Raw genomic sequence first — 280,607 nt, 5'->3', positions numbered from 1 at the left:
CCTCCTGCACTCCAGAACTTCCTGCTGGGCCCAGTGCAGGTGTCCTGGGCCAAATTTAACTTAACATCTGTGATGGGAGGAGTCAATGTGAGAAACCCTTTTCACACCATCCTCTCTTAGCAGGAAAGAGACACGGCGCTCTACGGCTTACCCCGTGGAGGGGGAAAAAAAACCCCACACAAATTCAGTTGAGTGCTTCATGGACTGACGCCTTATTCTGTATTAACTGACAAAAAAAATTAAATAAATCAACAAAAGTGGGGCAAATGTTTCAACTGGAACGTTTAAAATGTCTTCACCAGCCGAGACCCTGAAAATAAGCTTTGAGTTTTTTTTTTCTTTTTTTAATTTGGCTGCAGGATTCAAGGCAAGGACATCTGCTCCCTCATCAGAGACGTGCTCCAGTTTAGAACAAATCGACTGCCAGTAGTAATTTCTCCGCTGGTCACTCAACCCGAAATAGTCGGGGCCCTTTATCAATGTGACGCATAATCAAGCTGCATCTTGTCATCTGTACCCCTTTGAAACATAGTTTGAAAAGACATACTGGGAAAGTTTGATTAAGCTCAATCAATTAATATTTAACCATACAATACCATCATTTCATGTGATACATTAATTGCTTTTTTTTTTTTTTATGCGGCTATTCCTGCATTTCAGTTCTTACAGCTCCAAGCAAATTCAGCTAGGTTTATAATTAATGAAATTTAATCCGGCACCATCAGAAGCCACCTAATTAATGAATAGAGTTGATGTCATTTTATGTCAGTCAAAATCCAGCTGTACTCTGACGACTTTAAAGATTCGTTAAGAGAACTTCAGTGAACAAACAGCGTCATAAAAACTAAAAAACAAAACACATTGTATAAAAAGTTGTGGAGAAGGTTAATTAAAGTTGATGCTTATATCTTTGGTCATGAAGGATTTCCTGTAGCAGTCTGTATTCCAGCAAGTCTGACAAAGCCTCTGACTGAAGACATTATAATTGTGTAAAAGTCTCATAAGGAGGATGCTCAGAGTTGTCCATCATGTTCTTTATAATATGAAGAATGAACGACTTCAGTCTCTAAACTGATAAATCACATACAGCTGTACTGACTTAAATGCCTACCACACAGATTTACTTTTTTTTAAACAAATCATGAAAACAATTTTCCACTTACCAATTATGCACTACTTTGTGTTGGTCTATTTCATTAAATCTCAATAAAACACACAAAAGGTTGTAGTTGTAATCTGAGGGGAAAAAAAGTGTGGAAAAGTTCAAGGGTTATGACTAAAAGGCTCTGGGCAGTTTTTCAAACCTCAGTGGTTTAAAGGGATCACAGCAAAACGTGATCCCTTTTTGCTCTCTACGGCTTTCCCTCCACGGGGGTAAGCCGTAGAGAGGACCGTGTGAAAAGGGTTTCTCACATTGACTCCTCCCATAATGGTATGAGAATATTATATATATTATATTTCATTCTCGTGTTAGGTTTTGGGCAGGGGGGTTACACAGGGAGTTTTGCAGGGAAGTTCACCTCATGTGATTAAGTGCCGGTTGCTAGGTGACAGTGCTGGAGAGGAGCCGCTCTCGTTCGCAGCCGTTCTGCCGAGCAGATCTGAGATCAGCCATCGCGAGCCTCCCGAATCAGCCAGTCTCTGTCCAAATCACCTCCTGTACACACCGCCAGTTGTCATGGGGATTCCAGGGACATCTGACTCAAGAATGACATGAGTCATGGATTTAAAAAAGAAAAAAAAGCTTTTCTTCTTACACTGACGTTTTAAATATTGAATTGAATTCATCCAAAGGCAAAAAGGAAATATCCCGCAGTTCTAGGTGTTCTGCTAAATAAAGTTTACCACCATTGACATTTCTTCATTATAAGCAAAAACAAACGAACAGAAGAGCTAAAAATGATTTGAATTATCCAACGATTGAATTAGAAGATGGAACTTATGTTTCGGTGTTAATTTTCTCCCATTTCCCTGCCCTACTTCCCTACAAAGACCAGAGCATCAAGCTACACTTCTCCACGAATGTTGAACATTTCTGATTATTCTGATTGCACCCTATCAAATACCTTTGATTTGGCTGCATATTGTATGCAACTCCTCTCATATATTCCTTCCATATTCATCTTTTTTGTCACACAATTGTTTCTATGAAGGCCTTATGTGGAATCACCCTTTAGACCTAATGACATGTTGAGCAGCAGTTGGCAGCAATGGGCCTTTCATAACGATATGGAGAAATTGTGGTTCTGCCTCTTTTACAGAACTCCTTTAACTCGGCTGCATTGGAGGATTTTTGATAATCAAGGTCATGCAGAAAATTTTCTTTTAGAGCCGTTAAGAGTTGGACTTGTCGGTGTGCTTTGGATCATTGTCTTGTGGCATAACCCAAGTGTGAATGCACCCTTAAAATATTCTCACGGTACTTTTTGTTACTTTCAATTAAACTAGAAAGTGTTAAACCAGTCCCAGATGAAACTCATATGAGAGGGAATTTACTGTAGGTCGACACCACAATTGCAGAATCCAGTCAACTCGCCACAGTGCACCGATTGACAGAAGGCTTTCGGTGCCGTCTCTCCACCACCACCCTCCTCTCCACCCCGATGTGGCTGCAGCACTGGTCCCATTTCAGGATGAAACATGGTCTCCATCCTAATTAACCCAAATGTGGATATTAATAAGATGAAAGCAGGTCTAGACTAGAAATGGGGCAGATCGAGAGGAGATGGTCCCGATTTCGGAATGGTCACGTTAACGCTAAAGTAGGACACCTTCGCCCCTCCTTTGCCGGGGGAATAAAGTCGGTCTCTATATAAACTTGTACCCCCCCTCCCACCTCTCGTGATCTGGCACCACGAGAAGCAGAGAAAATATGGAAGAGAATGGGAAATTACACATCACAATGATAAATGTTGAACCAATAGACACATAAATATCTATAGCTAACAGGAATTTGGCCCTTCTAATTTGCAGAAGCCTTTGTGTCTGTCTAAAGAAACTTGTTAAACACCAGTGCTTGTGGTGTGAAAAATGGAAGGAGACAGACGGAAAGTCTGTTGGGACACAACCAGGACAGGAAATAAATATCCCATATCAGGTGAAATGAGTTGGAATAACAACAGGTTTACTCCCTTAGATAAATAAAGCATTTTTTTTTATTATTCTTATTTATCTTATTCATATCTGTTTTTACAGCGAGTGGGAGGCAGCATTAAGACAGGGGGAGAATCAGAAGGGAACCAAACAGGAAACAGTGACGAGTGAAGCCATGACTCATCCAAACGATTGTGCTGGAAACTGCCGATGCGCTCCACAGTCTTGTCTTAATGAGCTGCTGATCTGACCGAGGGTCCAAGGAAACTCATCATGGACCAACTGATTTTTTTGTTTGTTTGTTTCTTTTGTTTTGTATTTTTTACAGTTGAGTTAAAAACAACTTTATTTCAGCCGAGGATCGATAAATCGAGCGGAAGGAAGCGCGCGCAGTTCACAGAACTGCAGTGGCACTTCTTCCTCTTCAGTCCGTCCCTGGATAGCACCTCTACGGGCTTCTGGGCGCCATATCTTCCCGAGTAGTCAAACGTCAGTTCCTCCTGTGCGTGTATGTCCCTTACGGCGAACAGCGCCAGCCTCGGTATGGCAGAGTGAACGCGAACAGGCAGCATGTACAGATTCGGTGCGCAGGAGTGGTTGAGGAAGCGGCCCACGTTTCCCGTCCGAGCGGGGTCCACGAACGTCTCTGTGACGGAGTCCATCCCCGCGTGCTCCCTGACGGAGATGATGTAATTGTTTTCCTCGACTCTCTGGCTGAGCTGTCTGCATTTGGCCTCCGCGAAAGTGATCACCTCCCCCGCATATTCGCACACAAACGTCCCGCGAGGGATTTCTTCCGTTGTTCGTACTCCCCAGCCCTTGCTCCTCGTGCGGCAGACCTCCAGCTTGAGGCGGAGCCCCCTCCCTACCACGCGGTTAGAGCAGGTGTCGCTGCAGGTACAAAGGGCATTGCACTCAAACACGGGAGAAGAGTAGCCGGATTCGGGACCGTCGAGGTTCAGCAGCCTGCCCGTCTCATCATAGGCCTTGTCGGACGTTTGAAGGCAAGTGCAGGTCTCGGGGTGGCAGGAATGGGAAATACAAGAGCAACCAGGAAGGGTGACTTCACTTGGATCTACGGAGTATCCTGGGCCCTGAACGTTATCTGTGGAATACTGGAGAAAAACAGAAAACTACAGAAGCTGCACCAGATTAATAATGAAAAAAAAAAAACTTGGAAAAATATTCATATGGCCTGAATAATTACTGAAGTTTTACATCCATAAACTTATACTTTGTAGGGATTTCTGTGAGCACAATGTGGTGTATAAAAGTAAAAGGGATGGAAAAAGATACATCCATCTGTGCTTAACACCAGCGACCGTTGAGTGAGAGGCAAGGTACACCCCGGACAGGTCACCAGCCTATCACAGGGCAAACAACCATGCCTACACACACACAGACATACACACATAAGGGAAATTTAGAGAGACCAATTAATCTAGCTGTCATGTTTTACCCTGGAGTACCAGGACAGAACCCCTGCATGCACAGGGAGAACATATAAGCTCTACGCAGGTCGGATTTTGAACCCAGGACCTTCTTGCTTCTAGGCTACAATGCTACCAACTGTACCACAATAACATGCTTCTGTATAATAGTCTGCTACATAAAATATGTGGATGTTTGTGATTGTATACTTTTGCAAGGCACTATACATGTAAAAAGAGTGCAACTAGAAATAAAAATTCATGAAATTAATGAATTTTCATGTCAGTAAACAAGTCAAACAGGTTCACAGCTCAAAGATGTTACTGCTTATCTCTTAACAAAAGGTGTGGCAATGTTTTACATTCTTTTTCAGACTATAACTGTCATTCATTTGTAATCATCTTACAGAATACGTAACCCTATCTGTGGGCATAATAAATCAGTCTACATCCTCCAACTAAGGTTGTAGAAGGGCAGACATTGTTTGACTTTATACAAGTTGTAGACAGGTTATGTTTGCAGTGATGATTTACTGACACCTGCTGGTGAAACAAGATATTTCAGCTGATGGAGGTGAGGCTTCTCAGAGCAGATGGCTACAGTTTAAAAGGCATTTAATCTAATACCCACAAGGTATTATGTTTTATTATTCATATAAAATAATAACAAAAACAAAACAAAAAATAGAAACACCCCGGACTCATTAAATGTCTACTGCATTCACAGACCAAGCAAGTATTAAAACTATTTTAGTGTTCACAACAGCAGCTATGGATGTTAAGTTGTAAGCAATTTTGTTCCGGTTCTGACAATTCCGAGAGCGCAAAACGGCGATTCTGCGCTTCCCTTTTTTTCTACCTCAAAGTAATAATTCAGTTACTGTTAGCTACCGGGGGTATTTATCTGCGGAAAGGATTTGGGTGTCGTTACCTTGAATGTCGGGGGTATCAGAGCTTCGCATAAAACAGGAACATCCTCCAAGCCGCCGCTCAAATCCACACTGTCCTCAGCCATGCTGTGGACCAGCTGTCTTACCTGCAGCATGTCAACAAACTGAATCAAAACCAGAAAAAACAGCTTCCGCTGATGAAGTTAACGACTATCTCCCCCTAGCGGTGAGTTGGAATCATGACATCCTCATAAGAGGTGGCGAATGACGCTACCTTAAAATAAATAAATAAATAAATAAATAAATAAATAAATAAATAAATAAATAAATAAATAAATAAATAAATAAATTAATTAATTAAATAAATAAATAAATAAATAAATAAATAAATACATGCTTTGTCTCAATAAAGAATTTGATGGCACATATTTAAGGTCAAACTAATTTTTAAAAAAGTGTTTTGAGATACCAGAATCTTATTCTACATCACATATTTAAAATGGAAGCGGTTTTAAATGTTTTGCTAAGTTGCAACTTGTCTTTAAGTTGCCTGTGAAACGTTCAAAGTTTCATCAGCAGATTTTAATCTTTTGGAAACGGTGTCATACGCACAATTTTTCTCCACATATAGAAATAGTATGGAAACAAAAAAGCTTAAATAAAAATAAATACATTGATAGAGACATAGTCATCATTGCATAGTTATTTGAGGATAAAAGTAACCATTATGGGAACATCATGAAAGCGATAAGTGCTTTCCACTGAAATATAAAGTTTGCCTCAGATGTGAAAGTTGTGGTATAGCAGAGCTGAAAGCTTAATTTATCAAAAATCAAGTCTGATCCCTAAAAACTGGGGGAATGGATAATAAATGCACAAATAAGTCTATAAGGAAAGGTCTACAGTTATAACATGGTCCAAAGGAAAGTTTTTCAGGAAAACATAATTTAGTAATATAAATTGGAACTGGTAATTTAGTTTTAGTACTGTAAATAAAAAATAAGGAAACTTACATAATTGCTATAATGCAATGTGAGAATAAAATCACTACTATTATTTAAAGAGTGTAATTGGTTTTGCACAAAAAACAATAGATGAAATAAATACGATTGGCTTTAAGTAAAGGTGAGAAAAAGAGCTTGACATAAAAACAGCTGTTTTTTTTTTTTACTTATTTTTGTAATTATACAAAATTATTAAAAAGTATATATATATTTTTTCACTCATATCAGAAAATGAACTTCAGATTCATTCAGTGAAATATCCATCCATTCATCCATCCATTTTCTTTACACCCCTGTCCCTCAGTGGGGTCAGGAGGGTTGCTGGTGCCTTGCTCCAGCTAACGTTCCGGGCGAGAGGCGGGGTCACCCTGGACAGGGCAACACAGAGGCAGACAGGACTAACAATCATGCACACACACACACACACACACACACACACACACACACACACACACACACACACACACACGCACGCACACACACACACACACACGCACACACACACACACACACACACCTAGAGACAATTTAGAGAATCAGTGAAATATTTGACTGTTAAATGTAACTGTAGAAAGTTACTATTGTTACAAAAAGAAAGTTTTCTTTTTCAAAGTTTCAGGGAAAAAAATCTTCATACAGTCCAGAACTGCAGAAAGGTCTGGTAAAGTGATTGCATCTCTGTATTTTGAACACTAGGGGGCGTGCTCTCCACATAAGAAGGAATAACAGGACGATTTTTAAAAAAGATCAGGAATATTTGTAGTTAGGTAAAAGTAATGTATAAGTATCAGAAACTTTTGAGGCTAATTAAAATTTCAACACTTAGTCCTTGAGACCATAAAGACATCAGTAAACCAAACATACAGGGAGGTTTCAGTCTTTAATATGCAAACCAGTCAGCATAACTAAAAACATTCTCCATTAATAAAATTGTCTGCTAGGGCTAGTAAACTGTTCTGTATGCAAATACCTTTTTATCTTGTAGGCTGCAACAGTGACTGAACCAGGAGAAGACAATGCAGTACATATTTAACTCCTGAAGCTAGAAGGTCAGACAAAACTAAACTTCTCTGAATTTTTTCCATAGGATGGAAAAATAAACAGGGAGATGGTAACATATGTTGTATAATTATGTCATTGTCAGTAGGTGGTGTTAAGAACTTCACACAAAATCAGAGTTTGTTCCCTTAAGATAACATTAGCCCTTTTTTTCTAAGCAACTACCTCAACCACCCAGCTTCAAAATTGGACATTAATCAATTTAACCTTTGAATTTGGGTTGAAAACTTGACCCTTTTGTGTTGAATTAACCTTGGGCTGAATCAGTCCATTTTTGTCATGTAACTGGGTTTCCAAAATAACCCAAACTGATTTGATTTTAGGGGCTGCACAGTTGCGTAGTAGGTAGCACTGTTGCCTTGCAGCAACACTTTCTGCATGGAGTTTGCATGCTCTTCCTGTGCATGTGTGGGTTTCTTTCTGGGTACTCCGGCTTCCTCCCACAGTCCTGGTCTCTCTAAATTCCAGGGTGTACCCCACCTCTTGCCCGAAACGTTTGCTGGAGATAGGCACCACAATCACAAAAAGGATAAAGATCATAAAACAGTTTAACCCATATGAATGTTTTAGAATTAGAATATTTCACAGTTTATAATGTTCTTTTAATGGGCTCCCCCACTTAGGTTATGGTACATTGTGAGATTATACTTGCATCTGACCAGATTATTATTATTCTCTTGTTTGGAATGTCTTTGAGGGACTTCAATAGGCTTTACTTGTTAGGAAAACGTGGGAGTTTGATGACAACAGACACTCTGGGATGCTGAACTCTGAAGCTGCGCTACAACTGGTTGGAGAGATAATGAACCCAAAGCCCATCAGAGCCTGTTCTCTGGAGATATTATCAACCACTGCTGCGTCTGATACCGCGCTGATGGACTTGGCCTTAAATTGTCGGTGATGCTTCTCCCAGGCTGCAGGGAGGAGAGCTGTGTTGAGGAGGCCAGAGGAGAACAAAAGAAATTTCAAAGCTTTCCCTCATCTGCCTTGCCAACTTCGAGAAATATAATGACGGCGGTGACCCGGGAAACACCGGAGGGGTTGCTACAAGGATTAGCTGTGTAATGGAGCTGGGAGGCAGACGTGGAAATTACTAGAAACTCTAGCTAGGTGAACACAGCAGGGTTTGGTTCAGGACGGCCTACGCTGCATGAGTCGCCTCATGACACTTTCGGAAGTTTAGTTTGGCTGTCAGCGAACTGCGGGGATAACGTTTTTAACCACACCACAAGCTAATCAAACATGGAGTCAGAGGTGTTCACCAGCACCCAAAGGCAACCGCTGTAGCTTCCTGACGAGCTTTGGAAAAATAGAAATGGGTAACAGAGCGAGATACAGCTAAAAGAGAAAAATCCTACTTTTCAAACTTTTGCTCATTTTTCATTTACCAAATTATCACAATGAATTGAAACGGTGTTTGCGTGTCTGTGTGGGAACTCAGACTGTTTGCTAAATCTTTGAATGGTTCGAGAACAATTAGAGACCTTTGCTGTTGTTCAAGACTTTAAGTTGATTTATTAAGGATGTTCGATATAACGACACCGACATCGGTATCGGACGATATTAGTCCTTTTTTTTTTTTAACAGATTGATGTTGGTCCAATAAATAAAACTGTGCCGATATTTATCTCCACCTTATTGCCGTTTGTTTCTGGAGTTGGTTGGTCATGTGACAGTGATGGTGATGCAGCGCAGGACTGTGGGAAGTTTAACCAAACCAGCAGTGCTGAAGTCAGCAGTATGGTCATTTTAGTCAAGGTACCAATATTGGATGTAGGCCCACATTTTCACATCATCAGCACATCCCTATTATTTACTGAATTCACTGTACTTTGTATTCTGCGGCATAAAAAAAAAAACCCACACAACTTTCTAATAAGATACTAGGGCAACCTAAACATTTCCCCATTTGTTATCTTTCATGCTGTGAAGTAAATGAGCAACTCTATAAAGGTGAGGCCCATTTGGGTTTTGTTGGCTGACCTTTCCCAGCCTGCTTCTAATGCCATTCTTGTTGCAGGAGGAGAAGACAGAGGCACTTTGAATCAAACCAAATTATGTGGAAATGTTGTTGTGCTCGCCCGGGGTGTACGCTGCAGAAGTAGTCGTGGTAACAATGAGTTGTTGTTTAATAATCGCTCTAGAAACAGTTTGATGCCGAGAAATCTCCTCCGCTTTTGTCCCGTTAACTTTTTACTTTCGCTACCATGGCAGCTACTTCCCACCATAGCAAATGAAGCCGAGTGGTTATCGTTTTCAACAGTCTTATCACTACTGTTTTTAGCGTTTAGATTGTCAGTCTTACTGACGCGCACACAAAATGCTTTCTGCTGGAGAAAAGCCGCCACCGGTTACAGAACGAGCTCCATCAAAAAATACAGTTAAAAAAGAGCTTCAAGCGTCCGAGACCGAACACACACTCAGCCTGGCAGAATGCTCCAGGCAATACACAGCACTTCTTTAATTGGGCCCTGAGAGAAAACACCAGAACAATCCGCCGAACAATTTATTATGCATTATACAGATGATTAACATCACAGACATGTGCTACGTTTCCATGCTTCTCCGTGTTTCGCCACTTTCTTAAACGGCCCAAAAACCTGGGTACAGCTTATTCTTTTTATTATTATTATTTATTTATTTTTATTATTATTTATTTTGAAACATATTATCACCAACTATCCAGATTAATTTCCAATGGCTGTAAGCTTTGTAAAGGTGCATTACACACACATTCACAGCTTTTTGCTTCCCTTGGAGTAAAAGTATATGCATACTTTTATGATGGGGATTGGACATTTTCTTTGGATAATGTGCAACACTGAACTCTGCGTCAATGTTAACAAAATTACGGGGCTTTTTTTGTTTCCTTGCGTGCAGAAAAGCCCCACTTTTTTGACAGGTATAGGCATCTTTTTGTTTATATTCATAAAGCAGGGACATCGATTGTACATTATGTAGACAAAATAGGACAAAAGTAAATTGGCTCAGTTCTGAGTTATTTTCTGCAAACAAAATGAATGATAATGGTGGGAACTTCTGTGTGAAAGTGACGTTAGTATTTTTTTTTAACCCAAATACACAGCAGCCAGTGCAATCTGAAAAGTAAAATTGTCCCATTTCAAAGATGATTTGCTTTGAACGGCGTTTAAGTCTGTTAATCTAAAATAACGTGAAACTTCATGTAGCGACGTTCTGAAGACTTACAGTTTCTCCCCAGTCACTTTTATGCATTTCTCACATCACCATTAACATCCAGAGCAATTCTCAAAACTGTTAGTACACACTGCAAAAATTCATCTGAGTTTTGCTCAGAATGAATAACTCGTTCCTCAAAAGCAAATATTAACATCAGTGAAAGTGTCAGTGTCACCAAAATGAAAAATCCTGGCAGCATTGTTCCATGTAAACAAGAACAGGAATCGTGTGAAATGGACAGATTTTGAGAAATAGTTCAGCATGTTTCTCTGTAATGACTCAAGCAATAAAGAAAAGATGATTAGTTTTAGATGGAGTGGCTATTCAGGCTTTATAGTAGGGCTGTAGTGATACAATAATCTCAGGATATGATACATGATATTCTGCTCACAATACGATATATATTGTGATACACAGCAAACGATACAATTCAATACACTTTTGCGATTTTCTGAAAGATTTTAGAGGGACAGAGTGATTTTGGTGACATTTTGTGACTGTTGGATTGAATTAATTTAACTGAAAACTGATTAAAAGCACCAACGACACAATACCTGGCTCTGGTTGGACATGCACACAGACTTAAAGTCGACAGCTGGACAAAATGAATCAAAGAAGTGGTGAGAAAACATGTTTCTTTTAATTGAAACAGTACAAACTGTAGCTTACATGCATTTGTAAAGTAAATAAAGTGCACCAAGTACCCTGCTCTGAATAGTTTGATACCTTTTTAACCTTCACACTTAACATCTGAAGGAATCACTCTAAGCCTGATGACCTAATCACTCCTTCAGCGATGCAAGCAGGGAGTGAGCAAGGTGACAGTTGGATGTTACGATACTTGCGGATGAATATCGATTTTTTTTTCTAGGAAAGAAAATATCAATATATATTGCAAAATCAATATTACACAGCCCTACTTTATAGGTGTAATTAATTGTGACTGAGACAACATAAGGAAATGAAAATGTTAGAAAACAGCAGAAAATTGAAATGTTACAGCAGTTCAGAGAATTTTCATTCAGATCAGAGAAATGTTTATTGGGACATTTTTTGACACGCTACTCTTAAAATAAAGCTGCTTACCACTTTTCTATGCTGTAGTAAATAAGCGTTGCTGAATATAATACAGACATGCAAAGCATGAATGCATGATGCTTAAATAATGATGTAATACTTGTTATCCAGACAGTTCTTTGTAATAATGCATATTGTTTAAAGAACAAGTTAAATTGTTCAACTATTACCTGTTTAAGGTGTTGTCTGTTCTCCCTTAATTTGATTAAATGTGTATTTTCTAACGGTAAAAAAAAAGTATAATTAAGAATTTTTTGTTGCATATTTGAATATGATTTTCAATCTAGATATAAAGGACATAAGACTGGGCCTCTGTCTGTTCCAGATGTCTTAGCTGATCTATTTCTCAGGTTTCTATCCCGGCTGCTGCGTCTCTGAAGACGTCGGCTTTACCTCCGTATCGGCACAATCAGGGCTGGCAGGTTTTAGTCCGGATCAATGAGGCGAGGCCGACGTGAATCTCATTTAAAATAGGAACTATGGGAACAATAAGACTCCAATTTCTCACGATTACATTTGAAAAAGTTGCATCTGTATGTTTTTTTGTTTTTTTTTTACCAACGCAGGAATAAGATGGATTTTCTGTCAGTGTAAAAACTTAAACTTGACTTCCTGTGCACAGCTAAAGAGAGGGGAAAAAAATAAGAGACTCAGTGGAGAACACAGTTTAAAATGATTTAAAATGATTGTTGAAAACTCCACAGACTGTGGTGAGAACGTTTGGTTTGTAGGAGAGGAATTATAGGAGTTCAGGTGGGACTTAGCAGGTAATACTCGGTATTTAGTTTATCTGGTTTATTATGGATTGCAGCTGTTGGGAAGTGGCCAAAAATCCAGGAGCGATGAAGGTCAAGAGCAGCTTTGTAAGCGTCGAATATGGAAGTAATCCTTGTTTTCTTTTATTGCATGTTGACGTTCTGATTGGGGACAAGAAAGTGAAACTGAAAAAAAATCTTCAAACTACTTTTCATATTCAAGTAAAAAAAACAAACTTGAATCTAAAAAGTAGTTTTGAACATTGAACAAAATCTGATCTGATTCTTTTTTTTCTTTTGATCAAACTTTATGGCCCAAATTTAGCTCCATACAGGAGCATAATGAATTTACAACAGAAAGAAAAGAGGGAGGAAAATGTTGGTACTTTGCAAATAATTAACATTTTCATTACAATACCACAATGCTGATATTAACGACAGAATATTACTTTGTTTATCTAATCTATTTTTTTTTGTATTTGAGGATCTGGAACAACAACACAGACTCACCCTGCATGACAACCGCCTGCTTCCATCAAGAGGTGTAAACTCACACCTCTGAAACAAAGAAAAGAGCCGACGCTGATCCCTCTGAAAAGTGACAGTGGTTACTTTCCTCGTATGTCACATTTCGTTACAGTAGAGGGAAGTGAACCGTCAAAGCTGGCTCTTGTGAGGATTACGAATGACAGTGGATGGTGGCACTTTGCTTAAGAGAGAAAGAAAAACGGCTGTGTATTTTCTCAAGTGGAAGCACATTTCTGTTTTCAGTGTTAAAAAGTGTTTCTGTAGAGGCCTATGTTTTACCGTTCTTTAAAATTGATTATTAGCAGCAAAAATTGGAAGATGTTCAACCCATTTGAGTTCCAAAAGCTAAAGAAACCCCAAAATGACTTTGATTTCTTAGATTCCTCTTCTCAGGAGTAGGCCTGTCACAATAACAAATTTTGCTGAGCGAATAATTGTCTAAAAAACTATTGCGATAAACGATAATATTGTTTCAAGACCTTTTGACACCGATTTAATGGAAATGACGTAATAATGCTTGCCATTTCCTGTCATAGATATACACTATATAACCCTATATACACTAACCCTAACCCTAACCCAAAAGAACACATAACACTGGAACTGATAAACTAAATAAACAAAACAACCAAAAACAAAAATGAAATGGATTCTCAGTCTCCATTAACAAAAAACGTACTTGAATAAAAAGTAAACAACATACTACACGACTTTTTGCCCCCATTTTCCCTTTACCACAATCTTAGAACTTTGGCCGTTCTAAGATTGTCGTGGTGATTTGATTTCGTAACCGATCATCCTGTAGTGTGATTTAGATCGTCGCAGCTCCGATCTACATCAGGGGTTTTCCCCGACTGGGAGCTTAACGTTGAATGTGACAGGTAGCCAATCAGAAAGCACGAATTCTCCTCTGTGCTTTCTGAGGGGAAATTACGGAGGGGAATCCCAAACAGCTGATACGGCGCAACTCAAAGTCCAGCTGACATCGGAGATGATATGTGGAACCAACATTAATATTTATTTAACATTTTGTGCAGAGAATATAGAAATGACAGGGGGAGGAGTTGGAGCCAAACTGCTACCTCAGTTGATGAACCCGGTAGGTTTTCAGCTGTTCTTCGTTAACGTAACATAAATAGGTTATAATGCTTTTCATTCAGTCAGGACTTTACGCTGACTCTAGCCACATGCATTGCAGGTAGATTCTAGTAAAGCATTGATTAATGACTGATTTTAAAATTGGTTAACTGGACTTGTAGCCATTATTTTGTGCCCATGTGGCTGGACACCACATGGCACGATGAACTCGATCGAACCGTTATACCTAGGATTTCTGTCAGCTAATGTGTCTCAGGTTTTGAAATTATGGGCTGACAATCAGCCGACAACTCGTGTCTTGTGCGCTGGACATTACACTAAGGAAACGAGGAAGGGAGGGTCAGTGGAGAGCACCGGAGTTTAGCCTTTTTTTCATTCAGTGTCATCAAGAGAAAGAAAAAAAGGCAGGAAGAGACGATAAAGACGATACTTAAAATGAGGTCGATAGATCTAATTTATCATGCGATTAATCGATTAATCGATTTATCGTTTATCGTGACAGGCCTACTCAGGAGTTCAGCTCACTGTGATGAAAGTTTCGATAAGCTAGAGGAAAATAAGGTGAATAATTAAAAACTTTCTTCAAAGATGCATGTTAGCAAAGAGGGACCCCAAATGTGACATTATACAACTTTTACATTAGCACAGTGTCACCTGCATGTTGTGTTTTTTTGTTGTTGTTGTTTTTTTTTTTTACATCAGAAAACCTTGGATTTCTCTACTAATTTAGAATAAGACCAGGAAAAAACCCTGACAGATACAGTAAACACATGCATAAATACGTGGGTAGCTTGGTTTTGTTTACCACTCTATCAGCATTTGAGAGGAAGCTGTGGATGTTCTGCCTGCTGTGCTCCTATAGCGGCTGCCGGAGGGCAGCCGTCTAAAGAAGCTACTCAGTGGGTGGGGAAAGTCCCTGGTGATGCTGCCAGCTGTCCTGGGAATTCTGGTAAATGAAGGAAGTGTTGCAGCACCGATCCTCTGTGCAGCCTTATGAATAATTTCTAGCTCAACTCTGTTTAACCACTGACTCTCTTTTGGATCTTACGTATTTTGACAACTAAAAATAACATGTCAAGCTAACATTAGCCTTGTAGCTAATATTAGTTGGCTGATGCTAGCATTTTGGTTAATATTAACTTAATCCATTCAATAAGGTGACTGTATTTTGACTATGGTCACCTTTACTAAATTATAGTTTATCTATACAGCTCTGGAAAAAAATGAAGAGACCACTGCGAAACGATCAGTTTCTCTGGTTTCAGTTTTTATAAGTAAAATGAACATTGTTCCTTTAGTCTATGAACTACTGACAAAATGTCTCTGTAATTCCAAGCAACAATTTTGTATTTATTTGCAGAAAATGAGAAATGGTCAAAATAATGAAAAATATACAGTGCTTTCCTCAAATAATGCAAAGAAAACAAGTTCATGTTCATTTAGAAACAACAAAACTGATGTTTTAACTCAGGATGAATTCAGAAATCAATATTCGGGGGGGTTGAGCCAGAAAGATGGATCTGTTCATGTTCTGAAAATGGAATTTTATGTTTTTATTCTGTCTTGGTTTTTTATTATTATTATTATCATTTGCTCGTTATTAGCATAATCGGATTAGCATATCCAATCCCCCCCAAAAATTCGACTTTATTTACATTTTGAGGAACTTCCTCCTGCATACGGCAGACAGTAGCCGAGGTTCGCCTTTGCTGCAACCCGCTTATTCTTCACGCCTTTGAAAATGGATAAGATGTTTTTGTGATTTCCCACCTGCAGGGCGTTAACCTTGTCAGTTAGAGCCCAGGCACTGGGGACGTCTTTCACTCAGCAGCCAAAGCTCACAGGTGGATCGGGGGGGGGAGGAGTTGTCATGGAAACAAGCCACTTGGATGGGACACAGCGCAAGCAGCAGCAGCAGCACACGCTTTGAAAAGCTTTCATTGATAGCTGTCCCGCCGAGCTGATTTCCGGCCTGTTACTAGGTTACCTGCTGAGTCTGAGGGAAAAAAAGGCTTATTCGTTTCCTGCAGATAAAAGCATGGCAGTGGATGCATTACAGCTGAGGTTTGAGTGTGAAGGTCATCCTTCCTCTGCCTATGAAAGCCACGTTTCTACAGCCTTTTCTGATATTACACGACTAAAAATGAGCGGAAAAGAGGAATAAATTGGCATTTTGTAGTTCAAAAATGTGACTTCCTATTGAATGTAGCGAACCATGAGAATTAGCATATAGTGAATAACATCACTGTCATGTAAAAGTCTCCTTCATATCCTAATTTGTTTGTTTCCTTTAGACTTAATTTACCAGAACCGACCTAAATTATGTTACAAACTGATTTATCAACAAGTCCAATCAGAACAAAGGGTGAACAAGCTAAAGTTAGCGTAGCATTTCAGCAAACTGCTCCATATGAAAACGTCTTTCTGCAGGAGAAAGAATAGAGTTTAACAATAAAGCCATGTCTGCTTCAGGAAACTATAGTCGCTTCATTTAGCGATTTTAATCAATGTTGAAGCAGCATATTGATGATAATCTACAGAAACTCTGGAACAAAATAAAGTATGTATGCAGTATTATTGTACTGAGTTTACATGGCAGGGTTTTCAATGAAATATCGAACTGCTGTCGGGAAATATCAATTCCAAATGACATAAATGGGAAGTCAAGACTGAAACTCCAGGCAATTAAATTTTTTGTCATGGGGCCCAAGATTCCTGGCGGCGTCGCTGGGTTGGATACAAACACATTTTTCCAAAAACTACAAGAACTCGCATAATGCTGTCATTCCACATCACAGTCGTGCACTAAATTATGTGGATCTTTCTCATAAACCCCCCCAGAAAACACATTAAAGCTTTAAAGTTCTGGAAAAGTTTAAATGCCGTCGCAAACACAAATGGTTTATATCAACCAGAAGTGAGGCGGAAGCACATTGTGCACAGATACAAATTGTCAATAAGTGGCACATTGTTTTCCTCAACGCCGTTTGTCTCCGTCTCGGCGCGTTGAGAAAGCTTGCCAGGTTGTCGGGGGAGTCTAAACGAAGACGGTTTGATTGCACCTGGAGGCGCAGAGCTGTCAGTCAACGCCAGAAACTGCCAGAGCTTCCAGGCCCTCGTTTGAGATCTGCTGCTTCTACACAACGTGCAGATGAACTTCAGATTTGAATTCGGGGATTTTTTTTTCTAAGAAACCGGAAAAATAAACATTGAACAGTGATAGTGAAGATTAAGAGAACACTTTAAAGGGGCGACTGTGGCTCTGTGGGTAGAGTAGTCATCTTGCAATCAGAAGGTTGTAGGTTCAATTCCAGCTTCCTCCTGCCAATGTGCCCCTGGGCAAGGCACTCAACCCCAAATCTGCATATTGGTGTGTGAATGTGACTAGTGTAAAGCACTTTGAGTGGTCAAAAATGATTGGATAAAGCACTATATAAGTTCAGACCATTTACCATTTATAGCACATGGAACATAAATTGCTGAAATCACAACAGTGATTATGTTAGTCATTCATGACCCCCAGCTTGTAAAATTTCATGTCTACACTATTATACATTCTTTATTTCAGCTGTTTTTACAAATATAACTGTTTGGAGTACCAACACACTAGAAGGAAAGCTGCAGCTCTGGGTTCTAGTTGACAGATTTCTCCATTTTCTCCGCAGGATGTTTTGCATTTACTGTAAGCCTTCTGCTCAGAATGTGATTTAAAATGAATCTCTGATAATTGCATTGTAGAGAAAAAATGTTGTCGAAGTTTGTATTTTCCATCTTATCTTCATCATGCGTAGGTTATTAGCCTGTTCGTAGCAAACAATGACAACAACATCCCAAGATAACATGACGAGCTACTGCTTCAATAACTATATAGTTTTAAAATCATACATATGTGCTGAAAGATTACAAAGAGTTATAAGTATGAATATCATATCAATTTGGGGGTTTTTATGGTGGGATGATGACATACCACACATGTCAGTGAGTCATAAAAAGAAAGCAATATTTATATCTAGATGTTTTGTGATAATAATGGATTTCCTCTAATCACAGAATCTAATTATTGAAATGGACACAGAGGCACCAAAACATTTTTACTGGTGATGTTGATAATGAGGCCACGTTGTATTCATGTCCCATTAGGGACTGCCGCTGCTAGCTTTTATTCTCCTTCAACAAACCAACTTGTTTGGGACCCGTGTCCCATGAGTGTCCCATATTACCTGGAGGAATCGAGGGGAGTTTTTCAAACTGGAAGCACGTCACCGTAACAAAATAATGTGAGGGTGTGCAGCTGCCAGTGATGTTGGGTAACAGTACAAAGAGCAGTGAACAACAGCGCAGGACTACCTCCGAACTTTACCTCATACAAATAGTAGCTGCATTTCCAAGGACCATGCAATTGCGCAAATTGGAATTACGAAAATAAATTAGCTTTATGGACACACACTCATTTAGAAAAAACTTGTCACTATAAAGTTTTTATGCAATTCTTGGGTGTGTTTTTTTTACTTTTTTGGAAACTACAATGGAAACATATTTTTCACATCACATGATCAACAAAAAGTTGCTACTAGTGGCAGAAAAAAAACTAAGATGACAGGAAACAGTAAGAAAATGATGGGTTTAATTTTTAACTTATTGTGTGAACAAACTTCTTCACATATCATTTTTATTGCATTTGTTATTAGAAACAATTGCAAGTTTTTGTTTTTCTATATTAGTGGAATGTCAACAAAGTTTTGCCCATCTTTGTAACGGAAAAGCAGCCGGTGATGCTTTTGGGTGTGTGAACAAATCAATGATCCAAAACACATTGAAACTGGTGTAGGGAGATGGATTATACCAGCTAACAATATACATCTGGAATGACCTTCACCAAATTTGTATTAAAAATTTTAGATGAACTCTAAAATTTCTCATCTCTGTCAAGATGAGAAACTAAATATTGAGAGAGAAATGTTCCAGAAACTCGTCGATGGCAACAAAATAAGTGTTTTATTACCATGAACGAGTTCAATGACACATGCAATTGGAGTGTATGGATGAATAATGTGAAATGATTCTTGAGACAGCATTTGTTGTGAATTGGCACTATATAATAAGCAAATTTACCTTTTTCCCCCCCTCCAAATGTAACAATAAGGCATAACGTCAAACACTTATTTTAATTTCTTTCCACAGGAAACGTCTCCAAAAAAAATAAGGCATTTATCCCTGAATGGACTTATACACTGATCTGAATTGTATGTTGTTTTTGGAGTAATGGCTTCTTCCTCTCTGAATGGCCTTTCAGCGCATGTGTGATTGGGCTAAGAAGCCAAAACAAAAGAAAAAAAAACATTTTATGATGTCGCACAACGAAGCAGTGTGTTGGAGCTGCTGCCTCCTATCAGAAGCTGAACGAAAATATTTCTAAAAGCTAAAAATGCATTTAAACTTCTGATCACAACTGTCCATTTGAATGGGTTTCAATAATGACATCTTCCCTTGAAGTCATAGGTTAAAAACATGATTAAAAGAAGATTTTATTTGAGTTGCTCCTCATTACACGCTTATGTGTGTAAACCTGAAAGAAAACAGTGATTGTAGACACTCTAGCAATGTAAGAAACAAAATTGGTAAGAATTATAAAAAGCCTTACATCTACTTAGCTAGGTTATAACATTCATATTTCTATTGCTGGTTTACAGTACCCTGCAAACTTAAAAGTCTAAATCAAACATACTTTTTATTTGAATGTACAAAAAGTGAAATCAAGTCATAGCTGATACAACATTACAGTAGAATTTCTAACATTATTCAGTAGACAGTACATCGAGTCTAAATGTACTTTGTCAGTTTACATTTGAGTTGATAGACAAATTAGTATATATATATATTTATATATTTGAGTGCACAACAGTCAAAAGTGAAACTGTCTTACAACAGAAAGAAAAAACTGCAGTCTGGTAACAGTTCGGCCAAAGAAACTGCTCAAAAAAAAAAACTGTTTGGGATTCAGCCTGGCCTTTTCTGTTGCACTGTATCCATGATGATGCTTCATGCCCGGTTCATAAAAATGAGTGCTAAAAGTAAATCGCCGTGACTACGAAGTTCAGAAGTCTAAGTGAAGCTGCCACGTTGTGTGTCAAAAACACGTGAGGTCAAAACACAGCGTGCAATAGTAGATGTGAAAATCTTGGCTTATTGTTCAATCCAGTCCAAGAAAACTGAAGAGAGAAATAATCAAGTAATGGAAAAAAATATATTTATATATTAAGACAAAGAAGCGAGTGTGAATATTTGTGCTACTTAAACAATGACGTTTGTGTATCTCCTGATGGAATCCTCCGTTCACCACATGTAGTAACTGCGCGTCGTGTCGACCTGGCTGGGTTTGGACTCTGAGGTGCCCTCCTTCTCCTTTTCACTGTCTGCCTCCCACAGGTTAATGAGAGGGGGGTACAGCTCATTCAACGGTATTGATGAGGTCTTCTGCATGTACTTCTTCAGGGAATGGTGATAATTCTTTCTCTTCCACCTCTTGGCAGTGTAAACACCCAGTAAAACCAGGCTGATGAGCGCAAACATCGTTCCCATGACTGCGGCCAGAGCCGTGTTGGTCCCTTGATCGGATATTTCCACCGCGAAGGTCGCCTGCTTCGTCGTGACGTTCACACACGACTTCTGCGGCTGTTGCTGGACACTGGATACGGTGAGGCACACTTCGTACTCGGTCGCCGGCTGAAGATGCGTCAGGTTGTACTCGTGGACATCCACGGGCACCCTGGCCGTGTAAGTGATGTGAGGGTTGTCGATTTTCATAGTCGCGGACGACCACTTGAGGTTGGAGGCCATGACGTTGGAGCTTATTTTCCAGGAGACGAGGATGGAGTGAGATTCCGTCTGTTTGACGTAGATCTTTAAGAGCTGCGTGTTGTCCAGCAGAGTGCCGTTGACCTTTATCGCTGTCACTTTTGTGTCGACTCCCTCAGAGTTTTGAGCCACGCAGGTGTACCGGCCGGAGTCTTCAACTTGGATGTGGGAAATTCTCAGCGTCCCCTCTTTGCTGAGGCGGTACTTGTCAGACAAAGTGTCAGTCATAACCTTGTGCCCCATTGGTGTCACCCAGTAGATCTCAGGCTCAGGTTGTGAAATAGCTCTGCAGTCTAAATCCAAGGTCATGCCAATTTCTAAACTGAGGTGGGTGGGGAAGGTATCGTGAGAGATTAGGGGCAAGCACTGATTCAGCAACCTTTTCTGCAGCACCTCACGTACATGCATACCCCTGACCTCTGGCGGCATGGAGCAGAACATGGACAGCGGCTCCATAAATCGCACTGTGGTTTTGTTGGAACCCATCCACTGGATGACGCAGTCACAGCGCAGAGGGTTGCTATGGATGCTGATCTCTCGCAAGTTAGGCAGAGCATCCACAGTGGACTGATAAAGGGCATTCAGGGCGTTGTTGTTTAGCATCAGGCTCTCCAAAGCTGGGACATCCCGAAAGGCCTGCCGGTTGATATAAGAGAACTTAGGGTTGTTTGTTGCCTCTAGCTTAGTGAGCTCAGGAAGGTTGTCCAAAGCGTAACGGTCGATGGAAACCAACTCTCCCATGTTATTTATCCCCAATTCCTTCAATCTGAGCATGTTCTTGAAATCCCCCTCCTGTATCTTGTGTACTGGGTTTTTGTTTAAATCCAGGAATTTCAGGTTCGGTAGTTTCTGAAGGGCTCTCTGAGGCACTCCAACCAACTTGTTGTCGTAGAAAGAGAGGCTCTCGAGATTGTCAAGTCCCACAAAGGCGTTCCCGGGAATATCTTTCAAATCCATCCCAGCTAAAACCAGACTCCTCAGGTTGCCCAGCGGCTTGAAGTTAAAGTCCATAATCCCAACAACGGGGTTCTCTCCGATCATGAGAATCTCCAGATTTGGCGTATAATCAAACCACTGACTGCTGATGGTTTTGAGCTTGTTGGAGTTGAGGTGAAGCCTGAGTAGGTTATGAAGCCCAGAGAAGGCATTGGCAGAAATGGTGCTGATGTGATTGTGGTTGATGTAGAGTTCCTGCAGGTTGCTAAGGTCCTGCAGACAGTAGTCGGGCATTTCCATGATCTGGTTCTCCTCCAGATGGAGCGTGGTTAGCTGGGACATGTTGGTGAGACCAACATCTCGAATTGTACTGAAGTTATTTTGAGACAGGTCCAGTTCTGTCAGGTTGAAGAGTTGCTCCAGTTCCTCGCTGGTCCTAGCGATGTAGTTGCTCTGTAAGAGGAGAACCTGAGTTTCACTGGACAGGTTTCCCGGGATCCGTGTTAGGCGAAGGTCATTGCAGTCCACTGTTATAGCTTCTCTGTAGGTGGACTGAGGGGTGAACCAGGGTCTGATTTCACACACGCACAGCTGAGGGCAGTCATTGCTTTGGACAAGAGAGAGTGCTACAGAAACCAGAACCAAGCCACCAAGAACCTGAGCACAGCAGTCTATCTTCCATCTAGCCATGCTGGGAAGGGATAGGAGGCTGGTCAGTGGACTTTGGAGGAAGGTTTGTAACAGTCATGAACCAGACTTGCTACCGATTAAGCCTTTAAGCCCAGGAAATGGGAGGTTCTCGAGACAAAGTTGGGGGTGGAAACTACAAGCAGGGATTCTGACGATGGAAGATTATCTGGAAAAGAAGAACAAAGAAGTTAGAATTAGAGGGGTGACGGAAAAGAGGAGAATATTGAACCAAAAAAAAAAACATTTTTAGGAAACGTTCCAATCTATTCCCTAAGATAATGTTAAAGGTTATGAGCTTTGTGTAAGAACATAATCGAAAAGCAAAGAGCGCCCCAATTTATGTGACTGTTGCTTGGAACATCACTTTTGTACCTACAGAGATTTATCACATTTATAAATATTTTTATGAAAGGTCATTTTTGTGATCTGCTGTGTATGACGGAGAATTAGAGCCAGGTCAAGAAAACAAAAAAGATAAAATTACCAGAATAAAGTAATAAAATTACAAGAATAAAGTCATAGTATCACAACTTTATTCTTGTAATTTTTTTTTCTCGTAATATTATTTTATTCTTAAAGTACTACTTTATTCTGGTATTATTTTGACTTTATACTTGTACGAGTTGTTCTGGTAATACAGTGACTTTATTCTTGAAATGTTCTGACTTTTTTTCATATCATTTTGACCTTATTCTCGTAATATCGTGAGTTCATTCTTGTAATTTTATTACTTTATTCTCTGAATTTTTTTCCTAATTCTCTGTTTTATGTGAGTCACTAAATACTAGAATCTCACACTTGTTGTAAACACATAAGCCAACGCCTACCCGCATTTTTGCCCAATCTCCTGAATTCATTTTTTTATGACATTTCGTCCTCATTCTGAGCCTGTGGGTTAAATAAGACAAAAAAATTGACAGGGAACAGTATCTTTAGCTGTGGAGCTATTCTCGTGAGACTGAGTAATGTGCATCATCAACAGTTTCACAAAAATGCAAGTTCAGCTCATTACAGAGGATGTACAACACACTGGCCTGGGCTGGAAAGAAATCAAGTTGCATTGAGGGCTTTCATCTACCCACCAGGCCCACAAGGACGCCATCATTATCTTATTTGGAGCATCATTAAACATTATGAGAAGTTAGTCAGCCCCAAAGCTTAAAGAAAGCAACAATAATTTGCACAACTAAAGTTTTAATGTCACATTGTAAGCACGCAGAATTTAGGCTAAAGACGGTGGAAAGATTTAAGAAAGCCTAGTTTTTTATGGTTCTAATAAGTATCTAAAAATAGATGAATGAGAAAACTCGTGCAGTATTTTACGTAATGTAATTTTAAAACTATAACTTAAATAATAAATGGCCTTAAAATTATGTCTTAACTTGATGAAAAACTTTCAAAAGAGGTTTGAAACTATAGGCGGAAAAAAATCAGAACTCAAAACAGAAAAGAAATCAAGGAGTAAGCACAAAAAATAGATGAGGTATGAAAAATCTCAGACAGCAGAGCAAAATCTGACTTTTCTGTTACTAAAAGTCACAGGCAAAAGCCTGAGCTGTGGTTTCAGACCAAACATAAGCTTTTTTATCAGTGACGTGCAGTCAGGGGAGGCAGAGCCTCACCTGCCATCATGGAAAAATAATATATAATAATACAATTATTTAGAAAGATATTTTCACCCTGTGGTTTGTACTATAAAGTACCTATTTTTCATTTAATTTAACCAAATCTACTGATTTTTTTTCTTCAAAATCGCAGAATTTTCGCATTTACCCATTCAAATGGTTGGAAGCGAAGCCGGTGAGGCAGCAGCGAGCTGAGCCTCACCTGGGATTGCGCAACCTCTCGCTAACTGCACCGGTTGCCATTCTATGAGAGCATGCTCCTCCTGTCTGTACGTCGCCAATAAAATGGTTAAAAACATTTAATGTATCAACTGATTTTCCATAATTTAGCTTATGTATTTAATGTACTGTGTTTTTATTGTCACCAACTGTGTGTGTATCGTGTTTCGTGTGCTGAGGAGCGATCAGAAACGGCAGAGAACAGAATCGAGGTGAGGCAGGCAGTTCTCTTGCCTCATGGCTGGGGGCGCTCATGATCCCAGACATTGTGACTCCACAACTGCAGAGTAAGAGACAGTAACAGCAAGTTAGCCATACAATAGCTGCGCTGATTCAGAGAGCGAGAAAGACGTGGTTTTGAGTTGTACTTTAACGGAATTATTCTGCGATGGCGGTGCGGATAAGCATAACATGTCTTTTTGCCCTCCAGCAAAAAGACATGGAGGGCAATGTGCGAAATTTCCTTATGTAAACAATAACATTCAGGGGGTCTAGATTTGTAAATCCGATTATAATTAAGTCGGTGCCTCACCAGCTATGAACCTCACAGCACGTCACTGCTTTGTATCTACTATGGATTCCTACCCGGTATCACAGAATAAAAAAAAAAATCCATCCTCTTTCATTTCGTTGTGGATCAGTATGAATGAATGTTACATTTCTCGTCTTCTAGCAGAACTAGAGTGAACTAAGAACGCCCTCACATGTGCTTCTCAGCATGTTGTGACAGTGTCCACATTAAGTTCAAACTGCAATCTGTCTCAGACTGGTGGACGTAAAACAAATGTGGCATAATGATAACAGTATATCTGTCCAGTCTGTTCCCAGTTGTTTCCTCCCATTTAGATCCTAAATAACACAAATCTGCGTTGATATTCTGGTGAAACAGCACTTCCTCCATTCTTTCTTTTCAGTTCTTTTCTTCTTCTCTTATGAATAGATGGTATGTACTCTCAACTGAGCTAAAAACAGTATGAATAAGGGCATGTGCCAGTCCACAAGGTCCAATGCATGTTGAACTGAGCATGATTTCTGTACAGAAAGAAGCATAAAAAAATCTAACAGCAAAACTGGGTTTAAGTGGATATGAGGGTTGGGATGAATTGCTCCAAAATAAATAAATAAAAAACTACAAAGAAAAAAAAAACAGCTGATGGATAAATGGAATTACATTATATACACCTGTTTTATTCAGCAGTGTCCTTAAAGGGCAGTATTGTGCGTTTTCCAGTCACATAGTGCCATTTTGTAGCACAATAAAGTAATTATGTCACCTTCAGTTGTTATCAAAATGCTGTAGCTATGAAATATGACTTAAAAGAAAATTGACTTTGCAATTTAACTCCTTTAAGAAGTTCATGCTCTTTCCGAAACTCCAAGTTGGGTAGCCGTGGGGGAGGGCTGCTCTGTGACACATTTTACAAATCCGAATGGTTGCCATGGGAGCTTTGAGGATTTCTCAAACATGAATGAAAGAATCAAGGCAACACTATAGGTAAGTTTTTAATGAGGGAATAACATTATAACATGATTTATATAATACTGTCCCTTTAAGTCATAGTGATATAAATAAAACCTAAATGATCACGTCGTACTGTGTCACCAGTCAATGCAAAAGTTTTTATCTACAAAAGAAAAAATCTCCGTCCTGGTAGTTTAAGAAGCTGAATGCAGGCTAGCTAGTTGAGCAGCTATATCAACTAGCTAACATGTATAACAGGCTGATATCAGCAAGCATTGCAGCTTATGTGTACATGAGCTAACATTAACTAAAAGCTAGCTGATATTAGCTTGTAATTGAAGTTAGCTAGTCTATTAGCTAATATATAATATTATCTAAAAACTAGCAGATATTAGCTATTTACACATTAGGTAGTTGTTAGGTAGCTAATAACCAGCTAATGTATAAGCTAATATATAATAGTGATATATTAGTTAACATAAAAGATAATTTAATAGCTAGTTATATCAGTTATAACAAGCTAATATCAGCTAGCTTGTTTATTTTGTAAGGAACAGAGCCTCATCAAGCCCAAAAACAATTTTTCTCATTTTATTCCCGCATATTGTGACCTTTGTGCGACAACCTCTCTCATTAGCAAGATTAGGTAGCCAGCAGGTGTTTAACAAGCCTGAGTACTTGCAGCACAAAGCCAACACTTAAGACAATCCCTAACTCAATTAGGTCTATTTAGGAGGCACCTCTCCTAGTGCGGAGCCATGCGGCATCCACCTTCTTAGGGGTAAACACCAGCTCAAGAAGACAGCGCTTAAGAGGCTTTGGACCCAGAAAGCTGGGCAATACATGGGAATGTACATAAACTGCCTGGCAACAGTGCCGGGGGAGAGAGGAGCGGCGCGCCTCTCCTCCTATACCGGGGATTCCCTACGAGACGGGGCGGAGCGTCTGAGAGGCAGGCAGGATGTTGTTTTTAAGCTAAAGCACTTTATATTGTGACTATTGCTGTGCCAGTTCGGATTAGCAGATGGAGATGCTGAGGAGGCGATTAGCTGCGGGGCAAGTACGCTGAATTCAGACCAAGGGAGGAGAGAAACAGGTTCTTTAGCACTTTAATTAAAAAAGCAACATATGTGTGGATCCGAAAACGGCAAGTTCGGGGTAATGGCACGAGGTCATTTTTTCATATTGACCGCTGCATTTAAAGCAAAAATAAGTCATGGTAGTAAAAAAGAAAAAAAAAAAAAGATTCTAGAGACTTCATAAACCAAAACATGATTTCAGCCTGTTTGTTCTTAAGCCAGAACACGAACGTTACAGGACAGGATTCTCACAGATGGTAAACACTGTGAACTGTAAACAAAAGGTTTCTAAAAATGTTGTACATTGTATCAAAGAGAAATTAGCTGAATAAGTGTCCCATAACTGCAGCTTAAATTAAAAATTAAAAATTTAATGGGCCTCTTTAAGGACAACATTCAAATTTTTTTCTGTCTGAAGGCTAAGTTCTCTTTTTTTGGAGGAGCACAAATTGCATAGAAGGAATGAAAGGAAAATATTTTTTAAATCATCTTTATTCTTAATTAGTTACAGTGGACTCTGTCTATTCGCTGATTCAGCAATCCATAGACCTTTCTGTGGAACGTGATCACATTTTTAAAAAATGTTTTAGTAGAAAATCCGCCCAGTCAGGGATTTTTCCGTAGAGAATATCTATAATATTTGAAAGAAAATAGAGCTTAAGAAGCTGAAATAACTTGACACACTGTTGGCTAGTGTTTGCAATCCAGAAGTGACTTTTTTTTTATTATCTTGCTGCCGACTGGCTGTAAGAGCAGACATAAAGACTGTAGATGTTAGCTTCTGTGGTAATGCTAAGACGGTTTCCATTGTGCTTAATAAAACATATTAAGGTATATTACTGTATCGGAGCAATAAAGCTCAATTGCCCACCCTTGGGCCAGAAAAGGATACTCTGGAAGACTCATGTAATTTTTTTTCTTTTTAAACAATCAATATTCTACATTTTCTTTTTCAAAATGTACTTTTTGAGATGATAGAGAATTCCTAACACGCGAGATAAGAACATTCCCGTCTGGAACCGTGTATTTTTTTTAAGGACTCTGGAGAGACGTACTGTATAAATCAGAAGAACTGACGAGAACTAATTCAACATGTATTCTTGTTTATATAACAACTTTTACGAAAAAAACCTTCCAAATAACTTCAGAGTCATTTAGTTTTAGTTGAATCGATTTTTCAGGAGTCTGGGTGAGAACAGTGACATGTTTACATCTGTGCACGTCAGGTTTTGTGCATTTCCTAAAGCTACTACAATATTGGAAATTAAATCATAATCAAACAATGTATCAGTAATAAAAAAAAAACATTAACTGTCTTCAGAAAATACTATAATTCAACATAAGCCAAATTTAGCAGTAAACAATCATCTGTTGTTTTGTTTTCTGCTCTTCTGTTCACTAAAAACAGGGTTAATCCTGTTGCTAATCTTACATTTTCCCCATTTTGGTAAACACTGATGGCTTTGCCTACATTCCCTTTCATGGAATTTAGTCGCATTGTCACTGATCCCTTTTAATGCTAAACATGACAGTTATTTAGGTGAAAAAAGAGGTTAGTTCATTTCTAAAGAGATGCGTTAAAACGACGTTCTGACGGAAGAGCGGAGACGAGATTAAAGCTAGAAGTCACAGTCGGCGCCCTGCTGTTTAATGTGAGCAACACATTTTCTTCAAGACAACACCTAATGATGCGGCACGAAGCAAACTTAAAAAAAAAAATCATGCTGGGAGAAACGCAGAACGTCAAAAGAGAGGAAAGCAGGAGCCTGACGCAGTTTTAATCGAAGGAACTTTTAAACCTGTAGGAGATATTCGTGAATTAAATCCACAGTTTATTTTCTGTTATCAAACACACTATTTAATAGTTTGTAGATGTGCTACTGCCTCAGCACAGGATGTGTTCACAAAAACAAACTATTTCAAAAGGGCAGCTTTTTGATAATGCTCAACCCTGTTTTTGAGAAGTTGTGTTTTTAGGTTGTTTTTTTTTTTATTTCTTTTTTATGCCGACACAAAATCACATTTTTGAGCCACTGTTGTAGAAAAAAAGGAGGAGTCATTTTTTTTCTAACTAAGACATTTTTAGATGAAGGTCAATCATTTCCTAGAAAACAAGGAATTTTTTTAGCTTTGTAACATGGAACTTGGAAAATTTCCATGTCAAAAATGTCCGACTGTTGAAACTCAGAAATTTCAGTGTTTTTCTAGGAAATTTCTCAGACTTATGTCAAAACGTTTCATTTATCTTGCAAATTTCTGAGCTTTCAAACTCGGAAAGGTCTGGGGGGTGGGGGGGGAGGCAGGGGGGCTCAGGAAAATTTCTAAGATCAATCTAAAAACTTTTTTTTTTTTTTTAGCAAATGTTTTACTTTTAGAGCTCAGAAATTTCCTTGTTTTTTTCTAGAACATTTCTGGGATTAACCAAAATATTTCTATGTGTTTTGGCAGAATATACTGCTCCCTTTTCTATCTACCATGGCACATCAGACATATTTGTGGTTCATTCAGAGAGATAGATAACAAGTTAAAGTAGATAATGTTGGAGCTGAAATACCATCTAAGGAGTTGTTTTTGCGAAAGGATTCTCGGCAGTTCTCTAGTTCAAACTGACCTAAATTCCTTCCCTCCATTTGCGTACAAAGTGCACAGACGGACTCGGAAGGAATGCGGTCTCGACGGATAGCATCAACAAATTGGTCTGTTTGGTAGTTTTGAGAAGGAGCAGATGATTAGGTCTGTTGAAATCATGAGTTCTTATGTCCTTATTTGGACTCATATTAAAGGTCGCCCAACAAACACTGGAGAAAAGCAAGCTGAGAGTCTGTTGGCAGAAACAACACCCTTTCTCCATTGGTTGAAACCTTCCAATGAACACTCGTGGAGACTTGAGAGTATAAAGACTGTTGAATTTGAGACTTAGGAGAGATTTTTGGTATGGAAGATTTTATGTGTTGAACTGACGAAACTGATTCCGTGGGTGTAATAAATCTCCGGCTCGTCTATGGCCTAGCAGCAAGAACTACGTCTCTGTGTATTATTTTCCTTACTTATATATTTGAGAGTAGCCACCCTTCAATTCCTCAATAATAACAGGAAGGCTAACCAGGTCACAGCAACGTTGTTTTTAACCCTTGGAGGTTTTGAAATTGGAGGCAAATGTATCTTTTTTTTTTTTGTCCATTGGCTCTTTTAGTTAAACCTTGGAAATCTATCAAACCTGTATGTTATGTGGGCTTAATGCCAATGTCTTAGTAAACGCTCTGGTGATCCCACTTAATTGGGTTTGTCCATTTACACCCGCTACATTTACCCAATGTACACACTAATGGAAGCTTGGCACTTACTTTCCACACAACTCGCATGTTGGCATTGTCCTATCATGATTAATTTCCTGCTACCTGACAAAACGCATCTGTGTCCTCCCATGGAGGAAGGAACCTTTCCATGATGCCATGACATATTATCTGGCTGAGCATTTTAATCACCGCCAAAACGACACCCGTAAAAATCACTGCACATTCGGAAATGTGCCCACATCTGGGAGCCTGGATCATCCTGATAGGAGACCAAAATGGAAAAATTGAGCATTTCGTTAAATATGTTTGGAATAAAGATGAGGAGAGAGATGGAGGAAATTAGCTTTCTGTGTTCAAAAATAGCACAGAAAGTGTTATTTTTGAACACCATAACCGTAGTTAAATATAATGACGTGTCAAGCTAATGCAGGGGAAAGGGTTAATATCTTAAACCATTCGTTTTAAAGGAGCGGTGGACGTTCCCTAACTCAGTCTGCTGTACACCGCTGGGACCTAACAGTGATGTCATGATGGGAGGGGGAGGGGCTTGAAGCTCAGTGCTCCTAACTACCAGCTCTGTTGTTTCCCCAACAATCCCTCCCCGCACACCTGCAATGTACCTCAGGGGAAAGTGGCTGCTCAGTTGTCTGTGTCAAGATAAAAACATTTCACTTGTTGTCTGTGTGAGAGAGAGTGGATTAGTGTGCAGCGTTGTATGTGTTGTTATATTTTAAAGAGCGAATTAGACATTAAAATTAGTGGCACTTTGGGTCTATTTAACCCAGATGTTTTTCAACTTGATATTCCGTAGTTCTCCTTTTGTGAAGATAAATACTGAGAAACTGAGTTTAATTTGGCTTTTTATTTTCAACATCCACCTATTACAATTTACCTGCAAAGTAAACATTGTTGATCTCAGTTGAACTGTTCAAAAATACCAAATCAATCTCTGTCTGGGTTTCAGATCCAGATGCTGCGACTTCACTCCATTGTTACTGGCCAAACTGTTCAAGCTCTGTCAGGTTGAGTCAGCTGTTAGCAGACCTTTTCAAGTCCAGCAACACATTCTCTATTGGTCTGGGCTTTGGCTAGGCCACTCCAGCACATCCACCTTGTTGTCTTTAAACAGTTTCTGTGGATTCTTTATTCCACCGTCTTGGTGGAAAACAAATGCTGTCTGAAGTTGTATTTCTCTTGTAAGCTGTGTCTCCATAACAAATGTCTGCAAAACGTTGTTGATATTCCTCTAATTGTGGAAACACCAACAATTTGCAATTGCAGTGTTTCCATTAAATAGGAAACGCAAATAAAGTCACAGGTGAATAAGTTTGTTTACATGATAAACCATACTCCTGCTGCCACTTCCTGTTGTCTTCTTCCTGTGTCTTCAACTCTACTAACAGCTGGCTGTCAATCATGTGACTCGTGTGACACGAAACAGTGTTTCCAATTTAGTTTTGCGAAATGCACTAATTTTGATACATACAGATTTACACTTGAGCCATATTCCTTCCATTTCTTGATGATTCATTTAATTGAACTCCAGGGGATGTTCAAGACTTTAGAGATTTTTTTTGTATCCATCCTCTGACTTATACTTTTCAATAAGCTTTTATTTGATTTGGTTGGAGTGATCTTTTGTCTCCATGCTGTAATGGTAGCCAGGAATCCTAATGAACTAGTGAATAGACCTTCAAGACACAGCTGTCTTTATGCCACCATCTCTTGAGATGGAGACACAGTCACTGCACTCAGCTGGTCTCCATCCCACTCATGGGGAGACCAGTAGCACCAATTAGCTTGAGCTTTGTTGATTTAGGTCACTTACTTTAAATGGGGCGAACATCAATGCAATCACTTATTTTATGTTAAATATTTGTTCATTTAATTGTCACTATTTTTGAAGAAACTAGTTTTCACTTTGTTGTATTTTTTTCCTCATAAAGCCTTTATTTTACTGATCATGATTGATTTGTATCAGTAACTTTGAAGACCAACCGTCCCCAATACGTCCATATTTCTAAAGAAGTGTTTTTTCAAAGAGGTTCCATGAATGGTGAGGGGTTCCTGAAACACTTGAAAGAAGAATGGGCATAATAGCAGTAAATTGCACCAATCTGACGATTGAATAATTTAAACAGATGAAAAACAATAAACACCTTTGTTGCTGTGCTCACATATGTACTTAGTCAATAATTTGGCAGCAAAAAGGGGTTCTGAATTGAAAATGGTTTTTTTTGTCAATATTTGGTTTTGATTAAATTGCAATTATTTGCTAATATTAATTGCAAACAATGCAACTCATTAAAAGTTTAATCGCGTTCCACCACCAGTCTAAATACACAAAATCCTGGATGTGTTTTGATCTTGAACTAATGAGCAGTTTTACACTTAACAATGTTTGCCATTCTAAAATATAGTTATTTAAATGCCTAATATTCCAAAAATTATTTTAGTACTGATTTGACATAAACACATCAAGAGACGAGCAGTTTGAACAGTTTCATTAGCTGTGTTTCCATCAACCATGAAATTTTGCAAATCGGAATGAAGAAAATAAATTCACTTAATGGAAATTTCAAGAAAACTCATGTTTTTCCATAAAAGGTTTATGCGCTTTGATGTGGTTTTTCGGCTGTGTCATGTGATCAACAGCCGGATGTTACCACTGAAAAAGATGAAGAGAACAGGAAGTGGTAGGAAGATGACGGCGCAGCATGTTTTATAATGACCAAACCCATTCAGGTGTGATTTTAATTGCGTTTCTTGTTTAATGGAAACACCGGCAATTGCGATATTGTGTTTTTTCGACATTAGCGGAATACTGACAAAGTTTTGCGCACATTTGTAATTTTCCCCCGGGAATAATACACAAATTAAACCAGAAAACAACGACGACAACAACACAAATCTATTTGTTTCCCGTCTTTGGACCAAGCCACAAACCAAGCAGTGAAGTGCAGATTCGATCCACCTTCCTGAACCGATCCGGTATCAAATCAGGAGCCGGGACCGCCCCCCCCCCCCCCCACCCTTCGACCCCCGGCCGTCACAAAAGCGCAACAGCTGCAGCGACAGAAGCAGCGTTCGCGGACCACAATAGACCCCCCGCTAACGCAACCCCATTCTCAGCGGCGCATCTCCTGCGAAAGGGCCCCGGCTTTATCCCCTTCCATTGCCGCCATCACCGCTTCCCCCTCCGACTCCCCCAAGAGGGAAGACCGGGCGACTTGTCGCTCAAAACGGAGGAGGCATCAAGACATCTGCCGGCTTCTGCTTTAATATTAATATGCAAATCACATCACCACACGCGCACGCGGGCACGGCGAGCCGCCTGCCGCAACGGAGATCAAAGTTTGCTTTCCGTGGAATTGCATTTGACGCACTGCAAGAGGCTGACTCGGGTTTGTTAAACGTAAACAAAAATCACGGAGCCGACCTCGACCAAGTCTGTTCATCTAAATAAATGATAGTGCCCTTGAGTGCGTCTGCGCCTTCAATCATCGCCCTTGTGTTTAGTAGCGTACCGCTTATCTTTGAAGTCTTTTAAAAACAAATCAAAATTCAGTTTTATTTTCTTTCCTCCTTTTTTTTTTTTCTTTTTCTTTTTCCTCAAGGGTATTGTAAAGAATGTGCATTCTTTGCCGCTCTCACCTTGTTTGGCATTCCAGGTCTTCACGTTCACCAAGCGCGCGGCTCCTTTATCCAGGTGAACGCCTCAGTAGAGAAAAAAAGGGGGAACGCTACAGAGCTGCAGGTGAACGGGTTCATCAGACATCCCTGTCTCCTCCGGAGCTCTGGCTGTTTACGGCGCGTCCCATCAGTCGGTCAGATCCCCAGAGCGCCTCGGACAGAGACGCATGATGCGGTCTGCAGAGACGGAGATCCCCAACCTGCCTCGCGACCAGACCGCTTTGTCACTCAGATGATATTCTTCCGCACTGCTGCTGCTGGTGATGCTGCTGCTGCTGCTCGTTTCTCCGCGAATGCTGAGGAATAATGATTGCAAGATGGGGAGGCAAGAAAAAAAAAAAAAAGAGAAAGAGGCAGAAAACACCTGGCGCTGTCCAGACTATAGTCAGCTGATTCCCCAGCAGGCTATTGGCTGAGAGCGACTGTCTGTCACCGCCGGCCAAAAGCAAAGCAGAGCACCATCTGCTCCGGGCTTGTTGTGATGAGAACAAAGGCAGGAGGAGGGCGGCGGGGTGGCGGTGCATGGGGGCGGAGGGTCGGGGGAAGAGCAAGGCATTACTGCCTGAAAAGGAGAGAAAGAAAAAAAAAGAAAGAAGATATGGACCTGGAGTTATCGGTGTTTACAGCTAGATGAACCCATTTTTAATGTCATTTCTGTTGTGAAGTCAAAGGAAATGCTTCAAAAATGTTTTACTGAAAAAGATCTGAAATTTGGGATTCTATTTGTAGTTAGCACCCTTTACTCTAAAACTCCTAAATAAAATTGAGCGGCAACCAATGATAGCCTACAGTTACTAATTAGCGGTGGGCATTTATGTATCGTTTAGCATTTATCGTGAAAAATGTCTTTTTGATTTATTGTTGTCTTGATAAACTTAAATTAATAATGTAAAAAAGAAAAATCTGGCAGTTTTATCGAAAATTTTATTTTTATTATTTTTTCCAGAAATATTGACAAATATCAGTCATTTCAGAAAATATTAAATGCAGTTACTGTGTGCAGTACAAATAACACTTCTTTAAGATCTTTAAAGCTGCAGTGTGTAACTTAATTTTTTTTCATATTTGTTGAAACTTTCAGTCTCGTGACAGTATAGTAAGAGACAGATCGTCGTACAAAAATAAATAAATAAATTTGAGCTCCTGTGCTCACAGTGCTAACTAAAAATGAATCAGAGCCAGGAGGTGGGTCTTACCACTGTCAATCACTATCTCATGTGGTGCTGCTCAGCCTCCCCTTTACTGTCTGCTACGCTGCAGCTAGCAAAGCCTGCTATGACCGCAAAGGTTATTTAGCATAAGTCACTAATGATGGCAGATAAGTGGTTTCTCTGCACATTTAGCAGCAAGTATATGAGTTTGATTGACAGCGATAAGACCCTCCTCCTGGCTCTGACTGGTTGTTTTTGGTCGGGAGCGGTGCATTTCTTCAGACTGCAATAGTAGCTCAGGGACAGGTGAAGATCAACCTTTTCACAGATTATCTGTCTCATATAATACTGTCACAATACAGTGACTGTTTTAGAAAATATGTAAATAAAATATTCTTCATAAAATTTACATGCAGCAGCTTGATGAAACCATTTCAAATAGGAATGATTTTCATGTTTGTGTCGCCGTGAACGATGAAATGGAATCACAGCCAGTTAGCTAAAAAAAAAAGTAATAAATTGTTTATCGTCATATTTATCATTATCATAATAGTACCAAAACATATCACGATAAAATTCTAAGTCCATATCGCCCACCCCTAGCAGATAGTGTGAACTCTAGTCTCAGTATATATACACCAAGCTTACATTTAAATATGGGCCTCATAAGGATAAAAAAATAGGCCACAGATGGGATTGTGAAGAGATTATATACTGTAATAGTTCCATATTATTTTCCCATCAATTTAACTGACTTTACGGACACCAACTGCATTTAGTCAGCTTTCCTTGGCTTGTTCTGTTTTCAAGTAAAACAAACAAACAAAAAAAAAGCTAAATTCAAACTTGAAACTTTTCATGTTGCTCAGCCAGCAACACGGCCGCGCTCTCACCACGATCCCACTATCTGCTTCCAAGAATAAAGCCAATCCCAGAAACTTATTCGCTTTGTGTCTGAGGCATGAAACTGCTACCAGGAGCTATTAAAAGCACATAAAAGAGACACATTGTTTCAAAGCATGGCAGATACTTCTCAGTGGCACACGCAGCCGAGAACGAGTTTATTTTAAGTAAACTCCCAGCGCGCCGTCCTGTTTAACAGCACAATTAAAACAACAGAGTACAGCTATTTCCCAAAATAAATGCCCCCTTTAAAAGAACTAATTATATTTTGTAAGCAGTTTGTCAGTGGCTCACTTCTCTGCTTATGGACTGTGAGCGACAGCACTAGTTTTTATGATAACGTATAAGCTTTTCTTCTTCTTGACACTTTTAAAAAAAAATCTTTTGTTGAGAATTTGTGTTCAGCCTCTCAAGTGTCACCCTAAGTTAAAGTTGTGCTCACAAGTTTACATACCTTGCCAGTAGTTTTTGTATTTTGATCATTTTAGGAGAATATGAATGATAATATGAAAAAAGAGAGAGAGAGAACTGAGTGTAATACAGACAGCTACGGGAGATCCTTCCTGCCCACAGCATCTACAACAACTCTAAGGAAAATGATGTAATACGAGTTTAAACTAAAATTCAATTAAGAAATAACAGATTTTGTATAGTTTCAGTTATTACTGAGACTTTAACATTTCAGTTAATTAATTACATAGATTTTAACTTTTAGCATTTTTTGCACAATTCATAGATTTTTTTATTCCCTAGCGGAACTTTTGTATTTGTGTGTTTCTGGTACACCTGCAATATCCGACGCACAAACGACAAAACTGTTCTCTTGGACAGAGGTGGGGGTTAATTTTTGTTTAAAAAAACGAAACGATTTGATGGGAAGCTGGAAAAGACTGCCCGACGTCAGTGTCCACATTTCTAAAACATTTGTTCAAAGAAGTTCCTGAAACACATGAGAGCTGATATAAAGCACACTGCTCCGATCTAATTGATGAATAACCTAAATAAAATATTAAAAATAATATTTATTAAAACAATTTAGCAGCAAAAAAGGTTTTTGAACTGAGAATGTTGCTAATTTTTGTCAATATTTGGTCTCTGATAAAAATGTGATTGATTCTGATTAATTAATTACAGACCTGCAATTATCTCGATTAAAAATTTTAGCCGAGTTCCACCGCTAGTTACACTTTCTGCTCAAAGACACGACAGTGAATTTGATGACGCAATGTTGTTGCTTGGCTACTGCAGTACACAGAAAAGAAAAAAAAAACTAAGTGTGTCTATAAGTACATATAAATATGCAAGTGTCACTGGTGCAGGTAAGAAAATAGTAATAAAAAAAACTATGGAATGAATATTGCTAAACACATAGTATGTAACTTAGGATTTTCAGGTTTTAGTGGAGGATTATTGGTGTTGAACCACCTAATATACATTACATCCCCATGAGGGGAATATGAAATAAAAATAGATGTAGTTTCTTCTCAGTCATATGTCAGTTTCTCTGTGGGAACCTGAACATGCAGCCTTCCTAATAAATATCTGTGCAGGTTTTATTTCTGCTCTCACACCCCGTTTGGCTTCACTCATGCAAAAATACTTATGGAAATCCAAATATATAATGTCCTCCTTTCATAGGACAAACACAACTTAGATAAAGAGACACATAGGAAGTTGTATTGCATCCTATATAAACAATACAACATTTGATGATAATAATAATAATAATATTGAAAGAAATTCTTGTGCTTGTTAAACAGCTTGATGTCACACTCGTCCTCACCTTCCGTTCACCAGCCCAGGTGATAAAACCGCGCTTCGTTTTCCTTTCGGCGTATTGAGTGCAGCCATCGATCGCCTCTGTTAACTCCTGCAGTAAACGCTGCGCTTCATCAGCGCCTGTCATCTCCCATCAGGCTGAAGCATTGCGCCCACTAAGCTTCGGACGACGTCGCCTTTTTTAAAGAGGAGGAGAACATTTTTGGTTTTTCTTTCTTTTTACAAACTTCTTCAAAGAATTTGTCGTTTTTATCTGTCCTTACGTTATTTATTAATAGCATGTTTACTCTCTGCACCCAATCTGCAGAGATGAGAGCTAAAAAAAAAAAAAAAAGAAAGATGAGGAAATTGGTGTAAGTCTTAGCATCACTTCTCCCTCCCCCCTGTCAGAGTTTGGCTCAGGTGTGAAAATGACTGCAGGTCGAATCATCCAACCAAATTTGCACAAGGTGTAAAACTGAATCCAGCTGTTTTCATCAAGCTGTGGGTGTTAACGCTCTTTGCCTACCGTGTCGCAGAGGTTAGTGTAATTTAGGACACATTTTTATCAGCTGCTTCAACACTTTCCGTCTTGTGCGTCTCCTTCCAGTTTTTGTGTCCACCAGTTATCCGTCTTGCAGCCTGCATGATGTTCTGAAACGCTGGAAATGCACATCTCTCGCTTCAGTTTCTGTCTGCTTTGATTAAATTTGCATGGGCCCAATATTTCCTACAGCCTCCTACCTGAAGCAGAGAGCAAGCAAATCAGAGCATTCCTTTCCTTTTAATCATCGGGAGTGAGGGACTCGCCTCGCTGACAGCCAGATTTCAAAGTGGAGTTTTGCTACATGTTTGGAAGAGAGTCTTCAGACGGCGTTTAAATAAAACAAAAACTCGCCCAGAACAAAAGCGCTGACCCAGTTTGTTGGTGAGAGGAGAGGCGAGAAGGATCCTCATCGAACTACACAACAACCTGAGCAGACCTAGCTGAACTCCTTTCACCTATGGAGGACTGATCCTGCCAAAAATTGGCAATAAATACAGAAATAAATAAATGCTTAGATAAAGTAATTATAATTGATGTGCAAAAATAAAAACATTCCCAGCTTATCACATTGTGATAGCTGTGGATTAATATTTGTTCATCATCTCTAACAGTACTCATTTAAAATTATCACTATTATTTAATATTACAAGTTATTTTCAGTCTTTTTGTTTTATTAATTGGTTCCCCTTTCATTTGTTTCTAATTTTTTTCATATTCTGTATTTATTTAATATTTTGTATTTACCGTTACGTTTTATTTCACTATTTTAATCTGTTTCTTATTTTGTATTAGTTTGCTTTCCCTAAAATTTCCTTCTGTATTAAATCACTTTTACTTTTTAATCATACACTAATTTATTTTCTCTAATATTTCCTTCCGTATCCACTGAGTAATGTCCTAAGTACTGTAAAAGTGAAAATGGTTTTTCAAAAGAATGAGGGTCATATTTTTTAGTTTGTTGAATTTTTAATTTTTTTGTAATTACATTTATTGTGTTCATAACTAAAACTAAAAATCATTCTCTTTTTAACAGAAATATTCCTTGCTATGGTTTATTCTTTTCAACCCGCTCTCTGGTAGCTCAGTATGCTGAGTCACACCCATAACCCAAACCTCTGGATCTCATACAACAAGAAGCAACCAGCTCCCATGACTAACAAACCTTTAAACTAAATCTGTTGAGATTTTTTTTTTTTCTGTGTGTGTTTTGTTAAAAATATCCTCCAGATTTAGTTTTTAGAGGCTCCAAAACGTCCAGCATACTGATCGTTGAAGCCCCCAGCTTTCCCCCCACGGACCCCTGCAGTCTGAGCAGCCGGAGGGAAGGCGGTCGCTGAAGAGGCTCAGAAATTTCAATCGCTCATCAGAAGTTTGGCGCTTCGGTTAAAATCGGCAGAGTTCCCAGTGTGGTGGAGGTAGAAGCATGTGGGCGGGGCTGGAAACGTTTCCCTATTTAAAAACAGAGCCAGAACGAAACCAGTGTCTTCTATTTTTAGCACATCACACCTTTTGTTGATGACACCTTGTTAACTCGGAACGTTTCGTCTTACTGAGCCGTTTATCCACTTATTTTTGGTCTTCTGTGTTTGTAATAAGAATCCAGGCATGTTTGAAATGGATTTTTAAAAGAAAAAAAAAACCCTCTCTCCATTTTTCTAAAAAAAAAAAAAAAAATATATATATATATATATATATATATATATATATATATATATATATATATATATATATACTCCAGTATTATATATGACTTGCAGTCTGTTTACGACTCTCTGCCTGCAGAGACGGCAGCATCTTCCGTTCACTTTGACAGTGCGGATTGAAAAGGTCAGCAGGAGCGGCTGAGCTTCTCCTCGGCTGATTGTTGCTAAACTGAAGATTGTTACCAGGCAGATCTGGCAGTTTCACACAGATTTAGTTTCTCACTTGCTCTTTTTTTGTCCCGTTTTTTACCCCCCCTCCTCCTTTTCTCCCCATGTAGCTGAGCTTTTCAGCATGTAACAGATTTGAGAGGTGTTTCATTACTCAGACACTTCTTCTCTCACTGTCTTCACTCACAGCACAGCGTTAAAGCTAAAGTAAAGATAAAAATTGTATTTTTTTTTACATATTTGTTAAAACTGCCACCATGTCGTGACAGGACAGTATGAGACGGATGATCTGTGAAAAGATTGAACTCCTCCACATCCTCCCTGTGCTGCTACTGACCTAAAAACAATCAATCAGAGTCAGGAGGCGGGTCTTAGCGCTGTCAATCATCCTCCTGGATGCTGTTCAACATTCCAATGGAGGAGAATCAACTTACCGTTCCAGGAAAACCGTTGATCCACCGTCATCTGTGGCTGAGCTAACTAGTATTAGAATTCATGGCAGGCTATGTTGTGGTGAATTGGCTGTAGTGAAGCAGACAGAAAGGGGTAGGGGGTGAGAACGAGAGTGATTGGAAGCGTTAAGACCCTCCCCTGGCTCTGATTGGTGGTTTCTGACTGCGTGGTGTATTTCTGCACTGCGAGAAGGAAGAGGCCTTTCATTTTTTTCATGATAATTTGTCTTATACTGTCACGACATAATGATCATTTTAGTAAATATGTGAAAAGTATTTCTTTTTAAATAAATTCTACTGCAGCTTTAAGGCATACCGCCCACTTAAAAACCCCACAGAAAATATTAATTTGAGAGAAAAGTACAACATAACCAGGAGGTTCATTTCTGAGTCCGTTTCAAGTCGAGTGAAGGTTCAGAGAACGAATGAGCAAATGCACAGTAAAGTGAGTTTCTCTGTACTCTTGTCAGCTCGGCGTGACAACGGCTGAGAAAAGTCTCCAGCGGTTTCGTCCCGAGAGAGAGAGAGAAAGAGAGAGAGAGCGCCCACCAACAGGAGTGAATTTGCACCACAACATGCACAAAACACCGTTTAAATATTAATCAAATCTGCCTGGCAACCAATCCCGAGGTCTCGGTGGAGACACACGTCAAGCTTCGAGAGAGAGAAAGAGAGAGAGAGGTCAACCGTTCAACTCAGATGTGAGGATTTTAGGAGAAGTAAAAAAAAAAAAATCAAGACGAAGGAAAGTTGGGAGACGACTTCAAAGGCGGACGGAGAGCTAGCGGATAATCTGCCCGTGCCCTCACCGCCGCTTCACCCACTTTGTACTCGGTCCTGCAGGGGGAAGTCCTCCTGTGATCGACGAGCACCTGCCGGGAGGAAGCAGGAGGAGAAGCTGATGTGTGAATGGACTGATATGTTTCCTGACCCACACTGCGGGGGAATCGCCTTTTAGATTCATAATGAGGCTCCAGCAGTCTGAGAGCGCCAAGGTAATTTTAGCACCGGAGGGGAAGAAGCTGGAAGGACGGGTACATAACATCCGGCCTGCTGGAAATGAGTTCCTCCTCAAAAGGAGACGTGGTCCAACTATCTTATGCGTTTATCAGAACGTATGTTACAAATTGTTTTTAATATGTTATATCATTTTTGTTTTGGAAATATCAAATTGAGTAATTATATGGTCAATAATAAAGCAGCTACTTTTCGCAATTGCAGCGTTTTGATTAAACAAGAAACAATTAAAATCACATAGGAATAAGTTTGTTTGCGTGATTAAAATCATTCCGTATCGTCATCCTCCTACCACTTCCTGTCTTCATCTGTTCAGCCACTAGCAACTTCCGGTTGTTGATCACATGGCTCGTTTGATGCAATAAATGTAACTTGTAAAAATTGCAAAATACTCTTAATTTCAATACAGCCGAAAACCCACTTCATCCTAGCGCAAAAACGTTTAAAAAAACAAAACAAAACAAAACATGTTTTGCCGATTTGTGCAAATTTAAGGTCGGTGGAAACAGCTACTGTGAAGTGAAAAGAAAACCATCAGCATCTTAAACATTTTTGGAACCCCAACACATTCTAGCTGCAAATCTTCTAGGTTACACCTGCATCTGCTGTTCTTTGTTAAAACTGACCTTTCATTTATTAGGTCCCTCACTGTTGAGACTTCCTAAAGATCTAAAAGCAGCTGAGAACGTAGTTTTGAAAAGACGAGTTTCAGTAGGTTTCTGTTTCATGTCTGATAGGTTTTGGATATCAGACTCAACAACTGGACCCACTGAGGGATCACAGACTACATCAGACCAACTAAAGCCAAGTGAACGTATCAAACTCTTGTGGAAAATCTGATGAGGACGACAGCTTGAAGGAGCAAATGTGACGATCTCAGGATGTGAAAATTCTGCTTATAACTCATCACCATTTATCTTCTGCATTCAGTTTTGTTGCCTTCATTCTTTATTTTTTTCCTCCTGCACACACTTTTGTCATAACATAAATTCAAATTACGTTGATTCCCAATTATCCCACTACTTTACTATCAACAGGTCCACACTGCAAAACCTGGCAGCACAAGAAGAACAAAAAGATTTGCTCTGGTGCTGCATCTGAGGGGAAAACCAACAAGATTGCTCAGTTCTGTGTTGTTCTGTTGTCTGCAAGAGAAAAGTAGAGGATTGTACATTCCTACTGCTTCTCCTACTTCCTACTGCTGTGGAGTCACTGAAATCTCAAACACAGATGCAGCGATCGCTCCTACAGGGTGAAATGGGGCTTTTTTTTTTTTTAAAGAGACATTTGCAAAAGAGGATTGAGTCTCTGCTAAGCTTCCACATCCTGGTGACTGACTTTTCAGTCTCTGGGCTTTTAAGCTCCAACCAAGCAGCAGCCTCACATTTCACCTGCCGTCTTCACTTAGAAAGTTATGCAGCTTTCAAACTATTCCAGATACATTTGAATCCTTATATAGTTGTAGCATTGATAATTAGCAGCAAAGCACTGGATCCCTTTCTCTTGTATACATCACCCATACATTTAAGATTTAGCACGTTATTTCAGTCATCATCGAAAAGCAGTTGCCTCTGGAGGGCAGGAACTTTGCTTATGTGACGTTACGTTGCAACATATGAAGACAATAATTTAATCTCTAACTAGTTTAAATAGAAGTTTTAACACCATTTCAAAAACCTTATGGATTTTATGCGATAGACGAAAACAAAGTAATGCTTAATGGTGAAGTGGAAGGAAAAGGAAACCTAATTTTCATTTCAACGTTTCCTTGGGGTAAAAAAGAAATAAAAAGAATCTGAAAGTTAGAAAGGAGTTCATATTGACCTGTGAGTCGATGCTTTGTTAGTGAGTCTCTGTCCGTCCAGAAACTCTGTCTGGCCCGCACATATCAACAACAAGGCAATTCAAAGTGCTTTACATCATAAAAACACAAACTCAACTCAACAATTGAAACGTTCCACATAACAGTTATGTACCACTTTGTGTTTGTCTGTTACACACAACCCTGATACATTAAAGCTTGTACTTATGAAGATTGTGAAGTCGTTCAGGGAATTTCATTTCTTCGTATTTATGCTTTTTGGAGATTAAAGAGCTAAACTATGCCAGTGAGATGAAAGCATTGAGATTCAAGGGGATGATTTTCTTCCTTGAGCTGTTAGTAAATGTACTCATCAACGCTGCGCCAACCGAACACAGGAACATGTACGTTATGTAACGGAGTAGAACCGATCCAGAAGTGACGGTAAAGCCGTCTGAATATCACCAGAGTTCGCTCGGGTGGAGAGCTCACGGGCTTTGGCGTTTTGTGAAGCGGCCTCCTACGTTTCTGTCGGGACTTAACATAAATCTTCCTTCTGCGACCGACAAGTGGAACTGATACCATCTAAGGTCTGCGAGGTCTGCCCCTCTGAAGGCAACAAGAAACAAAAAGCAGCGGAATCAGCTTGTCCATTTGCATTCTGGAGCCAAGCAGATGGAGCATCTGTCATCCATATTCATGAGGCCGCCGGCTGGCAGCCTTTCACCTTGACCCCTTGCTATGAGACTGTGACCTTAAGACTCAATGGAAGATAATATGCGACCTGTTTGAGTCGCTATGTTTGACCTTTTTTTCCTCCCATGGCTGGGAAAACCGTTCTAATCCTCATAACTCCAGCCTCCAGAGGGATGCCTCGAAACTCTTCAACACGTGTCAAGGAACCCTGAAATTCCCGTAGGCAAAACATGATGAATGGAGGAGGAGGAGATGTTGGGGGGAAATGTCACAAAGACACCTCTGTTTCTGACACAGATGGAAAGTCGTTGAGATATGGGACGTTAAAAAGGTGGGGGTGACTGATTATTTATGTAAATTTGCTCTAGAAAATCAAAGACAACCCCAGAAAAATGGAAATTATGCATTTGCCTTCATCAAGTAACCATGTTACCTTCAGTTGTTATAATTTAACGCCTTGACATTGGGCCTCTGTTTGCTAATTGCTGCTGGCTAGTTTGAAGGAGTGGTGGCGACTCTGTGATGTGGAAGCTGGGAAGCTTTCAAACTGCAAGTCAAGAGGAGCAGTGCCTCATTTTGCACAGCTGAATGGTTGCCATGGGAGAGTAAACAACGTCCTAAGCATGCATGAAAGAATCAAAGTATCACTCCAGGAATGTTTCTGATGAGGGAATAATATAATAACATGTTGTATAGTTCAAACAAATCAATACACAATACTCATAGGTGCCAACATTTTCTTGCGCAGCATTTCAGAATTTGTTATCGCCACCAACAGGCAAAGGCAGCAACAGCTAATTACACAATTAACCTTTACGTCGTTCCAGGAAAAGCCAAAAACAATCACGGTGAAAAATGATGTTGGAAACAGTTGCAGTTCATAATTCGAATGAACGTTTCTCTGAGGTCTCTCTGCCTTGTTTGCTCTGACGTGTGCAAAACGATTTCGCTCCCAGTGATGGGGTATTAATTCTGCCTCACAACACCAATGGAGGTAACCTTTACCTGAAACAGATGGGGGCACACTGCCACCCCATTTGATAGCAACACAGCAGCAATAAGATCTTTGACAGCATGGCTTCTTGGACCGAATCAGAGGTAATGCAGTGATGAAACGTCAACATTCGAGCAAAACAAAAAAGCCCTCCTCAGGTAGCTGACACTTTTTGCTACTTCCTCTGTCTCACAGGAAGTTGCACCAACAGTCAATTAATCGGCAACACTGCAAACATCATGGCGGCTTCAGTCCAGGAGGTAGCCTTAGAAACATTGCTGGGTTCTGTCAACTACAGGTAAAGTACTGACTACTTATAACTACTTTACAAAACCTACTTCAAAAAGTAGGTTAATGTTTTTATGATAAAGCATAACTTCTAACACGTATTATTATCCAAATGAATCATTTTAAGAAACACACCAGGAAGGTAAAGGATAAAGTTTGTTGGGAGAATCTGTCGACAGGATATCTGTCATTGCTAACATTTGTGCGCTATGCAGGTCTGGCAAAGTACAGATTTGCTTAAATCTCTTTAAGAAGAGGAAGAGAAAATCCATTGTTGGAAGAAAACTATGAGCAAGTGCCACTTTTAGTTTTCTAAAGCCACAGAGAGCAGACAGGACCCCAGCAAGAAAGGGTTTCTTGACCATCATAGAAGATGCTATAAGAAGCAAAAATCTTTACAAGATGAGCTACTTTGTGTTAGTCTATCATATGAAATCCAGCAGCTTTATCCTACTTTTTTTTTTTTTTAGCTGGAAAATTGATGATAAACGATAATAACAGAAGTCTGATTGGACTAAAATACAGCTCTTTGGAGATAAAAACAAGGACACTGATTGGCGCAATCACCAAAATGACCAAGATAATGTGCGTTTTATATAAGCTTCGACGGTAACTGAATACAGAGGAAGGACGTTGTTAAACCATGTTTGAATACTTTTGATTATTCAGGAAAAGGCATCAACAAGCTCAGTTATTATTCAAAGCGGTAAATCTGAGTCCATTAACAAAACTTCCTGTATATTCTGATTACAACCCCCCACCAATCTGCCATGATTAACGACGACCCTCAGCTTTTCTCCAAGACACTTATTTGGGATTCAAGCTCATCCTTCCGATTCATATATTTCTTTAACTGCTGCTGTACATAACTTTTTTTGACAGCACCATAATTTTCGGTATTCCCTGCACAGACGCTGACAACGCATTTGTCATTTTATGTTAAGAGATTCCCATGCGGGAAAAAAAAAAGACATTTTCTTTTGCACTGACTGTACATGTAGGCGTAGCCCCTCAGCTGGGGGGGCGGCTGGATAAACGAGGGCGTCCTGCCACTGTGACGTTCAGAGCTACAAGTTTGCCCGGCGTTCTGTGTGCCACAAAAAGTGTGTGTGGGAAAGAAGAGCAGAGCGACAAGTTACCGTGCTGAGGCAAACCGAACGAAGAGAAGGAAACTCAAGGATGTGAGCTGTTGTTCAAGCTAGTTATATCACTGGATGATGTGGTGAATACTGAAACGCTGCAATATTTGTCATCAAATAACGTTGGCTTTAAAAACGGCCATAAAATTGATGTCGTAGTTTGAGTTATTATTAAGTATGAGCCATTGTTAAAAACCAAAATGCTGAGGTGAATACATAGAGCTTGGCACACTATATCCAGGTTGAAGACTCTTTATTTTGAAGTAGTTTCCTGTTGCAATGAAGAAGTCTTTGTCAACATTTTGGGTACTCAGGAGAAATGTTATATATATATAAAAAAACAAAAAGAAACGCTTACAGAGCTACGGAGAAGATATGAATGATTTACAGGAATACTGCGACTAGCTAACCGTCGCTAAGCAATTTTAAGGTTGGCAGTTTATTTATAGCTAACGGACATTTCACCTTTTATAGCTAAAGCTGCAGTATGTAACAACCAATCAGAGCTAGGAGGCTGGTCTTAGTGCTACTGTAACAATAAGCATAAGGGAAAAAAAGGTTCTCCTGATTACACAAGTTTTAAAACAAACATTTTATTCAAATTGCTAACAAGCTGCTCAGCCATTTTCTTTTAGGACAGACCTCCAAATGTTGCTATCACTGACCCGTTCAGCATAATTATCCAAGTCTAATTTTCCAGCGGCTCAAGTCCCACTCATGAAAGCGCCCCCCCCCACACACACACACCCACCCACACACACACACCCACCCACACACACACAAAGAGGCTCTTCTGTATCCGCCTGTAGCTGGAGGGCTTAAAGTCTGCATGGCATCCGAAACGCCTCAATCTAATCAGGCTCCACTTGTCACCACCGTCCCCTGCATGAGTCTGGCTCCTCCAGTCCCAACACCTGACTGATCAATAAAAACAAGATGGAAATGTTTCACCATCATATTTATTTTTGCTGCCATAACTGTATTGGTTGAAGAAACTACTCTGTCAGAGAAAAAAAAACAAAAAAATGGTTTGTCATCACAACCTTGAGATGGATTTATTTTCTTCTGCACAGCATTTAAGTGTGGAATATAATGTACAAAAAACATCAAATGCATTAGTTTAATACTTGGGTGTATTGGATTAACGGGGGCAAATATGAAAAAATACCATCTAATTTTAAATTTATATCGTCCGGAACAACCAGGTCATCTGAAACCAGATACAGGATTTACATGCTTTATACTAAAAGATACAAGCTTTTCTCATCTTGTTGTCCATTAAATCAATACTGAATCAGATTAAGCTTTAAGAAAACGAGAATTTTCAAAATTATTTGTATATGCTCAGCATTTAGAATATCATTTTAAATCAAATGATATTTTGGTTTAAAATGATATTGGTTACTAATTTGGCGGTTTGTTTCATTCGAATGTCTGGAGATGATGATTCAACGTTTTCAGCCGTTTTCTTTTCCCCTCATGATTAACGTATTTAAGGCCGACAATTCTTTTTAAGACATTTTAAACCCTAATTTTAGATATGTGAATTTCAGACTTTTTAAGGTGCACGGACACTCTGTATGGATCTCGTTCTCACTCTATCCAGGTCAAAGAGACGTTTCGTACTGGATGGCGATGCGTGATCTCAGTGGACAAAATGAAGGCTGGGAGCTGATAGCTGTTACATCAGCACAGAGCTCCGCTACTCCAACTCAGAGATAATCAATAGTATCAGTGTCACTGACCTGGGGGAAGGACAGAAAGTAGCTGCTGACCATGCGTCCAACTCCAGAGTCAAAGTCAGATTTCACCCCAGGAGAGGAACTATTGTTTGATTTTTCTTTTTTTCTTTCATTAAAAGTAGGTTAGAAACTATACGGAACAGCTGATGAGCTTTAACACAGCTGTTGACAACAGAGTCGCCCCCTGCACCGCTCATCCTCTGAGTAACGTTTAAAGACGTCTCATTTTCAGCGCCTGCAGGTTTGACACCTTTTGTCACACTATCTGAGCTGCCACAGGTGCCGAGTGTGTCCAGGAAGAACCTCGCCGCGGTCACACGAGTAATGGGTGTGAGAAACGCAAATGGCATCATGACTACAGGTGGCTGTGGAGAGATACAGCGTGTCCAAGGAAAACTAATTATGGGAGGTTAAGTACTGGGTAATCAGTCTGGATGTGGGGGGGGGGAATCTAATTTTTCTGGTTTTATAAAATGAAGTGGTTTTATAAAAGTTCACACCATTCTGACTAATATATCTGCCACCTTATTGTTTTCACCATTTTTGCCAACTACTAGCGTTGATGTGTGGATTGAATCATAGCGGTGCAAAGTTATGAAGCGGAAGACGATGGATGCTGGATTTTCTAAATTATTTCGCATCATTCAGCCACCTTTAACGCAACACCTGCAAAGAAAACCCAGTTTTCCCTCAATAAATCCTAATGAGTGGAAATAATCCTAGTGAGTAGAAATCAACCCCAAATCAATGTCAAAATATTGCAGTTGATCACCAGTCATAATCATGTTAAAATAAGGATGTTATACATGTCAGCTTGTGTGCATTAATTGTGAAGTTGTACAATTTAAGTTACAAACTATTTTTTATCTAGTGTAACAGAAAGTAGTATGTGTAAATGGTTCGACTTTTATTCCTGATTATTTTGTCTGAATATCCCAAAAGCTTCTTGGAGTCTCATTCATTTCCTTATGATTTTTGTTTCAGATTCAGTCATTTTTTTCTTCCAGAAAGGTCATCAGGAAGGAATTCAGTAAAGACTTTCGGCTTTTCTCCTTTCGAGGTTCCCAAACTTTTCTATTTCATGGCTCCCCCATTAGCATCAGGGTGGAAACCCCTACTTGTAAACCCACAAATAATGTTACAAAATAAATAAGGAAGCATCAACTGTTATTCTCTATTCTATAATTGTTACATTTGTTAAGCATAAATGCTGCCTCATGCCTTCTGACTTTAGCAGGCTATGCTACGCTAGCTTGAAGAGCAAAGCAGCTTGATGGATTTGACTGGCAGCCAATCAGAAAGAGGAGCATGACACATAGCATTTCAACACATTATTTTACCCTGTATTTTATTTTATTTATTTCCAATTGATTATGCAAAGCCCTGAATTCAGGCTAGCCTTTAGCTTAGCAGTAACATCCAAAGTAAGGCTAGTATGGATCAATGCTTGCACTAGATTAATTGCCCTCTAAAGTAATTTTTGTTGCCTCAAATTGGCAACGTCAGAAATCTTCAGGTTGAAAAAATGAAGCTAACAAACTGTTAGCTTCTAAACTGTTAGCAACTAAAGAAGATAAACATTTTGGAATAATCTCGTTTCCCAGCATGCTAATGGGATGATACCAGTTCTGACTGACTGACAGACAGACAGACAGACAGACAGACAGACAGACAGACAGACAGACAGACAGACAGACAGACAGACATTTCTGTTTAATGTTTAATTTTAGCTTATACTCTATATTGTTTATCTATGTAAATGTATAATAATCACTCCAAAAACTATTTTATGTCTGTAAGGCAGGTCTTTTATCTGGAGGAAATGGTTCCTCTACACAAAAATGTTGTCCAGATCCATTTTGTCTTTTAGCTCCCCACAATAAAAGTATTCATAATTAGATTAGCAGAGTCGCGAGCAAACTCTGATATGTGTCTACAAAGTCTTTGGGATATGGAATTAAATGTTTCTTACTTTCAAAGCAGCAGAATTTTACAATCTTTGGGATGTTTTAAGATGTATTTTTTTGTGAATGATAAGCTCAACATTCCCCAACAAAAATGGTGCCAACAAGCTAAGTCCATTTCTTCATTTCATTATCTTACGACCTGAGGCGTTTTGCTTCCCTGGAGACACGAGCCCTGCTTCCAAACTCCAGTCTTTTTCTACTCACAAACGTATCTCGAGGCAACCAATGCGGCTGCATTATCTACTTTTAAGGATACAATTATCCACAAACCAAATGGCATAAATGAATAAATCTGCATGCCAGATTTAAGTCTGCTTCAGCTCCTTTTTTTTCTTTTTGCACTTCAGTATCAAAGACATTTGCATTTGAACTGATTGTGTTTCTTCCATTGAGTTGCACTAAAAAAAATTTATGAAAGCCACTTATCTACTTCTTGTGCATTTTTACTAGACAAGAACAGAGCATATCTGGTTAATCAATTTACAGTTTCATTTTCTTTCCAATGTTGAGTCATTGTTTTCCTTTTTCATGCACATCTTTTTTTTTTTTGGAAAGCATACGAAGCTCAGAGTGAAATTTTAGATCCAGGAACATATTTTCTCATATTTAGAACTAGATAGGTGATAGCTAGATAGCTTGGATTTCTTTCTTCCAAGAGATTCAAGCTAGCTGGCTAGCAACTGACCTAGCTAGATAGGTTTCTAGGTAGGTAGCTAAGCTACTAAGCTACACAGGTAGCTAGGTAGGTTTCTATCTAGCTCAACATCTACTTAGCCAACTAGACAAATACCTGAATAGTTAGGTAGATAAAAATAAATAAGTTAAACATTATAAAAACATATTTTGAGCAGTAATAATCTTAAACACACAAACACATCACTCAATAGGTAGCTACAAAATCATTTATCACTTAAAACGTACAGCTCTAGAGGCGTTCGAATAAGTCTGTAGTTAGGCAACAAAAACGTCAAGACATTAGGTAAATGAATGTCCTTATTAAAACTTATTCCACAAAATACAGTTCATGTCTCTCTCAGCTGAAGAGACGTTCACGTTAGCTGAAAATTCAGCGTTAAAGGAATAAACACTAAAACGAAAAAACAAGGGAGTTGGATTTCTTTCTTCCATGAGACTCAAGAAAGGTCAGTAAATGACAAAAAGACACGGAAATTACAAATTTGCAAGAAAAAAAAATCAAAATAGAACAGTGGAAGCAGGTAAGTAAAAGTAATATCTACAGAACTTTTCAAATAAAAATGGCAAAGTACTTTATATAATAGCAGGAGGCATCTACAGTACATGAGAAAATTATGTAAATTCCAGCTTGCAGAGATGAGTTTTGAACTGCTTTAAAATAAATAAAAAAGATCAGAGTTCACAGATTTGAAGCTCGGAGAGTCTCAGAGCAACGGTTGCTCTGTTTCCTTTAGTCTTCAGCCTACCGTGAAGCTGGGCCAGCGGGCTCTGATCACAGGACCTCTGGGATCTAATAAGGACATGAGGATGTCAAAGTTGCTCATGTGCTCTGAAAGTCAAAACTAGGAGGGTTTCGGAAAGTTAGAGCAAGTCAGTACAGCTGGAAAGGCAACAGAATGAAATATGTGTTTAACAGGATTTAGTCTTCTCACAAGCATCTTGAACAATCTGTAGCTGATCCAGAGAGGTTTTGACATTTTTCTTACACCTTTCTGCATATGTTTTGCACTAGCTATTTGCAAATAACTCCAATCTGTTCTCAGGTTTTGTATGATCCAAAAAAATAAAAAAAAAATCTGTTTATCTGCCTTTGCAGCTTCCAACTGCTTTTTCTTTCTTAGTGATGAATTATGGACCGATATCAAACAGTTTTTTTTCTTTCTCTTTTTTATGCGGCTGCATCCAAACTACAGATATTTTAGCGGATGCTCACGACTTTGCCATAACAGTTTCTGGATTAGGTTGGAGCTTCTGCAGTTCTTTGTACTGTGACTGAGCACAAGACAAACTACTACTTGTGTTGCTTTTTGGCCTCTGGCCTGTCAGCATCTCTGAAAATCACTTGATATTCAGCTGGGGCTCCTGGACTGCTGCTGGTGGAAAACAGGAGCTGCAGACAGCAAACGCTGCTCTCTTATAACAAGTGCCACATTAAGCTGGTTGTTGCCTTGCATGAGATAGAATATTAAAAACGAGCTTTTCCTCCCAAAACAGGAGGGGTTGCAAATTCGTCTCCAATAAGGCAAAAACATTTTTTAGTTTTATAAAACGCAGCAGAGGAAGCAGCTCAAGTGGTTATTATGGGGGAATAAATGATGATGTCGCACATGAAGCATTAGCAATGAAATGACAGAAATGAAATTAGAGATCACATGTGTTGCCAGAATTTCAACACACTAATCTCTGCAGGATCGGGTTTTATTTTTGCAGAATAATGATTACACTGCAGACATTTCACAAAATGACACTGAGACAGTCAGAGAAGTAAAAGAGGAGACATTCTGTCAGCGTCCTGGCCGCTACTGACCCAACCAAATCACTTTTTTCTGTCCTGTCGTACACTCCTTCCTTTTTATAAGGAGTACAGGGAGTGTTTGTGTGTGCGTGTGTGTGTGAGTAACGGCTGCTGTGTTTTTCTCTCCTTTTACTTGTTCTGCTGGTAAAAGGAGCTCACAGTGGCAGGAAGCAAAGATAAATAAAGAAGCACTGAAGGAAACAGGCTTCTCAGATAGTTTAGCTTCTAAATGTCCAACAAGACGTCAGAAAGCAGGATTATGTGGATGTTAAGCAGATTTTGAGACTTCAACCTTCAAATTCTCTAAAGTTTTGAATATAACCTTCATATTTCACATTGGCAAACAGAGCTGAACTACTTGCAGCTGAAGATGGTTGTGAAATTCACAGCAGGGTGCCATAAGTACAGTTTTAAGATGGTTCAAAAGAATTAAATACTAAAATCATTCTCTGGACACTTTCTCATTTCTTTTTGATTAGTATTTTATTTTATACTTATTTACAGATTTATAATATTAGTAATTATTTTACTACAAAGATGTGAATAAAATTAATTTCTTTAATTCAAGCAGCACAATTTCACATTAATATATTTTTTAAAAAACCCTCTTTAATGCGAGTGTATTTTTACTTATAGGGGGGAAATTTACAATTGGTTTCAACAAAATAAACTATCAGAAATATGAACGCTGAAAAAAAATCCTGCTATATTATGCGTTTTCAAGCACATAGTGCCATTTTACAGCACATCAAGACACTGTGTTAACTTCAGTTGCTAAAAAAATTGCTACATATATATAAAATATGACTTAAGAAATTTGACTTTGTAATTTAGCACCTTGAAATTGAACGTTATGCAAAAGCAAAAATACTCCCAAAAAAGTGAAATAGCCCTTTACCCTAGGACGCCATTGGAGCATTCATCATTCTTTGCATTGACACAACGGGCAACAATCAAGACCAAATCCCTCCTTAGACATTTTTTACTTTATAAAAGGGAAATCAGAACCACTGACTGCCTCTGTAGTGTTAAAACCAAAACACCTCTGTCTCTTTAAGAGCCTCTCTGAGGCGGCGATCGGTCCACCCAGGCGGTTCACACAGCTAAACAGTTACCATGGAGATTAAAGGATTTCTCAAAAATGCATGAAAGAATAAAGGCAACACTCCAAGTTTGGTTTTGATGAGAGAATAACATTATAAAATGGTGTAAAACTCAAAATGCTGATTTTATATAATACTGCCCCTTTAATAGTTTAATATGCCTTAATATGAATTAATATGCATTAATATTCATAATGGAAACCATGTTGGTTCTACCACAGAAGCTAACATCCACAGTCTTATTCATCTTCAGGGTACAGCCAATCAATGCCAAGAAAAATGATATGTGATAGTAAACCAAACATCTACCCCAACCAATAGCATGTCAAGTAGCAGTATACTGCAGTATTTCAGCTCCCTATGCTGCATTTAAAAAAAAAAATAATAATAAAATATATATATATATATACAAATATGCAGTTTTCACAAATACATCATAGCGCGCTACCTTTTGAAAGGACTTTCAATGTTCTAGTCTATTAAACTGCTCCATGGATTTGGGACTTTATTGTTGAAAAATGGCTCTTTAACCAAAAGATTGTTGCGGTAGTAGATGATCGTAGTGCACTGGTAGTTTTATGATCCCTTTTGCTCCAAAGATATTCCTGTGCTTCAGCACACTTAAACCTGAAAGCATGTGTAATGTTGAAATACCTGATCCCATGGTTCTACACACACTCTCCTGTACGGTCTCCTCCAAGTGGTGACAGTATACTAAGTGGCCATAAGTGCTTTTTTATGGCATCATCTAGTGGGCCTACACCGGTCCTTAGAGATTACATTGTCTCCATGGAGACATGAAAGGGACAGGCCCCGTAAATCAAGCTGCTACACATTAGTGATGGCTAATTAGCCCGTAGCGCTGATGACTGGAGGCTGTCTGCTGCTCATCGTATGCCGTATGTCTCATCAACGGGGCCTAAGGAGAAGCTCCAGCTTTGTGTTTTCATGGATCATTTTACACCTCCCCAGGGTGCATCGGCAATGACACAATTTAAGAACCTTTTTTTTTTCTGTGCTAAACAGAAGAAATGGACAGATGTGAATAAGAAGCACAAATGGGACCGGTTAACCTCATGCTGCTTGCCTCGTAAAAACAAGTTTGGGGCCTGGAATCGGCGTGCTGTGGGAGGGTTCTGGCCGTATATTTCTTTTAATGAAGTCTGGCTATATCTCCCTGCTCTCTGTAACAACCTCTTTGGCTGCTCGCCCTGTTGGCAGCCGGCAAAGAACTCTCAATGTAGATGATTAATTTCGAGGGCACTTTCTTGTCAAAAGGACCTTTACACTTGATAGAAGCAATGTGTTCTGTCAGCCCCTTGAAATTCAAATGATGTCTTCCACTCTGCGTCCCACCGACGGCTTTGAACATCCCCATGAAAGGAGAGCAACCGAGATGGGACCGACGGGGAGCCGACGGAGAACAGAGAGGTAAAAATCAAGTCCCTTCCTAATAGATGACAGGACCGAACCCAGAAGACAAAAATAAACTATTAAAAACATGTCAAAGGAGTTGAAATGTATAGAAATGTGGCTATTTTTATGACGGCACTGCTGCTGCCTCTCACATGTTGGCAGGCGCCTGCCAACTCTACCAGGTGTAAAGATAAAAGTCTGTGGATGTAGAGTCAAAGCGAGCCGAAACGTCTTTTTTTATTTACTCCCGTAGCTTTTAGAGTATTAGTTTGTGTCCAAAATGTGAACAAAATGCACATTTTGTTCACATGCATTGAACAAAATGCATGTGAACAAAATGCAAATGTCATGTAAACCCACATACAATGAGAAAATGAACTCAGTGGCATTAAGTAAAGTTTAAATTTATTCACCACCTCAATTTGTATGTCTAATAATTTTTTATTGCCGCACAATCAAAAATAAAGACAAATCATTTAGGCATTCTGTCCGAAGTTGTTGAAATATTACATAAAAATTACCTCTTTTGCTGGTTTAATAAATAAAAATTTGACTACATAAATTTGCATTAGCTCAGGTGCACAGCACTGTAAAATACTAATATTTTGCGCAGTTTAGACAAGACTGCCCTGGTCTCTCTAGAGATCAAGTCTCTTTGAGACCTAACTAGTCTAACTTGCTTGATTACTACCAAAGAGACCAAGTTAGTAATCCTGAGCTTGTACTATATTTTGTAAAATTGTTAGCCATGCACTCATTTAACCCCTTGTTTCATTTTAGTTGTTTATTTTTCTCAATAAAACTGGCACGGATTGTTCACAGGCCGTTCTCTGAAAGCACAATTCAGTCCCCTGCTTTTCCACCGGCTAGCTCTCAATTCTCCAAGTCCCACTTTTATCCTAGCTTTTACTTTCAGGGCTTTACATGGACAAGCACGAGTCTAAATTACAAGACTTTTCATCCTGATGCAGTCGGTCCCTGAAGGCCTGTGATCAGAGCATCTTACCAGACTTTTGCTTTAACTGCTCTGAGACTCTGCAACTCTCTTAGCTTTAAATCTGTGGACTCAGTGATTTCTTTCAAAAGGAGCTCAAAACTCACTTCAGTTTTGGTTTCACAAAATATTGTTGTGTCTTAGGTTTGCTTTTTACACTCTTTACTTTAATTTCTTACTGTAAATCATTTGTTGATCTATATCTTGAGAACACTTTACAAATGGTAAAGGAACTGAACTTATCACTTTTCTAAAGACACAGCAACCTTTAAATGCAGGCATGATCGTACACCAGAACACAGATCAGTGGGGAGTTTGGGGTTAAGTTCCTTGCCAAGGGGAAGATTTACATGATGCAAGCAAGAAAACTGGACTCAAACTCACAACTTTTTATAAATGATTAGCTGTTGGGTCCTCTGTAAGTGGTTATGGTAATTTTCATAACTTAGTCGATTGGTATGTCCATACTAATGGCTAAATCAGAGACTATGTCTCTTCTGACAAATGGTCAACAAAAAGGTTTCCTTGTATAAATATCATCATAATGTAATCAGTGAGTCTAACTGAACACGTGTTGACTTGAGCCTGGTGAGTCCACTGACAGATGAAACACTGACGGTAGAAGCAATCACGCTCTGAAGTGTCTCAAACATTCATTAATTAGGCGTCTATTTAATGATCCACAAAAACCATCAAGTTACAGCAAACTAAATCAAAAGCGTTACACCAAACACATCCTGTATTTTCCATGGATCAAACCATTTTCAAAGCAAATATTTTCCAAATGCCACATGGTAATGAAAACAAAGATGTATTGGGACCAAAAAAGGCCTTTTTGACAAAAGTGAAGTTCACTCTGCACTACGGAGGTGAGTGTGTTAAACGCCTCCTGTCCACCAATTAACCTGCCTAATTTGATTGGAGTCTTACACTTTGCCAGTAGAGCTCAGTGTTCCTGAGGCGTTGAGTGATGTTGAGCCGTTTCTAGAACATAGTGGCTCAAAATGTTCGCTGCTTCAGTTGCCCATCAAGTGGCGTCAGGTTTGCTGGAAAGGTTGTGCTTTTATTTAGAGCTGAGAAAATCTTCATTCCCACCAATTTCATGCTCCCAGATCATAATGAATGCAGCAGGGCTGTTTTGTTTGAAGCACTGTTGATTACTGATTGGCTGCAGCTGGTGGGACAATCCTCCAACTCCAAAACACCTGACTCCACTTATGTAATTAGACATGCACACACACACACACACACACACAGACAGACAGAGAGAAAGAAGGCAGCAGATTGCAAAAGGCATGCGATCAATACTGCTTTTCAAATGCTCAATCTATGTTGCGCTTCTTTCCTGAACAGTAATGACCTCTAACTCACAGCAAGGAGAATAAAACACAGAACTATTGTTTATCAGATCACAACATAAACTGCATTGTATTCTGTTGGGATTTGATAGACTAACACAAAGGAGTACATAGTTCTAAATGTGGGGGGGGAGGATGACGACGACACATGGTCTTCAAAACGTTTTACAAAACAACTGCAAGGTCATCATTTTTATTCAGTTTTCTAGTCTCTGCTCTTTCTTGGCCTACCAGGTCTTCTTCAAGGGCTCCCCTGTCACCCAGCTCCAGATAAGGTAAGCTAAAATACTACTTTAGGTTTGACCTAAACGGAGTACCCTCTGTTTAATACAATGATTGTGACAAACCACATGCTGGAACTCTTCTAGATGTTTTTCTTGCCTCTCTATTAGGACTCCAAAGGACAAAGACATCAACTTTACAGCATTTATGGGTTCAATGAAATAAGCTCACCATCAAAGAGGAGGAGTTGCTGCTAATGTCACAATCCCCAAGACAATGTTCATGATCTGACAAGCAGGGGGCATCTACAACATTTAGCAGGGGCTTTTAATGTTGCGTCTGCTCCTCATATTCTGCCTCACAGCAGCCCACATGTTGAGTTACCAGCTCACCGAAGAGTATGTGAAGCCGCCTAATAAAGTTCTTTCTAATCCTTATTGTTAATAATGAAGAAATGTCACTTTTTGCCGAGCCCCAACACTTCCAGTGAAGTTTTGGTGCTCGGAGTATCCGTGCCAAAAGCTAACAAAAATCCGTTAGCGAATTGGGTCACAAAGATGAATATGCACAGTAAGTAGAGTTGCTGCACAGATAATAGCCGCGCTCACAAGGATGAGTCAGAACCAGTCCCACCCTCATCTGCTTATAGTCATCTAATTTAGACAGGTAGATGGATGGGGAGGCAGGAGGAAGTTGTCATGTTCTCTCTGCTTGGCCCGCTTTGTTTTGACTTTTATTCATAAATGAGGAAATATTGTCGGCCTGTGCTTCGGCGTTGCGGTGTACTGAGAGGCAAGAGGAGCTTCTCTTTGTAAGCAGAAAAGCAGTGAATGTAGCAGAATACCATCTACTAGGGTCTGCCAGTTCTAAGAACCTGAACGCAGTGAGGCTGCAGGAGCGAGCACAAAGATGCAGAGGGAGAGAGAGAGTCCTATCGGAGCCTCACAATGATGCAGCAGTTCAAAGTATTATAAGCAGAAATCTCAAACAGCAGCGTTTAATGAGGGCTTTGGAGGGAGCAAGACTAGCCATGGAAATGTGCACGAAGATGTGCTTTGTTCATTTTCAAAGAATAACTATGCAGCACACAACCAGGTTGACATATGGGGTTGTGCTCATGTTTTTATTCCCCAACCTTATAAATTTGACCTTGTTGGCTCTTGGTATTTTACAACATGGCTGGCACACTCCTTTATCTTCATATTACACAAAGAGAATAAGTAGGTTCTGTGTTTTTGTAAAAAAAAAAAAGCTAAAGATACAGTTTTTAAATTAGTAAATGTCCTGTGACAACATTTGGAAAATAATAATTGCAGATGTGATTGTCTGAAAGGATTAAAGGAAATGTTTAAACAAAATAACATGAAGGCGTCTAAAGAAGTTGAACAATGGCCAAAAGGTAAAACCAAAGAAACTGACCCGTCTCCAGTTGCTGTCTTTTTTTGTGCCAAGTTTCTTTCTGGTTATTGAATCATGAAAACAAATCCTAACTGAGACCTGCAATCTTAACATTTTCTGGGTTCCTTCTTTTGTATTTACTCAGGTTTTCTTTAGATGATGCTGAAATCCGATGATCAGAAACATTTATTTGTAAGTAAAGAACTTAAATAAATCTGTATTATATTTATATTTGCTTAAGGTACTAATCCTCTTTGTGAGGCATGGAAATGGGGAAAGTGGTCACCCAGAATGCAACAGTGTCTCAATCAAACACTGCAGGTTTTTACATAATGTGATAATTATTAACAAAGAACTGCTTTTTTTTCCCCCTCTTGGAATCACTGTATATTTTTCCATATTTCCATGATAAAACATTTTTAAAAAGCCTTTGGACATTTCACTTCCTCATCTATGAATGTTGTTCAGGTTTCTAAAAATAAACTCAAGGCACTCAAATGTGCATTGCTGAGCGTGCGTTTTCAAGCTTTGATTGCCAATTGCTCCATGTTTTGCTAACCTAATTTCCCCCCTCCCAGCAGCGATTACCTCTGGCTCTGTGGGTAGACGTAGCACACATGGATGGACCATCATCTCTATCCCCAGCGTGCCTGCTCCAGTCTCATGACCTGGGGGGGATAAATATAGGAGAAGAGTGCTAAACAACAGCCTAGATCCATTTCCTTGTTTGTTTCCTGAGGGCAAGTATGATGAATAGCTCTCCCCCGTGGTGCTGTGCTCCTATCGCTCTTGTGTGAGGTTGCATATCCAGGGGTTAGGATGTTCTCGGCTAATGAAATTCGAACTGTGATTTTAAATAATGTTTAATGAGAAGAACATCTCGACTCCAAAAAGGCTTCAGGCTTATGAGAGGGGTGTCAAATCTAAAAAAAAAAAGAGAGAGTTTTGTCTTTCCTCGCTGCATATCAGATTTAAAGCAAAGAATAAATTTATACCCAAGTAGATAGGATGTTAAGACTGGTGAGCTATTACTCATACATTTTAGAGAGAATTGTAGATGTGTAGTTGAGTTTTAAATGCTAATTTTCCAACAATCTAACTACTTTTTATATGTCTCCTTTCATATTTTTCTGACTCATGATCAGCTTTATTTTCAAGGTTTTCACATAATTTGACTTCAGATTTGTTTTGCTCTCAAGTAAGAAATTTGAAATATTAAGATATATAAAAAGTGAAAAAGGGATTTTGGAAATTTTGCCTTGTATGTTGTTCCGTACATTTCATCATTTCCTTTGTTGTTGCTTTTCAACAGATTATTTTATTTTTTTTAAATCAGCCCTATGTGTATATTTTAGGCTACTTATATTAGCCTTTTAGTTGCATAATTTTATGTCTTGTTGTCTTGGGAAAATAAAACATAAAAGTTTTCTGTTTTGTTCAGCAGCGTGGGACATTTTTATGATTTTTATGATTCAACTCCTGATTTAAGAAACCCCAAAAGCCTTTTTATCCCGTTATCACAAATACAAGAAGGAAACAGAAATCAGCCATGACCTTGATGAAGCAGCTGTTGCAGTTCATAAGTCTAGGGAGGATTATGATTTCACGATTCTGGGGTTATTGATTTCTGCTGCTCCTTATCTGTCGTCCTCCCTTGGTGTGTGTTGCCGTCTCTGTGAGGAACGGGCTGCTCAGCTGCTGACTCACTGGTGTTCAGTCATTCGATCAAGGGCTCAGCATTTTATTTGGATTTTCTTTTTTAATTTGACCTTTCCAAGTACACTGAGACATGGAGTCTCATTTCCTGATTTATGAGGAAATATGAGGCTCCCTAATTTTGCAAAAATTTGTTTTGTATGTTAATTGTTTTTGTATTCAGCGTTTTTATGAGAAGCCTTATAGTTGGCTAATTGTATGTCTTATTCTGTTACTAAAGCAGACATTCTCACTTTTGTGTAATATTTTAATCAAAACGTTTAGAATTTTATTGATCAGAAAAACAAGTGGATAAAATGCTGCTGCGCTAACCAGGTAACAGCAATTTGTGACTAGTTTGCAGATAAATTTTTGGAGGCAAATATTTTGCAGGTGATATTTTAAATGTGGCATTTGATACATAACTGCACAGGATAAAAAGTCAGTATAAATTCAATCTCTAAAAAAAAAAAAAAGTCTGATTCTAATTAGACAAATTTTTTTCATAAGGAAATCACTGACAGTCTCTAATGATTTGGAATTGTTTTGCCCAAACTGGCTAGGAGCTCCACCGTAAAAAAAAAACAAAAAAAAACTGTCAAATGGGTTATGATTAACTGGGTTTTCATCGGGACAATGATCCCAAACACAGCAGCAAATTTATAACAGAGTAGCTGAAAAAAAAAGAATCAAGTTGTTTCAATGGTCCTGTCAAAGTACAGGTTTCTACTTGATGGATTACTGCTGGGAAAAAAAAAAAAAACTCAATAAACTGAAGCGCATTTGAAAGCAGCAGTGGATGAAGTGATATTTGAAGCTGAAAAACTGCTGTGAGGTTTTCAGTTTTTACAAGCTGCTGTATGGATACAGTTTTCACCACAGTCAATTTATGGAGGGTTACACGATGAAAGAGATTTGGATCTTAAATCATTACAAGATGTCGAAAACAATTTAATTAAATGAATCTCAGTGACATGTGGACGCCAGTATTTAAAATATGAGGTCTAGCTGGTTTAAGCCCCGCCCCTTTTCTGACACACCTGGAAAAATCCCAAGGCTGTGAACTCTACATAGATAGACTTCATCTGGAATATTTTGGATGCAAGAACTGACGATGTTTATTCTCTGGTGGTCATCTATGTAGGTAAAAACGGAAAGCTTGTTAAATTGTTGATGATAAACAAGATGTTAAATGTCAGGTTTCAACAGACGAATCAGCAGGACAAACAGGTTTAAGACCCACCCTTAAAACAGCCCAGCAGAAATCAAACAGGAAGCACTTTGTGACCAGAGTGACACACCGTCAGATTCCTCTGAGTGACTCCAAACGCAAGAGAGAGAGAAAACAATGGAAAAGTTCGACTTTTCTGCTCCGAGCTGCTCAAACTCCAAACACTGATGGTGAGTCTGACCAGAAACACAACTCAAGTCTCTAGGATGAACAGAGAGGAGGAGACCATGACTAACTGGACTCTCTGTCTGTCTGCTGTGTTTTCAGCTTCGGTCAAAGAGTAAATGGCTTACAGATCAAAGGAGGCTCTGTGCAGTCTGCACTCTGAGAAACTCAAACTCTTCTGTCTGGACCACGAGCAGCCAGTGTGTCACATCTGCAGAGACTCAGCGAGGCACATCAACCACAGGATCAGGCCCATCGAGGAAGCGGCGCAGAGGAAACGGAGGGAACTGCAGGAAAATCTGGAACCCATAAAGAAGAGGCTGAGGCTCGGGAAGAGAGCTAAAGACGAGTTTGATCGGACGGCAGAACATATTAAGTTCCAGGCCAGGCACACGGCGCGGCGGATTAAGGAGCAGTTCAAGAAGCTCCGACGGTTTCTAGAAGAGGAAGAAGAGGACAGGCTGGCAGCACTGAGGGAGGAAGAGGAGCAGAAGAGTGGAATGATGAAGAGGAAAATAGAGAGACTGAGCAGGGAGATGGCAGCACTTTCGGACATAATCAGAGACACAGAAGAGGAGCTGGGAGAAGAAGACATCCCTTTTCTTTACAGCTACAGGGCAGCAGCGGACAGAGTGGAGCGCTGCCCCCTGCTGGAGGTTCCACGGCTGCCCTCAGGAGCTCTGATAGACCAGGCCAAACACCGGGGCAACCTGGCCTTCAGCATCTGGAGCAGCATGAGGGACGTCGTCTCCTACACGCCTCTCGTCCTGGACCCAAACACTGCTGACGGAGATGTCAAACTGTCTAAGGACCTGACCGGCCTGAGGCTGGAAGAGAAGCAGGACCTCCCTGAGAACCCGGAGAGGTTTGACGGTTGGTCGTCCGTCCTCAGTTCCAAGGCCTTCGACTCAGGGAGTCACAGCTGGGACGTCGACATTGGAGACAGCTCGTTCTGGACCCTCGGTGTGTTAGCGGGGTCGGTTCAGAGGAAAGAAGAGACCCGGTCCGGACTTTTTGTGATAGGGTTCTTTGAAGGCGAATACAAAGCACGGTCGCCGCCAGCTCCTCCCACTGCACTCCCAGTACAGAAGATGCTCCGCAGGATCAGAGTGAATCTGGACTGGGACAAAGGCAGGCTGTCGTTCTCTGATCTGGACACTTACACACACGTGCACACTTTTACACACACTTTCACCGAGAGGATGTTTCCGTTCTTTATCTCGACTGAAATGAGAATCCTACCGAAGAAGATTTCTGTCATAAAGCAGCAACTCTACTGAAGGTCACAAAATCTAGATAAAGCCTTGGTAACAAAACTGAGAAACAGGCGAAACGTGTATCAGTAGAGATTCGTTTTACACACAGACGAAATTAACGATACGTCTCTGTTGAAGACCATGAAGCTCAGAATGGTCACTGAAATAACTCGACACTGACAAAAGTAGTAATTTACTGAAAATCAATTAATTAAAATTAGACACTGTGTTACAAAAAATCACTAATGAAACAGGCTTGAAGAAAAATTATGCTGGCTGTTACTTAATATATTGTTGCACAACTTTTTGAGGCACCTGTCCACAGGCATGTTGGCCCACTCCCTCTGCTCCAGTTGTCTCAGATGTCCAGTAGGATTTAGATCAGGTCTCATATAAGGTCAATTCAGAATAATTCAATGTTTTGATGTTCTTGTGTTTTTAGTTTTGTATTTTGGGTCATTATCCTGTTGGAAGACCCCCTGACCTGAGACTGAGACCAAGCTCTCTACTCGGCAGCACATTTCTCTCCAGAGTGCCTCCACAGTCTTGAGATTTCATTGGACCCTGGACAGATTCAAGACACTCTGTGCCAGACGCAGCTAAGCAGCTTCAGATCATCATCACAGAAACTTTCTGGCTTGTCGATACGAATCAGGGCAAATTCCAGTATCGCTTTTTTATAATTATCTTTCAACAGTGGCATTCTCCTTGGTCGTCATCCATTATGTCCACTTTGGATGAAAAAACGACAAACTGCTTGACCTGACACTGATGTACCTTGATCTTCAGGTTTAGCATTAAATTATTTGTTCTGTGCTCTTTGGTTACCGTTTGTATTAGCCTTCTCTTCTTTATCATCAATCTTCCTGCTATGACCAGGCAGGTTGGTGACAGCCCTTAAACGTCTGAATAATATGTGAAACTGCAGCATTAAGCTGCTTGGAGACGGTTTTATAGACTTTTACCTTTAATATGCCTGTCTATAATTTTCTTTCTAGCCTCCTGGATCTCCTCCTTGGTTTTCTGAGCTCCATGTTCAGTGTGGTAGCAGAATGACTGACTACAAGCTTGAAGATGCTTTTAGTGTGAATTAGATGACTCACATTAGTTTAACACGTCCCTATTGTCAAATTATTTAAAATCTTTTCTCAAGGTACTTGTGCCTGTTTCATTAGTTTTTTTAAATTATTAATCAGTTTTTTTTATTATTCTTAATCTGCTAATTATTATTAATCTGAATTAATAATTTGTTATTAATTTCAAAAGTAATGTATGATTTTCAGCAGCTAATTTTCTTTAAATCTTCTATAAATCGTTACTGTTGTCATTTGCAAATTATTTCAGTGACAATTGAAGATTTGTTTGGTTATCAACAGGCGTAGCAACAATTTTGTCCAGGTGTGTCTATGCCACGTGTATCCAAAATTTACTCAAAGGCCAAAAAAGTATTAAAAACTAAAGTTGCAAAAAAATTTTATTGTCCTTTTTGCTGGTGATCAAAAAGATGATATACTAAATATGCTACTTTATTCCGAAAGGATGTTGTCACAACTCATATTATCCTAATTTTAAAAGGAAATTTAAAAACGGATTCCTAAAAACTAGTTTTTCCTCTTGGAATCTGTGAAGAAAATAAAAGAAACACTGCGACCTCCTGAGTATCTATGTGCCTGTGGGAGTAAGCAGCTGTTAAACATCCTACCTTTGTGATAAATTTAGAAAAACATGAAAACGATTCAGGACAGAATTATTATCTCTGTGTATCAATCAGAGGGCGACTTGATTTCTTCTTGTTTGTTCAGTCAAATATTATTTGAACATCTAAGATTTTTCTGCACAGTCTGGAGATCAGAGCGATCAGTTCAATGCTGCCACATCAGAACAATAAAAACCAGGTAATGCTTCCTGACAGGCTGCAGTCATTTGTCACATTTCTCCAGTTTCACCTGTGAGTGAAGAGGGGAAGCATCACAGCAGCCACGTCTCCTCTGAAAATGCTAAAATTAACTTTTCTGCAATATGACATGTTCACGTCTGAACTGCAAGGTGTAAAAGATGGAAATGTACAAACATGCATTTTAATCAGTCAACAAGAAGCTTTCTGGACATCACAGGAGATGAAATTTAACTTGTTTTCACAAGACAGAACCAAACTACATACGTTTTGGGTTCAACTCATTTGGATTTCAACAGCATAGAATGAAATCACTTCTGTCCCATCCATCCATCCATTTCACACACTCCTGGTCAATGTCACAGAACTGCAGGCCGGTTAATCATTACATCACCTGGCCAATGCAAAGACATGCAGGACAGACAACCATACATTCACAAACCCTTATGTCTATGAACAAATTTAGATTCATTTTGTCGTAAAACTGCTAAGAAAATGTCAGCCAATCCCCCAGTATGACATCATTTTACCGGTGTTTATTGTGTGCCGTCAGGCCTTCTAGCACACAGGAACGGCTGACTTTTGGCATCCCACGTGTCCATCACTCTAGTTTCGGATGGTCCAGGGTCAGTTTGCTATTAGTACCTCAAGGGCTTTTAGAGCTAAACATCAATCCTGATAACCAGTTTTTACCCTTGTAGATACAGATTAAACACATGGGTATTCATGGGCCCAGAAAACTACCGTGGTTTTGAAAAACATGCAGTAAGTGTCCTCTTCCTGGTAAATATTTACTGGAGTCAAACAACCACATTTCCTTTTGGGGAAATGGTGTACAAATGACTTTAAATTGTCTCCTGTCAAAGCAGGAATGACATGTCCTTTTGTTGGATTTGATTTGATGGTACAAAATATCCTCTGGCAGAAGGTACAAATTCTCACCCAGAAAAACCTAGCATGAAATTATCAAAATTGCGAACGGCAAAGGAGCAAAACGGATTTTTGTAGAATGTGAAACAAGCCAGAGGGTCATCAAGAGCTCTGGTACCATCAGGACTGGAGGTTCTTGCATTGCTTTGGGGTGGAGTGCTTCAGATTCCTTAGCTACCCATTTTCTTATGAGGCAATTCACAAAAAAATAAATAAATACACTAATGTGTCCTTTTCTGGATAGGAGGGAGTAACCTTTTACTCCTTTACTAATCAGTATCCACACATTTTATACTTTGTCATTAATTTTTTTGTCAATGTTGAAATGTGGCTGTTTATTTAGATGACATGAAACATATGAATAAATCATTTGTTGGGAGTTAAAAGCTGTTAGTTTGTACAACACCAACTTAAAATGACCCCAAACAAATCATGAAAAGTCCAGAATATGGTCATATTTGATCATATCTCAAATTAGGACCACATTTTAAGACCAGCACTGCTTTGCAAATTATGGTCTTAAGCATAAAAACATGCTAAAAAAAAAAAAAAAAAAGTCTAGAAAAGTTTTTTTTTTTCTTCAAACATTTCATTAGTGACAAACAGTATCTCGCTGTCTTCTGAGCGTCTCTCTACCTGAACCATAAATGTGTGATTGTGTGTCCTCTAGGTTTGCTTGAGGCCTCTTAATCTTTGTGCATCAGTTTGGAGATATAAATATCTCTGCTGTATTTTCATACCTTTCAACAAAATAAACAACTTCCCCCTCAGAGCAAATTCCCAGCTGAGTAGCAGAACACCATGTGACCCCGAGTCACAAAGGGGTCATCTAGCTCATTACTTTCCAAACCGCTTGTGGCAACAGTAACTGTATTAGCGGGATTCATGAGAACAGGCGTAACATGTGCTGTCCCAGCTTCCCCTCCGGCTGCGGTCTTTATCAGATGCTGTTGCCTCGTTGCTGGGCTGCTGGCCTCCGGCTCTGCACCGAAGATAACAACAACAAACCAATTTGATCACTTCCTGCAATCCAATCACTTCAACAATGTGTCTGTGTCACTGCCAGAGTCAGAGGAGTGCGTTCGCCAATGTTCCTTGAAATGCAACGGATTGTCAAGGGGGGAAATAAACCATAAATGTTAAAGCTGCTTCTTCACGACATGTTCAGATCCGATATTCAGCTCCCTTTCTTTTTAAAACCACATCTGTAATCATTCCAAACACATCTTTAGCATAATATATATTCATATATATATATTGCTGTAGAGGTTTGCACAAACCTCTACAGTGGAAACAGAGCAAATCGATTGCTATGAAAGCTGAGTGTATTGTACTCTGTCGTAATGACAGCCTGAAGGCATGTCCCGGCCTGCCCCGGCTCAAAAGTTCAATGCTGTTCTGAAATGAGCGGGGCGCTGGGCAGGAAACGCATAAATAATTCACTGTGATCTCCGTGTGGCCTGCCTGCGATACGGCTTGGATTCCCGAAGGTTTCACAGACATAAAGCGCTCTGTTAGACTCGTATGACGAGGGCTTCAGACAATCACAGCAGCTGTGGACCAAATCCCCGGTGTGAGCTGAAAACCGGATGAAAATCCTCGCTTTCCATGCAACGCAGAACAGAGACAGAGCACAGACAAAAAAACAAAAAAAAAGATCAAACAACAGATGAATTTTCCTCAAACTGATGCAGGACTGAGTACAAACTTTTACAGGTGAAACCGCAGAGACTTAACTCTCGTGCTGATTCTCAGAAGTCAAACTCGGCTCTTCAAATGACATCACATTATGATGCCTGTAGATCGGGTTCTTGGTCACATCCCTGATCACTCAGCCGGCTCTGGGAAGAGTCCTGCTGGTTCCCAACTTTTTCCTGTACCAGTCAAGTCTCCCGATTTGGCAGAGAAACTAACGGATTTTACCCGTTTTCCGCCGTGCTCTTGTATTAGCATTTTCCCGTTTCCTGCTTATAAATGTTTCAATGACATACAAGTTGGTGAGGCTCGTAAGATTAGTTATACTAATCTTATGACATTTTTCATTGATGTTTCATTCTTCTATTAAAAAAAAGTTTTGTTTTTCTTCCATATCACAGATGTCTTATAGCTGGTGAAGATTCACGAGAGAGTTCAGAAATTCTCAAAGTGCTAATTAAACTTGTCACCTGAGGGGAAAAAAAGATTTGACGAGTGCAGAGTAAAACATGATATGCAGTAGAGGTGGAATCGTGTTAAATAATAGAAGTGAAAATTTTAATCTATCAAAAAGAAAAACGGGCCGTGAGTAATTGCATACATTTGTTGTACTTAGATTCTCTGTCTCTCCCTCTCTCTCTCTCTTCTTTCTTGCTTTTCACAAGTTCATGCAAAGAATCAGTGGTTCACGATTTTTTCATAATTTCCTCCAGTTCATGTAGGATGATGGATATTTTCAGCACTGATAAGCTCAGCTAGCACCAAACTGCCAAAACAAACTCCCTGTAAAGGAATGCCAGACCCTCCCACTGTAACCTGTTTTCTGTTTTCTCCTTACATATAATTGTCTTTATGTTTTCTTTTAAATACTCGTATGTTCTCCACAGATATTTTCAGAAGCCATGTCAAATCATTTAAAAGGGTAATAGTCAACAAAACGTTACAAATCCCCCCCCAAAAAAAGCCGCCCCGTTTACTGGGAATAGATCTGATCAGCAGATTCAACAGAAAACGTCAAAAGCTTCTAAAGTGGAAAGATCTCAGCACAATTTGCTTCACAGAAAATCCTCATTAGTCTCTTTCTTTGTAGGCCAGGAGGGCATGCCAAGACCACGACCATCGCCAGCTGAAGTCCTGTTGACTCACAACATGCATAATGGAACAAAACACCAGCTCTCCATTTTCTAAACTGATGAACTGGAGGAAATGATGAAAATTGTGACGGCTGGCTCTGCTGCAATCAGAGGTTTGGAAATCTTAACGCTTGACGGATCAAAAAAAAAAGAAAAGAAAAATCTTACTGATTTCAGTCCGGATCAGATCAGGAAACATCTAATTAACTGGGTTTCAGTTTCCAAAAAGAAAATGATGGTGCATCCCTAGTTATTTTTTAGGTACAAAACACTGGAAAATATTGGGGGAAAATTCAGGAGTAGACAAGGTGAGGATCTCAAATTTTAGAACACTGAATTACTGCGCATGGTTCTGGTCGCGTTAACCAACCACGACACTCACAAGTATCCCACAATCCAAAGACGCTGGAAAATGGTCTGCAGATTACAACAGGAACCCACAAACTAAAACTGAACATAGTTGGAGCATCAGGGATTCAGCTGTGAAAATGGTCATTTCATAATTTAGAGTAATGATGCGGCTAGAGCTGGCCTAATAAATATTTGAGCACATACTGTAGTTTAGAGAAAAAAAAATAACCCCACTTCTGTTATGAATAAATAAGTCTAATCTGAGCTGCTGAACACATTGTTACGCAACAGCTCTGAGAGTCCTCCTTCACAGCACAGAGAGCAGCTTGACATGTTCACTGGAGGAGAGCGAGCTCAGGCAGCGTTTTCATCTGATCGGCTTTGTTGTGGCAAAAATCTGCTGTAATTGACGGCGGAGGCATGTTCTCTCTAGCGGATTGGGTTAAAATGAGATGACTGATAGAGACGGGGGTTGCTGGGGAAAAAAAAAAAAAAAGCATGCTCATCGGTCTCTCCTCCCCGCCGCTGCGACTGGGGGATGAAGCTGTCATTTTCGTTCATTTTGCCACTTGCTCTTGTTTTTTTTTTTACCCCTTTCGCAAATCAATCCACACCGGCCTCCAAGCTCAGTACCGACGCTGGAGCTCAGCTCTGAAGTCTCGCTCACGTCAGCTGATACGTTTCGAAGCAACGTTTTGATTAACTAAAATTACCATCTGCACGAGGACAGGAACTTTGACAGTTCTAGACGCAGGGCATCTGTAGGTTACATCAAGTCAAATGTAAGACTTTTAAAGACCTTTTTAATGCCAACTTAAATAAAATTTAAGACAAAAAAAATAACGGGTGTTTGTGGGATCCTGCTAGCTCTGTAGTTACAGACTAAATTTAAGACCTGTGAATAGCATATTTAAGGCTAATTTTCTTTTTCTTATGAATTTAAGACATGTTCAGGCCTTAACTTTAGATACAAGAATTTAAGACTTCCTAAGAACAGAAGTTTAAATGCTCTCATGTTCTTGAAACCTATAAAAACAATTTCAGCACGTACTGAGAATAGATGCTTTAACTTGAGTGATTTCTTGCAGATTTTATCTGCTGGCTCAGGCTAATTAAGATAAACTCAAATTCACATAAAACCCAACTAATATCCCACAGCAAACTGCACCTCCACCACATGTTTGTTGCAGCCATCCATGAGCGCACGGTATAATTTTTACAGAATGTTTGATCACTGTTATCAGAAAATAATAACGTTCATACAAACTGACTGGTTTGCTGCGATGGACCTCAATTTAAAGATACAAGTCTGGAGAAATCGCTTCAGATTAACGGTAATCTGCTTTGTTCATTTTACGATCAGGGATGCTTCGTTTAGCAAAACCGTTTCGCATTAGTCATATTAAAATACGTCACTATATCACATTACACCTGCCAGTCAACAGGACCATTATAACTCAACATGACTCAGATGAATTTTGTTTAAATTCACTCTAGTGTGGCTCATTGTATGTGGCTGGATTTAGAAAACTCTCTAATGGGTTCAGCAGCGACAGACTCATCTCTCAGTTCCCGCTGCTGACGTTACATTTTTATCCCCGATGGCAGCTGTCTGACTTTTGAGGCTACGCTTTCTTCAAAAAACCGGGATAAAAAGTGCTGTGCATATATAAACTCAGCAGGAGGAGCGCATGGCGGCTGCGGGTTTTCCTGCCTAAGACCTCCAAAGCCAACAGTCACACAGTGTTAGCACAAATCCTTTTTTGCATGTTTTGCCTTCTGGTTGTCACATTTAGATAAGATTTGTTATATAAGCGAAGAGGTTCTGTCTTATTTACCACATGACTACTTCCTGTCTTTTTGTGGTTATGATTTTAAATACTCAAAAGATCAAATGTGAGTTTCCTTAAGGCATCAATCTCAACACCACTTTTATTCTTAAGCTACGCGATCCTATTACTTCAGATTATAGAGTATGGCAACATTTTACTGAACACATGCAGAGAACACAGAACTTTACATTGCTTGTCACTACAAGACCACAATTCCTTACCGTCACCAAGTGTCTGCAATGCTGATGAGTGGATGAGCCAAGTTTCCTTTCATGTTGACCTTAAAAAAAATAAAAATAAATAAAATATATAATAATAATAATAATAATAATAATAATAATAATAATAATAATAATAATAATAATAATAAAAACAGGAAATAATTATTTTTGGTTTCCCAAAATATGTTATAATAGTTCTAAACTTAAAAAGCATGACAGAAACCTATTTTGTATTGTCTTTATGAAATAAGACCAAAACATAAAAGCACATAATGTCTATTCTAATGACAAGATTCTGACAGAATCTTGTCAGTATCTTAAAATTACAAAGGTGAAATGCTTTATGTTCAAATAAAACAGAAAAACTGTTGCATACTTTTAGTTTTTGCAGGTTAGATTATTGCACACAATACAGAATTGAAATGCTGCTGAGAATCTGACAATATTTAATAGTTTATCTGTAAGGTAATTTTACTTATATAGCTCATTTTCAGCAACAAGGTAATTCAAAATGCTTTACATGAATTAAAACCTTAACCATGGACATTTCTCTGGCACAAGACTCTGGCACCACAACTATATTTGTCCTTGAAATATCATGAATATATTCTTGTATTTAAAAAGTACAAAATACTGTTAGTGTGGCCCTAATATTCTTCATATTTGCTTTACTAACCTCTGCCGCCGTTTTTATTTTTTCTGTCACAAACGTCTCCATCTCTTCCATTTGGAGGTAGTCAGGTTTCAAACCATCCGCCCAGGTATCTTCCTCCTCTCCATCAGCTCTGTGGGGTGATATACTTCTTCTTCTACCGGCTTGCGCCACCATGTTGATTAATTTAAACACTGCTGCCACCTAGTGACCGGAGGTTTCTGTAAGGCAACATAGCTCTCCTGACTCTCGATTAAAACAAACTGAATTAGATAGATTTCTGAAAACATGTATCAGAGGAAATAAAAGAAATAACATCCATCCATCCATTTTCTTTACACCCAGATAAACTGTATTGTACAAACAACTAAACTTGGTCTTTCCAGAGTTAACAGGGTGGCTACTGCAGGTGAGGTGGTTCCACTGTGAAAGCTTGTTGCACAATACAAGATCACCATGTTATCAGTATATTCAGAATAGTAAATAAGCATTTTAATCAACATTTTTAAACTTGTTGTTTTATATGTTTTGTTTTATTTTAAGTGTCACATTTCAGACCACAATAAATTCTTCTCTATAAAAGCTTTTTATTTTTGGTGGCTTTTGTTATCTTCTACCAGACTAGAGACACTCTATAAACATCATTGACTTTCTCTGGAGTTCTCAGAGCAACTTGTTTTCATCATTCTTGTTGTTATGGAGCCAACTCTGCTGTTCTCTCCTCATTTATTTCCTTTACATTCTGCATTTTTCAGGAGTTTCTGTGCTGAGGAAGGCTCCTGAAAACATAATGTGCTGATATTGGGAGATTTAACTTGATAAAAATGTAATACTTTTGGTTCTGATTTGGTTCTGATTATGTTTTTTATTTTATTTTCAAATTAGAAAGGAATCTAGATGCAGAATGATGTGTAAACTCACCATTGTTTTCTTGTGCCTTTATTTTCATGTGAGTGATTAAGAATCTTATGACCTTTAACAAAAACATAGCTCAGCAATAAAAGCCAATTGTTGCATGACGTGTCACTTAAGAGGAAGAGAAACATCTTAGAGGGATGTAATCTTGTAAAATCCAAGTTTCTCTTAAGGATAACCCATCATCCGGGTAGTGTGTAGTTACAGAAGGTTTCAGAGGATGAAAACAAAAGCAGCTCCATCGTACTCTGATCTTTAATATGACACAGATGAATGATTACAGGGACGCAAATGTTATGTTTCACTACTTTTGTTTCCTCATTGTTCGTTGGGAACTTTTTGTGTGAATTGATTTCATTATGACATTTTTGGCCTAAAACTGTCCCGGTGCTGCCCTCTTTGGTTTGAAGGGTGGCTACTGCAGTTGAATCTGCCTTATTGGTAACAACGGTACAACTTGGTTGATTTTTTCATCACAGTCCCATTTTCGAGTGTGAAACCATTTGATTCAGTTGCTGGAGAGCTGTTGGTGCGTTCACATGTTGAGATAAAAAGTCTGTGACAAAATAAAAAAAATAAAATAAAAAATAAAATCACTAGATTTGCCACTTGTCATTTTCCTGGAAAAGAAAAGTTGCTAGATGAGTCTGAAAAGTCACTAAATGTAACATAAAGTCATTAAGTTGGCAGCAGTGTTTTCGTTGTCCTGACCACAGTGTCGTCAGTGTCTCTTGGTTCCGCCCACTTTGGTGGAAATTTTAACAGTTCGTCAGGGTGTTTGGTTACACTTAGTTTATTATATTAGGATTTTATGTGAAGTACCGACAGATTCTGAGATGAATTCAGATCTAGGTTTTGACTTTGGCTTAATCTAAGCTATCCCATTGTCCGCTTTCTATGCAGAATAGTTGGGAGGTAAATCTCCGCCTCAGTCATCCACAGCCTTTAAAAAGTTCTCATTCCAGCATTGCTCTCCATCTGTATTCTTATGCTAACCAGATTCCCTGACCCTGCCACAGAATGATGCTGCCACAGCCATGTTCATCGTCTCCCCAACATGACTTGTTGTATATTAAGGGTTTTGTGTCAACACCTGCTTTCTCTTGATCATACATGGGGAGTTAATCTTTAGTGTACATGGCTAACTTTATACCTGACCTTTCTGGTTTGCTCCCCCATGTTAATGATGCCACTAATTACCAAATGTTCTCTAAAACCTCTGAGGCCTTCACCAGTTTCCTCCATAACTTCTAGTTGCCTAAAAGCAGCACCGAATAACCCAGAAGAAAAAAAGAAAATAGCTACAGCAAAGCGCGCCACCTGCTGGTCGGTGATTCATCTACAGTTCGTTACTTATGAACTTCCTTTTTTCTGTCTGTCTCCCTAAGTGGACAGCTGCAGTTAGATAAATCTGCTGTACGCCTGAAAGAGACGTCTGGACGTTAGCGCCTGCTGACCGATGTTAGCGCCTGCTGACAAAGTGCTAAATCATGTCTTGTTCTGGGAGGCTGGACTCTGACCTTGGGAGGTGTCTCGCATCGGCTGATTGATGGCAGATAGACAACGAGGCACGTTGAAGACAGAGTGACCGATTGGGTTTGGACTCACTCAGCTCTTTCTGATCCCCGGCCTGGACCCGGTTCAACTAATCTGACACAGTATACATTTTATTACTGTTTTGCTATGCTGAGTCATGCTGTTCGGTTGTATCCTCAGTGCTTTATTTGGTATTTAAGCTTTTATTCTTGTTTACGTGTCAGTTACTGCAGTTAGGCCTATAAGCATATCAAAAGTATTTCTATTTTACAATGGGATTTAAACTGTGTAAAAAAAATAAAAAAAGGTTTTGACCCACATTCTGCCATGGATGAAATATTGACATCAAATTGAAGAGACATTGTTCCAACTCTTGTTGAAGTTTCAAACTTGACAGTTCAAGAAATGAACATTTTGATTAATATAAAATATATATATTTCCACATAGTGACTACAACTGTCATTATTTAAAACAAACAAACAAACAACCAAACAAACAAACAAACAAACAAACAATAACAAAAAACTTTCCAATAGCATGCTGCATAAATTTGTGTTTTCTTAAGGATTGTGCTGACCTCTCCTGGACATAGAGAGAACTGCATGAATTTGATTTAGAAATGTAAAAATGAATGGGCAGTCACAAACCTTCCTAGAAGACACGCTATGTTAGTCCTTAATTGGTCCACATATTAATATGCATTTAAATAGTATTTTGAAGTTACAGCATTAAGGGAGACGTTGAAATTTATTATTATTATTATTATTATTATTATTATTATTATTATTAATGCACTATTCTTGCAATTGTGGTACATTTCCTCAAGAGGGCTCTCTTCTTCTTAAAACCCAGCACTACTCCACAGTTGTATTAAAGTGATACAGGAAAAGACGCTTTAGTTGATGACTCTGTGTAGGAAAAACTACATTTAGTTACATTTTTAAAAAGTTTTCATACATGTTTCACAGTAATGAACCTAAAATAGAATAGATTTTTAAACTATGCTTCAGTTAATTTTTTTTTACAGCTGTGAAGCCAGTTAGATGTTAAAATTTGACTCCACAATCCAGATTAAGCGGTGTTTCTAGAGCAGATTTGTTACTTCCCTGGTTATGCAGGATGTGATTTATGCAGTTTAACAGTTTTGTTCACAATTTAATGTAATTGAGAAAACAAATGTTGAAAGAACTGTGCTGCTGTGGATGCGTCAACACGAGATGCAGCTTTTTCTATGATGTTTTAATTTGCTCTTTGTTCTACTTAATGAAGTAATATTAACAGGTTAATGACACCACAGTTGCTGCAGGAGCTCGTTTTGAAACCATTAGCAACCGTAAGAGGTATCCGGTTTAAATATATGACGTATTTTACAGGCTATAGCATCTTCTTTTGTTTTAGTTGCCCAGCAACAGATGTAAGTATGATTGTCAAAACTTGACGTTTAACCATAGTTTAAACGTGGTTAAACTATGGGTAAAAGAACCCAAGAGTTTGTGTTCTTTTACCTGCTGCAGACAAATTTCATTCAGCTTTGTTTCTGCACTGAGTTTGATAATAAATCCAAGCAATCAGAATGTGAAACCAATACTAACGATGAACGCATATGGAATAACAAAAAATTTAAATATTTACATATTTCTTGAGAGGATGTTTTCTAGAAATTATCTTTGTTGCGGAATAATGTCTGTGCAGCATGGAGAGATGAATGTGAGTAGAAGTAATACAGACATAGAAAAGAACCCAGATCGCTCTCTGAATCCTTCTGTTTGGAAATGAAAAAAAAATATATATATATATATATTGATCTATATATATATATATATATATATATATATATATATATTAATCAATGACTCACTTTTTTAGTATAAAGTGTCCTCTTTTAGAGGCTTCAAATGATACAAAGACATTTACCAGACATGAATTTCTTACAGTCAGCATCAGACAAAAGACTGAAATGTGATTTTTTCCAGTCAGATGGAAGCAGCTTTATTCATTGTGGTCTAAAAGCTCCAGAACAAAAACTTTTGTCCTGAAGAATCAGCATGAAAAGAAAAGTCCCGTCAGTCTGGGTCATGCATTTACCTGCAGTATTTATTTACACGATGTCCTTCTTTTAGCCATTGAATTGCTATGCTACGCCTCTTGCCTCCTGTCTGTGCAGGGGTCCCAAAGGTTTCTGCAGCTACAAAAAGAGCAGAAAACTCAAACAGGAAGCCTCACAAAGGTTGCATTTAATCAAGCACATGGTTACAACAAAAGAGCTGCCAGTCATCTCTTGATGATTCTCAGCTTCCAGACTGTTTACTGTGAAGACAACAATTGATTAACACATTCGCCGGGAAAGAAATAGCAGCTTACTTCAGTAATCATTTACCTTCAGTCTTATTTTCTAAGCAGAACGACAAGAACGGGCAAAGCTAAAGTTCCTGCTAGCTGGTCTGGAAGCTCAGATGTGGTCACTGCATGGACTTGATCAATCTCTGACCTTTAGGTCGATTATGTTAAGATGTTTAAACAAATAAAGGTCAATGTAATTGTAAATTCCCAGAGTAGTAAAGATCTCTGAACAGTTCTGTTGCTAACAGAGACGCAAATCTTTAAGTGCTTAGCAATTTGATTCGATTTGTTGTTGTTTTTTTTTTTGTTTTTTCGGTTCACGATTCGATTCAGCAAATTTTAATACAGAAACCAATTTTTCTTTTCAAATGGTCCAGAAATTCTGTTTAAAATATGTGACTGACGAGAGAAAACGACATTGTGATGAAATAGAACATTTATTTACATTTATTTATACTGAAATGAAAATAGGTTTGTGCATAAATTAAACTTCAATTGTAACTTAGCAGTATTCATTTAGCTCAGCGGCATGACTCCTTCTTAAATGAACCAAAAACATTATTATTATTATTATTCAAAATATAACATTACAAGAGAAATTAAGCAGACTATAATAAATTTTTGAGCTTTTTCCCCAGAATTCCCAGGATTAAAAGTTGTGATTCTCTATAGAATCGTTTTTTTTTTCTGCACCTCTACTGTAACTAGAAGAAAACATGAAGCATATTCTGGGTCTTTTCTATTTTACCATCATTAGAGCTGATGCTTATCTGCTTATTTATGAAACATAGTCATCAAAAGAAGGTCATAATAAAAAATTCAACTTGAAGTAATAATTAGTAAACCCTTTGGTTATTACAGATTAGTAGTTTTTTATAGTCTCTCTTTTTTTTAAATCAAATTGTTTTATTCTTGCTTTACTGTGAGAATCAAACAGCAAAAAGGCGACAGCATTTTTTTCTGAATCTTCAAGATTTGTCTTTTTTTGTGACAAATCAGTTCCAGAAGTCCTGCAGTGACAGAATATAACTCAATTTGCACAGGTGACATTGATGCAAGTCTAGTTCAGAGAAACACTTCCAGACAGACAATTCTCCTTTTGTCTTTGAAGACTGACGGAAGAACGAGAGACCTGACCGATAAAGCAAAATGTAAATTATTCTCCACCACATTCCATCCTAAAGGACAGAACCGCGCTAATATGATTAGGTTTGATTCTGGGATGAAGCACCTAAACGCCTATAAGCATGACGGGGATCGCCGCGGCTTTAAAGCAGATAATTCCCCAGACGCTGACATCCAGCATGGCTCAGTTCTTTCCCAGCGCCATCATCGAAGGCTGTTAGAAACAATCTGTGGTAACTTTCTTCAGACCAATTTTTTTTGTGCCCGCCGTCATTATACTTTCTTTAGGTTTTTAGAGGTTTGACATAATCCGTGGTGCTTTACGACATCAGCAATACGTTGGGGATTTTTTTAAATTTTTTATTGCCGTCAATGAGACATGCTTTAACTGTGACTTTTATCGACTTCTACGCTTCCGAGACGACTCAGCGGCGAAGAATTATGGGCCTGAAAAGCAAAGTGCCGCCTTCAAATGCTTTTCATCGATCTACCGAGTTCATCTCGGCTTGTTTCTATGCTCCTCGTGTGTGACTGCAGACGGCAGACGCAGGACATAATGACGGCTTCATTAGTCAAGATGAGTCTTTTCTAAATTCTTCTGTTGCTATACATAACCCCCATTTAAATTATTCAAGTATGTCGTGAGTGACTGTACAAGCTCGGAGGTAAGAAATTAGCAAATGGCAATAATATGCTAATAAGGTGGGGGGTTGGGGGGGGGGGGGGATAAAGGCAACACAATAAATGCTAAGCGAGTCTGATGGACTGGTTTTCCTTTTTCCCCTTGAAAATGACAGAGTGTTATTGAAAGAAACAAACCCCAGGGGGATTTGTGGAGTCAATAAGGGAGGCAAAAAGGACCAAAAATAAATGCTATGTCATGCATCACTAGGCTTTGTTTGGCTTTGAATAACTATTTAATAAATGCTAGAAGATTTTCTCAACACGAATCGTAACTTAGAACAAAATAATTTTCAGTCCTATGAATACAGTATTAAATACCAACAAATAAGTTCAGCACTGATGTTCTTGAAGAGTGAAGCTCTACAGACATATGGAATAAACAACGTCTCTCCAAATTATAGTTTATTAACAAAAATGATTAAATCATCCAGCTAAAATACTTTAATCGACAAAGTATTATCTCTGTCTTATTTTATAGTTTATTTGAGTTAAGTGAAAAAGTCCAAAGAGAAAATATGTAAAACACTACACTATACTTTCACCCCAATAATATCTGGTTGTATGAATCTACCATGTAATATCTTCTATTAAGTTATCTATAGATAACTTGCTGGAATTAGATAGATGCTGGAATAACTTAAAAAGTAGTAGTTACACATCAGGTGCCCTGTGGAACTCCACTATTAACTAGGATTTGAGGAAAATGTATTTTTCACTGTTGTTTCACTTCTCATTAATGCAACATGACAATCATTATGCAGTTCCTTTAATCAAACAAATATGTCCAGGTTTCAGTCATATAAAATGGAGATCCATCATCTGAGAATATCCCTAATTATTTTCTGCTCTGATTGGTTCTACGTTCAGATTGTTATTTTGCAAATTGTCTCCCTCTGATAAGGTCCAACTTTCAGGCGTTGAGTTGGTATCGTTGGATAGGTTTTGAAAAATCATTCAGAGTTTAACTGTGTGTTGAAGAGTTGGATCAAACTGGGTTTACAATCAGTTGTTTGGACACCTGTCTTCCACCATCCGAGCAGCTTGACTCCACTTTGACATGGAATCCATTAAGCTCTGGGCGCTTTGCCTGGAGGGAACACACAGCTTTGGACAGAAAGTCCCTCGTGTAGTTAGTGTTTGCGTGGGAGGCAGGTGGAGACTCAGCCATGCCAAATGTCAAAGATATGTCATAGATGTTCAGTCAGGATAAGGAAATCTAACATAATAATACTTTGAGTTTCCCTGAAATGTGTTGCAACCTCCAAAAGACCCACTGCTATAAAAAAACAACAACATTTGCCCTTTCACAGATTTTCAGTCTGTTTCAGCTTAAATGTGTCAGGTTATTGAAGAAGAAAAAGCATGAAGAGATTCCAACATTAGAAACTTTGTAATAATTTGCATGAAACCACAATATATTTGCCAAGTCTCCCTCCTGGAGAAATGCTGTCTTTTTTTTTCTTTTTTCCCCTCCTATCCTATTACTTCTATATATTTAAGTATTCGGTGTCAGTCCAGAAATGAATCTCCCACATACTGACAACTCAAGTCTGCTGAAGTGAACTTTACCATCATGTTTGCATGAATATTTTACAAAATTGAAAAAGAGACATAATTTAGGATATTAAATCAGAAACTTGTCACTCAGACAACCATTAAATATATGAAATCTTGTCAGTTTGTCACTCAGCTGTCACTAAATTATTGATATGCTGCCCTCATGTCCTTGTTTATGCACTGCGCTGTACTCCACCCTTTCTTTCCCACCGTTCTCAGCATCTAGTGTTTCTCCTGGTGGCCTCTGTTAGATCACGCTCTGCAACTGTTATGTCAAGTGTTGAAACGTTGCTGGTCTGTCAGCGTCCACAGTGCAGTACGTGTTTTCTCCAGGGTTGCTGTTATATTTCAGGTCAGGTGGTGAACTTTCACTCCATCTGTCACATAGGTCAGTGTAAATATTGTGTGAGTGACACCCTGACATCATGCTCCGGCTGTCACTAGTCACATAAATGATGGTGTTTATTTGGTTTGTGAGAGGAAAACCCAGAACTTTAGCACTATGACTCTATAAACTACTGATCTACCTTGAACTTTTTAATGCAGCGTCAAATTACCTCTACAAATTTGAATGTATTTCATGAAGATTTTGATGTAACAAGCTAACACAAACTATCGTATCATTGTTTAAGGAAAATAACACAACAGATGGTTTTCACTAGGGGACATGTGTCAAACGTAAGGCCCGTGGGCCAAATCTGGCCCGCCATAGTTTTTTATGCGGCCAGGAACGCAGAATCGCAAATTCTACATTAAAAACGGTTATATATAAAGCAGGAACTGCTTCAATTAAATCATTTTCTTTCTACATAAGTCATTTTAAGTTACATAAATTAAGCTTTGGTTATCATTTAGGGAATTAAAACATTAAGTCAAATTTATCAACTTAAGCTACGCTCACTAAAATTGCACAAGTTAATATAACTCAACGAGGTAATTTAAGCGAAAGACTTTGAGGCAACGAGTAATTGTTTTTTTAGGTAAATTCCACTTGTTTCAGTTTTACAGTGTATGGCATAACTTGAAAACTGGTGCTTACAGACATTCTTCAGCTAGTTTGAAAGAAAAATGGGGAAACAAATGTGAGTTTCTAAACTTGTAAAGCTGATGGGGTCACATAAAATCTCAATAAAATGCACTGAATTTATGAGTATAACATAAAATATAAACACTTCTGCAAGCGGCTGCATGAGAACTGGCACACAAATGGACTTTTCCTGCCAGACGGTGGTGCATGTAGCAGCATGTAGTCGATAATGACTGTGTAATGTATGCATGTTGTGTGATGACTTCTCATCCATGCTTGTTTGCAACACAAAGTTTCACACTGATATGTTTTTGTGAACTGCAGGAAATAGAAAACCTATAACAACAGGTTGGACTAATGGTTGAGTCAGACGTACTGAAGAGGTTCTCCCACACACTGACAAATTAGCGAACCTCTGCAGCATTGTCAGGAGTCTAAAAGGTAGTCGGCTAATAATATTTTATAATATGAGGCATGATCTGCTCATATGGAAAGCAGACATCATATCTTGAATAGATTACTTTATTTTTTGGAGTGTCTCTGAAGCAGGTATTGTGAGTATCGGGGTCAGTTTGGTGTTTCGTAACCAATCAGAACAAAGGATGTGCGAAAAATTAAACTGCAATCATGACGGTCATGAATGTCATTAATTTGGAGCTTTTAAACCATTGATTACACAACAAATCGTTTCTGTGGATTTCAAAAGCATCAGTTGGGGGCAAAAAATGTTAAATGTTTCTGTTTTTTTTTTTTGTTGTATGGAGTGAAGCTAAAATTAGCTAGTTATTTAAGCTCGTTAGCTACATATGTAGCAGTAAACATACCCGGAGTGTTGTCTTGAATCTTTCATGTATTTTTGAGGCATCCTTTAATCTCCCATGGCAACCAAAATGTTGTTACCTCAACTTCCTCACAAAGCTCCATCAGACTAGCCAGCAGCAATTAGCAAACACCTAGTGGAACTGCACATCTGCTGAGCTCAATATACAAGCTACTTGTCAGAGACACAGTGGTAACAAGGGTTAATACTGGAGTCATGTTGTGATGACTTCCTGAAAGTGGAGATTCATAAAGAGGAGTTTTAAAAGAGACAGAGGCCCAATTTCAAGGCATTAAATTACAAAGACAAACTTCTCTTAAGTCATATTTGATATACGTAGCATTTTTATAACAACTGAAGATAACACAGTATAAAACATAATAAAAACCATAAAAATAATTCAGACAGACATATCCCTATACATATTGATATAGACACCATGAACAATGACCACAGCGCTGACGTTTCTTAAATACCCACAATCCTTTGCTTGACTTATTTTTCTTTCCATCACATGATGTCACTTTCCACTGTATGACTGGGGGCTCCTTCACGCTGTTTCATTGAGGCTCATTCTGTTGAATGTCTGACTATTGCTTGGCAATAGAATACATGTTTCACACTGAAATGGTCTGGATGTGCTGATGTAAAAAGTGTTGTATAAATGTCTTTGTAGGGAAAATTATACATGTGGTGTAAGTTGATGTGTGTATGAGTAAACATAACTTTTATTTTGCACATTTTTCTTTCTCTGTTTTCTTCCTTTGTGTAAACCTCTTTATCCTTGCAGAGTTACCGGATAAGCGGGTGCTTTTTTTCAAGTAAAGAAAAAAAACAGACTTGAAAAATGTTGGGTGGGGGTTTCTGTCTTATCATGATCGCCTTATTATCAGTAATCAATAGCCAAATACTTTGAATCTGCAGTTATTGTTTTAAGGAGTGAATGAAATTTGCATCAGTGCAAATTTATATTTGCACTGGTGCAAATATAAATTAAAAAACACAAGCAGCTGAATCGCAGCAGAATGTATCGACGTAACACTTTCTAACTTTACAGAATCGATAATGTCTGACATTCAGGAAACTAGAAACTTTCAACTAAAACTGCGAAAGTCGATCCAAAAAAACCTGATGAATTTTATTGCAGCAATATTGCAATTAAAAAGGAGTTTCAACTGCAGGAATAAAACCCCTTTTTTGTTGTTTTTTAATTCTAACTCTTCCTGCTTTTTCTTCAGTTTTGGTCAAAATCAGTTCAGAGGAGACATTCAAGGATTATCCACACAGTCTAGGAGGGAAAAAGTCAAATGCAGTTGATAGATGAACATCAGAGTGATTTAGAGATCATCACGATGCCTGTACTGATTGATATGCCGTGGCACAGCTCAGGTTCTTCCTAAATTTATCTCTAAGTGGGGTTTGTCGTCCCTCTGCTGCTCTTTGACTGATCAGGCATTTTGTTTTACATCCTGCCAAAATTATTGCGTCCATCTGCTCACCTCGAAACAGACCAGGACAAACTGGGCTCCTTAAAAGCTCGTTAGATGATTACTGAGCATCAAAGACATGAAACAGATGTGTTATGAAATCTATCCTTTGATTTTATGAAGAAATATTTTCTTAAATTCTCTTTTAACATAAAAGTGGTATGCTCTGTCTTGTTTATTTTATGCTTTTTAAATTAATTACAATTTAGTTATGGAATGAATTTCAATATGGGCAACAAGTCTGACGAGCATAAAACATCACCGACACTACACTTTTAGGTTTCGTCTAAATTCAATTTAGTTAGCTTTAGTGCTAATTCAAAGCTTCTCATCGCTACGGCAACAATCACAAACTCGATCAACTCTGTCTCTCTGCCTCAAATCTTGAGTCAAAGTCAAGCCAAGTCAAATTTATTCAAATAGTTCTTTGCAAACAGTAACAGTATGAAATTGGGCCTCTGCCTCTTTAAAAACTCATGCTCTTTCTGAAACTCCGCCTTCAGAAAGTCATCACAACAAGGCTCCTCTATTAACGCTTTAACAACGTTTTACCAGTGTTTCACAGAGAAGTAGATATATAATGAGCTCAGCAGAGGCACAGTTCGAACAGGTGTTTGCTAATTGCTGCTGGCTAGTTTGAAGGAGCTGAGTGAAACGAGAAACTGCAGCTCTGAGGAGGAGCTTAGTCCTCGAAGGAGGGGCTAGGTCCACCCAGGTGTTTTGCTCAGCTGAATGGTTGCCATGGAAGATTAAAGGATTTCTCAAACATGCATGAAAGCATCAAAACAAGTCTCCAGGTATGTTTTTGATGAGGTAATAACATTATAACGTGATGTAAAGCTAAAAAAAGTTGATTTCACAAAATACTGCCCTTTTAAGACATCACCCAGGAAGCTGGAGCTTGGGCACATATCTGTATGCAAATGAGCAATGATCCTTAGCATGATGCTAAATTAGCAACAAGCGGACTTCAGGACAAGTCAGATTTTCTGATTACGATCAGAACTTCGACCTACTTACGATTACTATCTGTGTAACACTGTCTTTTGTCAGTCCTGCCTGATATCCATTCCCTGTCTTGCTAAGGGAAACACTTCCTGCCACGCATTCCTATTTGCAGAGATTTTGCTCTACCTGCCTCCTGCTTTTGCTAACACCTGCATCAACCCCAGTGTGGTCGGCAGCCATGAACAACTACGTTCAAAGAGAGGTAAAGCTGTGTATTTGAAGTGATACCCAAATATTGTTCCAATATTTCCCTGGCTTTGAGAGACGGCGGGGTCTGTACAAGCTGCAAGCATGTGAGCCTGAAACAATCAGAGAAGACCAGAAGGTTTTTCCATAAAAGGTAAAGAAAAGCCTGAAAAGTCTTAAAGATTTTAGAGCTTAAATTGGCTGGTTGATAATATGGCTTTGTTTCTTTCATTATTGTAGTCAAAGGCCTTTATTTTCTCACCAGTAGAAAGAAGTACATTGTGTGATTTTTAAAAAAAACTTTGTCTTGACTTTGATTCAAGCAGCTGTATTTTTTCTCCTAAATTTTGGGAAGTCTCTACATTGGCAGGTCTTAATGATATCCCTTGATGTAAAAAAAGAGAAATATAAGCTATATCACAAGATAATTTTATTAAATAAATTACATATTTAGTTTAACAGATAACCATTTTACTGTACATGTCGTGGGGATGTATAGCAATCAATAAAAACATGTTTCTTGCTATTTAAATATACAGCATATGTTCTACAACACGGGTAAGAAATGAATCTGAATCAACTTTATTTGCCAGGTCTTTAAACTCCAGGTTGCTCAAAAACTGATTCTCTGCTGAACTTTTGAATTTTAATAGCTGTACTTTGTGTTACAAACTGATTATGCTAATTTTATGCTTCATAAAGGTCCCTAAAAGTTTGATAAAGAAGGCTTTTATTCAAATGGTAAAGTTTCTAAGTATTTTTTTTACATCTAATTTAAATTGGCTGCCTGAAAAGAATGTGTAATTTACTTCCAAATGTCAGCTGTTGCAATTGTCACAAGTCCATTAAGAGTTAAGAAAAACAATAATAATAGTGCCACCTTGAATAAAAAAACAACATTTGAATAACACGTACACCAGATAATGTATCAGTAGAAACACAACCACTCTCTCACATTGTAAACAGAGAGCATTATGTGGGACTTTTATATAGCAACAGAAGTTGTTGATTATTGTTGCCGAGATGCGAGTCAAACAAGGGGAGAGAGAAAACAAACCCAGAGACAAGACGACATCAACCCACAGCCAGAAAGAGTGACCAGAGAGAAACCCAGACAGTCAACAGACGAAGGAAGTGATGAAAGTGGGAGACTCTGAAATCAAAAGCAGCACCAACCGAGCGGAACAGGAACAAGATCATAACTGAGCTGCAAATGGGACCTACCGGCGCTTCCAAAATGATTCATACCTACTGAATATTTGGTCAGGGTAGAAACTTCAATGTAATGTAAACATTTGTGGGAGGTTTGGTGATAGAGCAGCAGAAAATGATACATACAAAATATATTTTTCAAACAGCTTGATAGCTAGCTAGACAGATGGAAAGATATCATTTGTATTTTTCTCACCTGCCTTTCCTGTCTGGACCTCAAAGCGTGAGAGCCGCTCCTCATCAAGGCCTAATGGCTCATCTGATGAATGGAAGCATTCCTTAATATCACGGCAGGCGGCTATTTTTAGGATCACCAGTTGTCACCAACTGAAAGCCCGGCTTCGTTTTAATGAGGCCAGGGAGCTACACAGGAATAAACCTGCTTTTGATTTTTCGTCTTTGCACTTTTCGTGTTAATCTTTTGGCTGCTTGTGTAAAGTTCTTATGTAAAATCGACTTTTTTGAGCTTTACATCATGTTGTAATATTATCCTCTCATCAGACCGGGAGTGTTGCCTTGGTTCCTTTATGCATTTTTGAGAAACACTGCTTTAATATCAAGTGGCACAACCTGGCACTATTTACATAGAGGACGGCCATTCAATGTAATGTAAACATTTGTGGGGGGGTTTGGTGATACCCACCACAAAACCCCGGCTAGTTTTTTTTATCTTTTGTAGAAGTCTTATTTAATCATCTAATACAGTGGTCCCCAAACTACGGCCCGCGGGCCGGATTCAGTCCGCCTCCACATTTGGTCCGGCCCCCTGAACAATTCCAGAGAAAGCCATTTAAATTTTTTTTCATATACCGTATTTTCCAGACTACAAGCTGCTATGTTTTTTCCTAAACTTTGAACCATGCGGTTTATAGCCCAGTGTGGCTTATATGTGGATTTTTCTTCAACCACCAGGGGGCTCTTTAGCAGGAAGTGAATCACTGGAAGTCAAAATTGGAAATCAAAGAAGAAAGCGCCCATTAAAACGGAATTAGGTTTTAATAGTGAATTGAAACTTGAGAATGTTGTTGATCAGTTAAATAGCAATGAGGAGAAAAAGAAGATTTTTCGTTTTCTTAAATAATACTAGGATCATTATGAGAATTTGAGGTATAGATATTAGGATCCAACAGGCTGCACAGTGGTGCAGTTGGTAGAGCTGTTGCCTTGCAGCAACAAGGTTCTCGGTTCGATTCCCGGCCCCAGTCTTTCTGCATGGAGTTTGCATGTTCTCCCTGTGCATGCGTGGGTTTTCTCCAGGTACTCTGGTTTCCTCCCACAGTCCAAAAACATGACTGTCAGGTTAATTGGCCTCTCCAAATTGCCCCTAGGTGTGAGTGTGTGGGTGCATGGCTGTTTGTCCTGTGTGTCTCTGTGTTGCCCTGCGACAGACTGGCGACCTGTCCAGGGTGTACCCTGCCTCTCGCCCGGAACGTTAGCTGGAGATGGGCACCAGCAACCCTCCCGACCCCACTGAGGGACAAGAGTGTAAAGAAAATGGATGGATGGATATTAGGATCCAATAGATGGCAGTAGTGCAACAATAATGTATGCAAGCTGCTGTTGAAATCTAAAGAAGAAGAAGAAGAAAGCGCCTATTTTCATTTAGCAAAATAGGCGCTAGTAGCAGACATGAAGGATCAGCACTTTTACAGTTACCGTTCGGAAACTACTGTAATCAGTTCAGTTAAATCTAAACTTGGCAACTTTTTCTTTTTAAACCGTAATAAATGTGAAATGCCTCCCTCTGCTGCTGCTGCTGCTGCATCGTTGTGGGAAACCAAGAGCGGCAGAGATATCTGCGGCTTAGAGCCCGGTGCGGCTTATAGTCCATAAAATACGTATTTTTTTCTTAAATAGTGTTATTTCCTGAATTTTTTCTGTGAAGAACCCAGAGAGGGTTATTTGATTGTGCTTTCTGTGCTTTTACATTTAGGCACTCCTGCAATTGTCACACTTTTTCTGTTACAAACTGACTCCGGCCCCCCACCAGAGAAGGGAAAAGTTATGTGGCCCTCAAAGGACAAAGTTTAGGGACCCCTGGTCTAATACATTTAGTTGTGACAAAAAGTAGAAACAGATTAAATCTGTAAGAAGGCAAACACTTTTTCATGCCTTCATCTGGAACAGCTTCATGCTGCTGAACATTCTGAACTAAAACTGAATTTAGTAAACTACTAATTTAACTAGAGGTTTATGGTCAGAGTTCATCCAGATGGATTCTTACAGCTAAAATATTCATTCACACTGAACCCCATCTTAAAATTATCCTAAAAGAAAACTACAGCAGAATTATAATGAAGTTGTGGAGTTTTAGCGTCGAGGAAGAGAACTGTGGAAGAAAACCTATTTAAAAGCTCCATGGGATTTAACTCCAGACATGCTGATAAGCGTTTAACTCATTTAGGATAAGGTTTGTGGTAAAAGGAATGTACCTCTCTTGGAGTTGCTTCATTCCTTCATTTATGTGATTAAAATAAAACCAACCTGAGATATCAGGACACCATTAGCACACGGTGAGGCAGGAACAGAACCGACATGAAGATTAAAACAACACGGGGCACAAGACGGAGAATCCGCCAACGAACAAAGAAACCCCCAGCAATATTAGAGTGGAGTTGGAAAATAGCAGAAGCAATCCGAGTGGGTAAATTGGCAATTTATTTATAAAAGCGGGTGGAGAGCAATCAGAAATGAGAAGGTTTGATAAAAACAAAACAAAGCAAAACAAGAAGGGAGGCTAAAGACGAAAACATGGTGAGGCCAAATTATGCACCTTTTGGTTTTCAGCCAGAGATCTAAAAACCTGTTGGCTGCAGCAAGAAGATCTGCTGAACATTCACTGAACATTGCTTATGGCCACGGAATAAAACACTAATTTAAATTTAAAACTATTGCAACACAATCAAAAAACCTGTTTATGACTGGGAATGTCCTGATCCTGGTGTGTGTGCGTGTGTAGGTGTGTGTGCGTGTTTGTTCATGTGAGTCTTCCTAGTTATTGACTCTTTGCCAGTCTAACTTTCCCATCAACGTCTGGACGCAGCAGAATCCTGGTCTCGGAAAATTCTTCCCTTATTGTACATAATCATGTAAATGTTGTAAGGAAAGCCACTTTACGTTTCTACTTTCTGTGTCCTTTGAATGAGTCTGCATATGAGTCAGGAACATTCTTTTAATCCTAATCTTCTATTCACTTCAGTTAAATTACATTACTTAAATCTGCAATGGGTATGAATAATAACAACTCTGCATAAGTTGTTCAACTAGGAGTCCGGTTATTCTATAGTACTTCACCCCCTTTACAGATTTCTTTTGGTTTGCGTTTTGGTCTTGATTTAGTATTTCAGACAATCAAACATAATCAGACAAAAATGACCTGAAAGAACACAAAATGCAGTTTTCAAATGATTCCGTTAAAGAAAAACACTTTCCAAGTCAAAATGACCTTCTGTGAAAGACATACTTTCCCCCCTAAACGTAATAACTGTGTGTGCCATCAAGTGTTTGGGACTAGATTCAACACTCTTGCTTCGGTCTTCTTTGTGAAATTGCTTTCAATTTTCCACAATGGATGGTCTTTGAGAATGAACGGTTTTTATTGTTAATCGTTGAGCCAGTGTGTACTGGTGCGTTTTTGGTCTTTAAGCGTAAAGTCACCAACTGATGGCTGAACATTCTGTTTTTGGATTATTTTAGGCAGGTAATATTCATGATTTTATCCAGACCTTTTAAAAAGTCTTTTGGATCATCAAACTGTATTACATTAATATGAGACGGGCCTTTGTGTTTGTGATAGTCAGCAGTGGTTCTGTCCTTTAAACTCTCCGGTATGCTATGTTTGCTTCTCCTGGGAAGGTTCACCACTGTTTTATGTTTTCTCAGTGTGTTTTTAATAGGTATTTTCACTTGTAGTCCAGTAGACTCGGTTTGATTAGGGGCCAAAATTGGAACATTTGTTGCACTTTCAGCTGCTGCGGTTCGCTTTCCCACTGCACTGTGTCAAACCAACCAAACTAATTGAAAAACTTGTTCTCCTCCTCGCCTGCGGTGGCGCTGCACCAATAACTACTGAAGAAAATGACAGTAAAACCTCTGAAGAAGACACTGAGCACAACTTCCTTCTTCATAAAATGTAAATAAAAACAAAGCAGCGTCATATTTTAGCGGTTGAAGGATTTCTTTTTTGTTTTTGGTGAAAGACTTCGAGCCATTTCTCCCACTAACATTCGATTAGCATGCTTGTTTTGGTTGTATTTGCCCAGAACGACCCTGAAGTCCTCTTCTGCTTGCATCCACATATGCAATCGAACCGCACCAGAGTTCACATCAATAGAACCAAGACCTAAGTTTTTAGGCGGACCAGAGTTTGCTCTTTTGGTCTGCATCAGAGATAGATTATGCATTAACATCTCCCCAATCGAACTGGACCATTAAAGCAAATGAACTAGAGTTTGATTAAAGCGGACTAAACAGGGCTGATGTGAATGACTGTAATTCACTGGAGGTCCAAAGACCTAGAAATGGCTTTGGAACTCCTCCCATAATAATCAACGCCAATGACTTGGTGTTTGATCGGTTATTAAGCTTCTTTGGATCAAGTCATGATATGTTGCGTTTGAAGACCTTTCATCCTACTAAATGTGACTCTGGCAGAAATTAATCAAAAAATTCATGTTTAACTCATTACGTAATAATTAGGGCACTTATAATTTCTCATAGGGCAAGGTTGATTGCTTGAAATGAAATCATAATTACCTTATTTTTGTTTGATTTTGCATTTTGTTTGAGAATTTGGAAAAAAGGCAAAAACAAGAGGAAATCTTTATGGATATGAATTAGTCTTGCTTGCCTTGTAAAGGGCTTTGACAAAAACAAAGGAGGTGATCGTCAACAGGTCCTGATCAGACTGGACACAACGATACACCCACAGCCGAGCAGCAGACAGATAACAAAGATCATTCATTCTCTGACTGCAGATCTCTCACCTTGCCTGCTCAAAAAACACCAAAGACTGAACTTTTTCTATCAAACTTCTCTTTCCACCGACAAAATTTAAGACAGCTGAGGTCAAGAGTGTGCTGGTAGTTCAGCCTGGTACTGCAGTTGTGACCAATCCAGTGGACCATCAGTATTCGTGGAGGTCTGAACGAAAATGTGAAAATACTTGAGATGCATTCTGAAAATGCTTATAGCTACCTATTTTTATAGTTCAAACACAAAATATACCTTAATATGCAGGATGAAAACTTCCTTAGCGCTACCGCAGAAGCTAGCAACTGCAGACTATCTGGGGAACAGCCAATCAGCACCAATGAAAATAAATGGCGGCCCTGGATTAGCAGCTTTGCAAACGTCAGCAAATAGGATGTGAGGTAGCTGTTTCAGCTTGAAGTTTCTACAAAATATTTCAGATATGCTCGCCGAAGAAATCTGTGAACAGGCGGATTTTCCATCCTCTCTAAGACAAACTCCAGAGAATCCACACATCACTTCATGAAACTTTAAGGAAAGCTGTGCCGCCGGGCTGCTGCGAAGATTATGGATTTTATACTTCTGCAATTATGTAAGATGTTTTTATCGGTTTTTTACCACTCGATAATTTTTTTTAGAACCGTTGTCTGATTTTGTCATAAGCCATCACTTACACAATGGCAAGAAAATCATTTCATCTGACTCACTTTCAGTCACAAAAGCTGTCTGTTGTTTGGGTTTGGGTTTCACAGCAGCAGCAGCAGCTTCGTTCTCTCCGAGCTGTGCGTGTTCTGCACACAAACCAGAAGGAGGAACAAGTGGCAGAGAGCTCAGCAGTTAGAAAATTGGTGTTATTGAGTTGAAGCTCTGTTGTGTCTCAGAAGAGTTTTTTTCTCTTTTTTTTTCTTGCCAAGGTAAGGAGGTGGAGACCAAGTTATCTCCCCCTGCAGCTGCTGGCTGCAGCCGCTTTATCGTTAAATTGAGGGTTGGTGCTTGTGAGTGCTAATGTTTTCTTTTTCTTTTTTTTTATGAAACATGGTACAACATTCTTGGAAAGCAAGTTATTCCAAGTAACATTGTATAAAATGAACTTGTTTGCACAGCTGAGATGCGGTTTGTTGTAAAAGTGAGGTAAAAATCAGGATTCAATACGTTTTCGGTGTGCTTTAATCAAGAAAAAATGAAGAAAAAAAACATCACATATTTTTGTTCATTTTTCCTTTGGTCAGCATTTCACTTTCTAAAATGAATAACATTTTATTATATTGTAAAATTAAAAAACTTAGAAAGTACAGAACTGACTAGTGACGTAGTTTGGGTATTTTCAATGAATATCCATCATAGCTAACGTCTGGCTCAATAGTAAAAACTACAATATAACCAATTCAAAACATTCAGTGATGATATATAGAAGTTTTTAGAAGACCTTTCCATATTTGAAAATAAAACATTTTGAGCTGTTTTCGATATTTCAATAACTTTGTGCTCCAGGTGCACCTGAACGCAGCAGCTGTCTCATCAACAGAGATTTCTCCAATTGCTTTTAATACGATGTATGAAGTTTGGGCTGACTAGACTTTTCTCCATTTCCTGTAAGGTTCACATGCCTCTAAACGTGAGGAATTCAGCTTCTATTGCACCACAAATCTGGAACAAACTTCAAGAAAACTTCAAAACAGCCAAATCATCGAGTTCCTACGAATCAAGGCTACAAACCCATATGTTTAGCATTGCCTTTGATTAGTAGCAACTGGAACACTTATTGGTGTGTACTGATTATTTTGATGGTTTGACAAAATATAACGCTTGTTGCTTGGTTCACAATTGGTGACTGCAGGATGTTTTTATGATGTAAAGCACTTTGAACTGCATTTCTGCTGAAATCTGCTACACAAATAAACTTGACTTAAAAGCAGAGTGAGTTACATATTTTATACGGTTGTCACGGTTATAACATTTCAAACTCGATACAGATACTAGGAAAAATACTTGATACCATTTTTGACACCGCAGCAAAATTTTATAGGCCGTCTCGTCGGGCAACTTACAAAATGTGGGGCACTGGGAGTATGGTCTTGAAAAATCCAGAAAATCCTACTTGTTAAAAAAAAGTGGGGGGCAGGTTCTTCAGCTTCACCTAGATTCTGTCATTCATTACAACATGACTTCCCTAATTAGGGCAAAACCAATAAGTAGAGGAAAATTTAGCCAACATTTCAAAAGACTTGTAATTTAAAAATGCTACTTCCCTGTTTGGCAGAGAAGTAGACGAGATAAAGTTCAATATGTGTGTTAATATCCTTTATGGCGGTGTGTAACTTTGAGTTGTTTTATTACAACTGTGTATCTTTAGTGTGTGCTTCCAGCTGTCTGTCAATTTGCTGTTGATAAAAATGCATTTTACCACTGAGGGACAAAGGATCACTCTTTGCTAAAATAAATAGTTTCCAAACAAACAAGGATCTGGCAGCACATGCACAACACATGTTTTACAGTGTGAACATAAAAATAATGTCAAATAATGCACCATAACTTAATTTATTACAGTGCAAAATAACAAAACCTTACCATGTATTTTTGGTGTAGTTTCTAGTGCAAACATCTTAGGACACGTTAAATAAGACAAAACTAACTTACATGTAACATTTCAGCAAGATGTAGGAGCTTGGATAAATAATTCCTTAACATTGATGAAAAAGTTCTAGTTCCACCGGCAGATTATAACAGGGGACTTATACTTTTTAAAAATCAATATTAAGGAATTATTGACTTAAAACAAGCGCCTAAATCATGCTGTGAAGTCACTTGTGAGTTAGTTTTTTTCTTATTTCAAGTGTGCTAAGATGTTTCACCACAAATACTTGGTAAGATTTTGTGAAGGGGGCTGCAGTGCATCACTTTCAACTAAACGGAGGAGCAATGGAAAACATAAAAGCTGGGTCTTATGTTGTGCTGAGAATTTCACAGTATTTCTGTTTCCAGACTATCAACACAGATCTTGTCCAAGAAAGACAAACACACTGCATGCATGTGTCGAGACTCGATATTTCACAAATTTCCTCACGTTTAGGTCCATCTAAAAGTCCATTTTCAAACATGTCAGCATGGGTTGCCAGATAAGAAAGGAACGGATGGCCAGGTTTAGTTTCTATGGACGTGTTTCTAAATGATTTTGTGACGGCTCCGCCCCCGGTGAATGTCAAGCACCTTGGGCAGTCTGCCGGTCAGCTGCTGATTGAGGTCGGAGCCACGAGTCGGCTGGCTGCCGAACGCACGGCTAAAAAGGCCAAGATTCTTTTCGGGGCAATTTCACTCAGTCGTGCAGAGCTCTGGAGGAACGGAGGCGGTTTCTCATGCTGATGTCCATAATGATGATGCTGCAGAGCAATTTCCCAGAAATATTGCGCTCTTCCTCCAGACAGAAAATGACCTGCAAGTTTGTTCTTTTTTTTGTCCAATCCAAAGCATGTAGCCTTTCATGTCTGGGCAATCCGCCGCGTACCGTGCTTTTTTCAAATATTTCCGAGCTGTGCCTACAGAATCTAGAAAATTATATGTTGCATTATTCCATCCAGGAAAAGGGGGGAGTGAAAAATAAATAAATATCGCAATTTTGCACCTATAGCAGTGATGTTTATTTCACAAGAAAATTTAAAAAGCCTCCAAAAACAAATTTTTTACAAGAAGTTCATAGGCAAGACGACGGCGGCGGCTCAGAACAGCAGTAGTTACAACACAAACCACAGTCATTAAATATAGAGAAAATAAGGAAATGATGGCATTTTTGCCATTTTCTACAGAGAGTAAAATATTTCAACTATGATTGTTTTTTTGTTATTACTATTCAAGACGCTGCTCTTTGTACACAAGACATTGCAGAGACTTGGAGCTGAATCATTTGGCGACGCGTTAAAGAGCATCATCACTTTGTGGATGCTGAGAGAGGAAATGTAAACAACTGGGATTGTCAATAATGAACCACCACCTCAGAGCTTATCAAATGTCTAAGATGAAAAATATTAACACTTCTGCTATATACATATGTACATGTAAAATACACTAAATGAAAGACAATGACTTGTCAACCTCGACTGTCTGTACAGCAAATATGAATAAAATACAAATCTGTAAAGATGTAGGAAACTAACCAAAACTGTGAGGGGCGAAATACTTATTACCACAACTGGACTGGAACTCTTTTTACACTCCCCAAAAAAGTTATCTTTTATATATATATATATTAGAGATGTGGCGATCGATCGGCCACCGATCATAATCGGCCGATTTCCGTGAAAAAGTGTATGATCGGTGATCGCCGATCACGGTCTCTTGTTGCCGATCACACAAACCGATTACCTGCATCTCATTTCGCAGCCTGCCTGTGCAGCTGGTCTCCTCTTTCCTTCACACTGCGCAAGTGTGCAGCAACAAATCTTAAGCGATGTGGAACTATAAGCACTGAGTTAATGGGGACGTTTGCATGTTGCGGCGGAAAATTGAAGCACGTGGGGTGAAGCACGTCAAAATGCATCAACACGACGAATCTAATATGGCATAAGAACAATGGCATACTTGACGGAGTTTGGCTACATCGAGGCTCACTGCAGTAAAAAAGATAGCAGGTAAAGCAGCGCACAGTTACAAACAATCACCCGGATTAGCATGACGGTCAGAAAGCTAAACAAATAACCCGCAAAATTATTTGAGTCTTCGAGCTGCGACGTAAGACGCTGGTTCTGTTCTCGCTGTTAAAATATTACTACTACAGGTAGTAATATTTGACAGACGGAGCGCCGCTTCTGCTCCACCAGGTAGTGACTCTCACATCGAACCTCTGTTTAAAGCTGCAGCATCTAACTTAAAAAAATAAATTTTGCATACATATTAAAACTTTCGCTGTCCTAACATGAGACAGATAATCTCTGAAAAAATAATCGATGATCTCTGCCTCCTCCCTGTTCTGCATAATGACTCCGCTCAGTCAGAAACAGCCACTCAGAACTAGCAGTAATCAGCTAGCCGCCATGCTAACAGGAAGTTTTCATTCAGTAACTCAGGATTGTTTATTGTAATGGATCCTGTATTTGCCTTTGAATGCTAAGTTTTATACTTGAATCTTTTGGCAATGTTGAGAGGTTTAATTTGGACTTTTTGCATTATTTAGCCTCTTCAGAGCCTTCATATGTTTTCAGTCTGTTAAAGATGGTATTATTGGTAGCAGTACAATCTGCACAATGCCTGTTTAGTTTTTTCTTGGAAAAAGCTATTTAAAAGCCTTTATCTAAATTAAGGTGAATTCATGGTTCCTTTTTCCACATAATGTAACCGTAGTGCTTATGATTAAAAAAATAATAATTATGTGATCGGTATCGGTGATCGGCCCTCCTGGTGATTGTATCGGTATCGGCAGGAAAAAACCTGATCGGCACATCTCTTATATATATAGACAACAATAATATAAAAGGCTTTAGGCTAGGTTTTATGGTTAGGTTTGGGCTTTATGATAAGTATGCAATAAAATATTCATAAAGCTTTGGAGAGAGGAGTATATATCCAGGCGTAAAAGTGATTTTCTTCTGCAGATCTTCATTTATTGCACATGTTAATCATTCCCACTTCTTTTTTTTTTAGTGTCTAAAAATTACTCCTGGCAAAATAAGAGACAAATATGAAGTAAAAGTTATATTTTGTAGTTATTCAAAAGACCCACTGCCTGTTTTGATTTTGCCCCCAGCAGAGTTTCAAATTAGCTTTTGTTTTTCTAATAAAAAAAACTACAAAGATTTGTAGTCATATATGGTTTTGTGTTAAAAAACACAAGCTCTGTGTGTTCATGCTACTGGGAAAACTTTGTTGTTCAGTGCAGATTCCCATCTTCACATAGCTCTGAAAGCAGCATGAAAGGGGATGGATCAAACTGTAACATTGTGTTAGCGTTTAACGTTATTATTTTTACTCTCTGCTCAGATCTCAGATCAGAACATAGGAAAACTACCACTGAGTGTTAGGGACAATGTAAATGAAGAAGGGTATTTCCACCAAAAACCTCTAAAATTTTTAAATTAATCTAAGATGCTGTTTATATAGAAAAAAAAATCTGAGATTTAAAAGTAAAAAATGCTCCAACTTTTCAAACTCAGAAATTTCCCAGTTTTTTCTAGAAAATTTCCAAGATTAATCTCAAAATTTCTGAGAATTTTCTCACAATTTGTTTGACTTTTGGAGCACAGAAACTTCTAGAAATTTTCTGAGATTAATTTCAAAGTCTCTGAGTTTTTTGGCAGAAATGTACTCCCATTTTTTTTCCATCTACGACGGCCCAAATACATCGTCACAGAAAACAGGATTACCTTCTGGTAGCAAAGAAGAACAAACAAACTCTTAATCCTTCAGTGCACAGCCCCACTCACAGATTATTGTATCCACTTTCAAAATACATGTATTTTTTCTTCTTCCTGTATCAAAATAGTCCCATTCCAACAAAAACTAATTGGAAATGTTGAGATTTCTCAACAATTTTTGCTTTAAAAACATCTTTCCCACAGATTCACATGAATCAACTCCATGATGAGAACAAGAGTCAAACGTCTTCAACGTGTTTACATTTCCAACAAAGCACAACTGAAACACACAAAAAGTGAAAACTCAACGCAACATTTTCTACCAAGAAATGCATTACACCTGTCACACTTCATTACACTTTTATCTTTTAAAATAACCGTCAAGAACATCCATGTAGCCGTGCAAACATAGACTGGAGTAGCAAAGGAATTTAACCGTCAATTACACTTTTTTTTCTGTTTTCTTGTGGCAGACGATGCATAAATGCGTCAATTTCATTTTTATTTGTGCAACGCGCTTCAGTTGTCAAGTCTATGAAGTTGAGTTTGAACATTTTTCTGTTTCTCTGTCTGACACCGACTCACTCAGTTTGAGTATTTCAGTCTAAGTTTTGTGCTGCTCCAAACATGATCTGTTCTCTTCTTCGACTCAGGCTGAACATCAATCATTTGTAGAGGAAGAGAGACTTCTGCTGTAATATCCTCACGATCACCAGGAGATTTCCTCTGGTTCCCGCCAACCATGAAGTGAAAATAAAAAACAAAAACAGAGACTTCTCACTCTGCCTTCTACCTGCAGTCTGACAGGCCTTTGAGGCTGATGTACAGGGAGCTGACCATGGTGGCCTCCTCCTGCATGGACTCCTTCAGGTCGGGCTCGTCCACACACATGAGGGCGACCAGCCGCTCGGGCAGCTTCCCGCTGAACACCAGGTAGATGCAGGGGTTCGCGCAGCTGTTCAGGCTGGCCAGCAGCATCAGGATGGTGAAGGTGGCCGCTGGAGAGAGAGAGAGAGAGAGAGAGAGAGAGAGGAAATACTGAATAGACACTTTCTCTTCTTAATTATTCTTCTTCTTAATTGTTATTATTTTTTAAGTTGGAAGTCGTGTAAAAACAAGTGGTAAAATGTGAAGGCTTAAAAGATTCAAAGGGAATGAATTTTGCACTTTTTGTACCTCCATTTGGGTCTCTAAAACTTCTAAAAAACCAACCCACTTGGAAAAATACAGAAAAACACAGAGATGGATTTTGGCAAAAGTTTATGTTTTTTGGTGTTTGAAAAACCTCCTGAATGCAACGTCACATATCAGCAATCTCACCCAGCAATCCCAGCATAGTCCAGCCAGTTACCAAGCAACCTATGTGGTGTATGTATGCATTGTATAATGGCTGCTGGAAAAGACAAGTGTTTTGCTGTTGACTTACCATGCATACTAACAAGAACTTGCTGCGTTCTTGTTAGTTGTGCAGGAGGCCCCACTTCTGCTTTTCAAAGGTGTACGGTTGTATAATTGCACATCCGTTTGCAGTCATTTTCATGTGTGAGGGTAAATATTGAGTTGGGGGGGGGGGTGGAGGGCATGGCCAGAAGCCGATTATTTGGGTTTAAAGTGACAAGACACCCTAAAACAACTCATTCTGAAAGGAGCTCAAAACATGCAGAACGAGCAGACTAAAATCTCATTATCTAAGAATGATTTTGTACAAAAAATGTGTAGGATCTATATCCTAACATGTTCAAGGTAGAATAGTAGGTCACCTATAAATATTTCATCAAATCAAACTGAAAGTGTTTGGGTTGAAATTAAGTGTGTGTTACTTTTAAATACCTCAAACACCAAATAACTGCTTGTCGCATGTCCAATCAATCTGACAGAGTTAGGCTATCTTTCAAATAAGAATGGAAAAATCATAGAATCTGTTTATCAAAGCTGACAAACCTCATAAGTCTATCAGATGCACAAATACAAATATAGCTGCTTCTTACTGCTGTACTTGAAGCACAAGATGATTATACAAAGAAAGGTCTGGGACAGTTGAATACAAATGCATGCCACACTTTCAAGATTTTTTTTTTTTTTTACTTTAGAAAACTAGTTTCCTTCTCATTCTACTTGAGGGGTGTCTAAACCATTTACCATATGGGTCAATATCATTTAGTCAAAAAGACCTGGGGGCCAAAATGTTCTTATTTGTATCCCTTCTCAACAATAAACTCATGTGCAGTATTTTAATTAAACAGGTAAGGTGGTCTATGTGTAAATTATTGTAGATCCAAAATGTCAAAAGGGTTTTTGCCTCATTTAAAAAAAAGGCATCCAGTTTTCCACTTTATTTAGTTCTTGGCTGACAAAAACATTTAAAAAAAAATGATTGGGTCAATTCAGAGCAATAGGTCACCATCTTTGGAAATTGTTCGTGTATTTAAAAAAGTTTAGTAAATTTGTTAAAAGTAGATTTGGGTGCAGCAAAATTTGCTGTTGAGAAAATAGAGGTCCTTGCAGAAAAAAGTAAAAAAAAAAAAAAAGGTTTAAAAGATGAGTACTTTTTGTTGTAGCCAGTATTTTCTGTAATACAACATTTTTTATCTGTCTGTGAATTTGGTTTGCCCTAATAAATAAAGACTTCATTTAAATCCGCCTCTGTGCTGGTTGGACAAACTTACCTTGGTTTTGAATCGTACTCTGGGGCTGGAGGAGCCATTTCCAGCCCCAGATAGGAAATTATTGCCCGTTTTACTTTACGCAATACTTTCTGTTGGTTTATTCTATTACAAATACATTTAGGTTTGGGAATATGAAGTGAGAAATTGTGAGAGAGTTCATTAGACCTTATTGTGGGCTCAGAAAAGCTCTTACACTGGATGGGCGCCTCGGCGTCCCAGACGGACCAGAGCTGCACGGTGAAGAACGGCGTCCAGCAGACGACGTAGGCCAGCACGATCACCACGGTCATCTTCACCGTCTTCACCCGCGCCTTCGACAGCCCCACCACGCAGCTGGCCCTGGAGGACAGCGGCCTGCTCGCCGCCTCCCCCCCAGCAGACGCCCCGGCGTGGTGGTGCGTCTTCAGGTGGATGCTGGCGTGCACGGCGCGGCAGATGCGCACCTGGCACACGATCACGATGAGAATCGGCAGGACGAATATCACCAGAGTGGTCCAGGTCACGTAAGCCCTCAGCCCCCACGGCACGACGAACTGACCCCAGCAGTCGTAGACCCCCGGAGCGACCTCGACCCGGGAGAAGATGAAGACCTGCGGGAGGCTGCCGACGAAGGAGACGCACCACGCGGCGCACACGGGGCCGTTCCAGCGCGCCCTCCTCCGCTGGAAAGTCACCATGGGGTTGCAGATGGCTTGGTAGCGGTCGATGGTCATCACCACGATCATGTAGGTGGAGGCGAACATCCCGACCACCTGCAGGTACTTCACCAGGCGACACAGGATGTCCGGGCCGACGAATCTGTCCGTGATGTCCCACATGAGCTGCGGACACACTTGGAAGAACGTGACCACCAGGTCAGCGACGCACAGGTGCAAGACGAAGACGCGCATCCTGGAGAGCTGCTTCCGCCGCTTCCACAGCACCAGCAGGAGCCCGAAGTTCAGGAGCCCCGCGGCGACGAAGATGATGGACAGCAGAGCTATTTCCAGGCGAGCCAGCCGCTCGTCCCGGGGCTCGTCCCCGGCCGGGACGGCCTCCGAACTGGCGTTGCTGGTGTTCGCGCTGGACCAAGTCATGCCGGTCACTCCGACGAACGCTGGCCAGAGGGGCCCCGCACCATTACGCAGCCGACGCAGGTGGAGAGACGGTTGAATATTACAAACACAAAGCAGGCGGAATGAAAGCTTATTAAAAAGTCAAAAGATGGCGGTAGGAGATTGCAGGCCATTTTTCCAATAACTAGGAAGCTGGTTCAAGTAAACTGGGGAGCGGAGAGGGGAGAGCAGATGGTTTTATATCTCATCTGGGCAGGAGGGAGGAGCGACCTCTCAGAACGCAGGAGCTGTTTCCAACCAGAGGTATAGAGAAAATGGAAACGTATGACAGAAAACATTTAAAAGTATCACATCTTCATAGAACTTTGAAAAAGTGGAATTACTGTACAGAAAGGAGTTAAGTTATGTTATTCAAACTTCAGTTTTTTTATTTCATTCATTTTAAGCTATTAACTTGAGGCGTCTTGAAAAAAATGTTCGTACTCCTTTTTTTTTACACCACAAACGTGAATGTGTTTTTATCAAGACTTGGTGTAAAAGTATTAGACAATGTTGGAAATGGACAAACGAAAAAATAAAATGCTCAAGAAGCATCTTCAGTCCTCTTTACTCTGATGTATAGGTGTCTTTTGTTGTCATAGTCCAATTTTAGACATTTTAAAGGTTGCCTTGAATTAAATTTAAGACAAAAGCCCTCTAAATTTATAATTACATTTATTTGGTAGGGACAATGCGCATTAACATTTCTTACAGAATTAGCCAAAAACTTGTTTTCATCTGTTGTCCCTGGATAATGCTCAATTTGTCTTGCTAAAAGCAACGGATATAGTAAAATAAGTCGATAAGGGAAGTTACAGTATATGTAACTGTATTGTTATACATATACTGTAACAACACATTATATTGTTATACATATATAACAAGTATAACAAGCAACCAAAGCAAAAAAAACAACTTAAATTTCTGGGCTGTTTGTTCTCTTTGGCATCGGCTTTGTTTTTCTCACACTGGATATGGCTCTCTACAACGTTCCCCCATAATGCCTAACTTAATTTTTATTCTTTTTTTTTGCACAGCATGTAACTAGCCTCGTACGGATTGGCAAGAGAAGTGAAGTAATTGAGATAATGAATGTCGTCCAGCCAATGGGCGATACATTTGTACTTACCCATACAAAAGCTAGCTCGCTAGCGTTTATTAGCTTATAATTTTCGGTAGCCTCCACCGTCTGTAGTTACATAACAGTTTTTTGATTGAATACTACTTTTTTTGTCTGATTGAATAATTGTAAAACAAATTTAACGCCATACAACGGACATGCCTGCGCGCGACTCAAACCTTTGCCTGACAGAAAAGTCCCGCGAGACAAAAAAAACCCCCCACTACATCCAACAATATCAGAGATTAAATAGCCCATTAAAAGTGCAAGACCTGTGATTAATATTTAAGACCAACGTATATTTTTAAAATGAATCCATTAAATTTTCAGGTTTTATTTAAAATTTTTAAGAATGGACAGACACCGTGTAAATTCATCCCGTTGTGTACAAGTCTCAAATTATAATCACACCATCCATATTTCAGTATTAAGTATTTGAAAAAGATTTATTGGAAGCAATATTTGTTGGGTTGTTAGATTTTAAGCGGCAATACATTTTTTGGCCTTTTGGATTGACTTTTAACAGGCCTCGATTCACTATTTACAATATTGGCCAAAATGATAAATCACACAAGTGGTGGTGGAAACATACTGGCAAAATGAAAAATCTGAAACCTTGGGTTATTCTTATAACAATGTCCTTATTTTAATAATCAGCAAGAGTACAGCATTTACATGTTGATATCTAGTTAAATAATTTTGAAAACTAGAAGCAACGGAGTGGAGTTTCCTTCCACTCTAAAACAATCCACCATTATTATGTCAGCCTATACGGATCAACTAGAGTTTGTGGTTCCAACATGACAAAACATGAAAAACTTCAAGGGGTTGAACACTTGTACAAGGCACTGGACTTGGCAAAAACTCATGCTGCTACGTTTTGTCTTCGTACACATGTGGTAAAACAAGGGTTTAAGCATCAGCCTTTTTTTTTTTTTTTAAAGAGAAACTTCAAAGCTGCATGAGCAGATTTGAATCAAAATGAAAATGGGGGGAAAAAGTAGTCAAATGGTAATAAGTGCATAGGCATGTCTTCCTTTTGTAGTGTCCTTATTTACAACATGCTTCAGCTACTCTAACCATTTCTGGCAGCAGTGCAGTTATATAGTAACACAAAAACCCTTTGAATTTTTTTCCCCCCTTGGTCTAAAATAAAGATAACTACTTAACACTTGAGCAAAGCTATTTAAATCACGATAGTGACCAGTTCCTGTTTTATTCAAAGCTTCACATGGCTCAGCAGTTCGTCTTTATCCATCTGGTATCGACTTTTCTTCCAGATGTCACGGAGCTCCTGCAGGCTGGTGCCAATTTCCTTCCCCGATGTGATGCCCATCTTCCTCAGATCGTGGCCGCTGACGGGGAAGCGAGGCACCGACCACCTCTGGAGCTCCGACAGCAGCTTCTCCTCACCTTGATACTTCAGCAGCTCACACACTTTGCTCTGAGAGTCCGGCTCCCGGCTCTGGGTAGTGTGAGATATTATAGATATGACTTATTTATGATCAATATAGAAAGAAAAACTGATTCAATGGTTCAAACTTGTGAAAGCAGATCTGACCTTTCACCTGACAATTAACAATTTCATTATAATTGTTCTATTAGGGGAGTCCCAATACAACTTTTTCCACTTCTGATGCGATACCAGAATCGCAGCTTTGAGTAAAAAATAAATAAACTAACCAATAAATTTTTAACCAATGAGTATGTGTGTGGGATACAAGCGCTGCTGGATCAGACTAAATTCTGGAGCAGAATGGTTCTATTGGCGTGCTTTTAGCAGATATTTTAGATGTGGGCCGCTATAAACCGATACTCATCTTTTGGCTGATATCAGATCGATTTCCGATATTAATATCAGATTGTGACACCTCTAGTTTCCATGTTCTCAAATCCTGACTGATTGTCTTTAATCAGTCAGGATTATTTAAAATCACAGGTGTCACAAAGTTTCTACAAACTTTGATCAACTTAAAAATAAAAACAAGAGATTAAAAAAAAAGAAGTTGCTTCACTTCCCTTTATTTTAAAAGGTAATGTTAGGAGTGCCAATAATTGTGCCAGGGAGTTTTGAATCCTATAATGAGAAAGTTTCTCGTCTTGACGAGGAACTGCTTCTGAATTTATTTTCTAGCTCTGGCAGTTAAACCCTTTCACTCAGCAGAAGAAAAGAAAAGATTGGACTAAATGTACTTTAAATGTGTTTTACGAGATGGCATTTTTGAGGCAGAATCAACCTTTGAAGGCACTAAAAGGCTGCAATCATCCACACATAAAAATGGTCGAAAATTTACAAGAAAATGGGGATGTGACCTTAAAACTGGTTTGGTACACAGGCAGAAATCATCATCAGGTTGCTCTTGCAGACTTACATCGATAATAAAGTCAGTGAAAGGTCTCAGGTCGTCTGGCTCTTCGTCACTCTTGTGGAGCGTCCGCCTGTGCTTGACCAGGAAAAGAGCCAGCGTCTTCTCCTCCCTGGACACCTTCAGCCGCAGGTCCATCTTGTCCACGTCGTCCGGGACGTGGAACAGGGCCGCCAGGACCGTCATGGGTTTGGGAGAGTGGGCGCTAGCGTTCCGCCATACACGCTTCATCTCGTCAACGTCGCCATCTGGAGGCAAACCTGGGGCGTAGCGGGGGAGACGAACAGAACCGGAATGAACGGAAACTTGACGAGGCGAATTAGACGCATTTCTGTGAAGGCTTTAAAAAAGTTTAATTTAAAATGAAGCTCATTTACTCCCTGGCTCCATTTTTTAGGCATCTATCAGCTGAACAGCTTCAGCCTACATCTTTTCGATTAATGCAACACTTATTGAGTCATTTCTATTTCGCTTCATTTTGAATCTCATTGATTGCACTTGGACTGTTGATTGTAACAACTATTATCATTTGTGTTTGTGTAGTTTAGATTGAATAAACTATTTTAGCTCAGATTTCATATTTTTAAAAATGCCTGACTCAAAATCTGCTCTCATGTTAGTATTTTCTAAAGTCTAACGTCTCTCACCGATGTACTGAGCTAAGTCCAGGTTGTAGAGGAGCTCCAGCAGATGAGCAGCGTGGTTCCCCATCACCATCTTCTTTAACTCCACCCAGATTCTTTCTCCTGATATGGCTGCCAGCCCCCGGCCGTTTTCCCTGATGGCAGTCAGAGTCTCGGGCTCGTGCTCGTCGGCCCTTAAAGCCACCCTGCCGTAAAACCTGGGACAAAACAACGAGACCGTGACCAACTGAACCACTTGTTTAGAAAAAACCACACAGCACCTCCGGTTTCCACAAGCGAGGCAGCCTACCTGAAATACCTCAGTATTCTCAGGTAGTCTTCTTGTATCCTCTGCTCAGCGTTGCCAACGAACCGGACTTTGTGGTTCTGGAGGTCTTCGTAGCCTTTGAAATAGTCGTACAACGTTCCGTCGAGCCCTGCCAGACGCAGAGTGGACCGCTTGGGATTAAAACATGATCACCGTTCATCAATAAAGTTCCTTTTTGCTCGGGAGTGGAGTTACCCAGAAACATAGAGTTGATGGTGAGGTCTCTGCGCTCGGCGTCTTTCTGCCAGTCGGTGGTGAACTCCACCTCCGCGTGCCGGCCGTCCGTCTCAACGTCCACTCGCAGTGTGGTCACCTCAAAGTTCTCATCGTGCAGCTGAGGAGGACAAAGGTATGACTTAAAAACTTAATTTATTTCAATAATTAAATGAAAAAAAAACAACTGGGTTTCATATATATTATCATCTCTATACATTAAGTGGCATATTTCAAAAGTTTATGCTCTCATGGCATCGCAGAGGTCATTGGAGCATCTTGAATCCCATTCATAGAGTCCAATTTCCCCAAAACGCTGCATACGTAGCCGCTCCCAAGTATGAGGGGCTTGTCGCTCCAACAGCTGAATACGAAGCAGACGTCTCCTCTCATGGCTGACAGATGAGCATTAGTGGCTGAATTATAAATGCATCTCATGTAGATGTTTACATCTGTCGCTGCCATGATTTTTAATGACTCAAAGCATGAACAACCGTATTCACGTGTGCTTTTAATTTCTTACTCAATGGAAACACAGCAATTGCAAAGTTGTGCTTTTTCGACATAAGCAGAATATTAGCAGCGTAACATCCCTAACTAGCAGAAGATTTGCACACATTTTTAAAAAAATGCAGCTAGTGAAGCATATCACATCACAATCCCACCAACTTCTGTAGAGTCTTCTCTACAGAAGCTGCGGTCAGTGCAACACAAAAGGCCGTCACTGTTAGCTGTCCTTTCTTTTTTCACTATCCATCCCATCATCATGATGCAGCAAACTCATTTTCAAATCTCATCATATCCGGATCTTATTTTATGCTGCAACAAACTTTTAAGTGACCTCAAAGCTGGACTATAAAGTAAGCATTAGTTCACTTCGTTTGCTAGATCCTGATTGCATTCACTTCAGCTGTCCCATAACTTCAAACTGCTGCTCCATGTGATTCGTTAATCTGCCATTTGGATAGGATGAGGAGAATCAACTTTCTTAAGGAATGCGAGGCAGCACATACACACACACTCCGTTATAGGCTTCAATGCTGCTGCTCAATATCTCAACCAGGACGCTGCCTGCAGCTGAAAGGTGAGATGAAACCAACCGTCATAAGCGGCAGTGGAAGAAATGAAGCTGAATCAGCAATGATCCAACTGCTGATTGCTCCCAGGTTTTATTCCATCAGTACATCTTCTCATTTCTCCCAGTGATTTTATCTGGGGTCGGTTTAAAAGAGAGAGAGAGATAGAGAGAGAGAGTGGCTGCCCAGGATGTTTAACATCTTTTAAAGGATGTTCACTAAACATCAGGTAAAGCTGGACCTTTATTGTTATTGGCTGGTATAATTTGGGCTGAATAAACAATAAAATGACTCGGAGAAGAATTTAGTTTAAAAAAATAATTGGTTATTTATACTTGATTGACTTTTGTAACCTTCTAAAGCTGCAGCTTAAAGATGCTAACGGATTTATCAGTATGAATTCAGATCAGTTGATCCAGCAGGCTAGCGCTAACAGTTAGCCAAGGAGGGACCAAGGTCCAAAGTGGATGTTGATCTCATTTAAACAACTTCAATCTCAAATATGTTTAATTCAAACATCTTTTTAATGAACCTTTAAAGTTTATATTAGATGGTTATTCATACAGAACTAGATGACTATTTACACAGCAGATGGAGGCAGAAGATGGTGACCCATGATTTTCCTCCTGTGGGAAATGTGCAGAGCACAGAACATGAAGTGTTTCTATGAAGTTTTCTTCACCCTACTTTTGTCTTTCCTTAAAACTAAAGTTTGAGGCAAAGTGCACAAGCCAACAACTACAACTCTTATTTTAATAGCTATGTAATGAAGCTGCCAGAGTTTTATTCCTCAAAAACACTCATCTTAAACAACATATACAGAACCACAGAGTATGGACGGTTGGGGTTTTTTGTAGAGCTAAATGATAAAACAGATTGTGCATTCATTTTTAAAGAAACAGAAGACAAGAAATCAGTGTCCAATAAGTTGAAGAATACTGTTTCACAACCTGATATCTTTGGTCCAAAGATATCTGGCTGTGCAACATTCCTGCTGATCCTCTCACCTGCATACACTTCCAGATTTTTTGATCTCCTGCCCAAACAAACAGTAATTATTCACCCATCTACCTCTGGAGACAGAAACGAAACTGATGCACGTATTTCCAGTAGAGAGATTTAATTAGAATCCAACCTTGGAAACAAGTTCTCTTTTATGCCAGATGACGATTTAGTCATGGACATATTGCTTTAACAAACTGTCACCAATTTTAACAGTACTTACCTTTAAGTATCAAGACTATGACATTTAACCTAACACTTTAGGTTGAAGAAAAAGAGCTGGTATGAAGACAGCTTTTCAAATAATCACTAAAAACCAGATTTTTTTTGTATCTGTTGCCATTAAAACTATTCAGCGTCTTACCCGTGCGGTAATGGTGCCATGCTTCTCTCCTTTGTTGTTGATCAACCTGATCCCAGCATCTTGGAACATGCGCTTCATCTCCTCCGGAGTGGCTGTGGTGGCAAAGTCCACGTCTTCAGGCCGCTTCCCGGAGAGCAGATCCCGCACAGCGCCGCCGGCGATCCGCAGCTCATACTGGTGCTTCTCAAACAGCACTGGAGAAACGAGATTCTGACTTATTCAAAACAGGATAATGAACTATGAGCACCGATTTTTACAAGTCAGATTCTCAAATAGTAGCGATGCACCGATTCCGATTTTGGCAGATATCGTTTTGTTTTTTTTGTTTTTTTTTTTGTATAATCATCATTGTCAGATGTTATAAGGTCACAAAACAACTTCAATATTCCAATCTAATTTTACAGAAAAACTCTGAACAGAACACAGACATGCTTAGCTGCACAATAGGTGGCGCTCTTGAATATAAATGAAAGTTTAGAGCAGCGGTCCCCAAACTTTTTCCTGTGAGGGCCACATAACTATTCCCTTCTCTGGTGGGGGGCCGGAGTCAGTTTGTAACAGAAAAAGTGTGATGATTGCAGGAATGCCTTAATGTAAAAATGTATTGTTTTCCAGAAAGCACAATCAAATAACCCTCTCTGGGTTCTTCACAGAAAAAATCCAGGAAATAACACTATTTATGAAATAAATACCGTATTTTCTGGACTATAAGCCGCAACCCCAGAGTTAAAAAAAAAAAAAAAAAAAAGTAAACGAACATATATAAGCCGCACCGGGCTATAAACCGCAGATATCTCTGCCGCTCTAGATTTTCCACAACGATGTAGCAGCAGCAGCAGAAGGAGGTGGACACCCAAAATTTGAGTCATAACAGGTCAAGTGAATATCACATTTATACGGTTGAAAAAAAAAAAGTTGCCAAGTTTAGATTTAACTGAACTGATTACGGTAGTTTCCGAACGGTAACTGTAACAGTAAAAGGGCTGATCCTTCATGTCTGCTACTAGCATGTGCTAAATGAAAATGGGCGCTTTCCTCTTCTTTAGATTTCAACGGCAGCTTGCATCCATTATTGTTGCAATGCTGCCATCTGTCGGATCCTAATATCTATACCTCAAATTCTCATAATGATTCCAGTATTATTTCAAAAAACGAAAAATCTTCTTTTTCCCCTCAATGCTATTTAACTGATCAACAACATTCTCAAATTTCAATTCCCTATTAAAACCTAATTCTGTTTCAATGGGCGCTTTCTTCTTTTATTTCCAATTTTGACTTCCAATGATTCACTTCCTGCTAAAGAGCCCCCTGGTGGTTGAAGAAAAATCCACATATAAGCCGCACCAGGCTATAAGCAACAAGGTTCAAAGCTTAGGAAAAAAGTAGCAGCTTATAGTTCGGAAAATACGATATATTAAAAAAAAATCTAAATGCTCTCTAGTATTGTTCAGGGGGCTGGACCAAATGTGGAGGCGGACCGGATCTGGCCCGCGGCCCATAGTTTGGGGACCACTGGTTTAGAGCATTCCTTTCCCAACTACAATAAACTAAAAAAAAAATCTGTTCCAGGTCTTTCATTTTTTCACATTTTAAAAACAAACACAACTTGCACAACAGGATGGACAACAGACCTGTTTTGAACCCATTACCAGAAGTACAGCAGTATAGTTGCTTTTACCAAATCACAAAGCTTGAGGTCAGTGGAGGAGAAACTAACAAAATATCTTACAATCATTGATCCTGATTTTCCTGATTTTTAGGTTTCTTTAGGTAAAAAGAAAATGCACAAATGCAGCAAAGCTTTATTTACACTAAAATGACAAATACGTAGAATAAATAGCTGACTTCTCAAGGCTAGTGGTTACAAATTATTTTTTAGGTAGAAAAAGGGGTGAATGTTTAAATCAGAGGGTGAACTTGAATTATTAATATATTAGTTGAAAAAGTTTCAAAATGACAATATCATTTATCGCAATAATTTCTGGAGCAATTTATTGTCCAGCAGCATTTGTTATTGCGAAAATAGATATCAGGTGATCTATTTTTATTCTTTTAGAATTTTTTTTTTTTTAATCTAAATGCCTGATACCAGAATTAAAGTATTCAAATCATACTTGAACAAAAATATTTAACTTCTGTAAATTGATAAATATGTAAATGATTGTGTTAGATGAGCATATTATATCGCATCATATAACTGGCAGACTTGTGAATTGAACTGAATCCACTCTGTATCCAAGTTTTTTTTTTCCTATCAAATCGTGTGTGTTCACCTGCTATCCCATTCAGCCCATCAGAGAAGAGAGACTTGAACTCGCTAGTCTTCAGCCGCATGGTGAACAGACTCCTCCATAAACTATGACTGATCACAGCAGGTCTGAAAAATCTGCTCCACATCTACACACACACACACACACACACACACACACACAGAGAGAACAAGTCAGGTCCCTCAGTTTGGGTTCGCTTGCAGTAACTGAGGAGCTAGCTGGCTAACGTGTCATTGGAGGACAGTTCACTGCGGTACAAATAACGGTCTCAAAGCACCTGGTACACTGTCAGAACATGTCAGCATCAGCCATGGGAAACAGAAAAAAAAAAACCAGCACACTTTATAAGCCAACAACACAATTTTCACCGAAAATTATCTTTCTGTCATCTCTGGTCTCCTCATGAAGCGATGCCGGAAGAGTTTCGGAAAACGTGCGCTCACCGACCAATAGCGTGAGAGTTTTTCGGTCACGTAAGGCAGGTTTAAAACGTCTCTCGCGAGACTTGTCATGTTTTAAAGTTTCAGGCGCTGCTGCCTGTGCCAGTTGTCAGAGAAATAAGCTCCAGGATGCCGCCGTTCAGGCAATGGGGAGACTTCTTTCCCGGCTGGAAAACACCGACTGATGGCACCGATTTTCACGACAGACTAATCAGCAACCTACTTTATTACCAGACTAATTATCTGGTACTCAGTACTGCTGTTTACATCATTGCAGGGTAAGAGATGTCGGTGCATCCTTTTATTGTTTATATATATTGAATTAACCTGCTTTTCCTATTAAATAAATAATTAAATAAATAATACTGGGATGTTTTTTCACAGCTAGTTTTGATGGACAAAGTAAAACGAGGAAACAAACTGAACCAGAAAGGGAGGTCATTACTTAGTTCCAATGAAATCCCTAAGCTTGAAGAACTGGTCTGTGGTCTAGTAGCAACAAACAAAATTGTATTCACACCTCTGGAACGCTTTTGCATTTTGTCACTTGTCTTTATGGATTATTTCAACACAAAGAACCAGGTAACTGTGGTCTTTAAAAATGTTTACATAAAAAAATATATCAAAAGTGTGAAGTACATTCAGTGGGCCTATAAAGTATTGATGCTACTGTTAAAATTATTTTTTAAATTGTAAGACTTGATAAATAATTTCTTAACCTTCTAAAGGTTTTATGAACACATGGCCATAACCTTCTAAAAAGTAAAAAAGAAAAGACTCACAGTAGACTGTAACATTTTAAATAAAGTTTCCAAAGTCTTACGCTGTAATATGAAAGTGCATGCCTGTACAATCAGAAAGACTACTAAAATAAACGCAAAGTAAATTCTGATAGAGTTTTTTTTTTATTTTATATTTATATTAAGTGAAGCACAGCAAATACCATAATGCTCCTCTTGTGAAAGTAAAACTGTTCAGCTCCTTTTTGGCACTCAGGCACAGGTCTGCTTGTTGCTCTGCTTGGACAGAACATGGAGGAAGAAAAGAAAAACAAAACTGTTTACGATTCAACTCAGTTCATTTATATGCTGCCAGCTCACCACAAGTGTCTCAGTGCAGCCTAAAAAAATAATCCAAGTTGTAAAACAATGCAGTCAAGTTCGGTTTCTAATTAAAATGGTAAAAGAATTTCTATCGGAGGAGACCAGGCCGATTGCATTCAATCACTGACTTGGCAGGAATCAATAAGCACAGAGTATCTGTTGCAACTTTCATGGTGTGGTACTTTTACATTTTTGCTCTATGTAAAGGCGAGACTGAAAAGATTTCTTAGTTTTGTTTTTTAATAGACTGAATATCTGATGAGTTTCCGTAACTTTCTCATGACTTCGGGACAACAAACTCCGGTACATCACCTTGAACACACCATCCATCCCCATGGAGACACGTTGAGGTGGCAGCGTCTTGCTGTGAGGATGTCTTTCCTGAGCAGGGGATAGAAATACGGATGTGATTAGAAGATGGGTGGAGATTGTTGTGTGTGTGATTGTTATGTTACAAAATGTGGAAATGTTCGAGGGATACAATATCCCACCCGCACCGTAGGAGACGAGATGCTGTAGATAAAACATCTAACCACTAGGTGGAGCAAGTGCTTTAAACACTGATGTTTCAGGAACACCGAAGCATTTTAAACTGCGCTCACGTGCCTCCGTGTTGTCCCGCAGGTTCAAGGACCCGGTGGGAGTGGGCACCGGCACCGCCGTCATGTTGGCCATTTTTCTGCTCTCAGCTTGTGTCGGAGAACTGCCACTTATTGTCGGCTTGAAGAGAAGGAGTCCCTTAACGTTTCTAATCATCGACATTATAGTCGTTCACTTCGTGGCTAAAGCCTTTGTAGGTATCAGGACGTTTTTGTCAGCTACCGCTATAAGCCTGGCCGGTAAGTTCACCTCGTTGTCTCACTAAATAAATAAATTAATTAATTAATTAAAAAGCAAAATGTAATGATTTGTTATGTTTTAAATGTACACTTAAAGCTGAAGTATGTCACTTTTATTTTTAAAAAGTTGTTTTTGTTTTGTTTTTTTTACACATTTGTTAAAACTGTCACCATGTGGTGACAATATGTGATGAGACAGATCATCTGGAAAAAAAAAGAATCACCTCCAAAAACAACCAATCAGAACCAAGAGGCGTGTGCTGTCTGTCAAGCTCATGTACTTACTGCTAAATGTGCTAATGGCTAATGGATGAGCAGCATGACAAAAAATTGCAATATGCCTCCTGGCTCTGATTTCCTTGTTTTTTTGTTGGCACTGGGAGAAGGCAGAGGAACTCAATTTTTACTTAGATTATCTGTTTCAACAAATATGTAAAAAAAAAAAAAATAAATTAAATTACAAAAGTTACATAGCGTATCTTGAATTATACCAGGTTTAAATTGATTATAAATGACCAATATTTTTGCTAAATTGTAAACATTAGCATTTGCCTTTCCCTCTGCACTGCAGTGACTGTTTCACATGCTTCCCTTTGCAACCGCAACGTGAACGAGGTGGCGTGCATTAAAGAAGCCCAGAAGCTGAAGGGGTCACCGATGGGCTTTTTAATAAAGGCTCGCGGGAAAGAAAGGGAAATGAACAACTAAAGGAGACAGAATGATTGAAAAACGCACTTTTTTTTCCCCAGACGAAACAAAAATGCTTCCCCTGTGCTCATTAACCTTTTTAAAGTTCCTCTTTTGATATTAAGGGGCCGACTGTAACTGACAAACTGCATCTTTGCTGTTTTCCGCCGCTCTGAGGAGCGTCTCTCTGTCCTGCACTAAATCTGTTGTGTGCACCACAGCTACAGGCTTCATGGTTAAGAAATCTACATACTGTTGAGAGTAATTTAATGAATAAAAGAAATACAAGGAAAGCTAACCAGTCTTGACATTACAACAGGCTTTCTCAATTCTTTTGAGACACTTTAAGAAAATACTAACTTAATTATTCATGAAATAAAGGCTCGATATCCTGTCTTGCACATATTTTTTAAATTCTAACAATAGCAACAGAATCAACAGAGCAACACTAAAATGCCTCACTTTATGCGGATGATATTTTGGTTTACCTCTTTGATCCCTCTGCCTTTTTCAAAGACTTTCTTTTTTAAATTTTAAGATTTGTTGGCAAATTGGCGGAATTCAATTCACACGTTCTAAAAATATAAAGTTTTGATACTGACTTATTTTCTTCTTCACTAGCAGAAATAATGACACGTGATCTTGAAATGTTTAACGAAAGAATTTCGTTTAACATTTTCGTTAAACATTTTCTAAAATCTTTTCTAAAATCAACCTCAAATCTGTTAAGGTGCGTCTCTGTCAGCTTGAGATATTTAGAGATGAATCGTTTTGCACATTCTTCTTTTCCAAATAGCTTAAATTCAACCAGTTTGGATGGAGACTTCCAGATTATCAGTTGGGTTTAGGTTTGAACTTTGGGCCAGCATAATATTCCCATAACCATATTTCATCATGGCGCATTCAGAGTTACTGTTTTGATTGTAACACATACTATTTTGCATACTGGCCAAAATGTTTACTTTTGGTTCCATCTGTTCAACGCACCTTCTTGTTTGTATCAAGAGCTTTTGACCAGACCTCGACTTTTCCTGCTGTGTTCTTTGGTTTTGATGCCGTTTGTAGCTAATGTTACTAATAGAAAACTCAACAGTGTCTTTTAATATGCTGTAAAGTTGATGGGGATGGAGCTATTTTTAAGAAAATGAACAAGATCTTTTCTTTTTCTCTCCAAGATCTGCTTTAACATGTTCGTGTGGTCTTAAAAAAACTATGCTTCATAAATAAAGAACATAAAAACACAAATCTGCTTTCAGTTCGTCTCATTGGGTCGTTGGTTCCACCGGTTTACACTTGCAGTTCCTTTCAATAGAGATTGAAGTTTACACAACATACTTTACTGCTGGTGTCTACCATCTGGAAAAGTTGAAAAGGAAAGCCATGATGCCCATCAGGAGTTCTCCTGACTCTCCTGTGTTTTATCTGAGCCGTGTCTCCAGAGTGATGGATGGGGTAAATGTTCTTTTCCTTCCGCTCGTTCAAAATTGTAATCGGTAACCTTACAGTAGATTATAGAGCCGTGTGAAGGTTCTTTTGACAGAGGGGGTTCATCTGCAGTCAATAGAGCTCTAAACTTGGACTACATACTTGATCTGATGGGGGTTTTTTGTGGGTTTTTTCTATTCCATTTGAAACTACAGATAACAAGAATCCACTTGGAGAATAATGGTGGGAAAAGAGGTTTGGCCAAAGAATAAATGTTAATTCTTAACATTTATCATCTTTTGTAGAAGTCTAACTAGCTTGGTCCACATTTGCAAACACAGAACAGACCATTCTTTGTTTCTCTTACATTTTAGGTTTGTGCATTCATTCATTTATTAGAGCATTATTGGGAGCCATCTTGAATGTCTTTGACATTTCATAGTGGCGTATAATGAGAGCTATGATTTCCTTAAATATAGATTATTTTTTTTATCACCTTCAAAGACCTGAAAGGTCCAGATAATGATGTCACGAGTTTTAAGCTTCTGACTGCTTAATTGGCAACATCCGATCTCAAGCTTTTAAAACATTTTTGGGAATAATTTTAAAGGTTTTTTTGGGGGGCTAACTCACGTTCTGTAAGCAGGAATGGACCAGTAAGCCGCTATGAAAATATTGTGGAAGAATAACCAAAATGTGCTGCGGAGGAGCCCTGATTGAAGGAGTTCCACTCTCAGCATGGATTTCAACTTATGTATTTAATTACTTCAGCAAAACTCACCGTTTTTACAAAATTCTATAGTCTAAATCTGCTCCTTAGTCGCATCTTTTCGAGGTTGCTACTGCCTCTAGTGGCGTGGGGTGGTAACACAGCTAATATATTTACATTACCACATAAGAATACCGCAAAGTATTTTGTGTGTCGACCGGGTTGGGGGGGAGATAAGAAGGGTTCGGTGAATGCGCATATGAAACTGGGGGGTTCGGTAACTCAAAAAAGGTTAAGAACCACTGGTTTAAAGGCACCAAATCCTAAGGAAATGTATGTATACTTCTGGCTATGAAGGAACTAAAAAAACAAAACTTATTATTCTGGTATTTAGTAATTATTTGGATGTATTTATAGCATGTTTATTAATACATGCTAGAAAATTTGTAAATAAAGGGGTTATTTCTCCAATCATGGAATGATCCATGCAGTTTAATTTTCAGAAATATCATTTACCCTTTTTTTGTGTGTGTGCTTTATTTTCAAATGTGAATTATGGTTAGTTTATGTACATTTCAAGTACAGTCGTTCATATCAGATCTTATTTTAATTTCCAGTGATTCATATTCAAAAGGTTATTGAAACTTGCTTAAACGTAAACTTCAGTTTCTTTTCTACAGGAAACCGTGTTTCTAACACTTTCCAACGATAGCCTGACACTCACAATATGGCGGGTGCGCTGACGCGTCACCTCCATGGGAAGTGGAAACTAATACGGCGCTTGCGCCTATGTTTTTAACAAAAACATAATAATTCCGACAGAAATAACAACTTGGAACTGGCCGCTAAAAACACCTTAGAAACATAATCAGTTGGTTTACTTCGGAGCTCACGCGCCTCTTTAGTTTATGGCAAAAACATGTGCGTTTTTCGTCCAATAGCGTGAGGTTTTCAAAGCTACGTCATGCTCTGGCTAACTCGCTCTCGCGAGATTGAGCTTGAAGTTTCATCTGTGTGTTTTTCCTCTTGGTTCTGCTGGACTGAGCTGTCAGAGGAAAATAACCCACAGGACTCTAATGGCTAAAGTAGAGGTGGCACCGCTGAGGTCGTGGGATGACTTCTTCCCCGGCTCGGAACGGTTCGCTAAACCGGATTTTGGAGATATGGCAAGATGGAACAACCGAGTTGTCAGCAACCTGCTTTATTATCAATCTAATTACCTGGTGCTCGCCATTGCTGTTTTCTTCATTGTCGGGTAAGAATTGCCATACAGTAAAATGTATTTTTATTCTGTTATGTTATTTTTTAATTATTATTATTCACTCAGTCTGGTCGCCTCGCTGGAATAAAGAAGGGTTTAACCTACTTCTAGAAAGATCAGCGGAAGCAAAGGCAGGAAATCAACTCTGCTGCTGTTTGAGAACAAAATAAATAAAATAAACAAATAAAAAATACAAAGTTGATCATTTTGGAAACTGGCCATGTGCTTAACACTAACAGATAATTGACACAGAGACTTTGGTGTAGAGTGAAGTCAACAGACTGAACTAGTCTGGGCATGCCCAGATGTCTGTAGATTGTAAATTGATCTAACAATCTTAACTGAAGCGTCTAACATCCTGTATGTGTCTTTGGTTTGTTAATTTGTTCGAGTTAAAGCTTGGTGTACCATCTACAGATCACGACAACTTTGCAAACCTGGGTTTTTGTCACGAAACCTGGGTCACGTGTTTTGCTTCTTCAGACAATGAAAATGCCATGCTGATGACAAATCTACTGCATTTGCGTGTTTGATTAGAGTCCAAATCCAGCATTGGAAGGTTGCTTCAGTGACTTCATCTTGACTCAGAATTTCCATATCAGCAAATCTGAACTTTGACACATTTATTTTTGGTTTTTAATTTGAGTAAACCATCTGAGATGAGAAAGCATTTCACTCAGTTAACGTTCAACAAAAGTAACTGAGTTTGTAGAAAATAACGTGGTATTTAGCCAGATTTGTACAGCATGGTGGATATTTACCATTCTCCCTGCTGCATCAGACAGTACACTAAACAAGTAATTTTTCAAATAAAAATGTTCAAACATGCAAAGTGCACAGTCATTCTGACAGAAAACTAAATACCATTTCATTAATCGCCCACAGATCGAAACTCCTACATTTTCCCTACAGACGAAAACTGTCAGATACACAAAATCCAGATTGCTTTCCTTTGTTCATTGAATGCATCATAACTAAAAACTCTTTGTTTCAGTCTGTAAGCACACCAACAAGCTGCAGCTCCTCCAGAGTCATCACACAGATTTCCAGGTTAGGTAGAGGGCCATCTATTGGTCGCTTTCAGTTGTGCTAGACCTTCTAAATGCAGTAAAGAGGGTTGAATACATCAACCCACTACACTTTTCAGAGTGTCATTTGCTGGAAAAAGTTACAATCTGCCTTCCTTAAAACTTCTTCAGCTCTTTTCCACTATTATTGTGCCTTAAAAAATAATATAGTTTTATGCTATCTGAATGTTTAAACTTGTTGTCTTTAGTTTTGTTTGAGTTTTTTGTTGCTAGAATGCAACATAAAGACGAAGGGCACTGTTTCCACAGAGGTCATAAACTTGGCCAGAAGCCATGGGTGGTGGTGTGTCAATGCTGCCGCTGTCACAAAGCACAAAGCTGGCTTTATCTGGACATGTAAAGCAAATGTCAGTTAAATAAAAAACACACACAATACACACAAGATGCACAGAATTTTTTTTTTCAACAGACTTATCCATTAATCGGTTATTCAATTGCTTTTTACAGCTTCCAGCTTTCTTTTAAAATGGACATTTCTCTATCAAAACATTCATAACGTGCAGGGATAATGTTTTTGTAATTCAGACATGTAACCACTAGAGGGAGCCAGTGCATACACCATAACTTGCTCCGTGACTCTCTGGAGTCGCCTTTAACCTGCCTTGTGTCGCCCTGCTGTGGTCCTGCAGGTTCCTCAACCCCGTGGGGATGCTCACTGCCATTGCCGTGGTGTCGGCCGTCTTCCTGGGCTCCGTCTGGGCCGGAGAGAACCGAGCCGTGATCAAGAACTTCAAGAGGCAGAACCCCACGGCGTTCGTGATCGCCGTCATGGTGGCCAGTTACATGCTGATTTCTCTGCTCGGCAGTGTCATGACCTTTATGACGGCAATCACTTTACCTCTCGTTTGTAAGTTGATGGAGAATCTTTATGCAGCACTGGATTATGAATTATTCTATCATTAAAAAGTGGTCCGGATTACATAAAGTCGAAACTTTTCATTTTTTTTTGTAAGGTTTGTTTCTAGTGGTCTTTATTTGACAGTGGTCAAGTTGTTAGAAGCGGCAAAAGTCAATGGGGCGGGACTTGAACCCCTCTGTCCAGGATATATGGGTAGCCCGCTCTATCCCCGCGCCACCGCTGCGCCTAGAGTAAAACTTTTTTGTAACATTCGGGCGCACATGCGCAGAACGGGCGACTGCGGGGTTTATTCTATGCATGCCCGGGCAGATAACAACTAAAACAATGGCGGATAGTGTCGTGCTTTGTTGTGTTTCTAACCTTTTCACTTTAACACAACTTACACCAGCACTTTATTCATGGGAGACGGGTTGCTGTTTACTGTGGTCAAAGTGAAGGGTCGTTTCGACATGCTAAAATCATAGCGCCATATAGTGGCCTGGCATGACAACTACAGCGGACCGAAGGCGTCTCGGCGGTATCGTCTGGTAAATGTGGAACTTTTCCCTATTCAACATCTGACGAATACCAGCAGTTTACAGGCAGCAGTCTCGTGTAAACAAAGCCTAAATTCTCCCCGAATCAGATCATACTCGGGGGTTTATTTACGAGTTTGTTTTTGCCAAATGTCAAATTTTAAAATGTAATTTATTCTGTCTGCTCTGCAGTGATAGTCGCACACGCTTCCTTTCGCCTGCGCAACATGAAGAACAAGATGGAGAACAAGATGGAAGGCGCGGGGCTGAAGAGATCTCCGATGGGCCTTTTGCTCGAGGCTCTGGGACAGCAGGAGGAAAACCTCCTTAAGATTCAGACTTTACTGGAGGAAAAAATGAAGGAGTAGCGGCCACGTTTCTGCAAAATCCAACAACTTTTAAGTTTCTCTATTGTCTGGCATGTTGACGATAAACGAAAGACTGCAAACCAACAAACGTTATCTCCTCCTTCAGGGTATCTCGTGACACTCCGGTCTAAACTTGTCAGGGGTGCTTCTCTCGCTGCCCCGTCCCTCCCAGCCCTCGCACAGCTATGCAAATCATGTCCCGTTGCAAGCTGCGAAGCCTCTTGTTTATGAAATCTGTGTTTAATCAGTCTCGCAAAGTCCTCCGTTTGCACTCGAGTTGAAATTGTGAAAGCGGCACGCAAGTGTTGCAGTTTCAACCGAGGCTGAAAAGTGCTCGCTCAACACGCGTCGCTGCCAAGACAACGGAGCGCTTCGAGTTCACGGAGGAGGAAAACTCTTCACATTTTCGAGTGGAACTGTTTACATCGGCCTGGAGTTGGACTGGAACCAGCAAGCTGCAAAACAGAGAGAATCATGCAAAAAGAGCGAGTCCTGCTGTGACTTCAGTCTGATCACTTTTGTCAATACTTGAAAGGGAAAACTTGAAAGGAATTCTCCTGACCTCTTTAATCTTGACAGTGCCTCGATGGTGATGGATGGGCTAACGCTGACATGCTAATCGATGACCGTGCTGCAGATTATGGAGCATTTCTGACAGAGTGGATTCATCTGTTGTCAATAAGGCCCTGAACTCAGATCAGATACTTTGATGCTGCTCCGTCTAAAACGGAGTCCAGATAACAAGAATACACTTGTGGAAAAAAAAAATAAAATAAAGAAATAAACCTGTCAAAACATGGTTTTCTGATGGCAATTTTTTTCTTTCCGACATCTAATTTAAAAAAAAATCTTTTAAAAGTTTGTTTTTGAAAGACCCTGAATGATTATAGTACCAGAGCACTCCTCACCATGTCACAATATTTTGTGGTACTACTGTGTAAACGACACACTACAAAAACACAAAATCTTACAAAAGTATTTTTGATCTAACTTCTAGTGTAAACATTCAGTTACACTTGACATGACAAAACTCACAAGCAAATTCTCAGCAAGACATGGCAGCTTGTTTTAAGTCAGTAACTCCTTAATATTGATGTACAAGAACTAATTTCACTGGCAGTTCATTTAACTTTTACATGGGGAGAAAATGTGTGGTTAAAAGTGAAATAGTAAATCTCCCAGTGGAACGAGTACGTTTATTAGTCAATATTAAGCAGTTATTGACTGAAGACAATCTCCTAAATCTTGATAAAAAGCTACTTGTAAATTAGTCTTCTCTAATTTCATGTGTACGAAAAAACATTGCACCAGAAATTAGACCAAAAAACCTGGCAAGATTGTGTTTTTGCAGTGTAAAAGTGGCTATAAGAAATATCAGTCACATAAAGAAGTGTAACTGCTTTTAATCTTATTCCCATTTCTTAATACTCCCATTGAACAAACAGTGGAGAAAAAGTAAAATTATTAAAGATAAAAATACGCAATGTGCTGCAGCATGCAAGTATTTTTTTAAATACATATTTTTAGTGACAAAATTAGTAGATTATGAATTTGTATTGAATATTAAATCATTCATGACATATTTAAGCAAAAAGGAATGTTTTATTTAGTGAATTATGACTCATTTGGACCCCCGTACATAATACGTTTCCATGGGAAATAATACTTAATCCCATGCAGAGCATTATTTGCTTTTTGCTTATGTTTATGTACGGCTTAAAAGTGCAAATGTGCAAACAACTATGAGGTCCAGGTAATTGCAGCAAAGTTAAATGGAAACGGAAGCCGAGCTGGACAGCGCTCCGCTTATCTGCTCCTGATGGGGGAAAAGTGTTGTTTATGTTTGAGTGGCTCACTGGTTCTTCACGTGTTGCATTCTGGGTTGTCTAAAATCCAAAAAACACACAGGCTTGTTTCTCCACCTCCAGTGTTTCTGTTGAGTTTAATGGCCCGATCGCTCCCTCTGGGCTACAGCTGTGATTTACGTCCCCTGCTGCCTCATCCATATTGGGAAAACTTGGGAGTAAACACAAGCACTGCTGGCAGCAGAATCAAGTAAAGTCATGTCTCGCAGGGCACAGTGGAGGCCCTTGTTCTTCATGAAGCAGCAGCTGAACGTGTGTGTGTGTGCGTGTGTGTGTGTGTTCGCCGCCTGAAGCTCACTCAACAGGTGTGTGTCATTGTCGACTCAGCAGACAGAAAGAAGCTCCCTTTCAAAATCTGTATTCTGATATTCATACTGTATACTATAGTAGGGCGAGTGAAGCTCCAAAAGTTGCTACATGTAAGGCCTCTCAGAAGTATTTACACCCCCATGAATGAACTCGTTCACATTGTGATCAGCTTCAATGAGTTTTAAAACAGTTTAAAGGGACAGAGTGTTATTCTGTGCTCAATGGTTCTTTGAACATAGTTATTTTTAAGTGTTAGTCAAGATTCTCCATTTGATTGAGGTCAGGACTTTATCTAGACCATTCTAACAAGAATTTGCTTTGATCTAAAACCTATTGGATTCCCTGGAAAATGAATTTCTGCCACAGGCTCAAGTTTTTTTTCCCCCATAATTTTTAGCAATTTTTTTGTCCAGTTTTTAGCTCCATGTATTTTCTCATTGACTCTAACAAAAAGAAAAAAAACACTCCCACAGGCTGATGCCGCCACTACTATGTGTAGCAATGGGGATGATCATGGTAGTAAGCTCCTGTTAAAAAGTTACTTATAAGTGAATTTCATCTTATTTAGTGTACTAAAAACTAGACTAAATATACTTAGTAATTTATTGTGTTTTTGCTGTGATTACACTTTTAAATTGTGGTTTGAAAATCATTTTTTGTTTCTAATGGGTCTACATGAGAAATTTCAAGAAGGCTGGCGTAGCTCATCGGGCTAGCTTGAATGAAATATCCGCCTCCTTTTTGTGTTTATGAGGAAATAGCTGCTGAAGAGCATTTTAATGGCAAAATGTTGGTTATAAAGTTGACTCAAACATTTAACCATAAGGTTAGTATAGAAAATCAGGGCCTAATTTGTTCCCTAAAGGTAACGGAGCAGCAAAGTTGAGTCATTTTCTTCGTAGTCCTGATTAACAATAATTAACAATAAATACCGAGAACACCATAAGACATTTGATGCCAGCTCTTCACCTCATTCATTGTGCGGTGGAGACATGTCTGTCTGAACCTAAATTACTGCGGTTGACGCCGAGCCTTACTCCACATTAGCGGAGCTTTCTTCTGGGCTGATAATGGAGGGTAAGTACAGAACTGGGGGTGGTGGGGCTTTGTTTTAGTAGTGAAACGTCAGCGGTAGCGTCTGGCTGCAGCTGGTGTGAGGCACACAGCTGGACGAGAAGGCGCTCGCGCCCCTTCTTGTCCCTGAAGTTGTGGAGGCACGAGACCTCCTCTGAGCTAGCTTACGAGCATGTTACCGAGAGGCGCTGGGAGCGAGTTAATGTGCTGGGTGGCAGGAAAACGTGAGGAAGGAAGGAAGGAAACAAGAGAGGGAAAGGAGGAGATGGATTGTAGGAGCACAGTGTTGTTCATGGGGGTTTATAGACGACATGTGTAGAGCAGCAGGCTCCTCTTACTACAGGGAGGGTTTTGGAGCTGTAAACTCCGCAGTTTGTCATTCGCAGGGATGACAGGAGAGGTTATAGACCAAAGAGGGTGTGACGGGCTTTAAATACGGGTTTGGTTGGTTTACAGCTTTAGGACGGACAAAACCAGCCCGACAACTAAGCACAACAGTGAGAAAACAGCTGAGCAGCAGATCTCAGGCTGCTGAAACATCTACTCGTTCAGCCATTCTTGCATTGCTTTGCAAACGTATTTCACCCTTTCCACATTTAGCCACGTTGAAATCAAACTTTACTGACTTTATGTGATGGACTAACACTATTCAAAGCTCACTGCACAAACATACCAACCAAGTAGTCTGAGTCTAGTTTTTAGAGCAAATATAGGACACTTTAAATGAGACAGGAAGTTCCGTTTAAAATGTTCAAGGCGTATTGGGGATAGATAAAAATAAACAACGCTATGCATCACCCTGAACACACCATCTCCATGGTGAAACATGGAAACTACAGCTTCATTCTGTGTGGAAGTTTCTTCCACGTCTGGTTAGAAAATCTGTGGAAAACGTGTATAAAAGCTACAAAGGTTCGAGGACAGCAGTCTTAAACATACAGCCTGAGTTCAAATTAACAGATAATCATTTGGCAGAATGGCCTAGTCAAATTCCAATTGAAAATTATGATCCAAGACTTGAAAATCACCCATTTTGCGGAAAAATTGGCACAAAAGCTGGTAGAGACATGGTCATGAATGCAGAGAAAGGTGAAACTGTGCCACACTTAAATTATTTCTCTTCAATTTCACAATTATGTACAACTTTGCTTTCCATAAAATTCCAAGAAAATGCAGTGAATTTTGAGGTTGGAGTTTGAATTTTGTAATGTGAAAAAAATGACACATTAGGTGCTTTAGAGCACATATTGCTATTAAAAAGCAAAATTAGTGATTGTCTTTGAAAACGCCTCAGTTTGAAGTCATGGATTATCATTCAGATCTTCTGGAACTAAAATTCCCCCCTAAGTGTCAAAAACACTGGCTCAAATACTTTTTTTATTGCAAACAAATACGCAATTATACAAATAACTAAGAACCAGCTTAACAATTATAGTTCACTATATATTACATGTGCTTTCCCCCCCCAAATATATAAAAAAAAACATTAAAAAAAAAGAGAGAACCAGTGTATTTACAATAACAAACACTTGCATACAGGTTCCTTCTCTAGAGAGAACGGACGAGCACCGGCCCATGATTTCCAGCATGGATCAAATAAACCAAGTAAAAAAACAAACGCAAAACAGGAAGTGGCAGTAATCTCAAACTGCTGACCTGTAATACTCACATGATGCTACAAATAAGGATTTGGCTCACTTATTTTGCATTCGGTGATCAATTGAAAGACTGTAAAGGAAGTGGCTGGGCTGTTATGAATCATAGAGGTTATAAACTGTGTTAAATATAGTTTTTTATAACTCATTTTGATGAGTTTATCCTTCATGTTGATGTTTGGCTCCTCCTTCATGGTTCCAGTGTTCAATAACAAAAAAAAAAACAATAAAAAAAAACAGGTCAGTTGTTGAAGTTGTTCATCTTTGCTCAGGTTTCTTTTTTAATTTTTTTAGCAGAGACGGTGTGAGTCTGTGTGAAGGTGGCATCTCTGAAGGCAAACGCTGTCAAAGTTTAGTCTGAATTCACCCTCTGGCTGAAGCGCTCAGTCTGCAGCAGGTTCGGTTTCAGTGCACAGAGGATAACCACCGCAGACACACGCGGGGTCCGGCGGACAGAAGCCTTTCATCGGTTTGCAAACTGCATTCAGCCGAAAACTGAAACTCAGCACTTCATTCGGCTAGTTCCATTAAGTTCCTTCATTCTTCAAGTCCATTTTAGACAAAAAACAAAACTAGTAAGTGCAGTCTAAGGCACAATGACGACTTGTCAACGTGAAGGAATCCTGCAGAACTAGACTATAGTTCCTGGTTTGGAGCCTTCGTGCCAGAAAATCTGCTCTTCTGGCTCCATGCCATGTGTTTGGTTGTTCATTTGGGAGTCCATGTGGCTCACATCCACCGTGGATCTGGAAGAAACACACACACACAAAAAAAACATTAGGAGACATTTGGTGAGATCACAAATAAAAAATCAATCCAGGTTACTTATTTTTGGATAGAGATGCACAGAAAAATCGGCCGATGACCGGAATCGGTTGATTTTTTTTTACCCTCGGCTGACCCTGATTGGCTGATTAGTGAAGACACCATGCCTAAACGCTAACAGGTGTTAGTGAAAAGAAAAAAAAAGACATTCCGGGGAGGAAGTTGCGGAAGAAGAACACTGAGCTATTTTCAGTATCAGGGAGCTGACAGAGTAAAGGTTATTTTTTTGCTTCTTTACCTTTATGACATCAAGCAACACAGGAATGTTATGTCCATATGAAGAGAGTATTTCTATGATGCAACTTTCATGATTATTAATAAATAGAAGTGCACCAATTGTCGTTGATCGTCTGATACTTGCATAAGAAACCGATATTTTCTACCTCTGCAAATGTCTGAAAATCAGCCAGTGTCCACTGTATGACCGACCCGCCCACCAGGTCACTTTTCAGACAAAAAAATTAAGAATAAAATATCATAATCGGCAGGACAGGCTTTTAAAAGATCAACGATTGGCCAGAAAACTGCAATTGGCGCACCCCTTAAAATAAATCATTTGTGATTAATTACAGAAATCTGCAGCATACTGAAGTATTGGAGTATTGTATAATGTAACACCCTTTTCAGATGTACAAAAGATACGTGGTGAGCTACATTTTTCTTGTGAAGGGAGAAATTAGATCTGCTGCAGTCCCTTTTAGTTGAGTTTCATAGATTACCCTGGAGGACATTACTGTGGAATTGTTTTTATATAAAACAGTAAATACAAATTTTATTAACACTTTCATTTATTCAGAAAAAAGAAAAACATATTTTACTTTATATCCACCTTAAGCATAAACTGGGATTGGCATCAGCCAGTCAGAGTCGTTCAAATTAAAATCAGTCACAAGTATCTCTGCTCGGTGCATCCCTCATTCTGGGTTTGTTAATCCTAAAGTCTGTTTTAAATAAGTCAAATATCATAACACATTACACTAAAAGATGCAGACTGACATTACAAACATGCAGATTTAAATGCCACAAGGTTCAGAGGTCACCCTCTGCCACACAGGTGCTCTCCCGCCACCACCAAACACCCGGCTGAACCAATCAGAAGAAGTGTTGGGAAGTGATTTGGGGCGCTCCTTTAGTCCCTGCTCCATGACTGAAACCACACATCACCGTCACCGTAACTCTTTTTCTTTCTCACCCTTCCTCAGTCTGCTGAGACTGAAAATTATTGGCGTAAATTTTCCCGGTCAGTGGCGCGGGCAAACCTCCCTAAAGGCCCCGCAGGGCCCGGCATCCTAGTTTCTGGGAGGCATCTGTGCGTGAGAGGGAGGGGGCTGAGGAGGGAAGGAGGGTAAAGGTCATGGTTGAATGATAGAACGTTGGCAGGGAGCGTCTGTGTGTGCAGCACAGCAAGATGCAGACGAGAGCAAACGGAGGGAAAAATACAGCTAAAGATTGGTGACTGCAAAATATGCCATCTGGTCTGACGGGCATATTTTTAATAAGCCATGCAGGAACCTTATTATACATGACAAACATGGAGTAAACATCTGAAAACTGCAACGTTTGCTCAAGAACATCAACAGGCAAAAATAAAAACCGTGGGGACACAGCAACAGAGGAGACTCAGGCCAGATTACTTACTATGAGCTACCTTCTGCAAAAGGCACCTTACTGAGCCTGTGGCCCCTGGAGAGCTGCTGCTGCTGCTGCTGCGCGGGGCCAGGGACCACCTGTCTGACCCGACAGCCGGGGGAGTATGGAGAAGAGGGGAAGGAGGGACCGGAAGGGGGGCTGGAGGAGGAGGAAGGACTAGAGGGGGAAAAACGCCTCTGGCCGTCGGGACTGAACCAAGAGCCTTTAAAAAGCTGGGAGGTGGCAGATCTATGAGAGAGCATGGTAATCCTGTAATCCCACTGAAACGCTCCGTCTCAGAGCAAACAGCCGCACGCTTCAGGGACAACAGTCATCAGTTACAGGAGAATCAGAAGAGAATATTTACATATTGTTGCTTTGTGGGTAAAATACAACAGCAGTTTTCAAATTCGTTAGAAAATTAACCAGGAACACTTAGCCCCAGGGATCAGGAGGATCAGGGAGTGGCTTATTGGATAAGCAGGAAAGCTGAAGTTTTTTTTTTTTTTTTTCCTTCTTACCTGCTGTGGGTCGGGTGGCCGTAGGGAGCTGCGCTGTATGAGCAGGAGAACGACTCATGCATGGGCATGTTGTAATCTGACATTCCGCGATTACTCATGTGCCAGTTTCCACCGGAGGAGGAGGCTGATGACACTGGAGAAAAATGGTACAGATTAACGGGTGAACAGGCAAAACGTGAAGCTGAGAGACAACACAGAGCTGTGGTAGAGGATAAAGGGCAACTGAAAAAATAAATAAAATCTGACTTTTTCTCAGAATTCTGACTTTTATCTTGAGGAAAAAAGTCAGAATTTTGAGATTAAAATCTGAATAATTTCTTTTGTTCAGTGGCCGTAACCCTCTTGCGTGCAGCGCGGCACACCAACCTGAGGAGTAGTACATGTTCCTGTGGCTGTGAGGATAAGGTGCCGGCATGGTCTGGTAGCTCAGGCTGTGCTGTGAGCCTCTGTCGTAGTCGCTGTGATGCGTCCCCTGTTTCTGCGGCGCGCTGCGTTGGTACCAGCCCTTCAGGTGCTCCACCACCAGCGCCCTCTGCATGCTCCTGCTGACCTGCTCGGTGCCACGGGGCGCCGGCCGGTTCCTGGGCGGCCGTATCGTGGCGTAGACGTTGTGTGGAACGCTGTCCATAACGTCCGAGCCATACTGCGGGTGGATGTCGTGGCCGTAGTAACCCTGCTGCGCATGGTGGTAGTGGTGGTAGGAGGGGTTGACGTTGTAGTGACCCTCCATCTCGTCCTCGTACATGTAAACTCTGTTGGTGTACGGCTCCGGCTCCAGGTGGTTGGGGTAGCCGGTGACATAATACGCCGTGGTGTTGGGTCGCCCTTGAGGCTGGTAGGCGTAGCAACGGGTGTCTGGCTGTGCGAGGTTGGGCATGCTGCCGGTGTTGGGGTACAGGTCCTTTCTGTGGCGACCGCGCGTCCGCCGCCGTTGGGTGTGGTTGCCGGGCGCGTTGTACTCCACACTGGATTGGCTGGTGTGTGACGAACCGTCGTCGATGACCTCGGTGCTGTTGCAGCGGCGAGCGGCGGAGACAGTGATGCACGGTACGGGTGGTTTGGTCTCCATCACGAGCTGAGACAAAGACTCCAAACTCCCACTTCTCTGGTGGAAATGCTGAGCGGCGTCCTCCGATCTGCAAAGTCAATCAAAACTGATTTAATGTTCTAGAGAAACATGAAACAAAATAAAAGAAAACATCAAATCATGTACAGATGATGAAGATTTGTTTTAAGGAACTATGACACATGACAGAAAAAATATATATAAGGCATCTTCGACAGTGGAAAAAGTTTTGAATCCAACAGAAAATCATTGCTTCAAAACGTTAGCTTGAAATTTATTTGAACCGAAAACTTCCTTGCGGTTGCCAGGTGTGTTTAGAGACCATACAATAGAGCAGATTTTAAGTTTTAGATTAACTCAACGAGTAGGGAAGAAAAATCTGATTTTTTCTTTACCAAACATTTTTTTCCCCAATTCTAAAACATTATTCTTTTTAGATTTCTTGATATATTTTTTAACCAATATTCTAAATTTAAACACTTATATCCATCATAAATTTACTGAAAAAAAGAAAAAAGTAAGATGATTTTAAGGTGAAATACGGGGGTGCACTGATTGCAGTTTTTGGGCCAATCTCTTATCTTTAACCTGCCAATTCTGACTTTTTATCAGAAAAGTTGCTAAGTTGGCGATAGTGGGGTGACGATTGTTAATTGTGCAAACATCAGTCGATCGCGTGTCTCCCAACCTTAAGAAAATCGGATCCTAGTAAAACCCACAAAAATACTTTTACCAATAATTTGTTGGTTGCACACGGACAAGAGAAACAAATATATGAGAACATCCTTACTGTGAATTTGGCCTATTTTTAGCATTTTGTTAAATTCTAATCTAAAAATTTCAATAAAACAGTAAAAAGGATGGAAACAGTGAAAACATTTTATCACTGCACTTTGTGAATCACATCCTTTTCCGGTCATTGAAGCCCGTTCCGTACCTGAGCTGTGTGCTGCTGTAGGCGTTGCGGGTGAGGAGAGGCGTAGGAGGCATGCTGCGGGTATCACACGGCTGTCTGGAGGGCCGCCTGAGTGGACTGTTGCAGCTTGAAAAGGCATCAACGTGGCTGTAATGGAGCGATTCCTGGACTGGGTCATAATTGAAGCTGGAACTGAGATAAGAACTTTGTTTTTAGGTCATTCAACTCATTGGGACAAAGTCCTTTTTTACTGAATGCAGGTAACTTCTCTGTTTGACACGGTACTAAAGTCATTCTTCACACATGAGTGAGTCCCATTTAAGAGTGAAGCGATAATTCCTTTCTTTTTTTTTTAAATGGCATGTTTTGCCAACAGTTATGCGATGTAAGTATCACAAGCTCCACTTTTTCCTGTTTTCCTCTCTCTTTCTGGAACTGTTGTCTTCATGCACAATGTGTTTTTTTTCCATCTATTTTTAAAGCCGGTGCCTTTTGGCTGATAAGAGGCAGGCAGTCGGAGAAGCAGGAGGAGGAGACTGGCAGGAATTTAGCTCTTGATATGCTCTGCAGGTCTCGACTAGCTCTCTGCTTTGGTTCATCAAAGCTGCAATGGTAACCATGTACACACACACCGCTTATCGGGTGTGCTTTCCCAATCATCCATCTGACAAACTCTCTATTTTGACCAATTCTGTTGTCAACATGATGTTTGCAACCTATTTGAGTCATAAACATAGTTCATCAAAGCAACTTAAGTTTAAGACTTTTTTTAAATAATACAGAGCCTTGCAAAGGACATTTTAGGCGTTGTGAGATTCTGAATGAGCATGTTGTTTACCTTCCTGCTGAGAGCTGGTCGTTAGCAGAGGCTCGTCTGTCTTTGTTGTGAAAGATGTCCAGAGTCACGGCGGGGTGCAGCCTTGGGGAATACTGAACCGATCGAGACCGCTCCCTCTGGGAACCCAGTTCATCGTCTAGGAGACGAAAAGTAAAGACTGATGAGCATCAGGTGAAGGGATGGAGGAAACGGATGCGCACTCGTACGGCTGGGCGTTTTGGACATAAAGTTTTATCACAATATATTGAGACAATGATAAAATAATAACTAGCTGCTACTTCATTTTTACCTAACTATACACTTACACACAAACACAAAAAACATTCACAGCTATAATACAATTCTTCAGGACACCAGTCACATAGAGAAGTGTGACGTGTATCGCTAAACTGTGCGCACCAAGTGCATTTATTCATAATTTCAAATTTACTGATACTCACTGAACAAAAAGAGAAAAAAAAACAGACAATAAGGACAGTTGGGATTTTTTCAAGCAAATTTATTTAGAATTTATTGTGTCAACGACAAACAAAGTTAATGTGATAAATGATAAAACGATGCTATAAAAGCCTGTAGCTGCATCATGCTCACCATCATCCAGTGTGAGGCTGCCAGAAAGAGAGCTGAGCTCTGAACACTGAGCGTCATCTGAGAAAAAACAAACAGAAGAATTTTCACTAAATGATCAAAAACAGGCCATGTTGAACCTGCTTCAGCGAACAGCCAGCTTCTCTACCTGCTGAGACTAGTGAGCCTCTCGGAGCAGGCTTGGCTCCTGTCTTGTAGTTACTAATCTCTCTCATGATGTCCTCCAGGATCCCCTTGGACTTCAGGTAGTCGTTTCTTCTTGTCCTCTTCACCGTTTTGTCCAGGCCGTCCTCTTTGAGCAGCTTCTCTTTTGCTTCTACGATCTTCTGCTGCAGGGCGCGCTTGCTCTCCAGGTTGCTGAGATGAGGGTCCTTCAGGAAAAACACACAACACCCACTCAGTTAGAGGGGAGATTCCAAAGGAAACATGGAGATCTTCTCAAAGAGTTATTGTGTCAGCCTAAAATATTCACATTTCGATTTGGTTTCATGTTATTTGCTGATCTGGAAGAGGAGACCGGTTAAAACCTGAACTTGAAGTGCTTTACTCAAAGGATTATGTTCTTTTAAGACACAAAACAGCCTCTTAATCCCAGTTTCAACACCACGTCACCATAACAAACACACACTGCATCGGCCATGTAAGTGCACACTTTGACATAAATTTGCTCAAAGGGAACATGGCAAATAAAAAAAACCCCTCAATTTTCAATAAAAAGTTTTGGTGGTTTCTGTTTATTTCGCAATACTGCAATGGAAACATTTCTGCATCAATCGAGTCACATGATCAGCAACCAGATGCTGCCACTGACACAAACCACAGAGAAGAAGAAGACAGGAAGTAGTTGGAGGGTCATTGCGCTGCATGTTTTTTGATGACTTCTCGTGTGAACAAATATTTTCACTTGTGATTTTATTTGCATTTCTGAACTAATGGAAACACAGCGATGGTGAAACTGTGTTTTTTTGACATTGGCAGAATATTAACAAAGTGTGGCGCACGTTTGTAGCGTAAACGCAGCTAATGTGGCACAATAACAGAGTTAACCAAAACCGACTAACTTCATAACAAACAGCAGAGCAACAGAGTTACAAACCTGGTCATAAAGGTTCAGGTCATCCAGCTTGAAAGTCGTCCCGACCCGCCGACGCACCGCAGGGGCTTTCTCTCCCGTTGCTAGGGGATACTCTTTAGGCAGCTTCCCTGTGATCGCCTGCAAATCAAAACCGGAAGTCAGTCTGGATCCCCCTGATTTGAATCTAAACCAAAACCTACAGATACTCACAGCTTCCTTCAGGCAGATCTCTTTTAGTTCTTTAAGCTTCTGTGTCAGTGTGTCTTGAAGGTCCTTTTCTTTCTTTTTTAACTCAGCAATTTTCTCCTTCTTCTGCTCCTCGCTGACTTCAGAGTCTGCAGAACCTGGAGGAAGTGTATGCTCAGTTAACTACTACGCGTCACCATTGAATCGTAAACCTGCCGTGAAGCTGATGAGCTGTGTGGGTACCGGTGGAGATGAGGCTGCCGTTGCTGGCCATGATGAGCGGGTCGTTGCTCTCGACGATGGAGAGTTTGCTGATCCGCGGGATGTTGAGCTCGGTGAGGTCCACGGCGATGTCGCTCGAGCTTCTGGTTGTGGTCATGTTGGACTGGGAGGAGAAGAGACAGAGGAATGGAGGATGGAATGAGCCGGAGCAGAAAATCATGCTGAACTGGGACCGGGAGCGTTTTAAGGAAGCCGTTTCAAAGGAAAATGGGACATTCAGGTGGCCTGACTGTTGATCTTCAACTGATCTTTGACATGCTCAACGTGTCCGGTTTGACTACGACTGTTCTCAACAATGTTCTCCACCTGTGACATAAATAACTAATCTCTGTCATAAGCAGGACAAAACAGACAGGTTGTTCCTTTATATCGTTATATTGTTATTAAGCAAAATTAGACTAAACCTCAGAGGCGGAATCAGTTAAAGCTTATTATAAACCAGGTATAAATGCAGCTTTACTCTTAACTTCTAAAAAGAAACAACTATATAAATGCAATACAAGAAGAAAATAATGTTTTTTCTTTTTCTGAGCAATACTGTTGAACACAAACATGCCTTCCACATTAAGTAGAAAAAACCCATTTATTTAATTTGTCTCCTAGCTGCTTAGAAGACAAATAACTTCTGGTAGGAATAGTTCTACAGTAGGTCTGCAATGATAAACATTGTGCTGGACGATAAATTGTCCCAGAAATTATTGCGATAAACGCTAATATTGTTGTTTTGAATTTGAATTTCATTTTCATACTGGATGTTATCCAGCTCATTTTGATGCATGCAACATGCAACTACAGATTCATTTGCAGACTAACATTTTTACCTGTTCCTACATATTTCATTTGATTTATGTTATATTTATGTCACATTTAAATTACTTTCATTTTCACATTACGTATATATATATTTTTACTTATCACTTATGTTTATATTTTGTATTTGCTAATATTCAACAATTTAGATGGAGTAGCTTGTTAAATAAACAATTTCCCTTTGGGGATCTATACAGTATACTCTGATTTTGATTAATTGATTTATTGCGACAGATTTAGTTGAATGGCTTTTCCTAATAATTTGGAAACACAGAAGACGGGACTGGAAACCAGGTCAATATGTTGACTCAGAATAATCTTTCATCGCATCATGGCCGCAATAATCTTTCTACCTCACATCAAACTAAACCTTTCACAAGTCCCGATGTTATTTATGATACAATCAGGTGAAAATAAAACTCAGCTATCGACCAAATCAGTTCAAATGAACTTCCTTGTAGAGGCCCGCTGCTCGACAAACCAAAAACTAAACAGTTGCATCGTGCACAAACGCACACCTTGCCTTCCAGGAAAATCCTTATTAGGTCATTCAGCGTCTTCCTCATGGAGAACTACACTCAAAGCTTATCCGTCATTTTAACCACAAACAGAAAGCATCAAATCTCACTTCATGATTTTAACCCAAAACAACACAAGTAGACACATCTCAAGCTGGAAACCATAGAAACTCACTTTGGTTTGCTTCATGTCCAGGTAGAACTGGTGCTGACTGATGGCCATCGCCCAGATGGTTTTGATCAGAGAGTGGCTGGCATACCAGGAGTGGATAACCAGGCCGGCTTGTCCGAAAGTCCGTTTGGTCACTGTTCTTCTGCATAGGAAGAAAGAAATGTTTATCCTGCTGCTCAAAAATGTTTTCTGACTAAAATGAGAGCCAACAGAGCAAATAATAAATTTTACTACCAGAACCGTTTGAGTAGCTGAGAACCTCTGACTAAAACCTGATAGAAGCAATTCTGAGAATTTTAAAATAACTTTTGAAAAGCAGGGAAAAAAACTTAGTAAAACATATAAGCTATCAAGACTGGGTTATAAACGGGCTGCTGGCTGCAGACGCCCTTCACAATGACAGGAGATCTGAAACGAGGGCGGCGACTAAAACAGGCGCACAGAACACGAAGGACGCGCCACTTCGGATCAGAAGAGACGAGCGAAGTGGCCTGTCTGCTGACCTGTGTGGGTCGTTCACTTCCACTGCGAATTTCTTCTCCCGGAAGTACAAATTCTCCAACTGCTTCCACTGAAACAACTGCGAAGAAACAGATGGAGAGGGAGAGAGGGAGAGAGAGAACGGCATTACATATTGCTGAGCACACAAGCCGGGAGCATTGACTGAAAAGTGGGCTTGCAGAATGCAAACATTCAGAGTCATCTGATGCACATGAGGATGTTAAACAAATATACTCTGCAGAGCTACAAGTCCTGTCACATGAGAGAGAAGAAGTTCCCAGACCAGAGGGAAAAGCAAATATTAAAGCAACTTGGACTGTTTTGCAACAGTGGAGCAGGTAGTCAGTGCAAACTTCCATCCATACAATTTCTATGAGAATGAAAAGCTGTGTCAAACCAATTTTTGTGACCGTTTCTTTTACTTTATGAGTTTTGCCCACAGACTCAACTGAAACTTTTTGGAGAATGTCATGACGGCAAATTCCTTCCTGGAACCATAAATTGTCCCAGAAGTTATAAAGATTAACAATAATATTGTTGTTTTGAGGCCATTTAATGTGTTGCAATAACAAGTTCGCCTTCTCAAAGACCAATAAACTTTCATTTTGTAAAGCACTGGAACTGGAGATATCTTAAATATGAAAACAAAACTACCAAAAACAATAAATAAAAACCACTTGTGACTGAAACCATAAATAAGATGGGTTTGTCTCTGAAAACAAAACTGACCATGAAAAAATATTAATCATTACATGGAAAATTACCGACCTCATTTTAATCTATCATAATACCTTAATTGCTTATGGTGACAGACTTGGTCTGCACTTTGAGTGGTTTAAGTAATGTTCATTTCTTTATCAGTTCTGTCTTTTTTTCATTTTGTTTTTTCAGGATTGTGTGTTTTTTAAATTTTCAACTCGTGTATGGAAAGGTGAAAAATGACTGAAATAAAAGAAACAATCTGTAACTAAGGCAGGTCAGAGTCCTGGTGGGCTGGCCAGGTGAACATCTCCAGCTCCAGGGAGCCGATCCTAGCCAGGCAGGGAGCCAGCTTCTCGTTTTATTTTGCTCTCCTCTCTTTGTCCCACAGAACCAGCTGTGCTTGCTGAAGCAGCTCAGGAAAAACTTGGCAGGAAAATATCTTGTAGGCCCAAAACCCTAAAATTGACTTCATACCAAACGAGGAGGACTAAACTTCCAAGACTTCTTTGGAGAGGAATCACTCAAAGGCTATATTTAAACCACCAGCGACTCTGAACTTATCTTAGCACTACAGAGATAAACAGCATACATATCAGAGCTCTCTAAAGCCAGTCAGATAGGATTCAAAAAGGAAAATCTGTCAACTTTTAAAGTCTTACCGCAGCCGGTGTTTTGTGTTGGATCCTGCTGGAATTCTCTTTGGTTTTATATTGAATCCTTTGACTGTGACTTTCCCACAGGGCTAGAGCTTCCTCGAACAATACTCTCTCTTGTCTGTTCTCAGGGATCCAGATAGGTGTTGCAAGTTTCAGCTGAGGTAACCACACCCCCCTCCTAAACTTCAGCCCCCTCCCATTGTGACATCACCGGCACCTTATGCTGCCTCTGGCTTCCCAGTGGGCTGGAGCGCAGATTTCCTCCTCCCCTTCCTGGTTCTCAGTCAGACCTGATGAACAGGTTGTGTGCAGGTATTCACTAGAGTGGGACACTTCCTTGTTTGTAGGCATTTAAACTCACCTCTGCTTCTGGTTACCCAGGTTTTAAATACTTTAAAGTAAGGGTGGGCAATATGGACTGTTATAACAGTCAGAATGTTATCGTTATACTTTGTGACACTACTATGAATATGATAAAAACCATTTATTACAACGGTTTTAGGTAACTGTGTGGATGTGACTGTATTCACCATATGCTTCTTCAAGGTGCCACTTCAAGAAGGGCATTTAGTCATATCTTCAAATTTATTGATATTTATTGTGGAACAATTAAGAAAAGAGTTAAAATAACATTGTAAAACCTGATAATACTTTCAGGTTTGCTGCTTGTTTTTTTGTTTGTTTTTACCATTGTTACTTTACATTTATCAAGACGATATCGAAAAAATTCTTATCAAAACCAATTTTTCACAATGAATAAATGCCCACCCTTACTTTGCATGTTAAAAAATGAGTAACATTGGCCGATACCGATATTTTGGGCTTCTCTACTAACTACAGAGCAATTCAGAGAGCCCATGCAAAAGAATGGGGACTGAGATGGAGATTCACTAAACACACGGCCGCAGCTACACGGAACGGCCCGGATCAAGGCTTATTCCTGTGTTAAAATGGTGAGATGCCGCATAGAAGTTCAATAATATCAACTAGCTTGCGGTTACAATGTGACAAAATGTGAACAAGTGAAAAGGTCTGAATACATTATGAAGGCAGTTGTTGCTATAATCTAGTCCAGGGGCTTTTTGTCACCCTTAAAATGATTTTTAAGGGATTTGTAGACTATTCTGACCGAAAGTCTAGAATAGTTCAACTTTGGCAAATAAAGCCGAAAACAGCTGATGACCTCAAAAATTTGGAAATGTTTTTTTATTTTTAATAACAGTCTGAAGCCCTTTGTATATTTTGGATCTATAATAATATGCCAATTCATTAAGAAATAGTTTTTTTTTCTTGAACAGGTAGAACTAAAGAAAAAATAAAAATAATAATTTCTGCACTTTTAATTGAATGAATTTTGTGGCCTGCCCATAATTTAAATTTGCCAGTTTTCGTTCCCAGTGCAAAAAGATTGGACACCATTGAGATAATCATTAATAACATAGGCTTCCTGTAGCACCACACAGCAGAATGTTAGGATGGTGCCGACTATGCACCAACCTAATATTAGACTAGATCCCCCTGCTTTGGATACAGGAGCTGGATTAATATGTAATATCACAGCATTATGGATCATCACACATTATGTTAAAACCAAAGCTGCTTTTCTCTGTCAACTACTGTTACGGGGGGGAGGGAAGAGGATAAAAAATAAAAAATAAAAATAAAGAGTCTAACTTAATGAATCACAGGAACCAGGAAGGAGGATGTGCCTCATTGTGAGGGATTCTCACACCAATTCACACATGCTGCTTACTACCACTCTGAATCATTTACATAATACCAACAGATAATAGAACAATAAACACTCGAGTGGATCAGCATATCATTAGAGAAACTCCACTCCTGTGAAACTATTGAGCTCCAGCGGCTGTGAAGAGAAGAGCTGGCATTGTGACGCGTCAGCGAAAAGACACACCTCAAACTCTTGAGTCACAAGACTTAATGTTGGACCGTTGGAAACGGTCCAACAGATCACTCTGTGACTCAACGTCACTTCTAAATAAATAACTTTCGTACACCCAAAAGCACAAGACAAGAGCAAATAAAATGCGTCTTCCTGCTCTATTTACGTTTCTCTTGTAATTCCCAAGCGTCTAATTAAAGAAGCGTGGTCGTTTGCCAGAAACGCCTGTGGTTTTAGATGGGATCAACCTGTTCACATCCAGCTCACACTCAACAACCCAAAGACCCCCCACGAGCATCTAGTCTACCAAAGAAAAATCAGATATAGATGTTTGATTTAAGATACTGCTCAAAGATGCAAAATGTGTCAAAGGTCGTTTTGGAACTTGCTTGTGCAGAGTAGGACCGACTCCACCCGTCGCACAGCGCGTCACATACCAGCTGCTGCTCAATGGCAACACTGTACATTTCCAGAGAATGACACACAACCAAGAGTTGTGAAATCCTGACAGCGAGAAGGAAACTGTCAGATAAATTAACCAAACATCAAAGAACATGTTCCCTTCATTACTCACACTTTTGTTAAGAGTCAGACTCCCTACAACTCTATTTTTTCACAAAATCGCAAGCTCACTTCTAGCACAGTCTAGTTTTCTGTTTTAGACGCGCAGGCTTTGTAGACAGGATGTTCACATCAGTAAAGGTGTAGCTTTAAGAAAACCCAGACTTCATCTGATAATCAGGCTTCATCAGACGTCTGATCATTCCCACAGAACAGGTAGTGACTCCCTGCTAGTGAACATGATTTATTGGAGTTACATAACATTAAACTATGAGAAGATTATAGAAAATGTATTTCAAACATCAGCTCCCGAAGCGGGTACAAAAAGTCCTCAAGGCGGAGATGAAAAAGACTAACATTGGAAAAGCAAAAATAATTAGTCCTCATTCTAAATGATGAATTAGAATCAAGATTCAATGCACCCAATCTGATCCAACCAGATGTGGATTTTTTAAAAGCATTCTCACTTGATTTTGATGTAAATTGTAGCACAATGAAACTTTCTATGCATCTAAAAACAGAACAATGTGAACTGTTAACCGCACTTACACCAGTAACAACGGGACAATCCCAGCATCGCCGGCCACCGCAAGCAACAGCTCTGTACTGTTTGATCAATTGTGTTCTCGCTGAGACCCAAACAGACAGATTACAACAATGAATGCAGCCTGCTAAGAGGGGCTGGCCAGAGGGCAAGAGGGAACGGCTCGGGTCAAACAAAAGGCTCTGTCTGTGCTGCCCAGGAAACTCTAATTTAACTGATACCGCACTGAGCTGAGGAGACAGAAACAGAACAGTCTGTTTCTCTGAACCGTTCCAGCATCCCGAGACTTTCACTGCTGTCCCACAGCTCTTACCTACCCCCCAACACCCCCTATCCTCCTTCCTCTATAGCTGGCAAAGGGCCAAACCTGTCCCAGTGCTCTACAGCTTCCCGTGGAGCGCCATAATTACACGTCCAGGAGGAGAACGGAGGAGCAGCATGCTGTGCCTCTGCCCATTAATGACTCAGATTTCAGCATAACAGCACACCCTGCTACATCAACAGGTTCCTGTCATGCAGCAGCAAGGCTCAGTCTAATGAAACCGGCTCTGGAGAAATTAACACAAAATTTTGGCAGAAGGGAAGAAATAACTTTCGCACATTTCTGGTGTATTTCATCAAATACTTCTGGTCAATATAAGATTCTAATCCCAGTTTAAATCGTGAAACGACAGTAAACCCTGTGTTATTCACTTGGACTTTCCTCCTGCATTGCTTTTCTACACTTGGTCAGCTGAGCTGTTTCCCAATCATTTTGATGGTGTTGACGCTCTCAGTGTTTGCTCTGACACTTCACAGCCTTGAGTGCACCGAGGACACGGTGACTCACTAATCTATTTTTCTCCATCTGTTTTCCTCTTCCTCCATCCCTGGGAACCAGAGACCCAGATTACGCCTGTTTAGCGTATTGACAAATCATTCACCTACTTACACAAAAAAAGTGGGATAATGCCGGCAGCTCCAGCAGCAAATGTAGAGTTTTAGAGATGCTAAATATTTTTTCCATAATCTGCTGTAATCTGTTGTGTCCAGAGCTGAATGTGGTTTGTAAGAAAACAACAAGTTTGTTTTTGAAGTAATCAAAGAATAACTGAGACCGAATCTCAAATTGGCTTGGAAAAAAACAGAAAAAGAAAAGAAAGTGCTTAAGCCATGAGGTATGAAAGTTGGGAAACATGAAAAAAATACAACAGCTGTGAACGATTCTACCTTTCTTGGTTTCAGCTTATCCTGCAAATCGTACTGGCCAATGCCTTTATAGCTGACTCCCAGCCACCATGGTATTCCTTGTTTATCCTGTATGAAAGAAAAAACACACACACACACACACACACACACACACACAGAGCATAAGAATCTTTATTGGTGGAGTCTGAAAAAGGAGGCCCATTACAGAAGCTATTATCTCATTAAGATCAGAGAAATGGTAACACAAGAAGAGATCAAATACGTGAGAGGTCCGAAACAAAAAAACAAAAACCTGCTAAGCTGACAGAGACATTTTAACATCACCGTTTGATCTTTTTAAAACACCTTAAGTTAATAAGGTCTGGTCGGGGAAAGGCGGATCACTTCGTTCCCTAAGACTCACTAAACCACGCTCGTACAGATGTTTCAGAATTGCAAATTCAGCTACAGAGACCAGATGAGTCGTTCACTCTGCAAATCTGGTCTTTATGACAGACTGGCAGAAGAAACAAGTCATAGCATTTTTCACTTATAAGTTTACTGCCAAATATGAAAAAAAAAAAAAAAACACGTAGAAGATGAAAAAAGTCTTAAACCTTTTGGGGTTCATTCAAAATGGAGTCTGATAAAACTGCAATTAATCTGGAACCCCACATTAAAACTTGGTGGTGGTAGCATCAGGCTGTGGGGATGCTTCCCATTAGCAAGGACAGAACGATGGTGGGCACCACTTTCTTAAATTGTAAACTTACATGGAGAGAAAAAAAAAAGACATTGTCACCGATACCTGATCTAGAATTTTCTTCACTACCTGGACCGATGCAGATATGAATATCGGATTGGTGCATCGCTAATATGAATACTTTTGCAAGATAATGTATGACTGTTCAAAGTTTGGACTGCTGTATGTGTTAAGGCAGTGCTGTTACCTTCACAGAGTAATAATGAACTCCGTATGTGGGCAGAGATTCCACCAGGGCCAGATATCTACAGCGAGAGAGGAATAGGTTAACAGAAATTCAGCTACTTACACTTCATCACTGTCACCTGATATCTGTACCACAACTGACAGACGGGGATTTAAGATCCAGCCGTCGAGAGGCCGCAGTCATTTACAATGACAAGCTGATCGATTTGCTTTGGGGGCTGTGACAGAGGGGGAGAGTTCATTGATCAGTTCAAGGACAGAAATCATTTGGTCCCAGGGAAAGCACGATGGAGGACTTCCATGCTTCCCAAGGCTTGGCAGGCTGCCTACTATAGAAGCAGCCCTTCTAATTAATGACACAGTCTGGCATGCTGACAGCCACCTCTTCTAACTGCAGCCGCCACAGTGCAGACATGAGGTTAAAGAGGTACAAGCACATGCAGACTCTAAGGAGAGGCAGACAGAGGCAACACTGTCCGACTTCACCACACATACAGTCTTTTCTGTTTGTTTCCCAAACTTACTTTACGATGGCTTGTCCTCTGGTCACTCCCTTGAGTTTCTTGTAATGTTCAGTCACTCTCTCCTCACTGCGGATGAGGGGATAAAACATTTAATGAATAATCCGTCAAGTGTAACAGATTGTGGCCACAGAGGGACTGTTATGCGAGGGCTCTTTCTTTGAAGCACATTCAGTCCGCTCATGCAGAAAATGCAGCCTAGCCCATTGGCCCGCTGATAACTTTCATCTACTAACCATGCTAATGCCTCCCATTTACTTCTCACTATAATCAGTTTTTATTAGCGCAGAGCAGTCTCTCAGATATAAAAATAAAAGTAGACGTATGGTGATGTCTCCGCTCATTCCCAATGAGGATGCTGCCAGGATGCATCTGCTTGATATCAGTGAGAGGGAGAGCAGAGAGACGGGCTTGCAAATCAACGGCGGCGGAGTGGATTGGAGAGTCGGAGGAATGCCTCAGACAACCAGCAGCTCTCAGCACCTCCCAGTCTAATGAATAAATGTAATTAAAGTTCAGAGTGTAGTCAGCCACTTTACAATAAAAACATCCTCCTAGTAACGGGTTTGTAAACACAGAGATCTGCTTCTCTGTCGACTTTATAACTGGAACCTGACCTACAAGCTTCTGTTTAAAAGGATTAGATTATAATAATTTCACCTTTAAGTTATTGGCCTATTTCTCATGTCTAATCAATTGAGTTTAGTCATTAATTTCAGGGGTGTCAAACTCCAGCCCTCAAGGGCCGCTGTCCTGGAGTTTTTAGATGTGCCACAGGTATAAAACACTGGAATGAAATGGCTTAATTACCTCCTTCTTGTGTAGATAAGTTATCCAAAGCCTTGCTAATGACCTAATTATTCTATTCAGGTGTGGTGCAGCAGAGGCACATCTAAAAGTTGCAGGGCAGTGGCCCTCCAGGACTGGAGTTTGACCTGTGAAATATGTGGTCAAAACAGCACTTTGGGCATTTTTTTTTATGTCTCTGACCGATTGCAGTGTTATGGTCCATCTTTAAAAAGCCTGAACAGCCGATTCCGATTTTGGCCGATATTGTCAATATTTTTTGACAATATTGTTAAAAAAATAATATGATATATTTTTTGAATATCTTTAAAACAATATTACTGACAATATTCACAATTGTCATCTTTTTTATTTTTATTGGGTTTGGCCAAACAAATATGTAACTTCAACTAACTTTAGTGAGTGTTTTCACCATTCAACATGACAGTTTTAAAAAACAAGATGTATTGGCTGCTATGGCTCCCTGTCTGTCATGTTATCAACTCTGTGCACATACATTTTATAGCATTCAAAGCAGACATGCATGAAGTATCAAACCTAAACTCAGCATGAGTAGATGGCTGTTCTTAAATGTATCAGGCACAAACCATAACTGTAAGTTTTACAAAACAACAAAAACTATTTTGGCTTTGTTTATCAAGGCATGTGGACCACGTATAAACCCAAAGCGCTGTGCCTTACATGATGTAAGCATTAAAATGATTTGGCAGATACCAACAATAAAGTAGAAATGCTTTATTGTGAGCATGTTGGAGAAAACATGCTCACATCTTTAGCACATGTGTACGTATGTGTTCATAGCTGAGCGGGTGAGCAGAACTTTACCAGCTGATAGCAGCTTGATGAAGTAAAGGCTTCAGACAGACCCAGTGAGCAGAAATCCCCGATCCTGTTTCCAGCAATTCATGAACGTTCTAACGGTCCTGATTGGAAGTTGATGTGACCTTCCAAGTGTTACGTAACGACATGCCGTGGCACCGCATGAACTCAGAGTTGACAGGGCTGCTCAGAAACAAATCAGCCGTTACTCACCCTGTCACATTTTGTTGTCAATTCAACTTTCTGTCATAACTAATCCATAAGGCTTTCTGTAGATGACAGTGCAACTCAATTTTAATAGAAAAAATACACGACTTAATTTTCACATCTGAAACAAATAAAACATGTATTAAATAAACTTGCACTACAATTTATCTCGATTAAAGCTAATGATCGGCCTATGAAGTACCAACAATGGAGTGTTTGGACAAAGATGATTATCAGCAAGGGCTACGGTGGCTTTTTGTCTGTCATATCAAACATAAAGGCAGGCAATATGGCAGCAATTTATTATGACACTTTTACAGTAAGATTACAATTTTATAATATTCTTACAAGACAAAGCCCTAAAAATACACAGCAAAAAGCATTTCTAAACAGATTCTACTCAGTTTGTCCAAATCAACTAACTTGTGTCAACACTCAAAACTCCAAATAATTTACTTTAAGATATTTTATTACAGTTCCTCCTCCTGAGTGGAGAGATATAGTATCAGCTGTGAGCGACGTATAATGTCCAACAAGTATTTATAGTAAACACTAGTGATCAGGGAAGTGCTGTACTTCTGTTGAGTTACGTAATTTCAGGCTCATGTATTGTTTTTAGTTATGCACTGAGAATCATTTCAAATACAACCAAGGTGACTGGTTCAAATGGTGGCAACTGCTGATAGCGGTGTAGTTCAGGTCATATGGGTGAGGGGACAGCTGCTGTTATCTGCAGTTTTGGTCGCAGGCTTGGAAGCTCTCTGATCAGCCCTGACCGGTGACTGCCAGGCAGGAGCTCAGAAATGCGACCTTTTTCCAATCAACATGCATGAGCACTTCAAAGCTGAATGAGCCCTGACAACAACACACTTCGGCTTGAATGCTTCAAGCTAGTTGACCAAACTATAAACTAGCTAGTTTGAGTTTTTGTGTGGCTGTTAAGGTGCAAGAAACCAAGAGAGAAAACAGTATTATTAACCACGAAAACAGCTCGGCTGTTCATTTAGGCTGACTCAGCAGCCTTTTGGAGCTTTAACAGAGAAGGTGAGGATCTGTATTGTTTCAGGACAACACATGGATGCCGTTACCAACACCATGATCCTCAACTGGACATGTTCTCTCACACTCAAAGAAAGACCATAGGATAACAAATTAGAAACCACTGTAGGACTGAAACAATTAATCGGATTAATTGTGATGAATCGATTATGAAAATAATCAGCAACTAATTTAGTAATCAAATAATCAGACTCTAAAACATGCCAAACTGCTAAAAGAACAACCTCAGAGCAGAAATTAAGCCAAAACTGGACAAAAAATATACATTTTGCATTTAAGATGAAAAACATGTACTTTTAATATTGTACCAAACAGGCAGTCAAATGAAAAATCTGCAGAATGTGCCATGTTTGTTTTTGTCCAATTGCTCAATAAATTGTCAGAATAATCGATTACTAAAATAACTGTTAGCTGCAGCTCTAAACCACTCACTCAGGAAGACTAGAAATGGATTCTGAATGCTGCTTATTGTAGCTGATAAAGAGAAATCGTGATCAGGTTTCTTACCAGTAGTTAAGCGATGGATGCTCCCTCAGTACTCTGGTGGGGAGAACTGGTAGCTGCTTCAGGTCCGATGCTGTAGTCTCAGCACTGGGGAGAAATATACAGAAACTTCACCATTCCTGTATGTTATTCCAATTTTTTTTAACATTTTTTTTAACATTATATTATTCTACATCCTCACTTGCAGGAAGAATCCCATTAACACAACTTTAAAAATCCCCGCTCGACTGATCTTGGCATGCCAACAAGCGCTAAGTATTTACAGGAGGTTTTCCTTTACTGTCAAAGGCACTTCACATCCTTTTATGATCCTAAAATAAGAGCCTGACATGCACATGTGGACAGCAAAAGGTAAACCTTTACACAAAAGAGCTCAGTCCAAAAACGAGACCTTTTCTCCACATGTTCCACTTTCAGAGGGCTTTGATTTGCCATCTTAAGGCACGGCAGCAATAACTCTTACTTGTGAACCTTTGTGGGCAGGTGGATCGACAAGATTTAGTTTTTTTTATCTTTTTATTATGATATATAAAGAGAAGCACTGGCTGCCAAGGCAAAACTTGACTCTTACTCATGTCTTGCCAGACTTCATTTACAAAGGCTCATGCAAAGGCTTTAACTCAGGAGCCTCTCAAAGGACATGAAGAGAAGTGGTTTTTAAGCCTGTAGATTCTCCACAGTAATATTCTTCTTGTTGATGTTATGTGCCGTGAAAAGTATTTAAGAGACAATAAAAATTTAATGACTAAAATATATCAATTTGTTTTCTGCTCTGCCAGAGAGCCATTACAAATGATGGCTACAATAAGTGAAGGAACTGACACCTGGAAATCCTCAAAGATCCGGTATTTGCTAATAAACTGAGCAAATCATCAAGAGCGTGGTACAGCCTAAATGGTAAATGGCCTGAATTTATCTTTTCTAGTCAAATCGGCCACTCAAAGCGCTTTAAACTAGAGCTGCATTTATCCAGCTGCACCCATAAACAAGTATTTATTAGTGAGAGACCTAGAAGGCTTAAAATATCACACAAGAAATCGTAATAGTGTTTTTTACTCCTCTACAATAAGCTAAGCATACAAAAAAAATTTATTATCCGGGTTTAATAAATTAACAAAAATTTGGTTGATTCAACTACCAGTGCTGGTGGGCCACACAAAATCAGTTCTGGGGCCCTAATTGGCCCCTGACCACAGTTTGGACATCCCTGGTCTAAAATAAGAACAAAACACCAACACTTCTACAGGAAGAACGTAATCTGATTTGTATTCCTTGTGTCATAATAAATATTATGAACTATGTTTTGTTTCTTCTTAAACAAAATAAAAATTACACACACACACACACACACACACACAAAAAAAAATCTGTTTATAGCATTTCAGTGGAATACACTAAAATGTATGGCATGTTCAGCATTGCAAGGAGACAAAACCATTTTTATGACAAGAATTAGTTCCTGTTACAATAAAAGGGAAAGTAGTTGTATGCCTGGGATACAAATTTAGTTGTCATTTAACTATTTTTACACTGTTTATGCAGCGTCAATGAATGCAGCGTTTACATTCCGAAATATGATGGAGTGCAGTTATTGTGCGTTGCTCATGAACACCACAGCTGTGACGTAACCGATGCAGTCAGCTGTGCTTTTAGTAACAGGTTTTATTTTTAGAGACAGTCTGTCTAAGCCTCCGACTGTAAACAATGATGGATTTAAATCCCCGTAGACTAGGGCAGGGTATTGTTACAAACCTCACAATTCAAGTCAATTTAAATTCTTTGGGTCACAAATAGATTTGACTCTGTATTCCTTTAAATACTTCACAACTTTGTATCCAGGTGTTTCATATGTGACACAAAGATGACATAGCGAGATTCACAGGTACACCCAAATTAATATTGAATTGAAAAAAAAAATTGTTGCAACGCATTGACGAATCGATGTTTTTACTAGGGATGAACCGATCCACTTCTTTTCACTTCGGATACCAATACAGATATCTGTATTGGTATCAGCCAATATCGATCCAATACAGAAAAACTGCGCTGAATTGATTTAAAATGTTTTAGTTTTTTATGAACAGACATAAATGTACTGAATTTAAAATCTTTTTGAAAACTCTGCACCAGTACAGCATACTTAAATATACAAATAGTCTCACAAGCTTGGACAAAAATGTACAAACACAACTTTAATTGGTTCAGTCAGTGCAATTAGAAGTATAACGGCCAATGTTAAATAAACCATTGAACATATTGGTCAAACATGTAGAAATCAACTTCAACAAACCTTTTTTCAAATGGTTCAGAAAGTGAAGTTAGAAATTGTACATATGTAAAGTATATTTAGAGCTCTTTCTAGCTCAGAGCACAAAAAATAGAATTAGCCTGAACAGATCTGCCACATCTAGAAGTATTTTCAATTTACAGAGATTAAGATCGATGCATCTCTAATTTTTACTCCCCCCTAGAGGTGACCGTCTTGAATTTAGTTTACATTTTATTGTTGTTTTTATCATAAATGGCACTAAATGTGCATCATAATGTGATAAAATTTTACATTCATTACCCCACTAAGAGGAAACTGTGAAGTGGCATAACGTCCAACCAAGTCAAGCTCATTCCCACCCACACCAACTGCATGCTGCCTCCTCAGACCACCATGAAAAACAAGCCAGTGTTTTTATAAAAGGTGAATGACCTGAAGCTCACTTTATGAGCCTCAATTGATCTCCCATTGATGTAATTTAGCATCGCCTCCAACATGGTCGACCAGAGATATAATGATCCAGTTATGTGAACTAGCTTACTAAACAAAAAGCAGTCTTGAGGCCACTCTCCCCTGCGGCTCCCTCTCCTTGGTTGGCTGAGTTTTGCTGCCACGGCACTTGGCTGCCTGTTTGATGGCGTGCGTTTTTTACGGGGCGCTCTGGCCCCGGCGTTGTTGGGGTGATCTACTCCGCGGCAGAGTTTGCTGCGTCAGCAGTCTGGAATTCATTACTACGTCTGTTATCTTCCAGCAGCATGGGGGCGATTGCTACGCCCGGTGCGGCGGGGCCGGCCCGGCCCAGCGCAGTCTACCCAGGGTGGGAGAGATAATGCTCATGTGTCAGCTCTTCCACAGGCCTTGGTTGGGGGAAGCATGGGGGACTCCAGAGGGAGCACAATGAGAGAGCTGGTTGATGTGAATGAGCCACTAATTACAGGCCACACCTGCGAATAGAACTGTGGACAAGAACTGGGTGGAATGCCAGTGCATGTGTGGGAAACTGTGAATTACTGAAGATAATTTCAAATCACAAGCAGTATTATATATATATATATATATATATATATATATATATATGTGTGTGTGTGTGTGTGTGTGTGTGTGTGTAGGGACAAACAAACTTCTGAAGCCTATATTTGAGAGCGAGTACAATTATACATGAATAAGAAAAAAAAATTCCCTGGTTGCTCTTACAGCTTAATTAAAGGCATCAATCAGTCCTGTGTTTTCCTACATTTTCCCCGGTCCCTTAAAGCAACCCCCACGGAAGGGACTGCAGCATGTTGCACTCAGCTGTGGATTACAGCGGCAGGTGGTGAAACCAATAGCAGTAAAGTGTAAATAAGTAAAGCACCGGAAGACAATGCAGATAAAGAACAATGAGCAACCTGGCGGTGCATTAATTCAGCCCCACAGCAGGGAGGAGGGTTGGGTTTGGGGGGTCTAGAGTGGGGGGTGTTGGGCCGCACCACAACAATAAGGCGACTACAGTCGGGCCTCTCGACGCCAACTTGTCTGCAATTGGACAGTGGGTCTGACTCATCCCTCTTAAGGCAAAGGAGACCTCCACGACTCCTCCACAGCTAATCTCCTGCTGTAGGAACCGCCGTGGATACGGGGTAGGGGAGTCGTATTTAGACTGGATGATTCACGGGGAATTTACTGGGTCCGTTTTCACAAGAAGTCGGGATAAAAGATGATCACTGACGAGAGTGAAAAACGCTTCCACAGGACAGTGTTGTTTCCTGAAGTAAGAGGATCCAAGAAAAACATTATTTTGACCTAGTCAACGGTTTTTTTTAAAGGCAAATAAGAGATTATATGGTAGAAACTATTACCTTATGGCTGAAAGACAAATCAGAATGTAAGCGTTTCATATCAATAATTGATTATTATTTTGTTTTAAATATCTGATGTTTTTTATATTTAAGCAGTTATGATGCACGGTGGCAAAATCTGAAACTGCAGCTTTGCAAATTACTCAACAGGTTGTTGCTAGGTAACCAAAGAGTGAGTGAGTTAGTTGATGCCACCCACATTGCTTAACTGGCTGTGAGAAGTTGAGCGCCTAAAGCCTTTCTTCAGCCTACATCCCCCAGAATGCTGTGTGGTTCTGGAACGGAGGTCAGTGAAATTATTGAATATTCAAACAAATTTTCTATTGATATTATATTGATTGGTATACTGCTGCAGATTTATTGTCCAGCAATGTGTGCAGGTATATTATAATCCAGTTCATCCTCTATCTGCTAACTCGTTGCATAAAAACCTGAGGCCAGGATTCTAACCTAGGACTTTCTTGCTGCTAGGCAACAAAGTATTGCAACAATCCTGATGTAGCTCAGTCAGGATTTTATTGGGCTTTTATCTAACAGGCCACACCAAAGTAGCATGTAATTATGAATTGCAAGAAAATGAAAATGATGGCTTTCAAAGCTTTTACAAATAAAAGTCTGAAAATTGTGGAATTTGATTGTATTCAACACTACTGAGTCAACACTTTGAAGACCAGCCTTTCACTTTAAATGCTGCTGTAAGTCTAACATGAATAGGTTTTGATCTGCAATCTGCGACTCTTTGGACTTTCCACAATGGCTCTTAAAAACTTTACCTAAAACTGATAACTAATATTTTTTTAAATATATCTATATTAACAAATGTATGTTTACTTTTCCCAGTTTTTTCATGGGACAGATTGACCCGACGGGTGTTTTCAAATCAGATAGTCCAGTACACTTGGTTTGATTGGGAACCAAAACTGCAACATTTGCTACATTTTCAGCTGCTGCTGTATCAAACAATCCAAACTAATTGAAGAAGTTGTTCCCCCCCTCGGCCTGTGGTGGCGCTGCACCAAGAACTACTGAAGGAAGTAGTTCTTGGTGCTAGAGTTACAAGAAGACATGAGAATCCTTTATGTCTTCTTCTGACATGAAGGATTCTCATGTCAGAAGAAGACATGAGAATCCTTCTTTCTTAACAAGAAACTAGATCAGTGGTTCTTAACCTGGGTTCGATTGAACCCCAGGGGTTCGATGAGTCGGTCTCAGGGGTTTGGCGGAGCCTCTGCCGCAGAGGTAAAGACACACTTGTGTAAAGTCGTGATGACGCGCCCCGCTTTGCTATCACTTAATGCAGAGGGTCATGTTACATTGCTTAGCCAATCAGTGCTGCGGAGGAGCACTGATTGAAGGAGCTCCACTCTCAGCATGGATTTGAACTTGTGTCTTTAATTACTTCAGCAAAGCTCACAGTTTTTACCAAATTCTGTAGCTTTCGGTGTACTTCTAAATCTGCTCCTTAGTCGCATCTTTTCGAGGTTGGTACTGCCTCTAGTGGCGTGGGGTGATAACACAACTAATATAATTACATGACTAAATCAGAATACCGCAAAGTCTGCATTATTTATTAGAAATCTTTCACTCTTAAGAATGCCCTGCGACAGACTGGCGACCTGTCCAGGGTGAACCCCACCTCTCGCCCGGTACGCTAGCTGGAGATAGACACTAGCAACCCTCCCGACCCCACTAAGGGACAAGGGTGTATAGAAAATGGATGGATGGATTCTCTTAAGAATGTAGAGCTAATTAAATGATCTAAACAAGACCTTAAAGTGGTTCCAGTTTCTCTTGATGGCCAACCTGTTGAAACTGTGGCAAATTTGGGTCGTTCCTGGACAGTCAGCTCAACTTTGCTGAAAACACAGACTCTATCTTTTAAGAAGACTTAGTGATCATGGGGTGACCCAACTAGACTCTAGTTGAGTCACCCCTATGTCTTGAATTTGGGGGAACGGGGTGGAAATCATATTTTATTTATCACTATAGAAGGGTTCAGTGAATGCGCATATAAAACTGGTAGGTTCGGGACCTCAAAACTGGTTAAGAACCACTGAACTAGATCTACGCTTTTGTTACAACTGTATCAACTTTCCCATAGAAACAAATTTATCCATAGTCTTTTTGGAAAGGTTTTCAATTTTTAGAACCAAAAACTAGAAATACAAATTACAACACATTTTCTATTGATCAGAAATGAAGTTTGAGTTTTTTTTTCAAAACTTTAACAATAAAACACTGTAAATGAGTTTTATTTGGCTGGACTGAGGGCAGGTAGAAATGGCTCTTTGTGTAGTTAAAGTTGCAGACCAGTGATCTAAAGCATAATGTTGCAGATCTGGCTGTTTGTTCACGGTTCTTATCTCAGGCTCCAACCATTCCTCTTCAACTCTGAGCAGCTTTTTAAGTTAGTTTTCCTACACAAAGAAAGTCTTCCATGTCAACCAAAGAGTTACATTTTGGTCTCAATCTGCTCAGATGACCGTCTCCTACATGTTTATTGTGTAAACTGGACTTCCTCTTTCCAATCTTCCGTAAAAGCCACATTTTGGCAATCTGCTAGCAATTAGCTGCATTGGATTAAAGGGGACAGAACACTATTGAAAACCATATTTACTTTTCCATCCCTCTCAGAGGAATGTGTTTGTATGTATGTGATTTGTGTTAGTCTAAAACCTAAATAATTTCATGCAAAGAACAACATTAAAAAGCCAACAACAGCTTTGGTTTGGATGGAACCACGCCCTAATGAATTTTACCAGAACACTTGGCGTCTCATCTTTTATTGTGTTTTCAGAGTCTGGACAAAGTGCGGCCCATCCCGACTCCCACATGAAGTGAAAGTTCGGCCATTACAGGGTGAACCTTTGGAACTGAGGATTTTACTTAAAAAAATTAAAAAAACGCTGAGTGAACACACTACAGGGATGCATACTAACTACTCACCAGCTCAGTTGTGCTTGTTTAATGAGCACAAGCAGATGCTGCCAAGATTTTTCCTCTTTGCAGGAGAACAAAAGGCGATAGTGTAACAAGAGGACAAACTGCATTTTCACTTTTGCACATTTCGCCACTCGCGGCTACGTGCACAACATTCCTTGCCATGGACAAATGCTTGTGTTTGCATAATGAATACAGAAGCCTTCTGAGGCAGAGAGACAACACGGGTTCAGCTGATCAGCCTGATCACTGTTTACGAATGCCAGATAATGCCCTTCACTTCTATGATTGGCAAAAGAAAAAAAACACCAAACATTATCAGCCGGTCAACTGTGAAAACATCACCATTACTGAACAGGCTGTGGAGGTTTGATACGGACTCTAACACCAGTGTCATCAACCAAATCATGCACACATTGTCTTTTTTGTCCAGACACGTGTCTCCTAAACTGTATGTGGCATTTAGTAAGAGGCTATGCAACCGCAACGTATTGAAATCAATTGACTGGACTCCACATGTTGAAGGTGGGATGTGCATTTATAACTCATGTGGTCCCTGAGGAAACACAATGTAGAAGCAAGTTTTGGTTTCACAGCTGCAGATTTATTTATTTTTTTCTATAAGAACATCTAGAAATTGACATTTTTATTCATTCTTTGTAACCCTCAACACCCTTTCACATTTTGTCATTTTAAACAACAAATCTCTAAAGTTTTAACCAAGGCAAAGTAGTGTTCAATGAATGTGAAATTTTTCTTAAGTACAAATTTGAACGCGACAACTAGGCCAGTCATGATAACAAATTTTACTAGACATTGTCCTTGAAATTATTACAATAAACATTAATATTGCTTTTAATATTACCATTTTATGGTAATATTACCATAATATTACCAAATTATTACAATAAACATTAATATTGCTTTTAATATTACCATTTTCAAGTGATGTAACGACAATCACATTATGCTACAAAATTGCCATCTCATAGATCAATAAAGTTTAATTTTGTAAACTGGAATTTGAAAATATTTTAAATATACAAAAACTAAAAAAGGATCAGAAACACCAAAGTAAAACAGAAATGTAAATCACACACAACCGAAATCATGAATGAAATTGCCCATCAAAAAATATTAATCACTAGGATAGAAATTGTCGAGCTTCTTTTAATTTATCATTCAATGAATTGGTTTATTGCTGAGCGACTACTTCAGTCTTGAATACTTTTGCAACCTCTAACCCAGTGGTGCCCAAAGTGAGTCCTGAAGGGCAGGCATCCTGCATGTTTTCGTTCTCTCCCTGGTTTAACTCACCTGGATCAAATGAAGGCTCATTAGAGCAATAAGACCAACACTCACATGCTGAGAAGGTTGTTTCTACCACCAGAGAGAGAACTAAAACACACAGGATGCCAGCTCCCAAGGACCAACTTTGGCACCACTGATCTAACTGGGTTTTTTCCAAGATGGCCCTTTATCAAGCTCTAACAAGCTTCCCATGAATCCTGACCACACGTCCTGTCTGTACTAAAGAAAAGAATCCCCACAGCATGATGCTGCCATCTCATAGATTTTTCACCCTGGAGCTGATTGTAGAAAACCAAATATATATGCAGGCTACACTCAGTCCATCACCAAACGATGCTTTTAAAAAGGCCTTGTTAAAATTATACATTTTATCCAATTTTCTTCCACTTTGTAACAATGCACTACATTGCATTGACTGACCCCATAAAAATCATATTAAAATGCACTGGTTTGAGGTTGTAAATGCTGTAAGTTTTTACAATGAAGACACTTCAAGGGGAGTGAATACTTTCATAAGTCACTGTCCATACTATGTAGACCACAAATAGATGGCAGAGAGCCAACAAGGGATAAGGCTCAATGTCACAAGCCAAAATTAAGGCAATTATTAACTGAGCGCAGGTTTAAGCTACAATGAAATCTGAGTCAGTAAGGTTGTACATTAACAGATAGCCAAACACTGCTTCCTTATACACTACATGTACAAATGCATTGAAAATTGTGCAGGGCTTTTGTCTCAACTCTGTAATCCTTTTGATTAACAGCATATGTCAATAGTTTTTGTTTGCACATAGTCTTAAAAAAACTAAATCAACACTGCACAGGAAACCTTTTGCCTAATTAAAGGTAACATGCTTATTTAACAGGAAAACTTATTCATACTTTGTTTAATACAAATGAAACGTGGCTGTAAATGCTTTTAAAGTTATGAGAGGGAAAAATAAGAATTTCTTACCTGGAATAATCTCCTTTGGCCTCCTTTAAAAAAATAGGAATAATTCAGTGAGTGAAGACAGGATTAAACAGCACTTTGCCAGTAAAAAGCTCAAGCGTTAATGTTAAATACCAGCAGAAATATCCACAAATGGCTGGATATTTAAATATACATTACACAAGTTGTGTTTTCCTATCCTTTTTTTCTAAAGGTATAGCTCCAAGTCCTGTGAGAGGGAGTTAACCGACTATAGACCCCCAACAGACAAACGTTTTCAAATGTTTCGCCCGTCCTCTTTCACATTGAAGGGGGTGAATGACATTACAACCAAGAGAGGCTGCGACAAGAAAAACAACTCTCTTACCTGCAATGCGAAAGCGGCTAACTTGAAAACATGTTCGCTCTCCACTTCAATGGTTTCCTGTCAGGAAAAACAACAAGCTTTTTAAAAACACACACACAGCGCTGACTGTCTCAAACACTTGACTCGAGAGAAAACCCTCCCGTCCCATACTTCGAGACCGTACCTCGGTCCCACCGTTACCGACTGAACCACCGCGGCAGGAACATTTCGGTGTTTCATGCGGCTATGAAGAGGTTTTAACTGTCTCTTCTCTTCTTCTGAGTTATCTTGGAATTATAAATAAAAAATAAAATCCACAATGCAGGACAGACGGACTAGTTTAAGGTTCTGCTCAGAGTTAAAGCCCCCTCGGTAAAGTGGTACGGTCCCTAAGCAGGTTCAACAGTCTCCGTCTCCCATGGTGACCAGTCAGCTCTCCCCGCGAAAAAAAACTGCACACCCTACAACGTTTGATCTCATGCTGCCTTCACGTGCGTCTCGTAAAAGTTTTATTTCCACTTACTAAGGATTAATTATCGACAATCCAAACCAGAAACGTTTACTTGCCTTTCCTCTTAACTTTCTAAAGCTTATATTGTTGTACCTTTCAGACTTTAGAGCGTAATCTTTACTTTCTACTTTACTTACTTAAAAAAAGCAAACTACTATAAAATCTCTCGAACCTTAAATGCAGCACCCAATTGCAACAAGAAAGCGTAGTATTTAGTAATTTTGAGAAACGTTGTAAACACTTTTTAAAGAGCAATTCCTGAGACAAATGCTTAATTATTTAATAATGAAGTTCCATCTTAAAATTTTGTATGAGTTTATTTGGTAGGAGTCCACAAGTTTCTTACTTCTTCCTGCTCCTTTTGAGCATGTTAAGATAATTGTAGTATAAAAATATATATCTAGTTCATGTGTGTCATTTTGTACTTATGTCATGTTCGAAATAAATTGGTAACTTCACTTCCCAAAGGTCTATAGATAATTTGGAAGTGAAAGACGTCCATTGAAATTTTATAACTGAAGAATGGCTTTAAAAAACTATAACCATCCAGGAATAATAAAACAAGTAATATTTTAAATGTTTTTTATTTAATTCTCAAGGGAAATAACCATATTGGGAAAAAATGTAACCAACATATCTAATATGACTTTTGTTGACAGACAAGGTCAAAGAATCCAAAGTCTTACTGAATGTTGTTAATGATAACTTGTGCTAACTTGGCCACATTTAGGTTTAGGAAGCAAACGTTTAATGTAGTGCTAATTGGACAAACTCAACATCATTAACACAACCTACTTACTATTGGACAGCATTATTTTCCTATCTCACCATATTATATCATCTTGTGGAAGGAGCTCAGTGAAGTGTCATGAAGTTGTTGATTAGTTCAAAATGGCGGTTTGTAAAGAATGATGATCCTTCTTTTTATCTCTTGGCTAGCCCAAAAAGCATGGTCATAATTTTTACCAATAGTTCGATAAAACTACTCAGCTTCTACCCCGAGAGCACAAATTCATCAGTTGGGTTTAAGTGTGTGGGGTTAATTTTTCTTGTGTTTGTGTTGTGCAACATTTTTTCTGTTGTTTTTTTGCTTAATGCCACTGTTAGTTAATAAACCCATTGGCATTCTTATGAATAACAAATTATTAATAATTTCACAGGGCGCCCACCCAAGAAGATTGTTAGCACAATGACATTTAATTAAAAAATATTCCACATTAAACAAACATAACAGATACATATCACACTGCTTTAAATCACTTACATTACACACTAAAGATTTAGCGTTTAAGAAGAAAAGTTCCACGGTCGTATTCTCTTTCAGCAAGGTGATCTTCTCAACATAAAACCTGCAAAGATAATTTTATTTTTATCAGCAAAACAACAACAAAAATTAATAAATAAAAGCCCAGTTTTCATCTATGTGCAAGTGTTTATTCACAGATCCACAGATCATCTTGTTTAAATCTGGCCGCATTGTTTGGGAATCTAACAGGAAGACATTCATTGTGCTACATCACCGCCACCTGCTGGTTGATGGATGTTACTGATCTCAAAGGAGCACTACCTTGTTTACTGGCACTTGTAAACAAAAGGAGTAGGTTTAGGGAGTTGATCTAAAAAGGGATTCATATATTTTTGACCATTTAAAAAAAAAGTATGAGACACCTTCATAAATTTCAAACTTTATATAGTTATTTACTCATATGTCCATCCATATTTGTATTTTTTTTCTTTATATTGTGCCATTTTTTTGTGTAAATCACATGTCTGTCATCCCAAAGTACTTTATTGGGGTTACACAGTGAAAAAAGTAAACCAGTAAGCTTTGTTTCAAGTAGACAAATTAAGTTTACCCAAGTAAACATACATAATTTATTAAGTTGTTGTTTAAACAAACAAGAATAAATTAGGTTGGTCAAACTTAATTCAATTACATGTAATAAACTAACTCAACTCTTTTAAGTTGTTGCTCCATTCTCTTTTTCTCAGTTCGACACCAAGTCAAAGTGCTGCCACAGTCAGTTTCCAAAATAGGAATGCTGTGCTCAGGGTGGTGCGCAGTGTTAGTTTTTTGTTGCTGTTGTTTTTGTTTTTTGATACTATTGTAGAAAAAAAAGCCAAATTTTTGGGGAGAACAAACTTGTCCTGCTGATTCTTCCACCACACTTTTCAAACTTCTATATGTAAAAAAAGAGAGTTGAAAACCATATTTTGCGTTGGGCTATCATAAAGTTCAAAGAATAGAAATAAGTCTGCAGCTCACCATGTGGCTCACGTCACTGCAATCTACTCTGAAGGTGAACCTGATTTCATCACAGTCTCTACACTACTGTACTACTGTGCTCAGAGTTTTTTGACGAACAGAACGGCACATCTTTTTTGCCTAAACATCCAATTGGTTCACATTTGGCAAGCTCTGAGAGTAATAACACTCACCTCACAAGAAACTTGATTTCCAGTGGCCCCGATGTCTTGGAGAAGGCATGATCAAGCACTTTACGATCCAGCTGGAGCCAGTTACTGTGGCCACTGAGCAGCAATAAAATAATAGATCACATATCACACTACGCTGCTACCTCAGCCTCCTTCCTCTTTCCCGTTTCTGATTAAAGGAATTTCAAATGCCCTACTGGTATCATTTCAAATGCGATTAAACCAACTCACTTGTCGTCTACGAAGCACAAGCCGAAGTATTCCTTCTCCTTCAGGTTGAAGTGAGACGCCACCAGGTCCAGCAGCTCCCGAGACAACAGCTTCGGCTGCACGGTCCGGGGGCAAAATAAAAGGGAAGCAGAAAACAAAGGAAGGAAAACAGATCGGCATGTGTGAGAGAGCTAAAGTCCCGGTCAACCAAACCATTTCCCCTGAAAAAGAACCAAAAGTGCGAAGCTGTATACCTGAACCAGCAGCTCCAGCTTCCTGCCGTCGAGGAGGTGAATCTGACACACACGACCTTCGGTCATCTATAAAGGAAGTGCAAAAAAAATAAAATAATCCACTGAGATCATTTCTATAAAGTAATCCCTGGTTTTCTCTAGAGATTTGGTTTTAAATCTTTTAAACCTCAAAAATGAGATACTTGTCTTCCGGATCACAAGTCGATTTCATACATTTTCATCGTCGTCCTCTTGCTAAGAGGCAAAACGGAAACACAACGCCATCCTGCTCCAGTGATTCACTGGATTTCCATTGTACTGTCGGCAATTAAAAGTTTTAGGTTACACTCTGCCACAATTTACTGGGATCCAGGTCGATTCATATCCATGCATTTCCATTTTGTCCCTTTCTACCTTACATTTATTCCTGTAAACAAAACTTTTTACATCTGTTTACAAAAACACTGCATATCAGTTCTGTGGGCAGTTACAGATTTTTGATGCAATAGGAAGCAAATTAGTCATTAAAATGCTGAAATCTTGCCCATGTTGGACAGTCAAACTTATATGACGAATTATGACCTCTGATCAAAGTAAAACAAGTCAAACCAACCAGCAGATGTCATTAAATCAAGTCCTATGACTACACTTTTCCATCCATCCATCCATCCATCCATCCATCCATCCATCCATCCATCCATCCATCCATCCATCCATCCATCCATCCATCCATCCATCCATCCATCCATCCATCCATCCATCCATTCACCCACCCACACAGGACCAGATTTAACAGGATGTGGGTCCCGGGACAGGAGTCAGTTTCAGTGGCCTGTCCACTAAAGAAAAAATATTTTTCTAAGGCAAATTACAGTACATTATTAGATAGTCCTATACATCAGCAAGTATGAACTGCTGCATTGTAGGTTTACTAACTTCATGTTGTCTCTGAAGAAATTGACTATAGCTTCATAAATGAAGGTGATTCCGTGCTTTCTTAGTGATTCCAGTTTATTTGTTGTGTCTAGTCCTCTTAGTTACTCTAGTTTTAATATGTTTCTTATGTTTAGTCGTTTGTTAATGTTAGATTCATTTCCTAGTCCCCAGTGTGTCTTCTGTTGCTCCCCTGTCACTTCTTCTTTCTCTCACTCTCTCTCTTTCTCCTCAATCTGCTTCCTGCTCATCAGTCCAAATATACTGCTCAAAAAAATAAAGGGAACACTTAAACAACACAATATAACTCCAAGTAAATCAAACTTCTGTGAAATCAAACTGTCCACTTAGGAAGCAACACTGATTGACCCGACGAGGGTCCCCGTTGTCAATCAGTGTTGCTTCCTAAGTGGACAGTTTGATTTCACAGAAGTTTGATTTACTTGGAGTTATATTGTGTTGTTTACGTGTTCCCTTTATTTTTTTTGAGCAGTGTATTTTGTTTCAGCATTCACCCTCACAGTATTTAAACCCTTCTCCTGCTGACGCTCCTTGCTGGTTCCTCCTGTTTAATCCAGTTCCAGTTTTGTTTATGTTCGTCTGGCTGTCTGTAACTTTTGGTTTTCATTATTATTTTCATTGCTACGCCACATCTCTGTCTCTCTGCCTATGGGTCTACGTCAACCACCATCAAAGATCTCTGGCCTGCTGTTTATAAATATTTTCTTAGGCAAATTTTATTTTCGTTAGGTGCTCATAAAGCTGTCTGCCGTCTCTGAATGTGTGCGCTGGGTCTGTTAATTCTCTGACGTCAGTGAAAAACACAGTGTTAAGCTAATTGGTTTTTAGTGCTGGAAAGTCATGGCTACATTGAAGTCCAGCTACTTCAACCACAAGGCCAGAGGACGCCCTGTTAATTGTTATTTTGTAAGCTTAATCTTCCCAGAGTGTGTTTTAAGTGCCATAGCAACGCTGTCATTTCACTTTTAACAGCAGCACAAGCTGCTTTCCCACTTTGTTGTTGTTTTTACTGCCCTGAACCGCAACGAAAGACGTCTCTGCGAGCAGCGTTCGACAACACGACAGAGGTCACGGTCACGCCAAGTTAGCATGATGCTAACTGTTAGCTCGGATAGCTTCACAGGCTGAGAGCTCCTAAGCTTTAACTCTTGTGTTTCACAGGAGGCAAGAAAATGTGTCTAATAAAATGAGCAAGAACAAAAAACCTAAATGGAAACTAATAGCCTCTATCTACTCTTGGAGAAGGAGACAAAGGTCATGAGTCAACAGAATAATTTCAAGCTAATCGCTAGCAACAAAGCGTTTTCAAAGTCATTTTGTGACTCAGAATTGCGAGCTGCTGTTACTAAGCATACAGTTGTGAAAATATTCACACCAACTGAACCTTTCCAGATGTTGTCACATAATAACCACAAATAGCAAGATATTTTATTTGTACGCACAATTTTATGCGATAAATCAACACAAAGTAGCACATAAAAAATGACGTGGCGACTACCAAAGACAACTTTTTTAAAAAAACTTACCCCTTCACTCTGAGACTCTAAAATTATCCCAACTGCAATGAATTCATTCTGCACTCTATAAATTTGCCCTTTATGGTAGAGTGTCATAAAAAAAGCCATTAAGAATGCTTCTTGAAAGTTTAAAATCTTCCCAAAATGCAAAACATGGCAGAAAACTAGCACTGCACAGAGCACCCGATCTCGATGGTGAAACGTAATTTTTTATGTGAGGATGCTTTTCTTTAGCAGGGTACAGGAAAGCTGATGGACTAAAGAATCAGCTCTGGTTCTTTAGAGCTGATTCTCTAAAAATGGATGGAGCTAAATACCTATCCTGGATATCTTGGAGGAAAGCCTGTGAGAGGCTGTGAAACACTGTAGAAGTCTTTTGTGTTTTGTAGTGTCTTACACTTACCAAGTTTCTAGAGCAACTATTTTAGTATTCTTGAAATAAAACAAAACTCACAAGAAACTTTTTAACAAGATATAGGACCTTGTTTTAAGTAAATAATGCCTTAATATTGAATACTAGTTCCACTAGCAGGTTATTTAACTTATAACCAGATATTTTTCCTATGGGTGAGACTGGGTCACATTATCATATTATGGTCAAGAATATTGTTTGTTTTCCAAATAGGTCTGTTGGTGAAGAAGAATATAAGCCTAACATTTAAGCTACATGAAACCTTTCCTGTTATTTTTCTTTCAAATTGTCCTTTCAGTAGAGGGGAATATCTTTGTGCAATAAATGTTGTAGAGAAACTCAAGTAGACAACGTGTGCCTCCACTCTGGCTCAGACTGCCTCCATCACTTTGATGTAAAGAAACCGCATAGCGAGTTTCAGCTGAGCAACACACCTAAAGCTGCAGGTACAGCCGGACCGCTCGTCTGTGTCCTCTGATCTAAGGGCGGTAACAAACTCAACAGTTTCTGTCAGAGACCTGTTGTGTACCTTTGCTAGTGGAAGTTACAGCTAGAACAGCTCCGACAGGTAATATTTGGAGGCTGTTGAACGTTAATGCACTCGTTACAAAGCTACAAAGCATCGTTCTCGCCGCTGCACCTGCGAACAGGATCTGTAGCTGGAGGTAAGCGAGAGGCTAAGAATGAAATGGAGATAGTGCTGTGGAACCTCGACTGTGAAAGGAAGCTTCAGCCCATGGCATTTGGAACTTAAACCTAGACATGTCACAGAAGCCTAAAATACCAAAAACTAGGACTGCTGTGTGTATGGAAAGCAACAAGTGCCAAAATTCAATCATTTAAAAAGTCCCAAAATTGATATTTAAGCTTGCGAATGTTTTGATAAACATGAATATAAATTAATAAATGTATTTTTATTTTAATTAAACACAAACTAAATGTATTTTTTTATTATTTAAATCATTATTAATTATATCATACATATATTTTCTTGTTTTTTGCCAGCTTGTCATGTACTGCAGAACATCATTAATTTATGTGATTTCACCACATTACTCTAGAATCACTCAGCAGGCTAAAACATAATGTAAAAAGGTGATTGTTCTGTAGCTGGGTTCCTGTGCAGATTAACCAATCAGCAGTTTGGGTTTTTCCTTTATGGTACATAGAAGAAGTTTTAATTATTTTATTACATACTTTACCATGGGAAGCAAAAACTAATGTAAAAAAAAGACATTTAGAAGAATAATCAAAATTTTTATTACACTTGCAAAGTTAATTAACATACAAATGACTAATTAATATAATAAACAAAAGAAGGCCTCGGAGAGAGCCTTGGGGTACCTCACTGATTACTGGTGATGCTTGGGGTCTAAACTGTTAACTGAACATACTGAATACATTCTTATGACCAGTTTCCAGTAAGTGGTAGGCAAGGCACCAGTCAGTGCTGTTTTGTATGCTATTTTGTCAGTTTCTGTTGTAAAAGTGGCCAATACAACCAACCTATTCCATACCCAGTTCAGCTGTAGATCCATATGACGATGGTACTGTATGGTTAGGGTGGAGCTACTGGTGTCACAACACAGTCTATTGATTAGGGAGCAATAAAACGTCGATGTTTGCCACAAGAACGAGACATATCAGTGCGTCAGTGATAGTTCAACGCTCTCCGGAATATTGCGGACCAACAAATAGCTTACCTACCAAGCAAACCTGTGCCGTACTGCTCAGAGGAAACAAGTTTTAAGGGGACCAAATTAAGCAGACACGTCAAGAGCCACTGATTCCCGACCTCTTCATAGAAATATTGTAAGAGATTTCTTAAATTCCCTAATCCCTACTTTTAATTTATCCTGTTGTAAAACAAACACCTTCATGATATGCAGTTTCAGGTGGTGCTTTTAGCAGGCAACATGCTGGGAAAGTTCTTAGACTATGTGATGATGGTTTTGTCACACGATTAAGAACGAAACAGAGAGAGCTCTTTACTCTCAGGTCAGGTGTTTCAGGATCGACGCGTTTCAAAGTTCCCCTCTTCAGCCTTGCAGACAGTGAGATCAAACAACATTTCGTGCTGCTTTTCAAATGACTGCCATATGTGCAAGGCAGAGGGACTCTTGTTAAAAAGAAAAAAAAAAGAAAAATCTGGTTTTGTGACTCAACCGGAGGAAGCCTGGTCCTCATAACAACAAACACAGCACACAATTATGAGCCAGAACAGAAAAAAAGAAGAATAAAAAACAGCGGCTGATTCGAGAAAAGTTAAGCAATAAGAACGTAATTTGTGACAAAACTAAAAAAGATGCTTGTCACAATTTTCTTGCCCTAAGAGGTGAACGTTACCTGGTAGCATTTTCCTATCCTGAACCAGGACTCCAAGAGGTGCCTGCATGGGATCAGCCCACGACTGTACCATGTCCTCAGCGTCTCGTGCGCCAGGCTCCAGACGAGCTGGCTCCCCGACGCCACCAGGTCTTCCAGTCCACGTATGATGCGCACGGCCATGCCTGCCCCCCTGTAGTCTCCTCTCTTGGCCGGACTGCGTCTACCCCTCTAGCAACAGGACCTCATGATGTCTTCAGGAACAAGTCAATCCACGGACCGCTTTGTTTGGCTTTGAAGCAACAAGCTGCAAGGAGCATCCACACACTGGTCTACTATGTCTCCCTAGCTGATGTAATGTCAGTGTGAGTCGGCGCTCTGGAGAGGCTGGAGCGGAGTAGTGCGCCTTAGGCTCGGTCCTGGGCCCCGGTCCAAAACACTGCCTCAGAGTGCAGGGGAGGGCAGGACAGAACAGAACCAAGAGGCCCACTGCCGCAAAATCTCCGTCTGCCCCTCCACATTTAATAAAGAAGAAGAAGAAAAAAAACTCAAACACTGACCGCACAAAAACAAACGTCCAGACTTCTACACCCAACACATTTAGCGGTCGAATTGCAGAGGGTGTTTGTACGTTACGTCTCCGTAAATGACAACGTTTCTCCACCTTCCCCCTCCCCATTTTATTTCAGCGTTTAAATGTCATTGTCTGTACAGGGTGTGGGGCCGATTTCCTGAGCAGAGCAGACCAGACATTCCCACCCGTTGTGTTGTGAGGCAGCACTAAAAATAATTGCTTTTGTCTGCGCCAGCAGATAGAACTGACATGGCAAAAAAAACAAAAAACAAAGTGAAACTACGAGGCAGGAAAACACACACATACACACATGAACATGGGGAACGTCTTCCTCTGCAAAGCTGCAGATCACAGACCACCTGATTCAGCTAAAACAAGTTACAGGAGCGGCAGTGGGACGGAGCGGCTCAACTATATCTGCTGTTTGTTTACGTGAGCCTCAGACTCAAAAAGAGTTTAAGAATCTAAACAACGTTTAATGGAACGTGATGTGCTGGAAATATTCACTCTTCCAGTTCACATGGATGGATGGATGGATGGATGGATGGATGGATGGATGGATGGATGGATGGATGGATGGATGGATGGATGGATGGATGGATGGATGGATGGATGGATGGATGGATGGATGGATGGATGGATGGATGGATGGATGGATGGATGTATGGTTTTGTTCTGAAAGGACAACAGGAATAGCCTAGAATCTGTAACAGTAGGTCAAAGCCTATGGAAGTAAATATGTGCCATCAGAATTTGAATTAAAAATTCCTCTGAAATTTGAATGTTGCATATCTGCATTTGCTTTTTCAGTGTTAAAATATATTCAGAATATATTTTTAACCTTAAAGAATTTTCATTGTCATTATTTGTACAAGGTTGTAATTTTCATTTGTTAAAAAAATTAGCATATTTACTTCCATAAAAGCCTTACTGAAACTACAGACTGAAAATTAGCTTCGTAAGTTGATAAATCCATACTTAGCCCATCAGAATAAAGTATTCATCCAAATCCCTAACACATTCAACCAAACAGTTCAATGCTGAGGTTGGAAATTAAGTACTGTACTCCACCTACAATAGATGTAGAGAGGCCACATAAATCTAGACATCTTGGTTTTTCATTGTAAACATAAAAAAATCTTTTCTGTAGCAAAGAGGCCCTATAAACCCTTAAATAAAAAAAAAGTTTGGCAAGACGAAACAAAAACATACAGCAATTTTGTAGCTTACCAATAAACATCAGGCGTGCTGGAAAATTAATTAATTTTGCCAGTGGAGACAGCCTTCGTGAGGCTGAGCTAGTTTACAAAGAGGAAAGAGGGTAAAACTTTCAATCTCAAGATGTGAAAAGCTCATAGAGACAGCCGGAAAAAACTTGCATTTGTTGATGGAGCAAATTGGAGCAAACTCGATTCTACGAGTTATTGGCTCACAGGCCTAACCGCAAATTTTCACTTCACTTTCCAGATTTTTTAGTCTTTTTCATCTTACTTTACAATTATGCACAACTTTGTATTGTTGTTCTGTCACAAAAAATCTGAATAATATGAACTGAAGTTTAACATAACGTGACAACAATGCAGAAAAAGCTGAAGGAATTCTTTCACAAGTTAATACACTTATATCCTATTACAGACCATCTGAATATCTTCTGACACCACCCATTGCCTTTGCATGTGATTATACAGGCTGTTTCTCCTCAGCCTCTTGTTGTCTCGAGCCTGGCACAGCAGCAGTCAGCACTATGACTTCACGCTGTAGTCATCCTGACTTTTGTGATTAAAGTGTCAACACATAAGTCACTCACTTAAAGGGACAAAATTATGTAAAATAAACTTTTTTCAGCTTTACATCAAGTTCTAATGTTATCCCCTCATCAAAAACATCAAAACAAAGCTGCTTTGTTTCTTTCATGTGTGTTTGAGAAATTATTAATATCCATGGCAACCATTCAGCTGCGCAAAAAAGCCTGGGTGGAGCCATCTTTGCCTTCGAGGCGTGTCTCCTCCCGAGAGCCACGGTTTCCGAACTTCTGTCCTTCTGCGTCACAGAGCAGCCCTCACCCGAGTCAGCTCCTTCAGACTAGCCAGCAGCAATTAGCAAATACCTGGTGGAACTGCGCATCAGCAGAGCTTGAGTTTATTATGCTAGCTAATTCTCAGTGTAACGCTGGTAAAAAAAAAACAAAAAAAAACGTTGTTAAAGAATTAATAGAAAAGTCATGTTGTGTTGACTTCCTGAAGGAAAAGTTTCAGAAAGAGCAGGAGTTTGTTAGACAGCAATTTCAAGGTGCTAAATTACTAAGTCAAATTTCTCTCTCTCTCTTTATATAATTTTTACAACTGTCCATCCATCCATTTTCTGTACACCCTTGTCCCTTAGTGGGGTCAGGAGGGTTGCTGGTGCCTATCTCCAGCTAACGTTCTGGGCGAGAGGCGGGGTTCACCCTGGACCGGGTCGCCAGTCTGTCGCAGGGCAACACAGAGACAAACAACCATGCACACACACACACACCTAGGTACAATTTAGAGAGACCAATTAACCTGACAGTCATGTTTTTGGACTGTGGGAGGAAACTGGAGTACCCGGAGAAAACCCACGCATGCATAGGGAGAACATGCAAACTCCATGCAGAAAGACCGGGGCCAGGAATTGAACCCAGAACCTTCTTGCTGCAAGGCAACAGCTCTACCAACTGCGCCACTGTGCAGCCTATTTTTACAACTGAATATTTATATTTTTTACAACAACTGAAGGTAACATAGCTACTTGATAGAGATATAAAATGTCACTATGAAAATACATAATACTGTCCCTTTAAAGGGGTTCATTCTTCTACAAATGTCCTTAAACTGTTTTCACAAGTACTTTGTGATGAGAAGGATGAGGTGGAGTTGTTCAGATTTTGATTCTGTAATTCTGCAGTACCCTCGTTCTTCCAGTAGGTGGGGAAATTGAGTATCAGAACATATTCCCTCTTTGTCCCTGAGGGACAAAGAGGGAATATTCCCTCTTTGTCCCTGAGGGACAAAGAGGGAATGTGTTGAGTGAAAATTGAACAATTGTGTCTAGATTGTTTCCCCATGTTCCCTGTTTCAACTATTAATAGGGCTTCGCGTCACTTGTGACTCAAACTGAAGGCTTAACTCAGAAAATGACCTCCAGGTTCTGCTCCGTTCTGTCCCAGAGGTTCAGAGTTAATAGATCTGACTCTGCTGGGAACGCAAGGCAGCAAGGAGGACACCAGCGGAAGCAACCGTGCTGCAAATATCATCAGTTTATCATCCCGGGGCCATTTTTTAACATCGAATGCCAATTACCCTGCATAATTGCTGTCTGATTAATCGTCTAAGTAGGGAGGGGAAAGGCCTCCTGGTGAATGCAAGCAAGATCGAAGAGCTAGAAAAAAAACGTGGAGGGGTGTGGAGGGGCAGGTGGGTGAGGGTGTTGGCGGAGACAGCTGTCATCCACACGGGTCTTGCAGCTGACGAGCTATATGCCACTTACTGAGACTGCAGCTGACCCGCTGAATGGAAGACATTCTGCGACTGTATGCCTGACGCAAACACGCCTGCGGAGCAAGTCCTAAGCACGGCAACGCGCACGCATGCCTGTCGTGCCTCCTGCGGGTGGACACAGCTGTCAGAGATTATGATACTCTCCCCCCAAGGAGGATGATTTGTACTCATACATCATGGATGAACTGTTAGATTAAGCTCATAAAACACGAATTAAGCCTATCATTGGTTTTTTCATGGCGGCATTGCCTTTGTGATATCCTGAAAAAGTATGAACTATTATATCTGGTATTATTAGTAAGGCTGCCGTTAACGATTATTTTAGTTGTCGATTAATCTATTGATTATTTTTGATGATTATCCGATTAATCGGCTAAGAAAATTGGGACATTTTGTAGATATTTCATTTAAGCCTTTGTTTTTTTGCAATACTAGAAACATAAAAATGCAAATAAACAATAAAATTCCTGTTTTAAATGAGAAAATTAGCATTTTATTGCCTAAAATGAAATAATAAGAACATAATCACATATTTAAATTTAATCATAAATGCAAAACATACATGTTCGTTGCACACTTTTGGATTAATTACTGCTTTGAATGTGCTGTTCTTTCAGCCATGTTTATTAGAACAAAACAAATCAAGAGGAACTAGTTGATATGTGTCTTATGGCCCAAAGCCATTTAAAAGCCTGTTAGCATCAGTTTGCTGCCGAACAAGCAGACAAAATTTTTTCCCTACATCTGCTGAGGAAACGGGAAAGTGTTTTAATCGCAGCCAATTAACACCGTGTAATTAAGCTCCTTTTGAGGAGTGAATGGAGGCACTGAGGAGCTCATTGTGTGAGGTACAGTCAGGCTCGGCTTTGTGTGGCTAGGCAGGAGGTGGGAAAAAGAAATTAAAGGCAGGAAAAGTGGCTGCCACCATCCACCTATTGCCCCGTCGTGGGTGTCTGAGGGGCTTTATCTCCTCTTGTTGGGTTCTCTTGTGGCACACGACGGTGCTCAGAGGGCACCCTGGAGGCCAGAGGCCGTGACTAACCATGTGTGTGCATAACCCAGATGCTATGAAGAGTAGGAGGTCAAAGAGGGGGAGGATTCTGGGTTGGGGGGGTTACAAAGGGTGCGTTGTCAGCCAACAGCTCTGCACTTGTCTGACGTTACAAACCGTCGGTCCCCAGATTAGATGATTCTAATCTAGGGATTAGAAGTAAAAGACTATGCCGGAACATTTGTAATATCATATCTGAGTCGCCGGAAACATGTGTTGCTTGTAAAATTAAGATACTGTAGTCCAAAAGAGAAGTTTCCAGAAAATCAGACTAGAGACAGTCAACTGACAATGGGCTTGAGGTCTGGACAAAAATATATATATTAGAGATGCACAGAGAAATGGGTCACTTCACAGATGAAGCTAAATTTCATTTTGACTGACCTGTCAGAAATACACAAATTCAATTTTTTACCAAAGCTACAAATACTGTACCTAAGTACTACCAGGCCACACAAGCAATCGGTGTTGATGTTATTACTGGGGAAAAGACTCAAAAGACCCTTTCAGATCATAATTCTGTGTTCTACACATGTGCTTTACACTAAAAAGTCCTGACATAGACTGGAGGGGTGGGTTGAAGACAACCCTCCTATATCATACATGGGGAGTTTAGAGAAGTCCACTTAGAACTGTAAAGAGAAATCCTTTAGATTCTTCTCATCACCTACGGTAACTCGTGTCAAATGATGCCTTTGGCTGCGTTCGCACAGCAGTTCTTGATGCTCAATTCTGATTTTTTTTTTTTCTGAAATCACATCTCTTTAGCATGTTGGTAGATATGACTGAATGGTGTGACCACAATCAGACTTCTGTGTGAGCGGTTTACGACCCCAAAGCAACCGGCATCCACAGAAGAAGACCGTAGCTCTCCGTTTACAGAAATAATAATGGATTTATGGATCAATTTTTAAATTAGTCAGAGCTAACTGCATTGTCACAAGATCATAGCAGCCCAGAGGAAGCTAATAAAAAGAAAGTACAACTAATAAAGATGATCTTTTGTGGCTCATTCGCTGTGGAGAAGTCTGTTCAGATGCATAATCAGAGCCAAGAGCGGTGGGATTGTGATGTGATGCACTTCAGTGACGCAAAACTGTCACATCATTTCAAAACTATCATTTTCAGCCACTGTTTGCTTCCGTATTTACCATGTCTGACTTCTTCTGGTGACAAATTATGATGCATGTGGGTAACAAAGTGCTCAGGGAATTCCCCAGGTATCTCTGGCCTTTGATTTCATTGTCTCAAATGCTCTGAAAGCACACAGCCTGTGTGTGGTCACACCAAAGTCAACTTGTATGACATACAAGGACATTAAGAGACGTTGGGAGGGGCAGTGTTGGTTTTTTATGGTGCAATCATGATTGAAAGGAAAAAGTTGATTTAGTTTTTGTTTTTTTTCAGTTTCCGTAAAATGTTTAGAGGTAAAAAGAAAAAGAAAAAATGCTGTTCATTCAGGTTAAATTCAACACTTTTTGCAGTTTGAATTGTTTTGTGCCAAAATTTTGGTGGGTTTGAAAAGGAGCCATCTGTCACAAGACCCCTGGGGGACGTTTCATTGAATTAGTGAAGGGACATTTTGATCCAGAGTCAACATCATTGGATTTTAGAGAGAAACTTAAATTACTTCAGACTTTGTTGGAAATTACACCGCTAAGGCATCTGTCTTCTCCTTGAATGCACATAGAGGCTGTTGTTTACAGCTGCTAATGCTAACCATGCTAAATCACGCTAAGGGTAGCTTAAAACGTCAACTTCAAATCACCATGCATCAAAAAAATAAAATTACTGGTGCATAAGCTTGTCGCACTAAGCAGTAAGTCAGTTAGTCGCATGATAAATTATAAGGAGCTTGATCATTTCCATTCCGATGATTAATAGTTTTGCAGTGTTCATTTGTTTACAGAGACATCATAATCCATTGTTTTCAACTTATTTTTTGGAAGAACTACAAATGGAAGGACTACTACTCTCTACTCTAATTAATACAAGTAATTGCCCTGAAGATTCATGCATGTTTAGAGATGTTAAAGGTCCATTTCATATTTCTATATAACTGGAAACCCTAAATCTATTCTGCAGTCATAGTCCCGATTAGCGGAGTCAAGGCAGTCGATCATATCTGCGCCTCTGAAAGCCTCTGGTTTATCACTCTCAATCCAATTTATCAGGCCTCTTAATCACTTATCTGGCCACATATGGCACATGTGCATATGAGACACCGCAACAGATGTCAGGAGTTTTCAGGCCCTGCGCTCCAAAGGCACACTACAAAACTATTGTGACTCCCACAGTGAATCCCACTTTAAAACTGGGATTCGCTGTCTTTTAGGGATAGTTAGCACTTTCCCCATCAGTGTTTGGCCACCGATGTGCTTGACAAGCTCTGTTTATATCCTGGTGAGTGAACACAAAAGCTTTCACCAAGTCACTGAGAGAGCCGCATCGAGAGCCGCCAAGGTTCGCAAACGTAGGTAGAAAGCTTGAAAACAGAGCATCTGTTCTTGCTTTCCTGTCACTGCAATGTTTTATTCAGTCAAATTGCTACTTACATATTCACTCATTCCTGAAACAGCTGCTGCACCGCCAATGGGCAACATTCCTTATGGCTTTGCAATGTTTCGTCGGTTGCAAAGTAATCCACATTTATTGTTGCAACCAGTTTAAATAATAAAAAGATAATACTGTAAAGACAAAGCTATTTTTATGAACATGCCCTCCAGCAGACGTTTTCGCAGATATTTTACTCCAGTAGCAATAACTCAATTGCGCAATGAAGATAAGCAATTTATCTAGAAAGCTTCTTCAAACTTAACTTATCTCTAGAATGTAAATAAACAATAAAAGATGAACACTGCCACAGTTAAAAACATTCTGATGACAAAACCCATGCAGTGCAGTGAAAAAGTATTTTTCATATTACAGATTTATTTGGTTTTAATGCGTAGATGTTAGCTTGGCTGTTGCCTTCCTATGACATTTCACTCAACTCAAACCTCCCTTCAGTACTCCTTCTGGGATTTCTCCTACTGAACTTGAATCGACTGGAATTTGAACAGAAGGAGGCGTTGTGAAGAATGATGTCAATTTTCTGTGTAGTCTTAGAATTGTAGTCTACCTAGTGGTGGTAGTTTGCAATGAGAAAGGAGGACGTGAACCAAGCTCCTCAGTCTTTGTTCACCACTCTTCCAAATACTGAACAATCAAAATCGGAGCAAGAGAAAATTTTAAGACATTTTATTGGTATGGTTGTTTCCGGTAAGCTTCACAGCGTAGCTTCCTTCACGATCAAGCTGGGTCATTACATACGTCACAGCCAAATGATAGCGACTGAGTAAAATCAGATCCAACTTGCTGGAGTCCACGCATCCAGCAAGCAAACGTTGCTCAGTACCTTAGGGTCCAGACTTTCTGTATGAAGCAAAGCGTAGAACAAGAGGCTGATTTTTACCAGACTATGTAGATGTTAGTGCCAGATTAAGATAACAAGTATAGGTTTAACACCAAGGTAGTCCACACAAAATGATGCTTTTAAATAAAACTTTCATTTCTTAGGTGAAAGTGTTTCATAAAGTTACATGGCCCTATGTGAAAACATTATTGTCATCATTGCTCAACATTAACAACCCATCGGACCAACAGCGTACCATGGCGTTGTGATGGTCTGAACTTAAACATACTCCAGTGCAATTGAATTAAAACAGTCACATTAAAAAAGAAGAAAAAGAAGAAAAGATTCTCATTATTGACAGTCCTCATTAGTACAACAAACACGACCCTAGCTTGGGGACATTCGGTATCATTTTTCTTCCATGTGTGCTGGACACCTGCTCTAATTCGCCCTGCCCACCATCTACAGATCAGCTTTCTATTCCAGTCTCCACACATTATAAAGACATTATTCATTTCTGACTGATGATGCCTCACCATGGTTAAAGAGAGTCACATTACTGGCTTTGCTGCGGTAATGTAACCCCGGCGGTTGCCTAGCATGTACCGACTCGTACAGTTGGACATTCCCGTATGCATATAGGTTGGCTTCTAGCTGCAAGGCATAGGATTTAAACACCAGTAACATTGTGCATGGTAAGATTCCACTACTTAAAACTCCCTTCATTTATATAAGGGAGATAATGCAGGACTATATCTGGTTCAGAGAGCATAGATTTACCCCTCCCTTGCCAACCTTCCTACTTCTAAGTTAGTATCTAAGGTATCTAAGGTGGCGAATTTGCATAAAGTTTTGACCTAAAAAAATGGATCTGAAGACGTTTCTGGTATTAAAAAAATCACAGATAGCCATGGTTGGACTACTAGAAAAGGACGAAATATTAGACTTTTTGAAGTAACGCTGTTCTGTCAACAAGCTGCTTGACTTAGCATGTTTGTCAGTAAGATAAAAATAATCAACAATTCTGCAGCTAATCAAAGTGATTAATTAAAACTAACAAAGCAGTTTATGCCAGCTTTCAGCCACACTCCTTCTGGCTTACACTAGTCCGCAAAATGGCGACAAGAGTTGGGAGAAAACACCAGAGTCAGCTGGTTGTTCAACAATAATTTATTCCATTTTTTGAAAATTGTATCTACTGTCCAGTATTCAGTATTCATTACCCAATAGATGGCAAAGAATGAAAAACTACTATTGGAACTAATAAAACCTAAACTGAAACTAAACAATGTTTAACTAATAAAAAAACACTCTAATAACCAACTAAAACAAACTGAATTAGATAAACCAAAAGTCACAATGAAATAAAACTAAACTATGATGGAAAACCCAGAAGTGTTACGACCCTGCAGCTAACCAAGCTAAATAACTAAAAAAACATTCCTAGCTTTCCAAAATTATTCCAGTCTCACTTGTTTGTATTGCCCATGTGTTTCTATGACGACCTGCGATAGTGTGATGACATCAGTAGCTGAATACCACTGATGTCAAAAAGAATATGGCAAATTTGTAATGTCACATAACTTACATAGAGGCCTAACTACTAAAAGTGACTAGCAGAGAGTCAGCAATCATGCTTCACAATCTCATTTGGCACCATGCAAACTCTCAGTCTGTGCCCATGAAGTTTCACTTACATGACCTGCCAAATCTTTCCCCTTTCATTTTGTTTTTACTGCTACCAACATGGCTTTTACACATGTTAATTACTTTCTGCAGTTGTGATCAAATCCCCATTGTCCTTGTTCTATGTAGATCTTGATTCACTTGGTAGTACGTTTGGTTTAGATAAAAAAGAGCACAGCATGTACCTCCGCCTTCACTCACCTGTGAACGCCACAGATACGCAGCAATGACACCAAATAAAATACAAAATTAACTTAAATATCAAGACAATTGTGTCACAGCAAACTGAAATGTGCTGTTGACACCATACCGAGCCGTAGTTTAAACGTTTCCACCGTATTACTTTATATGTAATGAGAACACACCGTGAACGACATATCCGATACATCACTGGACCCAACCTTTCACAAATGAGTTTGATTTCTTTACGTTTGCACTGAGGTGAAAAGATATTACAGCATGCATGGGAAAATGAGAAACAGTGTGACAGCAGCTTTGGTATTTACAGTAAAGAGGATGTGTTGTTGCTCACAGTGACTGAAATTTCATCTCGGCACTTGAAACTGGATTACAGGGTTTCGACATGAGCTGTAAAAATATACATAGCTGACCGTGATGTTAGCCACAGCGGCTTGAATGTTCATTCAAGATTTTACATTGGGAATCTCATTTAAATCAAAATGATGTTATATATAAACCATACATTTTTAAGATAACATTGTTGTATTTTAGCCACAGTAGTGATTACTCTTTTTCTGCTTTCAGATAAATGCAATTAGATCTGGGTGTTTTTTTAAAGCCACTCAATATATCAAATTGCCACATTCATGACAATATCAACCTATAAAATTCCTCAGTCACGAGAATTCTTTGGTGCCATGTTTTGTAGACTGTTATAGCTCAGGTGCCTTGCTTTGAAACTATTTTCAACGATAAATTTGACCACTTGGATGGATTATGACTCTTCTTTTTGTCTACAGTTGTCTTAGTGACCAAGATTTAAAAAAACACAAGGAAATGAGTGGGGACACCATGATGAGGAAAAATAAAGAGAGAAGGGTAGAAAAAAATGTGGGTTAATCATAATTAATGTCGTGCAGTCCTAGAGGTGGTTATTTTACTTCTGAGATTTTTTTGTGTCTTTGCAGTTGTAGTTGCATTCTGACTATCTGCCAACTTAAACCAGCAGCAGTGATGTGTTGACCCACTTTGACAACCAAGGTACTTCCAGGTACTTTGGTCTAATCAGGGGAGAAAGTAATACTTTGTAAAATCCACTTAACCCAAACATAGATTCAAATAGCAATGAGTAATAATATAGTCAAATACAAAGTATTTAAAAATGATGTTGGAGTGAATATAATTGTGTATGATAATTTAGCTCTTTAAGGCTATTTATTTGAGAAACTCTTAAAGGGGGCGTTTTACAGCATAATCAAGTAACTATATTATCTTCAGTTTAAAAAATGCCATAAAATTGTTATTTTTAAGTCAAATATGACTTAAAATTATTTTTACTTCCTGGTTAAGTGCCTTGAAATTGGACCTCTGTCTCTATAAGAAACTCCTGCTCTTTCTGTAGCTCCGCCTCCAGGAAGTCATCACAACATGGCTTCTCTATCAACCCTTTAACAAAGTTTTTACCAGCATTGCACTGAGGAGTAGCTCTTATGTTCCACACTGCAATTAGGTGGTTGCTAAATGCTGCTGGCTAGTCTAAAGGAGCTGACCGGGGGCGCTGATGGGAAAGGGCTGCTCTGTGAGATAGAAGCTTGGAAACTGAAGCTCTGAGGAGGAGCTGCGTCTTTAAGGCGGCACTAGGTCCAATCAGGCTTTTTCCACAGCTGAATGGTTGCCATGGAGATTAAAAAATTTCTCAAATATGTAGGATAAAAAGCAAGGCAACGTTCCAGGTGTGTTTTTGATGAGGGAATAACATTATAACATGATGTACAGCTAAAAAAAAATAAGAGTGGGTTTTACATAATACTTAATACTTCCCCTTTAATCCTCAAACTCATTCATCTTCCTTTAAATTCCTGATAACGTTCACACCTCCGTCCTTGTCAAAAGACAAAGGTTTGCGGCCGGTCAGAGTGGCTCAGCGGGGAGCTGGGTTTTGCTCCACAGAGCAGGTGATAATGACTTTCCACACTTCCCTGCTCCTCCACAAGCCAATCTCCAATGTGACGGCGGCCGGGCGGGTGATTTCTGGCCTTCTAAAACCTGCAGACGATGGGAAAGCCGGGGCCGACGACGGGGCGAATAGCCTCAAGCGCTGAACAATCAGAGCCAGAGGTACGACAAATCAATTAAAACCTCTTGGATTATTAAAAAGGAATAAAAACATAGCAAAAGAAAACAAAGAAAAAACGGCTTTTGTGTGGGGCATATTCACTGTTTCTGTTTTCATTCCTTCTGGCGGTGGACGCATGAAGCACTCACATGGGGCTTTACGAGCTGTGCGCTATTGATCACAGCGGACATGAGGCTGCGGGGTATGTCTGCTCTGGAAGCACGGCTGTTGTTGTTTCCAGACTCCACATCATGGACCTCTTTTTTTTTTTTCTTTTTTTTTTTGAGCCTGACAGGGTAATAATAGCAGCTCCGGCCTGGTGCTCCCATCCCCTTCACCCACTTGTTTGCCGTGCGGGGAGCCTCTTTCTGATCAGTGCAATCAGGCTTTTAAGCACAGCCTCTGTCCGCCGCCCGGTGCTAAGTGTGTGTCTCAAAATGAGAGTGTTCACAATGGATAACACTCTCACAATGTCCGAAATGACCACTCCCCGTGCATCTCCCCTAAACCTCTGGGGCGAGTCAGCAGCATCAGCAGCACAAACGGAGGTGGTGGAGAGGTTCCCGTGTTATTATTGTTGTTTGTATTTATTTATTTATTTATTTTTATCAGCCTCTCAGAGTCTGCTTCCCAGGCACAGAGCCATGTGAAGATGTGGAGGAGGAGAAGGAGCCAAGCCAAGGGGTATCCTGGAGTGAAACATCGAATACAGATTTATCAAGTTCAAGCTGCCGTCCTCTGCCCGGGGTATTAAGTGAACGTACATGAAGAGAGGTCGCTCCAGCTGTTTTTTTTGGGGGGTTTTTTTTGTCTGCTTTCATACGTTCCACCTGCGCTGTAAGGAATTTCATATGCAGTGACAGTGAAGAAAAGAAGAAAGAAAGAATGGTGTTTCTGACCGTCAAACAAATGACCGATAACAGATAAATATGACCTGAGTCAACGATGTAAATGATGGTGGGGCTTATTAAGAGAAAAAAACTATCCAAGACAGCCTGACCCTGAGCAAAAAAGTTATTAAATCACAGTTTAACTGAGACTAACCACTTTTTTTTTCTTTTTTTGGTGCAGTTTTACCAGCCACACCCAGACCTGCTTACTACCACACCTATAGAGTCAATAAATCACTTAAATTCTCTTTTATTCTTAATTGGTTGGTTTTGGACTTTTTTTTAATGTATTGGTTCTGGTTTCTTTTTTATTAATTCTTTCATTTTTATTAGTTGTTTTTTATTGGTTCTGCTTTTATTTACACCAATTCTGTTTTTTTTCTTTCCATAAAGAACAATGTGTAAAATAAGACACTCATAGAAGAAAGGGAGGATAGTCAAATAAGTTTGTTCTTTTGTCCATCTCCTTATCAAACACATATTTAAATATGTATCGTGTTTTCAATGTGAATATGTTTGAAATAAACAACATAAAAAACTAGACTGAACTAAACAAAACTGGCTTAACAGCATAAAGTAGAGCAGCACAACTCAAAAAAAAGAAAACAACAACAATGACCTAAAGAAACTGGAGAATGAATGAGAAACACAGCGCTGTAATCGACATCTCTGAGTCTGGAAAGACATTTCAAATGCTTTGGTACAATAGCACACCACAGTGAGAGCCATTATCAGCTAATTGAAAAAAAACAACAACAAAAAAACATGGAGAAGTGGTGAATCTTCCCAGGAGTCACAAATGAACCCTAAACCCTCCATGGAAGATGGGTTTTGGATTTTGGGGAAAAACATTCCAGGGACTAATGAGAACAGAGAGAAACTTTCTGAACAGTGTGTGTCCTGTTACATCTGGTGTTAAACTAACAGCATTTTAGTAAAAAAAAACATCATGGAAATCAGAAATCTAGATTTTCTCCTGAAGGAGATTGTCAAACGCTACATTAACATGAGAATGTTTTTAAGCAACTGTAATAAAATGTTATTTCTCATTAATTCGTCTAAACTTGAGTCTATAAAACAGATAGCCAATAAACCACCGAAGTGTAGCTTCTCCTAATGTACACCACGTTCTGAAATGGAAATGCACAGTTCAAGTTGTGATTTATATCCTCGTAACAGTCTCCTGGGAAGCTCAAGTTCAAAGGTCAATAGTCACTAAAGCACATGGATAACCTACGAACCCATCCTTGTGTCCGTTTTTAAAACAGCACATCATGAGGAGGGGCTGGCTGATCGCTTCGTTTTGAGGAATATTTGTCTGAAAACTGTCAAGCAGATGTCCTTAAACAGATTTGACTTAATGTCGTCTCTTTCACATAAAAAAAAAAAAAAAGTCCCAGAGGAATTCCCAGCCAGCTGAGAGCCTCCTTTATTCTGAAGGGACATAAAAACACAAAGCGAGTCAGAGCATCGCCTCAGAGCCGCACATTAAATTACAGAATCCCTCAGAAATCAAAGAAAAAGTGACTCCTTTCATTTGTCGGATGAAAGTCGTTTGATGGTTTTTCTTTGTTTTGTTTTTTGCTCTGTCGTTACAGAATCATAAATTTGAAAACACAAAATGAAATGTAAAAACAAAAAAAAGAATTCCTCATGGTTCGCGTTGAGGAATTCTCAACGCGAGAGAGAATCCTCAATTTCCAGAAAACAAAGAGTCTGGAAATAAGATCCAGATTCTTTGTTTTCGTCAAGACGTCCGGTCCGAGGATGCAGGCCAGACACGAAACGAGGAAGAGAAAAGAAAAGTGACGGCTGACAGACAACGAGGAACCGATTCCTGGTGGCAGAACTTCATATTTGTGTCGATAACGCAACAGAAAAGTACTAGTGAAACAGCTAGGCCACTTTTATGCTGATTATTTTTATCGTGGACTCTCACAACCTCTTAGCTTAGCTGCCAGCACATTCTGAATTGATTTTCACTCCTAAACATATAGATTACTGGTGACCCACTCCCCACTGCCTGACCCTGAATTGGGGTTCAGCCAGGAAGCCTAGCAGGACTAATCCACAACATCCGACTAAGTCCAGTTCTGAAAACAAGCCTTCGTTGTTTTTTCACCTTGTTTCTACTTGTAACCTAAAAGAGTTACTTGTCTTTATAGAGGATACAGAAATAGAGAATACAGAGGCAACAAGAAACAGCAGTTTACTAAAATGTTAAATAATTTTTATTGACTTAAAGTTTTTCTGCACAGTGAGACCTGAAGCAGTAATAGAATAGAATAGAATAGAATAGAATAGAATAGAATAGAATAGAATAGAATAGAATAGAATAGAATAGAATGAAGTTTGTGTATTACATTTTAGGCATCCCCATGATACTGTGTCAGGAGAGGCTAACGTTATGTTTTTTTTTATAATGTAAAAAAAATACTTTTTTAGATTTAAGGATCAACTTACTATGTGGAAATGAAACAGTAGTCCCAAGTGAATGACCAATGATTAGCTGAACTATTCCAAAAATAGGTCACGCTGCTGGAGTCTAATGGCAAAGTGACTGAATCTTTACTAGCGTAGACAGAGCGTCTGATTAGCATAGCATGTGTAGTGACAAAAATGTTCAATATGTCCAAAAACATTAGCGGTGGCCGTGGCTGAGCTGGTTATCAGTACGTTTGAACAAAAACACAGTCCTCATCTTTTGGCCACTGTTAGAAAACAACCAACCGATCGCAAGAATATTCCTGGTTTCACTTTGTGTGCGTGAGTCACATGCATTTGTTGAAGCCACACATTGAGATTAGTCTGACTACTGAAGAGCAACGAGTAGTCATGTCCGACCACGTCCTTGCAAAACTTGACCAAAAGTGCGATTAACAAAACAGACAAAAATCAGTTAGCCTCTAAAGATACATCTCAATACGTAGCAATAGCGACTGAAACAAACAGTTTTACTATAACGCTCACTACACAACCAGTCCTACAGTCAGAAACTAGCTTACCGGAGCTCAGCAAGTTGGATCAACTGCTTTAAAACATAGAGGGTGAATAGAAATCTTTTCATTCAAATGTCTCACTGCTTTAGCATCTCTATTGTTGTTTTGGTTAACAAGTGAACCAGTCCTTTGTGTCAGCTTACATGGTTGAACAATGGAAGCTGGCTTCTGTCCAACTTTCATTTGATTGTTTCCTTTTTCTTCTTTAGTTGATGTGTTTGCATCATATTATACATGATGGTATATTAGCCACAATAGTTAGTCATGGGGTCGTTCCCTATAGCCTACTTACAGGGCTGAGGGTGGGCCGGCGTCTATATTGGTCAATGGGTAAGAGACTGGGTATGTACACCATGGACTAATAGTTACAATTCAGAGTCCAGACATACTGCAGTTATACAGCTCAGTTTTATACTTTCACTTTTTTTCAATATTTAAAGCTGAGGTAAAAAAAAAAAAAACATACCAAAGTAACCTTTTTTAGTATGGTTGCTTTGGTATCATAAGTTATGTAATTATACATTTGTTGTAACAAGTGGACCTCTCTCTCTGTTTTTTATATTGGCACAGTCTATTATTGTGCTAATATAAGTAATTTATTATTTAGTAATAAATTACTAAATAAATGTAGTAATTTATTACTAAATTACTTAGATTGCATGTAGACTGTTAATAATTTATAAATATGCTATGAATGATGTGCTGTTAATACAAAGTGTCATTACATCTCAAATTTTTCAAACAATGTATTAGCATTTCAAATTCCTATTCTACCATTCAGAGCACTAATACCTATTTACATTACTCTAAATTGGACTGTGGTTATTACTATGAAAATTGTTTATTTATCAAAAACACTCTGAAAATTCATTGTTATTATGAATATTCATATTGTGTTAATCTTCCAGTCTTCCAATAACACATAATGATCAAGTGATATTTTCACATTTCCTGTCAACTTTAAACACTTTTTAACTCAAAACACGAGGAGCCGCTGGATGAATCACTGCCCTAGCACCCAACCACCAGGCTTAGCAAGTTTTCTGGGGGGAATCCTTGCACATCATTGGTCTTACATTGAAGCAAAAAAAAAAAACTCAAGAATTTTTTGCTCATTAAGCTTCCAGCAGCAAAATGCTGAGCATTAGGTTTTAATCCTCTATTTAAAAACCGAGTTCCTGGTTGAACTAACAGGGACTTTACCTCACACCGTCACCTGACACAAGGCACAATCAAGGGCTTGATCTTTGTGGGCGGTGGACCTGTTACACATATAACCAGTCGGACCAGAACTACGCCAAGTGCTGAATTGTACAGACCAGCATTAAATGCCGTATCACATAGCCTGACTTGGCGACGGTTCTCATCCAAATCTTAACAAAAGACGCTGATAATGACAATGTGTGGGAAAGCAGGTAAAAAATACTGAGGAAAGGTTGGGAACAAGTCGTCGGCTCGGGTCGCACCGCTCAGGTTGAATGTTTATGTTTCTGAAAAACACGCCTTTACCTTGACTCACACGTTCCAAACTGAGCAGCGGCATTTGGAGTAGCCTGCGACGGTTGATGGCTTTATTGAATCAGAATTGCTGACCTTATTGAAAAAGGAGGAAAACATCCCAGACGGAGAGTCAACACAAAAAGCAGCGCTGCCTATGCAGTTTGTCCCTCTGACAGACAAAGTAACGGTGAGAGAGAAAGAAAAGCAGCACATGTTGCTCCTACAAAGAACAAATTCAATACAGTCACCTACACAAAGGAGGCCGGCCCGGGCCTTTTGTTCTGTATCGTTCGCTCACATCTTCCTCTCACCGGCTTTTCCTCATACCAGACCTGTAGATATCACAACTCAGTGAAAGGAAGACAGCCCCTCTCGCCGCATCAGACTAAATCACCTGCTTTGAGAGACTTGCAAAAGTCTTATTCAGCAGAAGCTTCTGGATCTTTCATTCTGATTTGTTTTGATGGATGAACACAAAGTAGTGCAAAACGTGGATTTCGGTTGTACACAAATGAATCCCCTCTGTTGTTTTTACAGCTAAAATACTAATTTCTGCTTTCCGCAGAACTAGCCCAGGCTCAGTTAGGATGGATGGAAAGCATTTTCCAATAGATTTAGGTCGTTCAAGCCCATAAATATCCCTTGAATTAAATACTGTAGCATCTCTGTAGCATTTGTTTGGGGTTCTTGTCCTGGTCTTGAATTAACCCTTTCAATCTCAAGCCTTTTAAGGCCTTCAACAAGTTTTATTCAGTAAGTTACTTGCATTGGGTTCTAGGATATCCATATCACCATGGAGATGGCGTGCAGCGTTTGCTTTCTGTCACGCATTTTTGGCGCAAACCAGGATGTTGGAGCCGCACAATGTTATTCAAATTGCAATCACCACTGTAATATCAATGTGTGTAACGTGGAATCACAATTTCTGGATGCAACATTTTGTTGGATATTGTGTTTCAAGTGCCATGCGTTCACATTCTGGATGCCAAAACTAAATCTGGCCAGTTGGATGAGCTCTAGCTGCCCTTGGTACCCAGACCTGGTGTAGATTTTTGGTAAACAAGATGCTAATGCTCATGATGAGGGTTATCGGCATTATGATAACTGGAAATAAAGAGAAAATCATCAATGTTGCAAGTTTGTTTCTTGAACTTGTGCAGCTCTAGTCCCATCTGGCACAAACATCGGATTTTATTTAGAGGTATTGCAGTAAAAAGGGGGAAGAGTGCTGACATTTGGTAACGAAATCCTTAAAAAAAAGTGGTGTTGGTGTTTTCATGAGCCAGGGGTGACAAAAGACCCATACAGGATGTCACATGCCTGCCTATCCCATTGTGTGATTTGGCCAGGAAACAGGATATTCACTCAGAGAAGAGTAGAGCAGACACAGCTGACTGTAGTGAGCTTTTCCTCACAAAGAGGTCAGGACAAGACGGCCTGTTGCAACTTTTGTTTTGGAGATCGGATGTTCTTCCTTAAATTTTCCAAAATAAATACGAGCAAACCAACAATCAGCACGGCTCCGGTGTTGACATGTCAACACTTGATCCAGCTGACATTCAGCCAGCAGGAGTCAGCTGACCTGTAACCCATGTACACAGTCTCTGTGTCTACAAGATTCATATTAAAACTGAGTCAGGAAATACATCGCACTCATTGGGAAAGTGAACATGAATGAATATGCATCACTCAGAAGCAGCTCATCCATTGTGAGCAAAGTGTGCAGAAAAGCGTCAAGCATGACAAAAATAACAATAACAGTAGTGGATCAAAAACGTTTTCTCTCCGTGTTAACAGGTGATCACATCCCTTCGTGTCGGTTTTTAACTGGCTAGTGAATAATCGGAATTGTTTCTTACCTTGTGTCTTTTGTTGTGATCTGATCGCTCACACTTTTATTGTCTGGCCGTGGAGCGCCTCAGCCGGCGCCGGTCAGTCACTCAGAACCCTCCTCTCTCACAACAACAACCAAAAAAAAAAAACCCAAGAAAAGCTTACAAAAAGTGTTTGGTTTGAACAAGGAGTCACTTAATCGGCGTTAAACTCGTCCACAAAGTCCGAAAGAGAAATCTGTTGCCTGTTCGGCATAATAAGCTCCGCGGAGAGCCATCCACTCTCCGATCCTCTCCTCTCCGCCTGCCCCGCCTCCGCGCTGCCTTCCTCGGATGGGACAGTTGAATGTCCCTCTGCCGCTCCATCAACGCGGCGCCGTTGGCCAATAGAAAAGCGCTCTCTGCTGCCCAAACCCTCCACTGGTTGATTGGAGGAAAAATAAAAAAATAAAAAATCAAGAACAAAGCACGGCGGCATAAATCAACCAGCTCTGATAACAGAAAGCTTTGACTATCAGCTCTGACTATTAGAGACAGGTTAAGAAAAATGAAAATAAAAGAAAATATGAGAATAACGTCATAATGGTACGAGGGGGTAAAAAAGTCATAATATTACCAGAATAAAGTTTTAATATTAGGACAACAAAGTCGTAATAATACAAGAATAAATCACAATACTACGAGAATAAAGTAGTGATTTTATAATTCCTAGACAAAATATAATTTAAAAAAATTAATGAGGAATTGAGCATCTTGTGAAGAAACATTCACTAACAGGAGTGTAATTGTAACAGAAGGGCTGTAGAATTCATGGTGTTAATAGTAATGGTTTCATAAAAATGTTTTTAGTATTTTATGTATATCTAAGATGTTTTGTGGGAGACGCAAATGACAATTTCCCTGAGGGAAAATCCCACAGGGATTCAAAAAGTATCTATCTATCTATCTATCTATCTATCTATCTATCTATCTATCTATCTATCTATCTATCTATCTATCTATCTATCTATCTATCTATCTATCTATCTATCTATCTATCTATCTATCTATCTATCTACAAATAAGGCATACTTTGGAAGAATGTTTTCTTCCAGGATTGCGTTTGTATTTATACCCTTGTTGCTGCCACCACTGTGTTGTAGCATTAACATTGTGTGTTCAGAATAATGTGTCTTGTGTGACCAGGGAAAATCCCTTGTTGATATCAGAGATGAGAGCAGAACCAAGGAGGAAGACTGGCTTTAGATCACAGAATGGCGACAGTATCTTCCATAACCACTTGTTACAACCCAGGTGTGATGAAAACCATCTCTGCATATACAGCATGTGGAATCTCATAACAGATGAGCGACAGCAGCAGTGGAACTGATTGGGTACCAAGACTCCTGATGAGTCTTGGTGTCATCTGCAACATTCAGATACAGCCTCACATTTTGCAGTTAACATCGTAAAAGCATGGATTCATTATGGTAGTGGTGAGGGTTATTGCCTTCCAACATAATTCTACTCAATTCTCTGTAGAATTATGTTCTACAGAGAATCTTCCTTCAGCGCTCCGCCTTGGAACAGAAGGAGGAATTGAGAAGGTTAACATTGATTTTAGAACTGGTTGTAGTTTGGCAACGGCAGTGGATGAAGCAAACGAAGCCACTCAGTCCGCGTTGGCCACACGACCAAATGCTGAGCAATTAAGGTCAGATCAAGAAGATTGTTTGAGACGTTTTATTGGGATGGGTTTTTTTTTTTTACAGAGCCAAATTTCAAGCTTAGTAACATGAGATTCCTTCATAATCAAGTTGACGTTAGTGACTGGAAAAAAATCTGATCAGCAAGCGATCATTTCTCTACAGCCAAGGAACCGGATCCTATGGACGAAGCAAAGCAAGGGGCTGGTTGCTTTTACTAGGCTAGGTGTGAGAGAAATAATTACTTGGCTCATATTGAACCCTAAATACAAATTAAACACCAGAATCAATCTGTGGATTGTTGCTGACCATGATTATACCTTTTATGACCACAGATCTATAGCTATAAAGCAAGAGCTTCATCTTTCAGCTAAGCTCCTTCTTCAGAGGGAGTCCAAATCGGTCCATCTTTCTCACTCGTTGTCAAGGCACCAAGACACCTAAACTCCTCTGCCTCTGACGAAGACTCTTAATCCAGACCCCTAAATAGAAATACAGACTACAAATGTACAACCCATTGTTGATATTTTTGTCTCGTTGTCAGATGTATGACAAAAAACAGCGAAGAGAAATACTGAAATCAGACACAGTTAAAAGTTTTACAAGCTCATATTAAAAAACATTACATAGCGCTTTAAATAGATGGCTGACTTTCCAGCGACTGCGCTTTAAAGGAAAGGAGTGTCGTGCGGCTGTGGCCTCGTAGTAGACGGAACAATGGAAAGACCCTGTAATCCACGCAAACCGGTGGAGGAAGGAAATGGGAGGGCTGGAACTGTCCAGAAGTTCAACGAAGATTGATGGCGACAACAACATGACGATACCCACCCGAGGAAGGGAGGTCACGAAGAAGAGAACAGAAGATGAGTCCTAACGTCTGAGCAAAGGCCCGCTCTGATGCTCGCACCTAAATGAGTCACCCTGGGGACTGCCCCCTTCCCCCCTGGCCCTTTGTGATGGTTTCTGCGAGCCTGTGATTAGGCTCACCCCAGTGCCATGTGTGCACCACGTAGCCCACCACAACTCCCCCCTCCTGACTCCCTAAAACATGCACTGCAAATCTGTGCTGGGCCTCAACTCCTGCTGAGATTAGTCCTGCAGCCATTGTCTTGATGACATTTCATATGAGCTATGAAGATGATGCAAAGACAGCATTGCATCGGTCGATTGAGATTTTTATAGAAGGTCTCCTTTGCAACTCTTTAATAAATTTTAGCTGCAAGTAAAATCGATTTCTATGTTAGATGTCACTGAAAAGGTAAGAGGTTTTAATGAGGGGACTTGCTTGTTTAAGGGAGAAGAGGGGGGTAATAAATACATTTTCAGTACAAGGGGATTATGTGGTGCATGTGGAACAGATGTTAACACAGAGAGGTCTTCCCTCCTGAGAGTATCTGCTGACTGACACAGTCTCACTGGCACGTTGCCAATGTGTGTCCCATCCTCTGAGTCTTTACTTGCACGTTGCCCCCACCTCTCCAACAGCAGACTAACACAGCCCACCCCCAGCCCATCAAAGTTTAGCCTTGACCTTGATGGGCTGGTACTGTCTTCTTCCTTTGTTCTCACACAGACACTATATTGGCCAACTTTCCTGCCTTTTCTTTTTTTTCCTGAGAAAACTCAATGCATTCATGAACAGCTTGATGAACCAAGGCTGGGGCTTGAACAATAAGTGGGCACTGACCCCTTCCGTCCCATCTCATCCTTTCAGACCTTTAAGCAGGTCAGCTGTTGTGTTGCATCTCCCGAATCAGCAGTCCTCGTTCTCCAGCCTGATTTTTTTTCATACATCTTTCTCATTTTCCAGGTCAGAATGAATCATCTTAGAGACAATTCTGTTACGCTAAAAAACACAAACATCTGTCTATTTCATTGGGATTATTTGGAATGGACCAACACGAAGGAGTGCATGATTGTGAGGAGGAAGGAAATTGATGGGTGGTAGACAATATTTAAATATAGAATAAGTATAATAATGGATTAAGCTTCACATTAACTTTTTATTTAGTCCAATGCCACCTAAAAATCTAGAGCAATCAGTCGCCTTTGGAAGTCATTCAGTTAATAATAATAATTAAAAAAAAACATTCACATTTAATCTCAGAATAAATGCAGCTGTTCAGATGTTTTGGAGAATATCAGTAAGACAGTGTCATGAAGACCAAGGAGCAGAGCAGACAAACTAGGGAGAAGGGAACGTCCTGATATAAACACGTGGCAGGAAATTGGGGTGATCATGTGGTTTTCAGACTTCTTTAGAATCTGTCGATCGGATGCATGTATTCTAACCCCTTAGAAATAATAATAAATAGTTACCACTATGTGGTGGTATAGTCAGACTGTCCCGAAATAACACATGCGCGCCACTTTACAGCAGTGACTGCCGTAAAGCAAAGCTGAACACGGCATCAGCTGGAAGTAGCGCTGAATTTATCGACTTTTCAGACCCTTCTAGTGGTTTTTAATCCCTACCCCCCCCCCGCCCAAAAAAGCAACTAGCCACAAACCTACCAACTTTCTCTGGTTCATTATAGACTTTAGAGACAAAATGGGAAAGCAGCGATACTACTGCAGTTACGGTAAGCACCGATAGCTGCCATGAGCCCCACCTACCTCCCCAAGCACTTGCAGGTGATCAGCTTGACTGACAGAAGGCTCGTCGTGCAGTAGCTATAAAGAGCAGAGAGGAGAGAGACCCATTTCATTCCATTCCATTACCACGTTCCAATGGTATCACGCATGCGCAAAGCTGCCGGTGATCCCGCTCTGGATTACGGTAAATGTAATGTAAATATCGTTTTTCCATGTTGCCTATTGTTTTTGTTTTGTTTTGTTCTTTGTAACTTAAACTACCTGCATCTGATCTACACACCCTCAGTGTTTGGTTAAATGATAAATAAGGTGGATAAATTAAAAAATAAGTGACATCCTGGATCAGCTCTTATTAATTTTTTAAATGTACTATTGAAGAATCGAATCGGGACTCGGATGATACTCAAAGAACTCGGAATCGGACATTGTGGCAAGAAAAGAAAAAACCAAACTGTTTGGGACATTCCTAGTTCAGAGTTTAAATAAATGTCCTAAGCTAAGCACATATCATGATTTTCTGTCCTCGCCATCACTACAAAATGGAAATAGTATGGCACCACTGTAAACTTCCCAGATATGGTCTTTCTTTCATTTCCGGGCTTTTGAGCGCATAAGCTGAGCACAAACTAACTTTGAAGGTGTCCACGTTGTAACTTGAGATATTTATTTTGTAGCTGTTAATGAAATATATGCCAATAACTGAAATATGTGTCATAAATGCATTTCTCAAACAGTGCTTGTAACACAGCTGCTTAATAAAAAAATACAGTAATCTACCTGGAAAAGTCTCGTGTTACGTCTGCCTGCGAAGCACAAGTGGCAATATTTATCAGTTTACACCATTTGTCTCTCATGTTTTGAACAACGGGAGAGCAAATGTTGAAGAAATGAAGAAAAGCAGAGCAATAATTTTCTACAATTTCAGTTCTTACTTTTAACATGATCCCTTTTGTTTTTAGTTTTCAGATTTATTTATATTTGGTCTTTTGGTAACACGGTAGCCAGTAGAGCATGTAGATTCTTATATCTGCACATACTGAATTTAACCCTTTAAAATTTCATGTTTCTTATTCAGCAGGTTTTTTTCATGTCGTGGTAAGGTCCTGAGTGACATCATCTAGATTATTTATTCATTCATTCATAACTTTTCCCAACCTGCCTTGTCCTCTTCAAGAAGCAGCTGGAGCCTGTCCAAGCTGTCAGTGTGGCAGGTCTCCTGTCGGTTAAAGGGCCAGCTAACCGTGTAGCCACGCACTCACACATAGGGCCAATTAAGACTCTTTGACATACATGAGTTTGGGCTGTGGGAGGAAACTGGACCGGACATTGAGAACCTACCCCGCTGACATTTGAACTGGACAAGGGAATTTGACCATTTGATTTGATTCTTTTTTTTTGGAAGAGGGACATATTCAATACATAAACCACGCCAGCACTTGAAAACTTATGTTAGAAATTTCTGCATAAAAATTTTATTTTTTTAACATGGTTGGGGACATTTGTGATATCTACTGCAAACTCCACCTTGTTTTATGATTGATTATGTATCACATACTGCAAAAAAAAGGCTTCAGTATGAACTGTAGAGACAAAACCATTTGGCATTCTCTGCTATGCCTTGCATCACTCTTTCTTGAGTCTTTTTAAACTGAGGGCCACAGTCCTCTCTGATGCAATGCTTTTGGAGCCACAGTACATTTATCTCCCGTAGAACCTGCGGGGAGATGTACCCCCTTTTTTGAACTCCACTGCATTTTTTCATCATGAACTGTTACTGTAAGGTTTGCCAGATAACTTTCTCTGACATATTTACTAACCTTCTGCAGACAGATGGGCCTTATGGGTCCTAATGCGATGCAGCCCCTTGTTTAGGGTTAGGATTGGGAGCATATTGGAAAGGGTTAAGGTGAGGGTAATCGTTGGGGTTAGGAAGAAATGAAGATACTAAATTAAAATGAAGTCAGTACAAAGTCCTAATATGGGTAGAAATACAAACATGGTGTGCAGGCCAGGTTCCAAAGTAATGAAACCATAAACATCATACTCTCCATATTTCCCATTCAATCCTCTAGATGGCAACCCACACCCCCCAAAAAAACCAGGCTGGATTGTCTTGATAAAGTTAAACTGTTTTAAACATGATATAGACGTAACTTGTCCACAACAATAATAAAGAGAAAAAGAATACTACAATGTGGTCAAACAACTTAGATCATCTTAAGAAATATAAACTTAATTTATCCTGAAGGGCTGAATAAACTAAAACTGAATTTAGTCTTCTGCACTGTGTATGTGTGTGCGTGCGTGCATGTGTGTACTTGTTTAGCTAGCCTACTTAGGACATAAGTAGGCTTTTGTGACATATTCACTAATCTCTTGAAGACCGATGATCCTTATGGGAACCGAAGCCTAGTCCTAATACGATGAACCCTCTATGAGGTTAAAGTTTGGAGGTACGGTGTGAATTACTAGTATCTAGTAAGTAAGTATTACTAGAAACTAGTAAATTAGTGCTCAGACCATTACTAGTCCAGAGGACATCAAAGCCCTTCACACTACATTCAATCATTCACCCATTCATGCACACTGATGATGGTGAGCTACATTGTAACCACAGCTGCCCTAGGGCGGTCTGACAGCAGCGAGGGTGCCAATCACCGGCGCCACCTGTTGGGCCCTCTGATCATCACCGGCAGGCAAAGCGGGTAAAGTATGTCTCAGAATGACTGAGACAGATAGAGCAGGAGTTTGAACCGGCATCCTACCGGTCACAGGATGACCTCCAACCTCACCACGTCATCAGGATTAGGGATTAACACCCAAACTAACCTTTGGAAGACTGGTGGGCCTTATGGGGGCTAACACCTAGTCCAGATGTGTTGGACCTCCTTTTTTTTTTAGGTCTAGCGGTTAGGTTTAGCAGTATGGTGTAAATTAAGTTTTGGTTAAGAATACTCTGGTAATGATTAGGGTAAGTTAAAGTATTTGGGTTAGGCATAAATGCAGTGACTAAACTGAAATGAGACCAATAGAAATACAAACTTGTGTGTGAGTGGCAGAGCAGTGATTAAATCGTCCACTAAAACCTAATGTGATCACACCGATGGAAAAGCGAAACCTCTGAAAGGTTACAGCTTTACTGCAAGACAGATGGAAATTGCTCTGACTCATCAGGAAGTCGAGCAGAGAGGAGAGGAATAACAAGAATGCAATAAAGTAGAAGCCTGTGAGGATATGACAAAGCCTTTATCTTACTCAGTTACTCTTGCTCTAGTTTCAGTTTACCTCTTTGTTTGAAGCATTTCACTGCTTATTATAATTAATATAAAATTGTCCATAGTATGGATAGGTAACACTACGAAAAACTCAACTCACACTTGCTGTAATGAACTCATTATTTATTTAAAAATGTAAGCAGCCATTTTGCTTTCTTATACAACACATACATCTTTAATTTGATCCTTTTTTGTGTTGCATGTGGTTGTATTCATCAGGGATATGTGGATGTGCCTGTGTTGGATGAGGGGCATAATTGTGTAAAGATGCATCCAACTATGTGGGTCTTTTGTTATTGTTAATGAATGAACCTCCATTCGCAATGTATTGTAGCTACAGCACCACCATGTGGGACAAACTTGTCCTGCAGCTTACAAAGAGAGCAACTCATGAACTTTTCTCATTTCCTTAATTATTAGTCATTAGGAAGGTTAGATCAGTGATATTATAACAGAAAAAATGAAATCCTTATTTAACCACTCCACTCACTTTCTCTTTCAAAAACAAATACTGCCCCATATGTCTTGTATAAATGCAGAACTGTCTATGACATTGAAATACACTTTAAAAGCATTTTTCTAGAACTAACAGACCTGCATATATATGTGTTTTAAATATAACTAATCCTTTCTCAAAGGCGTTTAAATCTCCTGCTGCGGAAGTTACATACATTGTAACTAACATAAAGAGAGCGATTTTGGTGTTTTTTGTGTTTGGCTCCCTCTAGTGCATGTTCCACAAACAAGAATTGCTTCAGCGTGAGTGTTATTTTTATCTAGAAAACTAAAGTTTTTAAGCCGATCTCCTTCAAACAGTTCATAATATCTGTTCTTTTTGTTAGTGTTTCGATAATCTGCTTCCTGAAGCTGTAGTTTGGCTGATGTTGCATAAAAACTGTTTGGAATACCCCATAAAAAATCCTCCTTTGGCCTCTTTAATTTTCATGCATGTGCATAACTTCAAGTGTCTCTTTTTAGTGCATAGTGGAACTAAGACTCAGTGCCTTCGTCACATCAGTGTCATTAGCCACATCAGCCATTACTGCACCTCCAGAATCGTCATAAGAAGTATTATCTCCAGGTGGAGGGTTTGTGTCACCTCTTACTCTTTAGGATGCACCGACTCCAAATAAAAAACCATACAGTCTTTATCGGAACCATAAGGTTTCCCCCTTATGGAGAGGGAACGTGAAAGCTGAACAGCCGAGAAGATCTGTGAGGGGAAAAAACCACGAGAGCCAACCTTCTGCTTCCGTGGATTTCTGTTTCCATGCGTGGGTGCCTTCTGTTTTGTAGTAAGTAGGGCGGATCTGAGCGGTGCTGTTAAATCTTTAATGTTATATTTTAAAAGTTTAAGACTGCCAAGCTGACCCCAGAGACCTCAACATGAGTAAATCCCATTACCATGAGTTCAGATTTATGAAAGTCCTCATTTTCTCCACTGGACATGTTTTACTGGTGGATGTTAAAATCATTTGAATAAATGCAGAAGTATTACCACCTGCTGTCATTATGGTCCTATAAGTTGCTGCAGTTCCGCTGTAGATCTAATACTATCAGATGTAGTAAGGGACCACAGATTACATCAGAGGCTTTATATAATAATTTCAGACAAAAGTTGAAGAATATTGACATATTTAAAAAAAAACAACAACAACCTACTTACTATCAGATTCACTGAAGCACAATGTAAATCTGTCACATAAAGATTACAGTCAAGTCAAAGTTTATTTCTACAACACATTTAAAGCAGTAGTTGACCAAAATGCCACACAGTTTAAATAATTTACAGTCAGAAAAATAATAAAATACGAAACAAAAAAGCACAACATGTTGAAATAAGTATGACAGTTACCACAACATAGACTAAGATAACCTGTTTTCTAGACTCAACAGCCAACGGGTAGAAATGTTTTTTTAAAAGTGCCTTAAGATGATCCACAGTCTGTGTAGCTTGAATGTGCAAAGTTAGATTGTTCCAGAACCCAAAGCCAGTTGAGAAACACAGTCCCTCCAGTGGGTCCCTGGTCTTCCTATGGGTTTCCTCCCAGTGAGACAAGAGGCGTCCAGGAGGCGTCCCAACCAGACGCCTCATCCTCTCAATGTGTGGCGACTCCACTCTGAGCCACTCCCAGATGGCCAAATTTCTCACTCGATCTCTTTTGACCACTTATGTCTGCAAGCTTGTTCTTTTGGTCACTATGCAGAGACAGTAGATGAGGGTAGAAGCAGAGATCAACCAGGTTTTCAAGAGCTTCACCTTTTGGGCCAGCTTTCTCTTCACCACAACAGATCAGTGCAGCGCCTGCCACCACACCAATCCACCTCCCAGTCTGCCACTCAATTTTTCCCTCATTTGTGAACAAGACTCCGAGATACTCAAACTCCTCCGCTTGGAGCAATATCCCCACCCCAAAAAAACTGGAGAAGACCCTCTACACCTTTTCCCATGGTTTCAACATTGGAGATGCTGAAAATCTCAAACCTGATCCTCTAGTGACTGCAGAGAGGTTTTAACGTGGACATATCATTTAGTTCTTGTCAGCTGCATTTTGTAGAGCTTTCAGGCTCTTGACTAACATTTATTTTTTTTGGCAGACTGAGAAGATAAGTGACGTTGAAGAAATACAAATGTATTTTTAGGTCTCGGCAGGTAGTATTCCACTTTCTCGGAGCATGTGTTGGTTAGGAAAAGGAAGCATTGTTTGTGCTCTGGCACAGTAGATCCGGTGAATAACTCATTATCATTGGTAGAGAACACAAGATAGTGCCATGAATTGTCCCTCTGTGTGCCGACAAATGGCCTTGTAATAAGTAGTATCCTCACACATTAAACAGCAAAATGAATTTCTATGCCCTCACCACTCATGGCGGGGAGCCTCATCTAGACACTAGAGCACAGAGTAAGAGACATTTGACACGCCATTCTGTCTTCTGTACTGTTAGTGGACATGTAAATGTCAACTGTTAGTTGTTCTTTTTTTTTCTTCTTTCCCCCACACTCGTGTCTAAACATGAGAGACAGAGTATATCCAAAGTGCATTTGACAGACGGTGACTGGAAATAGGAGAAGGTACTGAACAGGCTTTTGGAGGAAGGTGACAAAATAAGCGACTGGAAAAGAAACCAATTTTAGAGCCAAGTTTCAGGATGGAATGGCTGACTCATTATTCATCCTTCCCCTTTTCAGTGGCTGCATCTGTCATGGTACATTGCAAAATTTAGCCTTGTAATGGAAGACCGGGGTTTTGTCTTTTGTCATGTTTGTGTTTTCTGTTTCTATACGTCTACATTTGTTATGGAGCCAAAAGGAACAGCAGTGAACCTGTCAGTGGTACAAATACATTTCTGTAGAAGAAATTTGGTCAGTTTGACAATATAATAATAGATGTATATATATATATATATATATATATATATATATATATATATATATATATATATATATATATATATATATTTATTTATTTATTTTATATTTTTTGACAATGGTTTCTACTGACAGGGCTGCTGAATGAGGACACTGACCCTGCAGAATAAATGTCACAGACAGTTTTATGGTTCACATAACCCCAGTGAGACTAACAACCGTGGAAAACCTAGACACATTTAATTTGATTATGTATGTGGAGATATGTGCAATAAGATAGTTACACAAGGAAATATAAGAAGTTTGCTTCCTGTACAGGATCTTTAGCATACTGGTCATAAACAACTCAAGCATCTTATCTGGAATGGTATACAGCACTCCTGTTTCCCCTTTTTACAACAGAAAAACACAACGTAATGCAGAATTATGATGTGAAAAGAAAATGAAAATCATTTTTTTGTTTCTTTTTTTCAAATACTAATCTAAAACAGGTGAAACCCACGAGGCAGTACTTTGTAGAACCATAACTTTCTAAAATTACACCTGAGTGTCCACAAGTAGCTTTCTCTCAAAGATTCTTATTTGGATATATGACTGGACTTTAACTGGGCCATTGGAGCACATAAACATGCATAGATATATGCATTGTATGATGAAGACTGTCCTCCTGGAAGGTGATCTTCTGTGTAAGGCGAGGCAAAAGATACTTTTTTTTTCATACATGTTTTTTTCACTTTTGGCTTTTATTTAGCTCCATCCATCTCCCCACTGATTCTGAAGACAGACATTCTGGGAATGTGCGTCTGAATGGGACTTCTTATGGTGTTCTTTCCTGCTGAAACAAAAAAAAAAGATTGAAATTAAATTAGAATGTACGCATGTTTATTATGTGTTTTATTTTATTTTATGTACACCAGATCCAGCGGAGAACTGTTTTTATACAGTTACAAAGAATTTGACAATTAATTTCACTCACTTGTTTCATAGTTGTACTTTTTTTTTTGTCAGTATTTATTTGAATGTTTCTTGTGTCCAGATAAGGATGGAATCCAACTGCTGACTGGAGTATCAATGGAAATCAGTCACAGAGGAAGTAATCCTTTATAGTAATAACAACATGCAGCTGACACAGCTATAGCTTGACTTAAACAATACCATGCTAAAGATTGTTTTTAACCACAAGCACAAGTTTCTCTTCAAATAACCATGGAACTAATCTAAAAAAAGAGGCTAAGATCAGACCAATGCCGAGTTTTAACTTCCAAGATAAAAGAAATGCAGCGTGAGCTCCCATAGATCTTTCCATGACACACGCTATATGCTAAGCTAACATTTTGGTTTTTCATCCTGTACTTGGCGGGTGCAGGTGATTACGCCCTTTCCTCATTTTGTATTTTCATAGTTTTAGGGGGGTGCTTAGCAACCAACATTTTCTGCTATGAAGAGTCGCTTTTTAACGTGGGACGTTTTGTGCCAGGCTTGGACAAATTTGTAGCTGCTTTTGGGACATTTCGTACCCACTTTGAAAACCTCGTGGTTAAAAGAAATTTCCTTTAGCCTGCTCATAGTCTGCTGCATCGCAGTGTGGTGATTTATATGCGACCCCATAAATCCAATCTTTGAGCAGGAAACCACTTAGAAGTTTTCACAGTTGGTCAGGCATTATGATCTAACTTTTATAAGATGAACTGGGTAAAACAAGGTCAGTATCACAATAACTGGAAATCTTAAGGGAACAGTATGCTGTAGATTCAAAGCATGTGTCATTATTAGTTGGAGATCATTAAAAATACTTAACTAACAAAACCACTACTTAAAGTGATTAGCACATGAAAATGAAAGAAGAAATGGTAGCAAATGGAAACACAAATCTCTAAATCTTTATTGAAATTTCATGAAATAAATTTCAAAATAAACCACTCACTGTAAACTACACTTTGGGCCATTTTTGTAGGTGAATATTGTATGTGCTGTTTTTATTATTTTTTGCAAGACCTCGGGGTCTTTTTCAGATCGTCAAACAAGCAAACAACAAATTCCTTTGTTTAAAAAACAAGAAAAATATTTCTATTTTGTTCTTGGAACTGTTGACACGTTTCCAAAAATAGCTTCTGGAGATTTTAATGGTAAAGAAGACACCGGGGGACATCCTGAAAAAAAAAAAAAAAACACCCAGAAACTGTTATGCAGCCGCATGTTTACTTACCAGCAATAATGCACATGATAATGGTTGTTGCAAAACCACAAAACGGCTATTCCTCCTTCCCTAAAGCTGTAGGTTTGACTGAAACCACAGAATATCTCGACAAAAAGTCATAACTTCTGAGGTTCATTATTGTGTCATCAGCAAATGAGGCATCATTGTGTCAGACCAGGAAGTTCCTAAATCTCAGAGTTCTTTAAAAAGGACCTAATTCCTCAAAGTGGAGCAATATGGAGATCGGCAACTTTGGATTACGGCCGACGAAAATGTAAAGGGTAAGGATGACATGTTTTTTTCTTTGTCAACAAAATTATAAATACTGCCAACCAACAGCTTTATATAAATCAGTGACTGAAGAAATGTTTCATGCTTGACCTTTTGACATTTTTACGTTGTCAGAATGGTCAATACAGAAGTTATATGAGCAGCTAATGCATGGCAATCATGTTGTAGCCTCTGTTAAATCATGACAGCGTGACATTGGTTCTCCGTGGTCTCTGCGAGCTCAAAAGGCCCTTCTTCTGAGACAATTGGGTATAATTTTCCATTTTTAACCGAAGTCAGTGGAACAAATTTAGCTGTAGACATAAACTATCTGAAATGCTGCATCTGCGTGTGGGTGCTTCACACTAATGTTAACTGACAGCATGATTTCTTTGTTTTTGGTCAAAAAAAGTGACTTGTTTGAAATAAACATTACATAAATGCGAAATTTTCTGAAAGCAAGTGCTGGAATCCAGATTAACCAGGAATAATCTGTTTTGCAGGTCAAAAGAGGTGCTTACTTCCAAAAAACAAAATCTACCATCCACAACATGAAGTTAAGAAAAAGTAACTGCGACTGTTGTAAACATAAGAAGTGAGAGAGTGGTTCCCCTTTATAAGCCATATCTAAATTGCCATCTTTTTAAAAATAATTTTTATCTTTTTGCTTCTGAAATTAATCCAGATTTTTTCAAACACTTGGAATAAAAACATCATTCCATCTTTGCACATAAACACCCAATTATAGAAGGAAATAAGATAACATAGATAATACTACCCTGTCATGGTGAGTTTTGACTGTTTTTGATTGGATGCTAGCAGATTTACATAAATAAACATACGGGGCCTGAATTAAAGATTCATTACTTTGTGTTTTTACTTCACAAGTTTAACATTTATGTTGTGTTTATCTTGGAAGTGAAATCTCGGATGAATGACGTCACAGCGGAGCTCAGCATGTTCAAAAACCTGCGGGACTTGCTAGCCACGACTCTCAACGCTGCATTTTCCTCCATTTTCTGCATTCAGACACATAAAAGAACTGGTTCAGAAATCGAGGCTGTCGAGCACTTTGTGTGCCACTTTGCAAACTGCTGATAGTTATCTTACGCTATGTTTTGTGTGTGGCAGCCATATTGGATGCTAAAGACAGAGCTGCTACCTTTCCCAGAGTTTAAAAGGCCTTCTTGCAGTATTTCCAGCTGAGAACTCAGAAAATTAGAGCTCAGACAGAAGACATCAATAATCTCTGAGAAGAAACAAGAACACATCACTTACATTTGCCAGGGCAGTTTTGTTCTACCAAAACAAAACGACAAGATAGAATCCTAATTGTTGATTGACTTTATTAAATCAAGATTGCATGTGGTATCTAGTATCAAATGTTGGACATCCTTTTTTTTTAAAGGGTCAAACACAACGGTAGATAATGACTTCTCATCAGTTCTCTTCCTCTCTTTTCCAACTCCAGCTGATGTTTAGAAACTACCCAAGGCTGAAGTCCTACAATCTCGTCTTGATGTACGTCAGTGTGACCTGTCTATTATGTGTTAGTGGTATAGGATAATGTTCATAATACACCAGTTTGTCCCAGTTCAAGTGAAGTTTTTCCAATTTCCATCCAACAAGCAAGTCCCAAAGGCCATGTCTCATTGACGTATCACTCCCTCACATAAATCAGAACTCTGATAACTTCACTCAGTGGCTCAGAGATGTTGACTTCATGCCATCTTGCTCAACACTTTAACATTTTAAAGGTCTTTTGTAATGTCAGAAAGTGTGGAAGAGCATAGTCAGTGTACTGTTTGTGATTGTCATCAAAAATAAGATTCAGATGACTGAGTTGTTGCTTTCTCTGTAAAATCCTGCGACTGTCAAAGCGCTGCAGAAGAACGTCTGTGTTTGAGCTTATGGATAAAATCTTGGTACTTAAAAAATCAGGAACTCTCTGACTTTCCTCAAGTTGCAGTGGTTTTGCTGAAACTGTTAACCAACCCAGCTGGGATTTCCAGATGTCTCTCAGATGGTTAGTGGCAAAAAAGGCAAATATTTCATCCATTTAGAGGAAATATTGGAAATATTGCGTACTCCCACACAAGATCTTTAACACATTACGGTAATTTGACCTACAGTGAGTAATGGCAAAGTCATGCTTGGTAATTCAAGGTTTGGCTTTTTATTGGAGTCAAATATTTTCAGATTTGAGTGAACGACTGGAGATTTTCTAAAAAAAAAAAAAAAAAAGCAATGAAAACATAAATCTGTATTTTATTACTATACAGTAGTATTTTATAGTTTTTTTTGTAGACAAAAAACCTGATAATTACATAGCCCTTGATGACAACATGTCATTTTTTGTCTTTAATTTTGTAGCTTGGAGCTACAAAACTTAAGCATGTTGATGAAAGATAAAGCAGTAAAATCAGAACATTTTGCTTCTGAAAAGTCAGTAAAATGTATTCTCAGTTTATAAAGTGCAATAAACTGAGAATAAATTGATGCTGACGAGCTTAAAGACGGTCAGGACAGTTTTTATCTATGAGTTAAACATGGGAAAACTCAAAAACTTATCTTTTGTGTAAAAATAATACTCATAACCAGTGGAGCCTAAGAGGTAAAATAACAGAGTCTAACCTAAAGAGGGTAACTTTGGCCTTGTGTAAAAGAGTTTGGAGTTGTGGAGTTTACTGGCTGAACTCGAAATGAAGCTTTTCTGGTTTCATGGAGAGAAACAGAACTGGGCCCAAGTAAGAAAAACAGTCATGGCCAGAACAACAGGATAAGCCATTCAGGGACCTCAGTGAATTGCACTTTTGTCCCAGCCTGAGAATACAAGGAGCATAAGTAGGTTACATGGATATGTGGCCATAAGCAAGAGCTGGAATATTGTTCAGATTTAGAAGAAACTGGGTTGTTCTCTGAAACCTAATACACAATCCCAAAAAAAATAAAACATAATAATAATAACCTTCCCAGTTTGGAAGCTGTGACATTGACGTTGTTGAAGTGCAAGCAGTAGACTGGCTCAGACTTGACATGCCTGCCTAATTAGTGCGATTATCACACAGCTGCACAGGTTGAGAGGATTTGAAGTGGTTTTATCAAAAGAATCATATTCACAGGGAATGACTTGTACTGACAGCGTGTGCACTCCCAGATCTATTTCAGCTTGGGATGTGCAGCTGTTTGTGTGAATATACAGAGGTGAACTCAACAAGAACGTTTTTTTGTTGTTGTTGTTTTTGTTCCACGGTGTTATTACACATGAGTAAATGCATAAAGTCATCCGATACATTTTAAAGGGCCACAAGCCACACACTTTAACAAAAAGTGGCACATGCAGGGTTCCTATTTTTTAAGTCAAAATTTCATACTTTTCTTTATTAATCAGTCAAGTTTATTTGTGTGGCGCATTTCAGCAACAAGGCAGTTCAAAGTGCTTTACATGATGAAAGCACAAAATAAAAAGTCTTTAAAACATCAGACAGTAACAAACGTTACATTTAGTCGAGTGCCTTCATCAAAATCATCAATGCACATCAACTATGTTGGTCAATGTTCCAGTGATTGTGGGTGGAAACATATTCATATTTCCAGAAACGGTCCAAGAGCGCTTCTTGGACCATTTTAAAAGTTTGAATACCAAAGGTCATGGATGGATGAATGGATATGGGGAATGACATAGGGAATAAGTCTGACAGTACTTTACTCAGCTCTGGAAAATACATAAAATTTGACACTTTTCTAGAATCTTCCAGACTGTGTTGGAACTCACAGAAGCTGTTATCCTCTGAGTTGGCAGAGGAGTGCACAGGTTTAGATCCAGCCAATAATACCAAACTCTTTTGACTATCGGTTTTAGGATAATTAGCTAGCAATGGTATTTGGTGACATAATCCCTAAGCTAAAGATTTGGCTTTCAATTTCACTGAAATGGAGGCAAGGCGAGGCAGGACTGGGTGTATAACACCATTCATACGCATGGTGATTCAATAAGACATTTTAAAAACCTGAATCAAAAGAACGGCTTGTGACCAGGCATCTGCAGAGCTGAATAAGGGAATTTAGGTGTGTTGGAGAAAGGATGCATCTAATGGCTACAGTTTAGTTTAGATATTGACAAGATTTTAAATTCTTTAACCTCTTAGAGAACATTTCCAGAACCAGCTGGACTCTCGTTGAGCATGCAGAGTTAAACCCAAATGCCTAACGAGGCGTCGTACTAGTGCAATAAGAAGAGCGACGTCTCATGCATGTTACAGTGACATTTTTCTGCCCCTGATCAATGGATAGTGTTGTGCCATTGACCTATAGACCTACAACTAATGGGAATGGTGCGGTACAGGCCATGGAAATGGACAAACCAGCGTACTGACCCCACGCCAAACTGCTGAGTGGAAACCAGGCCTCGAAGTTTAGTTGAGTTCTAATATCTGGCCTTCTATTTTTTGGACCAAAAACAATAACTCCATATTTGTTTTGTTTTTTTAATTAAGACACTGGAAATTCTGACCCACCCATGCATATTTTAGCACATCCTCACTCAGTGACCATAGGGAACTACGGTCAGATTGCTGACGCAGAAATATAAACTTGCATGTCATCAGCATAGATATTATATTGTAGTGTCTCTCCCAGTAATTTGATCTAGGAGGATCATGTTTGCATCAAATAAAAATGGGACACGAGAAAGGTGCCTTGAGGAACCTCACATACAAATTTGATTGTACAGATTTATAATTACCTACTGACCTAAAGTAGTTCCCATCTGCCAAATAATATCTGAACCAGTTTAGCGAACTACAAGACAATCCCATTCACTTTTCCACTTTTTCAGTCAGGATATTATGATCAGCGGTTTCCGATGTAGGACTGGAGTCCAGTGAACCCAAAACAAACTTTTCTGATGTGTCTCTGTGAAGAAGGAAGCAAATCAACAGCTTTACCAATGCAGAGTCAGTGCTGTTGTGTGATTGAAAACTGCAAAGCATTGAAGTTTAGAGTTTTTTTCTTTTAAGAAAAACAATTAAATATGGTAAATAAGGTAACATTGGAGGTTAAATATAACCTTGTTAATATCAGTGAGGTATTTTCAGGGCCTGTAGCAAAAAACAAACAACAACAAAATGAGACACATGAAAATTTATTAACAGCGTCATAATTCGATGAAATACTGTTGATGATATTTTCCCGCTACTTAAATTCCACAAGCTAATCCCAAATGCCTCCCAAATCCCTGAAATAGTTGATGCATGTTTCGCTTTCCTGCCCAGAACAATTACATATTCTTAGCAAAAGAATTTCTGCTTCATTCAATCATCACATTGTACTCCACACCACAATGCCTCACGTTGCTCCCGGACTCAGGATGGCTCAGAAAAATGGCCGCAGCTGCTTTCGCCTGGCGTGTTTAACTCCTCCTTCTGCTTGTGTCCTTGGGTGGACTGGGGTCTTCAGCGCTCCCTCAGACCTGCATGGCCTCTACCAGCACCGCCAAAGACCTCCCACCTCCGAGACGCCGGGGGTCCAGGTCAGACAGAGGCTGACGCTGGGCCAAGAGAGCGGGGAACGCTACGCTTCCCCAACACTGTCCCACTCACACCTGCGCCCCGTGGGAAGCCCGAGGCCCATGGAAGTCCTGAAGGTAGGCCTGTTCGTGTAAGTAGTTCCTCAACCACGTCTCATAAAAAGGCTTTCTCATCTTAAATTTCGTTAATTTGCTCTGATGAAGGTATAAGTCCTCAGAAATTTCTGTTCCAGCTTTTTGAGAGTGGGCTATGTTCAATCCATAGGGGGGATTATCTCCTGAGAGAATTCTTGTTTCCAGACATTTTGGCATGCAAACCACCTAATCCTATTTGCTCCACTACACTGACAAATTTCCAATCTGCTGTAACCACCCTGTGAGAATACCCACTCGATTCTAATCACAAATCCTAGCAAAGCAAATGACGTTCTATACTTCTTGATATCAACTTGTTGCATATTAAGGTTTAAAATTTACTTGGCCGGAGTTTTATGTCCGTGTGAGTGAAATTCCAGCTGTCAGACACGTTTCCTTGTAGTCGATCGTGCTGAGTTTTCTTTGATTTTCTGCACAATCGAGTCAAAGAAAAAAACTATCATCATCATTTTCGCCGATTATCACGGATACGCGTTTGATCGCTTTAGGCTGGATACGATCTGCTCGTGGGTGACGGAGACATTTAAGTTGTTGACTCGTCTGGAGAACAGGTTGCTATTTATCTTCAGCTCTGCGGTCGCTAATAGCCGCGCAACTCAATCTGCAGCTCCGTACCCCCTTCAACTTCAGCATGAAAATCTAATCCCGCTGCAGTGGTTTTTGGCACGTGGCTTTCCGTTTTCACATGGCTCTCCAACTGTGTGTGTTGTGGAAAGTTGCTTTGAACAAACTATATCTTAAATGTATTCATTACTAAAGATATTAACTTATTGTAGCTTGTTATATGAAAGCATTGCGTAGATTAGTGTATGACAGATGAAGGTTTCTAGTGAAACTCAGGGGGTGGAAAGTAACTAGTTACATTGACTCGATTACTGTAATTATGGACGGGTGTCTGTAATTTGTCATTTTTTAAAGTTGTTTACAAAACCTGAACTTTTACTTTAGATTGAGTTTGTTTTGAGTAAAGTATTTTACTCAGTTCCATTTGAAATCATATTCATTAATGAGTAAAAATTTAAATAAAATGTAAAAAAGTGACCAGAAAATAAACGACATCCAGTATTCTACTGGTTTAGTGTTAAGATTCTGAAACTTTCATAAAAAGTAGCTAGCTCTTACTTAAAGTAAAATTTTTGTGAGATACTTTTTACTTTTATTTTAATAATATTTTACACTGGTAACTATGGTTGCAGTATCTAAGTAAACTTTAATCAAAGTAACTCTACTTTTTGTATTCTTTCCACCTCATTTTTTTCCATAATTTAAAATGTCTTGTTGCACTGGGAGAACTTATCTATCAATATTAATGAATTATTGACTTCAACAACCTCCTATATCTTGCTGAAAAGTTACTTGTAAGTTAGTTTTGACTTATGTCAAGTGTACTATAAACTAAACCAAAACTACTTGGTCAGATTTTGCTTTTGCTGTATGACATTCTAACTTAATATAATATTCGTCGATCTAAGCCCTTCCATTGTAGCTCTTGATGTATTTCCAAGGTTCTTACTGGTGAAAAACAAATGTCCCCCCTTGTTTTTGGTCTTTTGCAGCCACTAATAGGTTTTCTTTAAGGATTGCTTAAAGAACAAAGAAGCCCAAATGAACTGGTAAGAAAATATCTAATCTGATATTGATAAACAAGAAAATAATCAAAAAAATATTAACACGGATGAAAACCAAAACTCAAACACTTAAGGGTTGTGACAGCCTGAGGGTGTCATAAACAGCTTGTACCTGCAACTTTCACTTCATTTTTTGAAATGAAGTGGATACACTGCAAAAAATCTTACCAAGTATTTTTGGTTTAGTTTCTGGTGCAAATGTCTGAATAACGTTGAAATGAGACAAAACTAACTTATAAGTAACTTTTAAGGAGTTTGTTTGAAGTCAATAATTCCTTAATGGTTTTTTGTTTTTGTTTTTTTTAAGTACTTGTTCCACTGGCAGATTATTTCATTTATAAAAATAAATTTTCCCATGATATAGGTACATTAAGTGAAAAAAATCTGCCAACACTTTAACACTATTGAGGAATTATTGACTTAGAAGAAGCTCCTATATGTTGCACAAAAGTTACTAGTAAGGTATTTTTGTCTTATTTTCAGTGTGCTGAAAATGACAAAAAAAAAAAATTATATTTTTTTTACAGTGTGCTAAATTCTGGGGTGCTTGGGAATCGCTGACGTACGTTTGAAAACAAAGTAAATTGCATTGAGATTAGCCTAAAAGTTATTGTGGTTTTAAATCTAAGATAACGTTTTGTTTGCACTAACAGTGTGTTTCTCTTGTCCGTGTTCTGTGTCAGTGAATCTTTAATTCATTGTTCTTCATAGTGCTGTGTGTAGCTCAGTCAGTGAAGTGACTCATTCGGTGAACAAACAGGTGGCCCAAGTTTAGGGACGAGAGCAAAACATCTACAGCGTGGCTACAGGGCGTTCCTCTGTGACAGAATGACTGAAATAGGTGCTTTCAGTTGTTGGGGGGACTTTATCTGAAAAGTTAATTAGAGGGCCACCACATGGCTGAGGTGCATGTGTGTTTTTAAAAAAAAATTATTATTATTTTATTATATGTAGATGTGCGCCAAATTCTGCAGCACATCTACATGCTGAGGTTGTCAAAGTCAAGCTAGCATAACTGACCTACTCCCCTTTCCCATACTATTTTTTATTATATAAAACTTTTTTCTGACTTGTTAGACCTTATCTAGATCTTGAACTACATTTGAGATTTAGCGTTTTATGCTACCAACGTGATAACTAAAGCCAATGGCAGTCATTGTCTGAGAGCAGCTTTTTGCCCACACCACATTGCAGCGCATCTAAAGTTTATACCGTCAGACAAGTCTAATATTTTTCCCCCTCAGTACTTCCACTGTTAGGGTCAGATTCTATCAAAAAATGTTTTTATGTTTTGCTTTTAAATGTAATTCTCCATGCTCTCAATGCATTTGTATAAATCAAGAAAACGAATTTTGGGGTTACTTAAGTTCTAAAATACGCTGCTATCACATTGAAGATAACTGTTGTTGATTTTGTGTGGAAACATCCGACATTCATCATTCAGGCTTCACGCCCTTGTTTATGAGTTTACAGGGTCCACGGCAGTGAGAAGAGTCTTTGTGTATCTGGGAGCTCCAGCGTTTCCCTCTGAGTAGTTTTGAGTGTCTGTGCTTCTCAAGATGGTATCAGTGCTGCTAGAGACGACTGTTGTTGTCGAGCTTCACCCCTTATCCGACTCAGGCAGGTCGGAAAAAGGTGAAATTAAAACAAAGATTCAGGACAAGTTGTGTGACTTTCTCTCATCTCCACAATATCAAAAATGTTAAATACAGGCTTGAACATGGACAGATGCGAACACCCTTACTGTTCTCAGTAAGCTGCTCTTCAACCAACACGTTTTGTAGCCATCAGCAACTTACTGGTTGGACCTTTTTGGCTACAACTCTGGAGGCTACAACTCTAAACTTTAATAAAATGGGTCAGTTTTCCAGCATCGACCTATTTTTTTTAAGAGTAGTCGACAAATTTTCACAAAGACTAATGTGCAGGAAATGGGAAATTCATTCCAGATTCTTTATGTGTGAATGCTTTATTTATTCCAAACCTAGTTTTGATGTGTTTTAACCTCTTGCCTGTTGAATTTAGGGCAAGTTTGTGGCATGCGTTCGTAACGGTGTGTTCGTAACGGAATCGCAGCGAGCTCCTCTCGTCCTCCTCTCGTCCTCCTCTCGTTCTCTTCTCGTTCTCCTCTCGTCCTCCTCTCGTTCTCCTGCTGATGGCCAGATGGGTAGCAGGTGTGTTCCGGCACACCTGTCACTGCAGCTCCAAAGCAAAAAACAAAAACCCACCGCACAATCACAGCAACTCAGATTCCCCACCTCATATTTTGTTTCGACTTCACTCTGCAGAAAACTTTTAAATATAATTTCACGGCCTTAAAAAAAGCCCAGACTTTCAAATTTATCTGATTTCATTCCACGTGCAACTGTTTGTGGTTCGCAGTGACCTTTGCTTCAAACTCCAGGCGCATTGAGTCAAATAATGCCGCGTCTTTGTGCTCTTTGATATTCCGGGCAGGCATAAACTGGAGCAACAGTCGAGCTAAGAGAGAGCCTTTTGTCGACGAAAACCCGGAGTGCACCTAGAGCTGTGTTCTCCATTTTGAATCGCTGGAAGATGCTTCAAGATAACGTTTTCAAAGAAACGGGACATGTCTCTGCATGTTTCCAGAACATTCCTTTTCTTGTTGTTTTTTTATTCCGACTGCGTTAAACACAGCCGGCATCTGACCGCTGCTCCTATTGCTACGGAAACGTGCAGACGGCCATTTTGTTTGAACTTTTTCGCTCAATGTTTTTACAGCTTTAATGAGACTCTGCTGCTAAATTAAGTGCTACTGTCCGCAGCTTAAGCAAGTGCATGTTCCAGATCGCGCAGTGGAAGGACAATGTGTCTAGTTCTTGGAAGAGGATGTTACGTTCTTGCTGCTGTTACCCAAAAGGCTTCGGGGTGTTTAGCAAAGACATCTCTTTGTCCAGAGCGCCTCCTTGTCATGAAGCGGTCTGCCTCGGCCGTAACGGCAGACAGTTGGGGAAATGTAACTGAGGGAATGAGGAATAAAACTAGGAAGCAAAAAGCCTCCAGGCATTAGTGGAACTCGGCACATGCTGCGAAGCAAATAAAAAGAAAAAAATCTCATTCTTGTAATCAGTTTGTTGCCTCCCCCCCCCCCCCCCCCCCTCCCACACACACACACACACACACACACACTCTTTGGAGTCAGTGTGTTTAATGATGTGGAAAATAAACATTTGCTCTTCAGTCACATGTTTTATATGGATTTTCAAACTTCCATTTGCAAAGCAGAGGAAGCTACGCTGGAGCAGTTCACGGTCCGCACTGTTCATAATTTCCCCCGATGTCGATTTTTTCCGGCCACTAACTGTGAAAAATGGACACATTGTGTTCTGCAAATTTTAATTTTGAATGCGCTTCTGTTTTGAGACGTGTCAGAGGAGTTTTGTAAACGTAGCGAGAGGGGGGGATAAGACAAAAAAACCCCTAAAAAAAACATTTCCCATGTTTCTCCATGAAGAGCTCATTTTCACGTTTTTGGGACTGTCTGATAGCGGTGATGTCATGTGGAACCTGAACGGGAGAAGCGAATTATTCTGTCGTAGATGTGACAAAAAAATAATTATATATTAAACATACAAAAAAAAGTTGCTGCATTATCACACATCTATCCAGTAGAGTTTTTATATCTCTGTTCTTGAGGTCATGCTGGTGACTATCGAAGGTCAAAACGTTGAGTTTGTTGAGTTTTTCTGCGGATGGCTGTAGAACCACAGGGAGAAAACAGAGGACTTTTTTCTGTCTTATGCAACACTGTCACGACAGTGAAAGTTGAGTTAATATTTCTCAAAAATTCTGAGAAAACATTTAGCATTTTCCTGCTACTTTCTAGCTATTCTCCACGTTGTTCAATTACATAAAATCCCAATAATACATAAAACCCTTTTGATTGTAAAATCACTAAATCTAGAAACGTTCCACAGGTCTGACTGATCTGTAGGACTCTGTATGTAGTAGACAAGCAGTCTGGCTGTGGAAGCGATTTTCACTCTGACCAAGGTCTTTTCATTGTGAGAAAAATTGCCGCAGGGTATATAGTTAATATTTTTGTCTCTTTTTTTCACTTTTTCTGGTATGAATTCCTGGTAAAAGAACAGTCTTTGAGTCTATCCACAGACTTGAACAATTTGACCTTTATTTAGTTAATTACTCCACTATTTGATCATCGAAGAATACAAGATCGCATGTAAGAAGAGATGTAAAAACAGAAAATACTGTGGTTACAGTTTGGAAATCACACATGGACCGTGGATTTGGGCGTTTAGATTCCAATAAAACTGGATCAAAGCAGGAAAATGTAAAAAAGCTGGACTGAGGAAGAGAAAAAGGGAAAAAAATGACAATGTATTTCCTTCAAAAGCCAAACTCTTGTCTGTTTTACAATAATATTTGTTAATTATGTGTAGTATTGTTCATTAGAAAATTTTGGCAGAAAGAAAGAAAAACTCTTAATTAATGTTCATTGAGTTCCTTTTTTGTGCTATGTTGAAAAGTATTTGGCTGAAGGCTACATTTTCAGACATCATTTTCAGACAGAGCTCCCTTTCAGTTCTATCTGTCAATACATTTGGGTTTAGCATTAGCCCAAAGCTAACCCTGAGCATTAGCCATGACCCTAACCTTAAAGTGGAACTGTTGGGCAAAATGCAGTTTTTAGAAACTCTAGTCAAAGATGTATGGTGATACCAGTGAGTTTCTGTTCACAGTCATTTTCACATTGGGGTGTATTATGCAGGATTCATATTTTACACAATTTTGTACATTTGGGTTTCTACTGCTTCTAAAAGCAGCTAAAGAGCTTAAAAGAACCTCCCAGAAATTTTTGGGCGAGAAGTCTTTTGGCGTCGAAAATAAGCCGTTTCCAAAAACTTCTGGAATATAACATCACAAATCAGCAGGCACTGCCTATTACCTAGCAACCCAGGTGGTTATGTTCTTCTTGTTGGTTGTTCAGGAGGCTACACTTCTGCTTTTCAAAGATTTACGGTTGTATAATTGTTAAAACTGTTTGCAGCCATTTTCACACACAAGTGTAAATGTTGAGTTGGGGGGTTTGGTGGGCGTGGCCAGCAGCATCTTATTTAGATTTAAAGTAACAGGACGCCCTAAAACTGCTCATTCTGAAAGGAGCTCAAAAGAGTCAGAACTAAGCATATTAAAATCTCATTATCAAAGAATGATTTTGTGCAAAAAATTTAATGAGCATGTTGTGTAGCCCATATACATATCCTAACATGTCCAAGGAAGCCCTAAAACAGATAATTAAAGCAGTTTTGCTCCATGTCCATCCAGTCATTGTCTACTCTAGCTTATTCTTGCAGACTGATAGGGAGCTGGTGTTTCCAGCAGCCATTGGGCAAGAGACAATGTACACTTAAAGTTAGCTTGCCGGGTAAAAACCAACCCCTTGTCTGGACCTTCGTCTAACAGGCAGACTACAATTCCAAAATAACTCAGAAACTCAACATTATCGTTCACAACTCCTCCTTCTTTTAGCTGATTGGCCCGGATGAAAAGTATCCTGCTAAGTCAGACTCAATCATGAATATCTTTTTAGGTGTTTTCTTATGAAACCACTCAAAGGTACTTTTTTTTCTGCTTGTATCACCATATGAACCACATTAGAAATTGTCAAACACTAAAATCGCAACATATATGGAAAAATATACGCTGGCTACAATTATTTAAAACACTAATTTGAGAATTGTGAACCTTTGCCGTTTGTTTAAACATGAAATCATGAGTTGGTCGTATCGTTACGCCAATATTTAGAACAATTTGGAGATGTGAAGTTTTGTACTATGAAAATAAAACAAGCGTCCACGATGGATCAGTTTGTCATTTCTGTTTGCTCTCTGGCTTACGGCTAATAATAATAATCCGGAGCTGTAAGTATCTCAATGTGTTGTGCAACAGGTCTTATGCTTTTAGTTACAGACTCCTTGAAACAGCCATCTAAAGTCTTTTTTTTCCTTTTGGGTGGTAATCCTCCACCAGGAGACGTGACTAAAAACAGCTCCATCATATTTAATAGCTTTTGCCCCAAAATCTTCCTGACTTATCAGGTTTTAACCGGTTTGTCTTTAAACTAGCCACTGACCACCACAAACCAGTATTCATCACCAGCTTACTGTGACCAACCCATCATTGGTGGGATTCAGAACAGTTTGAAAAGCTCCCCCATTGTAGTATTTTAACATTTTAGCAAACAGTCAGTGCTAAATGTCTTCTTTTGATGAAATGCCCCGAAGAGTGGCCGGTTGCCAGGGGAATCGGAAAAGCTGGAGTGCGTAGAGGAGCCGATGTGAATGGATCCGTTTCATTTCAGGGGTCAAAGAGTGACGACTATCTCTCGAAATGTTGTTGGTCCTAAAGGCACAAGTCTAGAACACAGACCCATGTGCTTTCCCTGAGAAGGTAATAAACCCGTCTCACAAAGAGCCTATGAATAAAAGCAAGAAGCCGGGCTCGCTCAAGGGTTCGATGCAATGCAGCTCTTGTTAATAGTTCCCTTTAAACCCAAAGGTTTGGCTGAAGGAAAAGGGCAGACTGCGAAGTGGAAACAAAGAAACACTCTACTATGAGTTTACAAAGAATGCTTTTTTAGATTTTTTATCATATCGAGCTGTGTTCAGCCAGCGGCCACTTTCCCCCCCCACCCGCTGTATTTGTGTTCACCTCTGCAATTAGAGAGTTTCCAACCGTACACAAACAGGAAGAAAACTTTCTGTTCTCAGCGTGTCACACAAGATCTGCGGCGCCCATTTGCATCATTAACTGGATAATTAGTAACACTTAGTGACACGTGAGGACACTGTTTCTAAATGCCTTGACTAAATGCGATAAACTTCAAAATGCTGGACTTTTTTTTTTTTTTTTTTCCACAATCATGAATAAAGAAGCATAAAACAATCTCTCGGTACACAATGTCCATTCTGTTTGATTCAACCACTGTATTTCTGGGCAGATTCATATCAGTTTTAACAAATGGATTAGAACCAAATTAACTGGCAGCTGAAGTGTACAGAAATGAAAACCATTTGGTAACACTTCATTTGATGGGGTGTGATAAAACTGACATGACACTGTCATAAACAATACCTGTTGTAAACATGAAGGAGTCTTTATGAATGTTTATGACTGATGTCAATAAGTCTCATTGGGTAAATAATGACACTTTTAATGCAAAGTTGCAGGAAAACTCACATAAAAAGTCCACTAAAACTGTCAACTTTGCAATTAAAGTGTCATTATTTCCCCAATAGCACTTAATGACAGCAGTCCTAAACATTCATAAAGACTCCTTCATGTTCATGACAGCGTCATGTCAGTCTTTTGCAAACCCCTTCAAATAAAGGATGACCAAACATTTTAATAACATCCAATATGCCCAAGGATGGATTACTTACAAAGGTTTGTTTAAAAATAACAGCAATATTGTGTCACCAATGTTTTTTAAATTATTATTTTGAAGTCAAAATTTAACAGATGAAAATAACAAAAAATAAACATTGAAACTTTTAACCAGAACTGTAGAAACTGATCAGTTCCAAATCAAAGTGTTATTCTTTCCAAGTTTGTTTAACAAAAGAAACAAAACAAACAAAAAAAATCTTTATTCTAGAACAGATATGAAATTGGTCTCCTTTTGGACTTTTCTGGTTCAGCTGTTCATCAAACCAACGTGTTTAAGATGATCAGACAAAGACAAGTTTTCAAATCATGATTTCATTTATTAAAGCAAGAAGAATAAAATAAAAAAAATAAAAAAAAAACTATCCAAACCAAACTGGCCCTGAAGCCTATTGACTGGGTCTACCGTCCTCTGTTGCACTTAAATGTAACAACAGGATTTAACGTTGAAGCCCACAGGAAAACGTCTGCTTGGTTTCGTGTGGGGATTTTTGTGCGCGACAGAGACGAAAAAGAAAGGAGAAGCAAAAGGGAGAAAGGCGGGGAAAGGTTTAAAAGGAAAGAAGAGAGAAATAGAGAGAAAGAGAGAAAACAAGTCAACAAGCTTTCCATTTTAGTTTTAGAAAATAAATAAAATCAACAATTTCTAATAGAAACAAACAGACATTTTGAATTTCTAGCGAACAACTCAAAAAATTCTTCAAGATGAAAATCGTTGGTATGGTAATAAACTTTTTCTGTCACTTCTTGAATGTCTCTTCCAGCCTTTAAAAGACTTATTCACAGGCTAGGCTGTTTTTTTTGTTGCTTTTTTTGTTGTTTTTTTTGCCTCCGTTAAGATAACTTCACACTGCTTCAGTTATTTTAAAATAAAGTCTTCAGGGGAGAAAATTCATCATTAATAGTGACCCATTGTGTGTGTTTCAGCCTTTTCCTCCACTGGGGAAATGTTTTGGATCACTCTGGCACTGAGAAATTAATTTCTCTACCTAACACTGAACTGGATGATAGAATCATGTCTCAAGATAATTTTCCGTAAGTTGTGGCTTTGCGACCATGTCTCCATTTTTCTCTCCCCACAGCTGAGACGTTTTAGTACAGGAATGAATCTCTGAGGTTTGCTGCTGAATGCTTGTCCGAGTGATGAAAAGCATTTAGCATGATGGAAGATTTACACCTGCATCTGTCCTCTTTGTATAATTGACTGGTTAACATGTCTTTTTGGTGTTTGTTGGAGCTGAAAGCTGATCTGTTTCTGACTATTATTTAATGTTTTGTACCTTTAAACACTGGAGCAGAGAGTATATAAAGTCAAAGTTAACAATGTGACTGGTCTATTTAGGTATCAGAAGTGAAAAGAAGCTGTTTACTTTCAAGGTCGTTACCTTGAAAGTAAAGTTTTTTGTTTTTTTATGTAAGGCGGCCATATTGGATTTTCAGAGCTTTTTAGCTCTCACTTTTATTCTGGGACTCAAGAGCTTTATGTTCATTTACAAACTTCAAACTGGGATAAATGGATAAAGAAAACTTTTCTTTTTCCTGATTGTTTTTGTAACGTAAAGCATCAAACTAAAAAATATAAAAAATCCAAATCTGGTTGGACTCTTGCTTTTGAAAGGCTGTAATTTGGGAAACGTTCCTGGTGACACCCATGAATGTGAATGACAAGCTAACGGAGCTTCATCCACTTCACTTTGCATCTGGACCAGTTGGTAGCTCCACATGTTTAACCTCTAAAAGTCCAAAAAAATAAAAGCAAACAGGCTTTCTTTTTTTCTGTAAACGCTGAATACATTTCAGCTTTTATCAGGGTTGTTTGTCGGGAGAACAGTGGTGTCAATTGTGTTTCTGGCACTCAGAACAAACGATGTTTTATACCAAATGAGCAGAACTAAAGATTAAATGTTAGTTGGCCTTAAGCAAACTTTAGTTTGCAGACCACAGGCCAATCGACAGAAAGGCTTCTTTGTGTGCTGGAGACCGTGACGTCAAAAGACCTCTATAAAGACATAAATTCAAAGTTTAATCCGGAACAACGCCGAGGTGGGAGGACGAGTCTTGATGTCTTCCTCTTGTTTCTTGACGTGCATAGCTAATGAGGCTTCTTCCCACGATAAATAAAGCTGCGCCAATGTCGGCGGCCGTCAGATTTGGGCCGGCCAGAGCCTGACAGACGTTCAGCGTGACGGGATTAAAACCTTTTTCTGTTCTCACTGTTCTAATTTACGATCACAAAATGCTGGAGATGCTTGAATACAGCCACTATCAGGTGAGATAGTCTTCTAGTTCTGCATTTTTTTTATGACTAATTACATTTTTAAGCTACCTGGAGATATTTTAAGATATAAAAAAATTTAAAATAAAAACAAATCAACGTGATTTGTAGCATTTAATGCTAACGGAAGTTTACATTAAAGCATAATGGGGAAGCATTTTGTGGTCATGTGATTTCACCTAAAGGCTGAGCTGTGATTTTGCTGCCTTTCCACTTAAGGTTATGAAAATAGAATTAACATATAGAGTTCTGATTATCTTTAAGGGTAATAAAACATGATATGTTGTCTGAAACGTGGTCAGGAGTTTCCTTTCAATGGATCTAAAAACTAAAACTGGAATGACTGGGAATTTTAAAGCTGGAAACTTCTATTGAAACCTCTATAAATCCTTTCACATTCATAAGATTTGATTAATAAATTGTCTTAATCTGGACAAAAGCTGGAGCATCAAGTAGAAAAATGTTCTGATTTGGGGGGGTTTTCTCTCACAGGTGCAGTCCCACCTGGAAAGTCCGAACAAGTACCACATCCAGCCGGCTCAGAGGCAGCAGGTGAGGCAGTACCTGTCCTCCAGTCTGGGCGGGAAAGCCGGCAGCCAGCCGCCTGAGCACAGCATGCCGCCCGGGGCCGCCGGCAGCGCCCCCAACAGTCCCATGGCCCTGCTCACCCTGGGCACCAACTGCGAAAAAGAAGTAGGAGCGTTTCACGGGTCGTATCAGACACCCTGATGCAACGCGGGAGGTTTTTACCAAGGTTGTTCTCTCTCACACAGATGGACGACGTCATCGACGACATCATCAGCCTGGAGTCGAGTTACAACGAGGACGTCCTGGGAATGATGGACCCCGCTCTGCAAATCAACAACCAGGTTCTCTGCACCTTGTTTTGCCTTATTGGTTGTTTTTGTTTTGTTTTTTACGACTGCATATTGATAGAATACATTTCATTTCTGCCAAATCACTCAGACAATGTTTTAGAAGAAACCTGGAAATTTTTATGAGTTTTAAAATGAGTTTTAAAAGTCACAAATTTCCTTTTTTTTTTTCTTTTTTTTTTTTGTAAAATTCAAGTCAAACATTTTTCACTTTTGAAGTTCAGAAATTTTGTAAGTTTTTCTAGAAATGTTCAGAGTTTGAAAAGTCTCATATTTTCCAAATTTTCCATTTTTAGGAAATATTCTGACTTTCAAAACTCAAAAATCTGCTAGAAAATCAGGAATTTTGTGATGGATTAATTCATTTTCCATTTTTCACATTCTTAGTCTAAAATCTTCCACTTTTGAAACTCAAAATCTTCCATTTTTTGTTTGTTGAACATTTCTGAGATTTTTTTGGATGCAAATTTTCTTTTTGTTTTCTGTCTCCAATGGCTCTAAAACGCCTCCTTACTTCTTTTTTTATTTCTTCCTTGAACAAAACACTGACTCCTGTTTCCCCATCCAGCTGCCAGTGTCTGGTAGTTTGATGGACGTGTACAACAACCCAGGGCTTCCCCTGCCGGGCATCGCCGTCGGCAACGCATGCGCACCCAACATCAAAAGGGAATTCACAGGTAAATAAATGAGGATCCAGATACAAATTGTATTCATACCGCGCTTTAAACAGACTTTGAAAGAAATAAATGCTACTGCAAATACTCCTGATTGTTTTCTCTCACCATGGGAAGAACAGTTAGAAATGAGCCATGAAGCCAACTCCAGTCCTCAAGGGCTACCATCCTGCAACTTTTAGATTCACCTCTGCTCCAAAATGTCTGAATTTCCTCACCAGCATTCATTCCTCTCTGCAATAGGCTGGAAATGAGCAGTTTATTTGATCCAGGTGTGTTTGAGCAGAGACACATCTAAAAGTTGCAGGACGGTAGCCCTCGAGGACTGGAGTTGGTGACCCCTGCACTATATGAAAATGTTTCTGGACAGGCTCGTGTGAGTATTGTGTGCAATTTGGAAGTGCACAAGATACTATTAAGTCAGTGCTTTGCCAAATAATCACTCCAGCTCCCGGCATGAAGCAAGTTCTGGACAAGTCTGGATCCTGTGGCCAGTTTGAAAGCTATCAGAGGTCAGACGGCTTTCCAGTAGGTAAGAAGGAAACGCTTTGCCGTCGGACAATGTGTTCTGTGTACGACTAAACCAAAAAAATGTTGCATTTACAAAAAAAAAAAAAAACGCAGATAAACGTGAAGCTAAATTGGTGCTACTTTTACAAGTGTTTCAAAGTGAGCGAGCGAACGAACCCAGTTCAAACCGTTTGTTCTCCTGTTGCTCCACAGAGGCTGAAGTTCGCGCTCTGGCTAAAGAGAGACAAAAGAAGGACAATCACAACCTGAGTGAGTCGGTCATAATAAAGTGAAAATGAGATTTCTGTGTGTTTATGTTTTTATTCATGTTGTACAGAAAGGAAATATAGTGGAAGAAAACACTGATTCCTCTTTCTGCTCCTCCGTTGGGATGATTTCTAGTCGAGCGAAGACGGAGGTTCAACATCAACGATCGCATCAAAGAGCTGGGAACCTTAATACCCAAGTCGAATGACCCGTAAGTATCAAACTGCAGCATTTATTCTGTTCACTTTTGTTGAACTGGTGATTTTATGTGACAGACCACATTTTAAAAAAGCAAACAAAAAAAAACAAGCTTTTAACAAATCAAAACCTGAAAAGTGTGGCATGCACTTTCCCTCTGATGCCCTCTAGTAAAATCCATTGCAACCAGTTCCAGTGGGAATGATCTTGTTGCTTGTCAACGAGAAAAGAAAATGTGAAAAAGTTTTAAACAGCAAAAAAAAACATGAGTTTGGTCAAAAAGCTTGTTAATTAGCAGCTGGTTTTCACAAAAGCAGCAAATAGGTGGGAGGAGCTGCTGTGACCAAAACTGAACTTCCTGTTTTCTGTCTGTCCTGGAGGGTCAGAGGCTGAAAACATGCAGCCAGCGCTGCAGTGGGACGGTTTGGCTTAAGGGATGTTCATGTTTTGGAGTGAAATTCTGTCAAATTTCAGACCTAAACCCATTTGATCTGTTGGAAAACTCTTCAAATTCCTCTGTGCTGACACTTCTCATGCGGTTTGAGGTTTTTAGAAAGAAGAAAGGGCAAAAAAATAAATAGTCTGTTGATAAGTGAACTCTAGAACAGGTGTGGGCAATCCTGGTCCTCGAGGGCCGGTGTCCTGCAACTCTTAGATGTCTCCCTGGTCCAACACACTTGAATCTAACAGCTGAATCACCTCCTAAGTGCAGTCAATTTCTCCAGAGTCCTGCCAACGACCTCATTATTTGACTCAGGTGTGTTGAAGTTGAGACACATCTAAAAGTTGCAGGAGACCGGCCCTCTAGGCCTGGAGTTGCCCACCCCTGCTCTAGAAAGAGACGCAGCTGTCATGGCAACCAAAGGAAGTTTAAGGTCGACTGTGGAGCTGAAAACACATGAAGGCCACACTTTTCAGATTGCTATTGTTTCTCTTTCTTTGTGTTTTTTTATTTTTTTGTTTGTAAAAAAAAAACAACTTTTTTTTAATCCCATGTAAATTTTTACCTACTCATCAAAATTCTGTAATATTCCGTGTTGAGCTGTCAGGTAAAATTCATGTGAAAAACAGTTACAGTTTGTGGTTGTACTTAAAAATGGCAACAAAATAAATAATTAAATAAAAAAATTAAAAAAGAGAAAAAACTCCAAAGACAATGTATAAATATTTTTGTTACTACAAATTATTAGGTTTAAAAAAACATTTTGAATTATAGAATATTTTATACATGGAAAATATATAAAATAGTAATGTAATACGAATGTATTTTTAGGGACCTTTTTTGGATGGAATAAATTTCGTTTTTTTATTGTACATGCAAGCCACACATTTTAGATCAACATTTATCTTTTTATTTATTATTTTACTTAATATTATTTTCCCTGCTACTATTTTGTGTCGTGTTTTGCTTGTGAAATAGAGTTAAACTTTGTTGCTGTACTGTTAGTGAGACACTGGATTATTACAAATAACTGAGATGAAATTTTAAAAATTAGTTTTATTAAGAACTTTTTTAACCGGAGTAAATTATTTATTTCTCATTTTGACAGATTATTAAGTGGTTGAATTTTTAAGGTTATTTCTTTCTGAGAATGAAAACATATTTTTTTGACAAACCTGTTTTAGAAACGTAGCATCACCTCAGTGGAAGCGTCTCTTCTTCTGAACACGCGTGCCTTGACATTTATCTGCTCCACAGCGCTCTGCCTCTTCCATGTGTTCTCTTAAAAGTGTATGACTTATTGACCCAGATGATCCGTGAAGAATCCCGCGTTGTTCTGGTCAGCTGGCCCTCACTGCAGATCTTTGTGTTCCCCCAGAGACATGCGCTGGAATAAGGGCACCATTCTGAAGGCCTCCGTGGATTACATCAGGAAGCTGCAGCGGGAGCAGGAGAGGGCCAAGGAGCTGGACTGCAGGCAGAGGAAGCTGGAGCACGCCAACCGCCACCTGATGCTGAGGATACAGGTGGGCAGCAGCTGCGTCCGCAACAAGCTGACCACAACTTTACGCTCCATCGAGGGCAGAAAAAGAAAAAAACAACCATTTTGAAAAACTATCATTTTGTGCATAAAAGATCATGAACCCACTTAAAACCTCCTGGTTGTTCCATCAAATATTGATTTCTGAACTCGTCCAGAGTTCAAACATTAATTTTGTTGTTTCTAAATGAATATGAACTCGTTTCCTTTGCATTATTTGAGGTCTGAAGGCAGTGCGTCTTTTCTGTTATTTTGACCATTTCTCATTTTCTACTAATAAATATTCAACTTTTGCTTGGAATTTCAGAGACATGCTATCAGTAGTTCATAGAATAAAAGAACAATGTTCATTTTACTCAAACATTTACCTATAAAATGTAAAATCAGAAAAACTGATAATTTGAAGTGGTCTCTTAATATTTTTTTTAAATAATATGATACACTTAAATACCACTCTGCAGTTCAAAGTCCATTTTTTAGCTCAACTCAGTATGCTAATTTAAAAAAAAACAAACATTAAAGGATAAAATTTAAAAAAAACTTTTTTTGTCATGTTGTTTGTTGATCTGGTATTTCATGCAGGCGATTAACTCTCTGCTTCGTGTTCGTCCAGGAGCTGGAGATCCAGGCCCGGGCTCACGGCCTGACCGTCGTGCCGTCCCCGTCGCTCTGCACATCCGAGCTGATGGCGCGGGCCATCAAGCAGGAGCCCGTCCTCGGGGACTGTCCGTCCGAGCTCTACCAGCACAACTGCACCCCGGACATGTCCCCTCCGACCACGCTGGACCTCAACAACGGCACCATCACCTTCGACCACATGCCCGCCGACGCCGGTGACTCGGCCCACTACGGGAGCTCCAGGACGTGTAAAATGAAGGAGCTGGTCAGGGACAACAGCCTGGGACCGGTTTCCCCCAGCGACCCGCTGCTGTCCTCCATGTCGCCTGACGTTTCAAACCCCGTCAGCGGCCGCCACAGCTCCAGCTCCAGCTCCAGCATGGAGGAGAAAGACCATGGATGTTAGCCCCACGCCACGACCAGCGGCTGAGCGGGCGAAGGAACTCAGAGATCGTTTTCTTTTCTAAGGAGATTTTTTAAAGAAAAAAAAAAAGTTTTTCAATTATTGCTGTTTAATTATTACTTTGAGCCAAGACTCTTTAGATCTTCTCTCTCTGTTTTTTCATGAACTTTTCAGAAATACTTGACAAACACCTGACATATGTTGCACCCTTAAAAAGAACTTAAAAGAAACTCAAATTAGCTTTTGTGCAACTTTATTAAACAAAATCCACGGTTCGAGCATACAGCGTGTGTAATTTTCTCTTTTTTTCCGTAATAATCACAGGTCATGAACTTTCAACTCCCATCATGCATTGCGACATTCTTAAAGGGGTATCATGACAAAATAGTTTGAACACATATTGAGCCATAAACCAATTGAATTGTTCTAACTAAATACTAAATCAAATAAATGCTTGCCCAATGTGTTCAATTAAACAATATCACGTTCGTAACATGTTTTCAGGGCTCTACACCCTCCCCTACTAAAATAATGAAATGTTTTCCAAACATTTTACACTTTAAAACTTAAAGAATGTATCCTTACTACTAGCTTCCAACATTGAACTCATCCAGGTACCATTTAGTTACACGTTGCTCTTCAAAAACAATAACCAATACGACACATCAAATGACTACAAATGCATGTATACAGCATAAGTACTTTTACTTATATTCCTGTTTCAGTGTATTAACTTAAATAATCAGTACATTGGTAGGCCTCCCAAGTCCATTGAGTCACATATGGCTAAATCTACCATTTCACCTTATTAAATGTATCCACATTAAACATGCTTTGAATGTAGTACGACCTCTTACAGACTACTTTTGTGTTATCTTATAAAACACTCACTTCCTTCTGTAAATGCATCAATAACTTACAAGTGTGGTTTTAGTCACTAGAAATACATTTCTGCAAAATGACTCTTACTTGTAACTGAATATTTTGTACCAAATGGATAATAAAACATTTTCAATTAACCGTAACTATAACTGGAACTACATATGGTTCAAAATACTATTCCTATTTCTTCCAAGATATGAAACTAGGTTTCCCTAACTCATCATATGTAAAGATGGATTTTGGTTGACGTGTTCTTGAGGAATGTCGCTCCTGTCCTGCCTCCTTATCACCTTCTGAAGAAGAGTTGATGTCTTCCACAGTCATTTCAAGTTCAAGTGCTTGATCTTTAGGATCCATGTCCGGATTCTGACTTGTGTCTTGGTTCTGCATGTCTTCTTCCTCACGTCTCTTGTCCACTTGATTACTGACGCCAGCAGAATCATTCTCATCCTGAAACTGGTTTTGCCTTCATACAAGTCTCCTAGTTTGTGTTTCTTCTGCAAGTTGACTTGATCTGGACTGAAAGACTGGGGCATGTGGATTGAGGCTGGTAGTCTGGCTTTGATGGGCAATCCACACAGAATACTCATCCTCACTACGGCTGTCAGAGTCCTCATGAACTTGGTTCAAACAGAACTTGGCGTGTTTGTCTGTTTACTTGTCTCTTTTGGTTGTGTTTTTCTTTTGGTTCTTTAGTGTCTTGTCCATCAATAAGACAAGGACAGGGTAGTAAGACATTCCTATGAAGGATTCTTTCCCTCCCTTCACCATCCAATGGTGTCACCACATAAACTGGACTGTCATGCCCTCTTCTTTCTTTTATAACATGCGTTTTGTTTTCCCAGTAAGGACCTGGAACTTCTTTCCAAGTCCTCCTCTTTCAGATAGGTTTTGGACAAGAACATGGTCTCCAGGTTGAAGTTCTGAACTCCAGACTTTTCTGTTGTAGTACTTTTGTCCTCTTTTACTTGCTTTTCTCACGTTTTCTTGTGCAATGCTGTAAGCTTCCAGCATTGACCTTTGCAATTTGTCTGCATAGTCTTGATGAGACTGTGACTGCTTTTGCTCTTTTGGAAACAATAGGTCATTAGGTAGGATTGGTTCTTTTCAAAATAACAGGAAAAAAAGGTGAAAAGCCAGTTGATTCATGCACTGTTGAGTTGCATGCATGTACTACTTTGTTCAAATAGTCTTTCCAGTTAGGTTTCTGTGTCTCTTCCAGTGTTCTGAGCATGGTTAATAAAGTTCTGTTAAAACGTTCAGCTGGGTTAGACTGGGGATGGTAAGGTGTTGTCCTTGAATGTTGTATCAAACTGCAACTCTGCAACTTTCTGAACAACTCATTCTCGAATTCCCTTCCCTGATCGTGATGAATTCGAGCGGGGTATCCGAATCGCAGAATAAAGTCGTCAAAGATTTGGGTTGCAGCTGTCTTTCCAGACTTGTTAGATGTTGCATAAGCCTGCGCAAACTTAGTAAAATTATCTACTATTATAAGAATATACTCTACTCCACCTTTACTTCTCTCTAGATGCAGATAATCAATCGAGATTAGTTCAAAAGGTGCATTTTTGGCCAAAAGAACCTCTCTCTAGCCAATGAGATCATTCTGTCCGCTCCTAAATGACCCATTGCTTCATGGAGTTGCTCATAAATCAATGTCTTGAGCTTAGCAGGACCTATAAGTGGATTTCTAGTTTTTGTCTTTCGTCGTAAAACTCCATCTTTTTCCAGGTAAAGATGAGGCCATTCTCTCAGAAGTCGTTTTACTTCAGTTGGCTCTTTCACTTTATCCCTGTATTTAAGTCTCTCATTTTTCTGCTTTAATCTGATTACTCGTTGTCACTTGATCTTCTTGTTGAGCAATTTGAATGTCCTTCACTGCTATTGGCTCAACTGGAGTTGTACATGGAACAGTTAGTTGTGACAGTACATCTACACTGCATGTAACAGCTGAAATCCAGTCAGTATCACCACTGTGATCGGCTCTGAGTCCTTGCTATAGTGCTGTTATGTCATCAGCTTTACATTCCTCTGTACATGCTGGCATTATTTTGTCCATTTCTGCAGGTTTGCAAGATAGAAAATCAGCATCTCGGTTGACTTTACCAGGCCTGTACTTCAGAGTAAAACGGAAATCAGCTAATTCTGAGACCCGGCGATGTCCTACCGCATTCAGTTTAGCACTTCTCATCACATATGTCAAGGGATTGTTATCACTGTACACTGTAAAGTGTGGGGCATGGAAGAGGTAATCTCAAAATTGGCCCACTTCAGAGCTAAAAATTCAAGCTTCCCTGAGTGAAGTTTGTAGTTTTTCTCAGTTGGAGTGAGTGTACCTGAACCATAACCTATTACTCTTAATGCTCCCTCCTGCCTTTGATACAGGACAGCCCCAAGACCTTCCTCTGAGGCGTCCACCTGTAACACAAATGGTTTTCCAAGGTCTGGGTAGGCCATTATTGGTGAATCTGATAAAGCATCTACAAGCCAGGTCTATTATGGTGTGAATATCATACCATAATACCATAATAGACCTGATTTGGTTTTGTACAAAGAGTCGAAGCAAATTCTTCCATCTGCTCATCGTAAAATCTTACATAAATCTAAACTATAGCGACGACTTTTGACATAAAGATACTGGAAAAGCCTATTTCTTTTTTTTTTTCAGTGACGTTGACTCGTTTGCATCACAGCTGTTACCTACTTCCTGTTTATGTCCGGTGTGGCCACGACGCAGCAGAACTCTTGACTTTTCACGCCTTTGATCCCGGCGCACGTGCAGCGTTCAGAGCAGGAGCTCATCAAAAGCAGCAGGAAAACGTCAAATAAATGACGATGTTCTACCAAATCCTCGTCATTTCTCCACCCTAAAGCCCACCTGACATGTTTAACCCAACCAGCAGCTGGGATGAGAAACTGTGCGACTGAAGCTTAAAAGATTCAGAAACTGTTACTGTACGTGTTTTGGCATACAGTGAGGTCATAAGCAAAAAAATAGAATAAATAAATCAATTTAGAAAGGTCTTACAAAGTGCTACTTTGACCTGGAGTGCAAAATAATTCATACCCCTTTGAATTTGTCCACATTTTGTCGACACAAGCTTTGTGAATAATGAAGTAGAGGGACGAGATTCAAAATGGGTCAAAATCTCTTACAAATAAAGATCTAAAAAGGTGTGCGTTGCATTTGTACGCCCACCTACACACACCACCACCCCGTTCACTGTAAATCCAGTTTTTCTGTTAGTAACGTAAAGCTGCAGTTTGTGACTTTTATGAAAAATGTGCTGTCTACATAATAAAACTGTCTCCATGTTGTGACAGTGTAAAATGAGACAGATGATGTGTGAAAAACTCCATCTCCTCCTCCACCTCCCTAATGAGCGAGTACTGCCGTCTGAAGAAAAGCCCCGCTCCGACCAAGAACAGCCAATCAGAGCCAGGAGGCGGGTCTTAGAGCTGCCAATCACCCTCGTGTTGATTGACAGTTCAGTGTGTGCTAACGGCGGAGAAACAACTCGTAGTTACAGAAAAGCTGTTTATCTGTTGTCATCTGTGACTATGCTAACTAGCTTTAGCATTCATAAAGAGAAGCAGCGCCATAGCAGAGATTTGTCACTTTGCACTGATTGTTATTTGACAAATGTCAATAATGTACCATAACAGGCCACAACTGCCACTGGTTCAGATCATGTGTTGATCAAAGTCCAAAGACCAAAAGCTAATAAATCTGCGCCACAATGTGAGACCTGATGTTGCTGATGTGACTGAGCTACTTAGCAAAAAGAAATACGGGGAAACAAACAGCCTCTGTATAAAGGTCATAGAAGGTCTTTCCTGAAAGGTCAACACTTTGAAGTGTTGACTCAGAAGTGCTAAATACAAATTCATGCTCACATTTCTGTTTTTATTCACGACACCACGTGTATAAATCATTTCCGTTACACTTCACAAGCGGTTACTTATTTCTAAAAACAGGGAAAACATTAAAAGATGGATAAAAATAAAAATAAATCAAGAGTTTGATATAGAAGTTTCATAATATTTTTCCTAAAATAAATAATTGATGAACAGTGTATGAGGTCATTCATGGAAGTAAACAGCAGGTGGCGCCAACTTCACACCCAGAGGATGTTTTAATGATCAGTCAGTGAAGAAGTTCACCTGATGACAGAGCTAATGGAGGCTGCTGTATTCTAGTTGTTTCCTAAATTTATGTTTTGGTTTTCATGATTTTTTTTTATTAGCTTGTCAGTAATTTAGAAAACACCGTCTGACCGAGAAAGAGAAAATAAAGACAAAGTCAGTAATTACTGAGTAAAAATTAGAGTGATTATGCAACAGTGAGGACTGGGGGTTAAGTATGAGATCGTTATCGTCTTCATTGTTGTCATTTTCTAATCTGAAGCATTCTTACTCTGGCACTACTGAAGAAAGTTAAGTTCATTTTTAGGCTTACCACACGTCTTTGCAAGGGTTTCCAGTTCATACGGCAGATGATGGACCCTGATTTTCAGGCGAAGCCACAAGTTTCATCAACTTTGCAGATGGAGATTCATGTTTTCTGCCATTCTGTAAAAACTTCATCTGAATGATGAACGAGCACAGGTACTTTTGAATCTCTGTAGTCTTCTTATATCTTAGATATGTCATCTATATCTATATATCGTATCTATACAATTTGCAGTGTACAAGAGTACATTACCTTAAGTGTTAAACTGCCACCGGGGGCAAATTGTGGGTTCAGTGTTTCATCCAAGGGATACAAATGAACAACCTCAGTCAATCTTGGGATTATTCATCAACCCACCAGGACACTTGTCATTTCCTTCTATGCGAACTTTGGCTGCTGCTGCTTTCAGGTTGGTTCTCTACTCTTTGCTTGTCCTTACATGCCTGCCTCGTCTTGCTGTCTGTGGTATTCATGTGCTTTAGTACATTTTTAGATTTCACTAACTCAAGAGGATTTATTGTCGTTATACATTATTCCTGGCAGTGGCGGAGCAGTATTTTTACACCATTGTTACATTTAATAATAATCCGTAAGTTGTAGCTACTCTGTAAGCCTTTAGTATTTGTGAAATTGTTAACTGTACCGGTCTTTGGCGCAGAGATGCAGCAAACACGTTGCTGACTTAAACAAGTCCGTTTAGGTGACATTCCTGTCCAGCAGAGGGCAGTATCGCTCCTCTTCTGAGTGGAGGTTCACTCTCTTCTCTTTTTGAGTCAGACGTGTCGGTATGACTGACTTCTAATGTAAATATGTATCCAGGGTCTCTGCTTGTATTTTTTTTTTACAAATATTATATTGTCATAGTATAGAATGACGAAAGAAATAGCAAAAATGACCCAGTCATTGTATAATCATACACATTTTTACTTCACACTATATACTATGTGTCATATTTACTCATTTTCATTGTCATGCTATCCTGTGTCCTTTTTAACATCATACTATTAGTTTTGCTCAATACATATGAGTATACTGAGTATACTATATTGAAAATGGTCAAAAACGTCTCAGTTATGTGCTTTTTGTTCATTTTCAATGTCACTACAATGTCATTTTCTGTCATGTATTTTAGTATGTAAACTAATTAGTAAAAATTACTCAAAAATTTAGATTTATTTTAGAGTCAAAAATTCAAATTTCCTGCAGAAGTAAAAAAAAAAAAAAAAATTTGGTGGTATAGTATAAAACAGAGAATATATATATGACTCATTATGTCATATATTTTTGTTTGTTGAAAACTTTCAACTCTTGAAACCAAACTAACAAGATTAATCTAAAAAAAAAAATGTCCGCGTTGTTTTGGCAGAAATGTACTGCTTTAGTCTCTAACTACAATGCCCCTCATACGCTATGTTACTTTAATTTCTGATGGCTGGATAGAAACAGAAGAAGTGACCCTCCTCCAACCTGAACATGAAGCCATCATGACACAGAGTTCAGCTCCCCTGAAGCTACGCTAACAGTTTGGGTGGCTGCATAGCTTTGCACAATGGCCAGGAAACGGGGGAAATCTCCACAAAGGAGTCCTACAAAGGTTCCAGGCTCTGCGGTCTTATTCTGATTCAAGTATCCTGGAAAAGTGTCACCGAACAGCCCTGCTGGGACTTCGCGCCCCACAATCACGGCTGCTGAGTCTACGCTAATTGAGCGAGGCGACACAGATGCTCCCCTCCTGGCTGGAGGGAGGCAGCAGTTCCCCACTTTTCTCCAGAAATAATCCTAATTGGTTTAAAAACAGGCACTGTATGAAGTGGAGAAACGACAGGACCCAAACAAAGAGACGGAATCGATTTTTATTACTGTTAAAGTCATCAAGTCAGTCAAGGAGTACATTACAGAGCTTTACAAAAAAAAAAGCAGGAGGGGAGCGGCGGGCAACTGCTGGTTCCTGGCAGAAACACCACATGACCAGTAACATCTGTTGGAGCATGAACACAGACACAGAGAGAAACGTGTCGGGGGGGAAAAGCAGTGCTTCAGAGTGTAACAGTGTTTATTTAACATCAAACACATTCGACCATTAACCAATGAAATATTTCTCTAATATTTCTCTAATTCAGGCTCTAAGGGATTATTTACCTGGCAAATATATTCACTACTTCCCCCCTCCATCGTGGGAACTTATTCAGATTTTGTCACATTTCAGCCTTAAGATTGTTAATTGTTGGGTTTTCATGAGTCAGACCGACATAAAGTGTGTAATAGTTGTGAAGTTGTAATAAAATGTTCTTTGAACACCTCTGAGGCTTGTTGTTAGCCGAGAGAAACCTGTGGAGATGTTTAACCCAGAAAGGTCCACTGTTGTGATATTACATCATCTATTTATTTTAATAAAAAAAGCACAAAAAAAGAAAATAACAACAAATGTTTACTTTTCTTCTCTTTTCTTCCTCCTAAGCCTAGAGATTGAACCCTACAATGTTTCATAAAACCTTACAAAAGCAAAAAACTTTCAGAAAACATATTGTCATCTCTAGCGTACTCCTACAAAACCATTTTCAAGGTTCTTTTATGTTTTCCTACATCTGGATCTTCCAGGGTTAAAACCAGAGAAGCAGCCGATAGGCTCCTTGGTGACTTTGGAGGAGCTGCACAGGTCCACAGCTCAGGTGGGAGGTTGAGAAGACTTAAAGTTACACTTTAAGTGTGGAAAGAAGAAAGAGACAAATAGTCCCATTTGAAATTTGTGACGCGCCACAGGGAAACCAAAAACAAGTCACCAGAGCAGAAGCAGAAAAAAACCCGACCAACATAAAAATACTTACATTTCTAAGAATACAGTGATTTTCGTTTTACTGCTAAGTCATAAATAACCCATCCTCTACTTTAAAAAGCAGCTTCAGAGATATTAAAATGGTCACATTTGTGTTTGAATTCAGAGTAAATCTGAGCTGTTTTGGAGTAACCAAACAGCTGATTAACATACCGGGCATAATTGGGTATTCACACGTTTTCGTTTTTGGTTTCAGCCAATAAGATAAAAAAATGAAGTTATTTACACATTCACAAAGTGTGGAATCGATGCTTTCCAATAATGTTCCTGTCAAAACGCCTCTCAAGGAGATTTGTTCCTGGTTTTATTGTGGTCAGTCACATTCGTCAAAGGCAGTGTAGAGGTCACAGCAAACATGGAGTGATGTGTCTGGTCACTGATGATGATTAAACACTTTTCCTGCAACACTATGTTGTTTAGCAGCTATTAGCATGTACACAAATTTCATTGACAGCGCTAAGACCTTCCTCAGGGCTCTGATTGATTGTTTTTGTCTGGGGAGACGCTTGATTTTTTTCTTTTTCAAAGATTTTTGTGACATGTATGTACTGCAGTTACAGTTCTTAGAAAATCCATTAAGTTTGAGTGAAGCTTATTAGGTATTTTGAGGACAGCAAACCACAAAAAAAGCAAACAAACAAAAAAACAATTCTCTTAATGTTTAATAAAGCACAATAAAGATTCTGGTTTGATGTGAGAAAAAGTGAAAAAGTTCATGGGGTTTGAATATGTTTGCAAGGAACTGTTAGCATAACAAAATACACGGTGACATATTGACCAATCAGATTCAATATAATAAAAAAAGATGTTAAATAAACCGTAACTTGAGTATCTATCTTATAAAGCTAATAAGAACAGTAGCCTGTTTAATTCAAAATGTACATTTTCATCAAAATTCAGATGTATGTACACTTTTAACAATCAAAGTGACTGTGTACGTGCGTGCGTTTGTTTCTGATACCTTGTGGGGACCAGTTTTCCGACACATACTACGTTGTGGGGACATACTGCTCCTTGTGGGGACCGAAGCTTTTTTTGGGTCAGAGGTCAGATTTAGGACTAAGGTGTGAATTGAGTTTTGGTTAGGATAAGGATAAGGTTTAGGCTGTAGAAATGAATGGAAGTCAATGGAAAGTCCCCACAAAGTTAGTCACGCAAACATGTGTGTGTGTGTGTGTGTGTGTGTGTGTCATCACCTATTGGATATAAATGAAGAAATCTGATCATCGTACTGACATGCTGCTCTCTTTCTGTGGCCGATGGGGGGAAAAAACATTTTCAGTGAGTGTCAGAACAGGCCACCCACACAGCCACCTACACACACACACACACACACACAGACGGACGCACATTTATCTGACATCAACCTTATGCTGGAGGCTGTGTGTGTCGGTGACGCTGCTGACAGTCGGGGAGGACCACAGACTTCTGCTAAAGGTTACATGGACTGGATCGAAAAGGACACAAAGAATCACAGTTTCTGCAGCCAGTCAGATATTGCTCCTTTTTTATTCTCTTTGTGGTGTGATCATAGAGATCTGGACCTGTTGCTCTGTATTATTAATGCTTGACTGGACTAGTGACAGGAAAACATGGTTCTTATTACTGTTCATCAAGAATAAACTGAAAATATGTTGAAATAAACTAAACACACAGTGTCCCTCACAAGTTAATAAGTACCCATTGTAAAGATAAAATATCACATGGGCAAATTTACATATATATATATATATATATATATGAACCCATTTGAAAATAAATAAATAATAAAAACTAAATGGAAAAATATTGGAAAATAAACAAATTAAATTAAAAAGAAAAATGTTAGAAAATAAATACATCGAAACAAAAACAATAGAAAAATAAATGTTACTAAAATTAATTTAAAAAAACAATTGGGAAATAAATAAAATTAGGAAAATATCATATAACCAACATACAAAATAAAAACGGAAAAAAACATTAGAAAACAAATTAATTAAATTGAAAGAAAAAAATAGAAAATAAGTAAATTACATTTTCTACAATTATTGAACTTCTCTCTTATTAAAACAAAGAATTAGAAAATAAACTAAGTAAATAAAATTGAAAGAAACAAAAAGAAAACAGAGAGAGAGAAAATGTGTGTATATATATATATTTTTTTTACACAATGTTTTTAACAAAAGGTGGTCAAAGAGGTGGACAAAAATATCCCAAGATCACTGTTAGAGAATTAGAGAGGCATTTTTATCAGCAAAATGTTAAATATAAATCCGGTATCTTCCACTAGATACATAAAGGTGGGTCATGTTCAGCAGGACAAAGTGTTAAAATGTGGCCTGGTCAACCCAGAAATGGTTCAACACACATAAAGTCTTCACAGTTCACCTCACATCACTGTCGGGTGAGCTGAGAAGAGATCATACTGAAGGAAGATCTCTCTCCGTCTGTGCCGACCTTTGAAATATGAAAAATGCTCCAAACCATCCGGTTGGAACTGCAGAAAGTCTGCCAAATGCTGCAGCAATGCTAATTATGTATTTTTAATTAAGGCTTTTTGCACACCTTTACCAGGACTACCATAAGTGGGAGGGCACTGTAGATAAAACAAAAATGATAATAAAGCGAAACAAATAAAAAGAAAAACCTCAATGAAAAAAAACCCTTCCTTCACATTCGCCTGGTTAATGCTTTTTTTTATTTTTTTTTATTTTTTAGAAATTATTTTACAGTTTCAGCCAAATATTAAGACATGTGCGGCTTTTTTTTTATACAGCATCAGAGCACAAATGTCAGGATCAAGTAAAAGCAACGAGGCAAGCGGAGATCTGACAGAAGAAAAACGGCTGACATCGGCTTATTGAAGGCGTCGGGATGTGGCGAGTTCAGGAAAACGAACAGCTACCGATCATTTCGATGCATAAGAACTGCTATGCATTAGGAACCGTGCTGGTCCTGCTGTGACCGCATGGGGGCGGTAATGTGCCACAGCGCGCTCTATGGATCAAGCTTTCGCGGCGTTCGGATAGACGGAGTCGGCGACAACATAGCTCTCTCTACGAAGTGGGAAACGATGCATGCTATTCTTAGCTACTTCTACAAAGGTCTCTATGTACAGGCTCTTTACATTTAACAGCCAGGAGATTCTTTCCTGAGCAAGGGAGCAAAGGAAACATGGCGTCTGTGTGCTTACGTGTGAAGCTGCCTCGTTCAAAGGAACAGAACCGGGTTAAAGAACTCCCAGCTGCCAGTCTGAGCTTCCGGTGCTCAGTGGACAATAACAGGAAGTGAAGACACTGAAGGAATAGACAGGTACAAGCATTTCTCATGTGGAAGGAAAACACACATTATGCCATGAAGAAATATTCACACCCTTTGATCGTTTTCTCCGATTGGAAACATATGGAGTTAAACTGTGACCATTAAGTTTGATTGATCTATTTTTCCCCCAACTTGAGAAAAATTGATTTGAAAACTGAAAACAAAGTTTTGAACATGAAAAAAAATATTTTGGAACTGACAAAAAAGTTCAAAACTACTTTTCAGATTAAATATTTTTATCTATCAATTTCAATTATTATTATTATTATTATTTAAACCAACTTTATGGCCCCAATATAGCTCCATACAAACACAAACTCATTCAGTTGGGATTTTGTATGGGATTTTATGGAGAAGATTACATCATCAATAGAAAGTTTAGGCTACACAAGGTTTAAAACTGCAGCCAAATTCAAGTTTCAGCAGAAAAAAAGACCCTCAACATAGTCAGACTTACGAGAGAGTAGTTCAGAACAAAGTATATCCATGTGCTTGAATGGTCTAGTCAAAGTACAAACCTGAATTCAATTAAGAATCAGCTGAACTGAATGCTGACAGATGCTCTCTAGTCAGTCTGACTGAGCTTTAGCAGATTTTCAATGTAGATATTTTGAAAGCCATAATCACTTAGTAATGCATTATTTCACTCTGATTTATCAAATAAAATCCACTGCAGTTTGTGATGATGAGGACCTGGAACGGTTCGAGGGTATGAATGTTTTTCCAGGTGCAGTACCTTCCTCCATGTGTGTTGTTGATTCGTACGGTGGCCTACAGGGGACCATTTCTGCAATTTCCCCCTTGTTGGCTTATTAAGCGCTAATCAAAATCAGTTTTAGTACAATGTCACTCATTTATTTACACTCAATACGGTTTGTAATGGCAGGCTTTAGGTGTGAGCCAATGGCTTGACAGTTGAACCTGTTTGACTCCAAAGCTCAAGTTTGAGACCGATTTGATTATTTAACAAGAAAGAGCTATGCGGGTTAGAAAAAACAGAAAGGCAGCGCTCAGGGAAGGCAGCACACAGCCTTCATGAGATGATGCTAATGCTGCAAGTGAGGAAGAAGCAGAGTCAGTGTCACCATGCTAGCAGCTAATGTACAGTGTGCAGGAGGAGAGTTCGCACCGGGAGGGTACCGTGGGGGGGGCGGTGTGGGCGGGGCTTTAACCCTGCTCATCCGTTGCCTTGCCCGCCGTGTGAAGCGCAGCGGAAGCTTCGCCGTTGCAGCGTGACGTGGGCTCGGCCGCCTGCGGCTGCGGCTCCTCGGCTGGGGCCCCCGCCGCCTGCTGGCTCTTCTCCTCTCCGGCGGCGTCAGGAGCGCCATCGGGCCCAGCCGCAGACGGAGGCGCTGAGGGATTGGCGGAGGCCTGGGGAGCCGTGGGGTCAGCAGCTGCTGCGGGGACGGCGGGCTTCGAGTCGCTCTGCTCAGGCGCTCTTAGTCTCTTCATGATGGTGGTGACTCGCACAGCTTTCTATAAGAGGAAGAATGGGAATTTTAACACACACACACAAAAGAAGGACACGTTTTTCCCTTAAACGTTTCCTGTTCAGCATTGTGGCACTCAGAGTGTCAAAGTCAGGCCCAACAGATTTACTTTCGCAAACAGAGCATGATGGCTTTTGCCACGATATACATATACACTTAATATACATACATGAAACTTTGTTTGAAATTGCTTGGAGTTTATGTCAAGTGTAACAGACATGGAGATGGAAAAGAAAGAGAGAAAGGCCAGGAAAGGCTTTAAGGGAAATGAGACATGCATAGAGGAGAGAAAGAAGAGAACACAAGTCAACACCTTATTAGTCTGACTCTGAACCTGCAGAAAGAGAAAAGAAAACAGAGAAACCATAGCAACAAACAACATGTGGATATGCAGGTCCTCCAGAGTCACCAGGAACGTCTTAGCTCTCTGTGCCGCTCCAGTTAAGGACGGCCATGTCCTCTGAAGAGAGCTGCGTTCTTTGGGTAGGTTTAGAGTAAATGGAGCTCAAGACAAATGAGCACTGCTGATTTTTTTTGTAAAATATGTCCTTTCCTTTTTATGGAAGAAAATTAGGGCCAAATAAAAAATATATGTATTCTGACTTTTTCTCAGAATTCTGACTTTCATCTTCTGAAAAAAATGTCAAAAATTTAAGTGAAAAAAGTATGATTTTTTTTTCCTCCTTCAGTGGGCCTGATCATCTTCTGTACCTTTTCTTGCCACTTTGTTTTGCTCGTTCAAATAAAACTCCAGTATCACTGTAATTTGTGGCTGCAATGTGACAAAACGTGGAAACTTTAAAGCGGTGGTATGGAAGCTACGACAAGGTGCCGTTAGAATCTTTTTCTTTAAATTCACAGCAACGAGAAGTGAGACCTGAAATGCCTTCAGCTTGTGGAGGAAGAGAACAAAAGGGCTCACCTTCCATTTAGCTCTGGCAAAGTTCTTTTCTATCTGTGCACACACGTTTTCCTTGATGTTCTTATCTGAAGCCGCGCCACCGGAGATCCTGCAGAGGAAAGAGGAGGATATGAAACGATCAGTTACGCTCACACCAAAAATAAGTTGCAGATTGCTAATGCTCTTTCAGAAACATGAGGGACATTTTAGTCATTTTCTTTCGGTGCAGTCCTAGAAGATTGTGATATTACTAAAGAGTAAAGGTGGTTGGAAATGCCTCTCCAGTACAACTAAGCAGACCAAGCGACAATCTGTCCAAATTGTTCAGGATAATTTATCTTCCTTTTTATTTACATTTTTTTTTGTTTGTTTAAAACCCCCTGAGACGTTTTTTAATCATGTTTAGCACACTCAGTTCCCAGCACTCTGATTTGATCTGCACCATTTATCAAAAAGTCCTCCGCCTACCATTCATGGTTTATGGCCTCCTGGGCCGTCAGCCTCTGGTCTTGATCCACCTCCATCAAACGAGCAACCAGGTTCTTAGCTGTCAGAGAGAAGGCACAAGGAAGGAAACGCAGCAAGAAAAAGGGTTTTATTTCCTGACGGCATGACAACACAACCGTAACCGCTTTGAAAAGTCAACAGGAAGGAAGGCAGGCGGGTTCCTTCTGGAGTGTGTGAAGTGTGTGTGTGTAAGAAGCTGCCACTGAGAGCACCCGAATCGGAGATTTCATCCCAGTACGGAGAGTCAAACTCGTAATCGCCCGCCAGGATTTTTCGGAAAAGGTTCTTGTCGTGGTTTTCGTAATCGTCGTCATCGCTTTCGTCGTAGAACGGAGGGTTGCCTGACAGACTGTGGTAAAAAACCAGATAATTAAAAAAATTAAAAACAGTTAAATCTTTATAAGACATGCCGACCACATTTGAGAACGTCAGTGTAGAGATGCACCGATCAGGTCAGTACTGATGTTCCTACTTACTAGTTCATGTGTGTGATTTTATATTTCTATCATGTTCGAAATAAATAAAATGAATACATTTCCTTTTTATGCCTGATCTAGAAATTCTGATGTAAAAAAATTAAAAAGTATTTTACTCCAAGAACATAAAAAAAAAAAAAATCGTAGAACAGGTTGTTTGATAGAGGTGAGAGTTTTAAATGCATCTGAGAATTTCAAGACTTTTTCCATTTATACATCATATCTAAGGTTCAAAATTAGACTTAAATGTATTTCACATGCAGCTTTGTTTTTGGGAAAATAAATACATTTCAGCCTGCATGTCTGTCCACACAAATAAAAATCTTTGCATCATGTCTAATTCCTAACAGGAAGCTGTTGCTGGTTTGAAGCAATTTCATTGGCTGACAGGTTTCAGCTCTGTTCTACACTGCCCCCTATGGGTTTGGCATGTTTAAAACAACACTCAGGGAAGGCTTTGTTTGGGTTCATGTGGATGAAAACTTTTCTGAAACTGACTCTGTATGAAATAAGTTCTTTTCAACAGTATGGCAGAGATATTTGTTTTCAGAAATACCCAGCTATGTGTGAAGAAGGGCTTAGATAATCAGACCTAGATTTAGGTCTAAAATGATTTTTATTCAACGCATCAGTTTATTTCTTGTAAAAAAAAAAAATGAGGCAGGCAGTAAAAAGAAGTATCATAAAAGAAAAAAAAAATCTTATTTACATTTTATTAAGGAAAATACCAGATCACCAGATTTCTACACTAGTAGTTGATGTGTTTATTGATCAAAAATAATATAAGTAATTGGTTTTGAAGCATGTAACGATTGGGGTAAAGACACACATTTTCCTGTATTTGGACTACAGATGACTAATTAGAGATAATTCTGACGACTTACAGGATGTACATGATGACACCTATGGCCCAGCAGTCCACAGGCCGGCCGTACCGCTGTCTGCCAACCACTTCAGGAGCTGAACAGGAGAAACACAAACATCATCACTGACCCAGAACCTCATGCCACATTATGTCATATCTGATTCACCACCTTTCATAATCTCACCCAGGTACTCTGGTGTCCCACAGGGGTCCTTGATCAGCCCGTTCTCCAGCTTGGCCAGGTGGAAGTCACTGATGACGATTTTGGAGTGCTTTAGACGGTTGTAGTACACCAAGTTCTCCAACTGTGGGAGAAGAAGAAAAGACAAAAAGTCACGCGCTTACTATGTTTAATGATTAAAATTTATATTTTTTTGTGGAGAATCAGAGTAAGTCAATGACAGAAAAAAAAATCTCTTTTTTTTAAACTTTGAAACAAAATCTTTTAATTTTCCAATATGTACAAGAAACACTTAGAATCTGTCAGATCTGCACAACATCCACGGCTTTGCTCACAATCCTTTCAGACTATGAGCTCATTTTCAGACTGTGCTTGAACAGTGGTCTAAGCTCTGTCAATCATCCTAGTGTACGCACTGCTCACACCCTCCAGCTTGCTCTCTGCTAGGCTAAGCTACAGCTAGCCTGTCGTGAGTGCTAAGGCTAGTTATAGTGACCACAGATGATGTCAGATAAACAGTTTTCCTGTAACAGTAAGATAAGAATGTGCGTACACGAGTGTGATTGACAGCACTAAGTCCCACCCCCTGGCTCTGATTGGTTGTTTCTGGTCGGGAAGTAGCGGTTCGTTACTTCAGACGGTAATAACAGCTCAGGGAGGAGGTGGAGGAGATCGATCTGTTCAGATTATCTGTCTCATGTTATAATGTCACAACATGGTGACGGCTTTAACAAATAAGACATTATTCCCATGGTACCAGTGAAATAATCTGGCTGTGGAATAAGAATGTTAACATCAATATTAAGGAATTATTGACTTAAAACAAGCTCCTACATCTTGCTAAAAAGTTATTTGTAGGTTTGTTTAGTCTAATTTCAAGTGTACAAAGATATATGCAGTAGAAACCAAACCAAAAATATACTTGGTTTAGTGTTTCTGCAGTGTTGCCTCTGAGCTGTGCTACCTTCAGGTTCCTGTGAACGATGTGCAGGGAGTGCAGGTAGGCCACGGCCTCCAGGACCTGCCGCACCACGTTGCTGGTGTCCCGCTCCGAGTAGTAGCCCTGGTCCAGGATCCAGTCGAACACCTCTCTGCCTGTCGCACTGCGGAGAGGTGGGTAGAAAAAAAATAGAAATAAAAACTTTGTTCATTTCTGCAAGCTAGCTACATTTTGCTTTACATTTCTTTTTCTCTTGTCTTCAGCTCATTTGGCACAAAATCAGACAAATACATGAGAGAGAAGCTCCTTGTAATCTAGAGAACTCAGAAAAACTGACTTCAGCTACGAGAAGGTATTTCTGTCTTTCTAAGAACGGAGAAGCGTCCACGGGGTGAGAGTGATATTTATCATTTCCCCATGGATGACTCTTGTTTGCTGAATTTTCAGCATAACCAAAAATCCCTCAGGTCTTCTCAGTGGGAAACATTCATTTCCACATTTAGAATTTCCACAGAAATGCACCCAAATTCCCAAAACCGGGGGGAAGAAGAGAACGGAGCGACCGGAGCGATCGCATCTCAATACCAAATGATGCAGAGCCGAGAGCCGCTCTCGGAATCCGCTCGGGCCCCGAGCAACACAGGCCCGTTCCCCCAGGAGCGCTCCATCTACAGAAGCGGCTCGATGGGGGTAGAGACGAGCTGGAAGCCTTTCATTCCCCCCACCAGACGTCTACACTCACAGCTCCAGGAAGAGGAAGTACTCCTTTTTGGTCTCGAAGACGTCAACCAGCTGGAGGATGTTGGGATGCTTCACCCTGAGGAAGGCAGAAGGCAGGGAGAGAGCGATGTCATTCCATGAGCCAAAGCAGCAAGGCGAGGAAACCGCAGGTCAAAAATGTCATTTGTAATGTTTATTATTCAGCAGTAATGTTTTGCTGATCTCACTGGCACCAAGCGGATCAACAGCACCTGCACTACAGAGAGCAAACGGAATAAAAAGTCGTGTATTTCTCTGCCACCTCTTCGGAGGTGACAAACGGTTTCCTTCTTGAGCAGCAGAAGAAGATTTAGAAGGACAGGGGCTGAGTCCTGAACAAACCTAGAGGAGTCATTCAAGGAGAGAAAAATCACGTTTTGGGACGTTTATGCTGCGCGTCTCCCCCTGATTGGTGTGCTGGTTGATAACTGTAATTAACATCAGGAGGTTTGAAAAAACAGCGGCGAGAGGGAAAGAAAACTTCATTCCCCTTGTAATAGACGAATATAAAGAAAAGCATTTTGTATTGTAGGAAAACGATGCATTGCAGATACAGCTGAGAGTTTTCTCCACCACATTTGAACATCTGGAGCACACGTGTCAAACTCGAGCCCCGTGGGCCAAATCCGGCCCGCCATAGCTTTTTATGTGGCCCTCTGGATTCTAGACTAAACACTAAGAGTGGTTAAATATTATCATATCAATCAAATCAATGTAGTTTTTATCTGCTTACTGCCAATTTCTATCAATCAGTCCCTCCAGTTTCTTGAGAATTATCGTGGAAATTCATGCAAAATCAATAAATCCCAGCACTTAATTGGGAGTTTATCGCAGATGTTTCAGAAAAATTGTCAAAAACTTTCTTACTTGATGATAGTCTATAATCTATACAGCCAGTAATAAAAAGTCACATTTACCGTAATAAATAAGTGCAGATATCGCAAATATTTCCAAATTACTACCACAAACACATTGATTTTTATTGCAAAAAGTATCACAAAATCCTGGAGGGACTGAAAAGATGTTCAATAATGTTTTAATTTTAAGAATTCATTGATATTTTAACAGTTTGTGAACAGGTTTTATCAATACATTCCGCCACAACCGGCCCTTTAAGAGCTTTCATGATCTGGATTTGGCCCAAAACGAAAATGAGTTTGACACCCCTGATCTAGAGGGTGTTTCAGTTGAACTCATTCAATCCAACCAATCCCTGCAACTCGGCCTAAAACATAAATAAATAAAAAAATCTAAACTTTTTTCATTTCATGTATAAATGAAATGAAATGGATTTATCAAACAACTTAAAAGTGAGAGCTCTGACAACAACAATATTAGACACTTCTAGCTTTTTAAAATATTGGAACAATTGATTGTCTTCTTCAAGATGAATGTGTTCTTTGTTTACTGGGTCATTTATTTATTTATATATTTTTTTGCTTTATTAATTTTTTTCTAAATGGTACAGACTTCTTTTTGTTTCAAACTAGAAGACTTTCAAACGTGATGCAGAATCTGTGATGTAAAAAAAACAACAAAGAAACAAAACACAACAAAAACAAAAAACTGCAACATCCAGGATGGACTATTAATAATATCCAGCTATGTGTTCCCAAAGTCTCCAGAAAGAGAAAATAACACACTTATCTCTCTGTCAGCAACAAATAGTTCAATAAGATTATGCTAAAGCAGGATTTACTGAAAGCCAGATAATCAGAAAAACCGATTTAGAGAAAAGAAAAAAAAAGTTTGGGTGTTAAGTTTTTCATTTTGAGCTGCTTCTTTCTATTCACTTTTTATAATCTTGCTTAAAAATGCTATTTAAAAAAGAAAAAAAATAGCCTGACAGTGTCCCAAAAAACACAACTCACATCTTCAAGATGAGGATCTCATTTTTGGCAGCCTTCCGGACTTTCCTCCCGTCTTTCTTCAGGAACTTCTTACACGTGTACATTTTCATGGTGGCTTTGTCCTTGGCCCTAAAGATCTCACAGAACTCCTCCCTGAAAAGAAGCGTTTGGTGGTAAGAAGCTCCGTTCAGGTCTCCAGATCACAACAAGGCAGACTTATAGATACTCACGATTTAACAATCTGACCCAGGTCATATTTATCCGTCACGTCCGAAGGATTGTGGTATTCCTTCTTTTCCCCAACCGTTAAACAGCCAAATGGCATGGCCACGTCCGACCTGGGAACGACAGGGAGAGAGACGGGAAACCTTCAGAGCCTCCAACTCATTGTGATACTTTAGATGGTGACTTTGCAAAAAAGAGAAACAGTGATTTTTTCTTTTCCTTTATGCTGAGGATGCTATCATACGACATAGGCCACCGGAGGCATTTTTAATGCAGCATTTTGTCTCATTTAACTTTCTGTAGCCAAGCTTTCCACAATCCTGTAATATTAAAAAAGAAAGAGAAAAAAAAACACAAGAAGATATCGGCTTCAGTGCCTCAGCTCTGCGCCGTCATCTTTTCCTCAAAGCGATAGCCTGACAAATTTCTCTCTGCGGGCAGACAGCGAGAAAAGTCGGGGAGCGGGAACCGCGAGAAAGCATTCTTCTGTTTCTATTACTGCATTTCTAAACAACCAAGAACAAAACAAGTACGGGAAAAGATAAAGATATGTTCACAGGTTAGAAATCAGTGAACTGCTGCTGCAGTTTATTAAAATTACTTCCCAGACTCTCGTTTGTGCAGCGCTCTCTGAGGTAGGGATAGAGTTAGGGCGGCTCGCTGAATGCATTTTCACTGATTCACACCTTCATCCTAATCTTTTCTTTGTTGGCCATTCTGTTGTTCTGCTTGGGATCATTGTTCTGTTTGTGACCCAGTTTAAGCTTCCTGGAGTTGACTCTTGGAAACTTTAGCCTCCAGAGGAGCTGATGTTCCAAATCAAATCCTTTCTCTTAACTGACCTTGAACATGTCACTTGCTAACTGAGGTCTGGAGCCAGACTGTGGTTATTCTTCAACCAGCCAGGCAAATTCTCTTTCTACGCAATTCCACTCAATTCTCATCTCCCATCAGAGTTCCGTCTTGGATTTCTGGGAAGTGAATGGATCCACAGTCTGTGTTGATCCTTGGGTTTTAACAAAGGTCTAATTTTGGATGCTCGTCTGCGGCGCATATAGTTTCCGGAAAGCTTCATAGCGTAACTTCCTCCACAGTTGAATACAACACAGGCAAATGATTGGGTAAAATCAGATCCAATCATTTAAAAAAGAATACTAATATCTCTCAAACGCTGCACAGCACTTCACTGATAAGTATCGGATTGCTGAAGGTATTTGTATGTAAAGCAAAGCAGCGCTGAAAAACTTCAGCACAGCAGATTTTCCAAGAGGGCATTTGGGGTAAAAAAAAAAAAAAAATTATATATATATATATGTGTGTGTGTGCATGTGTGTAATCATTTCTTAGCCTTTTTCTTTTCAACAACCATCTGCACTGACACTCTGGGTGATGGATGCTTAAATGTAAATAAGCATGAGAAGTGCAGCATAATGTGCAAGCGTGGCGATCTGTTCTCCGCAGCACCACGTCCTAATCCAATCTGGATGAGCGAGGTTCGGCAAAGGAAACCGCTCGGGCCGGAGCGAGGCGACTGTTCCCTCCGTTTACCTTCTCTCTCTCAGATGAGACCTGACTCTGCGTTGTGCAGCCGCAGAGCGAGAGGCTGACCTGTCATTAGTAAACTGAGTGTTTCTTTGGTTCAGCTGTACATCAGACAGTTCAGTTCAAGCTGAGGGATAAATGGAGGGGAATCTGAGCAGATATGGCAGCCGTAGAAACCATGCACTATAGAAATACAGGGCCAGATTTACAGGGATGTGGGGCCCTGGGCTGGAGATTGTTTTGGTGCCTTATTAGCTAAAAAATAGGGCTAATGCTAATTACAGTAACTGGGTACGAACTGATGATGGTAGGTTTAACATGTTGCTTTTGCCAGCAACTCCACATTGTTCCCCCCAAAAGAAAATTACTATAACTTTATTGTTTTTAAACACTTGAGTATTGATTATATTCAGAAAAGTTCCAAAGCACTTAATGACATGAGCCAAATGAAGAGCCCACTATACCGAACACCTTTGAAAACGTCCTGGTTATTCCACCAAATATTGATTTCTGAACTCTTCCTGAGTTAAATATTAGTTTTGTTGTTTCTAAATGAACATGAACTTGGTTTCTTAGCATTATTTGAGGTCTGAAAGCACTGCAACTTTCTAATTGTCTTGAAAATAAATACAAAATTTTTGAATTTCTGAGACATGACATTGGGTTGGAAGCTCTTGAATTGCTTAGCAATGTTTAGGATTAGAGTAAATGCAGCGCAAAATATGCACTGTCAAGATTTTTTTTCAAGCAGCGGTGAGGGGGATTAGTCTACCTGCAGCGGTGGCATGATATGGAAATGCATCTCATAGGAATAAGTTGTTTTGGGTGGTAAGCCTCTATGCGAAGACGCTGCATTAATCCAATGGAATAAAATCCTCCAGGACAGATGGAGATGTTTTCAGAGGCAGGTTCTGTTTGCACATGATTCACTACATCCACGGTTCTCAAGCTGTGGTTCACCAGGCGCAGGTTGTACTTGGGACAATGGTGGATCCAGACCAAATTATCCGGGGGGGCTGGGTTAAGGCCTGTGCCTTTTTTATGGAGGTAAGGAATATAATAAAACAAAAAAAGGGCAATATTTTTTTTAGATATATTAAAGCTGCAGTATGTAGCTTTTACAAAAAAAAATAAATATATATATATATATATATTTACATATTTGTTAAAACTGTCACTAAGTTGTGATGGTGTGAGGAACAGATAAATCTCCTCCACTTCCTCAGTGCTCCTATTGCGGTCTGAAGAAATGCACTGCTCCTGACCAAATACAACCAATCAGAGCCAGGAGGCGGGTCTTAGCGCTATCAATCAATCTCAGGTACGCTACTAAACGTGCTAATGGCTAATTGTTTTTCTGGCGTCATAAGTGACCATGTTAAAACCAGCCTGAGCTTTCATAACTCTGTTTTGCAGCACATTAAACCTGATTTAGCTGATTTTTGGGACTTTCTCATAACATTTGCATTTTTCTCATTTTAATAATTTAAAAATAGTATGGCTTTCCAACTAAAAAGGCAGCTCAAATGTCCTTGACAATGCAAATAATTGATCATTAAAGATGTCCTGCTCCCTGCTGGTTGCCTTTTACTGCTTGTTTGACATCACTTCCTCTGGGAAGTGAATAAAAGTTCGTGCCACGAGAGGTTTTGACCTTATTTGCAGTTTTTATTGTCTTCATTTTGTAAACTACATTCATACTTATCCTAAAATCTTGTGCTGTTATGTTAACCACACATTTCTTTTAAGTTGACTGTATTGTATTCAAGTAATCCATATTGGGTTATGAAGCTGAGGTTGGTAATCATATTTCTGACTGTTAGTTTTTTTTTATCATCAAACCACGTTTTAAAACTTTCAGTACGAAGGGAAAATAGATCAACTATTCCTTCCACCCATCATAAAACTTTTTTTAAAAATGTTTTTATGACACTGGACAATAAACTACAAGAGTACAGATTCTATGATCATACCATTTCAAAGTAGTACTCTAAAGAGCTTGTGCCAACTGAAGAGAGGAACAAATGTACTAACGTCAGCCTGAGTGTTAAAGTATCAGCGATTCTCTGCAATTACTTTAACAGAGCCTGTGAAGGTCTTTATCATCTGATAAACATTTCATTCAAAGTTTTCAGCTGTCGTCATGGTGAGCCTGCAAGCTGCTGGAGTCACAATGAACCTTTTATATATCCTTTTATATATACATTTGTCAGTCTGCCTGTCAGCAAGGTTATATTAACATTATGTTTTATACCTTTCCTGCTGGTGTTTTGTTTTAGCTTTTACTTCATTATTGCTGCAAGATTCCTTTCCTTTGTCAACTGATCAGTGTGTTTAAAGGAGTGAAACTCAGCTAAATTACCTCAGAGAATTGATTTTATTTTATTTTTTCCCGAATAGCTTTAAGCTAAAACATATAGCTTCTGGGAATGCAGAGCACTCCCTGATAAAAAAGAAAGACTTCTACAATACAGATCAAAATCCAGAGAGGTTCTTTTCTGCTTAAAGCTCCATCATGTTGATGTATTTTTACACAGTAAATAAAGGCAAGTGTCAGCAGGTCCAACATCCAAATAAACTTTCACCAACTTAAAATTCATCTCAAACATGTCACAGCTCATGCTATTTTATAAACTTTTACTGTAGTCATGTTTGCACTGGATGATTTTTTAAAATTTATTTTTACACAAATTCCAGTGATTGCTAAAGGAGAAAATGGAGGTGGGAAGCAAACGTTCACTTCCTGCAAGAAACATATCCTCAAAACAGACACACATAGCAGGTTACAGGTGCGACTAGCTACCTAAGTATCAACAAAATGTTGATCACTTAAACCACTAAAACATAACTTTTCTTATAATCAGACAGTTACTCTGCAAATCTGAAGCATCTTGAGCATGTGTTTCAATCAGGAAGATCATTGGTGTTGCGCCAAATTCAGCCTCCTTCTCCTGGAGGTAGAAGCTGGTGAGAAAATCATTGAATACATGATTTACCGCAGGTATAGAAACACAAGACAGACAGACTCAACAGTAGCTGCATTTCCAGTACAAATGTACAAATTTTTGTCAATATTCTGCTAATATTCTATGGTTAATGGAAACAGCGAGAGATGTTGCACTATGTTTCTCTTGTTAGAAAATACTTTGAATTCATTCATATGCCAGAAAGGTTAGACGTGTTGAGTGAGCATTTACTATAACTCCCAGATTCTTGCCTTCTCTTCACCAAACAACTGATTTTCTTCCCTTAATAGAATCTTGCTCAACAATCTGAGGAAAACAACATTAAACTAATTAGATTTTAATGTTCCCCTTTAGTCTTCTACTTGCATTTAAACACAATTCAGTGGTTACTGCAAAAATCGAATCATGGATATAGTCAATACTGTAAGTATGGATCTTACAGTATTAGAACTCATCTCTAAAACTGAGCAGGAGTTTATTGTTTCAAGTCCTAAATGAGTGTTTGTACAGGCAAGCTAATAATTCTTTTAAACTGACCTCATGGCAGCCTTCAAGAGCGTCACATCGGACCCGCTACTTATCATCCTGCCATCCTGAGATTAGATGTGACCTCAGCTCCACTCGGAGAATCTCTGCAGCTATTAGGAAACAAACATCTTCGACATTAATTTTGCTTTAATACCTTCTGATTTTCTGATATTTCCCACGAGAGCCATGACGGCGCTTTTGCCATCGGCTGAAAAGAAAATAAGGTCAGCACACGCGAGCGTGGCAGCAGTGGCATAAATCTCCGCAGCGGATGGCAGAAGAAGGATGGCTCTCATCGGCTCTCTGCTATTACGAGGGAAACCGTTCAAGAAGGCGATGTTGTATTTATTGCAACGGGGGCAATAAATACGAATGACGAGTTCATTTATTAAAGGAAAAAAAAGTCTATTCTCACCAACTCGGCCATATTTGAAAAGTATGGTTGTTGCTGCCAATTGTCTTTGGCAGCTGTTGCTGCCATCGACGACTGCAACTGCTGACAATGAGTGTTTTATATCGCTGTGGAGAAATATTGGTCCATTGTTCTTGATAGCATTGTTTTGAGCCACAACTGGAAGGCTTTTGGGCTGGATTGTTTCTAATTGAAGACTTTACCAGCCAACTCCAAAGCCTTAGCTTTGCTTCTTTGTGTGGGTGTCATTCAGAGGTGGACCTGCTGCTGTACTTCAAGACCCTAATCTGTTGCAAAACCCCAGAGTTCCTCAGCTTCTGGTCATAAATTGATGGCCAGACATTTGCTTTCAGGATTTAATACAGCAGAGCAGAATTTATGATTCTATCAATTATGTCATGTCAACCAGGTCCTGAAGCACTAAAGCATCCCCAGACCATTCATCTACCACGGCAGCATGTTTGGCATTTAGTATGATAGCTTTACCCCAACCCTCCCTGGGTTCGTTGTGACCTCCTGGATGAGTCTTTGATTTGCTATTGAAGTCATTTTGATAGGCTGCGCCCCTTGGTGATGGGTCCCCACTGTTCCTTGTTTCCTTCTTTTGTAAGTAATGGTTCCGATTGTTGGTAGTTCCCAAGAGTGGATGGTATGGTATTTGTTTGGAGTTCCTTTAGGCTCTGAACGTTGTAAGGATGCATTGGTTGATGCCCGTCCGCAACATCGCATGGACATAGGGGGTGATTCCCCTGGACTGGCAGACTGGGGTGGTAGTGGTCCCCTTGTTTAAAAAGTGGGACCTCAATGTGTCTTCCAAGTACAGGGGATCACACTCCAAAGCCTCCTAAGCAAAGTCTACTCAGGGAGGATCATCCACTGGATAGTCGAGTGTTGGATTCAGGAGGAACAGTGTGGCTGTCGAACATTGAACCAGCTCTACATCCTCCCTGTGGTCTCGTAGACCCAGATGAAGATCCAGGACATGTTGAGGGACTATGTTGCTCTGCGTTGGTATTGTCCCAGAGAAGATGGCCCAAGTGGCTGGGGAGAAGAAAGTTTGGGTTTCCCTAGTTATGTTGCTGCCTCTGCAACTCAATCCCAGATTAAGCAGAAATTAATGGATTGTCAGATAAACAGATGAACGGTTCCTACTGTGGTTCACAGTAGTTCCAAAGCTTTAGAAATGGATTCTGAAACTCTTTCCAAATGAAAGGATTTCATATGTACACATGTGTAGGAACATATATTTCTCCTCTTATATTTTGTTTACTGTAGATAATGGCATGATATGATTCCTGTTTGAGATTTCTTTAGCCTGCCTCGTGCTACCTATTTAAATGGTTTCTTGCCGTTGTAACAAGATAAAAATGTGAAAAAGTCCATGAATACTTTCTCATTACATTTTAGCTTAGATGAAGAGAACAAATTCCTTTGATTTGACAGAAAACTGTGTATTAACTAACTGTAAAGACAAAATGCGGCACCAGAAGTAGAGCTAAAGTAACACATCTTTACATATTTTACATTATGAGGTCCAAGCCACATTATTTCAGTGCCCTTACACAAAAAACTTCATTCAGTGACTTTATCCTTCTGCCTCATTATAGTACCTTATGTGAATTTATATTTCTTTTTACTTCTGACTTCAAGAAGAAATAGCTTCATGGGAGCACTGACATAAAAGTTTGCATTCCCAGTCTCTAGGGTTCTTTATAGCTTTGATTAAAGTTTGAATGCATCAGATTTATTCATTTTTTGCTGTTTCAGCTTTTGGAGGCTCTGCGGAAGAATACGGACCTGAACACTAAGTCACAACCAGCACAACAAGACACAGAAAACTGCCTTCATTGTTGGATCGGAATAAAGATGGTGGCAAAGATTTTTTTTAAAGTGGGCGAATACGTAGTCGAGTTAATTATTCATGTCTGGCGGTCTCCTTTCCCTCTGCTTCTCTCGCTGGGCTCCTGACTCACGTCTTTCTTGTGTTGAAGAAACTGCCGAGTCCCGCGGTGCCTGCTTAGCGGCGCGCTTGGAGCAGAAGTGCGGCGGCTTTGGCAGAGCACTAATAATTACCAGCCTCCTCTCCTCAGCCCTCGCCTTATCCCAGTTCAGTGAACCGTCCCGCGGGCCTCACACAAAACACAAATCTCCAAAGGATGTAATACATCCCTCGTTTTGTCAGTCGGCGCTGAAGAATGGGGTTCTGTTCTGAGCCAGGGACATTAAACCATTAAGGCACCTTTAAGGAACAGAAGGAACAGTTTGTGTCATCACTCATTTCGAGCTGCGCTCTCCGTCTGACTTACACTGCAGCATTATTCTTATTAGAAAATACTGCAGTGGCTCCTGACTGAACACATTCAGTGCAGATTTCAGATCAGTTTCTTGCAGCAAGAGGCGACTCTACCAAACGATCGCCTCCTAATAATCAGTTTGGTCAAAGTTCTACAGCCATCATCTAGATTGCACTGGTCAACGTCCCAAAAAATGATCTGGGGTTTTTCAACTTTCTTAGGGGAATTTTGATGCGCTGAATCCAAAAATCACATTGGTTTTACCCAATCAGATCAACTTTCTGATCTGTAGATGCAACATGAGCACCAAAATGCAACGTTTCCCCCAGAAAACTTGCTAAGCCCGGTGGTTGGCTGCTGGGGCAGTCATTCATCCAGGGGCCTGCCATGTTTTTGAGTTAAAAAATGTTTAAAGTTGACAGGAAATTTGAACATATCACTTGAAATTTTGTGTTATTGAAAGATTGGAAGATTAATACCTGAACACCAACTGTAAAAACTTTAAAAAAGCAAACATTTAAAATAAACTTAAATAAATAAGCAATGCTTAGCTTGGGGGGGGGGCACAAGTAAAGCCTGGTGGCCCGCCAGGCTTATAGTACACTGAGAGAAACCCTGAAAATGCAGGACTTGTTCTCACGTCTGGATCGATTTCCTGAGGATCTGGGATCAGTGAGTGACGAGCAGGAGGAGAGACTCCATCAGCACAGGAAAGAGACAGAGAATTCTACACAATGAAGACATAATGTTCAATTCACATGTAATTACCCTTATCAGTGTTTATTATTCAGTTTACAGAAATCCAAGTTTTTAACATTTAATTAATAAACTCTGTTAGAAAAATACTTTTTTTTCTCCTAAAACCTTTTTTGGATGAGAAATATTAACGGTAATGAACTGATAAAGTCACAAAAATGTCATCAATTTAGTTAGAAGATCAGATTTCTCTAAATCAAATTAGAATAAAAGCCTAACCTGATTGAGAAAAATGAACGTCACTTTAGGATTCAGCTGTGCAAAATAATTCTAATTCAGTTGAAAAAACATAGACAACTTCCAAAAAATAATTTTTTTCTAACCCGGTGTTATCGTAGGTGGTTTGAAAATAGTTTTGTGACAAACGCCCTCTCAGTTCAGCCCTTACCTAAAGAGGTGCTGCATTTTGTATGCAGTGCCTGTAGATACAGTGAATATGCAGTTGGGTCACATCAATTATTAAAGCGACTCAAACCAACAGATAAGCTGACTCTGCCACAAGCACTTGAATAGTAATAGTAAGCAGTGCTTGCATTGCCACGGGGCATCTTAGGTCTTCAGTGTGGATATTTTTATTTCATGTAGTGTATCACATTCCAGAAAGTAAAAAAAAAAAAAAGATTTAAGCAAAAAATGATTTTCTTTAGCAGCCACCAGCCTATCACACTTCTGATCCGCTTTGGGGAATTCAACAAGAAACGATCCAGTGCCGAGTGCTTATTAGAGAAGAAAGGCGGAGCAAGCTCCACCCAAGCAAGCTCCACCCAGGTGTTTTGCACACAAGAATGGTTGCCATGGAGATGGAAGGATTTCTCAAAAATGCTTGAAAAAATTAACTCCAGGTATTTCTTTTTTTTTGACGAGGAAATAACAAACTAATAATGTAAAGCTCAAAAAAGTCAATTTTTCATAATGCTGCCTTTAAAGTGTATCTCAAGACTTTTTAAATTTAACTCCATTTTCCCCCCCCTTATTTCTACTGTTGGATTCCATTGTTGTCTTTTCTTGTGATGCGGCCACCAAGTTAGTTGCTATTAAAAGCCATATAAATCAATAATCAATCAAAAATCAAAAATGTCTTGTCAGGATTTCAAGATAAACCAATACCAAGTAGAGCACAACAGTGAAGTGGAAGGAAAATCAAATATAGGTTTGAATAAAAACCTCAAAACATCTGACATCTGTAGTATTTTTTGTCACAGTAAAATCAAACCTCAGCTCTTCAGTAATATTCCTGTTGGAAAAGAAACAAATGCACAATGCTCAACCAAGCTGCTGCTGTGAAATCAGTGGAGTAGGAGCGGCATGCTGCTCACAGCACGTCCTCTCACACATAGCACCATTATGCAACCGAGATGCAGCAGACGTGGCTTAATCTCAATCTGAAGTACTTTCTGCTCTGCTTGTTTTTAGGAGCTGCTGCTGTTGGCGAAGCAACGCTGACAACATCTCTGTTCTTCTCTCTGTGCGCAGAGGTTCAAAGATCTTGACCCGAGGGGAGAACCCTCGGATCAGTCAATACTTTTTTTTTTATGCCTGTCCATCACGTTAGGCAACATCTGTGACCTGTTGTATTGTTGCCTTCACGTTTAGAGTCAAAGAAGTGCTTAGAACCTGGAATCAAAACAACAACTCTGGTCCACTACTTTAAAGGGGCGGTGTTATGAATTTTACAGCCATATTTACCCAATTTATACCACCGTCAAGTAACTATGTTACCTTCTCTTTGTCTCTTTGAGAACCTCCTACTACTTCTGACACTCCCTCTTCAGAAAGTCGTCGCAACAGGGCTTGTAGCTGCATTGACAAGAAGTTCCTAAGAACAGCATCAACCAGTGGTGCTGTGGTGGCACAGGGGCAAAGCACAACTCACGTATTGAGGCCTCAGTCCTCAGGGTGAGGACTGAGGCCTGATTCCTGGCCTGGCGACATTTGCTGCATGTCTTCCCCCTCTCTCATTACTGTCGAACTACTTTCAAAGAAAGACCACTAGAGCCAGCAAAACCTTTTTTAAAACAAAAAAGAATGGCATCAACCGTTCTTAGTAGTGTTGTAGTTTGCATGATAAGCTCAGCAGTCTCAGCTTCACCAGGTGTTTGCTAAATGCTGCTGCCACTAGTCTTGAGGAGCTGTGTGGAGGAACCCAGGGGTGGCGTGCTCTTTTGATCTCAGCATTAAGCTTAGAGTCAGAATTGTGAGAAAAAAGTTACAAATCAGAGAGAAAGGACAAAATTCTGATACTAAAGTCAAATTTTTTGAAATTCTTTGTTGTTTGTTTCAGTGGCCCTAATCTTCTTCCGTACGTTGGCGAACCAAAGGTGGCTCTCACGTGGAAGTTCATGTTCCATCAGATGTTATATGGGAAAAATAACCAAAATGAACTTCATTTAAATGTCAGAGAAAGATACTTGTGGAGGTAAAAACTTTAAACCCACTACTTTAATACTTTCTCTGTGAAAGTATGCATGAAAGTGTTAGTTTCATTGTTTGTTTATGTTTTGGTTTCTTCGCTGAAATGCATTTGCGTAATTAATACGTGATTTCTAAACAGTCTCAAGAATTAAATTTAAATTAAATTAAAAGTGAATGTAAGAATTTTTTTTAAAGTCACATGCTGATCTCTAATATTCCAGCAAACGCCACCAGTGCCTTGAAAATAACTCAAAAATAATCAAACTGACTTATCAGCTAACAATGTTAGTCAGCAGCGAAAACATCCGGCGATTATTAATGATTATTTGTGTACCGTCCATCTACGACTGAATGACCACTTGTTCACCTCCAGCAGATACCCAGGGGTCCTTCTGTCCACACTCAACACACACATTAGCTTCCAGCAGCCAGTGTATGATTTTTTATTTATTTATTTTTAATAAAACATCTGCTGACAATTCATCCCCAGGCTGAATGGTGTGGTAAATATGAGCCCCCTTTATTTATTCCCTACTATATCTGCTGTAGTCGGAGCGTTTTCTGTCCTCCCCTATTTGCAAACAATGCACCCACTATTTCTAATTTTAGCCTGAGAAACGTCTCCGCTGTCAGAAGCAGTGTACCTTTATGTCGTTCCGGTGTGATGCAAGAAAGCGCTGCGAGCGCGGTGAATGAAGAAACAAAAAAGACAACAACAAACAAACAAACAAAAAAATAACCGGATGATAACAGTATTGTCTGAATGTGCGACTGCGGATCCGATTAATGTGAGGCGGAGGTCAGATCGCAGCAGGAGAAACAGCAGGAAACTCAGAGCAACTTTAGAGTGAGCGACTGAGCGCTCACTGATCCAATCACAGGGATGAGCAGGGAGAAGGATTTCTCCTTGTTTATCAGATTATACAGATTTTACGGATTATAAACATAGGCTGCCGAAAACACTTTCGCATTAAACACAAAGGTCAACCTGAGTGATTTGTTCACTGAATGCGTCGCAGTAATAAGACGGAGACTCCCACGCTTGGTCCAGCAGAATCACGTTACATATCAGTTATAGATGGAGGTTCTGAGGCAGGCGAGTCAAACTCAGCTTCATTTTGGGCCAAATCAAAAATCTGAACCTTCTTAAAGAGCCGGTTGTGCCAGAATGCATTGATAAAACCCATTGAACTGTTAAAATGTTGATAAATAGGTGTCCCTCCAGGATTTTGCGATTGTTTTTGTGGGGGCTTTTTGTAATCAAAATTTAGAAATACTTGTAAGGATTTTTTTTTTACAATATTTGCGCTAATATGTGATGTTAAATGTGACTTTTTATTCTTCACTGTATCGATCACGGATTATAACTTGACATCAAGTGAGGATGAGGGAGCAGTCAATAAAGCCTGATGTTTTTGACCAGTTTTGGGAAAAATTTCAATAAAATTAGAAAAAATGTGTGGATTTGCCGATTTATTGGGAATTTTGTGTTATTTTTGCAGATCTGTGAAAGACCAGAGGGACGTATCCAGTTGTTCCTGCTAGTTGAGCTGCTAATCAGCATATTTGTGTATGTTTGCTTGACAATTTGCACTTATTTGTTTGTTTCTTCCATAATTGGTCACTAATTTTTGTTTTTATGACGTAAAGAACTTTGGACTGCCTTCTCGCTGAACTGTGCTATAAAAATAAACTTGACTCGGTAAAATGTTTGAAGTAAATACATTTTTCCATATTATTGTAATTTATTGAATGGAATATTTTGTCATGTTTATCTTGTATGCAGTTAATTTTGATAGAAATGAAAATTTTAAGTTTTATGTTTTAGCTTAAAACTGCTAACAGTTTTGAGCTAATCCAACGTTTCAAGTAACACCCTGCAGTCTGAGAGTACTGGGTTTTCAGATTATTATTTACTCTGTGGAGTAAATAAAATTTAATACGATCTCTGTTCCATTTCCAAGCATATTGGGATTGGCGTTTCTTAGTAAATGAGATCTTGACTCAAGCTGCAAATCATCTTATCCTGCTTTAATCAACATTTTTATGCACTCCCTCACTTTCCTTTCTTTCTTTCTTTCTTCTTTTATTGTCATTTTCTCGAGAAATGACTTACACACGAAGAAGCCAGCGCTCGTCTGCAGAGCACGAGCCAATCTCATTAGCTCCCTGCTCTTGTACGCTGCTTCAGCGGACAGAAATTTTAATTGCAGCGCATAAAATCGACATTACATGAAAAATGATAATCCAAAAGCGGGGATAAATAAAACGGGCGCCGCTTTAATGTCGGACCGGCGCTAATTGAAAGTCCCTCTGGACTGCTGACGGTGGAATTGATAGAGCAAAGGAGAAACAAATTATGGGCAGTGAACTCGAGAAATGCTATCTATGAAAATAACAAGAGCAGACTTTGAGTTTATGGTATTTGAAGTGAGGGTTTTGGTGCGTCGCTCACCGCGAGAAGAGCTGAAGCTGTGTGAGTGTTAGGAGATGGACTGCAGCAGAAGGCGACAGTCTAGCGCTGTTACAAACACACAGCGGCCCTCTTTCAGGACAGTTCTGCCTCACATCAGGCGCTGTACAGTATCCCATTATCTCTGAATGAAACTCAGCACAGTGAGAAATGAGAGTAAAATCACTTTTTAATCATGTTCTCTGTTGTCAGTTATGTTTGACCGTCCGCTCCTTCAACAAACTGGCAGTGTTCATCTGTTATTCACCTGTTAGTTTTACTTTGCAGTAAAGCATTCTTCATTCTTTGAGCATTCTTTGAAGGACATTATTGTATCATGACCAAAACAACAAGTCCACTGATGCGCTACCGTCAGTCTAGTGTTGAATATCGTCTAACAGGCACTGAGTTTTGTGGCGTCAGTACAGAGTGGATTCATCAGCAGCCCCACAGTTGCTTTAGGCTAATGTGTTCTTCATTTCTTTTCCAAAAACAGATGCCTTCAGCAAAAAACAAACTAAGACAGACAAAACTCTGACAGACAGTAGAGACAGGCTGATTACAACCGATTACAACCACGCATTTACAGAATGATTAAATTATTGTATATGTGGCCTTTTTTGGGATTATTGATCGTTTAATGTACAGAGGGGAAAATTATCGTTCAAATACGATAATTATCGTACACCTGGCAACACGTAATGACACCAACTCCATACTGGTGGCCATTTTTCCCTATCTGGAGCCCAAATGCTTTAGAAATTTTTTTTTTTCTAAACCTGTCTAGTTCGATAAGTTTCAGTGACTTTGATTTTGAATGTCTTAAGATAGAACAAGATTTGTTGCTCTTTGAGACCTCACAGCCGACTTTGTGTTGTCAAACAGATTCTATTTATATGATTTCTCGGTTCTGATGCTCTGAAATCAGGTCTGGGTTTGGCTAGTGAAATTAAACTAAAAGGAGATAGTTAATGACATATTCTGATCTGATCAGATTGGTTTATTTCACATAGGATTCATTTTTTATTATTATTTTTTTATCGGGCAGTACTCTAAATCAAACTAGGATGTGAACGTTCTTTTCTACCCTGTATTTTTATTCGTTATCAGGCTCCATCTAGCCATCACCTGCAGCGACAGCTAATCTAATTCACCTGTTAAATGTGATCTGACTCCCTTCTGGGAAGAGCATCTCCAGCATCCAGCTGTATTACTTACTAAACTCGACTTGCTGCTGTGCAGAAAATGTTTCTTTTTTTCATTAAACCACTAAGTAAAACTTTGTTCATAAACTTTTGCACTCTGCATAATAAAGTGAAGCATTTAAATTCACAAAAACAAAACCCCAAACAAAAACATGTCTTTATCAAGTCATCTTTTGCTGCCCTGTAAATGGAAATGATTAACTTCATAACCTTGTTTGAGAGATGAGATAACAAGGCAGAAAGGAGCATTATGTTTGGCTTCAAGCATGTCTTAAATGTTATATTTATTGACTTTTAAAGCACTGCTTTGTTACAGTGCTTTGCAAAAGTATTTAAACCTTTCTAACTTTTTTTTTTACCTTTGGTCACGTTTCGACCTCAAACTTCAGAGGGTTTTTATTGTTCACGTTTCACAGTCAGGTCTGTGAAAGCGTCTGAGGTTTACTGCAGAACGTTTGTGAACCAACAACATCGTGAGGATGAAGGAAGACAGCAGACTGGAAAAGAAAACATCAGCTGGCAAAACAATATTCTGCTATTGTCAAAAAAACACAATTTTACTATTGTGGTGATTACATTAAATAAGAAACGCAATTAAAATGACACACAAAAAAGTTTTCTCACATGATAAGTCAAAACAAATATGCTGCGCCATCATCCTTCAACTACTTCCTGTCGTCGTATTCTTTGCAGTTTGTGCCAGTGGCAACATCCAGTTGTTGATCATGTGAAATTGCCGCGTTTCCATTAAGCAAATGTATTTTCAAAATGTCAAACTGCGCAACTATATGACGCTGATGGCCCAGCCTTTGCAATCATCAACTCTTATGTTTTTGATGGCAACTGTTGACATTCCTCTATATATACTAGAAGAGTATATATAAGGTCAGACACTAATGTTGGACAAAATGGCCTCTAGAAACAGATGAGGCCTAGATCCAACCCGGCCCGCACCTGAACCAAACCGACTAATTAGCATTAGAGGCCCGAGCCAGAAGTAAGCCCTGCCCAATTTTAGTTAAGCTATTACGGCTTCCATTTTTAGGCCAAAATTTGAGTAAGCAGTATAAATTCTCCTGTTCTTAGCTTTTGTTTAGTGTCTTCCAGCTCCATTTTGTTGCTTGTTGTAACCATGGGCTGAGTCAAGTACAAACCATTTCGGTTATGTGATTGATAGGAGTGGAGTAGGGTGGAACTACGTGTGCATTTATTGTGCTGTGCCCTGGGCTCGTTACAGCCCAATGAAAGCCTTTCTGCCTTTCCTCAACAGGAAAAGCTGCCTGCTCCTATTTGCACTATAATGAGCTGATCTCATTTGATTTTCTCTCTGCTGTGTGTATTTAGGCCCAATTTGTCCCAATTTTGGCTACAAATCTAAACTGTAGAGAGATAAGGTTATGATTTTATAGACCTTGTTTTCTACACTATTGAAGAACCATGTTCAGATAGGAAGGAGCAACAACCGATGAGTCCTAAACTCATTAGTAGAAAATGCAAATGTAGTTTAGCTAATCAGTTCATGTCACTGATACAAGATACAACAAAATAATCCATACAAAGTGACAACAGGTTGATTTTAAAATGTAGCAAGCAAAAAGACAACCATTTTTTCTTTAACATTAACACAAAAACAAGGTATTTTTCTGCCCCATCTCTTTTATTCTGTCGCACAGAGTTACACGTTTCCCCTTCTGCAGTGAAAGTTTGTGTCTCATGCTCTCATTAGCTTCTACTCCGTCTCGGTGTAGCAGTGCGCGCTGGCTCCGTCTTCCACTCGCTCCTCTCATTCAGTTTGAACAGCTCTATTCTCCATCTGGGAGAGGATGCTCCCTTTATTCCTCCCTTATATCATCAGTTTCACTGAACTGAAAATAGGAAGTTCGCAGCTTGAAAAGGGGCTTTTGAGTGAGAGAGAGAGTGAGAGAGAGGCAGAGAGAGACAGAGAGAGAGCGAGGGGAGCTGATACAGAGGCTGAGGCTGATACACCCAGCAGTGTTGGAGATTAAAGCAGAGCTTCTCAAAACCCACTTTAAAAAAAAAAAATCAAAATATGTCATGAACAATATGCAGCATAACATAAAATATGATGATTTGTCTAAAGCTGCTGTCTAACGATGATGGAGTTTTGAGAAACTTGTTGATTTGGTAAATTGTTGGCTAATTGTGAGAACAAAAACAGTATTTTGTGGAAAATCAAGTCCTGTCTTTCATATCTTTGAAAGACGTGCTTCTTTTGATGTGCTTTATTCTGAATAGTGCATGTGCACTGGGATCAGTGCTGTGGATTTCACTGTGTTCAGCCTCATCATAACTGATGACATTACTTTTCCTACTTTTCACTGTCTTGTTTAATTGTTTTGCTGTCCAAAAATCTCACCATATGCAAAGGGGCTCTTTGAGTGACCCCAGGTGGGGAATTATTAGGCCAATTAGTTAGCAATGCCATCACTCTCTTTCCGTTTCAAGCATCCAGCATCATGACGTGAGTGAGTGTCAACAAAGTGCAGGACGGGAAGTATTATTATTATTATTATTGGGTCGTTGGACTGTTATTTGAGTTACAGTTCTGTAGCTCACATGACTTACATCACTCACATGTTGTACATTGTGTCTTAAGTAGGGTTAGAATGTATTGTGAATGTATCTTAGCCTGTGTAACTCAGTTTTTAGCTACTGTTTGCTGTCTTGTCTATTATTATGAGGAATAAATAACCCCCTTGCATTAACAATTAAAATTTTAAACATTAAAATAAAAGCAGACGGGGTGCTGTGGTGGCAAGGGGCAAATCACGACCCAAGTATTGAGGCCTTAAGTCCTTGTGGCGGGGGTCGCAGGTTCGATTCCCGGCCTGGGGACATTTGCCGCATGTCTTTCCCCTTTCTCATTACCCTCTTTCCTGTTGGACTACCTTCAAATAATGGCCACTCGAGTCAACAAAACCTTTTAAAAATAGACTAGCTACTTCTATAAAAGTTTAAGTCTAGAATTAAATTAGTACGTTTTTTCTTACTATTTGGACACATTCTGTAAAACCAAAGGCAAAGCATGAGTGGATAACTCAATTTTCGACAATAACCAAACACCCAGCATTGCCCTGGTTGAATGCCCAAAGCTACCTGTGAGTGCATTCACAGCAAAAACATAACTCACTAATTTATCTTATCCTCACAGACAGACCTAAAACAATTTTGTGTTTTTTTGTCTTGTTTTTCATAAAAAGGGAATGAAAAGATTATGTTTCAGGTGTTTGCAGCAGCTGGTTGCAGACCTGTTTTTATTGTGAGCCTGAATGGCTCAACATGCATGTGGGAAATTAGAGGCAAGGAATGCAAAACTTTATCTTTGACAAACTCAAACTTTTTCAGTCATCATTCTCCTCAGAACTTGTTTTTCCACATAAACAGGTGTGTTAATCTAAGCTGGACTATTAAAACCCTCAACAATTCATTTCATATAATGAACATACTTGTTCCATGCGGGACACTGTTGAAAGTCCAGTTGACACCTGATGTTTGATTCAGGGTGCTCGTCCTTTCTATTTAGCAATTTTCTCCATAGGAAGTTCATTTTTGATTAGAAAGTAATCTGCTAAATTTAAAACAAAATCATTAGATTTATTTCGATGTTTTTTAATCCTATGCATTGCAAAAAACCTCTTGTAACAGCAGCATTGTTTGACAATGTCAACTTTATGATAAATGCTTAAAGGGGCAGCATTATGCAAAATCGACATTTAGGAGCTTTACATTATTCCCTCATCCAAAACATACCTGGATTGTTGCCTTAATTAAATGATTTCTCAAACATTGAAGGATGTTTGAGAAATAATTTAATGGTAAAAACTTACTTAAAAGGTTAACAGAGGAGCCATGTTGTGATGACTTCATGAAGGCAAAGCTTCAGAAAAAACAGAAGCTTCTAAAAGAAACAGAGGCCCAATTACGAGGTGTTGTGTTACAAAGTCAAAGTTTTTTAAGTCATGATATATAAACCCTTTTTATAACAACTTAAGGTAACATAGCTACTGATTGTGCTATAAAGTAGAATTTCACTGCCCCTTCAATGGCAGCAAGAAGAAGTAATAAAAACTTGTACATTTCCTCTTATGGGTTCCTCTGATCCACCAACATCCTGGAACAGTTCTGACAAATACATCAACTCCATTACACTCCTTGTGTTTGCAGTCACTACTCTGATTTGTTGTAGTTAATAACGATGATCCAGTTACATCTCTCACTCATGCCCATCATCCATCCTTCCAAACATGAAGGAGGGAAAAACTGATTTGCATCAAAAAAAATAAACGTCGGGATTATGAAGACGGACGATGCAAATTACAACCAAATTCAGCTGAATGCAGCTGTCTATCACTTCGGATTTGAGCGCACATTCCTCCAGCTGGGAATGCTCACCCCATAATTACGAAGTGAAACCGCTCTGAGTTGGTGTTTGAAACGCTAAACCACCTCCCTACCACCGTCCCTCACTTTTCCCCTCTACCTACTGAACACTATCATGAACACTGTGAGCATTTATCTACCGTCGACTGTGTTTTTCAGGCAAATGTCATTCTTTTTTTTTTTTTTTGCTTATAGCCAAAAAAAATGGCTCTGATAAGAATGTCTAATTTATCCCAAACACCGGAAACTGTGAAAATAATGTGTGAAGGCTGAATATAAACTGCTGTACTGAACAGTAATTATACATATAAAAAAAAAAAGTAGCTAGTGTTGTTTGAAATGTGATAAATGTAATTGACCGCAACAAAATAATGCAATGAGAGTGGAATGTATGCATCCTGTGGTTTGACGTATACTGTGAACTGACGTTTTAAATTTAAAGATAAAAATACATCACAAATGTGCTAAAATGTTTGCTATTTTTAAGCCTTGGAAAACAATCTATGCCTCTTCATTTTCTTCATATTTTGTCTCCCTTAAAGCACAAAGTTGATGGAGATGAACCGCAAAATGTGATTCTACAAAATACTGACTCCACGTTTTTGAAAAGCACATATAATTGTCCATTCACTTCACAATTATTTGGTACACTGAATACAATTTCATGCAATATACATGACAGTTTGTTTGTAATATTATAAAAAATATTAAAGAATCAGGGGCAATGATGCTGTTTACTGAGACAAAAAAAAATAAATTAAACCATCTAAACACACCTCCATTTTTGAAATGCCAATTTTTGACGCATCGCTCTCAAAGATGCTCTTTTAACTCTTCTGTTCAAAATATTATTTACTCATTTTAAACGATAAAGCTGATCTGAGAGAAGCATACATAGTTGCTGGTGAGCAAACATACATAGTTTCATAAGTAGGGCACAATTAGGATTAGAACCAGTTAATAAAAATAAATAAATCATGACCCAAGTATTTGTTGAGGAAAAAATGCTGATTTTTATTGTGTACACAGACGAACTCACTCCTAAAACCAAATCTGCCTCCATAATTTGCATTTCCATTAATCTTAAATTGCTTAAATTTAATTTATGAAAATGGATTTGCTTAATGGAAACTCATAATTTAAAAAAAAACTCATGTTTTTTGATAAAACGTTTTTGTGCTGGGATGAGGCGGTTTTTCAGCCGTATCAAAATTAGTGTATTTCCTAAAAACCGCAAGGGAAAGACTTTTTTTGCATCACACGAGTCACGTGATCAACAACCAGACGTTACCACCCGTAGAAGCAGAATAAGTGGTCAGAGGACCGTGACGCGGTGTGTTTTTTATTGACTTATTACATGATTCACGTGTGGTTCTAATTGCGTTTCTTATTTAATGAAAATGCAATTAGTTTTTTTTTGTTGTTTTTTTTTTACATTAGAGAAACACGGACAAAGTTTTGTACACATTTCTGATGGAAACGTAGCTACTGCTGAAAACAGAATGACCCTGCAGCAGATTTCTGGTCTGCTGTAAACACTGACACGGCGAGGAGCGCTGAGCAGTCCGGCGTTTTGCCTCGACGGTCCAGAGACAGTCACAGCACTGTCTGCCCAACGGCTAAGCCCACCTGCTCCTCAAAGGCGCCAAGTGAAACTTCATCCCCATACCGGCAACACTTCTACGTGCACACAAAATCTAGTTTACATTACAGCCAATGCTTAAATTGTTCCAGGCACTCATGCATGTTTCACACCCACAGTGTGATCGCTTTTGTCCTTCGTATAGGTAAAAGGTTCCAGCTCTTATAGGTCCAGCACAGCACTCCAGCTCAGATTACTGTTTTATTCAGCATGTTGCAAAGAGAGTGTTATCTAACACATCTCTGCAATTAAGTTTTCTAAACTTTCCTCCCTTTTTTTGTTCTCTTTTTCCATCTCATAACTCTGAAAGTAGAAAAGAGCAGCAGAGAAAAACTGACAGCAATAAAAACACATTTGTCTCGCGAATCCTTTGTATCCACTCAGCAAAGTTTCGGAAGGAAGTGTAAATCACACACAAACGCGTCCTCAGCAGCTTCCGTCTGGATTTCTAAGAAAAGAGGAAGCACTATAATATTAGCAAAACCAAACACCACCGTCAGCACGTTTGTTATTTTTGAGCCCGCCTGTCTCAGGGACGACAAAAATTTAGATTTATTAGAAGTGGGAGTCAATAAAAATTAATCAAGTTAAAGCTGCAGTGTATAACTTTTCCTTTTTTTAAATATGCGTTTTACACATTTGTTAAAACTGTCACCATGTCATGACAGTATTATACGAGACAGATAATCTGTGAAAAGATCGAGCTCCTGCACCTCCTATTGCTGCTACTAATGCAATCTGAAGATATGCACCGCTCCCGACCAAAAACAACCAATTAGAGCCAAGAGGAGGATCTTACCGCTGTCAATCAACATCGGGAATGCGCTGCTAAATGTGCTAATGGTGGAGAAACAACTCACATTACAGGAAAACCGTTTATCCACCCTCATCAGTGGCTAAGTAAACTAGGTGCTGAGGGGAGGAGGGGAAAGCTGTGCACACATGAGCATGATTGACAGCACCGTAAGCATCAAAAACCTATCCTATTGCTAAATTATTGAGTACAGTATTTTCTGCACCTAAAAGCCTTCAATTTCCTCAAAAGCTGACAGTGCGCCTTATAATCCGGTGCGCCTTATATATGGACCAATATTGAGCCACAACAGGTCTAGCAACTACGGTAAGCAGCCGCCGACTTCGTTTTCCCCCTGGGATAGTTGTCAGAACGCTGGTTTGTAATCTATTAATAAAATTTGACTGACCTAACTACCTACCAACCGTCTAGAATCATGTTGTTTGCAGATCATTTAGCACCACATTCTCTACGAACATGCTGTACGTGAACAGAGAAGGGTGACCATCGTCCGGCCACGCCCCGACCCAGTCGCGGAAGGCTCTCCTCACCAACCGGAGTCGGACTGTTTTGTTGACATTCACTTAAGTGCAGCTCCAGTTAGTGGATTCATAACGTAACTCCAGCCTCTACTGTAGCGTCTATTCTATGAGCCTTATAATGATATGCGCCTTATATATGAAAAAAGTTTCAAAATAGGCCATTCATTGAAAGTGCGCCTTATAATTCGGTGCGCCTTATAGTGCGGAAAATGCGGTAAATAAGATACATATATGAGCTGCAGAACAGTATTTATTGTTTTTGATCTGGAATTTAGATTATTTAACCATCAGAGTGATTGATTACTTTATTTATGGAGCACTTACAACATCCAACATGGATGACCAAGGCACTTTATAGTAGGAAGTACATCACAAAAGAAAAACACAAAACAAGAATAAAAAAAAAAAACTAGATGGTATGGTATTAAAAGCCTAATAGAGAACGATTATTCCTATTCAGCTCTGCAGTGTTTCATGAGCTCCTGATCAGTCATGGAACTTGATTAGAAATGTGGACTGTGGACGCTGACATCAGCCGTCTGTGCTGCTGCTACATGTTTAGCATGCTAGTCTTAAATAGCAGTAAAACCCTGTAATGTTTGGCTTTGTGATGAACACTTAGCCTGTCTCGTTCATGCGAGCACAACTAGAAAGCAGCTCCACTGCTTTCCAAAAGCTTCCTCTCCACCACAAAAGTCGGACTGGTGCTTCTTTTCTTCCCACGCGAACGAGGAAAAAAAAGCTCCCTGACTCTGAACGACTTCTTCAGATCGATAGTAGTAGTCTGAACCTAAATATACTTCATTTCCATTCCTTACTTTGTCTAGGCTAATCGGCTCTCGACGTCCGACGATGGGAAGAGCAAGAGAGAGAGAGAGAGAGTCCCAACGTGGAGCGGTGGCTGGGCGCCAGGTGACTCAGGACATGTGACGGGAGGTCACTGCGGTGGGAGGAAGTGAGACGAACGACTGGGGTGCGAATCCTCTCCGCTAATGGAGGTCAGTGGTGCACTCCTCTGCAGCCAGAACTGGGCATTCAGCCTCACAGCTCTGCGTTCTACAGCAAGTGTTGATCTCATCGTCAAATGAAACCTCCAGGAGATGCACAGACGGCCTCAAAAAGGAAGCAACACATCCATCTGGTAATGTGCCTTTCACCGTGAAAGCGTTCCACATTCACCGGCTAATCTGACCAATTATCATACCTGTTGTTGGTTGCCTTGGTTACAAAGCCACAGCACTCGGCGCAGAGGAGTGCAAACCATCGCTTTGGAGGATTGTCTGTGATTTCATCATACTGCTAAATTAAGAAGATTCGATTTCAGTCTTCGTTCAAGTTGTTTGTCGCTTTAGAGGTAAATTATCATATGAATGGGAGTTTTGCTGCCGTCTCCTTCATACAGTCTGAGCTGGAACTGCTGTTCTGAATGATTTTCATTAAAGCTGCTCATTCATGACTACCACCTGCTCTCCCAGCGCAGTCTTACTCTTCCTTAATCTGCTGCCAGAGAGTTGAGCAACGTGGATTTCCTTCAGGTTGAGACGTGAGCGTCTAATTATTAAAGCAGTATTTAAACATAGCAAAAATTCAGTTTTTTTCTTTTTAGGGTAAATAAATTCTTCTGTATGTTACTACATGACTCAGGTGCCTGACAGAGAGATTTTAATGCCAAAAGTAGAACTACATAAAACTTAAAATCTGTCTTGTAGATTCTTAGAAGCAGTGGAGACATTTGTTCACGTTCTGCACGATGAACTAGTTATCTGATGTGAATTTCTGACTATCCTTGTGAAGTAAAAGTAATTCTAGTGATTAAAAGTGTAGTAAAAAACACATTTAAACTCAAAATTGTTCATACCCCCAGCAGATGTTGATTTTAATCAACTAAGAAGCTTTTTTTTTTTTTTTTAGGGAAGGAGATGGAAATCTCTCAACAGGTAATAAAAACAATGTAAATGATTACTGGATTGTATTAGATTTTATCAAAGAGATTCCAAAATTCATTTTGCCTTTTTTAAATAGTTGTGTTAAATATATTAAATTTTTTAATGTTATTCTCTCATCAAAACCAGACCTGGAGTGTTGCTTTGATTCTCTCTTGCATGTTTGAGAAATGTAGCTGTTAGCGAAAATTCAAGCTGGAAGACTCCGCCCCCTTCATTCGCCCATCGGCGTCATGCTCATCTCCGACCTCAGCGCTGGTCCTCACCCAGCGCGTCCTATCATCAATCAAGCTCTGCATAAAAGGATCCACACTCAAGCCGTCAGCCGGTTCCCTGCTGCGTTCAACCCACCTCCGCCCCTTCTCCACCCACATCCTTCGGCTCTCCAGGATAGCACCCTTTACCGACCTCCACCACCAGTGTCGGGCCCCGGGGGAGAGCATCCCTAATCAGTTATCGGGATGTTCATCGAGTTCCCATCAAATCTCAGCTCAAATCAGCTGCCGGGGCCCGAGCGCCAAAGAACTGTTATTCATTCCTGTCATTAAATCTTTTAATTGTTCCTTTTTCTCCGTCTGAGTCTTTCCAGATTGAAATCCTGTAATCTCCCATGGCAACCGATCTGGGGTTGCCATGGGAGATTACAAATCGCAAAGCGCCGCCTATTTCCACAAAGCTTCTCCTTGGAGCTTCAGTCTCCAGCTGAGCTTCCACCTCACAGAACAGCACTACTCACTCAGCTCCTCCAGACTAGCGGCAGCAGCAATTAGCAACCACCTAGTGTAGCGGTTCTCAACGTGGGCGGTACCGCCCCCGAGGGGGCATTGAGAGGACGGCAGGGGGCGCTGGTGGAAATTTTTACAAAAGGGGGGCGCTGAGATTCCTTTGGGGGGCGTTTAATCGAAGGTAAACTTTACATCTTAAATGCACAACAATGCCAGTTTAGACTTTGAGCAACTTGGTAAAACTGTATCGATGGCAGCTCTTCTTCTTTTATTCAGTCTTTGTAGCTTCTCCGCTCCTGCTACTCTTCGCTTTACCGCATCAGTTCAGCGTTACACCGGCTTATGACGTTGCTGTGATTCACTTTGTCTGGTATTTTTGTACATATGTTTTGCCAGTTATGTGATCATGTTAAGCAGCAAATTATGTTAAAAAGTGTTTTATTTCCGTTTGAAAGCTGCCCGCTTCCATGGAAGGACAACAGAAAATTGCTCTTATAAACATGTAATTACTAAAATCACGATACCCTCATTTTGTATCCCTCTGAAAAATGAACCCATTTAAATAAAGAAATCCCTCCATGGGTGATACCACAATAGAGAGCGTTCATTTTATAGCGTTAACACTGGTGCTGTAATTGGTCCGGTGTGAAATTGGTGATAGAACAACACAGCACTTTTAAATTTCAATAATCAGAATGCAGAAATTGTTTCCGTTGTTTTAAAAGGTTTATGTCAGTCTGCCTTTTCACCATCGATACGCTTCCCGACTGCCCTGCACCTTGGGGGGTAAAAAAAAACAAACAAATAAGACGCGCACATTGCGCAAAAGTCTGAAACAGGAGAAGCGGGACATAAAACGGAGCGACGAACTAGATGTGAATTATAGCATAAAAACAGAGAATCCGACGCTGGACAGTGAAAAATCAACACATGATGTGAAACACATGACGATTAGGCGGCGCAGCAGGTGATGAGTGAAGATTACTGATGGTGAGCATCAATAAAAGATAAAATAAATCTAGCAACAGGACTAAAGTGGACATAGCAATAAACCAAGAGAGGATAATACTAATCAAAGGAAACTAAATGGAAACGAATGAAGAACAAAATGCAAGAATAAACTAAGAAACTAAACTAAATACAGAGGAATAAACTGGTAATGCAAGACCTTTTGAGCAATAATTAATACAGAGGAGTGTATGGCAAGAATAAACACACTATTTCCAGATAAAAGGTAAAATAATATTGTTGAAATGTCATGGGTTTGTTGAGACCATATCTAGTACTGAGAATAAATAAATCTTACAGACCATAACAGTAAATAACTTATCACTTATTTATGTTTTTAATTAGATTTGATATTTTTATTTCTTCAATATCATTTTTCATGTCAGTGTTAATGTCATGAGGCTGATGACTCCATGACACTTTCAGTTTGACTCATTAGGATTTGATTAAGAACCAGATTTGTTCTTTGTCATTTCTGTCCAGTAAAACTATTAATCTATAAATCAATAGACAGGTCTATATAAAGATATAATCCATGTTTCTGTCTCATATTTGAATGGCATTAAAATGACTTGGAACTTTTGTTTTTCCACTGAAAGCTCTGGTTTGCACAATAAATACCATGTGGGTGAAATTTTATGGATGATGCTCTGATGTCCCATTCTCCTGAAGGCAGCACAGAGCTGCACCACCAGAAATGGACAAACACTGAAGAGAAGAAGAGCCATGATTAATGTAGTTACAGCTCTATCCATGTTTTAATGTTGCAGAGCTCAGTCGTTTTGCAAATAGTTCAAAGTTTAAACTGGCATGTTGTTCATCTTTTATCTGGTCATTTTGTGCAAGATTTAACAACTAGAAAATGGCAAAAAATAAGAATATTTTTTCCTCTCTGATTGGCTGCTGTTAGGCCTACCGATTTTAAGTTGAATGTTCATTGCATTTTTCATAGACGCCTGTGAAAATAATTTCTATTCCCATGACTTTTTTGTTCTCTGGGAAATTATTTTTGATGATAAATACAGAAACAAGCATAAAAATCAAAACATCTACAATAGTGATAGTAATAATAAAATAATAGTCAGTGCCAAGTAGCCTACAAATTCTTTGGTGGGGGGCGGTGAGGGACCTGGATCAAGGCTAGGGGGGCGCTGGGCCGAAAAAGGTTGAGAAACACTGACCTAGTGGAAGTGTGCATCTGCTGAGCTCATCATATGAAAAATTTCTTTGTGCAACGCTCCAAAGAACGTTATTAATGATGGCATATTAGTGTGAGAACATTCTGAACGTGTTGGAAATAGCAACTTCTTAAAGAGACAGAGGCTCAATTTCAAGATATCAAATTGCAAAGTCAAATTTCTTTTAAGACATGGCTGATATATATATATATATATATATATATATATATATATATATATATATATATGATATATTTTTATAACAACTGAAGGTAACATGATTACTTGATTGTGCTATAAAATGATACTATGTGGCTAGAAAATACATAATACTGCCCCTTTAAGGTTGAAAGTCCTCTTTGCCATCGCCCTATTCTTTTGCTCTTTCCACTGATTCTCTATTAGATCCAAGTTGAGACTCTGGCAAGACCACAGCAAAATGTTAACATAACTTGCATTAAGAAGAAACATGTTGTTGAATTTTAAAGTTTACTTTCAACCTAAACCTGCCAGGGGTATGAATAATTTTGGGCCTGACTCCACATGACCTGCACCATGTGGAGTGCACCATGTGGACTCCACATGGTGCACTCCAGGTTCAGGTTCACGACTTACATCCGCCTGAACAAGTGAGCTTTCTGTTCCCTCCATCAGAACTGCACACAACCACACGCACGCTTGGCCTCGACAGTCAATTTTGTCCTTTATTATTTATGTGACTCTTTTCAGGACATGTTCAATCCATTAATAGCCAACAGTCTCCTTGATCATAAATATCTCTGTCCTGAAGTGAATTGTCAGGATGTCTGGAGTGTTAAGGCTTTTCTACGTTCCCATGAGATGCTGAACTGTCCAAGAGTTTTTCATGCCTCGGTGGAACTGCATGCACGTCCTTTGGACTGCTCTAAACATTTTGTCTGTTTTCTTTTGAAAGTGCCTCTTTGAGACCAAATCAATTTGAAGGTAGGCAAGCTCCTCATAGATATGCTAAAGCTGGACATGCAGAAGTCGACCAACACACGACTTGTTTACGAGAATTTAAGCGGTGTTTAAATGATTTATTTTCAGTTCTGTTCAGTTAAGTTATATGGCGCCAATTCACAACATCTCAAGACACTTTATACAGTTACTGCCAATTTCAGTGCAAACATATTCTCTATTACAACCATGGCAGCCATTTTGAAAAACGTCCAACAGAAAAAACATGAACCAGAACCTGACTCAAGCGGCCATTTACCACGACTAACTGGGGGTCTGAGAAAACAGAGCAGAATGCTCAAAATAAGAAACAGAAGAGCCGAAGTCAGAGTACTTTCTATGTTAATGAAAAATAAAAAGTTAATGCAGTAATCTTTTGGTGAGTGCTGAGAATAATTTCGCTAAGACTCTTAAGAGTCACCAGACTGCTGCATCTAAGGAGGGCATTATCATTGGACGTCTTTCTAAGTCACATTTGTATTCCAGTTGGTCCATGTTTATTCAGGACACCACAAAAGGTTGTTGCTCTAACAGTGAGGACTGATTATGCCGTCAGGAAATGCTGTTTGCATTTGTGCTAATTCTTGTTACAGTACAGAACATCTGCTTCTGTTGTTTTATTAGACACTGACATTTATGCTACGACTGGTGCTTTTTTCTTCAACTTTCTCCTCATTGTCTCCCATCTTTCTCCATCACATGTCATGTAAACAGCAGAATATTGTGTGACTACAACAATTTCCCCTGTACAATGTGGGGAACGCTGAAAGATGAACTGTCACATGAAATAAATGAATCATCAGTTTAGAGATTATGTCAGTGGGTTGCTCAATGAGTCTTTTACGTCATTGCTCAGCCATTTTCCTTAGTTATCCAAAGGTCAATGCACACAGGCGGCATCACACACATCAGATATGATCCCACAACCCACACCAGCAGCATCTGGTTGGCGGCTGACGCCAGCAGCTCTTTCTGAACCTGTAAGAGGTTTTTCCTGTCTCGAATGTCATGTCTTTGGTTTGTGCACTTTGTGTCCTTAAGACTCCTCTACGTATGTCCTCTGGAGCACTAAAGTTTAATACTGGGAGTTTATCTTGACAGGGTCAAAGATAAACTTTTATCTTTTAGTTCCAGTCTTTTTGGCCATGTCAAAGTTACCACAGATTTAATGCAGCAGTTTAATGTGGAGATTTAGAGTTCAACAATTCAGTAAAGGAACTTTATTAGAATTTAAAATATATTTGCAATTTAACTGTAATGTTATTCACATTCTCAACAACTCATTTAATGTGTTAAATTAAATTAGTTAAAGTTGCACAACATATCCATGATCCCAGTCATGGATATGTTGTACAATTTAAGTTGGGAAAATGCTTCTTTTTTTGGCCTTACTTTCAAAATATGAGTCTTGTCTAAAGAACACATCTTAATTTCTCAGGCTCAATAAAAGCTCAAGAAGCAACTGGACAGTGTTTCATGAGACGGACTTAGCTGGTAAATACTGTGGAATTTTGTCTTGCTGGATATCTTTGCAATAAGATCTTGTTACATGCAGTGCTTTAAGTTGGACAGTATGAATCTGTATGCAGCACAACCACTTTTAAATTTCACCCCTCAGCGTACTGAGACTTTTATCGGTGTCTTCGCTTCTCTGTCAACATGCGTTCCCCTACAGCGCTGCTCACTTGGCTCTCCGCACCGCCCAGGCGGCTCACTCCCAGCCCATAACCGCCGCGATACGCTCAAACACCAGAGGACTACGGCGACCATGAAAGCTTAAACATCCTGCTCTGGTGAAGTAAACCCACCGTCCTCCCACCACTGTCCTGAGGTAGTGTTCAGTCATCGGATAAAACGTTGGATAATACTGCTAAACGGCCATGGGTTTGTTGAGACCAGGCCTAACACTGAGAAAAAAATATATATACATATTAGAGAAGGAAACAGGAACAGTAGTAAGCTTATTGAAATTTTAAGTCTAAAAGGCACTCATCACTACTTTGTTTTTAATGAGCGTTTAGTTTTTTTTTTTTTTCAGTGTTATTACTTTAACGCCATGAGGAAGTTAATAAAGGTGACTCCATGACATTTTAAATTTGGCTCATGAGGATTACATTTAGAACTGGCTCTGTTTTTTGTTCTTTGTATTTTCTGTACAACAGAAAGAAATTACATCCATATTGGTATGACATGGTGAGTATTGGCACTTATTTTTCCACCCTCCTGTTGTCCTCGGGTCAAAATGACCGAGATTTGTATGTGTTTTCTCTATACACAGAAAATGAGGACAACAGGAAGTTTTATGCGTTTTCCACCCACATAGTGCCATCTTATAACACAATAGCTATGTCACCTTCAGCTGTTATAAAAGTGTTATATACTGTTAGGTATTTTCTTAAACCTACATAAAAAAGAGAACCACAGACAAGGTATATGAGTTTTTAACCAAACTTCTGCAGAAGGAGAAGACACAGTGAACTGCTCCTCCAAGCCGCTCACCATGTGTTCTGAAAACCTTCAGTTTGTTTGTCTCTTTTATTAGCAGGGGAGAGAAAGGTGTGAACAGGAATGGAAGGGGTGAAATCAACATCCTATCTTCACAGTAGGATGTGAATTCAGACAGAGGGGAGACACAGAAACTAAATTAACACATAGATAGGTTTTACAGCTCAGGACTTTCCCAGGAAGATCTAAGTCACCATCTGTACAAACATGCTTGATTAAGGAAGATTTAATTCTGTCTCCCCAGTTTCAACAAATTTGAACACTAAACCTCTAAATAAAACTAGTAACATAAAATTACAAATGTAAGAATGATAACAAACATAATAATTCTAACATATACCAAATTACTTAAATGAAATTTGACTTTGTAATTTAACACATTGAAATTGGGCCTCTGTCTCTTTAAGAAACTCTGCCTTTGGGAAGTCATCACAACATGGCTCCTTTATTAACCCTTTAACAATGTTTTTACCAGCATTTCACTGAGAAGTAACTCATATTATGAACTCAGCTGATGTTCCACCAGGTGTTTGCTAATTGCTGCTGGCTAGTCTGAAGGATTTGTTTGGGGGAGAACTGTGAAGCAGAAGCTCAGAAACTTGGAAACTAGGAGGAGCTTGTAACACCTCCAGGTGCTTTTTACAGCTGAATGGTTGTCATGGAGATTAAAGGACTCCTCAAACATCAATGAAAGAATCAATGCAACACTTCAGGTATATTTTTGATGAGGAAATATCATCATAACATGATGTAAAGCTCAAAAAAAGATTATTTTACACAGTTCTGCCCCTTTAAAGCTCTGGATAAAGGCAAGTTTAATGGAAACAGATTTCCTGTCATTCTTCAAACTCTATTAGTATTTTGGTTTTGCTGTTTTGCAGTTCCACTTTCAAACAAGAATAAACCAAACTTATCTTTAAATTTCATCAGTTTCTCCTGGTGGCACCAGTCACAGAACCTGCTACAGTAGCCATTATCCAATCAACCCGTTCCCTGTGACTAAACGCAGGCAGGCAGTTAGGGTGACAGATTGCGTTGTGATGACATTAGTCCTCCATTATAATGCAGAGAGGTATAGGATGAGTCAGATCTGGACCACAACAAACAACACAACTTGCTTCTCCATAAGTGAACGGCTCGCTGAGGAAAATGCCCAGAGTAGCAACACGAATCGATGCAGAGGTGAAATATTAATCCGTTTCCATTTAAAATTCCCCTTCAATTTTTCTATCTGTGGATAGTGGGCAGGGCGGCTCTTTGAAGCTGCACACTTGAGCAGCCCTTCCTCTAACGATGAGGAGCAACCACAATAAAGACACCTTCTGTCTCGTATCTACGGTATCTCTTGGGGTTTAATTTAGCACCCCCCGCCACACCCCTGGTTTAAAGCACTCCGTTTCCTCCTCAGAAACTGAACTGGGACTGCTGCGTGTCATTAAAGAATAATTACTGCTCAAGCCTTCTCTGATAGAAGCCTGTTAATGACAACAAAGTCAAACTGAGTCAGCAACTTGTTCGTCAGAGCCCCAAGGCGAGAGCCAAGCGGGCAGAAGGCGGTAAAAGGTGAGAGGCAGATGCTGCATCGCTCACCGACACGACACAAAACATTTTAACAGGTAAAACCAGGGGGAAGTTAAACGTTACAGCAGTGATCACATTTAACGTTTTTTCTTGCAGGTTTCTCGTTAATTCAACAAAATTAAGAGCTCGTAGTGGAGTGAGTGCACCATACGGTCCTGGAAGCAACCGCCCTGGGATTCATGCCTGGCCCTGGGGCATTTACTGCCAATCCTCCCCTTCTCTACATAACCTTCCTGATCGATCAGCACCACAAAACCAAAACAAAACAAAGAACCTTTGGCGATACAACCTAGATATCATCACAGAGCATATTTTCTATTTCCTCTTGTCAAGTTCCACTACTGAACAAATTTATTGGCAGTCCCGAAAGTGAGTATTTCTTTTTTTTTTTTTTTCAGTTGCCAAAAAAAAAGTGTTATTGAGAATGTTTTAACAAAGTCAACACGAGTAAAACTGCTGGAATCCCTTTAAAAATTCAAATATATGTTCTTTTTTTATTTCCTAAATAGTTTATCATTAACAAACTAATTTGTTTCATTGAGGTAAAAATATGACACAAAGACCCAACTCTATCAGACACTGGTGTCTAGGCTGGACGATGATCTATATCAGTGTTTCTCAACCTTTTTCGGGCCAGCGCCCCCCTAGCCTTTATCCAGGTCCCTCACCGCCCCCACCAAAGAATTTGTAGGCTATTTTGCACTGACAATTGTTTTATTATTAATGTTAATATCATTATTGTAGATGTTTTGAATCGGTGCACCGATTATGTTTTCCCGTACACTTCAGCGCGCCTTACGCTCCTTCACCTCGCGCACATAACGGGGTAAATGTAGCGAGTTTTGACCTAAATGTATCAGCGTCTGGCAGAGGGGGGTTGGGGGGGAGGCGAGCGTATGTTTCTATGCTCCTTCGTGTGGGGTGGGGTGGGGTGAGGGGGGGCGCCGATTTATGTTTTCGCATTCACCTGAATAATGTGTAGTTGCGCTCCTGCCCATGGCACTTCAACAATATTATTTTACCTTTTATCTGGAAATAGTGTCAGTTTATTCTTGCCATACAGTCCTCTGTATTAATTATTGCTCAAAAGGTCTTGCCATACCAGTTTATTCCTCTGTATTTACTTTAGTTTCATAGTTTATTCTTGCATTTTGTTCTTCATTAATTTCCATTTAGTTTAATTTGATTAGTATTACCCTCTCTTGGTTTATTGCCATGTTCACTTTAGTTTCTTTCCTGTTGCTATATTTATTTGATCGTTTATTGACCATCAGTAATTTTCACTCATCACCTGCTGCGCCGCCTAATCGTCATGTGTTTCACATCATGTGTTGATTTTTCACTGTCCAGCATCGGATTCTCTGTTTTTATGCCATAATTCACATCTAGTTCGTCGCTCCGTTTTATGTCCCGCTTCTCCTGTTTCAGAGTTTTGCGCAATGTGCGCTGCGTTTTTTGTTGTTTTTTTTAACTCCCTAAGGTGCAGGGCGGTAGGGAAACATATCGATGGTGAAAAGGCAGACTGACATAAACCTTTTAAAACAATGGAAACAATTTCGATATTCTGATTATTGAAATTAAAAATGCTGTGGTACTGTTGTTCCATTCATACCGGACCACTTGCAGCTCCGGTGTTAACGCTATAAAATGAACGCTCTCTATCATGGTATCACCCATGGAGGGATTTCTTTATTTAAATGGGTTCATTTTTCAGAGGGATACAATGTGAGGGCATCGTGATTTTAGTAATTACATGTTTATAAGAGCGGTTTTCTGTTGTCCTTCCATGGAAGCGGGCAGCTTTCAAATGGAAATAAAACACTTAATATAAAATTGCTGCTTTGACATGATCACAGAACTGCCAAAACATATGTAGCCAACATAAATACCAGACAAAGTGAATCACAGCAGCGTCATCAGCCGTTGTAACACTGAACTGATGCGGAGCTGCGCCATGAAGCTACAAACACTGAATAGAAGAAGAGCTGCCATCGATACAGTTGCAGCCAAGCATGTTTTAATGTTTCACAATACAGTTTTACCAAGTTGCTCAAAGTCTAAACTGGCATTGTTGTGCATTTAAGGTGTAAAGTTTACCTTCGACCAAACGCCCCCCAAAGGCATCCCAGCGCCCCCCTTTTGTAAAAATGTCCGCCAGCGCCCCCTGCCATCCTCTGAACGCCCCCTGGGGGGCGGTACCGCCCACGTTGAGAACCACTAATCTATATTGATCTCATCTCAATGACCAGGATGGTCAGTAAAGGAGAAACATCTCTTGGCGAAGTAAAGAAATTATTAAAAGCTGAGGTCTGAAACTTTCAAAACAGTCCATAAGAAACCAGCTGTTTCTTATGGGAACAGATATGGCTAGCCACTGCCGTTTGTTCAGGGCTATCGGGCTTTCTCTCTGCATATTCCCGTAGACTCTTAAATGTCTAAGCTTCCCCTCCAATGGCTGGTGTTTGCAGCCTGATCTGGTTGTGCATACAGAAGGCAAGAATCTCATAAGTATTCTGATGATCTGCTGGTTTAGGGCATGAATGCCGATGTAGCATAATTTATCCTTTTTAGATTCATCTGTCATCTTTCATTATGTGAGCATCCATCCTTTCATGATGAGATTAGCAGCTCACAGGCAGATTTCAAACAGCAATTTAACAACTATAGATTGTGTTTTTTTTTCTAGTTACCTACGTCCCTTTTCATCTCTTTTTAATCTCATTTCTCACAGCGTGGTATAGATCCACTAAAAAGCAGATCACTCTACACTGTACGCCCATCTGCAGAACACATCTCATCTCTCCCTGTGCGGTTCCTCTCGTTGTTCTCCCATTTCTGTGGGGCCGGCTTCGGTCATGTGAGGACAGCTTTGCTTTCTGTTTCATGGAGCAACACCAAACAGCAGCAACGACATTTCAAAACTCAAACAGCGTCCGGCTGCTTAAGTCACGCCAAACGAATCAACACGTGGAAGCGAGAGTCGACTTGATTCCCTCTGATGGTTTACACGAAGCGTTTTGCCCGAGATGTCTGGAAGCGTCACATCGCATTTGCACACCGTCGCGTTCTCTGAAACAGAATGGCTCCGCAGGCTGTTTGAAAACGACTTCTAATGAGCAAATGTTTAATTATGGAACTTCCTTTATTTTACTGACTCATGTAAAATGAAGGAGGCAGACTTTGTGTTTATGAGATGAACCTTGCATGTGGGTTACGTAAAGTCAAAATGAGTCGGCCTCTGCGGCGGCTGAGCTTTTGATTTCACTCTTCAAAGCAAGAGACTGCAGTCAGAGTCCACACTGAACGGCACCGGGTCCTATCTTATTACTGCAGAGCTAACTTTTCCACACTGGTGGATGTTGTCTCTGCTTGATTTCATTAGGCTTCTCTCTCCTCCATCACACGGAAATCCTCACAGTTATTTCCAAGGCCCTCCATGGTTACAGTCTCATCATTTCAAGTGTCAAAAAGTATAATAAAACACCGCCTGGGGTGAGAGTCTGTCAGCAGCAGTGGACCAAACGGGCAACAGTTCCTCTGCTTTTGGTATTGAACTATCAAGTTTGTCCTCCAGATGGTAAAACGGCCAGCCTTTTGCATGGATGGACAAGAAAACATGAACATAAAAAACAACACAGCAGTATTAACGCACTTTATACACGGCTGAAACAATTAATCGGATTAATTGTGATGAATCGGTTATTGAAAGAACTAACGTAGCAATTGATTAATCGTTAACTGGAGTGTACAGACTCAAAACAAAAGCCATTTGCTGAAGAAACCCAACATACTCAGAGCAGTAATTAAGCCAAAACTGTGCGTTTCAGTTAAGAACATCTTTGTCAGTACGTTTTACCAAAAATGTCTCAAGTGGCTTCATCCAGTTCAATTTCCCTAAAGGAATGTTACGTTATTGAATTTAAGCACTATAATGTTTATTTTCTTATTTAAAAAAGAAATATAAGATGCAAGTTAAACAATAAATCAGTATAATGTGCCAAATGTTTAATCCAATTAAGCGATTAATTGTCCGCATAAGCGATAGGATACTCGATTTCTAAATTAATCATTAGTTGAAGCCCTAATTTTATCATGTCACGAATATACATTTTAAAGCATCTTAGTCCAGTGTAGAGAATTTTCTCAATTTTTTTAAGAGTAAAAATCTTAAAAGTGTTGCGTATATTTGTAGCCAGACCCCTTTTACTCTGATGCAGCTAAATAAAATCAAGAATAACAAACTGGCTGTTCGTAATTTAATATCAGTGTGAATACTGCTGTTGTATGAAGTACTCAGAGGTTTGTTTGAGAATAAAACAAACAGAATCACATAGACCAAGGAACATGGGAGACAGGTCAGGGTTAAGGGATAGGAGAAGTTTAAAGCAGAATTACTTTAGAAAGTAACTACCAAGACATGGCCGTCCACCTTAGATGAGAGGCTGGGCAAGAAGAGCATTCATCAGCTTATGTGGAAAATATTCACACAAGCTGCGTTTAGTCCGCTTTGATTGAACTCCAGTCCATTTTCTGTAGAAAGTCCGGTTTGTTTTGGGGAGGGTTAGGGTTAGGAAATGCATAAACCACCAAAAAAGTGAACTGTGGCCCGCCTAAAAACCTATGTCTCGGTTTGGTTGAAGTGAACTCGGGTGTGGTTTAAAAATCTATGTGGATGAAAGCAGACCAGAGACTGCTTCTAAAGCAGGAAGTGGACTATAGCACAGGGCATTCTGAGTAAAGACAACCAAAACAAACGAGTCTAGTGGCAGAAATGGCTCGTGATCTTTAAACAACATCAACTGCTAAATTCTGACGCTTCTCAATTTCTGCTCACATTTCGTAAAGGAGGAAGTTGCGTTCAGGGTCTTGCCGCAGCGCCACCTCAGGTGAGGTGGGGGAAGGTTTCTCAAAGGGTTTTGTTCATTTGACACAGTGCGGTGTGAAAGTGAATCGCACCTGTCGAAAATGTAACAAATGTTGCAACTTTGGTCCCCAGTCGAACCAAGTCTACCGGATTATCAGGTGTGGAAAAAACCCAAAGTCTCAACAAACATCTGGTAAAATGACATCCAAATGATTCTTTGCAATTTAGAATTATACATTATTGTCTTTTGGTTTGTTACATATTATCTGAATAAGAAAATTTATTTCGTAGAAGCACATTTGTGCTTTTGTAAGTCTGTGCTAACAGATCCCAATGCCATCTATCCGTACAGCGCAGAAGAATCAGTATCCCTCTCCTCCTGTTCGCTTGTTAATTTGAAAACGTCTCCATTGCCCTCAATAAATCAGCAGCTATTGCAAATTTGTGCCCCGACAGTCACATTTGCAAAGCACTCCCCAAAAGTGTTTCCTTCTCCACGTTGCCAGCAGCTCACAGAGAATTAAGAGTGGATGACGAGGGAAAGTTGGAGTCGTTTTCCCCGGAGATCTAATTGTGTACAAACTGGGAGGCCGTGGTGGTCCGCTGCCGTTTCCTGAGAGCGGCTGGCTGCGGCTGCCGCCTCGAGGGACACCTGGGGGGCCAAAGGAGGTCTTCTGGGTTTGAAAAAAGAAAGTCATTATGCTCTGCTCGCTGGCAACTTGAAGGCACGTCATAAGGAGGAATGCCATTATTCTATAATGGTGATGCTCCTGCGGGTGATTTCTTTTTCCTGTCGGACTCAAAGCATGTGGCTCAGCTGCCAGATATACAGTTAGTGACAAGCATCACAAGTAGAACAAATGAAATGTACGTCTTAGACAGAGCTCATCTCTAACATATTATAGCAGGGCCGGCGGAAAGCAGCATGAGACCCTAAACAACTGGAATTCACGTGCGTCAAACTCAAGGCCTGGGGGCCAAATCTGGCATGCCGCAGCTTTTTATGTGGCCCTCCAGACTCCAAATTAAACCAATAAGTTCTTCCAGTTTTTCAAATCAACAAATCTCCACATTTTTTTCCAGACTTTACCACTAATTTTCTCAAAATTGGTCAAAAACTTTGAGCTCAAGTCACTGCCGCCTCAGCCTTGATGTCAAGTTGTAGTTTGTAATCGATACGGTGAGTAATAAAAAGTCTATTTGACATCATACACTTGCACAAATGTTGTAAAAATTTTTTTTACAAACATTTCTAAATTGGTGCCACAAAATCTGACCTTTTGATTGCAGTAAAACAATCAGAATCCTGGAGGAACAGCTATTTATTGATATTTTAACAATTTAATTGGTTTTATCAACATATTCTGGCACAACCGGCCCTTTAAGAACTTTCAGATTTTTGATATGGCCCAAAATGAAAATGGGTTTGACACCCCTGCTGTAATTTAATTGGAGGATCCACAAATAGATTAGCTGATTGCAATTAATATGCACATTCGAATAATGTAATATTTTGCTCACGAGCAACTCAGTCTAGAAAATGTGACCACAGCCTAAGCAAAGCAGCAGAAAATCTTAAAGTAGACAAGAAAAATTATTAAAATAATTTGGGAGGAAATGCAGAAATATCTTTTTATGTCTTGGGTAAAAAGTTTCCCAATAAATCTGTTATCAGTGTGAAATCTGAAACAGTTTCAATCTGGAGAGTGAAATCTCTCTGGATTTCACTCTCCAGACAATTGGTAAATTGTTGGTAAATTACCAACAATTTACCAACAAATTGTTGGTAAAATTGTCCAGTTCTATGGTGGTTCTAATGTTTTTAAATAAAAATTAAACTGTGAAATGCTCTCATTCACAAAAACAAGTTTCTGTTATAAACAGCAGCTAAAAAGCGAGACTTTCATTGTCTTTTATATGTGCTAAATAAGAAACTCACTATTTACTGATAATAAAAACCCTAGTTAGGACTGGCAGACAGCTCCTCACCATGAAGCAGCTACAAAAATGTAGTAGCTGTAGTAGCTAAAGCAATGTAGTAGCTGCTAAATTTAGCCAAGCTACATGCTAACTTTAGCAGCTACTTATTAGCCAGTTGTGGGATTCTTTGCTTAAAAATTCCTTGTATCTCATCACTTCACCATTTTTTCTACATTCTGCCAAACAAACAGTATAAAAGTAGTAGGAGATTCTTTACACAGCAGTCTGGCTAGCCATCTTTATTAGCTAGCACTGCTAATCAGAGCACGGCATCTCAGAAACTACTTCCTTGCATTACTTCAAAATAAGAGTCTCACTCACATACCAAACAGTTTCAATCTAAAAGCATTTTTATATCCAGGGTTCATAATAGTTTATACTCGCTTCACTGTTCAGAGCCACACACAGAGGAACAGGACAGCAGTTTACAAGACAGATTTTGCTAAATGCTGTAGCCTCTTAATATCACAAGATCTCAGCCTCTAAATCTCATTACTCGTCTGTTTTGTGTAGAACTGGTGCGTTTCTAAACCTGTAAATTCAAGCACTCTTGAGGCACCTGGTCAAGCAGAAAGACTTCAGAGTTCGCTTATACCTCAGGCCAACTCTGGACTGCATCTTATTCTGTTCTTTCACCTGTTAGGGTTTTCTTTCCAGAAAACTAACAGTTGACTGTCATCATTCATCTGTTGACTTTCATTGTCTTTTATATGTGCTAAATAAGAAACTCACTATTTACTGATAATAAAAACCCTAGTTAGGACTGGCAGACAGCTCCTGACCATGAAGCAGCTACAAAAATATTTTTAAAGCAATGATGGAAAAAGTTGAACACAATTTTGACAAATTATATATAAGTTATAAATAAAAAACATCTGTGTTTCACATTTTAAGTAATTCTGCCACTTTTATCCAGAGGATGAGAATATAGATGAATAGATGAATGGATGGAACTCATGAAATAAATATAATCATGCATGATTTTAACATGGAAACACCTCCAAGTTTTTTTTTATTTTATTACTTAATTATGCAGTAAGTAAATTTAGACAATAAAACAATTATAATTTTATTTTTAACTGCATTTATTTCCAGTTAAGCATAAATCGTAAAATAGATCAAATAACTATTCTGTTTATTCACCTGTGCTTTACTATAAAATAATTGAAGTTGTCACTAGGTCCCCCAAATGTATTCTGGCAAGTGATTGGCTAATCTACAGTTAACTTAATAAATTTTATTGAGTGGATCAAAATAAGCCACGCCCATTAATTCCGATGGTTAAGGCTTAAAGATTAAATCAATTCCTTGAATTTATTTAATCAAGTATGACAGCATACAGCCATAACATGGATACATTATGCAGGTTTTTTTTTATGTAATTGTCTTAATAAGCAATTACCTGATAATTGATCTATTAATTTGTTACTGATTTTATTATACTAATGACACATGTAGGTAATCTATTTATTTATTTATTTATGAGATTGTGTCACTTTTGGACTTGCATATGATGCAAAGTTATGAGTTTTCATTCAGCAACATCAGCCTATTTTTCGCAGACGTCCCTAAACGTGGTGGTTGGGTGGCTGAGCGCCGCTCGGCGTTGTGACAGCAGCATCCTCACCGGGCTGCAGCATCCTCACCGGGCTGCAGCATCCTCACCGGGCTGCAGCATCCTCACCGGGCTGCAGCAGGTGAAGCGCGCCCGCGGAGCCACGGCGATAATGAAGTGCTGCAATAAACTCCTGACCAGAACTTACGGCCCCTGCGCCAAATGAAGTTCATTTGGACCCTCGGTGATGCCTCTACTTATTTAAACTTCGTCTGACATGTTGAAATGAACCGTTTTTCAAGTAAATTTATCAGAACCGGACACAGTTAAACCACGTGTTTTGTAAATTGGTTTCAAATTAAATAAAAGTGTCTAATAATCACTAACGCACTCAACTTCTTTTTCCACTCAAACATCGATTTAGGACACTCCATTTGTACGGAAAAGTGTTGAGTGATACAAAAATGAGAGGACTCGTCGCCTCCTCTGCGCAGCCAACAACATTTTTAACGCCTTTCAGAAAAAAAATCTTAACTTACCTTGGCAGCAAACTGCGCCTCTAAATGCGGGGGTCCAGCGACGGTCGGAAAGTCGACTTTTGTCAACGGAGAATCCCGCCACTTCCGCTGAGACTAAACGTTCCGGCGAAGTTCGGAGGTATTAAAGTACTTCTGAGCCAATTTCTTGCGCTCCTGCAGCCTGTGGTACTGTACCATCTGTTGTGCCTGTGCGCGTCGAGCTCTGCGCGGCGAGGGGAGAGAGAGGAGGGAGGAAGGGGAGGAGGAGGAAAGGGAGGCTGAAGGGTCCGGAGCGCGCGGACACCGGTGGATGTGAGAGCGAGTCCGCGCGCGCATGGGAGATTACGGAGTCTCAAAAGGGAAATCGATGTATGGCTAATAACTAGCAGCGCGACCACAGAGTCCGTGACTTCAAGCATCTTTTATTCGGCGGAAGGAGGCGAATGTTTGCAGGCTTAGTTTGACTTATGCAATTCTAAAGTTTTTTTTTTTTTAATCTAGATTTTATTGCAGTACCATAATTGCTCTTTGAAAAATCCAACCGCACTTTGAGAATATGTCTAAACGTAACAGGCAAAACCCAACAATTTCCTTTAAAATAAACGTAATATTTATTTGTAATTTAGGTACTTCTATTGACAGACTTCCTGTTTGTCTGGGAAATAGATGCAGAAGTCACAAGACTGCAAGAGGTCCTGTATGGATCTTGTCACTACATTTTTTTTTATCTTTAAATACTCTCTACATGCCTCTTTGGAGCAATTTTCTGTATGTATCATCACAAGTGTGCAGTTTACAAAACTCTGCAGGGACTTTACCTGTAGGATTAGGTGAGTCGGTCAAAAACAAAAAAGTCAAAAGCCATTGAGCCTCCAGAAAGACGAGATGCAGAATGCATCATAACTTGAACGTTTCAGTACCAAACACTCCAAGTGGGTCTGAGACAAAAATACATAAATAAAAAAATACCTTGTGGAGGAAAGAATTAAGATACCCTACTCATCTGGAAGACCTGGTTTTTGTCAACATTTTATTTGGCTAATCCTTC

General features: G+C 39.4%; 10 protein-coding genes across 23 annotated transcripts; 4 read left to right on the top strand and 6 right to left on the bottom strand.

The window, feature by feature from the left end:
• Positions 1-3,137: 3,137 nt before the first annotated feature.
• Positions 3,138-5,646, bottom strand: setmar (SET domain and mariner transposase fusion gene). The gene is made up of 2 exons (XM_008403377.3): positions 5,455-5,646; positions 3,138-4,208 (listed from the first exon to the last, which is right to left on the bottom strand). The coding sequence occupies exons 1-2, from the start codon at positions 5,566-5,568 to the stop codon at positions 3,444-3,446; spliced, it is 879 nt and encodes a 292-aa protein (XP_008401599.1). The 5' UTR covers positions 5,569-5,646; the 3' UTR covers positions 3,138-3,443.
• Positions 5,647-19,628: 13,982 nt separating this feature from the next.
• lrrn1 (leucine rich repeat neuronal 1) lies at positions 19,629-34,515 on the bottom strand. The gene is made up of 2 exons (XM_008410456.3): positions 33,949-34,515; positions 19,629-22,779 (listed from the first exon to the last, which is right to left on the bottom strand). Exon 2 carries the CDS (start codon positions 22,611-22,613, stop codon positions 20,466-20,468), a length of 2,148 nt encoding a protein of 715 aa, XP_008408678.1. The 5' UTR covers positions 22,614-22,779; positions 33,949-34,515; the 3' UTR covers positions 19,629-20,465.
• A 19,830-nt stretch (positions 34,516-54,345) lies between these two features.
• Positions 54,346-66,939, top strand: LOC103465519 (E3 ubiquitin-protein ligase TRIM35). Of its 3 annotated transcripts, XM_081607412.1 has the most exons (3): positions 54,346-57,950; positions 59,441-59,487; positions 59,877-66,939. In XM_081607412.1, exon 3 carries the CDS (start codon positions 62,506-62,508, stop codon positions 63,664-63,666), a length of 1,161 nt encoding a protein of 386 aa, XP_081463538.1. In that variant the 5' UTR covers positions 54,346-57,950; positions 59,441-59,487; positions 59,877-62,505; the 3' UTR covers positions 63,667-66,939. The 3 variants fall into 3 exon arrangements, with proteins under 3 accessions (XP_081463538.1, XP_081463537.1, XP_008408679.1); XM_081607411.1 differs by having other exon boundaries at positions 59,441-66,939; XM_008410457.3 differs by lacking the exon at positions 54,346-57,950 and having other exon boundaries at positions 59,160-62,391; positions 62,489-66,939.
• Positions 66,940-94,830: 27,891 nt separating this feature from the next.
• On the bottom strand, positions 94,831-102,078 carry avpr2b.1 (arginine vasopressin receptor 2b, tandem duplicate, 1). Its single transcript, XM_008410458.3, has 2 exons — positions 100,420-102,078; positions 94,831-98,558 (listed from the first exon to the last, which is right to left on the bottom strand). The coding sequence occupies exons 1-2, from the start codon at positions 101,300-101,302 to the stop codon at positions 98,350-98,352; spliced, it is 1,092 nt and encodes a 363-aa protein (XP_008408680.1). The 5' UTR covers positions 101,303-102,078; the 3' UTR covers positions 94,831-98,349.
• A 789-nt stretch (positions 102,079-102,867) lies between these two features.
• trnt1 (tRNA nucleotidyl transferase, CCA-adding, 1) lies at positions 102,868-111,155 on the bottom strand. 2 transcript variants are annotated; one of them, XM_008410459.3, is made up of 8 exons: positions 111,051-111,155; positions 110,686-110,809; positions 108,413-108,606; positions 105,953-106,091; positions 105,740-105,866; positions 105,454-105,647; positions 104,813-105,066; positions 102,868-103,905 (listed from the first exon to the last, which is right to left on the bottom strand). In XM_008410459.3, exons 2-8 carry the CDS (start codon positions 110,807-110,809, stop codon positions 103,660-103,662), a joined length of 1,278 nt encoding a protein of 425 aa, XP_008408681.1. In that variant the 5' UTR covers positions 111,051-111,155; the 3' UTR covers positions 102,868-103,659. The 2 variants fall into 2 exon arrangements, with proteins under 2 accessions (XP_008408681.1, XP_008408682.1); XM_008410460.3 differs by having other exon boundaries at positions 110,960-111,089.
• Positions 111,156-111,237: 82 nt separating this feature from the next.
• On the top strand, positions 111,238-114,996 carry LOC103465523 (PRA1 family protein 3-like). Its single transcript, XM_008410461.3, has 3 exons — positions 111,238-111,400; positions 112,850-113,064; positions 113,636-114,996. Exons 1-3 carry the CDS (start codon positions 111,252-111,254, stop codon positions 113,770-113,772), a joined length of 501 nt encoding a protein of 166 aa, XP_008408683.1. The 5' UTR covers positions 111,238-111,251; the 3' UTR covers positions 113,773-114,996.
• Positions 114,997-116,875: 1,879 nt separating this feature from the next.
• On the top strand, positions 116,876-120,775 carry arl6ip5a (ADP-ribosylation factor-like 6 interacting protein 5a). Its single transcript, XM_008410462.3, has 3 exons — positions 116,876-117,140; positions 118,864-119,081; positions 119,801-120,775. The coding sequence occupies exons 1-3, from the start codon at positions 116,962-116,964 to the stop codon at positions 119,974-119,976; spliced, it is 573 nt and encodes a 190-aa protein (XP_008408684.1). The 5' UTR covers positions 116,876-116,961; the 3' UTR covers positions 119,977-120,775.
• Positions 120,776-124,588: 3,813 nt separating this feature from the next.
• frmd4ba (FERM domain containing 4Ba) lies at positions 124,589-183,567 on the bottom strand. Of its 6 annotated transcripts, none has more exons than XM_008410468.3 (24): positions 163,460-164,270; positions 158,252-158,317; positions 158,019-158,113; positions 157,791-157,883; positions 156,616-156,700; positions 154,862-154,918; positions 154,519-154,541; positions 145,209-145,292; positions 141,813-141,878; positions 141,290-141,347; positions 140,382-140,468; positions 134,809-134,885; positions 134,309-134,447; positions 132,767-132,908; positions 132,548-132,681; positions 132,359-132,475; positions 131,411-131,633; positions 131,266-131,322; positions 130,675-130,810; positions 129,858-130,028; positions 128,221-128,990; positions 127,855-127,987; positions 126,897-127,032; positions 124,589-125,625 (listed from the first exon to the last, which is right to left on the bottom strand). In XM_008410468.3, exons 1-23 carry the CDS (start codon positions 163,619-163,621, stop codon positions 126,924-126,926), a joined length of 3,084 nt encoding a protein of 1,027 aa, XP_008408690.1. In that variant the 5' UTR covers positions 163,622-164,270; the 3' UTR covers positions 124,589-125,625; positions 126,897-126,923. The 6 variants fall into 6 exon arrangements, with proteins under 6 accessions (XP_008408690.1, XP_008408688.1, XP_008408691.1 ...); XM_008410469.3 differs by lacking the exons at positions 126,897-127,032; positions 163,460-164,270 and adding exons at positions 127,343-127,582; positions 183,206-183,567 and having other exon boundaries at positions 125,513-125,625; XM_008410465.3 differs by lacking the exon at positions 126,897-127,032 and adding an exon at positions 127,343-127,582 and having other exon boundaries at positions 125,513-125,625; positions 163,460-164,271.
• Positions 183,568-196,516: 12,949 nt separating this feature from the next.
• On the top strand, positions 196,517-220,136 carry mitfa (melanocyte inducing transcription factor a). Of its 6 annotated transcripts, none has more exons than XM_081607407.1 (10): positions 196,517-196,581; positions 202,028-202,228; positions 214,077-214,277; positions 214,358-214,453; positions 215,028-215,136; positions 215,582-215,665; positions 215,857-215,913; positions 216,046-216,121; positions 217,929-218,076; positions 218,704-220,136. In XM_081607407.1, the coding sequence occupies exons 3-10, from the start codon at positions 214,200-214,202 to the stop codon at positions 219,112-219,114; spliced, it is 1,059 nt and encodes a 352-aa protein (XP_081463533.1). In that variant the 5' UTR covers positions 196,517-196,581; positions 202,028-202,228; positions 214,077-214,199; the 3' UTR covers positions 219,115-220,136. The 6 variants fall into 6 exon arrangements, with proteins under 6 accessions (XP_081463533.1, XP_017160097.1, XP_008408694.1 ...); XM_017304608.2 differs by having other exon boundaries at positions 196,523-196,581; positions 202,028-202,214; XM_008410472.3 differs by having other exon boundaries at positions 196,558-196,581; positions 202,039-202,228.
• A 6,148-nt stretch (positions 220,137-226,284) lies between these two features.
• On the bottom strand, positions 226,285-279,926 carry LOC103465528 (caM kinase-like vesicle-associated protein). Its single transcript, XM_008410474.3, has 11 exons — positions 279,581-279,926; positions 238,785-238,892; positions 238,576-238,707; positions 236,688-236,762; positions 235,970-236,108; positions 235,009-235,129; positions 234,844-234,919; positions 233,696-233,832; positions 233,445-233,523; positions 232,998-233,085; positions 226,285-232,061 (listed from the first exon to the last, which is right to left on the bottom strand). Exons 2-11 carry the CDS (start codon positions 238,877-238,879, stop codon positions 231,753-231,755), a joined length of 1,251 nt encoding a protein of 416 aa, XP_008408696.2. The 5' UTR covers positions 238,880-238,892; positions 279,581-279,926; the 3' UTR covers positions 226,285-231,752.
• Positions 279,927-280,607: the final 681 nt, after the last annotated feature.

Source organism: Poecilia reticulata, chromosome 5, assembly GCF_904066995.2.
Source record: "Poecilia reticulata chromosome 5, P_reticulata-male-v2, whole genome shotgun sequence".
Classification (NCBI taxonomy): Eukaryota; Metazoa; Chordata; class Actinopteri; order Cyprinodontiformes; family Poeciliidae; genus Poecilia; species Poecilia reticulata.
This window is presented reverse-complemented; position numbering and strand designations above follow the sequence as displayed.

Bases quoted from the DNA above. Each gene is read 5' to 3' on its own strand.
- setmar (XM_008403377.3), bottom strand. From the start codon at position 5,568: ATGCTGCAGGTAAGACAGCTGGTCCACAGCATGGCTGAGGACAGTGTG. The intron at 4,209-5,454 runs GTAACGACACCC...GTTTTTCTCCAG, and splicing joins TGATACCCCCGACATTCAAG to TATTCCACAGATAACGTTCA.
- lrrn1 (XM_008410456.3), bottom strand. From the start codon at position 22,613: ATGGCTAGATGGAAGATAGACTGCTGTGCTCAGGTTCTTGGTGGCTTG.
- LOC103465519 (XM_081607412.1), top strand. From the start codon at position 62,506: ATGGCTTACAGATCAAAGGAGGCTCTGTGCAGTCTGCACTCTGAGAAA.
- avpr2b.1 (XM_008410458.3), bottom strand. From the start codon at position 101,302: ATGACTTGGTCCAGCGCGAACACCAGCAACGCCAGTTCGGAGGCCGTC. The intron at 98,559-100,419 runs GTAAGAGCTTTT...CTCTCTCTCCAG, and splicing joins CGCCGAGGCGCCCATCCAGT to CGGCCACCTTCACCATCCTG.
- trnt1 (XM_008410459.3), bottom strand. From the start codon at position 110,809: ATGTGGAGCAGATTTTTCAGACCTGCTGTGATCAGTCATAGTTTATGG. The intron at 106,092-108,412 runs GTAAGACGCTGA...TGTCCTCCTCAG, and splicing joins ATGGCACCATTACCGCACGG to CTGCACGATGAGAACTTTGA. The intron at 105,867-105,952 runs GTAACTCCACTC...TGCGTCTGGCAG, and splicing joins CATCAACTCTATGTTTCTGG to GGCTCGACGGAACGTTGTAC.
- LOC103465523 (XM_008410461.3), top strand. From the start codon at position 111,252: ATGCCGCCGTTCAGGCAATGGGGAGACTTCTTTCCCGGCTGGAAAACA. The intron at 111,401-112,849 runs GTAAGAGATGTC...GTTGTCCCGCAG, and splicing joins GCTGTTTACATCATTGCAGG to GTTCAAGGACCCGGTGGGAG. The intron at 113,065-113,635 runs GTAAGTTCACCT...TCTGCACTGCAG, and splicing joins TACCGCTATAAGCCTGGCCG to TGACTGTTTCACATGCTTCC.
- arl6ip5a (XM_008410462.3), top strand. From the start codon at position 116,962: ATGGCTAAAGTAGAGGTGGCACCGCTGAGGTCGTGGGATGACTTCTTC. The intron at 117,141-118,863 runs GTAAGAATTGCC...GTGGTCCTGCAG, and splicing joins GCTGTTTTCTTCATTGTCGG to GTTCCTCAACCCCGTGGGGA. The intron at 119,082-119,800 runs GTAAGTTGATGG...TCTGCTCTGCAG, and splicing joins AATCACTTTACCTCTCGTTT to TGATAGTCGCACACGCTTCC.
- frmd4ba (XM_008410465.3), bottom strand. From the start codon at position 163,621: ATGGCCGTGCGCATCATACGTGGACTGGAAGACCTGGTGGCGTCGGGG. The intron at 130,811-131,265 runs GTGAGCATGATG...TTCGTCTCCTAG, and splicing joins CAGCCTCACACTGGATGATG to ACGATGAACTGGGTTCCCAG. The intron at 127,988-128,220 runs GTTGGTGTGCCG...ATTTTTCTCCAG, and splicing joins GAACATGTACTACTCCTCAG to TGTCATCAGCCTCCTCCTCC.
- mitfa (XM_008410470.3), top strand. From the start codon at position 201,819: ATGCATGTTTCGCTTTCCTGCCCAGAACAATTACATATTCTTAGCAAA. The intron at 214,278-214,357 runs GTAGGAGCGTTT...TCTCTCACACAG, and splicing joins GCACCAACTGCGAAAAAGAA to ATGGACGACGTCATCGACGA. The intron at 216,122-217,928 runs GTAAGTATCAAA...GTGTTCCCCCAG, and splicing joins ATACCCAAGTCGAATGACCC to AGACATGCGCTGGAATAAGG.
- LOC103465528 (XM_008410474.3), bottom strand. From the start codon at position 238,879: ATGCCATTTGGCTGTTTAACGGTTGGGGAAAAGAAGGAATACCACAAT. The intron at 236,763-238,575 runs GTGAGTTGTGTT...TGCCTTCCTCAG, and splicing joins GAGATCCTCATCTTGAAGAT to GGTGAAGCATCCCAACATCC. The intron at 233,524-233,695 runs GTGCTCTCAGTG...TCTCTCTGACAG, and splicing joins GGATGAAATCTCCGATTCGG to CTAAGAACCTGGTTGCTCGT.